Source organism: Mastigoproctus giganteus, chromosome 6 (genome assembly GCF_048544385.1).
Source record: "Mastigoproctus giganteus isolate SK-2022 chromosome 6, ASM4854438v1, whole genome shotgun sequence".
Classification (NCBI taxonomy): Eukaryota; Metazoa; Arthropoda; class Arachnida; order Uropygi; family Thelyphonidae; genus Mastigoproctus; species Mastigoproctus giganteus.
Window position 1 is genome coordinate 52,825,271 of NC_143580.1, and position 288,358 is coordinate 53,113,628.

The 288,358-nt window shown below is 37.0% G+C and overlaps 3 protein-coding genes and 1 non-coding gene across 4 annotated transcripts; 3 read left to right on the forward strand and 1 right to left on the reverse strand.

The window, feature by feature from the left end:
• Positions 1-17,737: 17,737 nt before the first annotated feature.
• PCID2 (PCI domain-containing protein 2) lies at positions 17,738-156,137 on the reverse strand. Its single transcript, XM_090375136.1, has 16 exons — positions 156,077-156,137; positions 151,338-151,379; positions 144,722-144,843; positions 141,107-141,157; positions 138,077-138,087; positions 112,187-112,287; positions 96,924-97,027; positions 89,635-89,710; positions 85,762-85,856; positions 74,089-74,135; positions 47,555-47,655; positions 47,163-47,236; positions 32,485-32,610; positions 31,986-32,052; positions 21,335-21,391; positions 17,738-17,830 (listed from the first exon to the last, which is right to left on the reverse strand). Exons 1-16 carry the CDS (start codon positions 156,116-156,118, stop codon positions 17,738-17,740), a joined length of 1,209 nt encoding a protein of 402 aa, XP_090231262.1. The 5' UTR covers positions 156,119-156,137.
• A 236-nt stretch (positions 156,138-156,373) lies between these two features.
• LOC150084263 (apolipoprotein D) lies at positions 156,374-186,170 on the forward strand. Its single transcript, XM_090376169.1, has 6 exons — positions 156,374-156,524; positions 161,913-162,045; positions 163,968-164,101; positions 171,444-171,520; positions 175,629-175,721; positions 186,043-186,170. Exons 2-6 carry the CDS (start codon positions 161,929-161,931, stop codon positions 186,168-186,170), a joined length of 549 nt encoding a protein of 182 aa, XP_090232295.1. The 5' UTR covers positions 156,374-156,524; positions 161,913-161,928.
• A 27,963-nt stretch (positions 186,171-214,133) lies between these two features.
• LOC150084264 (uncharacterized) lies at positions 214,134-233,054 on the forward strand. Its single transcript, XM_090375137.1, has 6 exons — positions 214,134-214,203; positions 215,202-215,351; positions 220,493-220,626; positions 228,801-228,871; positions 231,635-231,724; positions 232,895-233,054. Exons 2-6 carry the CDS (start codon positions 215,247-215,249, stop codon positions 233,035-233,037), a joined length of 543 nt encoding a protein of 180 aa, XP_090231263.1. The 5' UTR covers positions 214,134-214,203; positions 215,202-215,246; the 3' UTR covers positions 233,038-233,054.
• A 27,709-nt stretch (positions 233,055-260,763) lies between these two features.
• Positions 260,764-260,836, forward strand: TRNAM-CAU (transfer RNA methionine (anticodon CAU)). The gene has a single exon. It is a non-coding gene; the product is annotated as a tRNA-Met (tRNA).
• The last annotated feature ends 27,522 nt before the right edge of the window (positions 260,837-288,358 follow it).

Consider the following 288,358-nt stretch of genomic DNA (forward strand, 5'->3'; position numbering starts at 1 on the left):
GTCCGTCTCAGCCGAAGGTAGCTTGGTTTTAAATCCCGGATACTCAAGTTTTTCTTCCAGAAAATTGACCACACAACACACGCAATTTACAAACATATTGTTAGTGCGCAATATGGCCTAAGTTCCTGATGCTCCTAAATCCTATACAACCAACCACCATCGCGAATAGCACAGCAGTGGATACGACCGGTGTTCGTCCATATCATGCAGGAAAGGTCTGGGTAGCTCGAAATTCGAATGCTGTCCGAACAGGAAGAAATTTATGGTCTTTTTTCAGACCGCTGACCAGTTAGTCGAGACCGACTAATTTGTCCTTGGGCTGTCTTGAGCGAATATTGTTACCCACAACGGAAACTTCGGTGTTACATCCAGAAAAATAAGAAAACCGTACACATATCGCAACAATTTGTACACACAATCTGAGATGGGAATTGGTTTTCAGAATTAAGTGAAAAAAGAGAAGAAAAATGCCTGGGATACATATATTAACATGTGACACAGAAGGCTATGATAGATATAAGTTGATCTGTAACCAAGTTACAAAGGAGGTTAGGCAGGCGAAGGCAGATTACGAGAGATCTTTGGCAAGGGATGCAAAGAAAAACAGCAAGAAGTTCTTTACTTATGTAAACTCTAGAAGGAAGGGAATGAATCAGATTGGTCCACTTGATATCGATGGTTCAACTGTTCATGATCCTGCTCAGGTAGCTAAATCAATATTTTGCATCTACATTCACACATGAGGAGTTATTCACGAAGGGGAATGCCATAGATGAAGTAAACACTGGCAGTGAGCTAGATGATCTTGTAATAATTGAGAGTAAAGTGGAGGAGAAATTGTTGAAGTTAAACACAAGAAAGGCACCTGGGTTGGATAGGGTATATCCAGTTATATTAAAGGAGGCAGCAAAGGAAGTAAGCAATCCGTTAGCCATAATTATGAGAGCTTCCTTAGACTCATGGGAGGTACTCACAGACTGGAGATGTGCAAATGTAACTCCACTTCACAAAGGAGAATCAAAGGCTGACACAAGTAATTATAGACCTGTGAGTTTAACTTCTGTTCCAGGAAAATAAAGGATCATCTTGACAAGAATTCAGTTATACCTCAGACACAGCATGGTTTTGTTAAGGGAAGGTCTTGCCTGACCAATTTGATTAGATACTATGATATAGTCACAAAAGAATTGGATGCAGGAAATAACTTTGATATTATATATTTGGATCATAGAAAGGCTTTTGATACTGTTGCACATGGAAGACTGCTGCACAAATTGGAGCAGTGTGGCATTGGTGGCAAATTGTTGCTATGGATAAAGGGATGGTTGAGCGGCAGAAGACAGAGAGAGAGAGTGGTAATTAATGGACACTGCTCATCGTGGACTAATGTTATTAGTGGAGTCCCCCAGGGTTCAGTGTTGGGTCCATTGTTGTTTTCTGTATTTATAAATAATATTGATGATGGTATATCAAGCTTAATGTCCAAGTTTGCAGACGATACAAAAGTTGGCAGGTTTGTTGAGGACGCTACTGACGCTATGCTGCTGCAACAGGATCTGGAAAGGTTGAGCAGATGGGCTGAGAGGTGGCAAATGAAGTTTAACATTGACAAATGTAAAGTACTACATATGGGAAACAGCAACCCCAGAGCAACGTATCAACTCTGTGGTACTACACTGACAGTGGTAAAGAATGAAAAGGACCTGGGAGTAATTGTGCAGGCAGATATGAAGTTCTCTGAGCAGTGCAGACGGGCTGCAAGAGTAGCTCATGGTGTCTTATCAATGATATACAGGAATTTTTCTAGCAGGGATAGGGAGGTGTTTATTCCCTTGTATAAGGCAATGGTCAGGCCGCACCTTGAGTACTGTATACAGGTCTGGAGGCCTCATTTCAAGAAGGATATAGAGCTGCTGGAACGAGTATAGAGAAGGACAACAAGGTTAGTGAACGGAACGAAGGGTTGCTCTTACGAAGAAAGGCTTAAGTTTTGCAAATTACAGTGTCTGGAGACTAGGCACCGGCGAGGTGATCTGATAGAGGTGTATAAAGCCTTGAATGGTTTGAGCATGCTCCATGCCGATGGGATTCTTCCTCTTGCTCAGAATAATCACCTGAGAAGGCATAAATTCAAATTGAGGAAAGACAGATGTAGGATAGATGTGCGGAAATTTTCCTTTAGCCAGCGGGTAGTTGGTTGGTGGAACAGACTTCCATCCCTTGTTGTGGAAGTTGATAGCTTAAATAAATTTAAGGCTCAGCTGGACAGGTATTTCGAACGAACGGAGGGGTGAAGTGGAAGTGGGTTTTTTTTGGCTGATGCTGCATAGGCTTGCTTTCTTGCATCATATGCCTCTACTAATGCTAATGCTTAAAAATGCCCTTTTCACAATTAGGATGGGGGTTTCATCACGTATTTCTGTAAGGACAAATCCAGCTTCCAGAAGCATCAGTATAGGCGGTCATATGAGTACTGGAACTAGGGGAAAGCGTCCATCCGTGGCTCCTCCATTTCCAGTCCTGTATACAATGTAATGACACCTCGCAGACTTAGCTGTTTTGTACTTCGAACGCACACACCTGCTGCCTTCACTGTGTCATCTTTAAAACGGTTGTCTTTCGATTTCCGCTTCATGAATGGAAAGAAGTGGAAATCGCAAGGTGCGATATCAGAACTGTGGAACAGTGAGGAAGAACAACGAACTTGTTTTCCAACGCCTGGTGTGTTGGTTGAGAAGTTTGTAGCCGAACGTTCTCTTGATGGAGTTTGATTAGTTCAGAGTTTCCTCGCACTCGAATCACCCAGTCCTTCAGGTTCCTTAGTGTGTCGATGTACCGCTGTGAGTTATTTTTCCAATTTCAAGAAAATCTTTCAGGTAAACATGATGCGGTCAGAAACATGGTAACCATAACTTTTTTGAGCAGATGTTTCTGTCTTACAAACTTTTGGTCGTGGGCATTCGTTGTAACGATATTCCATGGATTACTTGTTCTCTTCTGGATCTAAATGGTGGACCGATGTCTCATCTCCTGTAAAGATTCCATACAGAAATCCATTCCTTTCATTGCAACATCTGGTTAATAATTGATGACGAATTCGAACTATTTTGGCCTTTATCTCCAGTCAAAATTCTAGAAATCCATGCAGCGCAAATTTTTTGATAACTGAGAAGTCCAATAATGTGGCCCACCCTTTCTTTCGAAATGCGCAACTCGGCAGCAATGAGACCTTGGGTTATGCGATGATCACTTTTAACCATTGCATTTACAAGTTGTGTATTTCAGCGGATACCGTTATTGGTATTCCAATGCGAGGTTTATCATTGAAATAAGCCGTTTCTGGTTCACTATCTCCACATTTCTTTGCCCACCTATGCACTGTTTTCATCGACACATTCGCCGCCATAAAGAGCCTTCATTCGCCAATAAATTTCAGCAGGAATGACCTTTCTGTGGTTAAAAATTCAACTACAGTACCGTTTTAAGCGCGTTGACTTACCTACTGCACTAGCACTTATTCTAATGGCTACTGACAGCTTTGGTAATGCTACCGAGTAGCAATGGTGCACACGCGTATAGAACATTTTGGAGATATATCAATTGTTTACTGAGTTATGATTAAACAGGCAAAACTTATCAGCCTACCCTTGTAAAAACGTTTGTGATTGGGACTGTATTTGCAACATACCCTCATGGTTGTCTGCTAGGTAGCACAATGGTTATAATCACTGTCCTCTCCACACCAGGTGGAAAAGACAGGGGTTATGATCCCGTCAATGGTGTTGAGCTGAGTTAAAAAAAAAAAACTATTACGGTCATCTAGAATGTTAATTCAACTACCCATGTGTATTGTGTATGTAAATTGAGTGTTCTCTGGTCGATTGTGCTGGACGAAAAACCTGTTTCTGGGGGTAAAACCTTGCTATCTACGTGGGCCATGCCAAGGCGAATGAGGCTCATGCCTCAGATTAAAAGCTGAAAGGGGCACCAAAAGAAAGATTAAATAATTGCCATTTCCATGATTAACAGCAGGCCGCAATTTTTCATTCTTGCCTCAGTTACTAAAATGGCTCAGCACAGCCCTGCTATCTATGCCCGAGTCCAACTAACTCAGCCATGAAGTGAAAAAAGCCCATTAAAGTTCCTAGCGTTATCGACGGGATTCGAACCCGGGATTCGAACCCGGATTTTTTCACCCGGTGTAGGGAGGACGGTGACAATACCACTGTGCTACCCACGCAGATGCTGAGCTGTTAGTCGGTCTCAGGCGTGGACAGCAAGGTTCTTCCAATAAGTTTGGTTTTTTGTCCAGCAAAACAGGCAAATCAACTAGAAAACGTGCACAATTCAGGGACATATTACACATGGGCAGATGAGTTTGTTCCCGGGCAGCCCTAATATGACAGGTTTCTTGCCAAGTAAAATCGTTCTACACTGAGTGGAAAAGTCTTGGTTTCGAATTCCATCGGGAGGGAATTTTTTTTTTGCAAAACCATCGCTTAGTCAGCCTTAAGTGAGGATCACATGGTTTTATATTTCTAAAATCAGTTTTCATACAGCAATCATACAAACTCACTGGAGAATACAGTTGCAGATAACACATATTATCACCTCGTGGCCATAACTGCCTTGACATTTCTGACACATTCCATTCAGGTTAGCTTAGGTGTGTTTTGAGCACCAAAGCAACTAAGGCTATGAGGCATTATCTATTATGCTTGTAATTACACTATCTTGCAGCCAGTTTGTTGAATGAAAAACCCAACTTTCCAGGAACAAAAAAAAAAAAAGTGCTGAGTTATTCAATCTGAGATTGAATAACTCGGCTATGCTAGGAAAAAAGCCAGTAAAATTTCATTGATGGAGATTCGAACTTACGCCTTTTTCACCCAGTGTGGAAATGGTGATTATAACCATGCTAGATGTGAGGGTTTTGTTTTGCAGTACCTAAGGTTAGACTTCTGCATGGGTCCATTGTATTAGACCTGCATCCACTTAACAGCACTTGAACCTGATACCTATTGTTTGTATCTGTAACTCACAAAACAAGAAAAGAAAAATTATATATTAAGAAAACTTGTCTTAAACATCAATAATAATGCAAAATCAATCATTAACAATATATTTTTATTGTATATAATATAAAAAAAATTTAAAAATTAAATCGAAAAAATATAAAAATATATAATTTTGCTATGCAGAAAGTGGACAATCATCAGTTCCTCTCTTCAGCTTGGATTAGATATTCAGATACAGAAGTCTTTCACTGAATAAACTTCTGGCGGGGATGGCAAGCACGAAACAAGGCACTGCTGCAAGATTTGGAGAAAAACAATTCCCCATCACTTCAATAATTGAAAATCTTCATTATCAGAAATTGATTGTGGAAATTTCACTGGGGTATAATTTTGGATTTTGTCAGGTGGGCTCAACATTTTCATCACTCAAATCATCTGCTTTTTTATTCCTGCAAAAACCTTTCAGTTCTTTTTTTTGGTGTCACATGGCAATGAATTATGTATAAAAACTGTAAATGCGCCAGACCTGCAAAATGCAAATTCACCTGACACAAAGAGGAATGAAATGACTTCTGAGACCTCACTGTATTCATTCAAGCACTTTAAACCAGAAAGCAAATAGCAGCATACAGTGCAAACATAATACATTGCCAAGGTCAGTAGTCCCAGTTAGGGCCTAGGGCTGTAGTCCCCTCCCCACCTCATAATCAAAATAATGTGGATTTTTTACATGAATTAAAGCTTAATGATTCCCTGGAACATTAACGTCAAATAAGAGCATGAGCCATTTTGTGTACAGGAGTGAAACAGTAAACTCATGATTTCACACAAATCCTTGTCATAGTACCATCAAAAAGAGACTCCGACATGTAATTTTCCGTATTACTTCATTACATGAAAATGCTTGATCACAGGACTCAACACACTACAGCAACCATCCCAAACTATTCTGGGATGTCATCAAGCATTTCTCACACAGCTATAATTTTTCACCTTGCAATCTTCATGTCTTGAAAGACCAAAAATTGATCTGGTAGGGTATTGAGTTCATATAGATCAAATGAAAGCTATCAATGATGCCAACTGCAATCATAAGACTTATGAGAAGAGTGTAAAAGATCTATGATACAGATGGGATGTGTCAAAATTATGGTTGCAAAGTTTTTAAAAATTAATACCAATTATTGGCAAAACTACAATATAAGGGTGCATTTGTGTAAGTGGCAAGGAGGCTAATGTCATAAGGATTTAATATATTGTCTGATATTGTGAGTATTCATTTTTGGTAGGTATGCATTTTGTGAATAAAAACATGGGTTTTCGGAGACAAAACTATGAAACTCACACACAGAACCAACTCAGACATTATTTAAAAAAAGCCATTAAAAAGTTCACCTTTCTAAATGGAATCTGAACCTAGACCTTTTGCATATGGTGTGGAAGGATGGCAATCATAACCATTGGGCTAAAAACAAGGCCGCTTTGGTATTGGAAGTTTTCTTCACAGCACACACTGCAGTTAGTATACCACAGAAAAGATTATGATACCGGGTGAGAATGGATACTAGCAATCTTGAGATCAGAGTGGAGTTCCAAGTAACCAATGGATTCATTACTCTTAAAAAAAAAAAAAAAAAAGTACAAAATCAGCCATTACCAGAACAAATTTACTTAACTAGTGCCAGGATGGGATACTACTGTCATATTGGTGGCTGTGGTTTTGGCATAAAGTACGCAGACACAAATTCATATAATGTGTGATTGAGCACATATGCTGCCCAAGCTTACAGCTAGTATATTTACTCCCTTACAGATATACTAACAGAAGTTATTAAAAGCTGTAAACACTTCTGATCATCTTGGAGCTGCACTGGTATAGAAAAAGAATTCTTAATTTTTTTAAGCAACTGATATGAGTTTCTTTGCATAGTAAAATTAATCATTTCAGAAAAAGGAAGTCAAAGAGTTTCAACACAAAAGCAGTCTGGTTTAAACAAAAAAAAAAAAAAAAAATTTACGCTTTTGATCCATTCAGTTACCATATTTGGTAAAGGGATGTTCTTGAGCTTTATTGTATAACAATCATACAGTGGTTGCCTACTCCAGGTTAAATTAGCATTACTAATCTGTGGTTGTATCTGTTTTAAACAATATATGATTTGGCTATCTAGCAGTAACTGTTGCACTTCCAGAATTAACTTGAATTCCTCCTTTAGAAAGTTTGCAAACAGGCTCTTTGGGGAAGTGCTCTTACAAGACAGTGGGAATATTTATTATGGGATTATCCATTTAATGCAGAACTTATTGATCAATAGTGTTTACTGAGGTAATTTTTGGAATAGAGCATGTCGTAGGATATTAGATGAAATATGCTGTCCTACAAAAGTGATAGGACATTGGTAGTTATGAACAAAAAGCACTAAGTTGGCTTTGCATTAGCAACACCTATCTAATAGCAGCCCATTTATATCTTGGCAAGGACTCCGCAACAAAGCTATACATGTCTTGCCATGGACTTCGCAACAGAGCCATACATGTCTTGCCACGGACTCCACAAGATGTTGTAGGATGTGGTAGTACTACCCACGGTCCAGTAATGTCCGAATATTATCATGTGGATGGCTGTAGCATCGAATGTCCTTTTCTAGTTGGTCCCAAACATGCTCAATTGGGGCAAGGTTGGATGAGCTGGGCGGCCATGGGAGGACAAATTCATTGTCATGTTCCTCAAATCAGTTAGCACTTGCCAAGCCTTTGGATGCAGTCATCATGAAGGGCTGTATTTGGCTGTTGACAATAGAAAGGTAGGTGTTCCCATCAAGCCATTGTTAAGTGATCAGAGGACTCAGGACATGCCACAAAAAGTCCCCAAAACCATTACAACACCACCTCTAGCCTTGCATTAGCAAGTTTCATTGCATCATGTTGCTTTCTCCAAATGCTGATGTGCCCATTAGCATAACAGTTGACGTCGGTGGTCTAGTGTTGGTGCTCTTGCCCATGTAAGGCACAATTTTTTGTCTCGCAGTGAACATGGGTACCCATGATGGCTATGGTAGTCAATGGCTGTCGATTGCCAAAGAGTTTGCTGTCCTATGTCTATCTCCACCACATTATCTAGTACCACTTCCTGACTCTTGGGACCCTCTTAACCATAAAATCAGTATTCAACCATCTTGTTGCACTGCTTGAGGCTGATTACTTAGAGGCCTAACTTTTCATATTGATCTGAACATAAATCAGAATAATGGTTTCTTTCTCTGTCTTAACATGACTGGCTACTTCTGTGAATGAGAAATAAGTGCTTTCCGGTTCACTCCTTTATTACATGTGGTGGTTGGTGTATATGTAACACCAGTGTGTACATCACTGTGGGGTCAAGACAGCCACATTAGTCTGCATTTGGTACTTTTTAAAAGAAAGTTTTGTATTCCAGTGCATATGCTAATAACTTATCTTTGTGATGTAAGTGGCAATACCAGGTGGCATATGATTCTCTTCATATAACATTATCTTGCTTACTTGAAGTCTTAAAGCAAAATTGTTTGAAGCCAAGAGCCTTTTCTTCTCCCATCTCTTCTGCCACACCGTATGGATCATCTTTTGAGGTTATGAGATATGTATGATTGTGAGATACTGTTTTCCCCCAAATTTTGATGGCATGGATTTAAAGTAATACAAGGTTGACTGCACTACAGCCTTGGCCATTACCAATGGGCTAAACTAACTGGTAATACCCAAGGCCTTGTTGCTACATCAGTTTGGCATACACACCTACACACAGAATATCCATATAAATTCCAAATTAATGTTCTCACAACCCTCCCATCAACTTTTTCTCAACCACCTCAAAATATCTCAAATACAGTCAAATAAATATGTATCTGCAGAAAGAACCATGCTTCCCAAAAACTCCTTAATTCACTTCACAAATATGATGGTTAATTCTAATCTTGAAGTCTATTTCTACCCATAATCTTCTAAACTAGCAGTGCATAATATGTGGCCCATCAATGTTTTTAGTGCAGTCCACTGCTTCTGCTGTATTTTAACTTCATATGCAAAATGAGAAAGCAACTAGGTATTCAAAATTAGAAAAGTGTGTATGTGGACACGTGTTGTGTCTTATGTACGGCAGATCCTACATAATTTACTCAATAACTAGCTCAACTCTTCCATTGATGGAGTTGAGCTAGCATTCATGAGCTGCCCTATCTAAGAGATAAACATGTCTAACATGTAAGTAGATCCAGAATATTAGTTCATGCTGTGGTATACTGTAAAATGGCCAGAAATGAGTAGTCCTTGTTTCTGGCTAATTTCCTTAAAAGAAATGTGGCATTGCTTTCCAGTATATGTCCTTGCCATGAGGAGGTGAAGCACAAGACAGGAATATGCAAGCACGTATGTAATTGCCTCAAATGTCTCAAACAAAATCCTAAAAGACAAGTCAGTCACATCAACAGTCCCTTCTAGGAAAGAAAAAAAAAATAAATAAAAATAAATAAAATAAAATAAAATGAAAAGAAAGCTGGTCTGGTGGCACTAGCACCAGAATCACACGCACACATTCATAAAGAAGTTAAAACACATAATAAATCATTTTGGCAAAGTCCAAAAGCCAAAAGATGATTGAGATCCAGGTCAAGTATTGGTGCAGGGTAATATCATCCTAACATCAAAGGAAGAATGAGGTAATATTAAGGTAGATACTGAAGACAGAAGAATCAAGGACATTAAAAAAATAGTGCTTGTCACACTCCTCCATTCAGTCAGGCAGATGCCTGTGAGGCAGACCTCAAAACCAAGAACGGTTCATCACATGGTCTGCCATTGACTTTGAGTTGTGTACCCTTGTTCTAAACCCTCCACTTATTCTAACAAAATCACGTGACATGATATTTTCCTCAACTACTCATCTCTCCTTTATTCACTATAATTCTTCCATTTCAAATGTACAAATGGCCACTATGATATTTTTCAGGGATTTCCTAATTTGGAATTTTGCCTTTTTGATCTCTTAATGAAAAATCTCTTTAACTCATTCGGTTTGTTTAATTCACTGGCTGTCTCTATCAATCTCTCAGAATATTTTGACTTTCTATCTCAAACTTTACATTCTGTAAAGTGGAGTCATTAACTTGGTGACTTAAATGTTCATAATTCCAGCTGCCTTCCATTTTCCAATTATACTGACTTTGTTATACTGAAACAGCATATATGTATGCTGAGGCTTTTGTTACCTTCAATGACCTTATACAAACTGTTCAAAAACCCACTAGAATACTAGATATCTCTAATTCCTCACATCACTTGACCTTTTTATTTTTAGTTCACCAAAACCCAATAATGTATACAGTTAATTGTCAGTTGTCTTCTAAGTACTACATCCCATAACTATGATGACCTCCTTTGTTATGGAGCCTGCTGTAATGGCCATTCTCGGACTTTTGTCATTCAGCATTATAAGAGTGCTGAATGAGATGAGCCACACAATATCTATTTCTCTTTTCCCTGGCTGGACTTCTCTTTTAAATGTACTGATAATACTGTCTGATCACATCACAAAATTAACTCTAACCACACCATGATATTAACCCTGACCATATCATAATATTAGCTCTGATGACATCAAGTCATTCTCAAAAGGATAAAATAATTTATTTCTCATTCCATTATAACTCTTTTCCTTTATCTAGAAGTCTGTCTCCCAACAAATGTAAAGGGGAACCATAAAACCTACTTCAGCTGCACTAAAGCTTTCAATACTTCAAAGAAGTTAAAGGGAAAACTGATTTTGAGAAGTCCAAGAGTCATCCTTACTTCCACCTCTTTTACATCTTAACAAATCTACTGCATCACCACCTAATGACAAAGATGACCTAGAACAGTGGTTTTCAACGTGGGTGCCGCAATAACATTCTAGGGGTGCTACATAATTTGGGTTTAAGTTACCGGTACTTAAACCTTTTTTTTTTTTAATTTATATATTTATTTCATTATAAAAAGATGTACTGTATCTTATTAATTTTGTGGAGATCTATAATTGATGTTTATTTAATACCTCTATATAAAGAATAAAATTATTATATAAGTATATATAATTTGTATTATGAATTGTAATTTTGTTTATAGTTATATTATTGTAATAACTATCATATAACATATTTTTTTAATATTATATATATAAATGTGTAGTTTGTAACATAAATATAGAGTCTGAAAAGATGAAAAAGAGAAGTGCCTAAACTAAAAGAGGTTTAAAGAAAAAGGAAGTAAAGTAGTTGTGAAAAAGTGAAAGAATTTTAAAAACCTACCGCAATAATGAAATGGGATTATGGAATAAAACAATTTAAGAAAAATTACAAATTACCAAATAAATAAGATAATCACTGTATTCAGATATGGAGGGCAATTTTTGGAAAGAAGGTCGAATATAGGGATGGCAAATATGCAGAATCTGAGTACAGTAAAAGAAAAAAAAAAAAAAAATGATAAATGGCCAGGCATTTTATCAGGGAACTACTCCTGACCATGTATCAGGCACTACGTTTCATAATTTGTCTACAGTACAAGAAAATGGAAAAAGCAAATATGTGGCCCCTATCTTAATACTGTTAGACAAAGTAGTCCCTACGCAGTGTAAAAAATTAAGTAAATAAAGTAAAAGAAAGTAGAATAATACAAATATACAAAGGTGTGTACCGTGTGGTGATACGCAGTGTAAAAAAAAGTTAATAAAGTTAAATATAATACAAATATACAAAGGTGTGTACCATGCAGTAAGGGGAAAAAACAGTAATTTGATTTAAAAAGTGTAGCCAAGCAAATGGTATAAGGGTAAAAATTCTTGAGGATGGGGAATGTAGTTAAAAGTAGTTAAAAGAAGATGAAAGTAGTGATAGTATGAAGGATAGTTTGAGCGTTCATACTATATATATGTTTTAAATAGTATGAACTAGAGCTGTAATGTTCAATACGTTCTACGTTGATATCAATATTTGTAAAATAATAAGAGAAGTTTACCTCAACCTCAATATAGTATGTAGAACACTTCCTTATGATACTCTCCAGAAATTAAAACGAAAAACTTACATTAGAGTAACAAATAAATTAAATTATTTGTTACTCTAATGTAAGTTTTTCGATTTTTTTCATTTTAATTTCTGGAGAGTATCATACGGAAGTGTTCTACGTACTATATTGAGATAAACTTCTCTTATTATTTTACAAATATGTTTTAAAGGAAGCAACAGTTTAAGATATTATTAATAATAAAAATAATAATAATGGATTATGGACCTGGGACACTGCCATATGCAGAAGGTACCCAACGACCATAATTGCTACATAAGTTAGTAGTCGTGAAGGGCAATGTGCTAACGTTATGGTACTAGTAATGCTAATTATGGAGAACAAAGGGCGAACGGAACAGAAATCGCTATCACGGTGAACAAAGAAGGGAACTAAGAATTAATAAGAATAACTTAGTGCTGTTCATCCTGTGACATCAGTGCCTTTTTCGAGTCAGCCATGAAATAAATGCGCGCCTCATGAATAAAGTTAAAATTAAAATTAAAAAATTATTTTAACTGACTTTACCTACCTTAAACAAACTTTACCTACTTTTCGCATATCCCACATGTGGCATGTATGTCATGTCGGAAACAGAGGCTATACCCACTTACTGCCGTTTCCTCCTTTGATTTTGGCGGCTGGCCCTCGAAAAAGGTGCTGAGGTCACAGGACGAACAGCACAATGTTATTTTTATTAATTCTTAGCTCCCTTCTTTGTTCACCGTGATGGCGATTTCTGTTCCGTTTGCCCTTTGTTCTCCATAATTAGCATTACTAGTACCTTAACGTTAGCACATTGGCCTTCACAACTACTAACTTATATATATATATATATATATATATATAGAGAGAGAGAGAGAGAGAGAGAGAGAGAGAGAGAGATCAGATCTAATAGGGAGAAAATTGAGTAGGGGTGCCACAAAATAAAATAAATTACTTAGGGGTGCTGTTACTAAAAAAAGGTCGAAAACCACTGGCCTAGAAGCTTCTTACTTTTCCTTTAAATCCTACATTGATAAACTTGTTACATCTCCATTATCATACTAAACAAATTGTATGCAATGTCTCTCTCTGTCTTCATTTTTTTTATTTTTTGACAGAAAGAAATTAGAAGAATCTGAAAAGGCTGAATACCAGCCTATAGCACTTTCAGTTGTTCTTAAAGCCTATGCACCAAAGTTAATTCCTGCTTGGTGTCACTTTTTTACTCTTTTATTCCACTGCTGCCATTTCCTTCTGCATGTAAATTTGCTTATATCCAACTAAAGGTGACAAAATCCTTGCATTCCAATTAAATACAGATTGTTTACACATTTTTCCATTTTCTTTCAAAAATTTATTATCAGCATACCCAGAGGTTGACCTGTTGTCCATATTACCAAGGACTAGCTCTGGTTTACTGAGCAGTAAGCTATTCCTCAGTAAAAGTAACTGTCATTTTTTTTTGTTCCAGAGGTCAATAGACTCCCCAGGAGAGGGGTATGGTGGTCACAGTCTAATTTTTCATGGTTTTCCTGTTTGGTTCCTTACTTCAATCTGCTTCTTTCCATCCTTAACTGGCCAGCAGGATGTACATATATATAGATTTTTCATGTGTGAATACTTCATGGTTCATATAATTATATGTATAGATTTAAAAGGTCATCTCAAATAATGTCTGTTAATACACAAATTATCTTGAAATCTTCCAGTATGTGCTGAAATCTTCCATCTCTTACCTGCCTTTCCAAACAATGATAAGCACAGTTTTAATAAATGGTGGTACAAACAGCTTTAAAAATCAGAGAAGAAAGAGATTGTACTTATTAGCCTCACTTGTCATATTTGTGCCCAAAGCTGAAGAAATTCTCGGGAATTCAGATCCAGAAGTAGATGAACTTGAAACAAGTCATAAATAAAGAATATCATCAGGATTTTTTTCACCCTCACATTTTTTTTTTAATTCTGAATTGGTTTTGACAATAAAATAAAAATAAGAATACAAAAGGTTTTCATTTTTACAAAACTTTAAAATTCCATGAAAAACTAACTTAGCAAAAGCTCATTGCCTCTACCCCACCATCCCATCCATTAGTAATCTCTCTGGTGTTTTACATTTCATAGCATTTTTCTTGTAAATCTAAAATTTTGATCTGCACCTTCTCAGCATACAACTTCCATTCATCTTCATTTCTCACCTCTCGTACTTCACTAGTTTATCAAGTGTCTAGCTGCTCTGTAACAAACTATTTCTCTGCCATATTTCTTGCTCTCACAAAAGGAAGGGGGAGAGTAAAGTCTATTTCATCAGTACCGATAATTAAAACTCCACTGTTTTTGTTATACTGATCAGATCATTTGCAAACATAATTTCCAAAGCAGGGACCCTCAAACTGTTGCTTGTGAGACCAGATGTGTTCACTTGACCTCAAAAACCAAGCTCTCCTAATTCAAAATATTACTTAAAAACTCCAGTTTTGACTTTGGGCTTCTGACAAAAGAATCAAGATTTACCCCAGTGATGAGCAACATGCAGCAGGTTCAGAAAATTCTTAAGATATCATACACCAAGTGGCTACTTTATTAGATACACTTATCTAATAGCGATTAAGTTCCCCTTTAGCTCTGAAACATACCAGATTCATTGTGGAACAGACTTCAGGGCTAAAGGGGAACCTACTCACTATTAGGCAGATGTATCTAACTATGTGGCCATTGCTCATCCCACCTAATCCCACAGGTGGCCAATTGGATTAAGATCTGGTGATTGGGAGAGGCCCTGCAGTAGGCTGAATTCACTCATGTTCTAGGAACCAGTTCTGTACAATTCTGACCCTGTGCCATATCCCATTATCCTGTTGAAAGAACTCATTTGCAAACAGATACACTGCAGCCATGAAAGAATGTCTTGTTGAAAACAATTTTCAGATAACCTGTGCCATTCAAATGTTGCACCGCTGATATCAACGGGTCCAATGTGCTCCACTCCCTAAACCATTACACTACCACCAGCAGCCTGCAATGTTGACACCAGGCTGGATGGGTCCATGGACTTTTGCTGTTTTTGCTACATTCTGGCCTTTCCATTAGTGTGAAACAGCAGGAACTGGAATTTGTCACACCAAGCAATATTTTTCAATCTTCTACTGTCCAGTGTTGGTGTTCCTGAGTCAGCTGTAATACCTTCTTGTTTTATGTTAACAGGAGTGGAATCCAGCTCAGTTGTCACTTACAATACCTCCTTGAAAAGGTATGATGAACTGATGTTCTGAATTGCCCCCTTGGTTACCACTGTTGTGATGGGTTGTAATTGGATTGACTGTAGCTTTTCTGTGACCCTGCACAAGCCTTGTTGGCCACTTGCACCAACAAGGTGCAAGTGGCCAACAAGCTGGTACTGACCACAGGACTGTTGTTGGCTGGATGTAATTTTGTTATCTGATCAATCTCAATACATTCAAGATACATTTATGTGAAACCCCAACAGGGTTGTAGTTTCTAAGATATCCATGTCACACCAATCCATGCCAGCACCAATCGCCATGCTACATTCAAAGTCATTTAAACATTTCATTTTGTCCATTCTTACATTGAACTGAATACATATAGCATCTCTACATATCTTTCCACTTGTTTTATACTGAACAGTATAAACATATGATGCTGTTACTGAAGAAGTGCTTCATTTCACAAAAAAGGGTACATGTATCTATAAAGTGGGTACTCAGTTTATACTGGCAAAACCAAACCCATCATTTGTGCAAAAAAAGTTCCTTTTTTTTTTTGAAACATTTCTATTTGTTATGGTTGTTTAAATGTTTTTCAGATTAGATAAGAGGAATTAAATTTTATTTATTTTTTTCTCAAACATAACAATCAAAAGATATTTATACCAAGGTAGGTATTTATTTTCCTATTAATATTTATTCCCATGCAAAAATAAAGAGTGCTTGCTTGATATTCTAAAAAAACAACCTGGTGTCCCTTTATATTCTAGAGGATAATTTGATGCAAACTGTACTGAAAAGGTTGGATAACCTTGTCCTAGATACTACTGGGCACTAATTCCTAATTGAATCACAAATTATGAGGAATATTTAGTGATGATTATTTCAGCTAAACTCACTATATATTCCCTTTTGTTATATTCACTCCTGATAGCTATCCCATTTTTTTCATGTTCTTTATGGCCTTTTCTAACATTCCTCTTTGGTCCCTTCATATCTTTTTCTTCGGTCTTTTCATCAACAGCTCTTTAAAGTACTCTATTCAGTTTATTTTTTTATTCATCTGTTTAATATAGTTTGACAGTGATTTTTTTCAACTCCCTTATTAAAGAGAAACATTTCTTTCTAGCTTTGTCCTCCTAACTAAATATTTTTTAAAAACTTTATTTGCAGTTCCTCCAGTTTCTATCTCTAGTTTCATCTAGAGACATTCTTCACCTATCTGAATATGGACCACCTTTCATATGAACAAATTTTATTTAGATCACCAATATCTTAATTTACAATTTTTTTTAAAAATTTTATTAAAATAACAGAATTACCTTATTTTATGTAAGAATTATTATGTTAAATTCAGAGAGATACTGGTCAAGGAAACATGTCTATTATAAAAATAAATAAAACTGACCTTTTTTTAAATGGAAACAGTTCACTAATTTTTGATAAATGCACAGATCACTGATGAATCATTTGTTTTTAAAATCAAAGCAACAAGGCTATGAAGCAGCACTTTATTCTGTTTGAAAGCTATGTATATTTTTATGGTCAGTTTACTTGCTTTGTTGGATGAAAAACCATATAATCCTTGCCTAAGACCAACTCAGCCACAGTATGAAAAAAGTCCATAAAAACTCCTCCAATCTTGAAGGAATTTGAAGCCAGGCGGTTTTCATACACTAGAAGGATAGCAGTCTTAATCAGTGCTACTGGCAAGAGTCACTGTGGTCTGTATATTAAGATTATAAAACACTAATCTAGAGCATTGGCCTTTTCTATAGTAGACCAATTCACCACTATCATCTATCTTTTCTTCATTTATCTTTCTTTGTATCTCTTTAACTGTCTTTCCAGCGGGCATCTTGAATATTAATCCTTTCCTTTTGTATCTCTTTAACTGTCTTTCCAGCGGGCATCTTGAATATTAATCCTTTCCTTTTGTATCTTCTTTAAAACTACCTTTACAACCATTTTCCAGCTTTTACATTTTGATCCTTCCTTCCTTCCTTCCATTCCCTTTGGTCTCATATTTCCATATAAGATATTTACTGTAATTATGACTTCCATTATCAGGTTTTGTAATGCGGAACCTTTCTTTTGTCGTTTTTTTTTTTTTTTTAACATGAAATGTATCTGGTTCTGATTCTTTCAAAAATTAATCATCCTCAAATATAATGTATATTTCTTGCATACTATAAAAGGTTACTTTATGTGACTATGAAATATAAATGATATATACAGAATTATCTTTATATAAATCAAAAATACTGGTCAGTACTCAATATTTCTTAGTTTACAATCCTTTTCCTTAAAAACAAGACTGCAATGATGAACCAGCAAAATTTTTTTTCAAAAAGAAAATGACGAGTTTATTATGAAGACTTATGAATCCAAGAAAATGAAAGTGTTATTTGTTTATTTACAAAGCAATTCTCACACTCAGCTAAAAGAAGCAGCAAGTGTTGGAAAGGGATTCTGCTTGCTCACCACAAGTTTCTGATGCTGATAAGAGATATACCCTTTAATTTTTCCCTGAAAAGTAAAATAAAATATAATAAATATCTGCTCTGAAAAATAATATGCATAAATGGTAATAACAGTAATAAACTGAGAATGTTATGAAATATAATGATATGGTAAAACTTCAATACAATACTGGTTAATATGAATTGTTAATTTGAAAGCATTACTAGTTCCCATTTCCCAAGAGACATATTCCAGTAAAATGTGCATGCTCAGTTCCAATTTATTCTCAAATATAATGTACTCTACTTGTACATATTAATTGTAGTAGGGATTTGGTATGATTTTTTTTTTTTTTTTTTTGGGTAGTTGTTGGCGCATCGGCTTCTGTGGCCATAATGCACCTCCCAAGGTTTTTGCAGTACTTTGATCCAAGCCCAAGGCAGGATTCGAACCCGCGACCTTTGGGTTGCCAGGTAGGCACTTTACCCATCCGGCTAGCCCGGTCGGCGGATTTGGTATGAAGTTTGCATTATGTAATTCAGGATATATTTCCTACTTGTGAAAAAGAATGATAATCTATATAATTGCTTAATCCAGTCATTTTCCCCTCTGGTAATATTATTTCATTAACCCTTTCTGGAGTGAGTTCACTGAACTCACTCCAGGAAGGGCTAATGAAATAATATTACCAGAGTGGAAATCAAGTAGTAAAACATTTGATTGTGGGCCATGGAAGGCAAGTTTTCTGATCGAGGATAGTTCTGTGGAGTGATTCTCTTCATGGAATTTTGAAAAGTTGTAAAAATGGAAACTTTGTACAGGTTTTAAATATTAATATTTTCTTATTTTGATTTGGATGACTAAAATTAGAGTGAAATTATTGTCAAAAATCAAATCAGAATTTTAAACAACATAATGAAATAAAAAGAAACTTGTTACTACTTTTTTTTTTTTTTTTTAATGAAATAATATCTTCTACCTTATTTATGTATCAATTCATTTCAATTTAGTCAACTTCTGAATTTGACCTCCACAAAGTTTTGGCTTCTGTAAGCCCAAACCAAACAACTATGTTTGACAGACAAAATCTCTTTTTCCTCTGATTTTGAAAGCTATTTTGGTGCTGATCTTTTATGATTTGTGTCTATAATTACTTAGTAAAAAAGATACGAGATTTAACTACACTTGGACAAAGGTTTCACAAAACAGAACCTGTGAGGTGTTCAGAACTTATGAAATCACCACAGAATTGTTCTAAATACCATGGGGAAAAAAAAAAAAAAGGAAAAAGGAAAAAAATCTGGTAAATGCGAACAACCTGTGCATCATGTCACATATACTTCATCAGAAATTTCTAAATGAGGTGCTGTGCAGTCATTCAGCACCTTGATCAAAATCATCACTGATTTACCTCTGGTTAATAGTATCCTAGCTTTATACTACACAAACTATGAATGAATCCCATGAAACTTACGTTACCCATTCGGCAGTAGCTAAAACTTTTCTCTCCCTTTTCTCCTCCTCCGTGCCAAGCTTCGTGTCTCTTTCCTCTATGATTTGTTGAAAATTTTGATTCTGGTAGTTCAACTGTTATATTCATGACTGCTGAAAATCTAAATCTAGATGTGGATGACCATATATTTGTTTCTTACTTTTTTTGTTTGTGTGCTCCTTTGCCTTTGGCTCCAAAGTGTTTTGTTTGGTTTGTATGTAACAATCGTTGTATACCCATGGCAATAAAGATCTTATACAATATACTACTTAATAGCATATGTTGTTATGAATAGAATAATTTCATTATTGAAAATTGGTGACCTTCAAATCAACTACTAGTGTCAGCATCTGAATATACATAAAATCTACTTAATGCTGTAACATTTTAGAGCAAATATAAGCTACAATTCCATTTATTTTATTTAAAGAATGATTTAAGATACAGTCTGTCCTCGTATAGCACGATAGTTGTGTTCCTAGAAACCCTTGTGCAATGCAAAATCTTGCAATATAAACAACAGGCCCTATGGGAAAAGTGGGGTTAGGTGCCGACCACCCAAGATTGAACACACATTTGGAACCAAAACATTACCAAACACAATAAATAATCGGGTAATTTTAATCGTTATAAAATACTAAGTATTTTATAACGATTAAAAACGTAATAAAAAATATAATATATTTTTATTATAATATAATAAATAATAATAAATAAATATTTTTTATTATTTATTATATTATAATAAAGTATTTTTAGTATTTTTTAATACTAAAAAGTATTTTTTATGAATAAAATACGTATTTTATTCGTAAAAAATTTATTATATTAAATAAAATAGTTGTAATAAAATACTTACGTATTTTATAATACGTAAGTATAAATTATAATACGTAAGTTGTAATAAAATGCTTACGTATTTTATTACGACTATTACGTAATAAAATATTGCTAATGCTTTTGCTTCTATCGTAAGCAAACTTGTTTTTTGTTTGATTTTCTAACCAAACAGATGACAGCCGTTCCATCTCTTCCAATTCTTTGTGTCTTAATCTAATGGATTTTAATTACACTTTGAGTTGTTCCCGCTATGAAAGTTGTTTTTATTTTCTCTGCATTCTTTGTAATTCTCGGCGTTGCCTCATTTAGGTCTGTAGCACGTTCAATATCACATGGTCTTTCATTTCGCTCAAAGCGTTTCACAATTTCATATTTTTTTCTCTATCGACAGAGGCGGACTGGCCATAAGCCTTACCCGGGAAATCCCGGTGGGCCGGAGGCCGGTGTGATTTTGGCCATAAACCGTAGTATGAGGCCACCATAAATTTTCCCGGGTAAGAATTTTTGACCCAGTCCGCCTCTGTTTATCGATATTGCTTTTTTTTTTTCTCCCTCTGAATCTCCAGTGTCTTCGCCAGGATGCTTCCTTTTCACACCTTTTAAGTATTTTACTAATTTTTAGGGAATAAAGCGCAATTACAAAACGAGGAGGCACGCTTGATACACATAAACAAAGCTGCGCGGGTATAGCAACTGAATAAACAACACCGTAAAGGCCGAGATACACTATTAACACCCCACATTTTACTAAAGCACATTTCTGGGGGTTACTACCATAAAACAATAAAAACAATTTCCAGTTTCGTTTCTGCTAGTGGAATCTGTTATAAACTGGTAGTAAACTTGATCTAATTGCATTTGCGATTATACCGATAGGATAGCTGGAATTGTGTTGGTTTTTACGTTATTATGGTGAAATGTGTTTCCTCTTCACTGATATAAAACACATAAATACATTTTCAGAATCTTCTTCATTCCTATCGTGTTGCGTTCGGTTGGGGTGATTCCACGTTCAACTGCCATTTCTTGTAAACACAAAGGCGAATCGTGCATATGTGAATTCGGTTCGTGTTATATAAGATATCGTTCCCCTATTTATAAATCGTGTATGATCGAATTTGTGTAATGTAAACACGTGTTATACGAGGACCGACTTTCCAGCTAAATTTGATGTGATTAATCAAAATATACATATATATAATATCATTAAAATATATACCCAAAAACATTTTACTCACTTCATATATGAGATTTGCAAGTATACAGTGAAGCTCATCTAGATCAATATCTTCAATCTATTAACAGAAGTTATAGTATTAGTATTATTATAGTATTATACAAATACTATAATATCTTAGAGCATAAAACACCAAAAGTGGAAAAAATTAATCAAAATAAATAAACAAATATATATATCAAAATATAAATAAGGAGGAATAAGTAAATAAGAAAAGGGAGAGAAAAATAAGGGAAAAGGTTCGGGGACTAGGACCACTGGTAATCTGAAAAACCCAATGACTATGATAAATATTAGTTTAGTGATAAAACTAATAGAGAGAAAAGGAAACAAAAGAGTGAATAATTAAAAGGAAATGGATAAGTCAAAGTAAAAAAAAAAAATTAAAATTGAAAAAAAATACACTAGAAAAGAATATTGTTACATAATTTACAATCTTGGTGTCTCCCTTTTCTTCTTCAAGGTCTCAACCATCAAAATTGTAGGAAAAGAGGACAATATTGTGCCTCTATTTCGGATGCAAAATACATGCATCCGAATCATCAAAATAAAAATAAATAATGAAAATTAAGAGTAATTTTAAATAAAATTTAAATAAATCTGCAATAATAAAGTTAAAGCCAAAACGGATGAATAAAGTGGAGGGAATATGTAGTAATCAGTTGTAATCAGTTTACAGTTGACACTACAGTGGAGCAAATATAACTACAGAAAAAGCATATACAACACATAAAGAACTCACCGCCAAATGCTAATGGTGCAAAAAAGAAAGCAAAACTAGATGGCTAAATATATACAATGCCAACTAGTGACACAACTCAGCACAAATAACAAAGTAACTAATGAACAAAGCAGCAAGGAAAAGTGGTGAAAACTTGGAAGGTGAAAAAGTTGATACAGAAAGAAAATAGTTTCTCAATGTGCATTCAATGGCTCATGAGAAATAAGAGGAAGAATACAGAATAGTAAAAAGTAGAAATGAAGCAAAATACATTTCAAATGGGATTCAAATGGGAAATGCGATTTGCAACCCTGGGCTCAGTAGTCCAGGGTTGCAAATCCCATTTCCTATAGACAGAATTCCCATTTCCTCTTGAACAGTAAGATGTAGTTGGACAAAATGTTATGGAAATTTAATAAGAAATCTGCTTTAAATCAATATGAATTCACAATTTTTTTTTAAAATTGATAATATTAAGAGCTTTATTAAAATGATATTGCAAAATAAGACAAAGGAAAAGAGTTGGCAATGGGTTTAAAGTAAAATTTTTTCATGTTAGAAATAGCAATATTAGCAATCCTAATACATTGAAAAAGGACATAATACATTTGTTTAGAGAGGATTATATTTGAGTAAACACTTTAAGAGATATTGGATAACAGTGAGAAAAATTAATCACCAAAAAATTAAGGGCATCATGTTTATTATGATAATAGCAGTATGCCCATTATTAATACTAACCTTCAGGTCTAAGTAATTGGTATTTTTGTTGCAAAAAGTAGTTTTTTCTAGGATAATGATATCATGTATCATTGCTAACTTGTGTCTCTACTGGTTGGAAATTTCTTTCTCAGAGACATGTAGATAATTTTTGTGTGCTAAAACTGTCCAAATTTTCTTGAAGCTTTTGGCCATCTATATCCCCAGGAACTTAATTTGAAAAAAACAAATTTTTGCAACCAAAAACCAAAATGCCAATTACTTAGACCTGAAGATTACAATTAATAATGGACATACTACTATTAATCTTTACAATAAACATGATGCCTTCAAATCTGAGGTGGTTAATTTTTCTCACTGGTTATCCAATGTCTCTAAAAGTGCTTAATATCATCCTCTTTCAATGTATCAGGATTGCTACCATTTTTAATGATTCCAGTATTGCTATTTCTAACATTAAAAAATTCTACCTTAAACTTGTTGCCAACTCTTTTATTTTGTCTTATTTGCATCACTTTCATAAAGCTCTTAATATTATCAATTTTAAAAAAAAATTGATAGATCATATTAGTTTAATTCAGATCCTTTACTACATTTCCATAACATTTTGTACAATTACATCTTAATTTTAGCAGTTTTTCAGTTAATTTTATTCACCATTTTTCATTTTCTAAGTTTTTAAAATTTGTAAATATCATGCATTGTATGATGTATAGCTATGTATGATGCTTGACTATAAAATGTAAATCCCCATTTTTTGATTTTCACTTATTGTCCCTACTTTCACATGTTCTCCCATCCCTCGCTTTATTTTAAATTCATGATTCATACTGTCAGAAATCTGTTCAGGGTCCTGTCTGTAGGAACAAGATTAGCGAACCTGGACTACCCGAGCCTTATCATCTTGCTACATTCCCTCTACTACTTACTATTCTGTATTCTTCCTCTTATTTCTCGTGAGCCATTGGTTTTACAAATGCATATTGAGAAACTTTTTTTTGCCTTCAGAAAGTTTTCAGCACTTTTCCTTGCTGCTTTGTTCATTAGGCAGCAAGGAAAAGTTATTTTCTCATCTATGCTGAGTTATGTTTATCAAAAATTTAATTTCTCTCTCTTTCCCCCCCCACTACAGGTCACTAGTCTGTGCTTATATGTTTAGCCATCTCCAGCTTTGCTTTCTTTTCGCACTGGCACCGCTAATATTTGGTGGTGAGTTCTTCACCTGTTGTATATGCTTTTCTGTAGTTGTATTTGCATTCTGTGTAGTGTCAACTGTAAGCTGCATGCCTACTACATGATATTTCCCTGCTTTAGTCATTTGTTTTGACTTTAATTTCATTATTGCTGATTTCATTAAGTTTAATCTAAAATTACTCCTAATATTCATCAATTATTTACTTTTATTTTTACCTAACTTTTTGGCATGTATTTTTCATCTGAAACAGAGGTATGATATTGTCATTTTTTCCTACAATCTTGATGGTTGGCGCCTTAAAGAAGACACTAAGGTTGTAAGTTATGTGACAATATCTGTTTCTAGTGTATTCATATCAATTTAAAAATTTTTTTTTTTTTTTTACTTTGACTTATTTCATTTCCTCCTCCCTCTATTGTTTTCTATTTATTCACACTTTTATTTTTCCTTTCTCTCCATTACTTTTATCACTAAACTAATATATATATATATATATATATACAGGTTGTTTCAAAATTATGTATACACACACTTTAAAAATTTATATTTAATGAAACAATATGCACCAATTTAATTTTCTTAAACTCATGTTGTAGCTTAAAAATTGACAATTTTTTTACAATAATTTAATTTTTGTTTTATTTTATTTTGATTATCTTGATTATGAATTTCGTGATCAATGGATAGGTCATTGAGGGAGTGCTTTTGAATACCCTCCAAGGTGGCTAGATCTCACCTCTTTAGATTTTTTTGCTTGGGGGATACTTGAAAAACTGGCTTTACAGTCACAAACAGCAAACACTGGAAGAGTTGTGGATGAAAATTCATCAAGAAGCAGAAAACATTTGACATGATTTGTGCATTTCAGTATGTAGATCTGCTGAAGATAGAGTCTGTTCATGCATTAATGCTGATGGAGGGCATTTTGAGCAATTAAAGTAAAGTTTTATTGTTATAAAAAATTAATGTTTTTTGTCTTTAAAGTATCAAAAAAAAAAATTTATATTTGTATACATTGTTCAGTAAATATAAATTTTTAAAGTGTGTATACATAATTTTGAAACACCCTGCATATATAAAGTTTACATTTTTAAGTTTAAAGTAACATAATATAATATGGAAATAGTGGCGATATAAGTATTTAGCTATAGTATAAAGGCTATATGGCAAATGCACCTAAGTGCATGAGGCAGCAACAAAGGATACAAATGTATATAATCAAAGTTATAATAATTGAGCAAAAGAAAGAACTGACAGATGGAAATGTAAGGAGCACAAAGTGCCAAACTAGTAGGGAAAGAAAGAAAGAGAAGTATTTAGGGGTGGATGACAGGGAAAGAAGACAAGAACCTTAAGTGAAACATTAAATTATAAGAAATTAAAGGTTGAATTACAAAGTCAATTTAATTAGATGGAATGAAGCTACAAAGGAAAAGTAAAAATAAATTATTAATATTGCATCATATGGGTGGGGATTTTGATGAAAGAGAAATCTAAAGACGTGAGAAAGTAATGAAAAGCAATATAATAAAATTTGATGTATGCTATAAATAATTGATATATAAAGCAGGCAATTCTTTGGGAGACTATGCCTGGTTATGTAATAAATTGCATTCCTATGCATGTTATGGAAGAAAAATTTTAAAAAAAGGATACTCTGACAGAATGAAAATAAAATGCAAATAGAATGTATTAATTTTTTTTAAAAACTTTTTTTTTAATAGGGAGTGTAAAAGCAGCAAATTCTTCCATAAAGATAGGGAGGGTAGTCCCAATGTAGTGTTCGTGACAAAATTATCGTAACATTAAACAAACAAGTAGTACAATAAAATAAAATTTAATACAATTAAAATAATAACAAGTCAATGTATGCAGTAATAAGTGGATTTGATGGGAAATTAAAAATGAATAAGGTGAATCTAATAGAAAGGCAGGTTGGTAAATTAGAACAGACTTTGGATGTGATATAGCTAAAAAAGATGAATTGAAGATGAAGTATAAGAAAGAATAACGATTAAAATGTAAAGAAAAATGGAATGTAAGGAGGAACAGAAGTAAGTAAAGGCAAATGGTATTGGAAAAGGGAAAAAGTGTGGTAAAGGAGAGTAAAGCAATGCATAAAAAAGGAGCTGAAGATAGCATAGAGAAAATGATAGTAATAGCTCCACATTGCCCTCATGTTACACTAATAGCTCAGTGGATGAAAAAACGAAGCATAGAAAGCAAAGAAAGCAAAAAAGAAAAGTATTAATAGAATTTTGGAATGCTCGGGCAAGGATCATAATTTCACGATCTCTTAGAAAGGGCCCTGCCAAAGAAAGCATTAATAGAAAAAGATGTTAATACCATATGCCTATAAGAAAGCACTGTAAAGGTTGTTATGAGGGAAATATAAAAATTTTTTAAAAACTGAGTACATATTACATCAGTAAAGGTAGAAATACTAACTGTTGGAACTATATAAGAAAAGTATAGTGATGAAAAGCAAGTTAAAGCCAAGTAAAATAAACCTAAGTAGAAAAAGATCAAAATAATGGAAGGAAGCTGTAAACAGATTGAAAGATGAGAGTAATTTTTTTTTTTTTTTTTTTTATGTGAACCCCAAACACGAGAGGTATTAGAACCTATAGTACTTAGTACCGTGCTTGGGTTGGAGGTTGAGAAGACGAAAGAAGATATTTGTTGACATTGGACTTGAACTTCTGTAGATTGTAATTTTCAGGAAATACGTATGAAGGAAGGTTGTTCCAGAAAACGGCAGTTGAATGAATAAATGAGGAAGTTGAAAAGTTGGTTCTGTGGGTTTGAAGTTGGACAGTAAATGGATGTTGGCTGGTGGCGGCACGTGTTCGGACTGTTCTGAAAGAGAGAGCGGGAATTATAGAAGCTAATTCAGAAGAACAGTGCCCATGGAAGTATTTGTAGAAGAGGCATGCAGCAGAAACAGTGCGTCTATGAGACAGTGAGTGGAGAGACTCTGTTAGAGATGAATCATTAATTAACCTAACTGCCCTCTTCTGAATGGAATCAAGAAGCCTGAGAGAGGATTTGGGGGGCACCACCCCAGATGTGGGAACAATATTCCATGGAAGGGCGGATTTGCGATTTATACAGAGTGAGCAGCTGTTTGGAAGAAAAGTAACGCAGAGAGCAAAAGAGAAAACCAAGTTTTTTAGATGCAGAGGAAGCAATATTTGTAATGTGCTTGTGCCAAGAGAGATTAGAAGTCAGGGTAATCCCCAAAAGAGATATATCCTTTTGCCTAGAAATTGGAGTGTCACTAAAGATAAGCATAGGAGCAGAAGAATCCTTTTTGCGAGATATAAGACAAGACTGAGTTTTAGAAGGGTTGAAATCAACTAAGTTGTCTTTGCCCCACTGGAGAATTACCTGAAGATCGGCATTTAAGGAATTGGTAGCAGATTTTCGAGAAGTTGAAGCTGATTGAGCAGGACAAGGTTTCTCAAAATGGAAAGTTGAATGCAATGTGCTATCATCGGCAAAACTATGGATAGGATTTCCAGTCAATGGAAGAAGGTCATTGATATACAAGAGGAAAAGAGTGGGGGAAAGAACTGAACCTTGGGGGACACCGGCATTAGTGGAGAAGTTAGAAGACAGAGAGCCATCAACCATCACCCTCAAGTGAGCGATCAGAGAGAAAACTGGATAACCAATTACTAAAAACAGTTGGTAAACCATAAGATGGAAGCTTGTTTAGAAGACCTTTATGCCAAACACGATCAAAAGCCTTTGAGATGTCAAGAGCAACTACTTGTGTTTCACCGAACATTTCCATTGAATTAGTCCATAAATGGGTAACATAAGCCAGAATATCACCAGTAGATCGACACTGATGGAATCCATACTGGTGATTGTTGATCAGACGGAAGGTTTCTAGGTAGTTTAAGAGTTGGCGGTTAATTAATTGATTTCTCCATTACTTTAGAAAGAGTAGAAGTAATTGCAATGGGACGATAATTGGATGGGAGGGATTTTCACCCTTTTTAGGAACTGGCTGGATATGAGCAAATTTCCAAGCAAAAGGAAAAACACCTTTCGAATAAGAAAGTGAAAAAAGGCGGCAAAGAATAGGAGTAAGTTCAGGAGCACAGGTTTTGAGAACAAGTGGAGAAATACCATCAGGACCTGGAGCTTTCTTAGCATCGAGATTCATCAAAATCCTTCTGATATCCTTTTGACAGAAGACCACAGGAGGCATTGAATGGAGTGTGTTGGGAATAGTGGGAGGTGTTTTACCAAGATCATTAATACATGAGCTGGAAGAAAAATGGGATGCTAGCAGGTCAGCTTTATCCTTGGCTGAAGTGACAACAGAACCATCTGGTTTGGACAGAGGTGGGAGCAGAGATGGGCAAAAGTTGCGGCCAATAGCTTTGGCAAGAGACCAGAATGCTCGGCTACCATTAGGGCAAGAAGCAAGTTTTCTACTCTTAGCCTGATCAAACTCTAGTTTGGACTGATTAATAACTGCTTTACAATTGTCGCGAGCTTTGGTGTAGGCAGAAAATGAAACTGAAGAATTATAAAACAAGCCAATTACGATATGCAACATTCTTCTCTTGGACAGCCTTAGCACATTTATTGGAAAACCAAGGTTTAGATAAAGGACGAGATTTTAAAGTGGAGTGTGGGATAAAGGATTCCATTCCTGCAAGAATAATTTCACTGACACGATCTGAGCAAACGTTGACATCAGAACTTTTGAAACAGTAATCCGACCAAGGAAAAGAAGAAAAGAAGTCTCGCAGGTCATCCCATTTTGCATTCTTGTAATGCCAAACAACACGAGGTTGGGAATAGCCATGAGATAAAGGTTCCATTGGAGAAGAGACAATCACCAAGTTGTGATCTGAAGTGCCTAAAGGAGCTCTCACTTTGACCGTGTACTTAGAAGTGTTGTTTGTGAGAAAAAGATCAAGCGTATTGGCTGTATGATTAGGATTGTCCGGTATTCTTGTAGGTAAATGAACAATCTGTGCTAGGTCATTAGTAATTGCAAAAGCCTCAGCATCTCGACCTGCTGGGTCGGTGTGACTAGAAAACGGAAGCCAGCTGGGGTTGTGAACATTAAAATCACCAAGGAAAATTACCTCACTGTTAGGAGAGTTGGACTGGAGAAAGTCAAGTTGCAACGATTGGAAGTCAAAGAGCTCCAAGTGATTAGTCGAGTTGGGAGAACGGTAGAGACAACAGATGAATTTGACACAACGAGGTAGAGAGATTTTAAGCCAGAGAAGATTCCAAATTGCCAAGTCTCTGACAGGGAATATCAGAACAGACATATGCACAAGTACCACCTTTGAGGCGAAAGGAATCATACAGTGAATAATTTGGGCATCTGAGATGAGCAGTAGTTGAATCAACCGATAACTGAGATTCTGTCAGAAAAAGTACATGAGATTTGGCAGACTGCAAGTGGAAATGGACATTGTTGAGATTAGAATTGAGACCACGTATATTTGTGAAATGAATTAGGATGTCCTTGGGAGGTTTAGATCTTTTCGCAGATAAGCTTGCTCTATTAGTTTGACAATTCATGGTGTATTCAATAGTAAGAAAAAGTGGGTGGGACATGCTGTATGAAGTAATGAAATTTTTGGATATGGCATACATGTGGTAAGAATATACCCAGATCCTTGACATAACATGGCCTCGACAATGCTCCCCGCATACACACTACTCGGACTCCCTCCAGTCACTATCTGGCAGAGTAGAGGTAGCAAGATTATACACTAGCTGATCCGGAAGCCTCCTAGAGAGTTACCAATAGGTCCGGTCCGGTGTACTAACTAGCGGCCGGCCTGCGAAAACCGTTTTCTCGAAATGTAAGGAATATTGGATCTCGCCACGACGTTCATCATAACCTCAAAAGTCATCAATCATACTGCATGATGGAAGAGATAGGGAAGGGTTGACCGGAACTTAGCTCTAGAGACTAACCATAGGTTCCACCACTTCAAGCCTCCAATAAGCAAAGTGGTGGTATTTCACCGGTTGATGAGAATCATCTTCCACCTAATACTGCCTGGTAACATAGAGGGGCGGCGTTCCTCCATGTGGTGTGGGCACCACACCTCGACCCCTGCTTACGTTGGTTCACACCTGGGTGGTCACCCACCATGTACTTGTGCATGGGGGTTATACCCAGGATTACTAACAGTCCCACCATTGTGAAGGTGCAAGCAGAAGATTTGGCTGTCACAGACCGTCCAGACTTCGCCGAAATTGGGTCCACTTGACTTGAGTGTCACCCGAATATCAGTTCCATCAGCGTTTTAGACTCCCAGGTAGCAAGTACAGCTTGTCTGGCATATCTGAGAGAATGTCTGTGACAACCTCAAGGACCAATGATAATACAAGGACCAATGGTAAAATAAATATGCAAAAGTTATAATAAAGTAAAGATGAGAGGGGCATAGAAGTATTTAAACTGGAAAAAACATTGGGACAGGGAAAACATTTAGTAACCACAGAAAAGTGGAGTGGTTCACAATATGCTTTCACCATCAAGGCAATTTACAAAAACGACAATTATGAGGCCACTCAAGACCCTGTACCATCTCCTCATGCCATTAAAACATAGGTGCATAATTTTGAAGAAAGTGATTCTGCTCTCAGAAAGGAGCCTCCAGGTGGAATAAGCACCTGTAGACTAGAAAACATCACGGCTCTCAGGACCACTCTCATACAGAGTCCAAACTGTCCTGCATGTCAGTATGCGCTTCACTGATCTTATCTGATAGGAGTGTACAATGAATATTGCACTAGGACTTAAAATTTCCATCCTTACAAGGTACGGGTACTGCAAGAATTAAAACCTTGCAATTTTCTTACCTGTAAAAATTTTTGTTAAGAATTCAAAGGATTGTGATGAAGGCATATTCACAACTATGGATATCTGATGAAACTCACTTTCATCTAAATGGTTTTGTACAAAAAAACTTTTGTTATTGGTTGGAAGGAATACTTGCCAACCCTACCAGCAACCCAACATGAACTGGGTAACATTGGTGTGCAATTTTATCTCATGGCATTATTGGCCCATATTTTTTTAAAGATGATAATGGAATGGTAAAAACTATGACATTGGGCCATTATGCTAATATGACTGCAACCTTTTTTACTTGAAATAGCTACTGTTTCCTCAAGTTAATGAGACCAGTTGGTTTCAACACAATGTCTCACACTGTCACAATTCCAATGGATGTCATGACTGTTTTTTTTATAATCATATAATCTCCAAGAATGATGACGTTTCTTGGCCTCAATGGTCTCCACACTGGTCGCCATTTCAACTTTTTTTTTTTTTTTTTTTTTTAATGGAGGAACTTAAAAAGCAAGGTCCACAAAATACTGAAGAGCTGAAAGAAAGAATATTTGAAGAAATTGTCTGAATTCTTTTGGAGGTGCTACACCATGTCATAGGAAACATGCATGGAAGATTAGAAGAATACCCGAAAATCCTTGAGGAAGATTAGAAGAATACCTGCATGATCTCTGGTCAAGCAGGTATTCTTCTTCTAATCTTCTTCAAGGATATCTTTAAAAAAAAAAAAAAAGCATAGCATGCTACACACTTTAAGATAGCATATTTGTAATCGGGCAAATACAAAAAACTGCCTGTTTCCCTGCCTCACCCTGTACTTAAATCAAATTGACCAGTTATAGAAGTTTTGAAAATAGATGTGGTTAATTTGGAACAAACTGACAGACTCTATATAAGACCATAAATTTTCTTTTTTTCTCCACTTTGTTAAAATCGTTTGCATACTACTATGGAATATAACTGCCACCCACCCCCAAGCTGATGAGCTGCAATGGAATGCTCAATAGAAAATGAAAGTACAAAATGAACACACAAATTATCACAAAAGACCACTGGAAAAAAAAAAAAAAAAAAACCCCTCATTCCTTATTATTCATATGTTCATACTGAGCTAATCAAATAATAACTATAGGTTACAAAAAAAAAAAATGTTTAAAAATACTAACCTTTAAAAACCTCAGGGCTGCATGATATGATTGAATTGGAATCTGATGGGTCTTCAACAGCAAATATCTACAATCAAAAATAATTCATTTAATATTAGTAGAACTTTTGTACAATTATTGAAACAATGATAGTAAATTTTATAGTTATGACTTAAGGTATTGTTGGTATAATCATATATTGAAATATAGCAAAAGCTTAATAGTTCAGTACCTACTGCTCTTGAACCGTTTATCACATAAGTCATATAAAGGTGAAATGGAATTAATGTAGTTTAACTTTAATTCTATTTCAACTTCTTTATACGAATTATGTGATAAATGGTTCAAGAGGTAGGTACTGAACTATTAAGCTTTTGCTCTAGTTCAATATATGAAACAATGATTTAATTAAAAGTAATCAATTTCTTACTATTACTGTTCAGATTAAAAATATTTTTTTTAGAGGTTTATAAAAAAAATGAGAAATGAAAAAGTATCAAAATGTACACTTTGTGCTTACACTTTTTTAAACAGATTACGATATGCAATAGTTTTCAGCTTCTCCAGTATTAAATAAATTCCACATCTGATAAAAAATGCCTCATTAGCTGCCATTGCCTCACTGAATCTTAGGAGATTACCTTGCCTATTTAAAAAGAATATGCAGGGTACAATTATGAATTAATTCAAAATCACATACACCATTAATAAATATGGGAAAAAATTAAGACTTTTTCTTCAAAAAAATTTCAGCCTTTATTTTTTTAAAAAAAGCAACTAGACATCATGTAGAAGTACACTTCCTATACATTTAATTTAGAAATTTACATTAGTTATTATGATTTAAAACTTGTGTTTTAGATTAACTTTAAACCATTCTACTGGAGTAAAATATACATTACACTTTGGAAGTAAACATGGATGTACCTGGGACAGATATGTTAAAATGTTTATTTTTACTTAGCCTTCTACCTAAGACACAATAAAACCAAACACCACAGTTACTTCCAAAGATCTGCAGTAACTGGCTGATTGTGTTAGAAGTCAGTTTAATGTGCGGCATGTAAGTTTATGTTTATACCTTTGTATAAACAGCTACACTAATCAAACACAGAATAAAGTATATATATATAAATTATAAGTTTAGTGGTAAGACAAATGAGAAAAACATAGAGAGAGAAATAGAAGAGTGAAGAAAAATAGAAAGATAATAAAGAGTGAGCATAATTATTTTAGATACAGCAAGGAGGAAAAAAAATTATATAATACAAAATGAAATAATACTAAGGAAAAAGATATTTCCACGATTACAAGATATTAATGTCAGAACTTTCATTCTGACGTTAATTTCCACTATGCTTTAATTTTCTTAATGCCTTAACTAATTCCAAATTATTTATATCTTACAGTTTTTTTTTTTTTTTTTAACATAAACCATGATGGCATGTATTTTATAATCAAAACAGAGACAAAGGTTTGACAGTCACCTTTACTTGTAATCTTGATGATTGGTTCTTGAAAAGTAACACCAAGGTTGCACATTATGTGGAATATCTTTTTGCATAATATTATTTCATTTTGTATTATATAATTTTTTTTTCTTCTTGCTATGTCTAAACAAATTGTGCTCACTCTTTATTACCATTTTATTTCTCTTCACTCTTCTATTTCTCCGTTCTTCCCATTGATCTTATCACTCAACTAATATTCACTGTGGTTGTGTGGCGCCTCCATAGCCAGATGGGAAGGAGTAGCAGTGTGTAGCACACGCTTCTTGATTAAACCGGGGTTCGAGCCCGTCACCACCAAATATGGAGGATTCGGAAAGGTCAGGGAATGACCACCGCATATCCCGGAGCAATATGGCCTTAGTTGCTAATGCTCCTAAAAACCAAATAACAAACAATAACAAACTGTGGTTGTTGGGTTTCTCTGATTATCAGTAACCCTAGTCCATGTAAATTTATTCTTTCTTTTCTCTCCCTCTTTTTTATATGTATATATATATATATTTATACTTTATTTTAATTATATATATATATATACACTCAGTGATCACTGAATTATGACCACCTCATCCATAATGGACTACGCTGCATAGCTTACAGTATAAAAAAACAAACAGCTTCCTATGCAAGAGCAGTGGTAATTTGAACCTAGTCGTGCAAGTCAAAATGATACAGTAGTAGTTACGGAATATAGTAAAGATATCACAGAGTTTCAAAAGAGCACAATTGCGGGAGCTCTTGTGTTGGGTGCTTCCATATCAGAAATGGCATGTCTTGTCAGTTGCTCATGGCCCACTGTGGTTAAGGTATACAAAGAATGGTGTAGAATGGGTCAAACCACATCCCACCAACAGAACTGTAAAGGATTAAGCAAAGTGGGTGTTCATAGTAATCGAAGAGTGCAGCACATTATGTGCAACAGCTGACATTGCAATACAATATGGGAAATGCAAGCACAATATCCCAAATGACAATGCGTAGCACACTTGGATGTATGGGGTTCCACAGCAGTCAACCCAAGAGATACCCTCTCCTCACCACTGATCACTGTCAACAGTGACTGCTGTAGTGTAAACAACATGCTGGTTGGACACTGGAGAACTGGAAATGAGTGTGCCAGTTGGGTAAGTCGAAATACCTGATGCAACATGCCGATGGATGCATTCGTGTGCAAGTCCATGGACCTATCTATCATGTCTACTATCCAGGCAAGTGGCAGTGGTTGCTTAATATGGATCATATTTTTCTGGCAAGCACTAGGACCCCTGTTGCATCTGGACTAATGTTCCACTGGTGAGGTCTACTGACAGCTCTTAGGAGACCATGTGCACCAGGATCTTCCAAGAAAATAATGTGCCATATCACTGAGCCTGCACTGTACATGAGTGGTTTAAGGAACATAGTGAAGGTATCACCAATCTTGATTGGCCTCCAAATTTGCCTGACCTCAATCCAAAGCTTAATACTTTGCTATGAGCAGAGAAGCAAGAATGCAATATCAATTCATGGCCCTCTTCTGCAGAGTACTATTACTAATGAAAAATATATTAGCCTGGAAATGAAAACTATTACTATCAGACAAAATTTATTTTAAATTAAAAGCAACTTACTATTTAGACTTACTACAAACAAATCTGTTATGCAGAATCAAAAATTGATTAAGTAAGAGCCTGTTAAATATTAAGGTACACTGGAATAAATTCGTGGAACTGTAATACTTTGATTAGCAGAAAAGGATTAGTCAGGAGATGCTGGAATACTACATCAGCATTTAATTTAAAGGTTAAAAAAGAGATACTTACCTAAACAGATATGGGATGCTGGCATTGGAACTGACCACAAAGGATGAGAAGAGTGCAACCCGTTTTTATATATGGACAAATCTTGGTCAGTTGTACAGACTGAACAAATAGGAAACCTTGACTATTGATAGCCAGAGTACAGGAAAGAAAAGGAATTTTTTGGAAACAAGGTTATGACTTATCTAGGACACACAGCTTGAAAGAAAAATGTGATGAAGATTAAAGGATTATACGATTAGTACCTAGGGTACGTTTACAATGGACTCTAGGGTATCTGACCAATCGCAGTGATCCAAGGAATACATTAATATCCCATGGGAATCCAATCTGTTTTGGCTAGGTGACCAAAACAGATAAAATGCTAAAGGTTGTGGGTCGCGTGGATTGTCAAGGCAAGCAGGTTGCTGGCTGCAAGACCAGTTCCTTACCATTAATTATGCAATTTTTGAAACAGGGTTTCATTTTTGTTATCTACATTTGTATTTATCTTTTTTTTCACATTCAATAATTAAATTCAAAAACCATCAATTATTTACAATAACATTCACATTCCTATTATATGGCTATAATACCATTTCTGAATTCTGAAGAAGATACACAAAACATGAGAAAGCAATATAGAAAAATTAAACAATATTATTTAAAACAGATATTTTCGAAAATAAATATGAAAACTATATTTTGCAACAAACTAGTTTTAAACTCGGGGAGTGTATAATACTTGAACACTGCCTGGATGGCTGCAGACTGCCCAATGTGAAGGGGTGGGCTGCAGGTTGGATAATACTGTAACAACCTAAAGAATATTAACTCTTCAGCTAAACAGGTGGTACAGAAATGGTATGAACTGAATGAAATTAAATTAAGATATAGTTAATTAAGATTAACTAAAATTAACCTGATTTCCAGATTATAGTGGAAATGAAACTTTGCTATTTTTTTGGAAAATGAGAAAAGTTAATCTTTAGAGAGGACAATACGGACCTGTGGTGTAACTTTACAGATTAAATAAAGGATATGAAGTACAAATGTAAGAAACTAACTTTAAGATAAGGTGTTGTGGTCTTCTTGCAACCCGAGTACCTTGTTGCTAGGATGCAGTGGATTCACTTTGAAATTGTAGTTTTTTCTTTACTTTCTCCATGACTTCCTCACTAAACATGTAAAATATTTGGACGAAGTGGGTTCTTTGATTTCTGTTGGTTGTTGCTGCTCTGAAACATTGAACAAAAAAATGTTTCTGAATAGGAAGGGACTATTGAGAGGATTAATGGGTTGTGAAATTAACACGAACCTCTGCAAGAAAGTGCTGTGGTGTCTGATCTTTTGATTCTGCTATACTTGGTATCTTTCTTATGTTCTTCAATTCTTTTGTATAATCTTCTGTAAGTCTCCTATGTAGGTGAAATTTTATGAGCACTAAAGGTAGTATATTGGGCTTCTGGAGTTACATAGGTTAGGTTCCTTTTTAACAGAAGTTGTTTTAAAGGTACTGATCCTATGAAGAAGATCTACCTACATACTACACTTTTTTTTTTTTTTTTTTGTCCTTGCCTTTTCCCATTATTATATGGGGTCAGCTTTTTTATTGTTTTGGCATGCAATTTTTACGGCTGGATGCCCTTCCTGACGCCAACCTTCACCCTTTATTCGGGCTGAGCATATGCGGTGGTCATTCCCTGACCTTCCGCATCCTCCGTATTTGGTGGTCACAGGCTCAAACCCCGGTCTAATCAAGAAGTGTGTGCTATGCACTACTGCTCCTGCCCACCTGGCTATGGAGGCGCCACCTACATACTAGACTACTGAGCCAAAAACACTATCGAGACAAAAGCCCAGGCTTTTGCTGCATGAACCAAAAAAATAAAATATATAAAATAAAATAATATAAAAATAAATAACATAAAACTGCCTATGTGATTCTCTACTCACATAGGTTGTTGTTGTTGTTATTTGGTTTTTAGGAGCATTAGCAGCTAAGGCCATATTGCTCCGGGATATGCGGTGGTCATTCCCTGATCTTTCCGCATCCTCCGTATTTGGTGGTGACGGGCTGGAACCCCGGTCTAATCAAGAAGCGTGTGCTACGCACTGCTGCTCCTTCCCACCTGGCTATGGAGGCGCCTCTCACATAGGTATCTATCACACTGATCTATGAATTTCCCTCAGATGTCAGCCTCAATCACCAATGGAAGCAACTTAATCCAGTAATTAACAACTTTCTGGCTAAAAGAAAACTTCATATACAAAAAGGGTCCCAAAATTTTTTCTTAGAATATTCAGCACAGATCTCAAAGAATGCATATATAATCACCTTTTCCTGTTCCTCATTATGATTAAAATGTAGCATTCTGAGCAAAAAATGTCTTGCCGATTATTTGTTCAGTATTCTTTTAGCAACAGTTTCTTATTACATCTATACATAAGTATAGTAATAAAATAAATTTTTGAAATTTCATTTCTTTCCACTGTCCTAACGAATGAAAAATTTCAGGAGAATTTTCAATTATGCTAATAGCATAAATGCTTGTCTCTTCAACTACTAATTTTGCAGCTTCTTCTGTAAACAGTTTCATCAGATGAAACATTTTCAGAACCTTCAACATCAGATTCACAATTTTCATATACTTCTGATGATGTCAAATGATAAAAGACTTTAGCAGGAATAAAACTGCAACTTGCCCAATATGCCTTCAATTATTTACACATTGCTCTGCAGTAATGCTTTAGAGGCACACATTATGTTCACAGTTTACTGACAAAAAACTCCCATTTCTGAAATCCAATATTTGCAATTGATGGTTTATTTGAAAGCCAACAAGTGACAGCATCTACCACCTATCTCTAAAGTTTTATTATCGCAACATTACATGATCACTGTATACCATAAGAAACTGTAACAAACATATCTTGGCAGATTGGACAATTTATGAGGAAAGCATAAAAACAGATATGAAAAGTAAAAAAATAAAATTAATAAACAACTAATAAAAATAATTAATAAAAATCAATAATTAATCATGCCTTTAACATTAGAAAAATCATAGAATGTCTTAAAATTAAAATTAAGCTTTTGCTATTGAAACTTAGTTCATGCCTTTAATAAAACCAGTAAGCTTGAATGTTATTTTTGGAACATTTTAGAGTACTTAGGTACTGGCAGAAGATACAAAATATGTTTCAACAGGTGTGAGGGTTTTTCATGCTAGTAAAGTCAATAAAGAATTTTCAATATGCGTATAAAAAAGTTGCAGATAAAGGAACCACTAGGTGGCAGTGTTCACAGTGTACTGATGTAGGATTTACTTAAAGATATAATTACCAACAGGGGTAAAGAGAAGGGTTTTTGCTTCTGTAAAGGTGACTGCAGTGGTCTCAGACAGTTTTTAAATTCTATAGAGTGGGACCAACTGATGGTGTCACCAATAGCAAATTCTAAGTGGGAGGCATTCAAGGAACTAATCTTGGAAGATACTAGGCTTTTCATACCGATTTAGAAATATTGTTTAAGGTTTAGGCCTAAATGGATGTCATATGAACTAATGACTCGTAGCAGAGAAGAAAAATGCACGGGATGCATATAAATGATCAGGTGGCACAGAAGCCTATGGCAGATATAAGCTAGTCTGTAATCAACTCACAAAGGAGGTTAGGCAAGAGAAGGCAGATTACAAGAAATCTTTGGCAAAGGATGGTAAGAAAATAAGCAAGGATTTCTTTCCTTATATAAACTCTAGAAGGAAATCAGATTGGTCCACTTGATATCGATGGCTCAACTGTTGATGATGATCCTGCTCAGATAGCTGATAATCTGAATGAATATTTTGCATCTACATTCACACATGAGAAGTTATTAAAGGAGGAAAATGCCAAAAGCTTATTAAACTGTAACAGGGTGCTTAATGATTTTGTAATAACTGAGAGCAAAGTGAATGAGAAATTGCTGAAGTTAAACATGAGAAAGGCACCCGGGCTGGATGGGATCAATCCAGTTATATTAAAGGACGTGGCAAAGGAAGTAAGCAAATCCTTAGCCATAATTATGAGAGCATCCTTGGACTCAGGGTAAGTCCCCATGGACTGGAAATGTGCAAATGTATCCCCAATTCACAAAGGAGGATCAAAGGGTGACAAGTAATTACAGGTCAGTTGGTTTAACTTCTGTTCCGAGAAAAATAATGGAGTCACTGGTTAAAGATGCATTGCAGAATCATTTGGACAAGACTACAGAAATAATTCAGACATAGCATGGGTTTGTTAAGGGAAAGTCTTGTCTGACAATTCTGATTGAATACTATGACGTGGTTACAAAGGAACTGGATGCAAAAAATAATTTGAGCGAAAAAATAAAAATAATTTGAGTATGGTATTAAGGGTAAGTGGCTACAATGGATAAAAGGGTGGTTGAGTGGGAGAAGACAAAGTGGTAATCAATGGACGCTGCTCTTCATGTACTAATGTTATTAGTGGAGTCCCCCAGGGTTTGGTGTTGGGCCAACTGTTGTTTTGTATATTTATCAATGATATTGATGAAGGTATATCAGGCTTAATGTCGAAGTTTGCAGATGATACAAAGGTTGGCAGGGTTGTTCATGACAGTAATGGTAGTGTGCTACTGCAACAGGATCTAGAAAATTTGGGCAGATGGGCTGAGAAGCGGCTTGTTTGTTTGTTTGGGAATTTTTTTAGGCATATGGGCATCTATGGCCATAGTGCACAGCCTGAGAAGTAGCAACTGAAGTTTTACATTGATAAATGCAAAGTACTGCATATGGGTAAAAGTAACCCCAGAGAAACGTACCAACTGTGTGGTACTACAATTAGGGTGGTAGAAAATGAAAAGGTTCTGGGAATAATTTGCAGTCAGATATGAAGTTTTCTGAGCAATGCAGACAGGCTGCCAGAGCAGGTCAAGGGGTATTGTCAATGATATACAGGAATTTTGCTAGTGGGGAAAAGGAAGTGATTATCCCTTTGTATAAAGCAATGGTCAGGCCACACCTTGAGTACTGCATACAGGTCTGGAAGCCTCATTTTAGGAAGGACATAGAGTTGCTTGAGTGTGTACAGAGATGGGCAACAAGATTGGTGTTGGGAAACAAAGGGATCCTCTTACCAAGAATGGCTTAAGTTCTGCAAATTTCAGTGGCTGGAGACTAAGCCCCTGCAAGGTGATCTGACTGAGGTGTATAAGGCCTTGAATGGGTTGAGCACACTGAATTCTGATGGGATTTCAGATTACAAACCTGAGGGGGGGGCATAAATTCAAATTGAGGAAAGACAGTTGTAGAACAAATGTGCAGAAATTTGCCTTTAGGCCAACAGGCGGTTAATTGCTGGAACAAACCTCCATCTCTCGTTGTGGAAGTTGATAGCTTAAATAAATTCAAGGAGGAACTGGACAAACTTTTAAAAGGAATGGTTGTGTGAATTTTTTTTTTTTTTTGGCTGATGCTACATAAACTCATACAGTTGGTGGTAGATGACTGTCATCAACCTAGGTGGTAGATGACAGTCTACCACCTAGGTCTCATCAACCGGTGAAATACCACCACTTTGCTTATTGGAGGCTTGAAGTGGTGGAACCCATGTTTAGTCTCTAGAGCTAAGTTCCGGTCAACCCTTCCCTATCTCTTCCATCATGCAGTATGATTGATGACTCTTGAGGTTATGATGAACGTTGTGGCGAGATCCAATATTCCTTACATTTCGAGGGTACAGCTCTAAAACGGTTTTCGCAGGCCGGCCGCTAGTTAGTACACCGGACCGAACCTATTGGTAACTCTCTAGGAGGCTTCCGGATCAGCTAGTGTATAATCTTGCTACCTCTACTCTGCCAGATAGTGACTGGAGGGAGTCCGAGTAGTGTGTATGCGGGGAGCATTGTCGAGGCCACGTTATGTCAAGGATCTGGGTATATTCTTCCCACATGTACGCCATATCCAAAAATTTCATTACTTCATACAGCATGTCCCACCCACTTTTTCTTACTATTGAATACACCATGAATTGTCAAACTAATAGAACAAGCTTATCTGCGAAAAGATCTAAACCTCCCAAGGATTTCCTAATTCATTTCACAAATATACGTGGTCTCAATTCTAATCTCAACGATGTTCATTTCCACTTGCAGTCTGCCAAACCCCATGTACTTTTTCTGACAGAATCTCAGTTATCGGTTGATTCAACTACTGTTCATCTCAGATGCCCAAATTATTCGCTGTATGATTCCTTTCGCCTCAAAGGTGGTACTTGTGCATATGTCCGTTCTGATATTCCCTGTCAGAGACTTGGCAATTTGGAATCTCCTCTCTTTGATCTTCTCTGGCTTAAAATCTCTCTACCTCATTGTGTCAAATTCATCTGTTGTCTCTACCGTTCTCCCAACTCCACTAATCACTTGGAGCTCTTTGACTTCCTCTCGTTGCAACTTGACTTTCTCCAGTCCAACTTTCCTAACAGTGAGGTAATTTTCCTTGGTGATTTTAATGTTCACAACTCCAGCTGGCTTCCGTTTTCTAGTCACACCGACCCAGCAGGTCGAGATGCTGAGGCTTTTGCAATTACTAATGACCTAGCACAGATTGTTCATTTACCTACAAGAATACCGGACAATCCGAATCATACAGCCAATACGCTTGATCTTTTTCTCACAAACAACCCTTCTAAGTACACGGTCGAAGTGAGAGGTCCTTTAGGCACTTCAGATCACAACTTGGTGATTGTCTCTTCTCCAATGGAACCTTTATCTCATGGCTATTCCCAACCTCGTGTTGTTTGGCATTACAAGAATGCAAAATGGGATGACCTGCGAGACTTCTTTTCTTCTTTTCCTTGGTCAGATTACTGTTTCAAAACTCCTGATGTCAATGTTTGCTCAGATCGTGTCAGTGAAATTATTCTTGCAGGAATGGAATCCTTTATCCCACACTCCACTTTAAAATCTCGTCCTTTATCTAAACCTTGGTTTTCCAATAAATGTGCTAAGGCTGTTCAAGAGAAGAATGTTGCATATCGTAATTGGCTTGTTTCTAATTCTTCAGTTTCATTTTCTGCCTACACCGAAGCTCGCAACAATTGTAAAGCAGTTATTAATCAGTCCAAACTAGAGTTTGAACAGGCTAAGAGTAGAAAACTTGCTTCTTGCCCTAATGGTAGCCGAGCATTCTGGTCTCTTGCCAAAGCTATTGGCCGCAACTTTTGCCCATCTCTGCTTCCACCTCTGTCCAAACCAGATGGCTCTGTTGTCACTTCAGCCAAGGATAAAGCTGACCTGCTAGCATCCCATTTTTCTTCCAGCTCATGTATTAATGAACTTGGTAAAACACCTCCCACCATTCCCAACACGGTCCATTCAATGCCTCCTGTGGTCTTCCGTCAAAAGGATATCAGAAGGATTTTGATGAATCTTGATGCTAAGAAAGCTCCAGGTCCTGATGGTATTTCTCCACTTGTTCTCAAAATCTGTGCTCCTGAACTTACTCCTATTCTTTGCCGCCTTTTTTCACTTTCTTATTCCAAAGGTGTTTTTCCTTCTGCTTGGAAATTTGCTCATATCCAGCCAGTTCCTAAAAAGGGTGACAAATCCCTCCCATCCAATTATCGTCCCATTGCAATTACTTCTACTCTTTCTAAAGTAATGGAGAAATCAATTAACTGCCAACTCTTAAACTACCTAGAAACCTTCCGTCTGATCAACGATCGCCAGTATGGATTCCGTCGGTGTCGATCCACTGGTGATATTCTGGCTTATGTTACCCATTTATGGACTACTTCAATGGAAAGGTTCGGTGAAACACAAGCAGTTGCTCTTGACATCTCAAAGGCTTTCGATCGTGTTTGGCATAAAGATCTTCTAAACAAGCTTCCATCTTATGGTTTGCCAACTGTTTTTAGTAATTGGTTATCCAGTTTTCTCTCTGATCGCTCACTTGAGGGTGATGGTTGATGGCTCTCTGTCTTCTAACTTCTCCACTAATGCCGGTGTCCCCCAAGGTTCAGTTCTTTCCCCCACTCTTTTCCTCTTGTATATCAATGACCTTCTTCCATTGACTGGAAATCCTATCCATAGTTTTGCCGATGATAGCACATTGCATTCAACTTTCCATTTTGAGAAACCTTGCCCTGCTCAATCAGCTTCAACTTCTCGAAAATCTGCTACCAATTCCTTAAATGCCGATCTTCAGGTAATTCTCCAGTGGGGCAAAGACAACTTAGTTGATTTCAACCCTTCTAAAACTCAGTCTTGTCTTATATCTCGCAAAAAGGATTCTTCTGCTCCTATGCTTATCTTTAGTGACACTCCAATTTCTAGGCAAAAGGATATATCTCTTTTGGGGATTACCCTGACTTCTAATCTCTCTTGGCACAAGCACATTACAAATATTGCTTCCTCTGCATCTAAAAAACTTGGTTTTCTCTTTCGCTCTCAGCGTTACTTTTCTTCCAAACAGCTGCTCACTCTGTATAAATCGCAAATCCGCCCTGCCATGGAATATTGTTCCCACATTTGGGGTGGTGCCCCCAAAACCTCTCTCAGGCTTCTTGATTCCATTCAGAAGAGGGCAGTTAGGTTAATTAATGATTCATCTCTAACGGAGTCTCTCCACTCGCTTTCTCATAGACGTACTGTTTCTGCTGCATGCCTCTTCTACAGATATTTCCATGGGCACTGTTCTTCTGAATTGGCTTCTATAATTCCCGCTCTCTCTTTCAAAACAGTCCGAACACGTGCCGCCACCAGCCAACATCCATTTACTGTCCAACTTCAAACCCACAGAACCAACTTTTCATCTTCCTCATTTATTCATTCAACTGCCGTTTTCTGGAACAACCTTCCTTCATACGTATTTCCTGAAAATTACAATCTACAGAAGTTCAAGTCCAATGTCAACAAATATCTTCTTTCGTCTTCTCAACCTCCAACCCAAGCACGGTACTAAGTACTATAGGTTCTAATACCTCTCGTGTTTGGGGTTCACATAAAAAAAAAAAAAAAAAAAAAAGTTGCTTTCCTGCCTCCATTTCTACTACTACTATCTGCACAAAACTTGTCCAGCAAATGTTACCACAAAGAGTATGAATGTAATGTGTACATTCATTTTTTTTTTGTTTTCTCAAACTTACTTTTAGATTATAACTCATAACAAAAGATATGTAGATTTTGTGAAATCCATTAGTTTATTTCCCATTATTCAGAGCCTGACGTGTAAATAAACATAATTCTGAAAGACCATTCATAAAAGAATAAATGATAACATTATAGAAAGAGTTGAAAACTCTGGACAGTTATATAGCAAACCAGCATAACAGTATGCATGAAGTCATAACTATAAGAAATTAGGCTCTCAACATGCATTAGTTTGGCAAACAAAACTGACAAGTTTCCAGGAACTTATAATCACTCACTGCCAAGAAATAAGGATTCATTCAGATTGACCTCAGTCAAATTCAAATACTTTTCACTTTTACCTGATCAAAGATCTTGCTAAATTGTCTTGCAGGAAGAACATTTCTGGAGAACAGAAAACATTGGAAAAATAATGTTTACATAGTTTTTCTCTTCATTTTCTATCTGAAAAATTTCTAAAAAATTATTGCTATTAATTCCTTTTGTGAATCAATGATATTATGGGTTGATTTTTAAATGATCTGCATGTATGTATATACATTTTTTTTTCTTATTTTGACTGTACTAGTACTACACCTCGGATATGGTTATGATTCTAGAACTAGGGGCCAAAATTATGGGGGGGGGTGATGTTTAGACTGGATTGCAGGAAGTTTTATTTTAGCCAGCGAGTTATAATTACTGGAATAAGTTACCTACATGGGTGGTAGAGGCTGACAGTTTGGGGAAATTCAAAGTGAGCTGGATAATTACCTACAGAAGGAAGGAAATGCATAAGTTGTCTATTTCCTTTTCTCTTATTTTTTTTAATTTTCTTCTTATTATTATTTTAATTTAATTTTATTATTTTTTTATTTTATTTTATTTATTATTATTATTTTTTTTTTTTTTGTTGGTGCAGAAGGCTTCCTTTCACCATGTGGCCATTGCTAATACTATTTCAGATATTAAATATGGTGAAATAAAATTTAAAGAAAGTGTGAGGATGGGATGGAAGGGTCAGAGCGCCATAAATGAGTGGAAATAATGAGTGTAAATTTACTAGTGAGGTAATTGCGAACTGACACAAGTTGATCCACACATAAATAGACGTGTGATATATGTTAAGAACTGCCTGTAGACAAACTACAAGTTTCTCCCACTTAATTAAGTGGGAGAAATTCCACTTAATTAAGTGGGAGAAATATAAATCTAGCTGTTTCTATATATAAATTTAGCTATATATATAAACCACTATATATAAATCTAGATGTTTCTCCCACTTAATTAAGTGGGAGAAACAGCTAGATTTATATATAGTTGAGTATAGTATTACAGTATTGTCTTATCATTTAGTGTTAACTACAACTATACACCATGTAAACATAATGATACTATACAATATTAATTTATGGACTACATTTAATTTGCATGTACCTATAAACAAATTATTGTTTATTTAGCAAAAAGTTGTTTTTTTTAGGTGCAGTAGCATACATACATAAGCTCCTATTGTCTTCAGCATGATTGACTGTCTGTCTGCATATAACTCAACTCAACTTCCAGTGGACAAAATTTCATGAAATTTGATATTCATGAAAATTTGTCTTCTATAGGTTCATATAGAAAGATTTGTCAAGCAATCCCAAATTTCATTAAAACTGTACAAATAGAAATCCAGTAATTATTATTTTTTTCTTCCATACAATTTATACGTAAAAAAGAAATTCACAGATTAAATGTAGTTTTAATGCAGTATTGTTACCTTTAGAGAGTCCATACATAGACAGAAGAAGAGACCAAAAAAAAAAAAAAAAAATGGAGAAGAGTGATAAATATTATACAGATGTAATTAAGCTGAACAGCTAAGTTTCAAGAACATAAAACTATAGAGTTTTATTAACTGTTCTATAAAGTGTAATCTTAGTAATTAATCGATAAGATAACTATATTTACTCTCACTTCAGTTAATCACAGAAAAAATAATTTAATTAAAAAATAGAATGCATCTGAAATGTAATGCACTGCATACATTACACTGCATAAATGTCTGAATGTTTAGACATTACTTAATAAGAAAAAGTTCAATTAATATTACATTTTTAGAACGCATTTTGTTGATTCCTGGAAAGCTTTTAAGATCAATCATAGCCCCCTCCTCTCCCCCAACCAGATAAATTTATTCATATAAATGAATACTGAGGCCAAATTATCAACCTATGTCCTGTTGATACTTGGGAAAATTCAGGACAAGTTATGATTTCACCCTACAAAATACTAAACGAAAGTATGTTTTCGCACTAATTGACAAGAAAATTTCATATTTGATTGCTATCAAATTTTCAACATGCGTTCTGTTGCCCCCGGGATGGTTCTAAGTTCTATTTCAATTTTATAACATTCTCTCTCCCCAGTTTCCCCCTCCAGAAATATTACTATAAATTTGGAAAAGGAGCTCTGATCTATTTCAAAATTTCAGTGCTTACTTTGAATATTTTTGGAATCTTTGTAACAAATTTTCATGTTGGTGGGTTTGACTTACTTTGTTATAAATCATGAATTATTACTATTTGCTACCAAGCCTAAAATGTAATGCACTGCATTACATTAATTAAATTTTTTTTTTTAAATTTTGGAAGTTTGGAAAATTTGGATATAGTATCCTTCTAGAAGGATACTATATTTCAGTCACAAGACAATTTTCTTATATCTATATCAAAAATATTCTGTGTAAGGAAGTTAACCCAAAAAGATAAAATAATGCAATATACCTACTTACACAACAGCTTTAACCACTTCTGAAAATTGCATTAGATCATACTTGTGAAGAAGATGAATGCCAGGCATATGTCCCTAAATTAAATGAACAAAATGGACTCAGAGAAGTAGTTTTTCTTCAATTTTTGCTAAGTACTCAATAGTCTAATTTATAATTTAACTGACAGTGATAAAGGATAATTACAAGTCAATAAATTTTTACCATAAATGTTACCTCGTTAAGCAGCTGTAAAATCATGGCCAGTAATAATGAGTAAATGGTAAGATAAGTTGTTTGAATAGGCCCAAATTAATAGATCATTCTATTACTCCAAACTCAGTTCGAAATTTTAACACATCGTTTATATAAATAAATTTTAATATTCATATAAAAATATTACTTATTATACTTACAAGAAGCATTTTAACAGGAATAAGGTAGATCAAAATAAGCCGTTTATTTCTCGTAGATTTTCTATGGCAGCGTTGGAAGGCAAATGTCAAATATTCTTCGGCTGTTGACCAGCAAGAAAAAAAGATAATAATAAATTTAATTTGCAGTGTAACTGTAAAGCATCAGCAGAGTACTATAGCACATAAGAGGTATAATATGTGATGGATCATTCTCAATCCCTTCCATCTAGAACAGCAACTAGGAAGGATGCCAGAAACTAACATCGATATTGTCTGTTCTTTTATTGTATAGTGAAAATGTGATTTTTATTGCATAGCAAAAACCTTAATTAGCATTAATTAAGTCTTGCTTAATTTAATCAAGCAAACAGCACTGAAACTAATGATTATACATTTTTAAGTTTAAATTTGTAACAGTTAGTCCAAAATTAAGCTTGTTTTTAACTCACTGGGGGGTCATTTTCACTCCAGTGAATAATGATTTCTGATTTTAAACTGTGGCAAAAAAGGGGGAGCTGTAGGGGGGAAACAAGCTTGCACTCATTGATGCTTTTTTTTTTTTTTTTTTAACCTCCTGTTTAGTTCAACTGATTAGATTGAACAAATTATCAAATTTATTTGTTCTCCTTATTTAATATGATAGTGAGATGAATGTCTTCGAACATGTGTAAACATCATTTATATCCAGTAACAATTAAACCAAAATACTCTAAATATTAATTACATTACTTGTCCCATTTCCTACAGGAATGGGACAACCACTAAGTACACATTTAAGCATCTACCAAACTATTATGTACTTTTCAGGGTTGAAAACAGAATGTAACCAAAATAATAAAACACCTTATTTTGAGAGACAAACAGATTGGAAAATAATTTTGAAACTGTGCATTTCTGTAGTTTTCATATTTACGAGAGTTGTTCTAAAAACTAACGCCTCCAAATTTTTTTTTCTTAGATACCACTGTAGATATCAAACTGTATATTACATATATTACATTTAAACTGTATATTATTCTCAAGTCTTTTAAGTACTTGCATTTGTTTTTCCACATATTCACCACCATTTTGTATATATTTTCTTTACTGCTAAATCAAACCTGGAATCCCCTCTCAAAAAAGTTGTAATCAGCCTCCAAAGCCCATTTCTTGATGGTTGTAATGGCAATACAGGGGATGTGGCAGTCCACCCAAATTCTGAAACTGTTTCCCTTGTCAAATGCTATTTGTGAAAGAGAAATTTTCCATTTTTCTCCAGCATAATTCTTGCATTCGCAGCAAGAGTATCACATAGTGAGTAGAATTGACTGTGTGTCTGGCCCAGGAAATCCATAAAAATAAATTCTCTCTCCTGTCCCAAAAAACTGAACAAATGATTCTTCCAGTGAATGGCTCAGTCAGCTGATGAGAAGCCAAGTAAGCTTTGAAACGGCTGTCCTGGCTGTCTCAGATTTTTAAACACATAATGGATTCATCTTTAAGTGATGCTATACAATTTAAAAAGATCAACAACTTAAGCAGAACTGTGGATAACAATATTTGTCATTAAGGAGACAATTTGGACAGGAGAGAGACCAAGCTCTAGCACCAAGTTCTTGGCTTTGATCTTTTGAGGGAGCAAAACGTTTCCCGTGATTGTGTACCTAATATAGTTATGAGCCTAAAATCTGTCGGTTTTTATATTTTGCATTACACTATCCCCTGCAATCCTATATCATCAAACTGCCATTTTTTTTTTTGGTTCATTTGTTTTTTTACAATTTTAGATTTATATTCATGAGCATCAGTCTATGGTTGAACTATAATTTGCGCTAGGCATTACTTTTGCTTTCCTAATTCCATTTATATATCTTCTGTTGATCATTATATAATCTATTTGATTTTTGTAGCTATCAATGTGAAAACCAGGTGTATCTATCATTTAATTTTTATTCAAGGACCATGCCACATGAATCCTTTCTTCTTTTGTACTAGTGTCCATTAGGTTCTCACACTGAAACTGACAGAACTAATGTTACAAAACAGCCTACTGCTCCATCTATTTCTTTATCCTTAATGACACCAAGAATTAATGGAAAGTGTCAACAAAAATTTCTAATATGAAAATGACACACTGCAAAACTGATAAAATTCGCACTACCTCAGCATTCCTCAAAACATCATTTTTCTATGGGTATATGTGCACCATTCAAAAAAGATTTGTGTTCATCCAAAAGTAGTTGTGATAGAAAGATGAAAATTTTTTGGTTTGATACCTTGTGAAATCTCTATAGCAACCACACAAGACTTTGGTTTCGACCTGACAATTAATTTTTTTTTATTTTTATTTGTAGTGCTAAATTAAGTGAAGCATCACAATGGATAAAGTGGAATACATATAAATGATTCAATTTCTCTTTATTCTGCAAGGGAAAACACCCAAAACAATCCATGAAGATGTTGTTATTTGGTTTTTAGGAGCATTAGCAACTAAGGCCATATTGCTCCAGGATATGCGGTGGTCATTCCCTGACCTTTCCGCATCCTCCGTATTTGGTGGTGACGGGCTTGAACCCCGGTCTAATCAAGAAGCATGTGCTATGCACTGCTGCTCCTTCCCACCTGGCTATGGAGGTGCCAATCAATCCACAAAAAAATGGTTGCTGTTTATGGAGAAGACTGCTCAGATTACAGTTTTGTTGCACATTGGCATAAACAATTCAAACGTGGAAGAACCTCTGCACATAATGAAGAAATTGCAGGATGCCCAGCAACTGGGCATCCTGCAGAGAAGAAAAGCATCAGCAAGAATTTTTGCTGATGCTGTCGAGGCAGTGTTAGGTGGGTCGGAAAACTGCTAGTTGGGGGGGGATACAAGGACTAATAGATTAACAGTAGCCACTGGCAGAGGTGGAAGTGATTCTTGCACTGCTTCTATTGAAATGAGCAGAAGCCTGAAAAACAAGATGCAGGATATTTCAGAGACTGCTGGGAGTCATTGCGGTACAAGTAAACACATGGGTTGTGTTAGGGTAGCTAAGAATAGAAACAGGTGCATGTATACCTGCGTGTACACCAATGCTAGGAGTTTGGTAAATAAATTTGATGAATTTGAGGTATTGCTCAAAACATCAAAGGCAGATATTGTTGGGATATCAGAGACGTGGTGTCACACAGATATAAGTAATGCGGAACTGGAATTTGGGGAATACAATGTGTATAGAAAGGATAGACAGGACAGGAGGGGTTATGCTATTAATTAAGAAACACAAAGTCCAAGGAAGTGAAGCCAGTTGACATCGATGGACAGGGCAGTGTCGAGTCAGTTTGGTGTGACATAAGCATAGGGAAATCAAAATTGAGAGTAGGAGTGTGCTATAGGCCTAATGACTCTGATGAGTATAATAAGATATTGTACAAGGAAATAGAGTGGGCCAGTAAATCAGAGAGTCTTATAATGGGAGATTTTAATTTCCCAGATATTGACTGGAATTTGTGGGTTGGTCACTCGCACACTAGCAAGGCTTTTGTGGATTTATTGGATGATTGTTTTCTACATCAGCATGTTCGTGAGGCAACAAGAGGGAGCAATACTCTTGATCTGATTATCTGTAGTGATTCTTCATGCATTAAGAATCTGCAGGTAAATGAACCACTAGGTGGCAGTGATCACAGTGTGTTGCAGTGGGATTTACTCAAGGAGGTAACTACCATCAGAGGTAAAGGGAAGGGTTTTTGTTTTCGTAAAGGCGACTATGATGGTCTGAGACAGTATTTAAATTCTATACAGTGGGACCAACTGATGATGTTACCAACAGCAAACTTAAAATGGGAGGCATTCAAGGAACTAATCTTGGAGGCTACCAGGCTTTACATACCAACTAAGAAATATTGTTCAAGGATTAGGCCTAAATGGTTGTCAGATGAACTAATGAGACATGTGGCAGAGAAGAAAAATGCATGGGATACATACAAATTAATGGGTGACATGGAAGCCTATGATAGATATAAGTTGGTCTGTAACCAAGTCACAAATGAGATTAGGCAGGCAAAGGCAGACTACGAAAAAACCTTGGCAAAGGATGCAAAGAAAAACAGAAAAGAGTTCTTTACATATTTAAACTCAAGAAGGAAAGGGATGAATCAGATTGGTCCACTGGATATTGATGGTTCAACAGTTGAGGATCCTGCTCAGGTGGCTAACAATTTAAACGAGTATTTTGCATCTACATTCACGCATGAGGAGTTATTCAGGAAGGAGAATGATGTAGGTAAAGTAAACATTGGCAGTGAGCTGGATGATTTTGTAATAACTGAGAGGAAAGTGGAGGAGAGATTGTTGAGGATAAACATAAAAAAGGCACCTGGGGTGGATGGGATCTATCCAGTTATATTAAAGGAGGCAGCAAAGGAAGTAAGCAAGCCCCTAGCCATAATTATGAGAGCTTCTTTGGACTCAGGGGAGGTACCCATAGACTGGAGATGTGCAAATGTAACCCCAATTCACAAAGGAGGATCAAAGGCTGACACAAGTAATTATAGACCTGTTAGTTTAACTTCTGTTCCAGGTAAATTAATGGAGGCACTGGTTAAAGAAGCACTGCAGGATCATCTAGACAAGAATTCAGTTATAGCTCAGACGCAGCATGGTTTTGTTAAGGGCAGGTCTTGCCTGACCAATTTGATTGGATACTATGATGTAGTCACAAAAGAACTGGATGCAGGGAATAACTTTGATATTATATATTTGGATCTTAGAAAGGCTTTTGATACTGTTGCACATGGAAGACTGCTGCACAAATTGGAGCAGTGTGGCATTGGAGGCAAATTGCTGCTATGGATAAGGGGATGGTTGAGTGGCAGAAGACAGAGAGTGGTAATCAATGGACACTGCTCAACGTGGACTAATGTTATTAGTGGAGTTCCTCAGGGTTCAGTGTTGGGTCCGTTGTTGTTTTCAGTGTTTATGAATGATATTGATGATGGGATATCAAGTTTAATGTCCAAGTTTGCAGATGATACAAAGGTTGGCAGGGTTGTTAAGGACACTACTGACGCTATGCTGCTGCAACAGGATCTGGAAAGGTTGAACAGATGGGCTGAGAGGTGGCAAATGAAGTTTAACATTGACAAATGTAAAGTACTACATATGGGAAACAGTAACCCCAGAGCAACGTATCAACTCTGCGGTACTACACTGACAGTGGTGGAGAATGAAAAGGACCTGGGGATAATTGTGCAGGCAGATATGAAGTTCTCTGAGCAGTGCAGACGAGCTGCAAGAGTAGCTCATGGTGTCTTGTCAATGATAAAGAGGAATTTTTCTAGCAGGGATAAGGAGGTGATTATTCCCTTGTATAAGGCAATGGTTAGGCCACATCTTGAGTACTGTATACAGGTCTGGAGGCCTCATTTCAGGAAGGATGTGGAGCTGCTGGAACGGGTACAGAGAAGGGCAACAAGATTAGTGAATGGAACAAAGGGTTGCTCTTACGAAGAAAGGCTTAAGTTTTGCAAATTACAGAGTCTGGAGACTAGGCACCGGAGAGGTGATCTGATAGAGGTGTATAAGGCTTTGAATGGTTTGAGCATGCTCAATGCCAATGGGATTCTTCATCTTGCTCAGAATAATCAGCTCAGAGGGCATAAATTCAAATTGAGGAAGGACGGATGTCGGATAGATGTGCGGAAATTTGCCTTTGGCCTGCGGGTGGTTGGTTGGTGGAACCGACTTCCATCACTTGTTGTTGAAGTTGATAGCCTAAACAAATTTAAAGCTCAACTGGACAGGTATTTCGAACGAACGGAGGGGTGAAATGGGAGTGGTGTGTGTGTTTTTTTTTTTTTGGCTGATGCTGAATAAGCTTGCTTTCTTGCATCATATGCCTCTACTAATGCTAATGCTAACTTTTTATACTAACTAAGAAATACTGTCCAAGGTTTAGACCTAAATGGATGTCAGAAGAACTAATGAGACTCGTGGCAGAGAAGAAAAATGCATGAGACACATATAAATTATCAGTAGACACAAATGCCTATGGTAGATATCGTCGATCCCATGCCAAAACCATGAATCTGCAAAAAGGATGGTTTTGAGAAAAATGCATTTAAATATTCTCTGACTTTGGAAAAATCAAGATTTTTTAGTTTTTTTTAGCTAAATGTTGTTTTACAAGTACCTTCTAAAGATGCTGTTTTTAATCCATATTGGCAATTTAAAATTGCCATTATGTAGGGGCTTAAAAAGCACTTTCGTGGTTTTGGCATTGTGAAGTTTGAAATTTTGCCAGATTCATAAAGTATTGAAGAGGTGAAAAAAAATTTTTCAACACATTTTTGTTGGTCAGAAATGAATAATTTATTAATAAAATTAATTTATTAATGAAACTTCAAAGTAACATATACATATAAATAAATGAAAAAATTTAAATGTGTTTAATTACAATAACATACAAGTTGGTATAAATTAATTTTCAATATCTTCTTCATATTCAGATTCTTTCACTTAAATCTGGTGCTAGTAAATTATCCCCTAATTCTACTTATGCTTTTAAATTTAAATAGAATTTGTGATACTCTTTCGGTATTGTCACATTTTCATTAAATCTTTAAGCTTTGCTTGAGATATACAAAGTTCCTTATTATAGGCTTTGGGAAGGTTAGGTTGCTCATTGCTGGGTCTTCCTTTAGGTCTTTTTAGGTTTGCTGTTATAAATTCATCTTTGTAGTTTGTTTTGTAAAACATTGTGACATGCTCATCCTGTCCTTTTTGAAATTCAAGGCAGCAGACTTTTCTCCAAGGAACAGTGCCTTTAAGTTGTTTGGTGAGAAAAGTAAAATCGTAAAAAAGTCAGCATAGTGCATGATATTTACACAGAATGGTGTAGGTTTTAATCTTACATCTCTAATTATTTGAGACCATCCCTCAGGTACATACTTGGCTTTTCTCTCAACTTTAGAGTGCATTGAGTCACACACCATTTCTGAATTGCCTGGCTAAAAAAATGTGTACTAGCAGTTTTTAAACTGGGGATAATTTTTAACAAGTACATGCACATCGAAGCCATAAGTGATGAGTCACTATCGTCATCACAAGGTACATAATATTTATCGTCGTCTGAAACTTCAAAGTCATTCAAGGGATTGCAATCTTCATCTTATCAATCAGATTCCACTTGAAGTGAGGAACACATTACAAAAATTTTTTGTGTTCTTGTTCTCATTATTCCAAATTATACTTTTGACCACAAAAATGAAATGTTACAAAGGACAACTAAACAGTAATACTGATTGGCAAACTGAAACAAACAAAACCATACATGTAATAGCATTCACGAGCTGGCTTCCCCATCACCGTACTATCCATGTCAAAAAACACAAAAGTGGTACTTTAGCGAATTGTTCTGTGAGTATTTACTATGCCAAACTAACGAAAGTATCACATTCGTAAATTTGCATGGGGAGAATTTTTTTTTTCTTTTTTCCCTCCACAGATAAGTGAAAATGTATGTAACAGTTTTGGTCTTGAAATATACGTATGCGTCTTTGGCAGGGTGTAGTTGACTGAAAAACAAACTCAAGAATGCATTTAGGTAAAAAATGTCATGCCAAAACCACAAATTTGCATATTTGTGGTTTTGGCATGGTGCTGATAATATGATACTCTGTAATCATGTCACAAAGGACATTAGGCTTGTGTGTTTGTTTGTTATTTGGTTTTTAGGAGAATTAGCAACTAAGGCTATATTGCACCGGGGATATGCGGTGGTCATTCCCTGACCTTTCTGCAACCTCCGTATTTGGTGGTCATGGGCTCGAACCCCGGTCTAATTAAGAAGTGTGTGCTATCCACTGCTGCTCCTGCCCACCTGGCTACGGAGATGCCAGGACATTAGGCAAGCAATGGCAGATTACGAGAAATCTTTGGCAAAGGATGCAAAGAAAAACAGTAAAGGCTTCTTTACTTATGTAAACTATATAAGGAAGTGAAGAATCAGATTGGGCTACTTGACATCGATTGTTCGATTGTTGTTGAACCTGCTGTGGTAGCTGACAAACTGAATGACTATTTTGCATCTACATTCACACATGAGGAACTCTGTAGGGAAGTAGAGGCCAGAAGCTTATTAAACTCTGGCAGGGATCTAAATGATTTTGTAATAACTGAGAGCAAAGTGGAGCAGAAATTATTGAAATTGAACATAAGAAAGGCATCCAGGGTGGATGGGATTTATCCAATTGTATTAAGGAAGCAGCAAAGGAAGTAAGCAAACCCTCAGCCATAATTATGAAAGCTTCCTTTGAATAAGGGGCGGTCGCCATGGACTGGAGATGTTATTTTTTTTTTTTTTGTTATTTTTGGTTTTTTTTTTTTAGGAGCATTAGCAAACTAAGGCCATATTGCTCCGGGATATGCGGTGGTCATTCCCTGACCTTTCCGCATCCTCCGTATTTGGTGGTGACGGGCTCGAACCCCGGTCTAATCAAGAAGCGTGTGCTACGCACTGCTGCTCCTTCCCACCTGGCTACGGAGGCGCCGACTGGAGATGTACAAATGTGACCACCAATTCACAAAGGGGAATCAAAGGGTGACACAAGTAATTAGACCTGTTAGTTTAACTTCTGTTCCAGGGAAAATAATTGAGTCACTGGTTAAAGAAGAAATGCAGGATCATCTAGACAAGACTGCAGCTACAGTTTAGACACAGCATGGGTTATTTAAGGGGACACTGCTCTTTGTGGACTAATGTTATTAGTGGGGTCCTCCAGGGTGCGGTATTTTGCCTATTGTTGTTTTCTGTATTTATCAATGATACTGATGACGGTATATCAGGTTTAATGTCTAAATTTGCAGACGTTACAAAGGTTGGCAGGGTTGTTAATGACAGTAATGACAGTACACTACTGCAACAGTATCTGGAAAAGTTGAGCAGATGGGCTGAGAGGTGGCAACTGAAGTTTAACATTGACAAATGTGAAGTACTGCATATGGGTAGCAGTAACCCCAGAGTAACGTACCAACTGGGTGGTACTACACTCAGGATAGTGGATAATGAAAAGGACCTGGGGGTAATTTTGCAGTCAGATATGAAGTTTTCTGAGCAGTGCAGACAGGCCGCAAGAGTAGCTCATGGTGTCTTGTCAATGATATACAGGAATTTTGCTAGCAGGGATAAGGAGGTGATTGTTCCCTTTATAAGGCAATGGTCAGGCCACACCTTGAATATGCATAAGGGTTTGGAGGCCTCATTTTAGGAAGGATGTAGAGCTGCTGTAACGAGTACAGAGAAGGTCAACAAGATTGGTGACTGGAATAAAGGGTACCTGTTACCAAAAAAGGCTCAAGTTCTGCAAATTGAGTTGCCTGGAGACTAGGCACTTGTGACGTGATCTAATTGAGATGTATAAGGCCTTGAATGGTTTGAGCAAGCTCAACTGATGGCATTCTTCCTCTTGCTCAGATTACTCACCTCAGGGGACAATTTCAAACTGAGGAAAGACAATTGTAGAATAGATGTGTGAAATTTTGCCTTTAGCCACCGGGTGGTTGACAGTTGAAACAAACTTCCATCTGTTGTAGTAGAGGTCAACAACTTAAATAAGTCAAGGCAGAACTAGACAAACATTTAAAGTGAATGGATGGGTGAAATGTGAATTTTTTTTTTTGGCTGATGCTATATAAGCTTGCTTTCTTGTATCATATCCCTCTATTAATTCTAACTGATGTAACAGAAGAGTGCGCTGCAAAAATTGAGGCATTAATCCTGGAAGGCATTTATCCTTTGATGCTGTACTAGCATCAAAGAACTAGTTGAAGAGCTCCAAATTAGTGAAGGGTCTGTGGACACCATCATCCATCAGCAGTTGCATGTGAGCAAAGTGTCTGTTAGATGGGTTCTCAGACAGACTTTTGCCTCCTTATCAGAAGGAGAAAAGGGCACAATGAGCACATGAAATGTTGTTGATGTGCCATGAAAAGCAAGAGGAGTTTTTTCATGGCAAGTAACCAAGGATGAAGCCTGGATCCATCACTATGATCCTGAAACTAAACAAATGTCAAAACAATGGAAGCATGCAGAATCATTCCCTCCCCCCCCCCAAAAGGAAAAAGTGCAACCAAGTATTGGGAAGGTGATGCTGCCAGTTTTTGGGGATCAGCATAGTTTAATACTAACAGATTACTTTCAAAAGGGCTGTACTGTGACAGTGAAGTATTATTCCAACTTCTTCATAAAGATACATGCTGCTACAAAAAAAAAAAAAAAAAAAAAACGAGGAAAGCTGTCAAAATATGTACACCTGCTCCACAATGCCTCTGCACATTCCTCGCGTGCTGTAGTGAGGTGTGCCTAATGTGGGTTTGAGATATTGTCACATCCTGTTTATTCCCCCTAACCTTGCACCCTTGGATTTTTTCCTCTTTCCTACCCTGAAGACCTTCATGGAAAATGATGACAAGGTGATTTCTGCTGCCAAATCATGGTCAGAGAGCTTCTACAAAAATGCTGAAGTGTATTGAGAGGTGGCAAAAATGTGTCATTTTGTCTGGCCACTATGTTGAAACGGTGCAATACATGGTGTTTATTTAAATCTTCTATCACAATTACTTCTTGGTGAATATAAATATTTTCTGATCCCACCCCCATAGATATAAAGTACCTCTTCATTGAAAAAAAGAACAGAACAGAATCTGCTTTTGTTTCAGACTCTTGATAACAACAGCAATATAAAATGGAAGTGGTTTTGTTTTGTTATTTGGTTTTTAGGAGCATTAGCAACTAAGGCTATATTGCTCCGGGGATATGCAGTGGTCATTCCCTGACCTTTCCACATCCTCCATATTTGGTGGTCAAGGGCTCGAACTAATCAGGAAGCGAGTGCTACGCACTGCTGCTCCTGCCCACCTGGCTATGGGGCGCCAAATGGAAGTGGAACATTCCAAAAGTGTTGATATAACAGATTTGTACATAATATTCTTTGACATATCCAGGAGTAATGACCATAGTACATAGACATGAGGTATACTGGATCAAAGAGCCATGTTTCAATTTCAAACCTTGGATTAACATTTAAAAGAAACAATCAAATTGCTTTATTCAAGAAATGGAGACTTTCTGCATGACTGAGGATAACATGCCTAGAGTTTTCAGCTTGTTTGACCTGTTTAGGATTGCTTTCACCAAAAGTTTGCAATTCAGAAGATTTTTCTCTTAGAGATGTCATTAATTTGTTTTCTTTCAAACTATATTTTAGATCATGAACTGGATTTGGATCAGTGCTACTCACTATTGATTTCTTGATGAACATTTCAATTTAATTCTAAAAACTTCTCATACAGCTTTTCTCATTAGTTTTAATTTCACCTTTAATTAGACTTAGCATAGGCATTAGTAGAGGCATATGATGCAGGAAAGCAAACAGTATCAGCCAAACAAAAAATTCCCATTTCACCCATCCATTTGCTCTAAAAGTTTGTCCAGTTCTTCCTTGAATTTATTTAAGCTATCAACTTCCATAGCGACAAACATCCACAGGCTAAAGGCACACATCTATTCTATAACTGTCTTTCTTCAATTTGAATTTATGCCCCCTCAGGTTCGTAATCTGAGCAAGAGGAAGAATCCCATCAGCACTGATGGTTGGTTATTAGGAGTTTTATGGCACATCAGCATCTAAGGCTACTGTGTGCCAAGTCTAAAGGTATAAAATATAAATATATAAGAAATATGTAAAAATATACAATAAAATAATATATGGCATAAACACAGTTATAGTGTATTAAATATTGAAGGAATCTAAATAAAACTATATAAATTAATTAATTGTAAAAACTTGAGTACATCTGACACATTGTCGTCGTCCGATAAAATCTGCCTGAGTGTATAAGGCTCAGAAAAATGGGTAAAACATAAATGGCATTCATTATTAAAAGATCTACATTCTACTAAAATATGATGAATAGTTAAAAATACACTACAATATCTACACACAGGATTATCATCAGACCTCAGCAACATCAGCACTGAACTTGCTCAAACCATTCAAGGCCTTATACAACTCAATCAGATCACATCGCAGGTGTCTAAGTCTCCAAATGTTGCAATTTTCAGAAATTAAGCTTTTCTTGGTAAGAGAAATCCTTTGTTCTCCTTACCAATCTCATTGCCTTCTGTGAGAGAGAGAGAGAGAGAGAGAGAGAGAGAGAGAGAGAGAGAGAGAGAGAGAGAGAGAGAGAGAGAGAGAGAGAATCTTTATTATTTTTCTCTCTGGGTGTGCAAGTGAGGCACCTGCCACAAGTGTCACCTAAAATAGGCACTGCTAGATGCCATATTGCATATATATGCGTGTTAAGATACAATATAAATTAGGCGTGTGACAAGGTTTTGCCTCGAGTGCCACAAACAGTAGCGCTGTTTCTGCGCAGCTCTACATCCTACCTAAAATGAGGCCTCCAGACCTGCATGCAATACTCAAGGTGTGACCCGACCACTGCCTTATACAAAGGGATAATCACTTCCATATCCGTGCTAGCAATATCCTTGAATATCATTGACAGGATCCCATGAGCTGCAATGGCAGCCTATCTGCACTGCTCCGAAAAATTCATATCTGACTGCGCAATTACCCCCAGGTCCTTTTCATTCTCCACTACCTTGAGTGTAGTACTGCACAGTTGGTAAGTTACTCTTGGGTAACTGCTACCGAAATTCAGTACTTTGCATTTGTCAATATCAAACTTCAGTTGCCACTTCTCAGCCCACCTGAACAACTTTTCTAAATCCTGTTGCAGTAGAGTACTGTCATTGCAGTCATTAACAACTTCAGAGACTGCTGGGAGCCATTGCGGTACAAGTAGACACATGGGTTGTGTTAGGGTAGCTAAGAATAGAAACAGGTGCAGGTATACTTGCATGTACACCAATGCTAGGAGTTTAGTAAATAAATTTGATGAATTTGAGGTATTGTTCAAAACATTAAAGGCAGATATTGTTGGGATATCAGAGACGTGGTGTCACACAGATATAAGGGATGCAGAACGGGAATTTGGGGAGTACAACGTCTACAGAAAGGATAGACAGGATAGGAAGGGGGGGAGGGGTTATGCTATTAGTTAAGAAACACATAAAAACCAAGGAAGTGAAGCCAGTCGACATCGCTGGACAGTGCAGTGTTGAGTCAGTTTGGTGTGACATAAGCATTGGGAGATCAAAATTGAGAGTAGGAGTGTGCTATAGGCCTAATGACTCTGAGGAGTATAATAAGAAACTGTACAGGGAAATAGAGTGGGCCAGTAAATCAGAGAGTCTTATAATGGGAGATTTTAATTTCCCAGATATTGACTGGAATTTGGGGGCTGGTCACTCACACACTAGCAGGGCTTTTGTGGATTTATTGGATGATTGTTTTCTACATCAGCATGTTTGGGAGGCAACTAGAGGGAGTAATACTCTTGATTTGATTATCAGCAGTGATTCTTCATGCATTAAGAATCTGCAGATAAATGAACCACTAGGTGGCAGTGATCACAGTGTGCTGAAGTGGGATTTACTCAAACAGGTAACTACCATTAGGGGTAAAGGGAACGGTTATTGCTTCCGTAAAGGCGACTACGATGGACTGAGACGGTATTTAAATTCTATACAGTGGGACCAACTGATGATGTTACCAAGAGCAAATTCAAAATGGGAAGCATTCAAAGAACTTATCTTGGAAGCTACTAGGCTTTACATACCAACTAAGAAATATTGTTCAAGGTTTAGGCCAAAATGGATGTCAGATGAACTAATGAGGCATATGGCAGAGAAGAAAAATGCATGGGATACTTACAAATTAACACATGACACAGAAGCCTATGATAGATACAAGTTGATATGCAACCAAGTTACAAAGGAGGTTAGGCAGGCGAAGGCAGATTACGAGAAATCCTTGGCAAGGGATGCAAAGAAAAACAGCAAAGAGTTCTTTACTTATGTAAACTCTAGAAGGAAGGGGATGAATCAGATTGGTCCACTTGATATTGATGGGTCAACTGTTGATGATCCTGCTCAGGTAGCTAACAAACTAAATGAATATTTTGCATCGACATTCACACATGAGGAGTTATTCAGCAAGGGGAATGCCAGAGGTACATTCAACTCTAGCAGTAAGCTACAGAATCTTGAAATAACTGGGAGTAAAGTGGAGGAGAAATTGTTGAAGATAAACACAAGAAAGGCACCCGGGGTGGATGGGATCTATCCAGTTATATTAAAGGAGGCAGCAAAGGAAGTAAGCAAACCCTTAGCCATAATTAGCTTCCTTGGACTCAGGGGAGGTACCCATAGACTGGAAATGTGCAAATGTGACCCCAATTCACAAAGGAGGATCAAAGGCTGACACAAGTAATTATAGACCAGTGAGCTTAACTTCTGTTCCAGGAAAATTAATGGAGGCACTGGTTAAAGAAGCACTGCAGGATCATTAAGACAAGACTTCAGTTATAGCTCGGACACAGCATGGTTTTGTTAAGGGGAAGTCTTGCCTGAACCAATTTGATTGGATACTATGATGCAGTCACAAAAGAACTGGATGCAGGGAATAGCTTTGATATTATATACTTGGATCTTAGAAAGGCTTTTGATACTGTTGCACATGGAAGACTGCTACACAAATTGGAGCAGTGTGACATTGGAGGCAAATTGCTGCTATGGATAAAGGGGTGGTTGAGGGGGAGAAGACAGAGAGTGGTAATCAATGGACACTGCTCATCGTGGACTAATGTTATTAGTGGAGTCCCTCAGGGCTCAGTGTTGGGTCCATTATTGTTTTCTGTATTTATAAATGACATTGATGATGGTATATCAAGCTTAATGTCCAAGTTTGCAGACGATACAAAGGTTGGCAGGGTTGTCAAGGACTCTACTGACACTATGCTGCTGCAACAGGATCTGGAAAGGTTGAGCAGATGGGCTGAGAGGTGGCAAATGAAGTTTAACATTGACAAATGTAAAGTACTACACATGGAAAACAGCAACCCCAGAGCAACGTATCAACTCTGTGGTACTACACTGACAGTGGTAGAGAATGAAAGGGACTTGGGGGTGGTTGTGCAGGCAGATATGAAGTTCTCTGAACAGTGCAGACGAGCTGCAAGAGTAGCTCATGGAGTATTGTCAATGATATACAGGAATTTTTCCAGCAGGGATAAGGAGGTGATTATTCCCTTGTATAAGGCAATGGTCAGGCCACACCTAGAGTACTGTATACAGGTCTGGAGGCCTCATTTCAAGAAGGATGTAGAGCTGCTGGAACGAGTACAGAGAAGGGCAACAAGATTAGTGAATGGAACAAAGGGGTGCTCTTACGAAGAATGCTTAAGTTTTGCAAATTACAGTGGAAAGACAGATGTAGGATAGACGTGCGGAAATTTGCCTTTAGTCAGCGGGTGGTTGGTTGGTGGAACAGACTTCCATCCCTTGTCGTGGTGGTTGATAGCCTAAATAAGTTTAAGGCTCAGCTGGACAGGTATTTTGAACGAACAGAGGGGTGAAGTGGAGGTGGGTTATTATTTATTTTTTTTTTTGGCTGATGCTGCATAAGCTTGCTTTCTTGCATCAAATGCCTCTGCTAATGCTAATGCAACCCTGCTGGCCTTCGTGTCATCTGTGACTTATATTATTAAGCCAGATATACCTTCACCAATATCATTGATAAATACAGAAAACAACAATGGGCCCAACACTGAACCCTAGGGGACTCCACTAATACACTGGTGTGCAAAACTTAAGGACCAACACTATTTCTAAGGTTACACCCACAAAACCTTTACTTAAGGTACTCTTTACTGATGAGAGTAGATTCAGTCTTAGCAGCAATTTTGGATGTTGTTTGGCTTTTAGGAGCATTAGCAACTAAGGCCATATTGCTCCGGGGATATGCGGTAGTCATTTCCTGACCTTTCTGCACCCTCCGTATTTGGTGGCCACGGACTCGAACTCTGGGTCTAATCAAGAAGCATGTGCTACGAACTGCTGCTCCTGCCCGCCTGGCTACGGAGGCACCGGTGATTCCGGATGTCAGCTAATCTGGCGAGAGGTTGGCACACGGTATCACTCCATAAACATCACTGAAAGGGATCGATATGGTGGTCGAGGTGTTTTTGTCTGGGGAGGCATTATTTTGGATGGACGTACACAGCTCCAGATACTGTTGGAAGGTGGTATTGTAACTGGTGCACGCTACTGTACTGAAGTAATCCGTCCCCATGTGCATCTGTTCCGCGGTGCCATTGGCCCTAAGTTCGTGTTTACAGATGATAACGCCACACTCCGTCGCACTGCAACAGTTGATATGCTTTTGGAAAGTGAGGACATTGTTCGTATGGACTGGTCTGCCCGTTCCACCGATCTAAATCCCATTAAACACATATGGGATGCTCTGAGATGCCTAGCGGCACGTCTACACCCACCAGAAAACGTTCACCAGCTGAAGATGGTGCTGACAGAGAAATGGACAATGTTACTGCAAGAAATTATCAAGCAACATTGTTCTAAGTATGGACAGGCGGTGCAAAGCCTGCATTGACATTAGCGGTGGCCATATCTCCTACCGAGGCCACCTCTTCCCTTTGTTCCATCTTTGGCAGTGCCAGTGCTATGTTGCCATTTTTAAATAAAGTCCCTCTGTACTGTTTTGTTTCCGTTGTTGTGTCAGTGTTGTTTCCTTCATCATTTCTGTACCTCACGAGGTTCCTTTGGTATGCTTTTCCCATATCTAGGCCACTCCTATGAGAAGCTACAGGTGAAAACCTGACTGGTCCTTAAATTTTGCACACCAGTGTAACATTAGTCCATGAAGAGCAGTGTCCACTGATTACCACTCTGTCTTCTCCCATTCAACCATCCCTTTATCCACAGCAGCAACTTGCCCTTAATGCCATACTGCTCCAATTTTTACAGCAGTCCAATCATATACTGAAATCCAAGTATATGATATCAAAATTATTTTTTGCATCCAGTTCCTTTGTGACCACATTTTAGTATCCAACCAAATTGGTCAGACAAGACTTCCCCTTAACAAACCTATGCTGTGTCTGAACTATAACTGCAGTCTTGTCTTGATGATCCTGCAATTCTTTTTAAATCAGTGATTCCATTATTTTCTGGAATAGAAGTTAAAATGACAGGTCTGTAATTACTCTTGTCACCCTTTGATTCTGCTTTGTGAATTGGGAATACATTTGCACATCTCCAGTTTGTAGGGACCTCCCCTGAGTACAAGGATACTCTCATAATTATGGCTAAGGGTTTGCTTCCTTCCTTTGCTGCTTCTAATATAACTGGATAGAGCCCATCTACCCCAGGTGCTTTTTCATATGTTTAACTTTAACAATTTCTTCTCCGCTTTGCTCTCCATTATTAAAAAATCATTTAGCTTCCTGTTAGAGTTTGATAAGCTTCTGGCCTCCACTTCCCTAAAAAAATCCTCATGTGTGAATGAGGAAGCAAAATACTAATTCAGTTTGTCAGCTACCTGATCATGATCATCAACAGCCAAACCATTGATATCAAGTGGACCAACCTGATTTATCCCCTTCCTTCTAGAGTTTACATAAGTAAAAGGTTTTTGCTGTTTTTCTTTGCATCCTTTACCAAAGATTTCTTATAATCTCCCTTTTCTTGCCTAACCTCCTTCGTGACTTGATTACAGAGAAGCTTATATCTACCATAGACTTCTATTTTGCCTGATAATTTTATGCATCCAATGCAAATTTCTTCTCTGCCACAAGTCTCATTAGTTTATCTGACATCCTTTTAGGCCTAAACCTTGAACAGTATTTCTTATTTAGTATGAAAAGCTTAGTAGGTTCCAAGATTAATTCCTTGAATGCTTCCCATTTAGAATTTGCTGTTGGTAACATCATTAGCTGGTCCCACTGTATAGAATTTAAAAACTGCCTGAGACCACTGTAGTAACCTTTACAAAAGCAAAAACTCTTCCGTTTATTTTAAGTAAATTCCACATTGGTACATTGTGCTATAGGTTTCCATTATTCTACTGATCTAGTTAAATGGTTATTCGAAAGAGCCAATGTGTACATACATGCTTCAAAATATTTTTTACTTCAGTGACATATATTAATTAAGCTGTTTAACTCTATCTTTCCTTTCAGCACTTCTTTCTAAATAGTAAATGCTCACTAAATATTCATCTCCTTTTCAGCGCACAAATTAACGATATGACAGTAACAGCCTATGACTACCAATGCACATCTCCTCTTTTAATATACTTGCTATTTATAAGCCTACTATAACAAGGACATTAGCAGAACTAAGTAGAAACCAGATTTTTAAAGGAATCCAAATGATATCAGGATGAAGAAAGATACCCAATGTGGTAGTCTGTGGAGCCCCCTTCCAGTGCTGGCACTGAGAGAAAGCTGCTTTCTATTTGACTCTTTTTTTTTTTAAATTATTATGATAGGTCACTAATGGGATATAGCTTGGAATCATTTTAATCACTGCCATCTGATGCAATCAAAAACTGCACAATTTTCAGAACCATCATTACTCTTGTTTTCCTATCTGTGCAACTGGGAAATATTTCTGAACCCTAAACAATTAGCACATCTCAAAAGAAGATTACATTCTATGGTAAACAATGAAAATTGCTTACACACAACATCCACTATGAAATACATGCTATCTTATACTTATTTGTTTGTAGATGTCTGATTACACATGCATGTAATCAGGCATATGTAATTCAAGCATGTTTCCCACTGCTTGAAATTTAAAAATCATAACTAAATTTCACACACAAAGCAAACATATTGCTTTTATATTTTACAATATATGGAAAACCTTGCATACATTTTCTGAATTTTATGTCATAAAATTTCAGGTACAATGAAAAGGTTCCACATTACACAGAACAATGCTGTTACCCTGTATTCCTATTTTGCAATATAGACCAGCACACCTGAAGGCTAATTCGTTATTGAAAATAAGCAGAAATTCATAGAATTTTTTTTAAAAAATCTGATTACAATGCAGTTTTATTATTTTATTTTATTTATTGAAAAGAAAATATAGAGAAAAATTACACTACTGCAAAATGATGGAGGAAAAACTATGTTATGATGGTGGGACGACAAATAGATCAAATCAAGTCAAAAAGAAAAATTCTCCATCGTGAACTCAGAGGGCTGGCAGCTATGCAGAAGGTTTCAGTGATGTCAAGTATTTAGCAGGTATGCCAAGGTAGGCCAACATAGCAAAGATTTTACCTCTCCATTTCTTTTAGAATGTTAGCTGTTTTACTTATTGCATTCATACTTTTTTACATCATGTTATCAGTTGTGGGTATTACATTCATTACCTTTCTTACTAACATTTTTTTTTTAATAAATACACTGGCAACGTCAACAGCTACTTTTCTTTTTTTGAAATAATATGAGTAAATACCCAATTTAATATGCTCCTAAATTATGAGCATACAATTTATTTAAAATAAAAGTCAAGCAAAATTAACTAGGTCAAATTCTTCACTAAAGTCAACAAACAGTAATCAAACTAAGTTATTACTGTTTAAATTTACTGAATTAGCATTAGTAGAGGCATATGATGCAAGAAAGCAAGCTCATGCAGCATCAGCAAAAAAACCAAAAAAAAAAACCCTCCCATTTCACTCCTCCATTCGTTCCAAATGCCTGTCCAGTTCAGCCTTAAATTTATTTAGGCTATCAACTTAATCAACTATCAACTAGTTCTTTCTAACCCATACAAAAATATGGCTACGAATAACAAGGGAAATGTGAAAAGATCAAAGAAGGTGATGACAATAGCGAATAAAATTGAGTTATTAGACAAAATTTCTAATGGTAAAAGTGTCTCCTCAGTGGCAAAACATTATAAAATCAATGAGTCAACTGTACAATCAATCAAAAAATCAGAAGAAAAAATCTGCCGTAGTGTCCGTGAAAACACGCTAATTGCTTCAAAAATTTGCTCTGTAACTCTTGATGTTAAATTAGAAAAAAAATGGAAAAAGCTTTAAATCTGTGGATAGAAGACCAAAATCAAAATAAAATTCCGTTAAGTTCACTCATCATTCGTGAAAAGGCAAAACTCTTTTATCAACACTTTAGCGAAACTGGTGATAGCACTAGCGGAATAAGTTTTTTAGTTAGCAAAGGCACTGGTTTGAAAGATTTGTTTGAAATTTCTAATAAATATTACATTTAATATTAAATTGTTTCTTATTTTCATTTCGATGCCATATGCTTGCATTTCACTATGTACTGTCTATGTACATAGTCATATTATGAAGGTACATATAATACATATAGACAAAATTTTAGACTAGTTTTTCTTATATGTTTCATACTTTGGAATGGAACCCCTTTATTACTATGGGAGCCATAACTCAGTATTCGCGTTTTCGGTATTCGTGGCATTTCTCAGGAACGTAACCCCCGCGAATAGCGGAGGTTTACTGTATACCTCAATCAGATCACCTCACAGGTACCTACTCTCCAGATGCTGCAATTTGCAGAACTTAAGCCTTTCTTGGTAAGAACTCCCCTCACCAATCTTGTTGCCCTTTTTTTGTACTCATTCTAGCAACTCTACATCCTTCCTAAAATGAGGCCTCCAGACATATGCACAGTACTCTAGGTTTGACCTGACAATTGCCTTGTACAATGGGGATAATCCCCTCCCTGTCCCTGCTAGCAAAATTCCTATATATCATTGATAAAACCCCATGACCTGCCTTGGCAGCCTGTCTGCATTGCTCAGAAAACTTCATATCTGACTGCATAATTACTCCCAGGTCTTTTTCATTTTCTACCACCTTAAGTGTAATACCACACAGTTGGTACATTTCCCTTGGGTTATTGCTACCCATATGCAGTACTTTGCATTTGTCAATGTTAAACGTCAGTTGCCACTTCTCAGCCCATTTGCCAAACTTATCTAGATCTAGTTGGTGTGGCATACTGTCTTTATTGTCGTTAACAATCCTGCCAACCTTTGTATCATCGGCAAATTTGGACATTAATCCTGATATACCTTCATCAATATCATTGATAAATACACAAAACAAAAATGGGCCCAGCACCAAACCTTGGGGAACTCCACTAATAACATTTGTCCACGAAGAGCAGTGTCCATTGATTACCACTCTCTGTCGTCTCCCATTCAACCATCACTTTATCCATTGTAGCAAATTACCCTTAATGCCATACCTCTCCAATTTGTACAGCAGTATTCCATGTGCAACAGTATCAAAAGCTTTCCTGAAATCCAAGTATATAATATCAAAATTATTTTTGACATTCAGTTCCTTTGTGACCACATCATAGTATCCAATCAAACTGGTCAGACAAGACTTCACTTTAACAAACCCATGCTGTCTTAACTATTACTGCAGTCTTGTCTAGATGATCCCGCAATGCTTCTTTAACCAGGGACTCCATTATTTTTCCCGGGTTAAGCAAACAAGTTAAGCTAACAGGTCTATAGTCACTTGTATCACCTTTTGAACCCCCTTTGTGAATTGGTGATTACATTTGCACACCTCTAGTCCATGGGGACCTCCCCAGAATCCAAGGAAGCTCTCATAATTATGGCTAAGGGTTTGCTTTCTTCCTTCTTTGCTGCCTCCTTTAATATAACTGGATAGATCCCATTCACCCGAGGTGCCTTCCTTATGTTTAACTTCAACAATTTCTCCTGCGCTTTGCTCTCAGTTATTGAAAAATCACTTAGCTCCCTGTTAGAGTGTGATAAACGTCTGGCATTCTCCTCATTGAATTAAGCCTCATGTGTGAATATAGATGCAAAATACTCATTCAGTTTATCAGCTACCTGAGCATGATCATCAATAGTCACTCCATCTATGTTAAGTGGTCCATTCTGATTCATTATTTTTCCTTCTAGAGTTTACATAAGTAAAGAACTCTTTGTTGTTTTTCTTTGCATCCTTTGCCAAAGATTTCTCGTAATCTGCCTCCGCCTGCCTAATCTCCTTTGTGACTTGATTACAGAGATTTATATCTGCCATAGGCTTCTGTGTCACTTGATAATTTATATGCATCCCACACATTTTTCTTCTCTGCCATGAGTCTCATTAATTCATCCGACATCCATTTAGGCCTGAACCTTGAACAGTATTTCTTAGTTGGAATGAAAAGCCTAGTAGCCTCCAAGATTAAGTCCCTCAAGGCTTCCCATTTAGAATTCAACATTGGTAACAGCATCAGTTGATCCCACTGTACAGAATTTAAAAACTGTCAGAGACCCCTGTAGTCACCTTTACAAAAGCAAAAGCCGTTCTCTTTAGCCTTGATGGTGGTTACATCTTCAAGTATCAAGTGGTGGTTACATCTTCAAAAAAAAAAAAAAAAAAAAAAGTAATTCCCATGTCAGTACATTGTGATCACTGTCACCCAGTGGTTCCTTTATCTGCAAATTCTTAATGCATGAATAATCACTGCTGATAATCAGATCAAGAGTATTACTCCCTCTGGTTTCCTCTCGAACATGTTGCTGTAGAAAACAGTCATCCAATAAATCCAGAAAAGTCTTGCTAATGTGCAAGTGACCAACCCACAAGTTCCAGGCAATATCTGAAAAGTTAAAATCTCCCATTATAAGACATTCTGATTTACTGGCCCACTCTATTTCTCTGCACAATTGCTCATTATAACACACACTTATTCTCATTTTTCCTTTCCCACTGCTTATGTCACACCAAACAGACTCAACACTGTATTGTCCACCACATCAATTGGATGCACTTCCTTAGATTTTATGTGTTTCTTAACTAACAGCATAACTCCTCCTCCCTCCCTGCCCTGTCTATATCCGTTCTGTGCAGATTGTACTTCCCAAATTCCAATTTTGCACTGCTTATATCTGTGTGACACCATGTCTCTGATATCCCAACAATATGTGCCTTTGACTAGCACTTCAAGCTCATAAAATTTATTAACTAATTGTTCTTTGTACTTCAGTTAATAAGGTTTGTGAATCCTTACTTTTTGAAATGAAAAGATATTACTCAGTAAAAAAATATAAAATAAATAAATATTTTATTTATTTATTTATTTAGTTATTGGTTTAGTAAATATTATTTACTAAAAAAATATAAAAAATTAAAAAGAAAACTTAGATCACTGCGAAAATGTAGCCAAATAAGAACCGATCTGACCCATTATGAACTGTTCAATAATTCTGTTTAGGACAGAGTGAATACTGATGGCTCTACAGTTACACAGATCATGTAGAGATCCTATTTTTTCAGGATCAAAACAATCTTAAATATCAAAAGTGCAGTGGGCTAAATATTTTCCCCATAATTACAGAAAATATATGCACATTATTTTTAACATCTTCAACTGACATACTGTCTACAAATGATTTCTTTTCCTTAAACTTGTTTATGATAATTCTTATAATTTTTTATCATATCTTATCTAGGCTCACCATACATCCTATTTCAACAGGACAGTGCTGTTTTTTTGCTATGTCCTGGCCGCCCTGTCGTTTTAGTAAAAATATCATTTTTGCCCCATTTTTTTAAAAAAAACATGCTTAAATATTGGCAAACATAACCTATAATCGTGATTATAACATACGATGGCTGCCATTGTAGGTAGTAGTCATTCGTGTAATGACAGGTATAGGTGTTAGTTGTTGCATAAACACACACTTGAAAGTTTTTATTTTATAATTTTAAAAGTTTTAAGCCTCAAAATTTAAAATATCAAAAAAGGAGAAATTGTACATTTAACGAACACCTTCACAAAAAGAATTCAAATTTATTAAACTGGACAATTTATATAGTGATAAAACAAAACTGGTTTGTCGACATTGCAATGTTCATTTTTCTGTTGCTTATGGAGGTAGGATTGACATTAACCAACATCTATGTAGCTAGGAACATAAGGATGCTGAGAATACTTTGAATATTCGGTTTAAAGCATCAGTTTGTTCATCGTAAGACGTGATGATGGAGAAAGTGATAAAATGGCAGCATGCGAAGCTCTTTTTGACTATCATACAGCACATCACAATCAGAGTTTTCATACAAATGACTGCTTGTCAAAATTGATAAAAAAGATTTATTAACCAACATTTTTTTCCGCATGTACAAAATCAGGAGCAATAATTACTAATGTTTTATCACCATATATACAGGATGAAGTAATAATGGATTTGAATGAAACTAAAAGAATTACAATAAGTTTAGATGCATCAAACAAAAAAGACATGAAACTGTTTCTGATTTTTGTGCGGTACTTTTTGCCAAACTGTGGTATTAGAGTTAAAATTATAGATTTTACTTCTTTACCTGATGAAACATCCGAACTACAAAGTAGTATGCTGAAGAAAATAATATATAAATTCTCCTTACAAAACAAAATCATTGCTCTCTGTGCCAATAATACCAACACCAATTTTAGGGTTGTAAAAGTAAAAATAGTTCATGGAGAAAAACTGAAAATGAGTTGGAGCGAGAGATGTTATTGGTTGTAGTGCACATATTATTCACAATTGTCTACATGTGCTCTTGATTATCTACCAATTGACACTGACTGTTTTGCAGTTAAAATATACAAATACTTTTTTATATATACAGTCAGAGTCAAAGAACTTAAAAACTTTTGTGAATTTGCAGGAGACAATTATGCAAAATTATTAAAAAATGGAAGTACAATAATTTTTGGCCTTAGGCCCATCAATCGACAGAGAATTTTAAGCATGTTTAACAGAATTCATTCATATTTTCTTTCTCAAGAGAAATGTCCTGTTATGTTTAAAAAATTATTTGAAGACCCGTTTGAAATTATGGTTGTCATTCACAAGAGATCAAGTTTCGACATTCACAAGAGATCAAGTTTCGACATTCACAAGATGTTGTTGTTGTTTTTGGTTTTTAGGAGCATTAGCAACTAAGGCCATATTGCTCCGGGATATGCGGTGGTCATTCCCTGAATGACCTTTCCGCATCCTCCCTATTTGGTGGTGACGGGCTCGAACCCCGGTCTAATCAAGAAGCGTGTGCTACGCACTGCTGCTCCTTCCCACCTGGCTACGGAGGCGCCTACATTCACAAGAGATCAAGTTTCGACATTCAGAACATATATCAGTTTTATTGAAAAAGAATATGTCAGCTGCAGAAGTCGTTATGAATAGTGAAAATCTTATAAACATATTAGAAGCCAGAAAAAACGAACTTTTTATAACAACAGATATTAAAAATAAACTAAAAATGTTAATAGGTGGAGTTGAAATTAGTGGGGTCAAGTTTTTTGAAGTAGTTAAGAACTTTTATGAAACTAGCTTAGAATATGTAAACAAGTGGAAATGTAGCTTGGGAAATACTGAAAAATTTAAATGGGTATTATTGAGAAAGGTACCTGAATGAAAAGAAATACAGGCCAATTTCAACGAGGAGTTTATTACAAGAACAGGAGCATATTTGATCAGTGGGCACTTATAAAAGCAATAGAAGTCAGGCAGTTGGGCACACGGAATAAAGAAAACATTTCTGTATCTGATAGATGGGTTCAAATATTTTCTGAAATGAGTGAAAATTGTTTAGCTTTTCCAGGATTTTAGTTATGTTGTGGAATTTGTTCTTTGCCTACCTGGAAGCACAACTTCTATGGAGAGAATATTTTCCATAATGAATAGAATGTGGTCGAAGGAGAAATCCAGATTAAGTGCTGAAACCTTGAAAGCCATGTTAATTATGAAGAAAAATTGTAATATGGAGTGTGATAAGTTTTACAAGATCTTAAAAGACCAAAATTTGTTACACAAAATACGTTCATCTGAAAAATATTCTTGGTATGAACTTGATGATGTGCAATCCCCCTCCACGTTGACCTAAAAACATTTTGTTGAATATTTTTTTCTGCTCTTTCCGAACAATATTTCTTCTCCCTGTCCTGTTTTGGCCTCAAGAAATTACAGTCAGCCTAATCTTATCATATTTCACTATCAGAGGGTTCAATGAGATAAACATGAGTTAAAATAATATTAGTATTTTATTATTTATTCATTTATTATTAAAAATTATTCTTCTACTAATAATTCTGAAGAGAATCAATTATTAGAGAAGACTTATCGGCACCTCCGTAGCCGGGTGGGCAGGAGCAGCACATGCTTCTTGATTAGACCGGGGTTCAAGCCCGTGACCACCAAATATGGAGGATGCGGAAAGGTCAGGGAATGACCATCGCATATCCCCGGAGCAATATGACCTTAGTTGCTAATGCTCCTAAAAACCAAATAACAACAACAACAAACAGACGACTTGTCTAGAATGGAATGGTAGACAAACCACATAACACTATGTCATAACTAATGGATCAGAATTAATATAACAAAATCTGGAAAGCAGAGGTATCTGATCCTCAAAACTGCAAATATATTTATAAAAGAAAAAATGGCATACACAAGATACAGTAACTGATAACAAAAATACTAAAAAGACAAGACAGTGGTATACAAGACAAGCAAATACTAGCACCAAAATAAGCATATATATAGAAAACTTACCTTCTTTATAGTCACTTTCAAACATGGCTTTTCTTCCAACATAATATCTAAAATAACAAAAAAAAAAAAAAAAAAAAAACAGTACCAACTTAATGTGGGACTGCAACAGAAAGAAAGAGATTATGGTCAAACTAGTGAATTATAAGTTACAAAAAAAATACAAACACTTATTTACCACTGTGATAGGTTCTCCAATACAGGACAGGATAAAAAAAAAAAAAAAAAAAAAAAATGAAAGTTGCATTTCCTACATATGTTCCATGTCCTCACATCCCATTACTTCCAAAGAGTCACAATGTTGTCTCACAACATTATACTCCTTAGAGATGTCTATAATAATGACCAACATTTAAAACACAAGGAAACAGTTCTGTGCCTTCATAATGATTTTTCCTAATTTTGGCAGTTAGAGCTGATTATTTAAATTTTAAATAAATGTCCTATGAGCACTCTGGGATAGCCACATGGAACCAGAGTTTACAAGATACTAAAGAATTTTATCATATTTTTCGATATTGTGTTGATTTGAACACACCAAGTCCATAACTCTGTACCTGCATCCTGAACACAAAGCTACGGTCATGCAGGCAGAATGATTTTGTTTACAATTTGTGGCAAGAATGCTGAAAGCATTGTCACATACTCTGTTAGTACAACAATTATTGTTGAAGGGATGTTTTCACTGCTACCACCAAGATCATCTTGCGCATGTTTAGTATTAATCATAAGGTGCAAGGAAGCCCTAGCAAAGTGTCATTTCACTGGAGCTTCCTTTCAAAACTGAAATGCAGTACAGCATAAAAACCAGTGTTAACTGTGATATTTTCAAACCAAGCAAATATTTTTTGTCAATTACAAAGACTGGGGGGATACCAATTAAGAAACTCCTTCACTGAAGAGATTAAAGAAAGTATAATTCACATAAATGATCCAAAAATATTTAATCAGCGGTAAACTGATTTTAAATTTACGAGAATATATACCACAAAGTATTCTATTACTAATGACTAAACCACTGCCCTCATTTATTTATTCATGGAAGAGATTAATTATTTTTAATTAATCTCTATAGAAAATGTATAGAAAATATAAAAGTTAAATATTATTAACCCTTATATTTTCTATACATTACTTCATTTCAAGTTTACACAGTTATGTGATAATGATTCAATTCGTTGTTTTCAGTATTAATGATACTGATGAAGGCATATCAGGCTTAATGTCAAAGTTTACAGAGTGGTTAATAACAGTAGTCAGGGTATGCTACTGCAATAAGGTCTAGAAAAATTAGAGAGACGGACTGAGAAGCAGCATATGAAGTTCAACATTTACAATTGCAAGGCACTCCATGTTGGTAGCAATAATCCCAAATTAATATACCAACTGTGTGTTACCATACTTAGGTAGCAGAGAATGAAAAAGAACTAGGGATAACTGTGCAGTCAGATATGAAGTTCTCTGAGCAAGATATAAAAAGTCAGATATGAAGTTTTCTACAGATGGCTCATAGAGTGTTGTCAATGATATTCAGGAATTTTGCCAGTAGGGATAACGTTGTTACTGGGTTTTAGGGACATTGGCTACTTAGGCCATGTTGCTCTGTGTATATTATCTATGAATTGAGTGTGTTCTGAGGTCGATTTTCTGTTTTGCTGGACAAAAAACCCTGAGTTTCAGGGAGAAAAACCATGCTACCCTCACCTGAGACCAACTAAATCAGCCACATTGCGAAAAAGACCCATAAAAATTTCTATATGAAGGAATTTTTATGGGTCTTTTACTGATGGGATTCACTCAGGTCTTTCCCACCTGGTGTGGGTAGGACGCCGATCGTACCAACTGTGCTACCCACGAGGGCAGTAAGAATAAGGAGTTGATTATCCTGTTGCACAAACAATGGGTCACATCTTGAGTACTGCATATAGATCTGGAAGCCTCCAGTCTGGAATCCAAATCCAAATCGTAGGATTTGGATCTGTTGGAATGGAGTACAGAGAAGAGCATCAAGGTTGGTGTTGGGAACAAAAGGGTGCTCTGACCACAAAAGGCTTCAGTTCTGCAAACTGTAGTGCCTGGAGAATAGGCACCTGTGAGGAGATCTGATTGAGGTGTTTAAAGCTTTGAATGGATTGGATGAACTCAATGCTGATGGTATCCTTTCTGTTGCTCATGCTACACAAAAGGCGATATAAATTTAAACTGAGGAAGGATGGTTGCAGGATAGATGTTTGGAAGTTTGTCTTCAGCCAGAAGGTAGCTGATTATTGGAACAAACTTCCATCTGGTGTTGCAGAGGTGGGTAGTTTGACCCAAGACAAACTAGGCAAACTGTTAGAGGGGATGGACGGGTGTTTTGGGAAACGGGTAGCGGAGAGTGAAATTTAGTTAAAAGAACTATGCTTTACTACATTTTATTTTTTATCATGGGGATCATTTTGATCAGGGAGTGATCCCCAAATGATAGTATAATGAAATACCAAGTGTGAGACCATTTAATAAACAAAGTAATGCCAACTAAACTGGGCTATGACCGGATTATTATCGACCAAGATATGAATGCAAATGCCACTCTTCCTATGGCCATTTCAGTGCTTTTTGTTACCTCATCAGTGAAGAGTATGACTAAAAGACCTAAAGAAAAGGTTGTATTAACAAACTCCTGTTCTGTACCTGGTGGGCACAACATTTAAATCTGCATAGAAGAGAAATCTTGACCAATATGAAAAGGAATTGGGGTTGGAAGACTCAGTCCTTGGTTTATGACTGAAAAGACTACCGAGTTAGTATTAGTAATGGCCGCATGGTGCAAGAAAGCCTATGGCTTATGCTGCACAAGCCAAAAAAAAAAAAAAAAAAAAAAAAAAAACGAATAAAACAATGATAAAAAAACCAAACTAATAATTAATAAAAGAAAAGGAAATTAAACCTATCATCCTATGTGTTTCCCTCACCCGACGGTACTATCTAGATGACCTTTGAATTTCCCCAAACTGTCAGCCTCTACCATCCATGCAGGCAACTTATTCCAGTAATTTATAACTTGCTGGCTAAAATAAAATTTCCTGCAGTCCAATCTAAATATCTCCCCCCGTAACTTGAATTTTATGTCCCCTAGTTCTAGCATCATTTATAATCTTGAAAATTTCGTCCTCATTCATTTTGCTGATGCCTCTCAGAGCCTTAAACACCTCAATCAAATCTCCTCTTAAGGTGTCTAGTTTCCAAACTCTGCAACCCACATATTCAAAGTCTTTCTTCATAAGGATGCCCTTTTGCCGATCTCACCAGGCGAGTTACCCGTCTTTGCACCTTTCAAGAAGCTCAATGTTTTTCTTTAGATGCAGCCTCCATACTTGAACACAGTATTCCAAGTGTGGTCTAACAAAAGCCTTATATAATGGGATTATCATGTACCTATCTCTACTTGCAAAAGTAGAGATAGATCATTGATAGGACACCATGGGCCTTCCTTGCAAACTGTTTACAATGCTCAGAGAATTTCATGTCTGACCATATCGTAACACCCAAGTCCCTTTCCTCCAGTACTGGGTTTAGTTGAACTCCACCAAGTGAATAAGTTATTTTGGAATTACTGTTTCCCAGGTGTAATACCTTACACTTTGTTGGATTAAAGCATAGCTGCCATTTTTCTGACCATTCCTGAAGTCTATCTAGGTCTCTCTCTTGACAGTGTTCATTAACTACTCTACCAATTTTAACATCATATGCAAATTTAGATATCACGCCCTCTATCCCTTCATCAATGCCATTTATGAAAATTAAAAACAACAGTGGTCCTAATACTGATCCTTGGGGAACCACAGTTCTTATATCAACCCGATCTGAGGAATAGCCATTTATCACAACCCTCTGCCTCCTGCCCTGAAGCCATCCTGCTATCCATCTAAGGATTTTCCCAGTGATTACAACCTGTTCCACAGCATATAAAGCAACCGCTCATGTGGGACAGAGTCAAAAGTTTTGCTGAAATCTAAATAAACAATGTCGAAATTATTCCCTAAATCCAGCTCAAGATATATGATATAGCGAACCAGATTTGTTAAACATGATTTTCCCTTTACAAAACCATGCTGAGTATCCTTGAGAATTTCAATTCTATCCAAATGATCCTGAATTCCACCCTTGATCATTGCCTCCATGATTTTCCCTACTACTGAAGTCAGACTGACAGGTCGATAATTTCCCACTTCACTCTTAGAATCACGCTTATGTATGGGAGATACAATGGCACTTTTCCAATCCAACGGAATCTCCTCGGAGTCTAGTGATGCTCGCATAATTAGCCTCAATGGTTCAATGCACTCACTTGCTGCCTCCCTTAAGATTATAGGGTATATTCCATCAATTCCAGGAGCCTTACCGGCCTGTAGGCTTGAAAGCTTTTTCATTAAATAATCTTGCGAAATTTCAATATCATTAATTACATATTTTTCAACTTTGCTCCCACAATTTCCCATTGCCACAGAAGGTTTTTCATCTGTAAATATTGATGCGAAATAACTGTTGAGTTCATCTGCAAAGGCAGATGGTGTATTTAATACTATCCCTTTCCCTTACGTAAAGGGCCGATCTGGTTTGTCCTGCTCTTCTTAGCATTTATATATGTGAAGAATTCCTTATCTCCCCTGTTTGCTAGCGATTTCTCATAAACTACCTTTGCCTGTCGAACCTTTTCTGTGTTCTATTACAGATCATCTTGTAGCTATTATAGGTTTCAGTACTTTTTATTGCTCTGTAACTTTTCCATGCCACCTTTTTCTGCTCAAGTAATGTGGCAACTTCACTATTCATCCAACTTGGAACCCTCTTTGTGGAGTATTTTTTTAAATGGTAAATACGTATTCAAGGCATCTGTGATTAACGTTTTAAAAGCATACCAAAGTTCAATTGTATTCATTCTCTGTGCAATATCTACCCAAATTAATAGAGGCCATGTAGCACCTTAAGGCATCGTAATTTTGTTTTCTGAAATTATAACCCATTCCTTTGCCTTTTACTACTGCTACCTCTCTCTTCATCATCCACCGTAGAACTCCGTGATCACTTCCTGCTACTGGTTTCTCTACTGTCAGCCCTGTTATGTCATCTGATTCATGGGTGATGATGAGGTCTAGGATATTCTTTTCTCTAGTACTTTCCCTGACATGTTGATAAAAATAACAATCATCTAGTTGATTTAAAAATTTTGTTCCCCATGTTGAGTTTCCTTCCCATTTACTCCAATCAATTAGAGGCAAATTGAAATCACCCATAATAAGACATTGACGCTTACTTGCCCATTCCATTTGCATGCAGAGGCTTTCGTCATAATCTTCACAATCACTTGGTCTGTAGATTACTCCTACTCACATTATACCTTTGTTTCCAACTATCTCACACCATACAGATTCTATACTAGCACGTGAAATGTCTGAATTTGGGAAAGCTATTGTCGCACTCAGGCTGCTTTTGATAAGAAGCTTTACCCCACCACCCCTTCTATCTACTCTATCCTTCCTAAATACATTATACAAGCCGTACTGAAATTCATCATCCCTAATTTCCGGGTGGCACCACGTTTCCGTAAGCCCTATTATGTCTGTGTTACTTGTTTTAACCAGCAGTTCGAATTCGCTCATTTTATTGACGACACTTCTAACATTACTATATAAACAATTAAGACTTACTGTTCTTGTATATTTAACAACTCTAACACAACCCTTGAAATTTTTTAGACTCTCTTCCCTGGCATTAGCTACCCGCTCACTTGAAATGTTTCTGCCCCCAGAACATCTAGATAATATGTCCAGTTGGGGTAACAGATAACACTCTTGAGATATGTACAAGAGTTACTTTGACCAAAATTATCTGATAAATGCGTGTCAGTATTACCCACATCCCCCCTAACTAGCAGTTTCCCTGAACCTTTAAGGTATCCTCAATAATACTGGCAAAAACTTTTGCACCACCTTTGTTTAAGTATATCCCATCTCTACAAAACAAATTCCTTCTACCTACAAGTGTGGGCCTAGCTGATCGAAATTTCCCCCCTAAAGCCTTGCAGAGTCCTTCAAGTCTTGAGTTAATCCACAAGGCTTTTAACATATAACTCCTCCTATCGTGTCAGGGCACAATTGTAGACGTTGGGCCTAGCTCGCGGCATTTCCTCAGCATGGTCCTGTATTTTTCCAACAAATTGTCAGATCGTGTACGTTTAATGTCATTAGGCCCCACATGAATAATAATATTCTTTTTACCCCCCTTAAAATCTGACAACCTGTTGGTGACATCATTAATAGTTCGGGGGTACTCCTTCTGTAGCACCATGAAGTTTCTTGAGCAGCAGCACTGAAACTTTCCTTGGTTGAGAAACAGGAAAACTTTCTGCTGTTGAGCATGTGAAGATAGTAATGATGAACAGTTCTGGTTATCGACAATGGTTCATTTCTGTAACAACACTAAAAACAAACATTGACTCACGGTAGTCCAAGAAAATTCCAAAATCTCTATATAGTACAGTACAAAAACATTATTAACATTAGCATTAGTAGAGGCATATGATGCAAGAAAGCAAGCTAATGCAGCATCAGCCAAAAAAAAAAAAAAACCAGCTCCCATTTCACCCCTCTGTTCGTTCCAAATACCTGTCCAGCTCAGCCTTAAATTTATTTAGGCTACCAACTTCCACAACCAAGGATGGAAGTCTGTTCCACCAGCCAACTACCTGCTGGCTAAAGGCAAACTTCTGTACATCTATCCTACGTCTCTCTTTACTCAATTTCAATTTATGCCCTCTCAGATGATTATTCTGAGCAAGAGGTTGTTGTTGTTTGTTGTTTTGGTTTAGGAGCATTAGCAACTAAGGCCATATTGCTCCGTGATATGTGATAGTCATTCCCTGACCTTTCTGCATCCTCCGTATTTGATGGTGACAGGCTCGAACCCCGGTCTAATCAAGAAGCGTGCGGTACGCACTGCTGCTCCTTCCCACCTGGCTACGGAGGTGCCCTGAGCAAGAGGAAGAATCCCATCAGCATTGAGCATGCTCAAACCATTCAAGGCTTTATACACCTCAATCAGATCACCTCGCAGGTGCCTAGTCTCCAGACACTGTAATTTGCAAAATTTAAGCCTTTCTTCGTAAGAGCAACACCTTATTTGTTCCATTCACTAATCTCGTTGCCCTTCTCTGAACTCGTTCCAATAGCTCTACATCCTTCTTAAAATGAGGCCTCCAGACCTGTATACAGTACTCAAGGTGTGGCATGACTATTGTCTTATACAAGGGGATAATTACCTCCTTATCCCTACTAGAAAAATTCCTGTATATCATTGACAAGACACCATGATCTACTCTTGCAGCCTGTCTGCACTGTTCAGAAAATTTCATATCTGCTTGCACAATTACCCCCAGGTCATTTTTATTCTCTACCACTGTCAGTGTAGTACCACAGAGTTGATACGTTGCTCTGGGGGTGCTGCTTCCCATATGTAGTACTTTACATTTCTCAATTTTAAACTTCATTTGCCACATCTCAGCCCATCTGCTCAACTTTTCTAGATCCTGTTGCAGCAGCATACTGTCATTAGTGTCCTTAACAACTCTGCCAACCTTCGTATCGTCTGCAAACTTGGACATTAAGCTTGATATACCATCATCGATATCATTTATAAATACAGAAAACAACAATGGATCCAACACTAAACCCTGAGTGACTCCACTAATAACATTAGTCCATGATGAGCAGTGTCCATTGATTACCACTCTCTGTCTTCTCCCACTCAACCATCCCTTTATCCATAGCAGCAGTTTGCCTGCAATGCCACACTGCTCCAATTTGTTCAGCAGTCTTCCATGTGCAACTGTATCAAAAGCCTTTCTAAGATCCAAACATATGATATCAAAGTTATTCCCTGCATCCAGTTCCTTTGTGACCACATCATAGTATCCAATCAAATTGGTCAGGCAATACTTTCCCTTAACAAAACCATGCTTTTTCCTAGCTATAACTGAAGTCTTGTCTAGATGATCTTGCAGTGTTTCTTTAACCAGTGCCTCCATTAATTTTCCTGGAACAGAAATTAAACTAACAGGTCTATAATTACTTGTGTTGCCCTTTGATCCTCCTTTGTGAATTGGGGTCACATTTGCACATCTCCAGTCCATGGGTAGCTCCCCTGAATCTCCAAAGAAGCTCTCATAAATATGGCTTACTTCCTTTGCTGCCTCCTTTAATATAGCTGGATAGATCCCGTCCACCCTGGGTGCCTTTTTTTATGTTTATCTTCAACAATTTCTCCTCCATTTTCCTCTCAGTTATTACAAAATCATCTAGCTCACTGCCACAGTTTAACTCACTTCTGGCATTCCCCTCCCTGAATAACTCCTCATGGGTGAATGTATATGCAAAATACTTATTTAGTTTGCTAGCCATCTGAGCAGGATCATCAACAGTTGAACCATCAATATCCAGTGGACTAATCTGATTCATCCCTTTCCTTCTAGAGTTTACATAGGTAAAGAACTCTTTGTTGTTTTTCTTTGTATCCTTTGCCAAGGATTTCTAATAATCTGCCTTTGCCTGCCTAATCTCCTTTGTGACTTGGTTACAGACTAGCTTATATCTATCACAGGCTTCCATGTCACACATTAATTTATATGTATCCCATGCATTTTTCTTCTCTGCTATATGTCTCATTAGTTCATCTGACATGGATTGCCTTTAGCCAGCGAGTGGTTAATTGCTGGAACAAACTTCCATCTGTCGTTGTGGAAGTTGATAGGTTAAATAAATTTAAGGAGGAACTGGACAGGCATTTTGAAGGAATGGTGTGATTTTTTTTTTTGGCTGATGCTGCATAAACTCATACACTTGTTTTCTTGCATCACATGCCACCACTACTACTACATCCATTTAGGCCTAAACCTTGAACAATATTTCTTAGTTGGTATGTAAAGCCTAGTAGCTTCCAAGAAAATTCTCTGAATGCTTCCTGTTTTGAATTTGCTGTTGGTAATATCAGCAGTTGCCCACTGTACAGAATTTAAATACTGTCTCAGACCACCGCAGTTGCCTTTACGAAAGCAAAAACCTTTCCCTTTACCCCTGATGGTAGTTACTCTTTCAGTAAATTCCACTTCAGCATACTGTGATCACTGCCACCTAGTGGTTCCTTTATCTGCAGATTCTTAACGCATGAAGAATCACTACTGTTAATCAGATCAAGAGTATTACTCCCTCCAGTTGCCTCCCGAACATGCTGATGTAGAAAACAATCATCCAATAAATTTACAAAAGCCTTTCTAGTGTGTGAGTGACCAACCCACAAATTCCAGTCAATATCTGGGAAATTAAAATCCCCCATTATAAGACTCTCTGATTTACTGGCCCATTCTATTTCCCTGTACAGTTTCTTATTATACTCATCAGAGTCATCAGGCCTATAACACACTCCTACTCTCAATTTTGATCTCCCAATGCTTATGTCACACCAAACTGACTCGCCACTGCACTGTCCAGCGATGTCGACTGGCTTCACTTCCTTGGATTTTATGTGTTTCTTAACTAATAGCATAACCCCTCCTCCCATCCTATCCTGTCTATCGTTTCTGTACACATTGTACTCCCCAAATTCCAGTTCTGCCTCCCTTATGTCTGTGTGACACCACGTCTCTGATATCCCAACAATATCTGCCATTGATGTTTTGAGCTATACCTCAAATTCATCAAATTTATTTACCAAACTCCTAGCATTGGCGTACATGCAAGTATACATGCACCTGTTCCTATTCTTAGCTACCCTAACACAACCCATGTGTTTACTTGTACTGCAATGACTCCCAGCAGTCTCTGAAATACCCTGCATCTTGTTTTCCAGGCTGCCGCTCATTCCAATAGAAGCAGTGTAAGAATCACTTTCACTTCTGCCAGTGGCTACTGTTAATCTATTAGTCCTTGTATCCCCCCAAAGGGGGGATACAAGGACTAATAATAAAAATTAAAAATAATTAAAAATTTTAAACCATAACATGGTTCAGATTATTGTGATCGTACTATATGAGGTGCTACCCAAAAGTTCCTGAAATGTATTTATAAAATAAATTAGACACCCTGGGTCTTATTCGCCACCATCACCTTCAAAGTAGTCCCCTTGAGAGCGTAAATACCGATCCCATCACTTCTCCCATGGTTTGAATGTGCCCTGAAAGTCCTTCTTCATCTTAGTGTTCAACACCGCCTGCGATTCGGTTTGGATATCCTCTACACTGCCAAATCTTCGACCCTTCAGCTTGATTTTCATTCTTGAGAAGAGGAAGAAGTTGCAGGGGCCTAATAACCAACTCTCATCACCAGTGAGAAAGGCGTCTCCATAGCCAGGTGGGAAGGAGCAGCAGTGTGTAGCACATGCTTCTTGATTAGACCGGGGTTCAGGCCTGTCACCACCAAATACAGAGGATGCGGAAAGGTCAGGGAATGACCACTGCATATTCCCGAAGCAATATGGCCTTAATTGCTAATGCTCCTAAAAAAAACCAAATAACAATAACAACCAGTGAGAACTGTAGAAAAGAAGTTTTGATCACTCCTGGCCTGTTCTTAAAGATCTCTGCTAACTTTCATGCAATGCTGCTTTTGGTCTTCATTCAGTAACTGTGGCATGAACTTGGCCGCAATCCTTCTCATGTTCAATTTGTCTGACAAAATCCACTGACACATGCTGTATGCTGTACGATAGTCTTACAATGCGACAAATGTCGTGGACAGTCCAGTCCATCTGCGGTCTTCATAGATATTTTTCAACATATTCAGGGGCGGTGCTCAATGATGGACGCCTAGAGCAATCGTTGTCATCAACTGACATTCGACCATTTTTAAAATGGTTAAACCAGTAGTAGGTCTGTGTTTGGCCTAAAGCATTGTCACCAAAAGCTTGTTTCAACTTATTATGGGTTTCTACTGCTGTATCGTTAAGAAGGAAACAAAATTTGATGCAAGCACATTGCTCTCTCACATCAGCATCACGACAATTGCAAACTATGCGAAACACACCGCCAAAGAACTGCACATAAATATTCAATGACTCTATCAAGCACGTTGCTCTCTCACATAAGTCATTGCAACAATCACAAACTATGCGAAACACACCATCAAAGAACTGCACATAAATATTCAATGACTCCATCCAGCCCGACACCACGTGACACACTAATTCACAAAGGATGCATGCAGTGTTACCTAGCGTCACAAGTCCATACTAGACGTAGTTCCCATGCAACATTCAAATTTCAGGAACATTTGGGTAGCATCATATTTTGATAAGTAGCATCTCATCAATAATTGAAAGTTAGCTAATTACAAGAGAACTAAAATTTAATAAAAACTGAAAGAAATGGAACAATTCCACTGGTCTACTTATTTTCAGCTCACTTTTATTTTATTTTATTATATTTTATAAAATTTGCTTCCAAATAGGATGAAAAAGATGAATAATCATTATATCATATGGTGACTTACTGTCACAATGTGAAGATTTTATAATGGTATGCATTATGAACAACTTATTACAAGAGGAGCAAACTATGATAATACTGAATAAAATTAAGAAATTAAATGCTTACTTTTTAAAAATGAATTAAAAATTAAATTTTTTCATATCATTCCAATTACTAACCTGTATGTCACTAATTGTGAAACTTTAAAATGGTCTTTAAGGTTGGAACTATCAATTGCTCGTATAAGTGGCTTACAGAGGTGAAGTTTGTTAATCTGCAACAAAAATAAAAAATTATGAAAGACAACATTTTAAAGAGTCACTGTAGGTACAAATGTGCCATACACAATAACAGAAAATACAATAGCAATATAAGTGCATTAATAATATACTGCATTGTTATTTTCCACTTTGCAATCAAAATAATATCAACAAAATATTTATAATCAAAGTACCATAAGAAAGCATACCATAATTGTATTTACTGGTTTTGCAGATGCATATTCATTTCTTATATATCATACCATCCTATTGCTAAGACTGCTCTTAAAGTCTTTATTTTAATCTTAATGTTACGTATTCAAATTTGTCAGCAAGTACAATTTCTATATTCAGTTAATATAAAGGTCAACTAAGTTTGTCTTCAACAATAAATCTTCTTTCTGTTAATTTAAGTCACATGATTAGTTTGCACATCAGAGCACCAAATCTACTGAATCTACCTACAGCAAACCTGAGCAACTGAAAATCAGCCATGCTGATATAAGAAGCCTGTTTAATAGAAAAACTTTTGAGCATGAAGCAAGTAAGAAACAGAATGCATAATTTAGTAATTTTAAAGAAAGCAGCAAGAGAACGCACAATACCATTAAAGCTGATTATGAGGCTTCATCCAACTCAAAGGTGCATACCTTGGATTATAAAAGCACCAATGAAGTGCCAATCCATAAGAATGGTCCAAAGAATTAAACTGGTAATGACAAACCAACTGGTTTAACTTCAGTGATATGGTAAACCACAGAAGCACTGATTAAGAATTCAATACAAGGCCATATAGATATTAATTAAAGAAATACTGAATATAAAATTATTTTGCATTTCGAAGAGCTGAATTAAATAAAAAACAGTACAGAAAGAAAGGGGTTTGGGGTTATAATCCAGACAAATGTGAAGTTCTGTGTGCAGTATACACCAGGGCCTCCTCCTTGCCACTTGTGTGTATAAGGAGGAGTTCCTAGTGTCCTGTAAGTGATTTATCAAATAATTCCTTGTAGCAATAGTATAAAAAGACAATTGTGATACTGCACTTATAATACTGTGTCCAAGTGTGGAGACCATAACTAAGAAAAGACACTGAAGTTTTTGAAAATATTTAAATCAGAATGAGTTTATTCTAATAATCTCACCATGTCTGGTGAAGCTGGTTATATAAGGAGAGAGGAGAAACTTTGAATATGAGGGATAGAGAGCTTGGTAATTACATACCTCTCTGGAGGTGAAAGGGGTCTAATGTTTAACTGATGTTCATAAGGCTTTGAGAAGGGGTAGTAAAATGAATTAAGGAGAAATTTTCAAGGTTTTAAATAATGCTAAAACCAGAAAGCATAAATTCACACTAAGGGCAAAGATTTAGAGACTGGATTGTAGGAAATTTGTTAATCATTAATCACAGAAACAAGTGGCCTTGGTGGATAGTTAAGGGCAATGATTTTGGGGAAATTAAAAGGCACGATCACACCCACGGGTTTATGAGAGAGAGTGGCAAACACTAACCAATCAATTGGGGGGGGGGGGTGCACAATTAGTAGAGAGAATTCCAGGTGTAATAAACTACAAATTTCAAAAGAAACCTGTAAAATCACAATATGGTAGTACAGTCCATATTCTACATATAGTCATGCTTGTGTTTTTGCGAGCTTACTAGTAAAGACTGGTAAGCAATACCCTTCACTGGCTGCATAGTGCACATTATGTGATACTAGCATCCTACCAGAAAGTAAACCACTGCTAACAAACACTCTGATATGCCTTGGCATGTGAATAGCATTGATGTACCTTGCAAGTTTATAATCTTATGTATGTTTTCTACTCATATTATGCCCTTCGTTATTCATCAAGACTTCTTTCTGTGGGCACCCAAGAAAGGCTTGGTGAGTACTATGGTGCCCACAGACACTGTGTTGGGGGGGAAAATGCCCTACAAGGAAAGAATACAGAAGAAGGCACATAGCAAATTTTGTACCTCGTGGAGAGATCTGATTTCTTTATGACTATATGTCTCCAATTAAAAAGTAATCAATAATGCAGATCAAAACTGAAGGACATGCTGAAGGCAAATTAAATTTCACATCAACATAATTCCAGCAGATATTTCAATATATAAATTTCATTTTTTTCATTGCACAGGTCAACTAGTACCCTCATTAGAGAATTAATAAGGGTGCTAGTTGATAAATTACTTCTAGTGTGCTAGGATTAATTCACCATCTCTTCATAATCTAGTTTAAACAGAAACAGGGTAGAGTGAATTCAACTGTTATATATAAATGGAATAAATTGTAGATATTCGCACAGGTGATTACATTAATTAAATCATTACTTTAATCAGATTTACCTAAAAAGTAATATTCAACCCAATATTCTACAGTGCATTCACACCTTTGTAAAACCAAGAGTAGAAGACATCTTAGTAGCCAAGACAGAAATATTACAACTATAGTACATTTCTGCTATGTGTAATATGCCCACTCCTTCATTACTTTTACAGCTCAGAATTCTGTTTTTGCTGTTCACATTTTAGTAGCAAAGAAGCTGTTGTTTACTGGGCATAACTGGTTGGATGTATTAAAGTAACAGTAATAGTAGGTGCAATTGATGCAAGGAAGCAAGCTTATATACAGCATCAGCAAGAGAAAACTACCCACTTCATCTGTCTATCCCATCTAATAAATTTTTTAATGCTTCCTTAAATTTATTTCAAACTATCCACTTCCATAACACCAGATGGAGGTCTATTCCAACAATGAATTACTCTCTTCTGAAAGAAGATTTCCACATATCTATCCCACAGCCATCCTTTTTAAAATTTATATCCCCTTATGTATGTTTCTGAGAAAGAGACGACATCATCTCATTTACTCAATCCATTTAAATCCTTAAATACTGCAGTTAGGTCTTTTTGCAAGTGCCTAGTTTCAAAGCACTGCTGAAATTTTCAGAACTAAAGTCTTTTATGGTAATTTAAGGTAAGAGTATCCTTTTCTGTATTTGTGACCAACAGAGAATGTAATATGTCTGATGAATCAGTACTGGCCATCTTCCATCAGCACTTGGGCATGTCAAAAGGCAGTTCTTGCTGGATAGAGGTGTGTGAAGAGTTGGTTCTTGCTGGATAGTGTTTATGAAGAGGTGTGAGTGTCCTTGGACACTCACACCTCTTCAATTCATCATTTGTATCCAGAAACAAAAAAGGAGTTCATGTGATGGAAACACCATGAGTTCTTACCACCCAAAAAATTCAGGACTGAATCCTCCTCCTGGAAGATCATGACCACTAATTTTTGGGATGTCGAAGATCTTTTTTTTGATAGAATATATGCCACATAAAAAATTAGGCCATGTTTTTTTTATTGTTGAGATAGATAAAACTTTGAGTGACCTTTGTAGTACTTTCTATGCAATACCTTACTCAATTCACCACATAAGCATTTAATTAAACAAATAACAGTGAAAAAATACAAATATATATAATAATATAATAAAATATATCTCTCAGTGTGACATATTTAAGGAAGGGATGGAGGGTAATATCCCCAAACACACACACAATGGAACTTTTGACTCACTGCTTTCATTCGGCTTTTTATTACTTATTAGCTATCCTTATGTAGAAAATCAGTCTCTTGATTTTTATAACTCTACTTTTTCCATAAGCTTTAAAAGCTTGCTTATCACAGATAGCTTTATGAACTGACCCCATCAACCAGATGATAATAAAGTTAGTAGATCCAGCATTAACTTATTATAACAATTTTAGCCATTAAATATGCATACCTTGAAATAAATTTTAAACAATTGGTTCACTAAATTAAGCGTTCCCCATCTCTTTGAATCATCTTGAGAAGAGCGACTATAAAGAAAACCACAAAATTTATATAATAAAAATTTTTATGCATAATAAAAAAGAACAAGAAAGAAAATCTAGGATTTCAAAGGAAAATATTAAGTTACTTCTTCCTTTGAAATTTAAATAAGAATAAAATTAATTAATTTATAAATAAATTAAAAATAGTAAATATAAAGACTGAAAATATCCATTTGAAAGTTGCTCATTAGTACTTGCATATTAAAGCACAATTGTACTGTAGAGGGAACCTATCCAAAAACCAGACATTTCTAAGAATATTCAATTAAATTCTGGATGATTAGTGCCAAACCAATTCATTTGAATTTAGTGCCTAACTAGTTCTCTGTGAGGTTGCTATTCGGTGCATGGCACAGCACACCAAATTTTGATCTTGTGCAATAGGAAATAGAGTGGTGTTTAGTCATGCTGTACTACAAAAATTTTTAGATACATATTTAACTTACTGAAAAGGCCAATATAGAAATAGAGAAAGATAATGATAACACAGGTTGCATGAAATGAGCACAAAAATTAATCTTTAAAAATTCTGAAATGAATATGGAGAGAGATCTAAATATATGATTATAAAATAATTTGCAAGCAACATGAAATACAAGTAAACCAAATATATGAATATAGCATATAATGGATAAGTTAAGTGAAAGTACTGTCGCAGTTAGAAGTCATACAGTAGGCTGTGTTGTGAAAGCAGTCATAGGTAATGGAAGGGATTTATAAAATAAAAGAGCAATATCTTGTAGGTATATACACACAAACACACACGGAAAAGACAGTGACACAAGACAACAGACTCTAATAGAAGCAAATGGACTGCACCATAAGAATAAAAGTTTGGGCGGTGAATGCAATCAACAGTCTATTCGTGGGTATGTGTACAGCTAATGTTCCATGTGATATGCATGGAGGAAGCTACAATATTACAGATTTTCAGTGAGTCGTGATTGTTGGTCTAAGGCAGTGAAAAGGTATACCTATAGTTGAAACAGTACATATAGTTGGTGAACCAGTAGTGGTAGAAAAGGAGCAAATCTATTAGATTGCATAAAGCTCGTGATATAAAATTGATGGTGGATGAACAGTAGTACAACTGACCACAGGATACAACATGGGAGAATCCAGTCCGGAGCATCTTGCAGCAGGACTACTCAATATACTCTCCATCTGATGGGATATAAAAGCAGACAGATGATTTAACATCCCCTTATGACTGCTTGTCATTAGACATCTGTGTTTCACTTGGTGCCACAAACACTGTAGCTGGACAACAAATAACTGAAACGTGTAGTAGTTAGATAGATCATGTTTCCTTTTGTATTATGGTCAGAGGGGGTATGTGCATGGCAATGCCACAAACAAAAAATAAATTAAAAAAAAAAAGAAAAACCTTTCAATCACTTATGATTTTACCTCATCAGAAAAGTAACCACCCAATTCCACCTTGAACTTTGCTGAACTCTCTGCCTTGGTCACCTCATGAAGTAATTTATTCAAATAACTTACAAACGGTAAGCCTCAAGAGACCTAGCCATCTGTTACTTTCTAAGATTTTATATTTGTGCCTTCTGGTTCTTGCTGGAATCATAATTCAAATATTTTTTTATTTTAATAATTAGACAGTATGAATCACAGCTGTAATACTCAATACGTTCTACGTTGATATTAATGTTTGTAAAATAATAAGAAGAGTTTACCTCAATATAGTACGTAGAACACTTCCGTATGATACACTCCAGAAATTAAAATGAAAAAATCAAAAACTTACATTAGAGTAAAAAACAAATAATTAAAAACCAATTTAACACAATTAAAAATCAAATTAATGCAATTAAAAATTAAAAAGAATCTAATGAAAATATTCAAAAACGATTTTCCTTCCTGAAGCTGACAATGCTTTTCGACCGTATGTCGTGACCACAGGAATGAAAATTACCAAATAGGGCTGAACCTTAAACTTAAATAGTTTTCACGCATGCGCGTAAAGGTCCACGCATCGGAGATCAAATATGACCACCGAACATTAATAGAATTCTCGTGTAATTTAATTTCTACTGTTTCTGCAATTAATAGTCGCGTATAATTACGTTGAACATTAAGTATTTTGGCCTCATTAAATAAAAAAGTATGCTTTTCGTTAATGGCATGAAAGGTTAATTCTGACGCTGCTGAACGAGAAGCACGAACTGAGGCTTCATGTTGATTTACACAAATATTCAGAGAAAACCGCATCGAACCTTGGTAAGACGATCTGGTATATAACATTTTTTGCGGTGATTGCGACTCGTCTTACCAAGGTTCGACTATTAATTGCAGAAACAGTAGAAATTTTAAATTACACGAGAATTCTGTTAATGTTCGGCAGCCATATTTGATCTTCGGTGCATGGATCTTTACGCACATGCGCGAAGACAAATAATCGCTATTTAAGTTTCAGGTTCAACCCTATTCGGTAATTTTCATTCCTGTGATCACGACATACGGTCGAAAAGTGTTGTCAGCTTCAGGAAGGAAAATCGTTTTTGAATATTTTCGTTATATTCATTTTAACTGCATTAAATTGATTTTTAATTGTGTTAAATTGATTTAAATTGGTTTTTAATTATTTGTTTTTTACTCTAATGTAAGTTTTCTATTTTTTCGTTTTAATTTCTGGAGTGTATCATATGGAAGTGTTCTACGTACTACATTGAGGTAAACTCCTCTTATTATTTTACAAACATTATTTTAATAATGTATAATGGGATGTGCAATAGCTACCCATATACAGTGAGTGACAAGGGGCATATATCTAGGTAAAAATCGTTTGAGCTTTGAGCTCACTGAAATTTGGAGCTACTGTCAAAATGTAGTATTAAGGAACTTATGTTCTTTTTTAAAGAATGGCATTAAGTTTTAATCAATGCAGTGCAATCCCCCCCCTTTGATGACAGCTGTGTGCTAGATTTTTCAAAATTGAGCCTACTTATTATACAGACCTTCCAGTCTGCAGCTTTACCATTCACTTATTTGCTTATTTACATTACAGTTAACAAGATATTATTGTGTGTGTGTGTGTGTGTGTGTGTGTGTGTGTGTGTGTGTGTGTGTGTGTGTGTGTGTGTGTGTGTGTGTGTGTGTGTGTGTGTGTGTGTGTGTGTGTGTGTGCTACTTGCATTACTCAGTTTTCACATTTAATCCATCATAGGTCAATTATCATTTACCAAACTTAACTGAATGTGACAACTGTTGATTATATGCACCCACACAGGACTCTGCCATAACCATGTGTTCACTGGCCTGGAAGTACCTATCCATCAATCAGTTCAAAACATCTTATTTGCCATTACCAGATCAAATTTTAGATTTGATGCTGAAGGCCTACATTAATAAAGAATTTTATTAATGTTGGTGGTGAATGTGGAAATTATTGAAACAAATTAGTAAATATTAGAGCATCTAAAATCAAAAATTTGAAGATGGCCATACAACCAATCCCACAAACAGAAAGTACATATTCAAGGCTGGAAAATTATGGCAATAGCTCATGGGAATATCCAGCATATATCACATGTAAAGGCTTTTAGTTTTCTTTAGACATTTAAATTTTATTCCTTGAGCCACTGGTCAAAATTCAGAACAAGCTGAGTGATTTTCCCCATTTTTTTACCAATGGAATTTTTGAGTGTGTTAAGTTAATTCAGGAAATCTTTTGAGACTGTTGCACATAAAAGAATGTTGTAGAAATTGGAGCAGTGTGGCATTAAGAGAAAGTTACTGCTATGGATAAAGGGATAGTTGAGTGGAAGAAGACAGAGAGTGGTTCTAATGGGCATTGCTCTTCATGTACTAATGTAGTAGTAGTGGTAGTAGTAGATCGAGACATGTGAAGCAAGAAAGCAAGCTTATGTAGCATCAGCTGGGGGGGGGGGGGAATCCACACATCCATTCCCTCTAAACGTTTGTCCAGTTCCTCCTTGAATTTACTTAAGCTATCAACTTCCGTGACAGATGGAAGTTTGTTCCAGCAATCAACCACCCGCTGGCTAAAGGCAAATTTCCGCACATCTATTCTATAACTGTCTTCCTCAACTTGAATTTATGCCCCCTCATGTTCATAATCTGAGCAAGAGGAAGAACCCCATCAGAATTGAGCCTGCTGAACCCATTCAAGGCCTTATACACATCAATCAGATCACCTTGCAGGTGCCTAGTCTCCAGGTACTGCAATTTGCAGAACTTAAGTTTTCCTTCATAACACAACCCTCTTGTTTCCCTCACCAATCTTGTTGCCCTTCTTTGTACTCACTCAAGCAACTCTACACCCTTCCTAAAAAGAGGCCTCCAGACCTAAATTTAGTACTCAGTACTCAAGGTGTGGCCTGACCATTGCCTTATACAAAGGAACAAATCACCTCCTTTTCCCTACTAGCAAAATTCCTGTATATCATTGACAAAACACCATGAGCTACTCTGGCAGCTTGTCTGCACTGCTCAGAAAATTTCATATCTGACTGCACAATTACTCCCAAATCTTTTTCATCTTCTACCACCCTAAATGTAGTACCACACAGTTGGTACGTTTCTCTGGGGTTACTTCTACCCATATGCAGTACTTTGCATTTGTCAATGTTAAACTTCTCAGCCCATCTGGCCAAATGTTCTAGATCCTGTTGCAGTAGTGCACTGTCATTAACAACCCCGCCAACCTTTGTATCATCTGCAAACTTCGACATTAAGCCTGACATACCTTCATCAATATCACTGATAAATATAGAAACAACACCGAACCCTGGGGGACTCCACTAATAACATGGACTAATGTTATTAGTCCACGCTGCTCTTCGTGGACTAATAACATTAGCCCACGAAGAGCAGCGTTCATTGATTACCACTCTCTGTCTTCTCCCACTCAACCATCCTTTTATCCATTGTAGCAACTTACCCTTAATACCATACTGCTCCAATTTGTACAGTAGTCTTCCAAGTGCAACAGTGTCAAAAGCTTTCCTGAAATCCAAGTATATATCAAAATTATTTTTTGCATCCAGTTCCTTTGTAACCACTAATGAGAGACTCCTTTGTGAGACTCCACTAATGTTATTAGTGGAGTCTCACAAGATTAAGTGCTGGGCACATTGTTGTTTTCTGTATTTATTAATGATACTAATGAGGGTATATCAGGCTTAATGTCCAAGTGTGCAGGTGGCAGAAAGGTTTGCAGGGTGGTTAATGACAGCAATCAAGGTATGCTGCTGCAAACAAGATCTAGAAAAATTAGGCAGATGGGCTCAGAAATAGCAACTAGAAATTTAACATTGAAAAATACAAGGTACTGCATATGGGTAGCAGTAATCCCAGAGGAACACATCAACTGTGTGATACTATGCTCACACTCAGGATAGTGGAAAATGAAAATGATCTGGGGATAATTGTGCAGGCTGATATGAAGTTCTCTGAGGAGTGAAGACAGGCTGCCAGGACAGTTCATGGGATTTTGTCAATGATATACAGGAATTCTGCTAGCAGGGATAAGGAGGTGATTATCCCATTGTATAAGGCAATGGTGAGGCCACATCTTGAGTATTGCATACAGGTCTGGAGGCCTCATTTTAGAAAGGATATAGAGCTGCTGAAACGGATACAGAAAAGGGTAATGAGATTGGTGAGGGGAACAAAGGACCCCTCTTATGAAGAAAGGTTCAGTTTTGCAAATTGCACGTGTGGAAACTAGTCACCCATGAGGTGGGTGATCTTATTGAAGTGTTTAGAGTTTTGAATGGCTTGAGAAAACTCAATGTTGATGGGATTTTTCCTTGCTCAGAAGAAGGATCCTATGATGGGGCATAAATTCAAATGGGGAAAGATGGTTGCAGAATAGAAGTGCAGAAGTTTTCCTTCAGCCAATGGATAGTTGATTGTTGGAATTAACTTCCATTTGTTGTTGTTGTGGAAATGGATGGTCTGAATAAATTCAAGGAAGATAGTTAGTTAGTTATTTGGTTTTTAGGAGCATTAGCAACTAAGGCCATATTGCTCCGGGATATGTGGTGGTCATTCCCTGACCTTTCCGCATCCTCCATATTTGGTGGTGACGGGCTCGAACCCTGGTCTAATCAAGAAGCGTGTGCTACACACTACTGCTCCTTCCCACCTGGCTACAGAGGTGCCTATTCAAAGAAGAACTAAATGACTATTAGAAAGGATGTACAGGTGACGTGTTTTTTTTTGGCTGATGCTGCATAAGTTTGCTTTCTTGCATCATTTGCCACTATTAATACTAACTTTAACCCTTCTTCGGTGTATGTAGATAAATTTACATTTTTTTTGTGAGCTCTGAATATATACATACATTTATGTTTTTCAAGGTTGTTTCAAATAATGCTTCCACCAACATAAAAATTGTCTTGAAATCTTCAGTGCATGATGCCATTGCTTATCTGTTCCCAACTAATAACAGACACAGTTTTAAAAGATGGAACCACAAAAATAATTTTAAAAATCAACAGAAGTGATAACACCAAATCACATAATAAATAAATAAGTATAAGATAATATTACTGCATCAAAAAATTACAACCACAAGTTTTTTACAATTTCTTTACTTTTTTTATGAATTTTTAAATTCTGATTTGATTTTTGGCAATAATTTCACTTTAATGTACTAAGACAATTAAGTCAAAATAAGAACAGATTAATATTTAAGTGTCTATACAAAAGTTTGGATTTTCACTATTTTTTAAAAATTCACTCCATAGTGACAGCCAGTGACAGAAAATTTATTGTCATGACAGCCTACACGTGCTCAATAAACTCCTGAAAAGTTAATTTGTCATCAATCCTCTATTCAAGGCCTCCGTAGCCCAGTGGTCAGGAATGGAAGTGCAGTAGCACATGCTCTTTGAGTAGACGGGTTCAAGTCCCTGACTGCTAAATACAGTCAATCTGCCAACCCACACTAGACCAGCATGGCAGATTATGGCCATTTCTCTCAGCATGAATTGTTGAGGAGGCTTCCATCCTGCAGTGGGTTGATAATTGCTGCAGTTTTTTTTTACCTCTATTTAAATCTAGCTACTCTGACAATATTTCCCTGACCTGTTACCTCTGGGAAAACTTTTTCTTCCAGAAATAAGAGAGTAACAATTTTTGAAAAACTGATATATACTTATAGGTAACATTCTTAGTTATAAACACAGCAACACCATACTAAAATACTTACTTATCACTAGCACAAACTCGAAAACAGCTCATGAGCAACTCAGCTGCCTTTTCTAAAGTTTCCCCAGGTTTCTCTTTGGCCTTTTTCAGAAGCTGTTTATCTGCCTACAAGATATTAAATATAAAACTGACTGCTGATCTTTCAAAGACTGTTAAAAACTAAAATGTATGAAAGTATCACACTAATTTTTATAAACGTGTTTTTAGCTGAGAAATTTTATTATCTAATAAGGCTTTATAACTACTTTCTAACATTATGAACGTAACTGTATAGCATGAACTATATAATGTAAACCTGCTAGTGTAATACATATTGTTGCTGCATAACTATGAATAGAGTAATTATTGCATTTAGGTACCTATTACTAGAGCACAGTATTCTCAAATTAAATTTTAAATGGAAATCATGCCAAAGACTAGACAGTAAAGCAAAGTTGCCAAAGTAGCAGGAGTGCTGTACATAAGGAGAGTACAGAAGGCACAGTTCTCAAAAGAATCGTGACCTTACTCTGCTACTTATTCCACATTTGTGGACCTGTCTGGAACAGGACATGATACAGACAAGGTGGGGGGATGTCTTTTTGTGTTTCATGTAAAGAAATTAAGTATAGACTTAGTGTTCTGAGAGATCTTTATGAGAGCTTGAAGAAAAGAGTGGATGCCCACAAATGAATTAAAATGGAGGCCTATCAAGCTCTCAGAAACCCACATCAATGCCAGAACATACACTTGTGCATCAAGCAACACAATGGCAATTCCTAAGACAGAATGCTCCAATCCCATAAGAGGTAGTGACTCTGTTATTGTTGGTGACTCTATTGTTAGGGAAGTATATTCTGCAAAAAGGATGGTGGAATAGACCAATATATATTTTCTAGGGACAAAGGTTGATGATGTTGTAGAGCAGATAGTATCTTTTAAGGGCACAAAAGGTGATATTATTGTACAAGTGGGCACTAATGATATCAAGGGTAAGAGATCAGAAGACTTACTTAACAAGTATAGAACAATGCTGTGAAAAAGTTGCAAGTTAAGATTACATTTGAAAGTGTCAGCAATTCTGCCCAGACATGATAGGAGTGAGTACATGATGAGTGCCTTGTCAATCAAATTGGCACTGGGGAGACAGCAAGGCTCATGGGGAGAATTTTTTTTTGGAGTGGTCTGTGCTTGTTAACAGGAGAGACTTTTTTTTTTTTTACAACGATTGGATATACTTAAATAGAAGGGGCATAAAAACAGTTAATGATGCTATTGAAGCAATGTTAGCAAGATCACAGAAATGTTAGCTTGAGGTGGGGGCACAGAGTAATAGCAGCCAGTCATAGCCAGAGGTGTAAAATGACCTTTGGACTGCTTCTACTGGAACATGCAGACGCCTGGAAAGCAAGTTGTCAGGGATGTATTAGCATTTTCCTCATAGAAAAAGCAAATACATGGGCTGTGTTAAGGTTACGAAGAGTAACCTTAACATAGTAAAAATGTACAGTAATGCTAGATGCATTTGTAAATAAATTTTATGAATTTGAAGTACTGATTATGTCATCAAATGCAGACATTTAAAGGTATCAGACAGGGTGTCACTCAGACATAAGGGATGCAGAATTTGAATATGGAGAGATTTGTGTATAGAAAGAGGCCAGACATCACAACGGGTGTGTGTGTGTGTGTGTGTGTGTTGGGGGGGGGGGTATGCTCTTAGCTAAGAAGCATATAAAATCTAGGCAGTGCATCCAGTTGACGTGGGTGGCCAGTGCAATGCTGAGTCAGCTTCGTGTGACATAAGCACTTCGAAAACAAAAATGAGAGTAGGTATGTGTCCTAGGCCTAATAACTATAATGAGTATAACAAACAACTATACAGAGAAATAGAGTAGGCCAGCAAATCACAATGTCTTATATTGGGAGATTTTAACTTTCCAGATACTAACTGCATTTTGTGGGTGGTCACTCACACAACAGCAAGACTTTTGCGGAGTTAATGGATGACTATTTTCTACAGCATCAAGTTAGACAGGCAAAAGAAAAGCAATACTCTTGGTCTGATTAGAAGCAGCAAGATAAAAGACCCTCTGGGTGGCAGTGATCACACAATGCTGAAGTGGGATTTACTTAAAAGACATAACTACCATCAAGGGTAAAGGGAAGGGCTCTTGCTGTCATAAAGGTGACTACAGTGGTCTCAGACAGTTTTAAATTCTATACAGTAGGCCAAGAGATGATGTTACCAACAGAAAATTCTAAATGGGAAGCATTCAGAGAAGTAACCGCAGAAGATACAAGGCTTTTTATACCTCTTAAGAAATACTATACTACCAAAGCCACTCCACCTCTTCAGTCTGAACTTTCCAGAATAAACAGATTTGATTCTTCGTTCATCAACATCTCCATCAAGCTAGCTGTGTGCTTTTATCTTGATCCTGATGTCTGGATTCAAAACAAGGTGTACAGAGAAAAAGTATTTTAGATTTGCTCATATAAAATGTTTAACTTTTGCCTACTTGACATCTCCTTTTTCACTGAGCTTATTACATTTTTATTTTATTTTAATGCTTTGTTAAAACTATATTTATCTATTTTATATGTCATTATTATCACTTAATTTATGCAAAACTCCTCTAGCTTGGCTGTGCCGGGGTATTTTCCTTTACTTTATTGGATGGTAATAAATGATTTTATATATATATAAGAACAGCTAGGTAAACCATTACACTTAAAATTTCAAAAAATCGAACATTTATGTGCCCCAAAATGAAAGTTTCCAAGCACAAGTACAAAACATTAAAAACTAGGGCATTCTGTCACCCTACAGAAACCTAATTAGAGAATTATATATGAATGGATTTGTTTCAGATAAATAAATAATTCCGATAAATTTTTGTCATCTCAATTAATATCTTTTAATTGTTAGAAATTCTGGTAGTCATAACAGGGAAGAGAAAATAATATCATATCCTTGATGATGTCCATTTGGAAGAGCTCTTTCATCTCTGGCCAAAAGTGATGGGTCCCATGTTTCATCGATGGTCACAAATCTTGCAAGGAAATTTGCTGGTTCTGCTTGAAAATGATGTAAATCTTCACTTGGCTCAAAAACACTCGCATATTTTTGATCTGTTCGAGAACTTTGAGAATCATCATGCTGACACCTTTTTCATTTGGAGAACCTCTGTTATGTGGTATACATGTTCAGACAAGGTGCCTAAGATGCTTTTTTTTTTATGAAAACCCCAAACACGAGGGGTATTAAAACCTATAGTACTTAGTACCGTGCTTGGTGGGTTGCAGATTGAGAAGACGAAAGATATTTGTTGACATCAGACTTGAACTTCTGTAGACTAATTTTTAGGAAATACATACGAAGGAAGGTTGTTCCAGAAAATGGCAGTTGAATGAATAAACGAGGAAGATGAAAAGTTTGTTCTGTGAGTTTGAAATTGAATAGCAAATGGATGTTGGTTGGTGGGGGCACATGTTCAGACTGTCTTGAAAGAGAGAGCAGGAATTATAGAAGCCAATTCAGAAGAACAGTGCCCATGGAAGTATCTGTAGAAAAGGCATGCAGCAGAAACGGTACATCTATGAGACAGCGAGTGGAGAGACTCTGTTAGAGAGGAGTCATTAATTAACCTAACTGCCCTCTTCTGAATGGAATCCAGAAGCCGGAGAGAGGTTTTGGGGGCACCGCCCCAAATGTGGGAACAGTATTCCATGGTAGAGCAGATTTGCGAATTGCGAAATGCGAAAGAGAAAACCAAGTTTTTTAGATGCAAAGGAAGCAATATTTTTAATGTGCTTGTGCCAAGAGAGATTAGAAGTCAGGGTAATCCCCAAAAGAGATATATCATTTTGCCTAGAAATCAGAGTGTCACCAAAGATAAGCATAGGAGCAGAAGAATCCTTTTTGCGAGATATAAGACAAGACTGAGTTTTAGAAGTATTGAAATCAACTAAGTTGTCTTTGCCCCCACTGGAGAATTACATGGAGATCGGCATTTAAGGAATTGGTAGCAGATATTCGACAAGTTGAAGTTGATTGAGCAGGGAAAGGTTCCTCAAAATGGAAAGTGGAATGCAATGTGCTATCATTGGCAAAACTAAGGATAGGATTTCCAGTCAATGGAAGAGGGTCATTAATATACAAGAGGAAAAAGAGTGGGGGAAAGAACTGAACCTTGGGTGACACCAGCATTAGTGGAAACGTTAGAAGACAGAGAGCCATCTACCATCACCCTCAGTGAGCGATCAGAGAGAAAACTGGATAACCAATTACAAAAAATAGTTGGCAAACCATAAGATGGAAGCTTGTTTGGGAGACCTTTATGCCAAACACGATCAAAAGCCTTTGAGATGTCAAGAGCAACTGCTTGTGTTTCCCCCAACTTTTCCTTTGAATTTGTCCATAAATGGGTAACATTAGCCAGAATATCACCAATGGATCGACACTGATCGAATCCATACTGGTGATTATTGATCAGACGGAAGGTTCCTTGATAGTTTAAGAGTTAGCAGTTAATTGATTTATCCATTACTTTAGAAAGAGTAGAAGTAATTGCAATGGGATGATAATTGGATGGGAGGGATTCGTCAACATTTTTAGGAACTGGCTGGATATGAGAAAATTTCTAAGCAGAAGGAAAAACACCTTTGTAATAAGAAAGTGAAAAAAGGCGGCAAAGAACAGGAGTAAGTTCAGGAGCATAGGCTTTGAGAATAAGTGGTGAAATACCATCATGATCTGGAGCTTTCTTAGCATCTAGATTCGTCAAAATCCTTCTGACATTCTTTTGACCGAAGACAACAGGAGGCACTGAATGGAGCATGGTAAGAGGCGTTTTACCAAGATCATTAATATATGAGTTGGAAGAAAAATGGAATGCTAGCAGATCGCTTCATCCTTGGCTGAAGTGACAACAGAACCATCTGGTTTTGACAGAGGTGGGAGCAGAGATGGTAAAAGTTGTGGCCAATAGTTTTGGCAAGAGATCAGAATGCTCGGCTACCAATAGGGCAAGAAGCAAGTTTTCTACTCCTAGCCTGTTCAAAATCTAGTTTGACTGATTAATAACTGTTATACAATTGTTGCGAGCTTTGGTGTAGGCAGAAAATGAAACTGAAGAATTGGAAACAAGCCAATTACGACATGCAAGGTTTTTCTCTTGAACAGCCTTGGCACATTTATTAGATAACCAAGGTTTAGATAAAGGATGAGATTTTAAAGTGGAGTGTGGAATAAAGGATTCCATTCCTACAAGAATAATTCCACTGACATGATCTGAGCAAACGTTGACATCAGAAGTTTTGAAACAGTAATCCAAGGAAAAGAAGAAAAGAAATCTCTCAGGTCATCCCATTTTGCATTCTAACAACACGAGGTTGGGAATAGCTACGAGATAAAAGCTCCACTGGAGAAGAGACAATCACCAAGTTGTGATCAGAGGTGCCTAAAGGACCTCTCACTTCAACCGTGTACTTACAAGGGTTGTTCGTGAGAAAAAGATCAAGCGTGTTGGCTGCATGGTTAGGATTGTCCGGTATTCTTGTAGGTAAATGGACAATCTGTGAAAGGTCATTAATAATGGTAAAATCCATCCCAGTGGAACTTGCCATCTCTTGTGCAAAACAACTCTTGGATAATGATGGAACCCTTAGCGACAGAACTAGACTGACGCCTGATGACATTTCCGCCGCCCTCAGACTGTGCTTAACAGGGGGTGCAATCATGTTTAATGACTCGATCTACTAGCAGATACATGGCACAGCCATGGGTTCCCCTGTCAGCTCGGTCACAGCAAACATCGTGATGGAGGAGTTAGAGGGACGTGCGTTTACACACGCACCAGATCACATCGCCTTTTTGGTGTCGCTATGTAGACAATGTGTTCGTAGTCATCCCTAGAGACTCAGGTCAGCGACTCCTAACCCACCTCAACTCACTATCGCCCTTCATAAAATTCATGATTGAGCTGGAGTCGAACAACTCTATACCATACCTAGATACACTTGTCCGGCACGAAGACACATGCTTGAAGACGACAGTTTATCGTAAGCCTATGTGTGCTGGCCAATTTACCAACTTCCAGTCAGCACACGCACGGGGCCACCTCCTCTCAACTGCCCGAACCTTGCTAACTCGCGCCTGGACACACTCCAGCTCCGCAGATGAAAGATGCAAAGAGATCACCAGAGTCAAAGTAGACCTTACGAGGTGTGGCTACCCCATCGACGTCCTTCACAGGTGTGATCTACAAGCACGCGACAATGTGACGACCAACAGCAACGCCAACAGTGACAAGTCATCCACGAGGGCATTCATCCCATACTACCCCAACCTGTCACAGCAGATCGGTAGAATCCTAAAATCGCATGGGATAAAGTGCATCCAACTCCCAGGCAAGAAACTGCGTTCTCTCCTTTCCAACATAAAAAACACCTGTCCCCACCCTTCTACAGAGTGGTTTGGTCTATTGCATCTCTTGCCGTGACTGCACGAGCTGCTACTTTGGAGAGACTGGACGTCGACTCGAGAAACGTCTCTCAGAACATAAAAGGGCGATCCGTTTGGCAGATGTAGAACACTCCGCTATCGCCGAGCATGTCTGGACAACCCACCACGACATCAACCCACACCGCGATGTCGTGGTTGTGGACAGGTCCCACCATTACCTGAGGCGTACCTGGTTGGAATCGCTAAATATAAAATGCTCGGACACCGCTTTGAACAGGAACAGTGGTTGTCAAGTTAACCCCATCACAGAGTCAGTAATTCTATCCATAGACAAACGCTGGCCACATCACCACCATACGTCACAGCCACAAACATCAACAAACAATTAACCACGTGCCTCACGCACCATCCTGGCAGTGCATCTCTATTCCAACTGCCATTCAAGTATTTTAATCCGATGAAGGCTGCCACCCAGCCGAAAGCTAATTTATTAATTGTAGTTTTATTAATGCTCTGTGTAACAAAATAAAAATAAATTTTCGCATTAGGTCATTAATAATTGCAAAAGCCTCAGGATCTCGACCAGCTGGGTTGATATGATTAGAAAACGGAAGCCAGCTGGAGTTGTGAACATTAAAATCACCAAGGAAAATTAACTCTTTTTTTTTTTTTACCTCTCGGTGATTTTAATTGTGAACATTAAAATCACCAAGGAAAGAACCAACTCTTCATCTTCCTCGATTAGTCATTCAACTGCCATTTCCTGGAACAACCTTCCTTCATACATATTTCCTGAAAATTACAGTCTACAGAAGTTCAAGTCCAATGTCAACAAATATCTTCTTTCGTCTTCTCAACCTCCAACCCAAGCACGGTACTAAGTACTATAGGTTCTAATACCTCTCATGTTGGGGGTTTACATAAAAAAAAAAAAAAAAACCTCACTGTTAGTAAAGTTGGACTGGAGAAAGTCATGTTGCAAAGAGAGAAAGTCAAATAGCTCCAACTGATTAGGACTGATTAGGGGAGTTGGGAGAATGGTAAAGACAACAGATGAATTTGACAATGTGGTAGAGAGATTTTAAGCCAGAGAAGGTTTTTTGGAAATATCGCAATGGACATATGAACAAGTACCACCTTTGAGGCAAAAGGAATCATACAGCGAATAATTTGGGCAACTGAGATGAGCGGTGGTTGAATCAACTGATAACTGAGATTCTGTCAACGTACTGAAATTTTACTCATTGATCACTCATCACCGGATTATGCCAAACAATTTCTGGAGTGAGTGATGGATGTTGAAGGTCTTCCACAGCATGGGTCATCTTCCAGGCTCTTTCACCCTTGTTTAAATTCTGCTGCCCACTTCTTAACTATGGAATAGGAAGGGATATCCCCCACCCTAATGTTACCATTAGCATTAGTAGATGCATATGATACAAGAAAGAAAGCTTATGCAGCATCAGCAAAAAAAAAAAAAAAAAAAACCCACTACCAATTCACCCCTCCGTTTGTTTGAAATACCTGTCCAGCTGAGCCTTAAATTTATTTAGGCTATCAACTTCCACAACAAGGGATGGAAGTCTGTTCCACCAACCAACTACCCGCTGGCTATAGGCAAATTTCCGGATATCTATCCTACATCTGCCTTTCCTCAATTTGAATTTATGCCCTCTCAGGTGATTATTCTGAGAAAGAGGAAGAATCCCATCAGCATTGAGCATACTCAAACCATTCAAGGCTTTATACACCTCTATCAGATCACCTCGCCGGTGCCTAGTCTCCAGACACTGTAATTTGCAAAACTTAAGCCTTTCTTCGTAAGAGCAACCCTTTGTTCCATTCACTAATCTTGTTGCCCTTCTCTGTACTCGTTCCAGCAGCTCTACATTCTTCTTGAAATGAGGCCTCCAGACTTGTATACAGTACTCAAGGTGTTGCCTGACCATTGCCTTATACAAGGGAATAATCACCTCCTTATCCCTGCTAGAAAAATTCCTGTATATCATTGAGAGGACACCATGAGCTACTCTTGCAGCCCATCTGCACTGCTCAGAAAACTTCATATCTGCATGTTGTAACCATATCCTCATGAATTGCATTAGTCTTTTTTTTTTTTTTTTTGATTTGGTAGTTGTTGGCGCATCGGCTTCTATGACCATATTGCACCTCCCAAGGTTTTTGCAGTACTTTGATCCAAGCCCGAGGGGGGAATCGAACCCGCGACCTTTGGGTTGCCAGGTTGCATTAGTCCCTTTTTCCCTAAATACTGAATGACTGCACAGTGACTGATTTAAACACTGTATCACTAGCCTTTCATACTCGGTGCATAAACTTTGCAAATCCCTCTCATATATATTCCAATTTTGTGATAAATTAAGTGTCTGAGAACAGAAGGTTTATTTCTGTCATAATATATCCACTTTGGATTAAAAAGATGCAGCAAAGTGGGATAAAATGGATGGCTGGATTTTAGCTGCACAGCTAAAGAACAGCACGTTTCTTTAAAAGTATAATGTGATTTGGGGTTTAATCTTCGGCACTGCTTGACAACATGACAGTACCTGTACAACCTTTCTGTCTACAATAAATAAACACAAATGAAACTGGATATATTCTGAAAGTACACACAACATTTTCTGAGTGCATTATGTTAAACAGGAGTAATCTACAGCACACCTTCCCAAAGCAGAATCATATACAGCAGCACCATAGTCAAGGCAAGACCAAAAGAGTGCTTGACACAGACCAATAGAGAGATACGATCTGCACCCTGTGATAGCAGAGATAAATCTAAGTATGGTCATTTTAGTTAACATTATACAGTATTCATTTTCTTTACACAGTAATCTCTTGCTCTACAAATGCCACACATTCCTGAAAAGAAGTTTGCAATTCTGAAAGTTTATAAAGGAACCACTAGGTTGTTGTTGTTTGGTTTTTAGGAGCATTAGCAACTAAGGCCATATTGCTCCGGAGATATGTGGTGGTCATTCCCTGACCTTTCTGCATCCTCTGTATTTGGTGGTCACGGACTTGAACCCCAGTCTAATTAAGAAGCGTGTGCTATGCACTGCTGCTCCTGCCCACCTGGCTACAGAGGTGCCCGAACCACTAGGTGGCAGTGATCACAGTATGCTGAAGTGGGATTTACTCAAAGAGTTAACTACCATCAGGGTTAAAGGGAAGGGTTTTTGCTTTAATAAAGGCGATTATGGTGGTCTGAGACAGTATTTAAATTCTATACGGTGGGACCAACTGATGATGTTACCAACAGCAAATTCAAAATGGGAGGCATTCAAAGAATTAATCTTGGAAGCTACTAGGCTTTACATACCAACTAAGAAATATTGTTCAAGGTTTAGGCTTAAATGGATGTCAGATGAACTAATGAGACACGTGGTAGAGAAGAAAAATTTGGGATATATATAAATTAACAGGTGACGCAGAAGCCTATGACAGATATAAGCTGGTCTGTAACCAAGTCACAAAGGAGGTTAGGCAGGCAAAGGCAGATTATGGGAAATCTTTGGCAAAGGATGCAAATAAAAACAGCAAAGAGTTCTTTACTTATGTAACCTCTAGAAGGAAGAGGATGAATCAGATTGGTCCACTTGATATCGATGGTTCAACTGTTGATGACCCTGCTCAGGTAGTTAACAAACAATGATTTTTTGCATCTACATTTACACATGAGGAGTTATTCAGGGAGGGGAATGCCAGAGGTGAATTAAACTCTGGTAGTGAGCTAGATGATTTTGTAATAGCTGAGAGCAAAGTGAAGGAGAAATTGTTGAAGATAAACATAAGGAAGGCACCCAGGGTGGATGGGATCTATCCAGTTATATTAAAGGAGGCAGCAAAGGAAGTAAGCAAACCCTTAGCCATAATTATGAGAGCTTCCTTGGACTCAGGGGAGGTACCCATGGACTGGAGATGTACAAATGTGCCCCAATTCACAAAGGAGGATCGACTTTCATCAACCGGTGAAATACCACCACTTTGCTTATTGGAGGCTTGAAGTGGTGAAACCCATGTTTAGTCTCTAGAGCAAAGTTTCCGGCATCCCCCTCCCCTCTCCCCATACTTCTCCTTCAACCCATGCACGGTACTAAGTACTATAGGTTTTGATACCTTTCGTGTTTGGGGTTCTCATAAAAAAAAAAAAAAAAAAAAAAAAAAAAGGGCAACACAAGTAATTACAGATCTGTTAGTTTAACTTTTGTTCCAGGGAAAGGGAAATTAATGGAGGCACTGGTTAAAGAAGCACTGCAGGAACATCTAGACAAGACTTCAGTTATAGCTCAGACACAGCATGGGTTTGTTAAGAGGAAGTCTTGTCTGACCAAATTGATTGGATACTATGATGTGGTCACAAAGGAACTGGATGCAAAGAATAATTTTGATATCATATATTTGGATCTTAGAAAGGCTTTTGATACTGTTGCACATGAAATACTGCTGCACAAATTGGAGCAGTGCGGCATTGGAGGCAAAATGCTGCTATGGATCAAGGGATCGTTGAGTAGGAGAAGACAGAGAGTGGTAATCAATGAACACTGTTCTTTGTGGACTAATATTATTAGTGGAGTCCCCCCAGGGTTCAGTGTTGAGTTCATTGTTGTTTTCTGTATTTATTAATGATATTGATGATGGTATATGAGGCTTAATGTCCAAGTTTGCAGACGATATGAAGGTCGGCAGGGTTGTTAATAACACTAATGACAGTATGCTGCTGCAACAGGATCTAGAAAAGTTGAGTAGATGGGCTGAGAGGTGGCAACTGAAGTTTAACATTGACAACTGTAAAGTACTGCATATGGAAAGCAGTAACCCCAAAGCAACGTATCAACTGTGCAGTACTACACTGAGAGGCCTAATTTAAAGAAGGATGTAGAGCTGCTGGAATGAGTACAGAGAAGGGCAACAAAGAAAGGGTTGTTCTTACAAAGAAAGGCTTAAGTTTTGCAAATTACAGCGTCTGGAGACTAGGCACCTGAGAGGTGATCTGATTGAGGTGTATAAAGCCTTGAATGGTCTGAGCATGCTCAATGCTGATGGGATTCTTCTTCTTGCTCAGAATAATTGTTTGAAAGGGCATAAATTCAAATTGAGGAAAGACAGTTGTAGGATAGATGTGCTGAAGTTTGCCTTTAGCCAGCAGGTGGTTGAATGGTGGAACAAACTTTCATCTGTCGCTGTAGAAGTTGATAGCTTAAATAGATTCAAGGCAGAACTAGACAAACATTTGGAGCTAGTGGATGGGTGAAATGAGAAGAGTGTTTTTTTTTTTTTTTTTTCGCTGATGCTATATAAGCTTGCTTTCCTGCATCATGTGCCTTTACTAATGCTAATGCTATGGAGTGACAACAATAAAGTTTATATAAGATTACTTGGCTTCCTTTTTATGAGTCATGCTTACTTAATAAGTAAACATAAACATTATTTTGAAGAAATAATCTCAATAATACTACGTGTGTGTGTGTGTGTGTGCGTGTGTGGTACGGGGGGTTTAATGTCGCACAAGCTGCTGTGGCTATAGTGCACCTATTCATAGGCAATAACACTACAGTTTGGGAGAATGACTTTCCTTCTTGTCTTCATATGGATAACTGTTGTTGTTGTTATTTGGTTTTTAGTAGCATTAGCAACTAAGGCCATATTGCTCCGGGTATATGCGGTGGTCATTCCCTGACCTTTCCGCATCCTCCGCATTTGGTGGTCACGGGTTCGAACCCCGGTCTAATAAAGAAGCGTGTGCTACCCACTGCTGCTCCTGCCCACCTGGCTACAGAGGCGCCATATAGATAACATGGTTCTAGAAAGACTAGGTAAAGATATTCAGTTCTGTGCACAAGAATGCACTGACTGTCCACTTTATCATGTACACTTATCTCTCCATAAAATAGAGCAGTAACAGCATCACAGGATCATACCACGCAGCATAAAGCTGGTGGACAGATATGTAGAAATGTTGTATGTGTACAATTCAGTGCAAGAATGGGCAAGATAAAAGATTTAAGTGACTCTGAACATGGCATAGCATGATAGTCGGTGCCAGATGCACCATTATGAGTATCATGGAAATTGCACACCTGGGGTTTCATGTATGACGTGTCTGGAGGAATCAAAATTGGTCCAACAACCATTAAATTAGTCTAAGAAATCCAGCTGATGCTGCAGATGAACCTAACAGGCACTTTGCATCAATATTTACAGTGAAAATCCCTTTGTGGTGAAGAGAAACCATGCCGCCATGCATGAATTAGAATTACTGAAATTAAAGATTACTAAAAAAGCTTTCAAGCCTAAAGGCAAGTAAAGCTCCTGGAGATGATAGCATATCTAATAATTCTGAAGAACAGGGAAAGAGAGATACACAGCATGAGTTTATAAATGGAAAATTATGTTTAACCAACCTTGTTGACTATTATGACAGTCACTTGTGCGCTGGATGTAGGAAATAATTTCAACATTGTTTATTTGGAGTTTAGCAAAAATTCACCCGTGCTGCAAGAGAGATAACTGTATAAGCAGAAATATGTTCGGCTCACAAGGAAGATTTTTAGATGGATCACAGGGTGATGCAAGAGGCAGAAGATTGCAATTAATGATTACTCAGCTTGGGTTAAAGTAAAATGTGCAGTCCCAAATGATCAGTACTGGAATCACTGTTGTTTCTGATTTTCTTAAATGACATTGGCGAAGGGATACAAGGCATGATGTCAGAATTTGCAGATGCCAAGACTGGGAGAGTAGTTAATGACTTGTGCCTTCAGAATGACTTAGATGGTCAGGAAAGTGGTAGCTATATTTTAATGCATATGTTATATTTGGGTAATAGTAACTGCAAAATAGCTTATATATTTGGTGGGATTGAGTTAAAAAAAAAAGAAGCAGACGAAGAAAGATTTGGTGGCTTAAATATAGGTGGATATGAAGTCCTCAATGCAGTGCAGACAGGCACTACACAGAGGGCTCATAGTGTCCTACCAATGATTTATCAAATGTTTCCTTGTAGAGACAGGGAGACCATAATACCACTGTACAAGACTACATCCAAGTATGGAGAGTGCACTTAAAAAATGGCATCAAGCTTTTTGAAAACATCTAAATATGAGCAACATGTATTGTAATGGAATACTGTGTCCAAGTATGGAGAGTGTGCCTAAAAAATTACATCAAGCTTCTTGAAAAGATCTAAAGACGAGCAACATGCCAAGTGAGATAAGCAAAAGGCTTCCATATAAGAAAAAACTTTTAATATATGGACTATAAAGCTTGGTAACTAAACCCCCCTCAGAGGGGACATAATTGAGGTCTATAAGACTTTGAGAGGAAAAAGTAAAATGAATGAGAGTGCAGGTTTCACTATTATAAACAATTCCAGACCTAAAGGGCACAAATTCAAATTACAGGGAAAGAGGTTTAGCCTCGACTATAGAAAGTTTTATTTTAGCCAGAAAGTTAATTACTGGAAGTTGAGAGTCTCCATGGGTGGCTGAGTCTGACAGCTTGAGGAAACTGAAATGTAAGCTGGACAGGTACTTACATTTGCACATCTCCAGTCCATGGGTACCTCCCTTGAGTCCAAGGATGCTCTCATAATTAGCCATAATTATGAGAGCATCCTTGGACTCAGGGGAGGTCTCCACAGACTGGAGATGTGCAAATGTATCCCCAATTCACAAAGGGGGATCGTAGAGTGACACGAGTAATTACAGACCAGTTAGTTTAACTTCTGTTATGGGTAAAATAATGGAGTCACTGGTTAAAGAAGCATTGCAGGATCATCTAGACAAGACTGCAGCAATAATTCAGACACAGCATGGGTTTGTTAAGGGGAAGTCTTGTCTGACAAATTTTATTGGATAATACAATGTGGTCACAAAGGAACTGGATGCTAAAAGTAATTTTGATATCATATATTTGGATTTCAGGAAAGCTTTTGACACTGTTGCATATGGAAGACTGCTGTACAAATTGGAGTGGTATGGCATTAAGGGTTAATTTCTACAATGGATAAAGGGATGGTTGAGTGGGAGATGGCAGAGTGTGGTAATAAATGGACATGCTCTATGTAGACTAATGTTATTAGCGGAGTCCCCAAGGGTTCGGTGTTGGGTCCACTGTTGTTTTGTATATTTATTAATGATATCGATGAAGGTACATCAGGCTTAATGTCGAAGTTTGCAGATGATACAAAGGTTGGCAGGGTTGTTAATGACACTAATGGCAGTGTGCTACTGCAACAGGATCTAGAAAATTTGGGCAGATGGACTGAGAATAAGGCCTTGAATGGGTTGAGAATGCTGAATTCTGATGGGATTCTTCCACTTGTTCAGATTACGGACCTAAGGGGGCATAAATTCAAATTAAGGAAAAACAGATGTAGAATATATGTGTGTGGAAATTTGCCTTTAGCCAGTGGGTGGTTAATTGCTGGAACAAACTTCCATCTGTCGTTGTGGAAGTTGATAGGTTAAATAAATTTAAGGAGGAACTGGACAAACATTTAGAGGGAATGGTTGTGTGAATTTTTTTTTTTTTTTTTGGCTGGTGCTGCATAAGCTCATACACTTGCTTTCTTGCATCACATGCTGCTACTACTACTACTACTACATGAGAAGGAAATCATGCAGACAGTTTATTTATTTATTATTATTTTTTTTTATCTGGTGCCTCAAAAACCTGAACCTTCCTTGCACCACTGTATGAGTCTAAATAGAGTTGTCATAACAGGAAAAAAGCATAATGGTGGAAACAGCATAATGTGGAGCCTACTTTTGTAAAAAAAAATATGAAAATATACTCACATTTGTTGCAAGCAGCCTGAGATCTAAACAAAGTGCATACATAACTGGTAAAGCCCAGTTTTCATCCTTCTGACTCTGTAGAATTTTAATAAATATCATAACTGTGTTAAGAAATTCTTGTTTTAAAGTAAAAATACATGATAGAATAGTTTTTTTTTATTTTTTCTGAAACTGTCAAAATGTAGTTTGAACAAACAAGCAGTTACTTTATAGTTCACAGACAAGATCTTACATACCAGAGAGCTTCATGCCTATGAGGCAGGTGGCACTCTGGTATGCCGCATGCCTACGAGGCACCTTTGTGCAAAAGAAGTCATATTGACACCCCTTCTCCCCTCAACAAACAGTAAATAAATTGTAGACAGTTATTTTAATATACAGTAGACTCTTAATTTTCCGGGATAGATGGTAAAAAAATTTAGCATTAGCAATAGCATTAGTAGAGGCATTTGATGCAAGAAAGCAAGCTTATGCAGCATCAGCCAAAAAAAAAAACAAAAAACCCACTTCCACTTCACCCCTCTGTTCGTTCAAAATACCTGTCCAGCTGAGCCTTAAACTTATTTAGGCTATCAACCTCCACCACAACGGATGGAAGTCTGTTGCACCAACCAACTACCCACTGGCTAAAGGCAAATTTCCGCACATCTATCCTACATCTGTCTTTCCTCAATTTGAATTTATGCCCTCTCAGGTGATTCTTCCGAGCTAGAGGAAGAATCCCATCAGCATTGAGCATGCTTAAACCATTCAAGGCTTTATACACCTCTATCAGATCACCTCGCTGGTGCCTAGTCTCCAGACACTGTAATTTGCAAAACTTAAGCCTTTCTTCGTAAGAGCACCCCTTTGTTCCATTCACTAATCTTGTTGCCCTTCTCTGTACTCGTTCCAGCAGCTCTACATCCTTCTTGAAATGAGGCCTCCAGACCTGTATGCAGTACTCTAGGTGTGGCCTGACCATTGCCTTATACAATGGAATAATCACCTCCTTATCCCTGCTGGAAAAATTCCTGTATATCATTGACAATACTCCATGAGCTACTCTTGCAGCCCGTCTGCACTGCTCAGAGAACTTCATATCTGCCTGCACAACCATCCCCAAGTCCCTTTCATTCTCTACCACTGTCAGTGTAGTACCACAGATTTGATACGTTGCTCTGAGGTTGCTGTTTCCCATATGTAGTACTTTACATTTGTCAATGTTAAACTTCATTTGCCACCTCTCAGCCCATCTGCTCAACCTTTCCAGATCCTGTTGCAGCAGCATAGTGTCAGTAGTGTCCTTGACAACCCTGCCAACCTTTGTATCGTCTGCAAACTTAGACATTAAGCTTGATATACCATCATCAATATCATTTATAAATACAGAAAACAATAATGGACCCAGCCCTGAGGGACTCCACTAATAACATTAGTCCACGATGAGCAGTGTCCATTGATTACCACTCTCTGTCTTCTCCCCCTCAACCACCCCTTTATCCATAGCAGCAATTTGCCTCCAATGTCACACTGCTCCAATTTGTGTAGCAGTCTTCCATGTGCAACAGTATCAAAAGCCTTTCTAAGATCCAAGTATATAATATCAAAGTTATTCCCTGCATCCAGTTCTTTTGTGACTGCATCATAATATCCAATCAAGTTGGTCAGGCAAGACTTCCCCTTAACAAAACCATGCTGTGTCTGAGCTATAACTGAAGTCTTGTCTAAATGATCCTGCAGTGCTTCTTTAACCAGTGCCTCCATTAATTTTCCTGGAACAGAAGTTAAGCTCACAGGTCTATAATTACTTGTGTCAGCCTTTGATCCTCCTTTGTGAATTGGGGTCACATTTGCACATTTCCAATCTATGGGTACCTCCCCTGAGTCCAAGGAAGCTCTCATAATTATGGCTAAGGGTTTGCTTACTTCCTTTGCTGCCTCCTTTAATATAACTGGATAGATCCCATCCACCCCGGGTGCCTTTCTTGTGTTTATCTTCAACAGTTTCTCCTCCACTTTACTACCAGTTATTTCAAGATTCTATAGCTTACTGCTAGAGTTGAATACACCTCTGGCATTCCCCTTGCTGAATAACTCCTCATGTGTGAATGTCGATGCAAAATATTCATTTAGTTTGTTAGCTACCTGAGCAGGATCATCAACAGTTGACCCATCAATATCAAGTGGACCAATCTGATTCATCCCCTTCCTTCTAGAGTTTACATAAGTAAAGAACTCTTTGCTGTTTTTCTTTGCATCCCTTACCAAGGATTTCTCGTAATCTGCCTTCGCCTGCCTAACCTCCTTTGTAACTTGGTTGCATATCAACTTGTATCTATCATAGGCTTCTGTGTCATGTGTTAATTTGTAAGTATCCCATGCATTTTTCTTCTCTGCCATATGCCTCATTAGTTCATCTGACATCCATTTTGGCCTAAACCTTGAACAATATTTCTTAGTTGGTATGTAAAGCCTAGTAGCTTCCAAGATAAGTTCTTTGAATGCTTCCCATTTTGAATTTGCTCTTGGTAACATCATCAGTTGGTCCCACTGTATAGAATTTAAATACTGTCTCAGTCCATCGTAGTCGCCTTTACGGAAGCAATAACCCTTCCCTTTACCCCTAATGGTAGTTACCTCTTTGAGTAAATCCCACTTCAGCACACTGTGATCACTGCCACCTAGTGGTTCATTTATCTGCAGATTCTTAATGCATGAAGAATCATGATAATCAAATCAAGAGTATTACCCCCTCTAGTTGCCTCCCAAACATGCTGATGTAGAAAACAATCATCCAATAAATCCACAAAAACCCTGCTAGTGTGTGAGTAACCAGCCCTCAAATTCCAGTCAATATCTGGGAAATTAAAATCTCCCATTATAAGACTCTCTGATTTACTGGCCCACTCTATTTCCCTGTACAGTTCCTTATTATACTCATCAGAGTCATTAGGCCTATAGCACACTCCTACTCTCAATTTTGATCTCCCAATGCTTATGTCACACCAAACTGACTCAACACTGCACTGTCCAGCGATGTCGACTGGCTTCACTTCCTTGGTTTTTATGTGTTTCTTAACTAATAGCATAACCCCCTTCCTATCCTGTCTATCCTTTCTGTAGATGTTGTACTCCCCAAATTCCAGTTCTGCATCCCTTATATCTGTGTGACACCACGTCTCTGATATCCCAACAATATCTGCCTTTGATGTTTTGAGCAATACCTCAAATTCATCAAATTTATTTACTAAACTCCTAGCATTGGTGTACACGCAAGTATACCTGCACCTGTTTCTATTCTTAGCTACCCTAACACAACCCATGTGTTTACTTGTACCGCAATGGCTCCCAGCAGTCTCTGAAATACCATGCATCTTGTTTTTCAGGCTTCTGCTCATTCTAATAGAAGCAGTGCAAGAATCTCTTTCACCTCTGCCAGTGGCTACTGTCAATCTATTGGTCTTTGTCTCCCCCGAAGCTAGCAGTTATTTCCCGGTTAATCCAAAAATACAGTAAGTCCCTGACATACATAAGAGATACATTCCAGGATTTCTTATGTAAGTTGAGTATTATGTTAACTAACTCGGAAATGACTAATAAAATATTGCTACTATATCACTGATATGGCAAAATTAGAAAAACCACATAATATCCTCAGAAGAATGAAGGAAAATAGTTATATATTTTTAATTAGTTCAATTAAAAACTTTATCTGGGGACCGTGAAGTACCCAGAGTGGCACATAAGAAAAGAAAACATAAAAGGAAGGGGAAAAAATGCATGTTATTGTACTGTAAAAACTAATTTGTATTTCATAGTCTTGGTTATTATAGTTAACTTCATTGGTGCTCATCGCTTCACCACTTCTCGTATTGTCTTTCGACTTTATTATTGTGTTCACCGTTGCGACTGACAAATCTGAATTCCGAGCAATACTTGTTATGTTTGGCCATTTTCATCATCATCATCAGCCATTTTCAATCCACTGCAGGATGAAGGCCTCTCCAGCAACTTTGCAGTTCCTTCTGTTTTGTGCAATGGCCATCCATTTACTACCCACAAACTCATGAATTTCATCTATCCATCTCCGCCGTTTTCTTCTAGCTCCTCTTGGGTACCATTCTGTTATTTTCTTAGTCCATCTGTCATCATGTCTTCGAGCTATGTGTCCTGCCCAAGACCATTTTAGTTCTTTAGTTTTGATAAGAATGTCCTTTACTTGAGTGTGCTGCCTAATCCATGTGAATTTTTTTTTTTTTTTTTTGAGCTGTGGATGTGAAGGCAGCGCGGGTTTCAAGATAATAATCTCCCAATGACGGATTATAATGCCGCTTCTTGTCGCATATTTACGACTTACAAAACACCTGTTTATACCTATTCTAGTTATTACTTGAATTTTATGATTTCGGGTTGATTTTTTATTTTTTATTTGGAGTCGAAGTGTCCTGGTTAATCCGATCCCAGTAAATTGAGAGTCTGCTATATTTCATAATTATCAATGATCACATAACAAAATACATTTTTGGATTAAAGACAAATTTTAAACAATAATGTAATGGGCTGGTAACTTTTTAGCAATATTTATAATAAAGTACAAACAAAAAAGGGAACAATATAATTCTTGTAATTAATTTTAAAAAATTTTTTACTTTAATTTAAAAAAAATTTAAACTCCAGATGGTACTCTCCTTGATTCCTAATCAAGGAGAGTACCATCTGGAGTTTAAAATTTTAAACACAAAGGCACATATGGTGCCTTTGTGTGGTGCACGCTATATCCACATATGGTGACTTTGTATACATATGATATTTGGATAACAATATCCTGCATTTTTAAAAAAATTCACTGATGTTTACACAGAAAAGGGTGTTTCTGAATGAATTTCTAATGCTGATTTCAAAAATTACTTCAGTTTATTTCCATCACGCCAGGTTTCGCACAAAAATCATGAAAGAAAAGTTGATTTTTCTTTCATGATTTTTATTCATTTTTATTCATTTTGGCAGAACCTGGACACTGAAATTATAATAAAATACTACTTTTACCAGACTTTTATATTTAAATACATGTTGAAAACACTATTAAAAGGCAGTGTGGTAAAAAGTCCACTAAACACTCATCTCTCATTTTAAAAACTGATTTATGATGGGTCAAATTTTTGTTTCTTTGATTTTCTTGCAGATCCTTCTACTTTACAGTTCCTCTTCAGTGTACAGCAGCAGTCAGTCAGCCAGCCATCACATTGACATTCCACCTCCCCTAATATCTCATTTCAATGTCTTTAATGTCCTGGTGAAACTTCTCACACCGTTCTTCACTAACACTCCCTAGATTTTCTGCGAAATAGTTGATATAAGAGTGTAAAAATGTACCTTGACACTCATGTTGCAGCACAGCTTCCTGAAGTTTGCCAACATACTTTTAAACTATATTCTTGTAGTCTGTATCCTTGTTGTTCCCTAAAAAGTTCTCAACAACAGACCTAAACATCCATGCCCATTTTTCTCTTTTATTAGTTTGCTCAAAATCTCAGTTCTTCATCAGTTTGCAAATTTGAGATCCAACAAAAATACCTTGTTTTAGCTACTCTTGGATGATCAATGAGAATTTAGTACAAAGGTAGTTGAAATGGCGACCTTTCTGAGGTAAAGTAACTATATTCTAGTAGTCTGGATCCTTGTTGTTCCCTAAAAAGTTCTCAACAACAGACCTAAACATCCATGCCTGTTTTTCTCTTTTATTCATAGTTCCCTCAAAATTTCAGTTCTTCATCAGTTTGCAAATTTGAGGTCCAACTAAAATACCTTGTTTTAGCTACTCTTGGATGATCAATGAGAATTTAGTACAAAGGTAGTTGAAGTGGGGACCTTCCTGAGGTAAAGTTTTCACAAACTATTTCATCAAACACAGTTTTATGTGCAAGAGTTGGAAGGAGGGCAGTTTTGGGTCTATTAGTGTTTTATGAACTATGTTCAATTAATATTTGGGGCGCCTCTGTAGCCAGGTGGGCAGGAGCAGCAGTGCGTAGCACATGCTTCTTGATTAGACCGGGGCTCGAGCCCGTGACCACCATATACGGAGGATGCGAAAAGGTCAGGGAATGACCACCGCATATCCTTTAGCATTAGCATTAGCAGAGGCATATGATGCAAGAAAGCAAGCTTATTCAGCATCAGCCAAAAAGAAAAAAAAAAAAAAAAAACACCACTCCCATTTCACCCCTCCGTTCGTTCGAAATACCTGTCCAGTTGAGCTTTAAATTTGTTTAGGCTATCAACTTCAACAACAAGTGATGGAAGTCGGTTCCACCAACCAACCACCCGCTGGCCAAAGGCAAATTTCCGCACATCTATCCGACATCCGTCCTTCCTCAATTTGAATTTATGCCCTCTGAGGTGATTATTCTGAGAAAGATGAAGAATCCCATTGGCATTGAGCATGCTCAAACCATTCAAAGCCTTATACACCTCTATCAGATCACCTCGCCGGTGCCTAGTCTCCAGACTCTGTAATTTGCAAAACTTAAGCCTTTCTTCGTAAGAGCAACCCTTTGTTCCATTCACTAATCTTGTTGCCCTTCTCTGTACCCGTTCCAGCAGCTCTACATCCTTCTTGAAATGAGGCCTCCAGACCTGTATACAGTACTCAAGATGTGGCCTTACCACTGCCTTATACAAGGGAATAATCACCTCCTTATCCCTGCTAGAAAAATTCCTGTATATCATTGACAAGACACCATGCGCTACTCTTGCAGCTCGTCTGCACTGCTCAGAGAACTTCATATCTGCCTGCACAATTACCCCCAGGTCCTTTTCATTCTCCACCACTGTCAGTGTAGTACCGCAGAGTTGATACGTTGCTCTGGGGTTACTGTTTCCCATATGCAGCACTTTACATTTGTCGATGTTAAACCTCATTTGCCACCTCTCAGCCCATCTGTTCAACCTTTCCAGATCCTGTTGCAGCAGCATAGCGTCAGTATTGTCCTTAACGACCCTGCCAACCTTTATATCATCTGCAAACTTGGACATTAAACTTGATATCCCATCATCAATATCATTCATAAACACCGAAAACAACAACGGACCCAACACTGAACCTTGAGGAACTCCACTAATAACATTAGTCCACGTTGAGCAGTGTCCATTGATTACCACTCTCTGTCTTCTGCCACTCAACCATCCCCTTATCCATAGCAGCAATTTGCCTCCAATGCCACACTGCTCCAATTTGTGCAGCAGTCTTCCATGTGCAACAGTATCAAAAGCCTTTCTAAGATCCAAATATATAATATCAAAGTTATTCCCTGCATCCAGTTCTTTTGTGACTACATCATAGTATCCAATCAAATTGGTCAGGCAAGACCTGCCCTTAACAAAACCATGCTGCGTCTGAGCTATAACTGAATTCTTGTCTAGATGATCCTGCAGTGCTTCTTTAACCAGTGCCTCCATTAATTTACCTGGAACAGAAGTTAAACTAACAGGTCTATAATTACTTGTGTCAGCCTTTGATCCTCCTTTGTGAATTGGGGTTACATTTGCACATCTCCAGTCTATGGGCACCTCCCCTGAGTCCAAAGAAGCTCTCATAATTATGGCTAGGGGTTTGCATACTTCCTTTGCTGCCTCCTTTAATATAACTGGATAGATCCCATCCACCCCAGGTGCCTTTTTTATGTTTATCCTCAACAATCTCTCCTCCACTTTCCTCTCAGTTATTACAAAATCATCCAGCTCACTGCCAATGTTTACTTTACCTACATCATTCTCCTTCCTGAATAACTCCTCATGCGTGAATGTAGATGCAAAATACTCGTTTAGATTGTTAGCCACCTGAGCAGGATCCTCAACTGTTGAACCATCAATATCCAGTGGACCAATCTGATTCATCCCTTTCCTTTTCGAGTTCAAGTATGTAAAAAACTCTTTTCTGTTTTTCTTTGCATCCTTTGCCAAGGATTTTTCATAGTCTGCCTTTGCCTGCCTAATCTCCTTTGTGACTTGGTTACAGACCAACATATCTATCATAGGCTTCCATGTCACCCATTAATTTGTATGTATCCCATGCATTTTTCTTCTCTGCCACATGTCTCATTAGTTCATCTGACAACCATTTAGGCCTAAACCTTGAACAATATTTCTTAGTAGGTATGTAAAGCCTGGTAGCCTCCAAGATTAGTTCCTTGAATGCTTCCCATTTTGAGTTTGCTGTTGGTAACATCATCAGTTGGTCCCACTGTATAGAATTTAAATACTGTCTCAGACCATCATAGTCGCCTTTACGAAAACAAAAACCCTTCCCTTTACCTCTGATGGTAGTTACCTCCTTGAGTAAATCCCACTTCAACACACTGTGATCACTGCCACCTAGTGGTTCATTTATCTGCAGGTTCTTAATGCATGAAGAATCACCACTGATAATCAGATCAAGAGTATTGCTCCCTCTTGTTGCCTCACGAACATGCTGATGTAGAAAACAATCATCCAATAAATCCACAAAAGCCTTGCTAGTGTGCGAGTGACCAACCCACAAATTCCAGTCAATATCTGGGAAATTAAAGTCCCCCATTATAAGACTCTCAGATTTACTGGCCCACTCTATTTCCCTGTACAATATCTTATTATACTCATCAGAGTCATTAGGCCTATAGCACACTCCTACTCTCAATTTTGATTTCCCTATGCTTATGTCGCACCAAACTGACTCGACACTGCCCTGTCCATCGATGTCGACTGGCTTCACTTCCTTGGACTTTATGTGTTTCTTAATTAATAGCATAACCCCTCCTCCCCTCCTGTCCTGTCTATCCTTTCTATACACATTGTATTCCCCAAATTCCAGTTCCGCATTACTTATATCTGTGTGACACCACGTCTCTGATATCCCAACAATATCTGCCTTTGATGTTTTGAGCAATACCTCAAATTCATCAAATTTATTTACCAAACTCCTAGCATTGGTGTACACGCAGGTATATATGCACCTGTTTCTATTCTTAGCTACCCTAACACAACCTATGTGTTTACTTGTACCGCAATGACTACCAGCAGTCTCTGAAATATCCTGCATCTTGTTTTTCAGACTTCTGCTCATTTCAATAGAAGCAGTGCAAGAATCACTTCCATCTCTGCCAGTGGCTACTGTTAATCTATTAGTCCTTGTATCCCCCCCAACTAGCAGTTTTCCGACCCACCTAAGACTGCCTCGACAGCATCAGCAAAAATTCTTGCACCCTTTCTATTTAAGTGTATCCCATCCCTGTAGAAGCAATCTCTCCTGTTAACAAGTACAGTCCAGGCTGAAAAAAATTCTACCCCTTGAGCCTTGCACAATCCCTCCAGGGCCGAATTGATCGACAAGGCTCTCATCATATACTCCCTCCTATCGTGTCTGGGCAGAATTGCAGACACTTTCAAGTTCAACCCTAATTCACGGCTTTTTTTCAACAGTGACCTGTACTTGCTAAGTAATTCCGCCGGTCTCCTACTCTTAATATCATTAGTGCCAACGTGTACAACTATATCACCTTTTGTGCCCTTAAAAGATGATATCCGCTCTACAACGTCATCAACCTTTGCCCCTGGCAGACATACCCTGGTCCTATTCCACCTATCCTTTTTACAAAGTATGTTCCCCGTTTCCCTGACAATAGAGTCACCAACAACTACTAGTTCCTGTGGGACCAGCGCATTCTGCCTAGGGGGCTGCTTCTGTGTTGCCTGATGACCAAGTGCAAGCTCTGGCGTTGATGTGGGCAGCTGAGAGCTTGATGGGCCCCTCAATTTATTTCCTTCGAGGGCATCCACCCTGTCCTTCAAGCTCTCATAAAGGCCCATAACAACGCTGAGTTGTCGCCTGATTTCCTTGCACTCCTTACATCGTGCACACACAAAGACATCCCCCTTGGCAGTATCATGTCCCGTACCCGACTGCTCCGCAAACATCAAGCAAACAGTGCATTTTAATAGACTGTGATTCAGAGGGCAACTGCCCCCCTCAGTTCTCCCCTGAACCACAGCACTCCCATTAGCTTGAGCCTTTTGCTTTGCTGCTCTGGTCAGAGTCATGATTCCGATTTAATTCAATAAAATTCAAAACAAAAATTAAATCCTTAAGTTATATCCCAAAACAGTTATGTTATATATATATTTTTTTCGGTATCTAGTGTTTTCTACGAGTTCCCTTTATACAACTTCCGTATCACGTGTACCACTATAGTTATGTATTAATTATTTGTTACGATTAAGTCGTTATATATATATATATATATATAGAGTTAAAAGTACAATTTAATTGACAATAAAGTTTATCAAGATTAATAGATTTACTGATTAATTGACAATATTATATTATGCACTATACGACACTAAGCTTATGCTATCGTGTAAAAATGGCGGGAATTCACGAACGGTATTTCTACGGACTCGTAAGTATTGATTAGCTTCCAAATCTCGCTATCTCAATTTAGAATAAACTAAGGATCCTGACTAGGTCTATAATCTACTTATAGATGATAATTTGATATAACAGTTGGTTAATAAATCGACTAAATTTGGTTTAAAAAAAAATTTGGTTTGTGACACGTGGATTTGATACCGTTACCGATACTAAGTAATATCTACGAAATCTCTAAGTTAAACTTTAAACTAAGTATCGTAACTAGGAATATAAAGCTACTCTAGAAAATAAGTTAATATGACAATTTAAACTAATAAAGCAGAAAATAAATCAGGAAAAACTTCTCTGTTTGAAGAGCTTTAAGGAGCAATGTCCGCACAGGCTAACCTCGCACCCAGTCCAAAGAAAATGCTCAAAATCGGAGCAATATGGCCTTAGTTGCTAATGCTCCTAAAAAAAAAACCCAAATAACAACAATTAATATTTGCCAACAACTTCTTCAAGTTCTCATATGTTTCTTTCAAATGCACAGAGTGAGCTACTGGACTTAACCACATTTATTTCCACTGTGGAGCAACACACCTTTGAGATTCCTCATTGATGAGTCAAAGTCTCCACTGTGTAGGATTGTAACTAATTCCTAAATAGGTCACTAAGTCATTTATATTACTGCAAAAAACCATAGAATCATCTTCAGAAATGTAGAGGACTAGTTCTCATTCTCTGTATCTGTACCATGAGAAAAATGTCCCATGTGATAGATTTTTTGACTTAAGCCTAAAACCAAGGGGTTCTGCAGATTCCTTCGGTAAATTTAAATCTCTTACCATTGAGTTCATGATCATTGAGATCAGTGAGCTCATGCTGTGAAAACAGTTGAGGGTTGGTCTCAATGTCTCCAGAAGTGTAGACTTCGGTTCCTTCTTCAGAATTCTGTAATATCTTGTCTCTGCTTGATGACTACATAACTTCCTCAAATATAACAAAATAAGTTCAGATTGCTCACACACTTGCGTGAAGACATTTTACTCACTTTTCAGCACAAGTTTGACATAATAATCTCAAAAATAAACTGAGCTCACGTTGATACACAGTTGCTGCACGGAGTTCACAAGATCAAGAAACAAATAACTGAAGGCAGTGTTGCCAACATGTGAAGATTTAGTTTGCAAATTTCAGCATTTACTTCTAAATTAATACATTCAATAATACAACTCATGAGATTAACTTAAATTATTTGTGAAAAATCAGTATGTGATACAAATAACATTTCTGAAATCAGCGTAAAAAAACTGAGTTTGAAAACAACTATTAATTTATAAACATAGAAAACCATGCAGAGTGGTGAATTACTCATACAATAATTCAGAACTTTTACAGTGTCTGATATAACCTTAAACATATAGAGTAGCATACATATGGTTGCTACATTATGCCGACTCTACCAATTTTACAACGTTATCACCTGCTGTAATCCATCCTAGGTGAGAACATCTTAGCAGCCTATTTCACTATCCTCAAGACAGAAACTGTGCCATTTGGATAATTTCTTTCATGTGTTCATGCAGCAGGAGTGCCTGCTGCATAAAATGTGAAGTGTGTGTGTCAACAGTTCGATTCCAGACGATGCTTCAATATCATGGAGCCAGAGAGCACTGCCAACTGGAGGAAAGTGAGTCAGTAAAGCCAGATTACTATCAATTACTATGCATAACAGATACTGCTCAACATGTACATATAATTAAGTTTAACTTAATTCGTGATTTTTTCCTAATTGTGCAATAATTAACAAGATTTCTAGAATTTTCAATGGAGAAACCAAAGAAAACATTTTAAAACAGCTATTAGGAGTTTCAGTTGTGTGGACAGAGTAGATGAAGCCTGAACTGCTGAATTAATGCCTGGGGGTCTCTTTTCCCCACATTCTTGACTCAGAGTTGAAGGCACATGCTTAGGGTTCAAAAGATATGCATTAATATCAATGCATTTACAATTTATTACAAGTAAATTTATAGAAAAATATATTTACTATACTTTTTACAAAAATATACACTCTTGCTGACCTATTACGTGAGGGTGCTGACTCTCTTAAAAAATTACAGTTGTGAATTACAGGCTCTGAAAAAGCGATAAGTGTTTGCCTTTTTATTTACCTAATTGTTATTTTATATTGTACTTTATACGTAGTCTTATATTGTACTTTATACGTAGTCTTATAGTTATTGTTACACATCACTGCATTTAAGATTCTATTAGATAGCATAGTATTGACAATTAATTAATTAAATTTAAAATATCATGCCCCAGACTAGAGCAGTAAAGCAACGGGCACTAAGCAGCAGGAGTGCTGTGACTCAGGGGTGATCTGAGGGGGGGGGGCAATTCTCCAACGCATCACAGCCTAAAAAAATGTGCAACTTGTGAAATGTTTGCCAAACTTCTGGAACAGAACATGATCTAGCTAAGGAGGATGTCTTTGTGTGTGTGCCAGGTGCAGAGAGTGTCTAGAAATTAGGCATCAACTCAGCGTTCTACTGGGCATCTATGACAGCTTGAGGTGATGCCCTCGAAAAAATTAATATGAGGGGCCCGTCAAGCTCTCAGCTGCCCAACTCAACGCCAGAGCTCACTCCTGGGCATCAGGCAACACAGCGGCAATCTCCAAGGCAGAATGCACTGGTCCCAAAGGAACTAGTTATTGTTGGTGACTTTATTGTCAGGGAGAGGGGGAATATATTGTGTAAAAAGGATAGATGGAACAGGACCAAGGTATGTCTGCCAGGGGCAAAAGTTAATGACGTTGTAAAGCATATATCATCTTTTAAGGGCACAAAGGGTGATATTGTTTTGAACGTTGGCACCAATGACACTAAAAGTAGATCTGCAGATTTACTTAACAAGTACAGGTCAATGTTGCAAAAAAGTCGCGAGTTAGGGTTAAATTTGAAAGTGTCTGCAATTCTGTCCAGACAGGAGGGAATACATGATGAGAGCCTTGTCAATCAATTCAGCCCTGGAGGGAATGTGCAAGGCTCAAAGGGTAGAATTTTTTTCAGCGTGGTCTGTGCTTGTTAACAGGAGAGACTGCTTCTACAGGGATAGGATACACTTAAATAGAAAGGGTGCAAGAATATTTGCTGATGCTATCGAGGCAGTGTTAGGTGGGTCGGAAAACTGCTAGCTTGGGGGGATTCACAGACTAAAAGGTTAAAAGTAGCCGAAGGCAGAGGTGAAGGTGATTCTTGCACTACTTCTATTAGAATAAGCAGCGGCGTGGAGCGAGGGGTGTTGGGGGTTTCAGGGACAGATGGCAGTCATCGTGAAACAGGTGGGTATATGGGATGTGTTAGGTAACTAATAAGAAGAATAGGTATATGTATACTTGCATGTATACCAATGCTAGAAGTATAGAAAATAAATTTGATGAATTTGAAGTGTTGGTCAAGACATCAAAGGCGGATATTGTTGGGATAGCAGAGACGTGGTGTCACAGATATAAGGAATGCAGAACTGGAATTTGGGGAATACAATGTGTACAGAAACAATAGACAGGATAGGAAGGGAGGAGGTGTTATGCTGTTAATTAAGAAAAACATAAAATCAAAAGAAGTGCATCCAGCTGATATAGACGAACAGTGCACTGTTGAGTCAGTTTGGTGTGACATAAGCACTGTGAAAGCAAAAATAAGAGTAGGAGTGTGTTTTAGGCCTAATGACTCGAATGAGTACAATGAACAATTGAACAGAGAAATAGAGCGGGTAGTAAATCAGAATGTCTTATAATGGGGGATTTTAACTTCCCAGATATTGACTGGAACTTGTGGGTTGGTCACTCACACACTAGTCAGACTTTTGTGGATTTATTGGATGATTGTTTTCTGCAGCAGCATGTTCAAAAGGCAACCAGAGAGGGTAATACTCTTGATCTGGTTATCAGCAGTGATCATTCGTGAATTAAGAATTTGCAGGTAAAGGAACCACTAGGTGGCAGTGATCACAGTGTACTGATGTGGGATTTACTTAAAGATATAATTACCATCAGGGGTAAAGGAAAGGGTTTTTGCTTCCGTAAAGGTGAGTACAGTGGTCTCAGACAGTTTTTAAATTCTGTACAGCGGGATCAACTGACGATGTTACCAACAGTAAATTCTAAGTGGGAAGCATTCAAGAAATTAATCGTGGATCTTGGACTCCCGGTTTTGACCACCCCCCCACTGTTCGTTCTGATGGACTACTGGACCAGCCTTCAGTCTGGATGCGACACAGACTCACCAAATGGAGCCCCAATGACGGCACCTGAACTAGACCTTACTGAACATGACCCATCCACCATAGCAGCACTCACACTGCTGGATTTCCAGCAAGTTGTCGGCTCCAACTGACTGGCCGTGCTAGCTGTACCTACCCTGAACTTGCGGAGTATATCTCTCTCTCCTTTTTTTTTTTTTTTTTTTTTTTTTTTTCGGCTTCTTTCTTCTGTTTCCTGCCATCCGTTCTTTTATCCCCCCCCTATTTTTCTCTTACAGAATGATTTTTTTTTTTTTTTTATATTTATTTATTTATTTATTTTATTTTTTATTTATTTTTTTTTTTTTGTGGGGTGGTGGTTTTCGTCCACCCGCCACCCCACTCCTCTCTCTGGTGAGGCACTGGGCATGCCACACTGTCATCAGGGGCCATCTTCCCTATTGGCCCCTTTCTTCTGTTTCCTACCCTCCAGTCTTCTGCCTTCCTCCCTTACTTTTCTCTTGCACAACGTTTTTTTTTTTTTTTTTTTATTTAGTTTATATATATATATATATATATATATATGTGTGCGTGTGTGTGTATATACATATATTTATATATACACATACACGCATTCCCCACAGGTCTAAATCTAAAAACATCAAAATTACTGCCCGACCTATTTGGCCCTAGAACAAGTTATCAGCGAACAACCCTACGCTCTGTTAAAATTACAACCGTTGCTCAAGAAACAGCGATCATCTCATTCTCAAATCTGGTCCTAGCCACTGAAATCCCAGGAAAGTAGGTGGCAGGAACCGCCAGAGTACTCTAGCTACAGTGGTAAACCCGGTCAGCCTCCCCGTGGCATGGTGTGGTAACGTCGGGTCCCACTAGGGGCTCGGCGGCTAATAGACCGGAGGAACAAAGGGCACAACACAATATACAGCACATGACCCCCACACACTTCAAATCTCTGGCCCCGATACAATGTACACCCGCGGAGATGGGAGAAATCCCAGGAGCCGTTAGACACTAACATACCTTATACCTTATACCTATTAAGAAATATTGTTCAAGGTTTAGGCCTAAATGGTTATCAAATGAACTAATGAGACTCGTGACAGAGAAGAAAAATGCATGGGATGCATATAATTTATCAAGCGACTCAGAAGCCTATGGCAGATATAAGCTAGTCTGTAATCAGGTCACAAAGGAGGTTAGGCAGGTGAAGGCAGATTACGAGAAATCTTTGGCAAAAGATGCTAAGAAAAACAGAAAAGGATTTCTTTACTTATATAAATGCTAAAAAGAAGGGGATGAATCTGATTGGTCCACTTGATATCGATGGTTCGACTGTTAATGATCCTGCACAGATAGCAAACAAACTGAATGAGTATTTTGCATCTACATTCATACATGAGGAGTTATCAAGTTTTAAAAATGGCAGAAGGTTATCAAAAAGTAGCAGGGTGCTTAATGATTTTGTAATAACTGAGAGCAAATGGGATGAGAAATTGTTGAAGTTAAACATAAGAAAGGCACCTGGGGTGGATGGGATCTATCCAGTTATATTAAAGAAGGCAGCAAAGCAACTAAGCAAACCCTTAGCCATAATAATGAGAGTATCCTTGGACTCTGGGGATGTTCCCAGGGACTGGAGATGTGCAAATGTATCCCCAATTCACAAAGGGGTTTCGTAGGATGACACGAGTAATTACAGACCAGTTAGTTTAACTTCTGTTCCAGGTAAAATAATGGAGTCACTGGTTAAAGATGCATTGCAGGATCATCTAGACAAGATTGCAGCAATAATTCAGACACAGCATGGGTTTGTTAAGGGGAAAGTCTTGTCTAACAAATTAGATAGGATATTATGATGTGGTTACAAAGGAACTGGATGCAAAAAATAATTTTGATATCCTATATTTGGATTTCTCATCGCTTTTCCAGCTCTAATATCCTGTCTTCACTATCAGTGAAGACAGGATATTAGAGCTGGAAAAGGAATTAGAAAATGTGAATTGGAATATCATCGGTTTGGCTGAAACAAGAAGAAATGAATCACTTATAAGTTTATCAAGTGGAAATCTGCTGTACACCAATGGAAACAGTGAAAGGAGTGAAGGTGGAGTTGGGTTTCTGGTCCATAAAGATTTTAAAAACAACATTTTGGAATTCAAAAGTACATCACCAAGGGTGTCAAGACTAATGCTCAAGTTTTCTAAGAGGTACAAGCTAAAGATTATAATGATTTATGCACCAACATCGAGCCATGATGATAAAGAGGTTGAAGAAATGTACACCGAAACTGAGAGTTTTCTAGATGAGCAGAAAACCCACTACACTATTATTATGGGTGACATCAATGCTAAGGTTGGAAAAGGACAAAACAGTGCAGAAAGGGGGACTATAGGAAATTTTGGAATTGGTGAAAGAAATGAAAGAGGTGAAAGACTTGTGGAATTTGCAGAATCTCAAGGACTGTCAGTAATGAACACTTTTTTCAAGAAAAGGGTGAACAGAAAGTGGACATGGAAGAGTCCAAATGGATTAACTGCTAATGAAATTGACTCCATCCTCACTAACAGAAGATATATTGTGAATGATGTTACCATCCTGAACAAGGTAAATGTTGGAAGTGATCACAGAATGGTTGTTGTTGTTGTTGTTATTTGGTTTTTAGGAGCATTAGCAACTAAGGCCATATTGCTCCGGGATATGCGGTGGTTATTCCATGACCTTTCCGCATCCTCTGTATTTGGTGGTGACGGGTTTGAACCCCGGTCTAATCAAGAAGCGTGTGCTATGCACTACTGCTCCTTCCCACCTGGCTACGGAGGCGCCTCACAGAATGGTAAGATGTACACTTGATATAGATGTAGGAAAGGAAAGGAAAAAACTGACTCGAATAAATAATACAAAGGTCTTTGAGATAACAGAAGAGGAGAAAAAGCAGTATGTACTGAAACTTAAGAACAAGTTTGAGCTTCTGCAGACTGCTCAGGACCAAGATATTGACGAGGAATATTACAACTTTCTGAAAGTGATAAAGCCCAAAAAACCTATAGGGAAAAAGAAATCCAAAGAAGAAAAAATTAGTTAAGAAACACTTGTCATGATGAACCGAAGACGACAAATGAAGAGCAAGAAAAACACTGACAGGGAGAAAATTGAGTATACTGAGTTATGCAAAGCCATTAGAAAGAGACTCAGAGAGGACATAAGAAGATTTAACACAAGAAAAGTAGAACAAGCATTAAGGGAAAACAAAGGATTTAAATCAGCAGCCATGAGCAGTAATACAGAAAGACAAATGATACTGAAACTGAAGAATAGTGATGGTGTACTTATAAACAGCAGAGAAGGCATAATTCAAATAGCAGAAGACTACTATAGAGAATTGTACAAGGAGCAGGGGAATGATGCCAGCAGTGGGGAAGATGGATTGCAAAGTAGCAACACATACGACATACCCGATATTCTTCCTGATGAGGTAGAACATGCACTGAAGAAAATGAAGAATCAGAAAGCCCTGGGGGAAGATGAAGTTACTGTAGAGTTGTTAAAATTGGGAGGAAGAGACATAACACAAAAACTGGCAATGCTCTTCACAAAGTGCATAAGAAAAGGTGTGACGCCTTTTCTAATGTGGAATAATACAATCATAGTTTTGCTGCATAAGAAAGGAGATAAATCAGAAATTGGAAATTATAGACCAATTAGCTTGTTATCCCACATCTACAAGTTGTTCACAAGGGTCATTACTAACAGATTAGAAAGAATACTTGATGAGAATCAACCGAAAGAGCAAGCTGGCTTTAGGACAGGATTCTCAACTATGGATCACCTTCACGTAATATCACAGCTAATGGAGAAAGCAAATGAATATAAAACACCGTTATGCCTGGCATTTGTGGATTATGAAAAGGCATTTGACTCCATACAGCATAAGACAATGTTTCGGGCACTGGAAAGACAAGGCACAGATACCCCATATATTATGATTTTGAAGAAAATATATGAGATATTGAAGAAAATATATATATGCTACCTCCTTTATTAGACTAGACAAAGACAGTAGGAAATTTAAAACTGAGAAAGGAGTTCGACAAGGAGACAATATCTCAGAAGCTGTTTACTGCTGCCCTTGAAGCTTTCAGAAGATTAGACTGGTCGCGGAAAGGAGTCAATGTGAATGGATTTGCAGATGACATTGTGGTCATAAGCCACGATCCCAAAGAATTAGAGGAAAATCTTAATCAGTTATGCACAGTTAGTAAGGATTTTGGACTAAAGATGAATACGGCTAAAACAAAAGTAATGATGAACAAGTATGCCACAGAAAGGGAAATAATGATTGAAGGAGCAGTAGTTGAAAAGGTGGAGTCATATACTTATCTGGGACAAGTTATTAGCTGCAATAATGATAAATGGCTGGAAGTCAAGAGAAGAATAAATTTTGGATGGATAGCATTCAGGAAATATAGTCACATACTGAAGAGCAATATCCCAGTTTGTCTGAAACGTAAAATAATGAACCAATGTATACCCCCACCATGACTTATGGAAGTGAAACTTGGGCACTCACCAAAAGAATGGAAGAGAAGCTGAGAACTATACAGCGTAGAATGGAACAAATTATATTGGGAATCAGACTGTTAGATAAGAAGAGAAACACATGGATTAGGCAGCAAACTCAAGTAAAGGACATTCTTATCAAAATTAAAGAACTAAAATGGTCTTAGGCAGGACACATAGCTCGAAGATATGATGACAGATAGACTAAGAAAATAACAGAATGGTATCCAAGAGGAGCTAGAAGAAACCCTGGAAGACAAAGGCGGAGATGGATAGATGAAATTCATGAGTTTGTGGGTAGTAAATGGATGGCCAGTGCTCAAAACAGAAGGAACTGGAAAGTTGCTGGAGAGGCCTTCATCCTGCAGTGGATTGAAAATGGCTGATGATGATGATGATTTGGATTTCAGGAAAGCTTTTGACACTGTTGTGCATGGAAGACTATTGTACAAATTGGAGCAGAATGGTATTAAGGGTAAGTTGCTACAATGGATAAAAAGATGGTTGAGTGGGAGAAGACAGAGGGTGGTAATTAATGGGTGCTGCTCTTCGTGGCCTAATGTTATCAGTGGAGTCCCACAGGGTTCGGTGTTGGGTCCTCTGTTGTTTGGTATATTTATCAATGATATTGATAAAGGTATATCAGGCTTAGCGTCGAAGTTTGCAGACAAAGGTTGGCAGGGTTGTTAATGACAGTAATGGCAGTGTGCTACTGCAACAGGATCTAGATAATTTGGGCAGATGGGCTAAGAAGTGGCAAGTGAAGTTTAACCTTGACAAATGCAAAGTACTGCATATGGGTAGAAGTAACTCCAGAGAAACGTACCAACTGTGTGGTACTACACTTAAGGTGGTAGAAAATGAAAAAGACCTAGGAGTAATTGTGCAGTCAGATATGAAGTTTTCTGAGCAATGCAGACAGGTTGCCAGGGCATGTCATGGGGTTTTGTCAATGATATATAGGAATTTTGCTAGCAGGGAAAAGGAGGTGATTGTCCCTCTGTATAAGGCAATAGTCAGGCCACGCCTTGAGTACTGTGTACAGGTCTGGAGACCTCATTTTAAGAAGGATGTAGAGATTTGATTGAGCACGTGCAGAGAAGGGCAACAAGATTGGTGAGGGGAATGAAGGGATCCTCTAACCAAGAGAGGCTTAAGTTCTGCAAATTGCAGTGCCTGGAGACTAGGCACCTGCGCGGTGATCTGATTGGGGTGTATAAGGCCTTGAATGGGTTGAGCATGCTGAATTCTGATGGGATCCTTCCATTTGTTCAGATTATGAACCTAAGGGGGCATAAATTCAAATTAAGAAAAGACAGATGTAGAATAGATGTGCGAAAATTTGCCTTTAGCCAGCGGGTGGTTAACTGATGGAACAAACTTCCATCTGTCGTGGAAGTTGATAAGTTAAATAAATTTAAGGAGGAACTGGACAGGCATTTGGAGGGAATGGTGTGATTTTTTTTTTTTTTTTTTGGCTGATGCTGCATAAGCTCATACACTTGCTTTCTTGTATCACTTGCCACTACTACTATTACAGCCCAAACATTTACTTATCTTATTAATCACATAAAATAGTTTGTGGAATTCTTAAGGAGTTATGTTTTCAGGTTTACTTTTAGTTCTAAAAAATTAAACTTTCGAAATTGTCAATTTCTTATAGCATACATGCTTCCATATCAAGACATTACCAGGCAAAATGTACACATATAGCACCAAAAAGAAACAATGTCATATCATCACCTATGCCTGTACTCTTGATTTTGTATCCTTGTACGTAAGGGAGTACTGTATATACTTATTGCTTACTTTGCAGTTAATTGTGCAGCATGATAAAATGTCACTATGTAAACTTTTAAAAGAACAAAAATAATTGAATTAAGAAGTAGACAGTCATTCTTAAGGAAGATTTTATTATAAAGTAAATTATAGTAAAATCTTCCTTACATGAGTTCAGGAGGCAGTCCCAGTATTTTCTAAAGGAGAGCTCAAAGGAACCGTTAAGCTTTAATCATCACGTGGCATTAAATAAATCCACATTATTTTGAACATGGGGAGGGGCTACAGCACCTTTAGCCTCTACCTGGAACCACCCCTGTATGGGTGATAAGAGATAACTAAATAAGGGACAGACTTACAGTGAATACATGATTGACTAATTTTACAGCTTAAAGCTTGAAGTACTGTTGATTATCCCTTAAATTCTTAGCAAAGCTTATTATCTTAGTACTCATCTTTGAGATTACCCCTAAGTTTTTAGTTAGGGCAAAACATTTACGGTTTTGGAGTGAAATATACGAACAGGTATATGGCCTCCCAATGGGTTTAGGCATTTTCTGTCCCACTTTCTCAAATTTATCTTGCTACCATCGAAAACCAAATACTAACACCTTTCCCCCCCCCCCAGATCAAATTATTTATGCAACATTGCAGATGATGTATTAATCATTCACCATTGATGAACTACAAAAATTCAATTCTATCCACAACAGATTGAAATATACTTTGGAACTAGAAGAAGACAACAGCATTAATTTTTTAAATCTCACTATATATAAATTTGATAACAAACTCAAAATGCGAACATACAAGAAAAAGACGCATACAGGAAAATTTCTACATTTTCACTCCTACCACCCCTATAGTACAAAAAAAGCAATATCATATAACAAAATCTACAATGCGATAAAATACAACCATTCACAGGAAGATTTGACAACAGAACTACTATACCTGACGAAAACCTTTATAGCTAGAAAATACCCCAAACAGCTAATTCAAGAAATCATATTAGCCATAAAAGAAAAAATTAATAATCCTCGCATCAATAACATTAGTACTGACCATACACAAAATACCACAGTTACCCACTGTACCATAACCAACTCGCACCTAAGCTCCTTAATACCTTCAGAGGTACAAATATCATATTAATTTTTTCATCATATCATAAACTAAGTACCTTTTTTGGCAAATACAAAGAACATATAAATACAACATCCATGATATAAACAATATAATATACCTTATAAAATGCCAACCAGGATATAATGCGTGCTACATAGGTAGTACAACCACAAAATTTGGAACATCCAAAACAGCCAACACAAGAGCATACTATCATTACAATAGTTTTAAATCAGACCAACTAGGAACTGAACTTAGCCAACATGTACACTCCTTTAATCATGATCCATTAACAGATAACACAAATACACCAATTAAACTTAAATCGAATTATAAAATACTCCAGTATGAAGCCTTTGCTATAGAATGGTTTCGCCAAAATTGATCATACGAAATTTTAAACACCAGATTACCTACGAATCTATAACTAATATAGCAGCTCAAACAAATCAAATTTCCATGTGCTTAACACAATGCATCCTGGGTACTGCAATACTATAAATTATCACCTCACAACTTATGTCATTCACCAACTGATGACGATGACACTGAAAGCTTCATATCCAGCTCTTGGCTTTTTAACACGCAAATTTCTTTCATACAATTTTATAAATGACAACCAGGAAAAAGGTGGTGCACTCCCTTTTCCTAGGGACATGGTTTTAAATTTAATCAATTAATATAATGGAACTTTCACCTTCCTTTCATGCAATTTTTAACTTTAATCAATAGGGATCTCAGAGGTGAGTACTAAGATAATAAACTTTGCTAAGAATTTGAGTGAATACATGATTAAGCGCAAATTTTCATAGAAAAAAAAAAAAAAGTTGACATATGCAAGAATATACAATAACTAAGGCATATTGACCTGGGAAATAACAACACTAAAATAACATGCAATTGGAGGGGTTGAATTATAAGTGAGGAAGGAAAAAAAAGGGATTTAGAGGTTATGATACAGGCAGGAAGACAAGAAGTTTACCATGCAGTGTGGACAGATGGCAAGGAGGGCTGTGGAGTCCTGTCAATGATTTATTAAACATTTGCTTGTAGAGGAGGGGGGGGTCATTTAATATGAGGCAATTGTGAAATTTCACTTAGATCAAGCTTCTCAAAAGGTCCAAAGGCAGGTAATATGTCTGGTGAAATCAGCAAAAAGATGCCCATATGAGGAAAGACTTTGAATATGTGCATTACAGAGCTTGGAATCTTGGGGTAAATGGGAGGGGAATCTGACATATATTAAGGCTTTGAGGGGATAGTAAAATAAATAAGGGTGAAATTTTCAGTTATAAATGATTCCAGAAATAAGGGGCATAAATTCAAATTACAGGGGAAAAGGTTTAGATTAGATTGTAGGGAGTCTTCTTTTAGCCAACAAGTTATTACTGGAATGTGCATGTTTAAGTCGAAGGAAAAAGCCTCAAGCTGTAAAAGCTATAAAAAGTCACAATGCATGTAGGGCATGGCCATGCACACAGTTTTGAACAAACTGGGCTTGCTTCTTAGTGCATTAATCTCATATTATGGAGGCACTTCATCTTGAGTTGCCTATCAAAGTGGCTCCACAAAATGAGTATCAACTCTGTGGTACTACACTGACAGTGGTAGAGAATGAAAAGGATCTGTGGGTAATTGTGCAGGCAGATATGAAGTTTTCTGAGCAGTGCAGACTGGCTGCAAGAGTAGCTCATGGTGTCTTGTCAATGATATACAGGAATTTTTCTAGCAAGGATAAGGAGGTGATTATTCCCTTGTATAAGGCAATGGTCAGGCCACACCTCGAGTACTGTATACAGGTCTGAAGACCTCATTTCAAGAAGGATGTAGAGCTGTTGGAACAAGTACAGAGAAGGACAACAAGATTAGTGAATGGAACAAAGGGTTGCTCTTATGAAGAAAGGCTTACGTTTTGCAAATTACAGTGTCTGGAGACTAGGCACCAGCGAGGTGATCTGATAGAGGTGTATAAAGCATTGAATGGTTTGAACATGCTCAATGCCGATGGGATTCTTCCTCTTGCCCAGAATAATCACCTGAGAGGTTATAAATTCAAATTGAGGAAAGACAGATGTAGGATAGATGTGGGGAAATTTGATTTTAGCCAGAGGGTACTTGGTTCGTGGAACAGACTTCCATCCCTTGTTGTGGAAGTTGATAGCCTAAATAAATTTAAGGCTCAGCTGGACAGGTATTTCGAACGAACGGAGTGGTGAAATGGGAGTGGGTTTTTTTTTTTTTTTTGGCTGATGCTCCATAAGCTTGCTTTCTTGCATCATATGGCTCTACTAATAGTAGTAGTAGTGTCATGTGATGCAAGAAAGCAAGTGTATGAGCTTATGCAGCATCAGCAAAAAAAAATTACACCATTCCCTCCAAATGCCTGTCCAGTTCCTCCTTAAATTTATTTAACCTATCAACTTCCACAACAACAGATGGAAGTTTGTTCCAGCAATTAACCACCCGCTGGCTAAAGACAAATTTCCGCACATCAATTCTACATCTGTCTTTTCTTAATTTGAATTTATGCCCCCTTAGGTTCATAATCTGAACAAATGGAAGGATCCCATCAGAATTCAGCATACTCAACCCATTCAAGACCTTATACACCTCAATCAGTTCACTTTGCAGGTGCCTAGTCTCCAGCCACTGCAATTAGCAGAACTTAAGCCTCTCTTGGTAAGAGGATCCCTTCATTCCCCTCGCCAATCTTGTTGCCTTTCTCTGTACACGTTCAAGCAAATCTACATCCTTCCTAAAATGAGGCCTCCAGACCTGTATGCAGTACTCAAGGCGTGGCCTAACCATTGCCTTATACAGAGAGACAATCACCTCCTTTTCCCTGCTAGCAAAATTCCTATATATCATTGACAAAACCCCATGAGCTGCCCTGGCAGCCTATCTGCATTGCTCAGAAAACTTCATATCTGACTGCACAATTACTCCCAGGTCTCTTTCATTTTCTACCACCTTAAGTGTAGTACCACACAGTTGGTACGTTTCTCTGTGGTTACTTCTACTATATGCAGTACTTTGCATTTGTCAAGGTTAAATTCCCCAAATTCAGTTGCCACTTCTTAGCCCATCTGCCCAAATTATCTAGATCCTGTTGCAGTAGCACACTGCCATTACTGTCGTTAACAACCATGCCAACCTTTGTATCATCTGCAAACTTCGACACTAAGCCTGAATGTACCTTCATCAATATCATTGATAAATATACAAAACAACAGAGGACCCAACACCGAACCCTGTGGGACTCCACTAATAACATTAGTCCACGAAGAGCACTCATTAATTACCACCCTCTGTCTTCTCCCGCTCAACCATCCTTTTATCCATTGTAGCAACTTACCCTTAATACCATTCTGCTCCAATTTGTACAATAGTCTTCCATGCGCAACAGTGTCAAAAGCTTTCCTGAAATCCAAATATATGTTATCAAAATTACTTTTTTGCATCCAGTTCCTTTGTAACCACATCATAATATCCTATCAAATTTGTCAGACAAGACTTTCCCTTAACAAACCCATGCTGTGTCTGAATTATTGCTGCAGTCTTGTCTAGATGATCCTGCAATGCATCCTTAACCCGTGACTCCATTATTTTACCCGGAACAGAAGTTAAACTAACTGGTTATTTGTTATTTGGCTTTTTTTTTTGTAGGAGCATTAGTAACTAAGACCATATTGCTCCGGGAATATGTGGTGGTCATTCCCTGATCTTTCTGCATCCTCCGTATTTGGTGGTGACGGGCTCGAACCCCGGTCTAATCAAGAAGCGTATGCTACGCACTACTGCTCTTTCCCACCTGGCTACGGAGGCACCTCACTAACTGGTCTGTAATTACTCGTGTCACCCTTCGATCCCCCTTTGTGAATTGGGGATACATTTGCACATCTCCAGTCCATGGGGACCTCTTGAGTTCAAGGATCTCTCATAAGTATGGCTAAGGGTTTGCTTAGTTGCTTTGCCACCTCCTTTAATATAACCTGAATCATAGCAAAAGTGGTTGCAAACACCTGACTGGTGCCCAACTTCCTTTTCTATTTCTGGAAAAAGGTTTCGGTTTTTATGAATTCTGCTTAAAGTACACCAATGCTTGATTTTTTACTAATGGATTGTAATAAAATAAATTACTAATGGATTGTAATAAAATGCAAAATAAATCAAATAAAAAACAATACAATCATAAAATATAAACATGGAACTATTAGTCACTCCCATTTTCTGAAACCATTAAGCATAAAAAATTCAAACTTATACATGTGTTTATCAACATGTATAAGTTTGAATAACAGAAAAGTTTATCTGTTTAAAATGTGTTTATCAACACATTTTAAACAGATAATAATAATAATAATAATAATAATAATAATAATAATAACTACTAGGGGACTTTGCCCCCAGCTCGCTGCGCTCATTTCTTTTGATAAAATAAAATACTTATAGATGCTTTTGACACTGTGTGTGTCTCTTCCTCAGCTATGAATACATAAATATATTACAATATCTATATAATATCGGTGTAGATACACCATAGACAACTCTTAAAGAAAAACTACTATCGTAGTGTGAAAGGCATCATTTCATATGTATCTCATATTGTGCTCATTCTTCACAATGATTTACCATGTATTGTACTACCTTGAATAAGTAATGTTTCACTAATAGAGAGGACTATTGTTATTTATTTTTGATGGATGTCACCACTCAGATGAACCGTTTCAAAGCTAGTTGGCTTTTCATCGGTGGGTGCCTTCCACACTATGATCATGGTTTTCCTTTAAGAGTTGTCTATAGTGTATCTACACCGATATTATATAGATATAATCTTAAAATATTGTTGCATTTAGTTTATTTAAATAAATACGTTACATATGGAAATCAAGAATGGTACTGCGTGGTCGTGTTAGATAAACATTGCGAGTAACCACGTTTAAAGGGAAGCTTGTTTTACCAAAGTAAAACAAGTTTCTATTATGTATTTTTTATTTGTTACGTATTACACGTAACCTGTACCCCTCTTCTCCCATTGGCTGAATAAATATCATTAGGAGGAAAATTATTTTAATGTTGTTGTTGTTATTTGGTTTTTTAGGAGCATTAGCAACTAAGGCCATATTGCTCCGGGGATATGCGATGGTCATTCCCTGACCTTTCTGCATCATCCATATTTGGTGGTCACAGGCTCGAACCCCGGCCTAATCAAGAAGCATGTGCTACGCACTGCTGCTCCTGCCCACCTGGCTACGGAGGCGCCTATTTTAATGTATAGAAAGATAATAATAATAATAATAATAAAATATTATTATTATTATTATTTTATTTAACAATAGGTTAAATAAAACAGGTTAAATAGTTTATTTAACCTATTGTTAAATAAAACCCAAAGGAGCCTGAAGTGTCTGATGACACATGTCGACGATGCCACCTGGCCTCAGAAACGATCCAACACATCACCACGGGGTGCAAGGTGATCACCCATGACCAGGTAGCCAGGATAATACATCAGAAGCTAGCAAGGAAATACCAGTTGATCGAAGAAAGTGTACCATACTACAAGTATGAACCACAGGCAGTACTAGAGACCCCCAACTCACAAGCTGTACTGGGACCACGCCATAATAATGGATAAGACAATCCCGCACAACAGACCAGACATAACCCTTGTAGACAAGAAGGAAAAAGCCACCTATCTGACTGACATAGCGGTACCCATCACTGGCAACTGCAGAAAACCGATGGGGAAAAAATCAGGAAGTATACAAACCTAAGACCAGAGATCAAAGAGATGTGGCATATGCAGAAATTTACAAACATCCCAATTATCGTGTCAACCACAGGTATGGTGCCAAAGACCTTACATAACAGCCTAGCAGCAATAGGTCTTCTAGAGAACACCTACAAGGAACTCCAGAAAGTCGCAATCCTGAACACCTGTAGGATAGTCAGAGAGTTCCTTGACCAACAGTAACACCAGACATAACAACAACCACCTGTGTACTTTGTAGCAATACATGTCATGAGGTCAAACCCCCAATCAGGAAGAAAATAATAATATAATAATAATAATAATAAATAGTGGGGATGAATTTCAATAATAATAGCCAAAAATAACAACCACGCTGTGCACCTGGTACCAGTACCCATCGTGAGGTAGAAATTCCCCCCACTATCACGGAGAAATATTAATAATATATTTTATAAACAGATATAATAATAATCAAGGCAAAAAAAAAAAATTTCTAGCTTCTGTAATAGACCCATTAATCATCAGATGAGAAACTTATTTGTTTATGTTACATTAAAATAAAGAGTATATAAAATTGAAGTGGAAGGCAAAAATAGTAACACAAATGGTCATGACAGACCTGACAAGTTCTTTACACATATAATTTCAAATAAAAAAAAATAAATAATTGTTCACCTCCAAAAAATGGCTAAGTAAAACTGACTATATTTAGGAAGGTACAGAAAGTCAGCAATTAAACTTATACCAACAATTAATGCACAATTATTATTTTGTAGAGACCTGTCTTTGTTGTTACCAATGACAGTTAATAAATAATGTACCACATTTTTATATGAAGAAATGTTTACTGAAAAAAAAAAAAAAAAAACTTTTTTAAACTTTGCATTTGTTTTAAATAAAAAATTTTGTTATTATTTTACAAACTGGGTTACATTTTAATTGGTTAACTCTGAATAATGTAATAAAACTGTTACTTTATTTAAATAAAGTAATTTAATTAAAATATTAAAAAATATTTAAAAAATAAAGGATAATTAAAAAAAAAGGATATTGTACAAGACAGGACTGACACTTGTAAGCTTCTATAAAGTCATGATTGTTGATATTGTATATACACCTGAAAGAGAAATTTTTATAGAAGAAGCAACCTTTAAATTCTCAGATTCACATTCTAAAATTTAAGAGCAGAATAATATATAATAACAACTAAAAAATTTTTAAGTATGTATCAAATTAAAAACCATCTATGCAGAATGAGCACCAGTATATCCTTTCTTCAATACATCATATTCAGTATCGCCTGAAGATGAGAGACATCATTTTAAGCGCAAGAATATTTTTCATTTTGAGGGTAAAGCTTTAAATAGTATTGCAGATCAGCTACTAGACAGTAAACTGGAATAAACCAAATACTACTGTTTTAAGATGATTCTGGTTCAGCTGGCAAAGAATTGTACTGACAATACTCTGACACATCAAAGCTAGAAAGAATTCAAATGCATAGGTCTTGATTAATGTTGTAGATTCATTCCTGAAAAATGCAATGCTAAATAAAACAACATTAGGGTGAAATTCATTTTCTCATAGACATAAAAGTTAATTATCCTTTTCAAGCCATGACCCATCTAAAATTTTTTTTTTGCAAACGGGTCAAGTTCAGTATCATCACCAGGATCAAACTGCTAGTTCAGCATTCTATAGCTTTATTTCAAATATATCACCTTTGAGGAGTTTCTTTATTTGAAGCCCAATAAAAAAATTCCTTCTTTCAGTTTGTCATCCATTAAATTAGCAACACTTCTCTTAGATAGCAGAATCTAAGAAGCCTAAAAGAGAATGTGTGTCACAATTCACAATCACCTTGATAGAAGAAAGGAACAATCTCAGGAACAGACTTAGAAAATGCAGACATCAAGATCTTCAGATCAGGTTATGCACATTAAATAATCAAATCTGTTCAGCATTTAAGACAGACAAAGTAGCCCAAATTCAGAATTACTGTCAGCATCAAAGCTAGAATATAGTTCATTAAGCTAGAATCCAGTTCATTAAGTAATAAAGAAAGAAAGTCTAGGAAACTAAGAATTGGAGGCTGGGATGGAAGAGCCCTCCAAAAGAAGAAGAAATGGAAGAATGGAAAAAACATTTCCAAAACCTATTAAATCTAGCAATCTCCACAAATACAAAAACCCTTACCCAATATAGTAGTCCAAAATCTTCTCTCAATCAATTGTAACAGTTTCATCATTCAGGAATTAGAAAAAGCAGTACAGCAACAAAAAAAAAAACGGGAAGGTAGCAGGACCTGATGGCATCACAGCAGAGGCCATTAGGTTTAGAAGATCCAAACTCAAAGAACAACTCTTAAATATATTCAACACAACTCTGGCCACTGGGACTATTCCTTCACAATGGAAGGAAGGACTCATTATACCAATACCAAAAAAGGGTAATCTCAATTGACCCAAAAATTAGAGGAATTACACTTCTATGAATTGCATTGAAAATTTATAACAGGATGTTATTAAATAGAATCGAATCTCATAATACTCCTCTACTCTGCACGAATCAAGCTGGATTTCTTAAAAACCGCAGTACCCTTAAACATATCCACTGTATTCGATGATTACTTGAAGACTCAATGGAAGATTATCTTCCATTGATTTTAAATTTTATAAATTTCTCCAAAGTATTCGACTCAGTTAATAGGTAAAGGAGGTTTGAAACATTAAAATTTTATGGAATTCCTGAATGAATTATTAAAGCAACAGCAGCACCCTATCAAGATTATTTTTCCAGAGTCCTCATTAATGATGAAAAAAATCAAAAAATTTCCCATCACCAGTGGAGTTCTACAGGGAGATTATCTTAGCTCCTTTTCTCTTTATTATAACCCTAGATTATATTTTCAGGCTATAACAGAGGATGAATTTGGGATCATCTTAGAGGATTCTACAGGTAAATTCCCTTACTGGAACTGAGTTTTGCACACAATATTCTGCTTATTGATGACAGCAGTGTATCGGCACAAAAACATTTTGATACGCTTTGCCAAATGGCAGAAATCTTTGGACTAAAAATCAATAGTAGCAAAACAAAAGTTTTTAAAAACTAATTAGAAGGATACATTCAAATAAACAAAAGTGATAGGCTAGAAGAAGTAAAAGAATTTCAATACCTAGGTTCATTCATAATTGACTCACTAAATGATATTGTCAAAAGCAAGCATAAGGCATTGCAATTTCATTCAACTTTAAACAATATATGGAAATTCCCTCTAATCACTACAGATAAAAAATTATATAAAAGCATTATTTTGTCACTATTCATATAAAGTGCACAAACCTGGAACATTTCTACTAAATAAAGATTCTAATAGCATCAATAGTTTTGGCACTTTCTGCCTTAGAACCTTATTAGGGTATTCCTGGAGAGACCATATTAACAATACAAACGGTTTTAGAAGAAAGCCTACAGGAACCTTTGGTGATGACTCCCCAAAAACGCCAATTGAGATGGCTAGGACACCAACTCAGACATTTTCCAGTAGCCCATTTCATTCCACTTGCCCTCTACAAACCAGCAAACGGCCATAGGAAATGAAGGAGACCCAAAATTCAATGCTGGCTGTACATCAGCAAAATCCTTAATGAATCTGCACAATTATCTTGTACTAACATTTCCAAATAGCACAAAACAGAGAGACTTGGCTCTCACTCATACAATAGACCTTTCTTATATCAGATTTTTTTTACTCCAGAATTACTTGTTTACTTGTATTTATTTATTTTTATGTTTATATGTATATTGTTTCCCTATTTACATTGTATTTTTGTAAATAAACTGATGATGATGATGTGGTTAGGTAACAATACATTATTGCAATTGTTTTAAACTTCGATTTCCTGCTAGTCACATTTAATATGGAGATCTGGCTCCATATTATTAATGTGTTGTTTTATAACACATTAATAAAGGGAGGTTGTTGTTTGCTGTTTGATTTTTAGGAGCATTAGCAACTAAGGCCATATTGCTCCGGGAATATGCGGTGGCCATTCCCTGACCTTTCAGCATCCTCCGTATTTGGTGGTGACAGGCTCGAACCAATAAAGGGAGGAGCAGAAAAGATGTCTGAAGTCTTAATCACAATAAGATAATTTATCACTTTGTTAATCCTTTCCTTCCTATATGTATGTATATATATATATATTTTTAATAATTAGGAATTTATTGAATGCCAAGCCATACAAATTAACCAAAAATGCACTTTTATCACGTATTACGTGATAATGTGCTAATGAGAGAGGGTGGGACCGTATCAGACACTAACTCTATTGGATAAAAAAAAATTAAATGGTGGTGCAATTTATTCTTATTTTGATGCTGTATTAGACAATAAGAACAAATAATAATTTTAATAACAGGACTGTAATTTAAAAAAAAATAATAATAATAAAAAAAGTGACTTCTCAAATTTACAATTTGAGAAGTCACTTTTCAGTGGCAGCGGTACAGAGCAAGAGAAAGCAAAACCAAAACTTCATGGGCAACTGAAGACAATTATAGAATACTAAAATTCACACTGATGCAATTCTAACAGCTATTTTAATTTTTAAGTTTTTTTATTTCTATCTGTCTACCATGTGTCTGACAGACAGTTAAATGCACCTCACATTCTTACCTAAGGTGTGCAGAAACCACATCATTCCATGGATGATCCAAAACACGCTGGACTGGGCCTTCTGGATTTTCTAATTGTAATCGAGGGCTAACCATGTGAGCATGTTGACAAGATAGTAACTCCTAACAAGATAAAATACATTAGCTATAACCCAAAGTTATATATAAACAAATTTCAAAATCAAACATTTTAAATATGAACCCATTGGATATACATAATTTTTTTTACATATACACAGTAAATTTAAATAAACAAATTATGAAAGTAAAAGCATCTTGTACATTATTTTATAGGACAAGGAGAGTTTATAAATCAACAATCACTGAAGTGAAAAAAATCAAATCAAATCAAAAGGCATACTCTTTTATTTGATTAATGAGTGTATAAAGTATTCTATCTATGAGTGCTGAATGCTTGTTAGTAATATTCAATTCTGTTGTCAAGCAATGACATTATTTGTTCTGGCCTGAAAGCTAAGTCACAGAAAATATTTTTATGGATATACAATATTTATATTTTGAAAAAATGACAGCCAGTTGAATGATACAGCAGAGGTGGATTCTGACAACACTGAAAGCTACTGCTTTGTGACTACCATGATAAAATACCAGATACCTGGCATAAAACACAACACAAAATAATGGAGTAAGGAATGCTCACTTTTTTGGTATTAGTATTAGAATGGTCAAATGATGAAAGGCAGCTAGGCTTCTGCTGCATCTAACAAAAATAAATAAATAAATAAATAAAATAAAATAAAAACATTCCTATTATGCTCTATTCAATATCCAATAAGTACCCATTCAATTCCTCAATGAACTTTCCCAAGCACTCAAATTCAATAACTCCTGACAGGTAATTTATTTAAATAATGATCCAGTGTGGCTAACAGTATGGGTTCAACAAAACAATGGTGTTGTTTACAGTTCATCCTTTTCACATTACTGCTTCTCTCTACTCTGGAAATGTGTATCACTTTTCTGTTACATCAAAACAGCAATACTGCCAGCACCTATTATACTAATGATATGCCAAGAGGGTTGCATCATAGGGCTTGTCCTAGATATATTCAAACACTTCAGATTGGGAACCCATTATCTATAACAAGTCTTCTCTCTTTTGTTTTTTGATATTTTTTTAAATAATTAACTTTTCCTATGGAAGCAGACTTATGGGTTGTACACTTTTTGTGGCAGTATCTGGAAGCAATTTGCATCTGTGCACCAGTATCCCAGGATCACAACCAATTAACATGTTTGCTTCTGCCTATATTTGAGAGAGTGGATCCAATATGCTATCATTTTTGGAATGTTAAGAAACAACAATATTCCAAAATCCTCAATATTCCAAAAATTCATAATGGTTGAAAAGTAAGAGTCTGGAATTCACAGCTAAAAAAAAGTTAACATGTCTTCTGAGCTGTGCTGCAAATCAGAATGAACCTTAAAATTTTGTTTACTGCATACATAAATGTCAAACATAAGCAAAGAACATATAAAACTGTATACCAAGTCTATAAATAAAAACCAAGCATTGCTGCAAATAGTGTAGAGTTCAATCAGTGTGCCAACATCACACAGTTGTTAATTCCATGCCTTTACTTTTATAGCACTCATTTATTGACATCTTAAGAATGACTGCTCATATGTGTCACAGCATGCCACTTGGGTGCCTTTTTAATGCTTATATACATCAGAGGCAGTGAACATGTTAAGTTTCACTTAGAGTGGACTCATTAGCTCAAGTCTAATAATTTACAGAATAGAAAATAGTTAAAGAATTAGAATAGAAATAGATACTCTGTACCGCCAACTCCTCTAACAGTCTGATATACTGAAATTATTAGCAACAGTTAAAAATATGAGAGAAGTTTAAAAGAAACTGTAGACTGTGTAGGTGGGGAAAATAGTGGTGGTGGTGGTGGTGGTGGTGGAGGAGGAGAGGAGTGAAACAGATATATAATTATAAATTTATGTAGTGGAACTGGAATGCTTACTGCTAGAGGCAAAAAATAAAAAAATTTTTATTTAAAACAATTTAGGATATAAATAGACATTCTTTGTATCAACTCTTCTAAGAGTTTGGAATGATAGAAGTATTAGGAAATAAGTTAAAAACTTATGAAAGGATTACAAACTGAAAATTTGACAAATGGCATTGGTAGGTTTATCAGGGAAAGGGGAGGATACACACTGTCCAGTCAAAACATTATGATCAACTACCTAATAGTAGGTATATCCTCCTCCTCTTGCTGCCACACAGTGAGGCACAGACTCTATCAGGCATCTAAACACTGCAGAAAGTATACTTTTGTACCATATTGCCAGGATTCCATCCTGGAGATCTATGATAGTCCATGGTAGAGGATCCAAATGCTGAATCTCTTAATCTACATAATCCCAGAGATGTTCTATGGGATTCATAACTGGCAAATTCCATGGCCAGGGTAGACCTGGAAGTCACCTTAGTGTTCAGTGAACCACTTTCAAACAATACCAACAATGTAGCCATGTCCATTATCCTGCTGGAACATACCTCTACCATCCAGGAAGACAGTCATCATGAAGGGGTATCCTGATCAACCACAATAGATAGGTAGTTTTTGGCATTCATAGTGCAGTCTAGGGGTACAGAGCTGCAAGAGGTTCCCAGGAAAACATCCCCACATACCACAACACTGTGCCATGTGACTGTTTCTGTTCGGCCAGAGCATCGGACTGATATCTCTCTGCAGTTTGCCACCACCATCACCATCTAGCATAGCAGGAAACAATTAATTGGAAAAGGCAACTTTTTTCCAGTCATCAATGATCTAATGACACCATTAAGATGGAACTTTAGGTTGGTTGAAGCATGAGCACCTTGACTTGACTGGGCATCTACTCTGCAGGCCTATAAAGAGGATGGTTTGCTAGACTGTGGTCTTTGGAAACACCACTGGTCATCTTCTGGTTAAAGTCTATGGTCAGCCATTCCATCATTTTCTGTCTATTGGCTTGCACAAGGTGGGACAGCCTATATTCACAACCATCAATGAGGCATTGGTGCCTCACTGCAGCACATGTGACACCAAATGGGGAGGAACGGCAGATTGCTAAAACAAGGGTGGCTATAATGTTTTGACAGGATAGTATATATTTATATATAAATATTTATTGCAACCATACTTAAGCTATTTCAATTATTTTACTTTAATAATTGGCTAATATATGGGAAATGTTATCCTGATCAAGCAAGAACAACTTACAGCCCAAACAACTTGAGGGATGCAATTTAACCATGAATCTAGGAAAGAAGTTCACCCCCAAGGGCTTATCAAACCATCCCAGGTTTTTCAGATATTGACTGAGAGTAAGACCTTTTCAATATCTAAAGTGAATAGGAAGATTAGTGGTCATTTTGTTACTAGTCCTGTAACAAAATGACCACTATAGCACATCAGACAGTAAGTGATTTTTGATTCTGTAGCTTAGCCAATATACACATAAAGAGACTCCAATATCACTGTAATACCTAAATTTAATGAACTTTGAAAATAACAGTCAGCATCCTCTGAACCAGACTTGCTATCTATACAGGTGTTGGCACAACTGCCTCTGTCAGATGGTATTTATACTATCAGTTAAAATATTTTCATAATAAAACAGAGGACAAAGGAGCCAGGATTTTCTCACCATCCATCAGACTATTGAGAGTGTCAGGCATCAGTAAGGAATCATCTGAACCTCCAGTGAGGATACTCAAGAGATTCTGAATACGCTTCAGTAAAAATTTTCACTGCCACTATATGACATAACAACAATTCAAGCTGTTCTGCTCCATACAAGTAAAGTGGAGCGCAATAAACATTTAATGTTTTTTATTTCATAGGACAGTGCTTTTTCATATTATCCCAACTTAGGAGACTACATGTATTTCATTTGAGCTCAATGGACATGATATTTCCTGCACAGTTCATTAAATCAAGGTTTTCACTGTATTATTGGTTACTTTTAAATGCTTTTAAAACAATTTAGGGGGAGTAGAAGAGTTCAGAGTTTAATCATGTACTGTCTACTACAGGGCATACAAATATTTTTAATGGGAACAATTTTGAAACAGAATATTATAACATAGAGAATACAACACAAACAGCACATGTTATTTGTGATTCTTTGCCAACATAGATAGGTAGATAACCATATTACACAAAATCATAAATTGTACTGACAAATGAATAAACAATCATAATGGTTAGGCCATCTCTTGAGTACTGTACACAGGTCTGGAAGCCTCATTTTAGGCAGGATGTGGATCTGTTAGAACAGGTGCAGAGAAGAGCAACAAGATTAGTGAGGATGCAAAATGGTTCTCTTATTGGGAAAGGCAAATTGCAGCACCTGGAAATCTTCAAGGAGATCTGATTGAGGTGTTTAAGATCTTCAGTGATTTGAGTAAGCTTAATTCTGATCCAATGATGGAATACTTTCTATTGCTCAGATTACACGTATGAGGGGGACATAAATTCAAATTGAGAAGGATGGTTGCAGGTCAGATGCGCGGAATTTTGACTTCAGCCAGAGGGTGACTGATCGTTAGAACAAATTCCCACCTGGTGTTGTACAGGTGGGTAGTTTGAATAAATCCAAGGAAGAACTAGATAAACTGTTAGAGGGGATGGGCAGGTGAAATGGAAAGTGCTGTTTTTTTTTTGTTTTTTTTGGGCTGATGCTGTATAAGCTTACTTTATAATGCAATAATTATTTTATAGAATTAATAAATATATTTTACTTTTAAACTTGAAACAAAAATAATTGAATTTTGGCAGTAGTTGCAACTTATTGATGTTTTCAGATGATGTTCAGATTTGCCTTAAAACAATCAGGTAACATGTTGCTTGTGACAATGTTAGAGTGAACATCAGATTGTTCAGTAAGTGTATTCACTTACTTATGATAAAATAATGATAAATAAATTAAAAAATATGTTTCCAGAATTGACTGGAAACAAAAACTAAACTGAAAACAGCAGTGCCAAACAGTGCTAGTGTGTGGCTAAAGGCAACTAACTCCCTTTGAGGAAATGACAATTCCCAAAGAAAAGTTTATAAACACTTGAAATAATAAACTTCAGTTAATTAGAACCACTGAGAGGGCACACCCTTTCCCATAACATTAACAGGCAGGAGGACGTATAAAGTGTATGCTTTTGTAATATGCCAGAAATGGTACACATGGCCACAGTCTTTTACAGCCTCAGACAGAGGAAACTTACACCACTACAAACAAATACACAAAATTAACACAGAGATGTAAGTTACTCACAGGCATTAAAAATAACTTTTGGAACAATACAAAGATACACAGTACCATACTTTCCAAAGTTTCTTCTTGTCATAAATCATATATGATTTGCAACATTTCTAGTTTGACCAGCAATTCAACTGTTTTATCATTAATTAGAGTACCAGTTAAAAGTCAGTCTTTAACAGTGAACTCAAAGAACATGTCTTTCAAGACATGCATTGTGAATTTAAGCTGACTGGAAAACCAGACTGAAGTTTTTTTTCAATGAGACTTCTAAAACATCCAAACACCTGCTAATGGATAACTCCCCCCCCCCACAAAGGCATTAGGAATGGATAGCCCTATTCCGGGGTACTGTACGTCCATTTTGTTTGTTGTTAGGAGCATTAGCAACTAAGGCCATATTGCTCCGGGATATGCGGTGGTCATTCCCTGACCTTTCCGCATTCTCCGTATTTGGTGGTGACGGGCTTGAACCCCGGTCTAATCAAGAAGCGTGTGCTACGCACTGCTGCTCCTTCCCACCTGGCTACGGAGGCGCCTCCGGGGTACTGCAGCACATATGAAAACTTGAAGAGGCACATCTTGGCCTTAGTAGTACTTGTGTTGAAAAATGCATATACCAACCACCTATTCCAGGGGAGGAGAACAAAATACTGGGCAGTATCAAAATAATACAGGGCGCTAAAATGATTAAGAGCTGAGCAAATGTGCAACAGCAGCAGGGGACAACTGTGTATTTATACTGTATACAGTGGATCCATTTTGCTCTAGTAATGAATTTTAAATAATATCAGATATACATGACAGGCATAATATTTCAAAATACATCTGTGATATTTAAAATATAAATTTTAAATTTATATTTTTATTATAACCAATATTTGCCAAATATGTTCATATTTTTAATGTAAAGGTTAAAACAGCCATCATGCAATTTTATTATTATTCATATTGTAAATATTATAATTATTTCAGTGCATGTGATTTAATTTATTCTTTATTGCTACATATTGTTATTTGGTTATACAATCTGTTTATGTGTAAATAAATAATCAATAAACTACAGAATGATTAATAAAGTTTTCAAACTGTACACAATTCTTCTCATAAATATAGATATACTGTAGATATATATATATTTTTTTTTTTTTATGTGAAAATAACTGAAATTCATATCAAATCTAAATTATATCACACATGAGGGGAACATTACTAATTGCACATATGAAAAGTGGAGCAAAGCATGAAAAGTTTGTGCCTTGGCTGTTGCATAAAAACTGTAGTCAATTTGAATGAAAAGTTTATAGTTAACTTAAAAGTTTACCTACAGCAGCTGTATGACCCCTTCCTGACTGAATTGCTTCATCAAACTGAAAATAAAAAAATAAAATAAATAAATATAATAACAACACTGCCATAAATGCTCTCAGTTAAAAGTATTTAAAAGTCACTAAAAACACAAAAACTAGCAAAAATACTATATACAGGGTAATGCTAAAGTTACTTCAGCACTCAGAAAGCTTTTAGTAGACATCGCTTGAGCAGCACAGTGCACATGAGATCCAAGTATGTTTATTTCCACTTGGATATTACATAGTATAAAGTTATAGAATTCTTATAATACCGTGATAATGGACTAAGTATAAAAATAGCGAAATGCTTAAAGTACGGTACTCACCTTGAATATAATCTGCAATAGTTTTATGAAAAGGCTGATGGCTAAATTTAAGGTGGAATGATTAAGTTAATAAATTAAGGTGGGATGAAATTTAATTTAATGTAATTTTAAAATAAGCGCAAGGAAGCAGAAGTGCACTACTCCGTCCCTGGATGTCATAAAGTAGAAAATAGTTAATCTGGAACATAAAAGAATTGATAATGCCAATAGTCGTGACGACAGACTTTCGTTAAGTTATAATGTCTTCAGTTGGTGATGTTAAGTGAGAAGTAACGCGTGCTGTATTTTTAAAGAATTTTCTATACTCTCGTGATGCTCTTTGGAACACATGGGAATCTCAGATGTGAGAGATTCCAAGCCGAAGAAAGGTGAAAGGGAAGTTTTGCGTTTAGGATGTTGAGATTAGTATTGTGTCAAAACCATTTGATAATGAGGGCTTCATATTGAAGAATTTTGTGGCTGGTTTTTAGTCTTATAATAGTGATAGTGGAGTCAATTAAAGGCGTGTGATTGTGGGTTTGAGCATGTAGCTTGTCCCGGTCTAAGACTATTATAGTGGTAGTATGTGCGAGTGTTGGAGGTTTTGGTAGAACCAAACTTGGTAGTCGTACTACCAATATAACAGACATCACAGTTTGGTTGACATTTAATCGAGTAAATTATATTGTTCAAATCGTTGGTTGGGTATTTGTGTGTGTCTTTGTAAGTGTTGAATAAGGATCCGATTTTACTTTTGGCGGCAGAAATAGTGTGTTGAATGAGTTGGGTAGTTTACAGCTAGGAACTACCCAACCCAACTCATTCAACACACTATTTCCGCCGCCAAAAGTAAAATTAACAATCCAGCAAAACCCACCAACGCAAATATACGCATCATCCTCCCGTACCATAATGAACTTGCTGGACAGTTCCGCTGAGTGTTTACAGGTACAGATATCTCCCTCATTTTTTCAGCTTATAATAAACTCAGATCCTTATTCAACACTTACAAAGACACACATCAGCCAAAAAAAAAAAAAAAAACTCCCACATCACATTTGCTAAGTTCTTCCTTGAATTTATTCAAACTACCCACTTCCACAAAAACAAAGAAGTTTGTTCAAATGAACAAACAACCAAGTGCTGGCTGAAGGCAAACCTCCACACAACTATTCTGCAAACATTCTTTCTCAATTTGAATTTATGTTCCTTCATGTGTGTAGTCTGAGCAAGAGTAGAAATGCCATCAGCACTGAGCTTGCTCAATCCATTCAAAGCCTTTAGCACCTCAATCAGATCATCTTGCAGGTGCCTAGTCTCCAGATGTTGCAATATACTGAAGTAAAGAATTTCTTGGTAAGATAGCCCTTCACCAATATCACTGTCTTTCTCTGCACCTGTTCCAGCAAACCTACAAACTTCCTAAAACGGGGACTCCAGTACTCAAGATGTGACCTAACCTAAGATGCTCCACACAATGGGATAATCACCTCCTTATCCCTGCTAGCAAAGTTTCTGTATATTAATGACAAAACCCCATGATCGGTCCTTGCAACCTGTCTGAACTTCTCAGAGAACTTCATATCAAACTGCACAATTATCCCTAAGACTTTGTTATTTTCCACTAACTTTGTAGTACATAGTTGGAAAATTAATGTGCATTACTGCTATCCATACACAGTTAACTTGCATTTGTTAATGTTAAACTTTAACTGCCATTTCTCAGCTAATGTGCCTAATTTTTCTAGATCTTATTGCACTAGCTTAACTTGGTTAAGCTACCAACAAGAAAACTGTCGGAGATCACTGGTCACCTTTACAAAAGCAAAAATCCTTCCCTTTATCTTTGATAGTAGTTATGTCTTTAAGTAACTTCGACAACAGTACATTACGATCATTGCCACCCAGTTGATCTTTTACCGGTAAATTCTTAATGCATGAAGAACCTGCTACTGATAATCAGATCAAGAATATTTCTTTCTCTTGCTGACTCTCTAATATGCTACCGCAGAAAAGTCATACAATAAATCACAAAAGTTCTACTAGTGAGTGAGTGACGAACGCACAAGCTCCAGCCACTATGTGGAAAGTTAAAATCCCCCATTATGAGACATTCTGATTTACTATTCCACTCTATTTCTCTGTATAATTATCTGTTATACGAATCAGAGTCATTAGCTGCTGCATGTTCCAATAAAAGCAGTCCAAGAATTACTTACAGCTCTGCCTGCTGTTAATCTATTAGTCTGTGTATCCTCCATCCCAAGCAGTTCTCCAATCCTTCTAACACTGCTTCAATAGCAACTATTCTTACACTTCTATTTATCCCATCTCTGTAAAAACAGCCTATCCTGCTAACAAGCACAGACCATGCTGCAAAAAACTCTACCCAATAAGCCTTGCAGTCTCTCTTTTTTTTTTTTTTTTTTTTTTGATTTGGTAGTTGTTGGCGCATCGGCTTCTGTGGCCATATTACACCTCCCAAGGTTTTTGCAGTACTTTGATCCAAGCCCGAGGCGGGAATCGAACCTGCGACCTTTGGGTTGCCGGGCAGGGACTTTACCCACTCGGCTAGCCCGGTCAGCTTTGCAGTCTCTCCAAGACTGAATTGATTGATAAGGGTTTCATCATTTACTCCTTCACATCATATCCATGTATAATTCAGCCACTCCCAAACTTAATCCTGATTCGTGACTTTTTCTCAACATTGCTCTGTACTTATTATTAATTATTATTATTAATATCCATATAATGCAAGGAAGCCTGAGGCTTATGCTGCACCAGGAAAAAAAAAAAAAGAAGTTCCCGAGTAACCCTGAGAGAGAGAGAGAGTGTGTGTGTCAAAATTAGAAGGGAATCACCAAGAAAGAGAAGAATGATGATATCCAGCTCAGGACCCTGGGTGTGCCAAGCCCATACTCACCAGATGTGAGCCCCCGTACTTTTTATGTCAGTTCTGAGATCTTCTACTCTTAATATCATTACTGCCAACGTGTACAACAATATCACCTTTAGTGTGCTTTTTAAAGAGAATAAAAGGTGATATCTGCTCCACAACGATGACATCTGTGAAGGATGATATCTGCTCTACATCATCTACTTTTACCAGTGGCAGACATAACCTGGTCTTATTCCACCTATCCTTTTTGTACAATATATTTCTGTTAAATAATATCCAAAAGAAATAAATGAGATCAATAATAATAATAAAATAAGTTTTTTAGAACTTTCATGGCCACTGACCCCAGATTGAAACTCAGAAACTTGCATGGTGTCTGGCAGATGCAACGTGAAAGACTGTATCTTTGTCAGTTGTTCATGTTTGGCCAGGAAAACCAAAGCATTAAGGCAATTCTCCCCAGGGGCTCACATCTGGTGAGTATGGGCTTGGCACACCCAGGGTCCTGAGCTGGATATCATTATTCTTCTCTTTCTTGGTGATTCCCTTATATCTATCTATCTATCTATCTATCTCTCTCTCTCTCTCTCTCTCTCAGGATAATTCAGAATTTTTAATTTTTTTTGGCTGGTGCAGCCAAAAAAATTCCTTGCACCATATGGCTTAGAATAATAATAATAATAAGATTAGATACCTATCCTTGGTGTCTCACACACACACCAGTTGAGAATAGGAGTTACCTTCAAGAAAAATTGCCTTTGCTCAGCTGGCACACAAAAATTTGTCTTGCAATTCATAGCATATCAAAATGAAAGAAAACAGAAAATACAGTACAACCAGTTGGAGAATATTGGTGGGGAAAGGTACACCATAGAATTTGATTTTATTTCTGGATTAAAAAAAACAAAAAAAAAAAAAAACAGAAAAATTTAAAACAATGACATCTATTACTTACCCAGAATATGAAGGTTAAATACAATTCATTGTAATATAATGAAGAAGGCATAAACAAAAAAAAAAAAAAAAATTGTTTGAATGATGTACAAAACACGAAAGCATATGAAAAAGGAAAAAAAAAAAAAAAAAAAACAGAGTGCCCACTATCAGCAATGAAAAGCATTGCTGATAGTAAGTTTATACAAATTATTCTAGGATGTCACAAGGGCCAAGAACATGCAATGGTATCCTGGCCGAGTGCACGGTTGATTTTGAAGTGAATTAATTAATGGGGAAAATCAGCGTAGCGGACCTGGAAATATTTTCGTTATACTGAAATTTTCATTAAAATGGTATTTATTCGTTGTAAAGGAATTTTACTGTACTTCGTGATTTCAAACAGGTTAATTTTTCCCTTCCGATGCAAATGATCTTTCCTAAGCACATGGCTTGTTTAGGATCTTTAGTAATTATTATTAAGCTAGCAAGAATTAACTCTTTGCACGAGGTAAACTAATATATCAAATATTATAATACATATACGAGCCTTCATACGACTCCTGAAATATTATTACCTGCTGAAGATACTGATTAATAGTGAAATACGCCATGGTCATATAATTCAGAACTGTTGCATTTCGCAACACCTGAAATGATATATAACCACACAACAAAACTATGAAATAGCAATTAAACTGATCTGTGACCAATCGATTTATTTAAAAATAATTTAAAATTCAAAACTTATAAATTAATCATTTTAATATTTATTTAATTACTCCAAAAGTTATAGTTTGTTGTAATGAGTACCACACACGGCATTAAAGTTAAAATCGGGTTTTCTTTTACCACAGAAAACAGCGAAACTCAAATTCATCGCGGAGTGTTCAATATTTATGTTACTTGTAAGTGTGTATCTGTGATAATTTGAACCTTTCAGATGCCTGTGATGAGTGATAAAGATTTAGAATTATCACAAGAGTGATTTGTCGGAGTCGCTTAGTAATACGAACTTAAGGTTCAGTTAGTATAAATTTTAGAAAAATACAAGAGATTAAAATGAGTTGTTTTAAGCTGCTATTAAATTCAAGAAAAATTAAATTCAAGAAAAATTAAATTCAAGAAATGTTGAATATAATGAGCACGTGTTCGTTTTTGCTATGATAAGCTTATAAACCCATGCATTTATTTTTAAAAAAAATGTTTTTGTAATGGCAGTAGTTGGTCAGAACATTTCTGAGAGATCTGCTGTTACCTCATATTTTCTAAACATAACTCCAGGGGCTCACATCTGGTGAGTATGGGCTTAGCACATCCAGGGTCCTGAGCTGGATATCATCATTCTTCTTTTTCTTGGCGGTTCCCTTTTGACTCTCTCTCTCTCTCTCTCTCTTAGGGTAACTCTTGAATTTTTTTTTTTTTTTTTGGCTGGTGCAGCATAAGCTTCAGGCTTCCTTCCACTATATAGCCAATAATAATTATAATTAATTATATACTTTAGTTTGTAAAAATAATTTTTGATACTCCAAGCCACTTTCCAAGTGGCTGTGTCAAAGGAGCCACTTAAGAGCAGCTTAGAAGCTTGTTTAGACAGCTAAAACCAACGAGGCAGATTATCACAAAAGTAAACAAAGATTTCTTCACTTATGTTAGCAGCAAAAGGAAAGGAATCAACCATATATTGGCTCACCTGATATTTTTAGTAACAGTATCAATGATCCTGATCGCACGTGAGGAAGTTTTTAAAGTTGAGGATATCAGGGCTTTAGCTAATACTAATTGGAAGTTGAATGATTTTATCATAACTGAGAAGTGACTAGAAGCAAAGTCATTACACTTAAAAATGAACAGTGGCCGAAAAATCAAACCTATCGTACTGCAGGAAGTAGCAAAAGATGTAAGCAAACCTTCAGCTGTTACAATGAAAACATCTTGGTTCCAGGTGATGTTCCTATAGGCTGGCAATGTGTAAACATCTCTTCTATTCACAAAGGGTGAAATGAACAATTATAGATATACCCATTTTGGCTTCTATGCTGGGCAAAAAGACTATGGAATCATTAGATTGATTGGTTTAATATGGGATCATTAGGATGATGCAATATGGGATCATCTGGATAGGTATAGAATTATAAGGGAATCAGCATGGCTTTGTTAGGGGCACATCATAACTAAATAATCTAATTAGGTTCTTCAATCCAAATCTTTACTGATGTTGTCAGTAAAGAATTGGATTGAAGGAAAGTAAAGTTTTTGATACAGTCCCACATGAACAGTTGTATAAATTGGAGTAACTGGAATTAAAAGAAAGTTACTACTATGGATAAAGGGATGATTAAGTAGCAAGAGACAAGAGTGGTTATATATAGTCATTAATGTTACCGATGTAGTATCAGTATCATTAATGATATACTAATAACACTGCATAATATCTGTGTAGATATACCATAGTTTACCCATAAGTTTGAACTACGTATGTAGTGTAAATGGCACTACATACATAGTTCAAATTTATGGGTAAACTGTGGTGTATCTACATCAATATTATACGGTTAATTACCTAAACCCATAAGAAATTATGCCTTGTGCATTTCATCTTCTAATACATTAATGATACCGATATATTTCAAAGTTTAATGTATGTTGATAACACAAAGGTGGGCAGGCTGGTTAATGATGGTAATGAAGGTATACTACTTCAACAAGACTTAGGTAAACTATTTGGATGGCAATTGACATTTAATACTGGACAATGCATGGTCTTGCATTGAGGTATCAGTAACCCCAGATTAACATACCATTTGAGTTCCACCTCAAATTGTACATAATGAAAAGGCCTTGAGTAAATAATCAATCTGATATGAAGTTTTCTGAATAATGTAGATAGGCTACAAAGGACAGGTATGGAAATTTTGCCAGTACAGATAAAGAGGCAGTTATTCCATTATATAAAGCAATAGTTAGGCCAAATATTGCATATAGGCTTGGAGATCCCATTTTAGGAAAGATGCAGGAAAGGGACAGAGAAGAGTGACAAGATTGGTTAAGGGCACAAAGGGGTACTGTTATCAAAAGAGACATGAGTTTTGTTTTAGCTACAGTGTCTGGAAAGCAGGTTTCTGCGAGGTAAAAGAGTTGACTAAACTAAATGCCGAGAGAATTTTCATTTTTAGTAACAGAGGTGGACTAGCCATTAAACTTACTGGGGGAAACCCTGGTGGGCTGGAGGCCTGTGATTTTGGCCATGAACAATATGGCCATAAACACTAGTATGAGGCCACTACAAGTTTTCCTTGGTAAGAAGTTTTGATCCAGTCCACCTCTGTTTAGTAATGTAATACATGCAAGGGGTCATAAATTTCATTTGAGAGGGGATAATTTTAGACTGAACATCTGAAAATTTTCATACCTACTCTTGTAGTAGTTATTGTAGTATTGTTTTTTTAGGAGCATCAGTGACTAAGGCCATCTTGCTCTGTGTATACTGTATGTCAATTGCATGTGTTCTGCAGTCAATTTTCTGTTTGCTGGACAAAAAAGCCAAGTTTCTGGAAGAGAAAACCATGCTACCCTTTCCTGACTAATTCAGCCACATTGTGAAAAAGACCTATAAAAATTCCTTATGTCATTGACGGAACTTGAATATAGGGCTTTTTTTTTTTTCCACCAGGTGTGGGACCTGTACTCTTTGGGAGTTTATCTAAATTTAAATAGGAACTGGATAACTATGGAATGTTATTTTTTTTGACTGGTTGTACATATGCTTGCTTCCTTTCATCATTTTACCGATACAATGTATGCCACTTATTGTGATTACAGATAATATATTATTCATGTAATGTTATCACTTTTATGAAGTCCAATCAGATGTGTACTAATACATAGAAAAAAATACCACTTAATGTAATTAGCATTTCAGTTTATGTTATCACTTCTTTGCCTTATCTCATTTTATGCATGTAGTTGGAAGTGAATGCATAACATCCCGATTTTTTTCTTGAGCTCCTATATGTTGCGTGTCCACTTACCACTGTTGCTTCATACAATTTATATGGTTTGTTGGTATCGTTACTCCATGAAAGAAAGAATTGTATATTGCATTCCTACCTATCTGACTGTTTTAAAATAGAGCATTAATCTTTTTTCTATTCTGGATTTTAAAATTTTATTTATTTTTTTAATGGTTTGTATGGATTTCCAGAAACAGTTTCATTTTTTTTTTTTTCGATGAATTTCTCAAAGAAATAGTGGGAAGTCAATTAAAACATTATATTGCTTGATTTTTAATGTTTCTTTCCATCCACTTCCACCTTTTTATATATACAGTTCCATTCTGAATAGCTGCATTCTTGTTTCATCAGTTATTGTTATCAATTAAGCTGTGTCCCAAATTGACTACAATAAATGGAATTCACTGTAATACTAATACCTGCATTCCAATTTTAACCTTCCATTGCTAGTATGGCATCTGGTAGATTCCACTTTTTAATTTTTGCTATTTTTTATTTTTTATTTGTAAATGAAATCATATCTTCACCTTCCCCTTTGCCTACCAATATTCTCTAACTGGTTATACAATATTTTCTGTTTTCAATTCAATATACTGTGAATTATGAGACATTAATTTTTTGTTTGGAGGTTTAACAGATGCCAGGTGAGAAAAAGTATGTCTTTCTTCTAGGCAATTCCCATGTGAGACACTGGCAACAGGTGTCCAATCTTACCGCAGAGCTTCAGTTTTACTTGGTAAATGCAAACAGCTGAAAAAATACAGACATTCACACTGCATCTGCCAGAAGCCATGCAAACATCTCTGTTTAAACCTTGAACATTCTAAAAAATACAAAAAAAAACTTTATTATTATTATTTGTTTCTCTTGTTTATTTTCATTCAATATTTTTTAAATGAGTTTAGCAAATCATAATTAATAGATAAATATTTTCGATTCAGTATAAAAGCTGAAATTTAATATTTTTTTAATTAAGACAAAAAGAAGTGTCTTGCAGAAGCCACACAAGCATATTTGTTAAATTGACAGCACGAATTTTTTTTTTTGCAAAATTTCATTATGCATAATTATCTTAAAAAATTTCAGACTTTTTTTTATTAAAAAATGTTTAAAAGTGTCAGAAATACCTTTTCATTGAGTAATTACAGGTGTTCCCTTAAAAAGAAAACAGGTGTCTGAACCTACAATAAATATAGAGAACTTGATTAAATATATCAAACCTTCTGCCCCAAAATGCCAATACTAAAAATTCAATTGAGAAAATAAATTTTTATCTCCAAAGAAGACTTGCAGGTAGATATATTTCATATGTATTTGGATTAAAAATCAATGAGATGTGCTTAAAGTATAAGCCTAAAGGTATATCATACAAGTAGCTATAATGTCACTTTATAAAAAAAGAAAAAGTATCTGAATAAATTCACATTTATTAACTACTATATTTAAAGAAGTAAACTTAAGTTTTTTTATGCATAATGAATTTGAATTCAATGAGACTGAAAGAATTCAAATGGTCTCTTCAACTGGGGTATAGTTAGCTGATCTCAAGCAGAATGCAAGGTTCACCCTTCCCCATGAATTATTCTTGAGTTTTACAGCCCATACAACATACATATCTAAACACAAATGCACTTCTGTATACATATATAATACATAACAAACTATATGAATGTACTATAAGAATTGGCACACTATGGTCTGAGTAGTTGATGCAGCAGCAGAAATTTCTAGGAACAAGTTGGGCATGATTAAAGAATTCAAGCCTATCTTATAGAGAGAGAGCACTTACTAAACTCTAGTTATTTAGATTTTGGTTTGTACAGGAGAATGCAATTAACTTGTGAGGTTTTTTTAATTATTATTATTTTTTTGATAGTAACTTTTCTGTAGGGTTCTAGTAAAAAGAGATGCTATTTTGATGACCTCGTATTAATGTGATGTTATGTATTGTGTGTCTTACTTTAGTCTTGAAACTTAAAATAATTAAAGAATAAAAGCAGCAGCATTTATTAATTAACAGTTTAATGACTCTAAAATCAAATTTGATGTGAGGTTTTGTTTTCAAAAGTAACATTTTTTAATATAATTGTATTTGTAAACAGAATGATAAAATGACAGTTACTTTTCCAAATGATCTAGCTGATTAACTGATATGTATAAGAATGAAAAGAGATGAACTTGGACATTTCATTATGTGCTTTATCTGAAATACCTTGAGAAAAATTACAGATGTCAGCTTGAATCTACTGAAACTGTTACCATCAAACTGCAGCTGGTATTACTTAATAAAAAATAAACATACTTAAAATTATCTATAAGAAATTATATACTTTGATGTCCTTGAATCATAAGTATAAGTACAGCACTAAAATAATGCTTCTACCTCTTCTCTTCATTGTAGTTTTAGCTGGCTCATCATGCTGAAGTTTATGTTTGGATTCCTTTACCTTGGAATAGCTGGTGTTCATTGTCAGCTTTTTCTTGGGCCATGCCCACCACCTCCACCCTTTAAAAAAGAAGTTGATATATCCAAGGTAAATTACCTTTTTTTGTATTACATTTTGTATAAATATCCAGTTTTGTTTCTTTTGTAAAATGTACTTTAATTTACAGACTCATGCATATATACCAATATTAGAGAAAAAAAACTAGCCTTCAAACATTCTTACCAGAATCAATTGAGTATTCTTGTCTGATAACCTTGAAATATTATCACAGCATAGAAAATTAGATGATAAAAATTCCAAGATGAAAATGATGAATATAAGTTTATTCTAAATTTAAGGAAATGCACTTTTGTATTTGAACAAGCATGATAATGGTAGATATCAATTAAAAGCAACTATCAGATATCATGTAATTGATTAAATTATTAATAAATTGAAACTGCCATTAAAAGAAGAAAAAAAAAAAAAGAGAGTATTTTGCGGTATCTATACTTGTAAAATGTTGCTAGCTAAGAAAGATCAGTTTAGATGAAAAAGAGCTTATCCACTCTATGCAAATTACATTTAACTTGCACTTGTTTTTTCTAGTCTCTCTCTCTTAATATACATTATATTTCCAAACTAACTGGATACTTGCATGTTTCAAAGGATGGTTGCAGGATAGATGTGTGGGGAAGTTTGCTTTCAGCCAGCAGGTGGTTGATAGTTGGAACAAACTTCCATCTGTTGTTGGGAAGTAGGTAGGTTGAATAAATTCAACAAAGAACTAGACAAATTCTTGGAGAAGATGGCTGGGTGATGTGTTTTTTTTTTTTTTTACTGAATCCTATAAGACTGGTGCACCCATTTTAATTTACTGCCTCTAAAACATCAAGAGATGTTTTAAAGGTAGGAAACTGATATCCAGATGTATCAGACTTTGGCCTTTTGAATAAAATTATCTCCGGCGCTATGGATTGTCTCCATTTCTTATGAAATAAACTTCCCTTGCCTCCAAGATCTCTTAGACACTCTCCAATTTTTTTGTAATAGACAATTCCTACACAAATCATTTAGCTTCTCAGAGTTGCAAAATCATTCAATGACTTGAGTTTGGAAATCAAACAGAAAACTTAAAAAGAAGGTGCTTATTCCCATTTCTATAAATTCCTATCTAGTTAATCTTATATTTTCATTACTTTGATTATTATGTAACTTTTTTCTCATTATATATCATTTTACTTTCACTTTTATTTTTTATTAATGCAATCAATATTGTGATAAAATTATTTGGAAACTGTTATTTACAGTTGCTCCCTAATGTTCTGCTATTAGAATGTATTGTTGTTTATATACTATACATACATACTGTTTTGTAATGTCGGTGTAGATACACCATAGTTTACCCATAAATTTGAACTTCATATGTAGTGTAAAAGGCATCGTTTTAATTGTATCTCATGTACACTACATATGTAGTTTAAATTTATGGGTAAACTATGGTGTATCTACACTGATATTATATAGTTAATTACCTAAAGCCATAAGAAATTATGCTTTGCGCATTTCATTTTTTAATACTGTTTTGTAAATACACTTCCCTTTGTAATATGTATATTTTTGTATTATATTGCCCTTTTAAGAATTGTATTGTATTGTTTTTGGCAATAAATAAATAAATAAATATGTAACGTAGACCATTACCAATGCAGCCATTTTGAAAATTCTCTTCATTATTTGGTAACTTGGCACCATCGACGTAGGCCTTTTGTTTTTTTTTTTTTGCTAGCTATGTACACACAAACCGAGGAATTTACCAACTGACATATAGTAATATTTTCTGTAAACCTGCAGAATAGTTCAGAATATTTCTGTATCAGTATCAAAGCTAGCCTATTGGTCATATTGTTTTTTTAATATTACACTAAAAATATGTAATGTTTATTAATCTTTAAACTCTTCAGTTAACATATCTCTTTTAATTAAAAATATGAGTCACACCACTAATATTATTCAGTTTTTCTTTTCAGCTTACAGGAATATGGTATCACCAGGTTAGATCAAAATATTTGCCTATTAGTGACATGATGTGCCAGACTAGCAACTATACTTATAATTCTGATGGTGACAGGTTACATCTCCTTTTCAAGGGAGTAGATTTTTTGTATGTAGATAGAAGTCTTTTATATACTTGAAAAACTATAACCTTATTTATATACAGGGTGTTTCAAAAGTGATGGTCAGTAATTTAAAGGTGAACAGTACAGACTACAATATGCAAAAAAAGCCGTAAACATGGGTCCTTAAGTGACCCATGTTTACTAGGGTAAACATGGTCACTTAAGGACCCTGTTTACCCTAGTTTTTGAGATATTGCACATTTCTAGTTGGGCTCCACCACTGACAAGGTGAACTGTACAGAGTTGGGATCACCACTGACAAGGTGAACTGTACAGAGTTGGGATTCACCACTGACAAGGTGAACTGTACAGAGCTGGGATCCACCACTGACTTGTTTGTTTAGGTTAGGTTATGCTCATTCTTTCCCTTTCTCAGAGACGTAGCAGGCTTACTAGTACTTGTCAAAGGATAGTCGACATGGAAAGAGGTTACAGCAATGAAGAGTATGCGGACGTGCACACCATGTATGGTAAAGCCAACAGCAGTGCACTCGAGGCTGCACGTTTGTACCAAGAAGCATTTCCCTGCCAAAAGCAGCCCAACAGGTGCACATTCATCAAGGCACATCAACGCCTTAGAGAACATGGGCACTTCGCACATAGACTGTGAGCAGGTAGGCCCAGACGCATAACACCTGATGTTGAGGAAAGAATGTTAGAAAGAATAGAACAAAATCCAGGAATTCATACGAGGAGGATTGCTCTTCAAGAGCGTGTACTGAGTCATAGCAGTGTGTGGCGAATTTTACATCACCAAGCAGCGTATACAAGGTCTCAGCAGTACAGTCCCGCCCCCCAGAGTGCTCCCATAGTCAGTGGCGGATCTTAACAGAAAATGTGCATTATCTCAAACTGTTCATTTGCGGGCCAATGTTCACTGGGACATTTTTGCTTATTTTAGTTTGTACTTTTCACCTTTAAATTATTGACCATCATTTTTGAAACGCCCTGTAGTTTAATGAAAAGAGAAAACTAAAAAGTTTCCTTTTTCATTTCAATAAAAAATATTAAAGCTAATATCTATTACATTAAATATTTATATGTACACTGGTGTTCACTGAATCGCCAATGTAGTATGCCATGTTGGGCCATCTTTCACACAGATAACATCTGCTGTTTGCCTAGGCATTGACTCCACTAGATGTGTCTGCCAGAGGCAAAGGTTGATGACATTGTAGAACAGATATCATCTTTTAGGGGCACAAAAGGTGATATAGTTGTACACGTTGGCACTAATGATATTAAGAGTAGGAGACCGACAGAATTGCTTAACAAGTACAGGTCACTGTTGAAAAAAAGCCGTGAAATAGGGTTGAAATTGAAAGTGTCTGCAATTCTGCCCAGACACGATAGGAGGGAGTATATGATGAGAGCCCTGTCGATCAATTCGGCCCTGGAAGGATTGTGCAAGACTCAAGGGGTAGAATTTTTTTCAGCCTGGTCTGTACTTGTTAACAGGAGAGACTGCTTCTACAGGGAAGGGATACACTTAAATAGAAAGGGTGCAAGAATGTTTGCTGATGCTATCGAGGGAGTGTTAGGTGGGTCGGAAAACTGCTAGATTGGGGGGATACAAGGACTAATAGATTAACAGTAGCCACTGGCAGAGGTGAAAGTGATTCTTGCACTGCTTCTATTGGAACGAGCCGCAGCCTGGAAAATAAGATGCCGGATATTTCAGAGACTGCTGGGAATCATTGGGGTACAAATAAACACATAGGTTGTGTTAGGGTAGCTAAGAAAAAGAACAAGTGCATGTATACTTGCGTGTACACCAATGCTAGGAGTTTAGTAAATAAATTTGATGAATTTGAGGTATTGCTCAAAACATCAAAGGCAGATATTGTGGGGATTTCAGAGACGTGGCGTCACAGATATAAGGAATGCAGAACTAGAATTTGGGGAGTACAATGTCTACAGAAAGGATAGGAAGGGCGGAGGGGTTATGCTATTAGTTAAGAAATACATAAAATCCAAGGAAGTGAAGCCAGTAGACATTGCTGGACAGTGCAGTGTCGAGTCAGTTTGGGTACATAAGCATTGAGAGATCAAAATTGAGAGTAGGAGTGTGCTATAGGCCTAATGACTCTGATGAGTATAATAAGAAACTGTATGGGGAAATAGAGTGGGCCAGTATATCAGAGAGTCTTATAATGGGGGATTTCAATTTCCCAGATATTGACTGGAATTTGGGGGTTGGTCACTCACACACTAGCAAGACTTTTGTGGATTTATTGGATGATTGTTTTCTACATCAGCATGTTCAGGAGGCAACTCGAGTAGTAGTAGTAGAAGTAGTAGTAGTGGCATGTGATGCAAGAAAGCAAACGTATGAGCTTATGCAGCATCAGCTAAAAAAAAAAAAAATCACACCATTCCCTCCAAATGCCTGTCCAGTTCCTCCTTAAATTTATTCAACTTATCAACTTCCACAACAACAGATGGAAGTTTGTTCCAGCAATTAACCACCCGCTGGCTAAAGGCAAATTTCCGCACATCTATTCTACATCAGTCTTTTCTTAATTTGAATTTATGCCCCCTTAGGTTCGTAATCTGAACAAGTGGAAGGATCCCATTAGAATTCAGTGTGCTCAACCCATTCAAGGCCTTGTATACCTCAATCAGATCACCGTGCAGGTGCCTAGTCTCCAGCCACTGCAATTTGCAGAACTTAAGCCTCTCTTGGTAAGAGGATCCCTCCATTCCCCTCACCAATCTTGTTGCCCTTCTCTGTACACGCTCAAGTAAATCTACATCCTTCCTAAAATGAGGCCTCCAGACCTGTACGCAGTACTCAAGGCATGGCCTGACCATTGCCTTATACAGAGGGATAATCACCCTCTGTGTAAGGTGATTTCCAGTCTATGGGAGGTACCCATAGACTGGAAATGTGCAAATGTGACCCCAATTCACAAAGGAGGATCAAAGGCTGACACAAGTAATTATAGACCTGTGAGCTTAACTTCTGTTCCAGGAAAATTAATGGAGGCACTGGTTAAAGAAGCACTGCAGGATCATTTAGACAAGACTTCAGTTATAGCTCAGACACAGCATGGTTTTGTTAAGGGGAAGTCTTGCCTGACCAACTTGATTGGATACTATGATGCAGTCACAAAAGAACTGGATGCAGGGAATAACTTTGATATTATATACTTGGATCTTAGAAAGGCTTTTGATACTGTTGCACATGGAAGACTGCTACACAAATTGGAGCAGTGTGACATTGGAGGCAAATTGCTGCTATGGATAAAGGGGTGGTTGAGGGAAAGAAGACAGAGAGTGGTAATCAAAGGACACTGCTCATCGTGGACTGATGTTATTAGTGGAGTCCCTCAGGGCTCAGTGTTGGGTCCATTATTGTTTTCTGTATTTATAAATGATATTGATGATGGTATATCGGGCTTAATGTCCAAGTTTGCAGACGATACAAAGGTTGGCAGGGTTGTCAAGGACACTACTGACACTATGCTGCTGCAACAGGATCTGGAAAGGTTGAGCAGATGGGCTGAGAGGTGGCAAATGAAGTTTAACATTGACAAATGTAAAGTACTACACATGGGAAACAGCAACCCCAGAGCAACGTATCAACTCTGTGGTACAACACTGACAGTGGTGGAGAATGAAAGGGACTTGGGGGTGGTTGTGCAGGCAGATATGAAGTTCTCTGAGCAGTGCAGACGGGTGCAAGAGTAGCTCATGGAGTATTGTCAATGATATACAGGAATTTTTCCAGCAGGGATAAGGAGGTGATTATTCCATTGTATAAGGCGATGGTCAGGCCACACCTAGAGTACTGTATACAGGTCTGGAGGCCTCATTTCAAGAAGGATGTAGAGCTGCTGGAACGAGTACAGAGAAGGGCAACAAGATTAGTGAATGGAACAAAGGGGTGCTCTTACGAAGAAAGGCTTAAGTTTTGCAAATTACAGTGTCTGGAGACTAGGCAGCAGCGAGGTGATCTGATAGAGGTGTATAAAGCCTTGAATGGTTTAAGCATGCTCAATGCTGATGGGATTCTTCCTCTAGCTCAGAATAATCACCCGAGAGGGCATAAATTCAAATTGAGGAAAGACAGATGTAGGATAGATGTGAGGAAATTTGCCTTTAGCCAGCGGGTGGTTGGTTGGTGGAACAGACTTCCATCCCTTGTGGTGGAGGTTGATAGCCTAAATAAGTTTAAGGCTCAGCTGGACAGGTATTTTGAACGAACAGAGGGGTGAAGTGGAAGTGGGTTTTTTTTTTTTTTTTTTTTTTGGCTGATGCTGCATAAGCTTGCTTTCTTGCATCAAATGCCTCTACTAATGCTAATGCTAATGCTAAACTGATGATGTTACCAACAGCAAATTCAAAATGGGAAGCATTCAAAGAACTTATCTTGGAAGCTACTAGGCTTTACATACCAACTAAGAAATATTGTTCAAGGTTTAGGCCTAAGTAGATGTCAGATGAACTAATCAGACATATGGCAGAGAAGAAAAATGCATGGGATACATACAAATTAACACGTGACACAAAAGCCTATGATAGATACAAGTTGATCTGTAACCAAGTTACAAAGGAGGTTAGGCAGGCGAAGGCAGATTACGAGAAATCTTTGGCAAGGGATGCAAAGAAAAACAGCAAAGAGTTCTTTACTTATGTAAACTCTAGAAGGAAGGGGATTAATCAGATTGGTCCACTTGATATTGATGGGTCAACTGTTGATGATCCTGCTCAGGTAGCTAACAAACTGAATGAATATTTTGCATCAACATTCACACATGAGGAGTTATTCAGCGAGGGGAATGCCAGAGGTGTATTCAACTCTGGCAGTAAGCTAGAGAATCTTGTAATAACTGAGAGTAAAGTGGAGGAGAAATTGTTGAAGGTAAATACAAGAAAGGCACCTCGGGTGGATGGGATCTATCCAGTTATATTAAAGGAAGCAGCAAAGGAAGTAAGCAAACCCTTAGCCATAATTATGAGAGCTTCCTTGGACTCAGGGGAAGTACTCGTGGACTGGAGATGTGCAAATGTGACCCCAATTCACAAAGGAGGATCAAAGGGCGACACAAGTAATTATAGACCTGTTAGTTTAACTTCTGTTCCTGGAAAATTAATGGAGGCACTGGTTAAAGAAGCACTGCAGGATCATCTAGACAAGACTTCAGTTATAGCTCAGACTCAGCATGGTTTTGTTAAGGGGAAGTCTTGCCTGACCAATTTGATTGGATACTATGATGCAGTCACAAAAGAACTGCATGCAAGGAATAACTTTGATATTATATACTTGGATCTTAGAAAGGCTTTTGATACTGTTGCACATGGAAGACTGCTGCACAAATTGGGGCAGTGGGGCAATGGAGGCAAATTGCTGCTATGGATAAAGGGGTAGTTGAGGGGGAGAAGACAGAGAGTAGTAATCAATGGACACTGCTCATCGTGGACTAATGTTATTAGTGGAGTCCCCCAGGGTTCAGTATTGAGTCCATTATTGTTTTCTGTATTTATAAATGATATTGATGATGGTATATCAAGCTTATTGTCCAAGTTTGCAGACGATACGAAGGTTGGCAGGGTTGTCAAGGACACTACTGACACTATGCTACTGCAACAGGATATGGAAAGGTTGAGCAGATGGGCTGAGAGGTGGCAAATGAAGTTTAACATTGACAAATGTAAAGTACTACATATGGTAAACAGCAACCCCAGAGCAACGTATCAACTCTGTGGTACTACACTGACAGTAGTAGAGAATGAAAGGGACCTGGGGGTGGTTGTGCAGGCAGATATGAAGTTTTCTGAGCAGTGCAGACGGGCTGCAAGAGTAGCTCATGGTTTATTGTCGATGATATATAGGAATTTTTCTAGCAGGGATAAGGAGGTGATTATTCCCTTGTATAAGGCCATGGTCAGACCGCACCTAGAATACTGTATACAGGTCCGGAGGCCTCGTTTCAAGAAGGATGTAGAGATGCTGGAACGAGTACAGAGAAGGGCAACAAGATTAGTGAATGGAACAAAGGGGAGCTCTTACGAAGAAAGGCTTACATTTTGCAAATTACAGTGTCTGGAGACTAGGCACCGGTGAAGTGATCTGATAGAGGAGTATAAAGCCTTGAATGGTTTGAGCATGGTCAGGGCTGATGGGATTCTTCCTCTTGCTCAGAATAATCACCCGAGAGGGCATAAATTCAAATTGAGGAAAGACAGATGTAGGATAGATGTGAGGAAATTTGCCTTTAGCCAGCGGGTGGTTGGTTGCTGGAATAGACTTCCATCCCTTGTCGTGGAAGTTGATAGCCTAAATAAGTTTAAGGCTCAGCTGGACAGGTATTTCGAACGAACAGAGGGGTGAAGTGGAAGTGGTTATTTTTTATTTATTTATTTATTTTTATTTTATTTTTTATTTTTTTTTTTGGCTGATGCTGCATAAGCTTGCTTTCTTGCATCAAATGCCTCTACTAATGCTAATGCTAATGATATACAGGAATTTTTCTGGCAGGGATACGGAGGTAATTATTCCCTTGTATAAGGCAATGGTCATGTCACACCTTGAGTACTACTGTATACAGGTCTGGAGGCCTCATTTTAAGAAGGATGTAGAGCTATTGGAACGAGTACAGAGAAGGGCAACATTAGTGAATGAAACAAAGGGTTGCTCTTACGAAGAAAGGCTTAAATTTTACAAATCACAGTGTCTGGAGAGACTAGGCACCTGCGAGGTGATCTGATTGATGTGTATAAAGCCTTGAATGGTTTGGGCATGCTCAATGCTGATGGGATACTTCCTCTTGCTCAAAATAATCACCTGAGAGGGCATAAATTCAAATTAAGGAAAAACAGATATAAGACAGATGTGCGGAAGGTAGTTGTTTGGTGGAACAGACTTCTATCCTTTGTTGTGGAAGTTGATAGCCTAAATAAATTTAAGGCTGAGCTGGACAGGTATTTGGAACGAACAGAAGGATGAAATGGGAGCGGGGTTTTTTTTTTTTTTTTTTTTTCCCGGCTGATGCTGCATAAGCTTGCTTTCTTGCATCATATGCCTCTACTAATGCTAATGCTAAATAACAAAATTTTATATGATATAATATAAAACAGGATCTTTCCATTTCTTTCTTTCTCACACACACGCACACACACACACACACACGCACACACACACACACGCACAAGCACGCACGCACGCACGCACACACACCAAAGAATATTAGCCATAAATTTCTGTTACCATTATATAAGATCTTCATTTGTACTTCTATAGTTAATTGAGTAAAAATATTCAAATTGAAATATAAAATTTAATTGTCTGTACTGTATATAATATTTCTTATTTATTTTCAGGGGACGAGAATTAACTGTTGAGGGTGAATTAAAGAAGGTAGACAAATTAGGAAAATTTCAGATGGTTTACAGCAACTGTAGGTTTTATTTATAAAATTCCATTTCACTGATTTAAAAGTTATAAAGTGTAAATATTTTAAACGAACCTTTTAAGTTTAATATTCTGTTAAATATAAATTTATTTAGTACCTATAAATCATTAACTGAAATGCTTTTTAAGTCCAGGATAAATTTACATATAGTTGTATATATCACTATTTTCATACATGAGAGCTGCAGTCCAGAAAGAACTTCCATTTATTTGTCATAGGATTGTTAAAATGGTATAAGGATTTGCTAATACATTCTACTTTTCTGCAAATTTCCCTCTGTTTCAATTGCCACCTCCATACCTAGTTCTCATAACACTGTGCACAGCCATCTTAAGTGTGTACATATTGTTGTTCTTGCTACATTTCAGGATTGATACTAAGTTCAGCACAGGTCATCTTTCAATTTGTTAAACATCCAGAAGACTGGAGGAGTCGTGTGGAGATTTGGGGGAGTGTTGAAATGAATCAGCCCCTGTCATGTAGAAATTCCACAACAATGTTGGATGTGCAGGGTAGTGAATTTCTTGATGCAAAATGAAATTTCTTGCTGCCACAATGAGGATGAGTCTGCTCAACTGCAGGGAAAAATTTGTTCTGCAAAAGGTCTCTGTAATACCTTGTTATTGTGACATCCTATATTAGGAGGCATTTGTGCAAAATTAGGGTTAAAAGATTTTGAGGAAGTACTTTAAAGTAGTAAGAAACATCATTAATCATACAGCAGTGCAATTCAAAGGATAATTTCAAGTACTGTTGAATGAAGCAACTGCAGGCCAGGTACATGCAAGGAGACCTGACTGAGGTATTTAAGGCTTTGAATGGACTGAGTAAACTAAATGCTAATAGCATCCTTACTCCTTCTCAGAGAACATGCATAAGTGGACATGACCACCGCATATCCCCAGAGCAATATGGCCTTAGTTGCTAATGCTCCTAAAAACCAAATAACAAATAACAATAACGAGCATAAGTGGATAAATTGGAAAAAAAGGATGGCTGCAAGATAGATGTGCAAAAATTTGCTTTCAGGCATAGAGAAATTAATTGTTGGAACAAACTTCTATTGGAACAGCAGTCTGGAAACCAAGGTGTCAGGGATTTTAAGACCTACTGTGGCCCTCATGGAACATGCAGATACATGGGCTGTGTTAGGGTTACTAAGAGTAAAAAAAGTTGCATGTATACTTGTATATACACTAATGCTAGGAGCGTAGTAAATAAATTTAATGAATATGAAATGTTGGTCAAGTCATTGAATGTAGACATTGTGGGGATAGAGATGTGCTGTTACTCAGATAAAAGGGATTCAGAATTTGAATCTGGAGAGTATGTGTACAAAAAGGATAGACAGGGCAGCAGAGAAAAGGAATTATGCTGTTAGCTAAGAAGCACATAAAATCTAAGGCAATGCCTCCAGCAGATATGAGTGACTAGTGCAATGTTCAGACAGTTTGGTATAAAAAAAAAAAAAAAATGAGAGTAGGAGTATGTTATAGACCTAATGATTGTGATGAGTACAACAAACACCTGTACAGACATGTAGTGTGAGTTAGTAAATCAGAATGTCTTATAATGGGGACTTTAACTTTCTATATATCGACTGGAACTCTGTGGATTGGTGACTCACACAATGGCAAGACTTTTGTGGATTTATTGGATGATTGTTTTCTTCACCAGCAATGATAGAGAGGCAACAAGAGAAAGCAGTACTCTTGATCTGATTATCAACATCAGCGCTTTACGCATTAAGAATCTGCTGATAAAAGGTCCACTAATTGGCAGTGATTGCACTCTACTAATGTGGGATTTACTTAAAAGATGTAACTACTGTCAAGGGCAAAGGGAAGGGCTTCTGCTTTCATAAAAGTGACTACAATGATCTCAGACAGTGTTAAATTCTATATAGTGGGACCAACTGATAAGTTACCAAAAGAAAATTCTAAAGGGGAAGCATTCAGGGATGGGTTGCAATCATAGAAACTACTATACATTTTGTGCCAACTAAGAAAGACTGTTCAAGGCTTAGACCTAAATGAATGTCAGATGAACTGATAAGACTTATAGCAGAGAATAAAAATGCATGGGATGCATGTAAATTATCGGGTGATGCAGATGCCTACAGTAGATATAAATCTCCAATCAAGTCACAAAAGAGGTTAGGCAAGCTAAGGCAGATAACAAGAAGTCTTTGTCAAAGGACACACAGAAAACAAGCAGCAAAGACTTCTTTACTTATGTAAATTCTATAATGAAGGTGATGGATCACATTGGTCTACTAGATATGACTGGTTTAACTGTTGATGATCCTGCTTAAGTTGCTGACAAAGTGAAAGGGTATTTTGCATCTACATTAACACATGAGGAATTTTTTAGATATAGAGATGCTGAAAGTGTGAAATCAGGAAACTGAATGATTTTGTGATAAAGGGAAATGGAAGAGAAATTGTTGAAGTCAAACATTAAAAAGACACCTGAGGTGGATGGGACCTATCCAATTATGTTAAGCAAGGCAGCAAAGAAGGTAAGCAAACTTTTAGCTATGCTTATGAGAGCATCCTTAGATTCTGGTGGTGGGGGGGGTCCCTGTGGACTGGAGTTGTGCAAATGTGTCTCCAATTCACAAGTGTGACATACCTATTAGCTTGAATTCTTTTCCAGGGAAAATAATGGAGTTACTGGTTCAGGATGTAATACAGGACTATACAGATAGGAATGCGGTTATATTGCAAGTCATAGCATGTAATTGTTAAGAGGTAATCTTGTCTGACTGACCTGATTGGATACTATGACTCAGTAACAAAGGAACTGAATGCAAAATATAATTTTGACATCATATACTTAGACTTTGGAAAAGCTTTTGATACTGTTGCACATAAAAGACTGCTATATAAATTGGAGCAGTGGGTATTAAGGTCAAATTACTGCTAGGGATAAAGAGATAGTTGTGTAGGAGAAGACAGAGAGTGGTTATCGATAGACTCTTCTCTTCTTGAACTAATGTTATTAGCAGAGTGCTTTAGGGCTCAGTGCTGGGCTCATTGTTGTTTTCTATGTTTATTTAATTATATTGATGAAGGCACATCACGCCTAATGTCTAAATTTTCAGATGATACAAATGTTGGCAGGGTGGATAATCAAAGTATGCTACTGAAACAAAATCTAGACAAATTAGGTAGATGGCTGAGAAATGGAAATTAAAGATCAATATTGACAAATGCAAGGTATTTCATACAGGTAGCAGTAATCCCAGATTAATGTAATAACTATGTGCTATCACACTCAGGGTAGTGGCAAATTAAAAACACCTGAGGGTAACTGTACAATTAAATATGATGTTTCTGAGCAGTGCAGATAGGCTCTACCAGGACAGCTCATGGAGTTTTGTCAATGATACACCAGAATTTTGCCAGCACAAAGAAGGAGGTGATTATCCCATTGTATAAGGGCAATGGTCAGGCCACATGTTGAGTACTGTATACAGGTCTGGAGGCCTTATTTTAGGAAAGATATGAAACTTTCTGCTGCTTCTTAACCCCTGGCTTAGTGACGTGAAGAGTTTTGTAAAGTCAGAGTACCCGTGTGTACCTTTGCACCTTCCAATAAACATCATATTTATCTGTTGGAAGAGGTGTTGAGAAGAGAAACAAGATTAGTGAGAAGAACAAAAGGGTTCTTTTACCAAGAAAGGCTTCTTAGTAAAAAAGAAACTGGAAACTCGAGCACCTAGAGATTATGGATCTGTGAAGAGATCTGAATGAAGTGGTTAAGGCTTTGAATGGATTGAATAAGATCAACTGTGATGGAATCATTCCTCTGGCTCACTCTGTATGTCTGTACAGTCCATTGCTTGTATTTTTTGCATCATTTGCCTCTGCTAATACTAATTCTAAATTATATTTAAAAGATATCTGAAAGTATTAATAAAAAATTATACAAATGACTTGTAAAAAGTTGATGTATGGCCATTAGTTTGCTGTAATTTTTCCTCTTTAACTCCCACTCCCAGAAAATTTCCTGGTTATTAAACTAATGCAAATGTTCTGTTTGTTCTTCATATGATTTAATTTTTAACTTATTTTTTTCTTTCTTTTAGATCCGAGAACATTCAATTTTTGGTTTCTAGACACTGATTATTACAATTATATGGTAGAATACATGTGTTTACCTGGTGCTTTACGCTACATAAGTACGTATCTTGTTTTCATTTTCCTATCAATGTATGAATTTTATAAATTATTTTTAAGATGCTTCCAATCTATGGATTAAGTAGAAATTTAAGCTTATAAAATGTTATACAAATCTTTCATCAGTCACACATGGATAAATAAAGCCAGCCTGTCTATATTTCACAAGTGCTAAAATTATCTGATAATACACAAAATGCAATTAATTATAAAAATAAGTGTACATTTATTTTTTATAATTAAAATAAAAAGTTATTTTGTAAATAAAATAAAATATACACTGATCCCTAGACAGATGAATATGCATTAATACCAATACAACCCACACAGATTTCTAATACAGGCAGAACATATAAAATCTAGTTCTCCAAAAAAAAAAAAAAGACCACTAAGTTTTGTCCCTCCCCCAACCTGCAGGGGGAGTACATTCTCTCTGAGTAGCACTATTGGTTGGCAAACTGCTTCATCCTAATATGATTATATCAAAGTTAAAATCAAATAATATTTAACTTAATGCTTCTGAAAATTCATTTGGTTGCTGGTGGACTTTAAATTGCTGTAAATAATTGTTACGATCTTCTGAACTCGCATATAGAGACTACTGACCATCAAACATAAAAGTGACAATTACCAAATTTATTTCTAAGACCAGTACACAACATATAGGGATAAGACAGACCTTTATGCCAAACACAATCAAAAGCCTTTGAGATGTCAAGAGCAACTACTTGTGTTTCACCGAACCTTTCCATTGAATTAGTCCATAAATGGGTTAACATAAGCCAGAATATCACCAGTGGATCGACACTGACGGAATCCATACTGGCAATCGTTGATCAGACGGAAGGTTTCTAGGTAGTTTAAGAGTTGGAGGTTAATTGATTTCTCCATTACTTTGGAAAGAGTAGAAGTAATTGCAATGGGACGATAATTGGATGGGAGGGATTTGTCACCCTTTTTAGGAACTGGCTGGATATGAGCAAATTTGCAAACAGAAGGAAAAACACCTTTGGAATAAGAAAGTGAAAAAAGGCGGCAAAGAATAGGAGTAAGTTCAGGAGCACAGGTTTTGAGAACAAGTGGAGAAATACCATCAGGACCTGCAGCTTTCTTAGCATCAAGATTCATCAAAATCCTTCTGATATCCTTTTGACAGAAGTCTAAAGGAGGCATTGAATGGAGCATGTTGGGAATGGTAGGAGGTGTTTTACCAAGATCATTAATACAAGAGCTGGAAGAAAAATGGGATGCCAGCAGGTCAGCTTTATCCTTGGCTGAAGTGACAACAGAACCATCTGGTTTGGACAGAGGTGGGAGCAGAGATGGGCAAAAGTTGCGGCCAATAGCTTTGGCAAGAGACCAGAATGCTCGGCTACCATTAGGGCAAGAAGCAAGTTTTCTACTCTTAGCCTGTTCAAACTCTAGTTTGGACTGATTAATAACTGCTTTACAATTGTTGCGAGCTTTGGTGTAGGCAGAAAATGAAACTGAAGAATTAGAAACAAGCCAATTACGATATGCAACATTCTTCTCTTGGACAGCCTTAGCACATTTATTGGAAAACCAAGGTTTAGATAAAGGACGAGATTTTAAAGTGGAGTGTGGGATAAAGGATTCCATTCCTGCAAGAATAATTTCACTGACACGACCTGAGCAAACGTTGGAATCAGAAGTTTTGAAACAGTAATCCGACCAAGGAAAAGAAGAAAAGAAGTCTCGCAGGTCATCCCATTTTGCATTCTTGTAATGCCAAACAACGCGAGGTTGGGAATAGCCATGAGATAAAGGTTCCATTGGAGAAGAGACAATCACCAAGTTGTGATCTGAAGTGCCTAAAGGACCTCTCACTTTGACCGTGTACTTAGAAGGGTTGTTTGTGAGAAAAAGATCAAGCGTATTGGCTGTATGATTAGGATTGTCTGGTATTCTTGTAGGTAAATGAACAATCTGTGCTAGGTCATTAGTATTGCAAAAGCTTCAGCATCTCGACCTACTGGGTCGGTGTGAAAACGGAAGCCAGCTGGAGTTGTGAACATTAAAATCACCAAGGAAAATTACCTCACTGTTAGGAAAGTTGGACTGGAGAAAGTCAAGTTGCAAAGAGAGGAAGTCAAAGAGTTCCAAGTGATTAGTGGAGTTGGGAGAACGGTAGAGACCACAGATGAATTTGACACAATGAGGTAGAGAGATTTTAAGCCAGAGAAGATCAAAGAGAGGAAATTCCAAATTGCCAAGTCTCTGACAAGGAATATCAAAACAGACATATGCACAAGTACCACCTTTGAGGCGAAAGGAATCATACAGCGAATAATTTGGGCATCTGAGATGAGCAGTAGTTGAATCAACCGATAACTGAGATTCTGTCAGAAAAAGTATATGGGGTTTGGCAGACTGCAAGTGGAAATGGACATCGTTGAGATTAGAATTGAGACCACGTATATTTGTGAAATGAATTAGGAAGTGCTTGGGAGGTTTAGATCTTTTCTCAGATAAGCTTGCTCTACTAGTTTGACAATTCATGGTGTATTCAATAGTAAGAAAAAGTGGGTGGGACATGCTGTATGAAGTAATGAAATTTTTGTATATGGCGTAAACGTGGTAAGAATATACCCAGATCCTTGACATAACGTGGCCTCGACAATGCTCACCATATACACACTACTTGGACTCCGTCCAGTCACTATCTGGAAGAGTAGAGGTAGCTGATCCGAAGCCTCCTAGAGAGTTACCAATAGGTTCGGTCCGGTGTACTAACTAGCGGCCGGCCTGCGAACACCGTTTTAGAGCTGTACCCTCAAAATGTAAGGAATAATGGATCTTGCCACGACGTTCATCATAACCTCAAAAGTCATCAATCATACTGCATGATGGAAGAGATAGGGAAGGGTTGACCGGAACTTAGCTCTAGAGACTAAACATTGGTTCCCCCACTTCAAGCCTCCAATAAGCAAAGTGGTGGTATTTCACCGGTTGATGAGAGTCATCTACCACCTAGTACTGCCTGGTAACATAGAGGGGCGGCATTCCTTCATGTGGTGTGGGCGCCACACCTCGACCCCTGCTTACGTTGGTTCACACCTGGGTGGTCACCCACCATGTGCTTGTGCATGGAGGTTATACCCAGGATTACTAACAATCCCACCATCATGAAGGTGCAAGCAGAGGATTTGGCTGTCACAGACCGTCCGGACTTCACCGAAATTGGGTCCACTTGACTTGAGTGTCACCCGAATATCAGTTCCATTAGCGTTTTAGACTCCCAGGTAGCAAGTACAGCTTGTCTGGCATATCTGAGAGAATGTCTGTGACAACCTCAAGGACCATATTGTATATATTGATGGTTACAATAGCACAAATCAGCTGGGCATGATCATGTATCACGAGTCTGGTGTCGGTGAAGCAGAATCATGTATACATGAAATTACATTATTATTGATATGTAACAAATTTAAGACAAATTTTCTTAATATATCAGTTTTTAGCTTTAGATGGTCTGTGCATGCTTTGCACAGGCTGTCTAAAGGAAGTCTTGTATTGATATATAAAACTCATGAACATAGTAACTTGTGAAGAGAGATATATACAGAGAGAGAGAGAGAGAGAGAGACAAAAAAAAAGAAAAAAAAAAAAAAAAAAAGAGTATACAGGAGAAGAGTAATAAATAAGTGTTATATATTTGTAATTGAACTTAATGCCTAAGTTTATAAAACTATAAAACACATAAGTGTTCTATAAAGTTATAATCTTAGTAATTAATCAATAAAGATGATAGCTACATTTACTTTTCACTTCTGTTAATCACAGGAAATGGAAAAAAAAAACAAATATGTAATTTGAGAAAAAAATATAATGCACCTGAAGTATAATGCACTGAGTACACATTAACTAACTTTTTTGTGGGGGGGGGGAGTACAAAAAAGTGCAACTGTGAGTTTAATACTGTGCATCCACATTTGGCTCTAGTGTGAACTTTCTACTTTGCTGCTCTAGTCAGAAGCATGATTTATGTTAAACTTGAATTACAAATCATAGCAATATACCTCAATACTATCATCATAATTTTAAGAAATATAATAATGCAGGCATCACACAATCAATATTACTATCAATATTTTACTGTCAGTATGAATTTTTTTTTTACTGTGAGTTCATCAGTATGAATTTCACATGATTAAAATTATTGTCAGTATTGAAAATACTGACAGTATTATTATTGATTGTGTGAAGCCTGCATAATAATGCTATATTATTCCCAGTTACTACAACAATGTCTACATCATCATTATCCATTTTCAATCCACTGTAGGATGAAGGCCTCTCCAGCAACTTTCCAGTTCCTTCTGTTTTGCGTAATGGCCATCTCCATTCTTATCCATCTCTGTTTTTGTCTTCCAGGTTTTCATTTAGCTCCTCTTGGGTACTATTCTGTTATTTTCTTAGTCCATCTGTCATCACATCTTCGAGCTGCATATCCTGCCCAAGCCTATGTCAGTAATTTTACTTTTGATAAGAATGTCCTTTACTTGAGTTTGCTGCCTAATCCACATGTTTCTCTTCTTATCCAACAGTCTTCTTATCTACAGTGTGAACAACTTGTAGATGTGGAACAACAAGCTAATTGGTAAAACAGATGAGCGATCTTACATTGTAATAGGCCAAGTTCAGTTTCTGTGCATGACAGCTGGTCATACACAGAGATTCTTTGCACCCTCTGCTTCCACTCTGACCCCTCTCACTGCCATAAGAGAGAGAGTGAAAGCCACTGGGGACTGAGGGGAATTTGTTTCATTGTGTTGTCATATTTAATAAAGTGCTGGAGGGTTTGATCTTTTTCTCTTCACACTGACCATGCATCTTGAAGAGAACCACTGTACACTTTCATTGCCACCAAAATGATGTTACAAGGCTTACCAATGAGGTGTGCATGAGTGGAGTTTAGGGAGGCAGGCCAACCGGACTTTTCCTAAATCTTCTAAAATAGAAAGATATTGAATCCATCAATTTTTAGACTGAGTGTCTGATACCACACAGAATGCCTGTTCCCCTCTAAGCCCCAATATTTAGTTTCTACATATTATGCTGAAAAATGATGTTATGTTATAAAAATTTGTTATGATAGTTACAATTTATGGATTTTATAAAAGCAGTTATAGTATATGCCTATTGAATTGGACAAAAGAATATTGAAGAGTTTTTATGTTATGCTTATACCAGTACAATGAACAGAGTGGTGTCAAGATTCTCTCCTACTTCAAGTATAATTTTTGAGTGAATTCATAGGCAAGTAGGAGACAATTTCACCTTTTTGATCAGATAAACACAAATAATAATTGCACTGTGGTGAAGTGCTATTAATTTGAAACAAAGATATTGAAATCCAATAAATTCTAAGTCATAAAAGAGTCTACTTAACAGTTCAAAAATTGCAAAATTGCTTCCATAGAGTACTAGCACATGTGCTGCTTTGTTGGCATATCCAACACCTTGGACATTTCTGGTGCTTTTTTGACATACTTTTCCTCCCTATTCTGTCCGTAATGTTAACTTGTGAAGTTTGAATTTATCACATGGACAGGTTATTGCCATTTATATCAGAACTTTTGTTCTGTATTGATGTTCCTATCCATGTTGGACTTCTCTAATGTTGTTTTTCTCTATTCAAATATCAGTTACTTATTCACAGTGGTGAATAAGTAACTGATATTTTATACTGGTTTACCCAAAACAGAAATGTTAAGTGAATGCACCTTAGCCATAAAATGCAACAATGTTTTCTATGAAATAATCTTGACACCTAATATTAGTGGTAGATGACTTTCATCAACCGGTAAAATACCACCACTTTGCTTATTGGAGGCTCGAAGTGGTGAAACCCATGTTTAGTCTCTAGAGCAAAGTTTCCGGCATCCCCTCCCCCCCATACTTCTCCTTCAACCCATGTACGGTACTAAGTACTATAGGTTTTGATACCTTTCGTGTTTGAGGTTTTCATAAAAAAAAAAAAAAAAAGACAACTTTTATTTCTAAATAAATAAATAAACACTGCACTCTCTCAGCATCTCAACATACCAGTCTCAAGCAGCTTTTCAACTTTTAAAAACTTACAGCAAGAGTTAATAAACCTACATTAAGTCTTTTTTTTTTATTGATACAGTAAACCCTCATTAAACTGGACTAATAGGGGCTGAGAGGTGTCTGTTTTAATGAAAGTCCAGATTATATGAAATACGCTTTGTAATGTGGGTATAGCTTATTTAAACAACATAATGTACGTGGATAACAGTAAAAACATGTTTATTTTACATTAAAAATATGTATGTACATAGTCAAAAATATGTATTTTTAATGTAAATACAGTATGTACATACATATATATATGTATGTACATACTGTATTTACATTAAAAATACATAATGTTCATAATCACTTAGACAAGATTGCACTGGTTCATCTTCATTTACCTCACTTGCCACATTCACTGGTTTGAAAAAATTACTTATCTTTTTTTGTGATTGTTTGCAGTTTATTTCCTTTACTACCAATTCAGGTAGGTATAAGTGTTCATAATAGGCAGATACATTTTCATTTGTTGATTGTTCAAGTGGTCTTTCACTTCACTTACCTTAATTTTTGGCTGAGAGTTGTTGCTCACTTCATCTTCTTCCTCGTCTGGACTTTCTGCTGCTCTCATTACACTATCTGCGATCTCCTCTTCGGTCATGATGTGGTAGCCAGGATTATCTTCATCCTTCATCTTTCCTCCATGACTCTATTTCCTCTAAGGACACAGCTTTTTCCTAAATCTAAAAAGCCAACCTGAGCTCACTTTAAATTGTTCAATTCCTAACTGTTTAGCCAGTCTCTCCACTGCTGCTTGAATTTCTATTCCTCGCACAGCCAAACCAGACGAATGAAGTTGAGAAAACCATTTGTACGCAGCATCATCTAGTGCTTTATCAGTAGGCATCCGCATTCGTTTAACTTGACTTTTTTCTTTCTCCACGTTAAACTTGAGAACAAAATTACGAATTTCACTTTTTTTCTTTTTAATGTCTGACACGGTTTGTTTTGCGATGCCGTACTCAAGACAGATGCTGGACACTGAAGCTCCTTTTTCAAGTTTTTCTATCACTGATAGTTTATCATGAAGAGAAAGCATTTTACACTTACACTTCTGTCCTACACTAGGCTTACTTAAAGACATTGTTTAACTGCACAGCACAAACAACAAAAGATAGAAACGCATAACTGCAGAGCAAACGACAAACAACTGTCTGAATCGCAGCCGGGAACTAGGTTGTTTGTACAGCATGAGTCATCACGGCCCAATGACCTCAGACACAATACATATGACCTTAACCCGATTGTCGTTTGATTTTTACACTTTTAAATTTTTTTAGAGCTGTCCGGATTAAGTGACGTACGGATTACCGGGGTCCGATTTAACGAGGGTTTACTGTACTTAGATAGGAAAATAAAAATACATTTCGTAAGCAATTAAAATTTAATTCATCTATATTTTCACTACTGACTTTATTCTTATATGGATATGTTGTCAGTAAAAATATAGGAAAGTCTTGCAATCAAGAAACATGAGAGAAATGTAGTTTTCATACAACAAATTATAATCAACAACACTTTTTTTTTTTTTTTAGACAACATTATCAAAGTGGTTTTGTCCGTAACTGCGGTTTCATTTTTCCTGGGTTTTTCAATAGCAGGCATCTCATTTCCAAATTTTAACCAACAACCAAAGGGGATAAAAGAATAAATAGTGCATATAAATATATTTATAAATGTATAAAAGAATAAAATAGTATAGTTGGTAAGCATAAGTTAATAATATAGATAAATTGGCAAAATTAAGCACCCAGTGCTACCCACTGAGTAAGCTGTTGATGTGTTTGGCTGCGATTTTTACATTTAATTTGATAATTCATGCTTGTTTATATTAATCAGTAACTTAATCCATTGCTTACTTCACAGATGCTCAGGTATCTGTTGCATTTTTATTCTACAGAAATTTCACGGACATTGTTCTTTTGAAATTAGTATTAGTATTAGTAACGGCCGCATGGTGCAAGAAAGCCTATGGTTTATGCTGCACCAGCCAAAAAAAAAAAAAAAAATCCGAACAAAACAATGATAAAAACAAAAAAAAATAAAAATAAATAAATAAATAAAATAAAATAAAATAGATAACTAAATAATAATAATTAATAAAAAAAACAAAAGGAAATTAAACCTATCATCCTATGCGCTTCCCTTACCCGAAAGTACTATCCAGATGACCTTTGAATTTCCCCAAACTGTCGGCCTCTACCACCCACGAAGGCAACTTATTCCAGTAATTTATAACTCGCTGGCTAAAATAAAACTTCCTGCAGTCCAGTCTAAACATTTCCCCCCGTAACTTGAATTTATGTCCCCTAGTTCTAGCATCATTTATAATCTTGAAAATTTTGTCCTCATTCATTTTACTGATGCCTCTCAGAGCCTTAATCAAATCTCCTCTAAGGGTCTAGTTTCCAAACTCTGCAACCCATGGTATCTACCCTTCAAAATGTATCAGACATTCCTGTTTTCACAGTCTATTGGACCTTTCCAGATAAACAAGTGACTCGTACCAGTATAAGGAAGGTATTAGGGATCACATAAATTAGATGTTCTCACCATGGCATGTAGAATCGAGCCGACTGATTTCAAGATGGCTATTATCATTGGATATCGTGTTGCTGGCTTGTTGATTTGTACAATTGCTAACAACTTACACTTTCCAAAGTTGACTGTTGGTGATATTATTATAAAATGGAAGCATGGTAGTACCACCACCATCACAGAAGATTACCACATGACAGAGGGTAGTACACCAGTCTCATCAGACATCCCTGAAAAATATCAACAAAGGAGTTTAAGGCATCAGCAAGGATTGAGGTGCTGTATGAACACTATGTAAAGAGCTCTACAGCCGCAGCTTTCATGGAGAAGTGGTGCATAAGGCCAAATATCACCAGCCACAATCAATAGTTGCATGTCATGTGGTGCAGCAATAAACACTGTAATTATTCCACAAAGCAGTGTAAACTGTTTCTGTGAAATGATAAATCTTGCTAACCCTGATCCTATCAGATGGGCAAGTGCAAGTGGAGAAGATGCTTGGAGAACATCTGCTACTGCTACTGGAGTGTACCAGCAGTGAAATTAGGAGAGGTGGGTTGTGGCGCAGAGCTGTTCCTCATAGTTTGGCCTAGGACAGGAATGGTGAACCAGTGATTAGTTTATATTATTTTTTTAAAAAAAGTATTTATTTTTATTTTATTTGAAGACAAATTTGTTTTTCAGTCTTGGCAAAAAAGATTTCATTAGAAACTTTCAGGGAATTGTTACTTTACTTTTTTTACAATAACAATAAAGACTACTTACTAATTTTAGTCAGTTTCTTTTTCCCTGTGGCACACAAAAATAGTTACACTTTTATTTCAGCTTATTTTTTGGAATGTAGGGTGGAAAAAGGTTCACCACTACTAGGCTAGCTAGGACCTTTTGTATAGTTGTGCAGGGAATCATGTATGCTGACACCTACCTTAAACGTTTTGAACAATTCCTTGCTCCCTACAGTGTGCAGTTCTTTTGTACAGACCCACATTTGTTTCAACAGTATAATGCCTTGTGCCATACTGCCAGTGCTATTCAAGAATGGTTCATAGATATGAATTTACAAAAGTTGGAATGGTCGGCATAGACTCCTAATTTGAATCCAAAGGTATACCTGTGAGATAAATTGGAATGATATGTTGGGTGAGGGGCAGACCAACATATCCCACATGTTCTATGGGAGGAATAGAGGACTATGCCCACTGTGGTCTTACATTGATGGAAAGCCTACCCAAGAGGACAGTGTGTGTCATAGCAACCACACACTGTTAAAGCAAGTGACAGCAATGTTAATGTGAAACCAACATGTGTGTGTCCATGTACTTTTCGGTGGAGAATGTATAATTCCTCCACTTTGTTGAAAATCTATCAGAACATATGCTGTTACCATCCCATCTATTTATTCCTTAAAAATTAGTCTTCTATAATTTAAATCTAATAAGCTTTAAGCTTTTTCTTCTCAACTCTTCTCCATGGGCAATACTAAGAATACTGTTTTGGCTCTGTGAATATTAATAAAGAATAATAAAGATTTTTAATTGGTCAAGACAAGATATTCTCTCACATTCCCCCAAATACTTATTTTTTACTATTCTTATTTTTATGGTGAACTGATGAGATTTGATTTTAAAATACCATGGTATGTTAATAATTATTTCTATTTTACAGCATTTGTAAACATCTTATCCCGCAAGCCCATACTGAATGATGACATCTTGAAGTCACTTCAGGCATCATTGGATGAACATGGTGTTGATCACAAGTTTGTGGAATTTCCAGATAATAGCAACTGCTAAATAAAAAAGAAAACAAAAACTGAGATTTAAGTTTTAAAAAAAATTAGTTATTTATTCATTCATTCATTTTTGTCTAAAAAATCAGACAGAGAAATATTTCTGTGATTTATCTCTTACACCTTGCCATTAGTAATATAAGGTTACTATCCAAAACTATTGTTCTACTGTATATTCAGGCAAGTGGAAAAGTTTTAAATTATAAAATTGTTTTAAATTAATAAAAGTTTATTTATGTATGCGTTCTTAAATTTCATTCAGATGAACAAAACTGTGTAGAGGAATTATTCACTTTTATGTGAATTAATATTTTTTTCAGAATAATGGATGAAATGAGAAATATAACATAAAACATTTTCTATCTATTCAGAGTTCATATAACTAGTGCTGAGTTAGAAATATCAGTTGTTGCCTTGGAAAGCATGTTATGCATTACACAATCATAAAATATTGTAGCCTAATAAATATTTTCAATTGATGATTCAATTTCATTTGAGAATTATTTCCAGATTAACTAAATAAATAAAAAATAATTTTATACACAAGCAGAGAAACCATGTATTCATTAAAAAATTTATTAAAAATATGTGGGATTGGATTCAAAGCTATAAACTGCACTGGAAGAATTTTGATTTCTTGGAAATGGATAAGTATTTTGAAAGATTTTGCCATTATTTTTTTCTTAATTAACATATTAAACCTTGTTCAATGAATAGTTTTAATACTCCTATTCATGTTTGTTAGCATATTTTTAAATTTAGATAGAGATTTTGTAAGTTATGGCTTAATATTCAAAGAGCCTTTGTATCAGTGATTTCAGCACAACGAATATCACATCTCATAACTAGTAACTTGTAGTGTAGTGTGTGGTAATGGTAATAACTGTAGTGTTTTAATTGTAAATAAGTAGCTCAAAGGTTCTAATCTCATCAGTTGGCTTTTTTTTTTTTTTTTTATATCTAAAGAATTTTATTGTCTAGTAAGGCTATAACTAAGAAAAATATATACATACAATGATAACCCAGTTTAATATAATAAAATATATAATAAGTAGCAGTAGCTTTCGAGACTAACGAGTCTCTTTTTCAACTGATTTAAATACAACGGATAAGCGCAATGAGCTGAGAGTGAGGCACGTTATTCATTTTCTATTGTTGTTGCACGGACGTGCGCTGTTTTACTCCAGTGTTTATCCAGCATTAAAATGGTTGTCTCTAGGATGGGGTGTAGACGTATGCCTTTGTGGCAGTTTATCGCCTTTGGATTGTTTAATATGTTAAGTGACTCTAGCCATAGGCGGTGGCGAAAGTGTCGTGAGTGGTCTACTATTTCAAAGTCACGTTTGGGATCGAGATCGTGGTTGGTGGCCCAAAAATGTTCCGCGACTGCGGACTGGTCAGTTTCAGCAAGCCGGATTGCTCTGTCATGTTCTGTAAGGCGATCTTGGAGACGTCTTGATGTTTCTCCTATGTAGCAGCTGTCACAGTTTCTACAGGTGATGCGATATACTACATTGCTGCGTAAGAGAGGTGTGACAGGGGTCTTCACACTGGAGACAAGTGAACGTAGGTTTCTGCGGGGTAACTGCACGCATTTGATGTTGTAATTTCTGAGGGTTTTGGAGATCCGTCCTGACATGCCTGGATAATAGGGAATGTAGGCAGACGGTATTACCATCTTGGTTCGGTGAGATGTGAGTTCTTGTGCCTGTAATAGGCACCTGTTTAGCACATGGGATGGATAACCACATTTGGTTAGGTTCGCCTTCACACAGGAAATCTCGTTACACCTAATTGCATCAGTGCTGGAATGGCTCCAAGCCCTGGAGAATAGGGTGCGGTCAGTGCTGTTGAGATGACTGGGTGCGTGGCTGAATCTGTAGTTAGTAAATTGTCTGCACCACATAGGTTTGCGGTATACCGAAGTCTCTAGACATGGGCATATGCAATGTACTAAGACATCCAGGAACGGGAGCGCATCGTTGACCTCTAACTCTATGGTAAACTGGATGAAATTAGACAGGGAGTTGAGGTATTCCAGTAGTGCTGTTCCAGAGTCACGTGGTATTACAGTAAAAATATTGTCAACATATCTGCACCATGTTGTAATAGGTACAGGTGTATCTGCTCCTCCAGATCTTCCATGGCGATGTTGGCTACTACGGAACTAACAGAGGCACCCATAGTAGTGCTATGTACCTGCTGGTAGACTGAATCCTCAAAGGTGAAGATACTGCTTGATAAGCATAGGTTGTGAGGTGCAGATGTCATCAGTGGATAGTGATGTTCTGGATTGGAGGCATAAGTCGTTCTCAAGGAGCCTTCTGGCACAGTGCACGGCATGTTGGACGGGAATTGAAGTGAATAAAGAAACCACATCAAATGATGCCATGACGGTGCTGTCAGAGATTGAAAGGTCCTTAATGAGGTGGATGAATTTGCTGCTATTTTTGACGGTGTGTGTGTGTGGTATTTCCTACAAGAGGTGAGAAGAGGTGCGCGATATGCTTGGATAGTTCATATGTTGGGGCACTGCGGCACGACACTATTGGTCTGAGGGGAATACCCGGTTTGTGAATCTTTGGCAATCCATAGAATTGCGGTAGTTGGCAGCCAGTAGCATGTAGAAGGTGCTGAATTGTAGTCGAGATTTTCTTATATTTAAACCATGTGTGGATGTGTTTATTGACATGTGTCCCTAGACGTTTCAAGACCTTAATGGGTGGATCAGACAGAGGTTCATATACGTTTGGGTCTAGTAGTAGGGCCAGGGCTTTCTCTCAGTAGGCTGATCGGTCTAATACAACGGTCCGGCGCCCTTTATCAGCAGGAAGTACGACGATGGAGTTGTCTTTTCTTATAGATGATAGGATAGGGTGGCATGTTGACAATGGTTAAGGTTTGCTGAGTGCTGCGGAGGATTGCGGCAGTCCTGAAACGGATCTCGTTGGCAGTTTCTTTGGGAAGGTTGGTAATACTGGCTTCTATACCCATAGCAAGCTGTGTGACTGGAGGTTTAGATGGTGTGACGGCGAACTTCATGCTGTTGGATAAGACATTGAGCTGTTTGGTGGACAGTTGTTTGCTGCTTAAGTTCAAGATGAAGGAAGTTGCGTCGTTTGAACGTGTGCTTGCCTTTAAGGAGTTAGTTTCTATGCTTAAGTTTATGAATTTGCGCTTTGGCGTAAACGGTAGGTATCAGAGATCTGATTAGCCCGATGACAGATGGCATGTATAAGGTTCGTAAATATGATAGGCGAGACCTTACCTTGCAGGTGTTGTAACAGTCGGGACTTGTTGTAGTCAGCGCTATTGATTTCATGGTCCAGATGGGTTATCCACAATTTTAATGTGCGTAGACTGAAGTTAAAACAGGCATGATCCATGCGAGAGTTGTGGAATGGGGCTTTGTAGCGGAACCCTTTAGGTATGATTCAATTGCTTTTGCATCTATGTGCAAAGCTTAGATGTCTGTTGCGGGCTATTGAAAAGAAGGACTTTGTAACTGCACACCAGGCTATAACTGATATATAGGAACTCCCCGACTTTATGTAAGTTTTTGCCAGCTGGTGCAAACAGAAAAAAAATATGGAAACGTATTTTGCATCTGTAGGGATAAATGGAGGTATTGTGAAAATATCGTAATGTGAACCCAATAACATAGGGTTTTTTTTTTTTTTGTAATTCGTTCCAAGTCCTTGAAAGTTGAAAATTTTGCTATATTACTAAGTTATTTATCTCTCTAAAAGGTCACATTTATAATGGAAATTGCACTACACTTTCATCATTATCATATGTTCCCGTTATAAGAATCAATTTTGAACGCCTTTGTGATATTTTTCTAAAGCACGTTTCTGGAGGTCACAACCAAAAAACAAAAACAATTTGCACTTTCTGGTTTATTGGGCTTTTCTGTTAGTGCAATCTGTTATAAATGGGTAGTAAACTCGATCTTATTGCATTTGTGATAATACTGATAATTGGAATTCTGTGGGTTTTTATATTACGGTATTATGGTGAAATGTGTTTCCCCTTCACTGAAATCTTCAATCATATAAAAAGCAAATTTTCAGAAACTTCTCTTCATTCCTATTTACGTATTAGAATGATGAAGGGAAAGGGACCAACGGAAAGTGCACGTGCCAGGAAACGAAACAAAATTGATTTAGAAATGAAGATGAAAACGATTAAGAAGTATGAAGCAGGACAAAGTTTGTAATCTATTGCAAGAGAATTAGGTCTCGCTGCTTCAACAGTGAATACTATTTTAAAGGACAGTGTGCACATAAAAGAACATGTCACAGGATCAACGCACTTAAGATCAACAGTGATCACAAAACAGTGTTAAAGTACTATATCGAAGATGGAACAGCTATTAAAGATAAGGATAGAAAATCAGATTCAGAAGCAAGTGCTCCTGAGTCCAATGGCCATTCAAGCAAAAGCAAGAAGTATTTATGAAGATATTAAGGATAAGTACTGCAAACCTCAAGCCAAGTTCGTTGCAAGCAATGGGTGGTTTAATAGGTTCAAGCATTGCGCTGGTTTCCAAAACATTAAAGTATGCGATGAAGTCGCCAGTGCCGATTCTGCAGCTGCAGAGAAATTTTGTGATCTGTTGGAAAAAATTATTGATGAAAATGACTATTCAACGCAGCAAATTTTTAACTTTGACGAGACTGCCCTGTATTGGAAAAAAAAGTCGGATCGAACATACATTGCCAAAGAGGAAAAGACAATGCCAGGTTTCAAGGCTTCAAAAAATGGGCACGCTCTTGCTTGAGGCTAATGCAGCGGGAGATTACAGATTAGTAGCATCAGTAGAGGCATTTGATGCAAGAAAGTAAGCTTATGCAGCATCAGCCAAAAAAAAAAAAAATAATAAATAAATAAAAAATAACCACTTCCACTTCACCCCTCTGTTCGTTCGAAATACCTGTCCAGCTGAGCCTTAAACTTATTTAGGCTATCAACTTCCACGACAAGGGATGGAAGTCTATTCCAGCAACCAACCACCCGCTGGCTAAAGGCAAATTTCCTCACGTCTATCCTACATCTGTCTTTCCTCAATTTGAATTTATGCCCTCTCAGGTGATTATTCTGAGCAAGAGGAAGAATCCCATCAGCATCGAGCATGCTCAAACCATTCAAGGCTTTATACACCTCTATCAGATCACCTCGCCGGTGCCTAGTCTCCAGACACTGTAATTTGCAAAACGTAAGCCTTTCTTCGTAAGAGCACCCCTTTGTTCCATTCACTAATTTTGTTGCCCTTCTCCACTGCTCGTGTAGCATTCTGCAAATCCTCATGCAATTAAGGGCATCAATAAAGCCACCCTTCCATTTCTGATCGAACCAGACAGCATGGATGACAATATCTCTCTTTGAGGATTGGTTTAAATGCTGCTTCATTCCTGAGGTTGAAAAATATTGTTGAAAAATTTGAATTTATGCCCTCTCAGGTGATTATTCTGAGCAAGAGGAAGAATCCCATCAGCATTGAGCATGCTCAAACCAATCAAGGCTTTATACACCTCTATCAGATCACCTCGCCGGTGCCTAGTCTCCAGACACTGTAATTTGCAAAACGTAAGCCTTTCTTCGTAAGAGCACCCCTTTGTTCCATTCACTAATTTTGTTGCCCTTCTCCACTGCTCGTGTAGCATTCTGCAAATCCTCATGCAATTAAGGGCATCAATAAAGCCACCCTTCCATTTCTGATCGAACCAGACAGCATGGATGACAATATCTCTCTTTGAGGATTGGTTTAAATGCTGCTTCATTCCTGAGGTTGAAAAATATTGTGAAGACAACAATGTTCCTTTCAAGATTTTGCTACCATTAGATAATGCTCCTGGGCATCCTATGCATCCAGACAATTTAAATTTGAACGTGAGAGTCATATTTCTACCTTCAAACACAACTTCACTCATCCAACCTATGTATCAACGTGTTATTTCTAATTTAAAAGCATATTATTTACGCACAACATTTTTCACGCCATCTACTGCAGGCATTGTCTGCAGTAGATGGCGTGAAAAATTTTACGTTAAGAGACTTTTATTATTATTAGCCATATGGTGCAAGGAAGCCTGAGGCTTATGCTGCACCAGCCAAAAAAAAAAAAAAAAAATTTTGAGTTACCCTGAGAGAGAGAGAGAGAGAGAGAGAGAGAGAGAAATAGAGGGAAATCACCAAGAAAGAGAAGAATGATGATATCCAGCTCAGGACCCTGGGTGTGCCAAGCCCATACTCACCAGATGTGAGCCCCTGGGGTTATTTTGGAAATCTTACAATATTTAACACACCATCTTAAACATTAATAAGGCCTGGGCAGAAATTACTAAAAGTTGTTTAAATGGTGCATGGAATAAAATATGCCCATGGCATGTAAAAGGCTTTGAAGGATTTGAAAAAGACGAATCATATGAAGAGGTTACAGAGAAGATTGTAAAGATTGCAGAGCTACTTCAGTTCGAGATTGTTGCCAAAGACGTGGAGGAGTTAATAGAGGAAGAAGAGAAGGAATTATCTAATGAAGAACTTATTGACTTGCAGGCAGCGATAGTGAACGAAGAAAATGCTGATGAAGCTCAAGATGAACCAAATGAGGAGCCGAGATGCTTCATCACCATAGAGATGGCAATGGCATTTCATGAAATTGCATCAGCAATGGCGAGGTTTGAGAAGATGAATCCTGACAGCGAACGATTCTTAAAAGTTAACAGGGGTGAATGATATGCTTGCTTGCTACAAAGAAATCTACGATGAAAAGAAAAAAGCCACCATCCAGTCACCCATTAATATGTTCTTTCGTAAGGTTGAGCGGCAGACCCCTTCTAAATCTCCACACTCCTTAACCTCTGCAGTGGCGTACCTATCAGCTGAAGATGTTGATTCTGGCAGCGATGCTTGAGAGGTAAAACTTACTGATGTTATGCCTGTCTCCTCTCTTTTTTTGTAATTTTATAATTTTGAAATTTTTTAAATTGCACGCTTTTGTATGTTTTCCTGTGCATGAGATAAAAAAATTGAATAAATAATATTCACATGTTCTTTAATCTGTCAATCTCAACTACCTGTTGGAGGAAACTTCATAGTCACATGTGAACATGTGACTTTCTATTCACATGTTCGTTGAACATTTCTTTTTTGATTCAATCAATTTAGCGAGCACAGTTGTAAGTGCGGCACAAGCATGGGAGAAATTCCCCAACTTACGTAGAGTTCTGCGGAATGCAACCCTTATGTTAATCGGGGAGTGGCTGTATAACTTACAAACATAACTGTATAGCATAAGATACATAACATAAATTTGATAGTATAATACAATATTTCTGCGTAACCTATAAATAGAGTAGAATTAATTCATTTAAGTGTCTATTAGTTTAGTGTAGTGTTCTCAAATTAAATTGAATTTAAACAGAAATGATGCCTCAGCTAGAGCTCTAGCTGAGGGCTCTAGCTAGAGCTCTAAGGGCAAAGGGCTCAAAGTAATGGGAGTGCTGTGGCTTGGAGAGAACTGAAGGGGACAGTTCTATGAACCACAGCCTTACAAAATGAACTACTTGTTTGATGCTGGCCTGTCTAGAACAGGACATGATGCAGCCAGGGGTGAAGGGGAATAGCAACTCCAAAATAAGTTATACACTTGGTAGGGTTGAATTAAAAACAGTGGAGAGAGAAAGGGATCTGGGAGTTACGATAGGGACAGATATGAAGTTCTCTAAGCAATGTAAACAGACTGCGAGGAAAGTCCATATTGTCCTATCAATGATTTATCAAATATTATCCTGCAGAGTTAGGGAAGACATAGTCCCACTGTATAAGGCAGTTGTAAGACCACATTTGGAATACTGTGTCCAGGGAGGGCAACCATACGAGGAAAGCCTCTGATTATTTTGGCTACAGAGCTTGGTAACTAGGCAGCTCAGAGAAGGACTGACTGAGATTTATAAGGGTCTGAGAGGGGTTAGTAAAATGAATGAAGGTGGAAATTTCACTATTATAAAGAATTTCAGAACCAGAGGCCATAAATTCGAATTACAGGGCAAGAGTTTTGGACTAGATTGTAGGAAGTTTTCTTTTAGCCAGCAAGTCAATTATAGGAACAAGTTTCCTCCAACAGGTAGTTGAGATTGACAGATTAAAGATATTCAGAGGTCAACTGGATAGCTACGTTTGTGAGGAGGGATGTGCATAATTTGTTTATTACCTTTTATTTTTATTTATTTATTTATTTTATTTTATTTATTTTTTTTTTTTGCCAGTGTATCAAAAGCATGTGGCTTCTTTGTGCAATTTGGCTAATACTAATGATAAAAGGATGCCATTCGTAAATCATGCAACACAAGGAGAAAGAACAAGCCTTTACAGTTTAAAGGTGTGTTTGGGGAGGGAGATTGATTTTGCATGAATGGCATCTTATGCAAGGCAAAGGACTAAATGTCTAAGTCACACATGCCAGTTTAGAGTTTTGTTCATCCTAATTTGAAATCTAACCTCAGCCTATCAAATGGGCTACCCTTTTCAGTAATAGTAAAAAAACTCGAAACGTGTCGGCTAACTTAAAAGTGAATTGCATATTTTGTCGCATAGTGTGAGTCAAACCAGCAATATTCATGCTGGGATTTTTAGCTGGCTAAAGTGCACCCCCTCCTCTATGAAAATAAAAACAAAGAAAAGAATGGAAATTCATATGTACAAGCCGATGTCCACTTTTCAAACATTTTCTTTTAGTGCTTAGTGAAAAATAAATCCTACTTCACTAACCCTGGGAGAACTTTTGCTTGTTCTAATGTTCTAAATCAAAAAGCTTTCAGAACTTTCGTGATATATACTGGTTTCGCCACTTGTCACTAGTCTGAAGAGGTCTGGGTTCGATTTGTCTATAAGAATTTTCAAAATCCTCTTCAATTGAGGCTGTAGTTAGCTGCTCTCAGGCAGAAGAAACAGGTGTTTTCAGCCTGCACAATTTGCAAATCGGTACGCGCTTGTACAGACGTAATGCACAATGGTGCAATACAGTCTAAGTCGCTGCTGACGCACCTAAAGCCAAACAACATTCACATCTTTGAAGCTATGTAATAACAATAACCATTTAATGGAACTATAATGTCTAGAGGGGAAAAATGTGTGTGGGTGTGAATTTCTTATTTGTTACATTGTGTTTTTCTGATGAATTATATTCGGCATAAAAAATCACATTTTTCTACTCCCATGGGCCCCACAGATTAGTAAAGTAGAGATAGTCATTATCCACAAAGAATTTGCAGTGCCTTGCTTGGCAAAAAACCATGAGGAGTTTAATACAGATTACGAACCTGAGGGGGCATAAATTAAAATTGAGGAAAAACAGTTGTAGAATAGATGTGCGGAAATTTGCCTTTAGTCAGCGGTTGGTTGATTCCTGGAACAAACTTCCATCTGTCGTTGTCGAAGTTGATAGTTTAAATAAATTCAAGGAAGAACTGGACAAACTTTTAAGGCAAATCGATGGATGAAATGGCAAGTTTTTTTTTTTTTGGCTGATGCTGTATAAGTTTCCTTTCTTGCATCATATGCCTCTAATAATGCTAATGCATCGGCAGTGAGCGGCCAAACAGTTAGTTTTGTTCTTAGCCAAACAGCCTATATACCCAGGTGAGTAGTGGCCGTGTGGAGATCGTTTTTGTACTACCATGCTTGTCTATAGGAGCTATCTGTATTAATCTGTGAGGTAAACTCAGCTTAAGCACGCTTGTACAAATTGTAATATTAAACGTGTACAGAAGAAAGGGATGCTCTCAAAAAGAAAGACTTCAGTTCTGCAAATTTCAGCATCTAGAGACTGGGAAACTGCGAGGTGAGCTGATCGAGGTGTTTAAGATTTTGAATGGGTTGAGGAAGCTCCATGCGGATAGCACTCTTCCTCTTGCTCAGACCACTCACGAGTGATCACAAATTCAAATTGAGAAAGGATAGTTACAGAATAAATGTGCGAAATTTTGCCAATCAGTAACTTGTGGCATTATTTAGAACATATAATAGATCGAACGGATGTATCTTCCACGCTTGTTTTCTTACAGAACTTAAATTACAGTATAAGATTAACCCGTTTTCTCTATTTACAGGTATACAAGATGTGAATGAAGAAGCACTACGAAAGATTGAGCATAGCAAGGATGATTAGTTAGTGTAAAGAGTAATAACATTCGCAAGTCTAAAGACATGTTAAAGAAAGAGCTGAATTTTCTGGTGTTTCAGAAAGAACAGTAATAAAAGGTTTCAAGGAAGATTTAAATCGAAATCAATCGAAAAGAAGCAGCAGAATTGTGATCAAAAGTCTGTGCTAAATAATCGTGATCGGAGACAAATATCGCGTGTAGTTAACGAAAAACAATTTGGAACAAAGCAAAAACTGCTGCAAACAGTTGAACATGGACCTCTTCAGCCGATTTCTGAGAGAACAGTGATGAGAAGTGTTTATGCACATAACATAGCTGGAGTAGAGCTCTCCGAAAAAAAGACAATTTTTAACAGCTGCACAAAAAAAAAAAAAAATGCTTATATGGGCTAAAAGACATAAACACTGGACTGTTGACTGGAAAGTTGTGATGCCTGACGAACCCAAATATTACTAATACTTTAATGATGCCAGACACCGAATTTACAGCAGAAGCAATGAGGTATTTCATCCAGACTGCATGCAAGGTGTACAAGCTGGTGAAGATCTTTTAGCTATTACGAACTGAGTCCTCTACTTGAAATGCCAATCATTTATAGCTGGCCTCAGAATGATTCAGGAGCTGGCTATAAATATATTCTGGATGATCGCGTTGTGCCTTTTACTTAATTTGAGAGTCACTTATGATTTATATACTTCTGTATTCCATGATATCGTCGTCGTCGTTGTTGTTGTTGTTGTTGTTTGGTTTTAGGAGCATCGGCAAATAATGCCACATTGCTCCGTGTACACTGAATATAAATTGCGTGTTCTGAGGTCGAATTTCTGTTTGCTGGAAGAAAAACCTGAGTTTCCTGGGGGAAAAATCATGCTTCCCTCTCCTGAGCCCGACTAAGTCATGTTTTGAAAAAGGCCCATAAAAATTCCTTCTGTCATTGACAGGACTGGAACTCGAGTCTTTTCCACCCGGTGTGGGGAGGACGGAAATCCTACCAACTCCAAGATGTCAACTATCCGGTTCAGAGGATTAGTGTTTTAAACTGGCACAAGGAACACGTGGTAAATAGTAGGGTATTTAAATTGACCAGTTATGTCACCAAATTTAAATTCTACAGAGAACATATAGGACTATCTTGAAGGGAAAGTGAAAACAACAGCATCCAAGAAACCTGCATTATTTTGGATCTACGTGCACACACGAGGAATTCTTTAGGGAAGGGAATGCCAAAAATTTATCAAACTCTAACGAGCAGCTAAATGACTTTGTGATAACTGAAAGGAAAGTGGAGCAAAAATTGTTGAGAATGAATATAAAAAAGGCACTTTGGGGGGAAGGAATCTATACAATTATATTAAGGGAGGCAACAAAGGAGGTAAGCAAACCCTCAGCCATAATTATGAGAGCATCCTTGAATTCAGGAGAGGTTTTATGGACTGGAGAAATGCGAATATATCCCGGATCCATAAAGGAGGATCAAAAGACGACATGACTGATAACAGACCTGCTAGCTTAACGTCAGTTCCAGGGAAAATAATTGAATCACTGGTTAAAGAAGTAATGCAGGACCATTTGGACAGGCATGCAATTATGCTGCAATCACAGCATGGATTTGTCAAGGGGCGGTCTTGTATAACCAATCTGATAGGTTACTATGATGCAGTGACCAAGGAACTGGACGCAAAACATAATTTTGACATTATATACATGGATTTCAGGAAGGCTTTTGATACCGTTGCACATAAAAGACTGCTGTACAGACTGAAGCAATGTTGCAATAACGGCAGGTTACTGCTATGGATAAAGGGATGGTTAAGTGAAGAAGATAGAGAGTGGTTATCAATGAGCACTGCTCTTCGTGGACTAATATTATTAGTGGAGTTTCCTAGGGTTCGGTGCTGGGTTCATTGTGTTTTTTCAATATTTATCAATGATGTTGATGAAGGTATATCAAGCTAAATGTCTAAGTTTCAGATGATACAAAAGTTGGCAAGGTGATTAATGATAGTTGAAATTTAACATTAACAAATGCAAGGTGGTGGCAGCAATCCCAGAGTAACTTATCAACTGTGTGATACTATACTCGGGGTAGAGGAAAATGAAAAAGCTCTGAGAATAATTGTGCAGTCAGACATGCTGCCAGGACAGCTCATGGGGTTTTGGCAATGATATACAGAAACTTTGCTAGCAGGGATAAGAAGGTGATTATCCCTTTGTATAAGTCCATGATTAGCTCTCATTTTGAGTACTGTATACAGGTCTTGAGGCCTCACTTTAGGAAGGATGTAGATCTGCTGGAACGGGTGCAGAGAAGGGCAACCATTTTGGTGACAGGAACAAAAGGGTGCTCTTACCTAGAAAGGCTTCAGTTTTGCAAATTGCAGCGTCTCAAGACCAGGCACCTGCGCGGATATCTGATTGAAGTGTCTGAAGCCCTGAATGGATTGAATAAGCTGAATGTTAATGATATTCTTCCACTTGTTGAGACTACACAGATGAGGGGGCATAAATTCAAGTTGATGACGGATGGTTGATTGTTGGAACAGGCTCCCATCTGTTGTGGAAGTAGATGGGTCGAATAAATTCAAGGGAGAACTAGACATACTCTTGGAGGGTATAGATGGGTGAACTGGTGTTTTTATTTTATGTTTTATTTATTTATTTTTCTTTGCTGATGCTATTTAATCCAGGTTATCCAACTCTCCAGGTTGGATAGAAGCCTTCCCTATAAAAGAAATCAAGGTAATCCCTGTATAATTATTTAATAATTTAATAAATATGCATTTTTTATATTATTTTATATTATATTATTAAAGCTTCTAACGTACAGTTCGTTCATGACGAAAAATAAATATGAGTGAAAGGTTTTAATGAAATGAATACAATACTGAAAATACAGTTTTAGTCCAGGAATTGTAAAATATGGTCTAAATGGTCATTGCATTTTTAAATTTATTTATTCAACAACAAAAAACTTTATTAATCATTTATATACCTTTGTCATATACATAATAATGGAATGGAGGAATATAATACTTGTAATTACATACAGGCCGATAGAAGTTCAATATTTATTTGGGTTTAGGTAACGCTTATTTTACACTTTTAGAATTTGGCAATATCCAATAACCTCAATGACGTCCAATATAAATAAATTGATAAACGAAAAACACACAATAAACGTTAAATTACGAGGGCGGAAACAGTCGGTCGCATTCCGATGCCGGATGTAACCACTGTAACCGCCGCCTCAATTTCTTTCCTGCTTGGGTTGGGTTTTCAGTTTGCTTTTAACTGCACATTCACAATGAAACTCCTTCATTTGATCATAAGTAGGCCTGCTATTATCATTAACACGGGAGGTGTTTGGCTTTAGTTTTGTAATTATTGCATAACATCCGCAGAAATTCATCAGGTAAAATTATGACCCAGTTCCAGGTCAGGTTAAAGGTTACTTGGCTTCCCTCTGAGTCTTATGTAATCAGTCGGTGTACCAAGAAACAAAATGATACGCGTATTTTCAAAAAGCACCAGTAACTTTATGTTTCAATTCCATACACCCGTATTAGATGGGAAGCATGTCGAACGACATTCTGTACTAATTAACCAAAAAGATATAGAGAGAGAGATTTAATTCGTTCAGCATTTTAAGTACAATTTATTTTTTGCTTTTTCTTTCTTTTTTTTTTTTTTTTCTACACGGTAGCGTACGTGATTTTCTGTTAAAATACAGTAACATGTTTATATAGTTTGAGTAATTATTATTTGAAACGGTTGGTGCATTATCTTTATTTGCAAAGGATATAAAACTGGTTTTAGCTATTCGTTCATTTAACGACTGTTGGTTTTAATTTTTCCGCTCAATTGATGTTTGGTCATCAGCCAACAGATTAGAGTTAAATGTTACAAAATGTAAAACTGTTAAGTTTGCTCATCCTAATAAGAAAAATAATTATTACAAATATACTATAACTAACTTTAATTAGAGTATAAAATAGGAATAAGCCAAGCAAGTGACGAATAAAAAGTAAACTAGTATGTAATCACAGCAATAAAGGAAGAAAAGGCTAAGGGAGAATAAATAAAAGGTGTTGCAGAAGGAGTGTACTCCTAACATAATTTATAGAGAATGTCAATTAAATAAAGTACCAAATAATATAAATTTACAAAAGTGCTAATTAATTCAGATTTAGCGGCGCCCTCTTGATCGCATCAGATCCAAACTGCGTGAAATATCACTATAAACGGAGACGAAAACCAACTACAACAACGTGACCATTGGTTTCGTTTGGTTTCGGTGCTTTTTTTTTTTTTTTTTTTTGGCGCATCAGTAACATAGGCTATAATGGACCAAACAACGTTACCAATAGTGTGAAACAAAAATAAATATTATTTTGTGGCAAAAAATCTCATTTTTTCACTAGCTCAGACCTTAGCTCACCAAGTGACCGAGGAGTTGGCTGTCGGCCCAAGGGCGTTCAGCATGATAGATCATGATATAACATGTTCGATCGGATTTAAGACTAGTGTCACACTGGCCACGGCAGTCACTGGATATCTTAAGCTTCAAGATATTTCTTCACCACTTGAGCTCTATGTGCAAGTGGTGCATTTCTTCACCACTTGAGCTCTATATTTTCCTACATGAAAAACCGTGCATGGCCAATCGCACCCCTAAAAATTCGCACATAGGGTTCCAGATCTATTCTCGGTACCTCTGCGCAGTTACGGCACCCCCATCAAAAACATTAAGAGGGATGCAACCGTTGATCATTATTTCGCCCCACACGAGAACACCGCCTCCACCGTACGTGTCCCTTTCTCTGATGTTGGAGGGATGGTACCGCATTCCTCGTTCTCGTGGGTAGCACAGTTGGTAGGATTGACGTCCTCCCGACACCGGGTGGAAAAGATCTCAGTTCGAGTCCCGTCGATGGGTCTTTTTCACAAAGTGGCTGAGTTAGTCGGTCTCAAGAGAGGGTAGCACGGTTTTTCCCAGAAAGTCGAGTTTTTCGTCCAGCAAACAGAAAATCGACCTCAGAACACGCAATTTACAGACAGTATACACCGAGCAATATGGCCTTAGTTGCTAATGCTCCTAAAACACTACTACTACTACCACCACCAGATGAAATAACGTCTAGAATCTGTTTGTAGGCTAAATCGGGACTCATCAGAGAACAGAACTGTACCCCATTTGTCAGGCTCCAAGTCACATGGCACCAGTTTCGACGAATTCTGAGGTGCTTTGGGTTTAAGGGGATATAAACCACTGGCTTCCTTCCTTTGTAGAGTCCATTTGAATTCAGCCTTCTTAACAGTCCGACTGTAAACGTTTTCACCTGTGGCTGTAGCAGTCTGAACAGACAGTTAATGACAGGACATCGTAGGGTTCCATCTTGCTGTTAAAACCAGATAGCGATCTATTCTGATTGACGTACCCATCGGGCGACCTTAGCGAGCCCTTGTAATGGTTCCTGTCTCCTGAAACTACTTCTATAAGGTGTAAGGTGTATTTAGTGTCAGACGGCACCAGGGGTTTCCCCATCTCTGCGTAGTTTTCATTGTGGGTGTATCAGTTCGCTGGAAAAACCAGATATGTAAAAGTTAATGGATATTGTATATGTGTGGTGTCGTGTACCGTTGTTCATCTGATCGTTTAGCCGTTGGATCCCTGCTGAGGCCCAACGTTGCACCACCTTCGCCCCGTGGAGGAAGACCAGGAACCCAGTAGTTTTAGTTTCACTCTGGCAGGTCCTGCCACCTAATTTCCTGAGATTTCAGAAAAGGACCTAAAAAAAATAATAATAATAAAAAAATAAATAAATATATTCTATGTATATATGTGTGTATTACAAATACATATTCTGTTTATACTCCGGCACGACAACCAAGTCAGTAGAGTTTACAATAAATCGTCGATACAAATATTTATCGTATTTAGTAGTCACGGGCTTGAACCACGGTCCACTCAAGGAACGCGTGCTATGCACTCTCGCTCCTGACCTGGGCTACGTCAGGCCCGATACCTACACACACGTACATATATACACACAACGTGCATACACATACCAGCGTCAATCGTGTGGGTTGATGTCGCTTGAGTTGATAGGCCGGGACGTGGGCGAAGATATTTTGGATGTGTTTAAATTTAGGTGTGTGGGGGCTTCGCTAGCGTGAGGATAGAGAGGGGGAGCTGAAGACTGGGGGCAGAAAGACAGAAGTATGGGACAAATAGGGAAGACAGCCCTAAGTTTCAGTGGGCATACCCCTGCCCCAGCAGAGTAGAAATGAGAGTCAGGGGACGAGAGAATCGTCCCCCGGGAAGTAGGGTTTAAAGGTGAAGGGAGCTAGGGTGCCCTCTTCAGGCTGCCCTAAGGCTTTGGGAGCTAGGCTGCGGTTTGTTGGCTCTGTTCTTGTCCACTTGATTCAGGTTGGGACACTCATGGGACAAGCTCCGTTCTTTTTTTTTCTTCTTCTTCTTTTTCCCTTCTTCTTTTCTTTATCTCTTTTTCCCTTTCTTTTCCGTTCATTTTCTTTTCCAGTAGTTGTCTCTGTCTTATGCGATTTGTTTATGATACTGTACTATCAGTCTCGATGTATGGCAATTAACACCTTTCTCCTTGTGAAGAAGTCCTGTGCGTACTGGGAAAGCGCTCGGTAGTCCTCTTCCGTGTCAGTGAAGTGATGTTCAAGTCCTTTGGGGAGGTAATGAATTTTCGTGATGAGGTGATCTTCATGTTGTAGGCAGTCGTAAAGCAGGTGGCTCCAGTTTTCGATCTCCCCGCGCGTGCAATTTGGGTCATAGGCGAGAAGCCGAACAGTTTCTGGTTGAAGGATCCATGTCCTGTGAGTAACGAGGTCAGGTGCAAGCCCGGGAAGAACCAGCCCGGTTACCTTGGGTATCTGTGTGGGTAGCACAGTGGTATCGTCACCGTCCTCCCCACATCGGATGGAAAAGGCCGGGTTCGAATCTCGTCGATGACGCGAGAAACTTTAATGAGCTTTTTTTACTCCGTGGCTGAGCTAGTCGGTCTCAGGCGTAGATAGCAAGGTTTTTCGTCCAGAAAAACAGACAAATCGACCAGAGAACACACGCAATTAACAGACATATGACACACAGCACGGCAGATGAATTTAATTATTCGGGTGGCCTAAAAATAATAGTTTGGTTTTTGGTTGCCTTGGGTATGAATCAGCTAAACGACGATGTCTTACCATCCTGAGTACTGGAGATGTGGCTATCCCACTGAACAGCCAAAAAACGGTAATGAAGTGATGTGGTCGCAAACTGTGTTTTTATAAGCATGAATAATTTGCATAATGTGCGGCTATGTAAGGTTGTAAATCGATTTCTATTGGATACTCGGTATTTGCATGCCAGGATACCTATTAGTGCTCACAATAAAATATTCACGAAAACCATTTTGTTCTGTTAATTTTGTCAAGCAGTGTATAAATACCCTACTTCAACTTTCTAAGCAAAAGATCAGAGGGATTCTATTCGCCTCTAACGCTTCTTTTCGTACTTACATCGCACAAATTTCCAGATCAAAAATGCTAGGCTTTATTCGAAGATTTTCAGTTTTGCTTAAGAAAATAACCATACAGTCCGTTATTTGCATGTAGTGTGATTCTTCCAATACTGATATACGGAATATATTTGGTCCCCAAGAGCACTACCAACATACAATTCCTAGAAAGGATACAACAAAAATTTATTCTGAGTCCTATTGAGGACTGACGGAGCCCCAACTTTCATAGGTTTTATGTAATGCATTTAAAAAGATTTTTTTTTCTATCCCCGTTATGCAGCATAAGTGTTTTAATAAAATTAAGATTTTTATATAAGTTGTTACATCACACCACGACAGACGTCGGTCGTACATCATCAGATTTAATTTTTAACGTTCCCACAAAAAAAAAATATATATATATCATTATTTTAATCTATTCTTAGGAGAATATGAGACAGAATTCGGTAAAAATAGCCCATTTACAAGTTTCATTAAATATTGTAAATAAATTAAATGGAGACATATTTCTTGATCTAGTAGGTTTCGCCAAAGAAGTAAACCTATAGCTTAAAAATTTTAATGTAATCAAAATGCAAAAATGATGTACAGATCTTTGATCTATGAAACTATGCAGTTTTAATGACCCACTAATTCACCCTAGCAGCTCTACATTAGTTACGATCTCTGTTCTTCCACAGTGAAATGTAGGGTGGCTTGGAAGGACCTGGGTTTGAACCTGTCAAAGCGGGGTGGGGTAGTATTTTACAGCTTTTTTCATACCGTGGCGATGATTATAAAGGCCACGATAGCCAAGTGATCGAATGCGAGGGTATAGTAGAACGTGCGTGTACGTTGACCGTCGTTCTAGGCCGCACGGCTGCTAAATACGGTGCTGCTCATGTATTCTCTCTCTGTACGTTATAAACTCTAATCCTATGTGGCAATTTTGAAGTATAAGCAAAAAATGTATTTATTTTAATAAAATAAATAAAGTTAAAAGTTGCAAAAAGGTTGCATTCCTCATTCCTCCCTCCAGAAACTCGATTGTCTCTCCAACAAAATAGAAGGCTTGACAATTAAATTCCGGGATTGAGTCCACTGCATGCGCGTGAAGGAAAGGAATGTTACACCGTGGTCGTGTTTACTAAGACCGCCGTAGCCGAGTGATCGAGACCGAACGCGATATACAGCAAAACGCGAGTTTGAGTTGACCGTCGAACGACGGTCAACTGAAACTAGGCCGTGTGACTGCTATATATGATGCTGTTCTTGCATTATCTGTAAACTCTTATAAACTCTGATCCTATGTGGCCGTTACAAAGTATAAACAAAAAAAAAATTATTATTTTAATAAAATAAAGTTAGAAGTTTCAAGAAAAAATCAAATCAAGTCCCACCACCTCCGGTTTTCCTTCATCAAAGTAGAAGGTTTGATAATGGAATTTCGGGATCAAGTTCACTGCACGCCCGTCAAAGCGTGCAGAACCACATGACAGTTGACCTACGTGACTACTTCACTCTGCAAGGTCGTTTGAGTTTCGGTAAGTCGCCTGCTCGAGGCCTTTAACAGCTATCAATCTAATATCTCTTTTTCATTTTTTCTCTCTCTCTCTCTCTCTCTCTCTCTCTCTTGAAATCGACTCAGTCCTGAAACTTTTGTCAAACTTATTATTATTATTATTATTATTAGCTATATTGTGCAAGGAAGCCTGAAGCTTATGCTGCACCAGCCAAAGGAAAAAAAAAAAAAAACCATTCTGAATTACTCTGAGAAAGAGAGAGAGAGTCAGAAGTAGAAGGGAATCACCAAGAAGAGAAGAATGATGATATCCAGCTCAGGACCCTGGGTGTGCCAAGCCCATACTCACCAGATTTCAGCCCCTCGGTAAATAAACTGACCATAGAATACACGAAAGTTACAGACACACCAGACCAATACCTCGAAGACTTTGGCGAAAATCAAAATAACTGCTGACTAACTCGGCCAAGGCATGTACTGTGCTAACAGTGCTAACCGTTAGGTTCAGGGCCATGCAAATGGGGGGCGTATCCAATTTCGGGGGACACTGGTACATAAAGGCGCACGCGCATACATATATATGCACATATACATATGCGCGCACATATGCAATTTTATCAGAACACAAACCTGATAAAAATGTCAACAATTTCAAATTACTGTATTATATTAGGTCCCTCGTAATTCATTACATAAACCCGAATTTTGTGTCTGTAAATTTCGTGTGTTCTCTGGTCGAGTTGCCTGTGTTTTGCTGGACAAAAAAACCCAGTTTCCTGGGGGAGGGGAACTTCTATCTATGCCTGAGACCAACTAACTCAGCTACGGGCTGATAAAAGCCCATTAAAGTTCCTCGCGTCATCGACAATTCGAACTCCGGCCTTTTCCACTGGGTGCGAGGAGAACGGTGGCGATACCACTGTGCTACCACGCAGATTGATAAAAATGTATATCAGGATGATAATTTTCGGAGTTTGAGGCTCGGCTGCAAACACCACAATTAAACGCTGCAGAATACTGGCTCCTGAAGTGAGCGACTGAAAGTGCCATCTTCCCACCAAGGCGCTGGATTTAACCAGGTTTTCAGCATTAATGCATGAAAGAAGTATTACATATGTATTGCGCATCTTCACCATAAAAATTATCACTGGAAGAGTCTCAGCGCCCAACATTTGGGATACCATGTGCTGGCGGATTCCCCAACCACCTCTCTGCTCCACTCCCAAGCTTCTCGCTCTTCGAGGCTACAATTCAAAGATCGCTTCCTTCCGTATAAAAAGCTCCATCTAGTTCAATCCCTGAACTTGCGTAAAATCATAAATGATAAAAGGTCCTAGGTCCACAACTATAAACTGATTTCCGATCGTTACTATCTTTTGTTATCGCCATTTGTATTATTTTAGTTATTTATTTTTTTTGTATTATTTCTCCTTCCAAGTTAATATTACCTGCTATATGATTTTTTTATACATAATTTCCCTATAATTTAATCTTTATACTTCCGGCGATGCCGCTTGTTTCCTGGCCTGGTTTCGGGGAAGGGTTTTTTTCACTCCTTGTAGTCTGCGCGGTAGCACAGTGGTATCGTCACGGTCCTCCCCACACTAAGTGGAAAAGGCCGGGGTCGAATCTCGTCGATAACGCGAGAAAGTTTAATGGGCTTTTTTCCGTGGCTGAGTTTGTCGGTCTCAGGCGTAGATAGCAAGGTTTCCCCTCCCCCTCAGAAACTGAGGTTTTTTCCGTCCAGCAAAACAGGCAAATCAACCTTCTTGTGTGGTATGCAATTTATTATTATTTTTTTTTTATTACACGACACACACATTGGCTTTGACAGAGTCTGTAAAAACTGAACAGAGCAACCAGGCGCAGATGAACTTCTGTTCTAGGAGCCGCCCATACAAAAATACAAATACATGGACGTATACGAAGCATACGTACACGCACACACGCATACGCAAATGGACATGCACATATGTGCATGTGTATTTTTATGCGCATTTAGTGTCAGACGGCACCAGGGGGTTCCCCCATCTCCGCATGTGCATGTGGACATGCGTACCCGCATACATAAATGCACATGCGCACAAGTAATTAAATGAGCCTGCGCATATGTAAATAAATAAATCTTTATTTGTCCTACCAATTTAAATATAAGTGTACCAATTTAAATATTGGTAAGTAACAAATTCCCTTCACGGCAGAAAATTGCCAGGGGATTACCATAAATATCACTTCCTTTTTTTTTTTTCATCGATATATCAATAACCCTGTGGTTTGTATAACATTTTTCACAATAAATCGCTAGACATTAGACACGATTTATTTATTTATGCCCCCGGTTACAATGTGTTGCATTGTATGATGGCGTTATAGATGTAAGATTAATGGGACATAAATTTAGCATTATATTAAAATTAACAAGTAAAAAGATTAATATATTTATCAAGGTCAAATTTAAAATTAAATCAAAATTTACACCATTATTTACTGTAAAATATAAAAGCAGAAAAATAACTGGTATTCGATCTTTGCAATTAAAAAAAATAGTATTATTAAAAAAAATGTACGTATAACTTGCTATAACAACTGTTTTGTTTACCAGGCACGCCATCAAACTTGCCAGTGCGGTATTAATATTGTACTTAGCATGACAGTAAGCACATTCCTTATGCATTAGCATTAAATACAGTATATGAAATACATTATAATATAAAGGGGAAACGAAAATAAAGGGGGTTAAATTAAAGAACACGCTAAGCACACTATAAAAATATATAAATAGTAAAAATTAAAAACTGAACTGCAGATCCTCAGATGAATTCGTGATTTAAAAGTTGGTTAGTGATTACACGTACGTTAGACGATGTGGTTAAATTGTGTTCGGTGGAGCAATGACTTGATGACCCAGCTTAAGCTGTTTAAGTTGTGATAAAAAAAATTCGGAAATCCAGTAAAGTGATCCGGATTAAGTTGATCGATTAAATCCAAAGGGAATTTAGTGGGGATAGTCTCCCATAATCTGTTCTGAATTTTAAATAAAATAAAGTATCGGTTCGAGTACTTTAATTTTTACATAAGGTAAGAGTGAGCTGCTAAAACAATTTGCTTTTAATTATTTTAAATATCAGTTTTAAGGCCTATTAGTTTTAAATGATACTTATTTAGGTAAATGTAATAACGATTACTGTTATATATATATTGTCCTGTCTCAACATGTATTTTATTATTCTTGTTGTATCAAGAATAATAACATGAGAACTCTCTCTGTTTTATCAATTAGTCGTGTCGATTTTATATTCCAAACGGGACAAGCGAATTCTAGTGTAGGAACGATAATGTGAGAAAATAAGATATTAGTTAAGGAAAAGATCAGAATATGAGATTTAGCAGAATTTATTTTAAAATTGTTTTTGACCGTCCAATTACTAAAAAGAGTTTTGTAAGGTTTACTGTAAATAATTTACAGTAAACCTGAGAAAATGAAGAATGGAGTTTTGAAGCAAGTGACATTGATCCTGGTTATGACAGGAAGTAAACAGCCTTATATCGTTGGCATACAATAAGGTTCTAATACAGAAGTAATGTTGTCGAGGTCGCTGACGTATATATTAAATAACAAGGGTCTCGGCGAAGATCCTTCAGGAATAACTCTAAGGGATGTAAATTCTTTTGAGTGGTGGTCTGCAATCTTTAATCGGTATTTTCTTCCAGAGATATAGTCAGTTAACTAGTCTAATAAAGGGATATGTAGTTCCATATTGTTGTAATTTGTGCCTTGGTAGCGCATGATCAATAGAATCGAAAGCCCGTGAAAGATCGATGTAGGTGACACAACCCAGTTTACCCCGTCAAGCTCTGTAGTAACGAATTGCTAGAAAGAAACCATGTTGGGCACCACCGATCTCCCCCCCCCCCAGGCGAAAACCGTGCAGATTTGATGACAGAATGGAGTTAATATACAGCGATAATTTGTTTTGAAAGATAGAGTCAAATATCTTAGCTATACTGCTTAAGAATGTGATAGGTCTGTAGTTTCAATCTTCGAACTTGAACCCCTTTTATAGACGCAGGTAACAAATGCACGCTTAAGATGATTGGGATATTTAGCTTCCTTTAATGATTTATTGAAAATATAAACCAAAGATGAGCTAAGGGAGGAGGAATACCTCTTTCAGAAGATCAGAGGAATTTTGTCTGGATCCCTAGAATGATTCATTTTTTAAATTCGATAATACGTTTGAGATGCCGAATTTAGCTCACCCTGTGTAACACAGGGTGAGCTAAATTCGGGAGATTAAACTCTTCCAGTACTATGATGGTATTCATAGAGGTTAATTGGTCTAGGTTTTTCCCAACTCCTTCAATAAATGTTTACCGGGGAAGGAATGTAAAAAAAAATGAACAGAATGACATTTTTAAATTTAACTTCGACATATAAATCGTTCAAATTATTGAGTAGGCCATAAATTAGTAGTCGTACACGAATGATATTATGCCAGATAACGGCGATATCACCTCCCCTGCCTGCACGATCTTAAGTGCACAAAACTTGGGGGGGGGGGGAAATCAGCGTCCAACAGTGATGGGTAAAACCACGTTTTTGTGAGAAATACGTCATAATCGTTTAACATTAAGTTGTCTATCAGTACGATTATTTTTTTTATGAAACTTTGAAGGTAGCATTTAAAAGATCAGACTACAGCTTTCGATGAATTGTTATTCTGTAATTGCTATGCCTGGAAGGGGTGAGAAGTGTTTGCATCTCGATTAAATCTTTACAGGAGCGGCCGAGACTAGCTGCAAGGAACTAGCGCCCTATGCAAACATTGAAACTCGCACCCCTTCTCTCGAATCCCAAGGGTGGTTATATGTTGAAGTTTTTTTGACGCCCTAAACGACCAAAAAATTTCAGCATATGAGGTGTGACAGTAAAGTTCTCGGACTGGTGCTGTTACGGTCATGTTCGATGAGTTCGAAAATAAACAGAAGTGGTATGTTGTAGTTCAAACTTCCTCCAACAGATGGTGGTACAAAGACTGTCCAATAGGCTAACATGTGGTAGTAGTAGTAGTAGTGGCATGTGATGCAAGAAAGCAAGTGTATGAGCTTATGCAGCATCAGCCAAAAAAAGCATCAGGTTGCAAGTAACAACCAGTTTCGTTGGTAACGTTAATGTTCCCTGTCAGCTTTTTCAATAGAGCAACGAATGAATATCAAATTTTGCTTTAAAAGGGAAAATCTGCAAGAGAAATACATGAAATGTTAAAAACTGTTTACGGTGATGAAATGTTAAGTCGTACCAGTGTGTTTGAATGGTTCAAAGACGGACGTGAGGATGTTCGTGACAACCCAAGAAGTGGGCGTCCGTCAACATCTCGAAATGAGGACAGAGTTGCAAAAGTTCGAGAAATTGTGGTAAGAGATCATCGTTTGACCCTCAGCATGATGGCTAATGAGTTGAATATGAATGAGCAGACGATTGAGAGCATGGATCGACAGCCGATCATAGACTAAAGATATATCAAAGAAAATCATATCCAGTTGAGATCTGGAGATTTATGAAGATTTAGGAGAAAGGAAGGTCTGTGCAAAATTTGTACCGCACAGCCTCACAGATGAGTAGAAGTAACGAAGTGTATCATCATGCGAAAACTTCATGCAGACTTGTTAAGGCAATCCTAATTTTCTCGACTATATTATCTGTGTTGTCACTGAAGATGAATGTTGAGTGTTTCAGTAAGACCCAGAGACAGAGCTCAGAGCATGCAGTGGCCTTCAAAATTATCACTAAGGCCCAAAACATTTCTTTTACAGAAGTCCAGGATCAAGATGATGTTGATCACAATGAATTTGTATCTGACGGGGAGAGAGTCAGTGCTGCGTTCTACTTACAGGTGCTTCAAAGACTATTGAAGCGCATTTTCCGGATGAAGGCTCAGTTTGCATGACAATGCCCCGCCCATTTCGCATTTGTTGTGCAGACATTTCTGACGAAACATGGCATTGTACAGATAAATCATACAATGTGTAACAAAACTGTACATTCAATCAAGTGGTGATTTCCTTGAATAAAAATAAAACCATTTTTCAGCTACTTCACTTTGTGTTCTTTTTACTGCACCAGTCCGGGAACTTTATAGCCACATCTCGTATATCTATCATTTATATATACCTTTTAATTTTACAGCTTTAATTTATTAGATATTGGCTTTTCTGCCAAGATCTAATAAATTTATAATAAATTATAGCTGTAAAATTTTCTTTAGTTGATTTAATTTATCGTTAAAACTCCAATGGATTTTGATGCTTTTTATTTCTGTTGTTTTTATAAAATTTACATTTAAGATGAAATTTTTACTCTGTTATTCATAACACTGTTTAAAATAAACTAATAAACCAACAAAATAATCTTTAGCCTAAACCCGTGGTGGCGAACCTATGACACGTGGGTCAGATACTGACCCACGAAGGCTTTGTAAGTAACCCACGGGCACGCGTTTATTGTAATATTGGCCTACTTTTTTTTAATTATAACAGAGAGAAAAGATAATCTAAAATATTAAACAATTATAAAATATAAATATGTAATGTTAGATTTATAAAATAAAATATATAAATAAAAAATAACAAAAATCCAAGTGGAATGTGGACGTCGCGCGTCGGTAAACAGTGTTCTATTGTATTAAACTACGTGTGTTATTTGTAACGAAATTCTGGGTTTTGACATACAACAACGTTCGATGGCTCAGTTGTGGCCAAGTGCTTAATCGGTTTGTCATTTTATTAGACGAAATAAAGCTCTTTTTGAATGAAAAAAAAACAATAGTTATGACGAATTTTCAAATATAGATTGGCTAAAGGATTTAATGTTCTTATGTGATATCATTCAGCATTTCAATGAACTGAATAAAAAACTTCAGGGACATGGACAAATTGCATTAATGATGTTTGAAAATATCAAAATATTTATGAAAAAACTTGACATCTTTACTAAAGATTTGGAAATGAGCAGCATGAAATATTTTCCTCAATTACAAAAACATTTTAAAAACACTAAAGATTTTGAAAATATTCTTGACATTCAAGAAAATGCAATTAAAACATATTTAACCATTTTGCAAGAAATAAAACAAACTTTCCATGAGAGATATAATCAATTTAAAAAAAAAAAAGTTTGGAAAATACATTTTGCTTTATTTTATGCCCACATAAAGCGGAGTACGATACAATGCAGCTAAATGATTTTATGTGGCTAGGTATCACTAACTTAGAAATGGAATTAATTGAATTCCAAAGCAGCATAGTGTGGAAAAATAAATTTGAAAACTTGATTTTCGAAGTAGAAGGAAAAATTTCAGAAAGTAATGCAGATAGGTCTAATGAAAATCCCACACTAAAAGTTGAAAATATTATATTAAACGCATGGTATTCTTTACCAAACAATTTTACATATATGAGGAAACTGGCTAACGCTCTTTTCACAATGTTCGGGTCCACATATTCATGTGAAAAATTGTTTTCCTCAATGAATTTTGTTAAATCTTACAACAGGAATAAACTTGGAAATGAATTGACCGCAAAATGTATTAAAGTAATGAACACGAAGTATGTACCTAATATTAAGAAACCCTGCTCATTCAAATACTTTGTGCAGAGGCTATACTGGTCATGATGTCACATAGTGCGGTACAAGGTATCAAATCAAGCTTCGATATTTACTTTTTTTTTAGCTCTTCACTTGCAAAAGTTATAAATCAAAAAGGAAACTAAAACCTTTTTAGGATTATTTCAAAAGTGAGAACCAAAAAGATTCAACTGTCAACTTTATCTCTTAACAAAATGTTTGATGTTTCCAAATAATTGGCACCCTTTTTACCCCCCCCCCCCCTTTCTAATTGAGGCCACTAACTTATGACTCACGGGCTAGTATTTAAAAAAGAAATAAAAACAATTGACCCACTCTTCAAAAAGGTTCGCCATCACTGGCCTAAACTGTCGATGCCAAAAATTTAAGACAACAAGACAACTTCACACATACGATAACCAAAACGTTTTAGCTCACTGGAAAAAATATTACGGCGCCTCCCTGCTTCAAACACTCATTCGGACTGGTTTTCTATGTTTACAGTTGTCAGAAGAAGAAAAAAAAAAAAAAAAGCAAAGGGGCAGGTTTACAGTTTCCAGAAAGAAAGAAAGGACAACTAGAATGGCTAAATAATTATTAGAAATCCTTTAACGTTCATCCTTCATAGCTCGGCAACACTTTTACCCTCCAGTTACATTTATGTCGCGCACATGTCCACTCGTTCCTTATATCATGATACTGATGCAAAACTTGTGTTTCTTTAATATAACAATCATCATATAATGAAAACGGAGGGATACCTCTTATTAATGAAAGCAAGTATAGTGGCAATTTTTTTAAATAAATTACAACAGCTGGTAAAAATAATTTACAGAAGGCCTACGGCCATAATCTACTAATTATTAATTTAAAATTTAAAGTGTATGATTACTAAAAAATATTCTTTATTTTATCGAATAGAAGTGTTCATTTAAAATTTGGGGATAGCAATCGATACCTGACATTCGCCTCAGTGACTTAAGTTACAGCTTCATAAAGAAACAATAGACGTATTTTTCTTCTTTCTTTCTCTCTCTCAGTGCAACGTTATGCAAGCGACCAATGTTATGATTCCATAGAAGGTTAGGTCAGTCAACTTTACCTACAGAAACTCTTCTTCCGGCACTGAGGACACAGTCAAGCAGTGTATTTAAGACGCCAGACAAGAGAAGTATAAAGACCGAGAGAAAGAGATTGAGGAAGTCTGTCATCTGGTACGTATAACTTGCTATAACAACTGTTTTGTTTACCAGGCACGCCATCAAACTTGCCAATGCGGTATTAATATTGTACTTAGCTTATTTAAATTAATCGCATCGTTTAAAGAAATAAATGTTACACAGAAATTCTCAACCGAAAAACGAACATAAATAAAATGTTGTACATCTCAAATTAACTAGAGCAGCGGTTCCCAAAGTGTGGAAGATGCTGTTTTTTTTTTTTTTTGTTTTTTGTAGAGGGGGCGTGTTGTTTTAATTTAATTTAATTCTTCATCATTTTATTCCATTCATTTCATAAATTTTATTTCAATCTCTAAGATTAAATGTATTGAATTTAGTATCAATTTATAAAAGCATGTATACTCATCGCTAAATTATGTCAAATCTTTTAATTTGCACTTTTTCTGGAAAGGGGGGGGCATGAAATTTATGAAATATTTTAAGAGGGCCACAAGATATAAAAGTTTCAAAACTTTATAGAGGTACAACTTTTAACGACGTTTTAAAAAGTTACAAATACATTACAGTATTAATATTATTATCTAAAAGATTTTTATTATTTGCAAATTATAATAAGGACTAATGTATTTATTTATCGTGTTTCTCCTAAATTCAAATTGCAATTATCTGTAATTTCGGATTTTTTTTTTTTTTTTTTTGTTTATATTATTAGTACATCTATTGTATCTATCACGTTAAACATTACGGCATTCATCCAACCCGATACATCTAAAAGGACCAATAAATTAACAACCTACAAATAATGATAGCAATTGAATAAACGAAATATTTCCCTATTTTACTATTGCGACCTGACCTGTTCTGAAATGAAAACAGGTTGTCCATTTTCATCCAGCACGAACGCGTGACATCACGCCCTTATTCCGAGTTGCGCGTCCGCTACTAGTGATGTAATTTCCTGATCGCATCATTTTCTTCCCTAATATAAACGTCCAACGATCTCACAGATTTTACATCAATTTGATTTTCAGGCTTCTCCTTTGATAAAATTTCTACTGTCAACCAACATCTGGAAAATGAAGGCCATCTTTGTTGTCCTGATCATTCCGTTCATTGGCACCAACGCCCAGATACAAGCGTGCAGAAAACCAGAAGTGAATGGAAATCAAGATTTTAGATCCGTAAGTTAATTTATTTTATATATCTGAAAATCAAGGTATGCTTTAAAATATGCTTTAAAAACCATGTTTCTAAAGCATATTTTATTTATACGAAATGCCACACAATCAGAAACACGGTTATAGTAAATACAATTTATTGTTGCTTTTTACATATTAATAAATACGTCAATTTGTTTTTAATGTTTAACTTTTCCCCCTTCATTAATATGAAAAATAAATTGGCGCAATCAAAACTACGCAGATACGGCAAGGGTATAAAGAAAATAAAAAAAGCATAATCATTCAAAAAAAAAAAAGGATGGTAAACGTAGCGAGTGGTAATAAATTCTTTTGTCATATCTTCTAAATCCCCACTCCCACTTTTTTTTTTTTTTTTGAATCAAGCGAATACTCCCATAATCGTAATGAGAGTATTCGTAAAAATTTACAATATGGGCTACACCGGGTCATTTCATAATTTTTCAACAAAGTTTAATTTTTCTGTAAATCACTTTTAGGCTCAGATGGATTCTAAAGATAATTCGTTGTACTGAATTTTTATTTAAAACTATTTCATTCAAACGAGATTAAAAAGGACTCAAATAGGGACGTCGAGTTGGACCCGGAAATATTTTTGTTACAGTGAAAATTTGTCTTGATGTTGATGATACTTTTCATATATTAGGTAAAACGATGACAAAAGATAGTGGATAGGTGGGATAAGTAGTTTTAAGCACTAATTCATTTACCCTCACAAGTTGTCGCTGCTTCGTTTATATTAGTTTTTATAATAATTTATCGATTTACTGCCAGGTAATAGTTAATGTTTGGAGAATCATTATAATATTCGTAATTCTAATAGATTTTTAGAAAATTAACAGAGTACTGCAGCGGATTTTTACAGAATGAGAATTTATTGATTTTGTCATAAATCAGCCTTTCAGATCGTGAATAGTTTACCAATCACCATGCTTTCCCAATTATATTTCAAAACGCATTTAAAATTCGTACTCGTATTATTATTAGTAGTAGTAGTACAACATTAAAAATACACAGCATTAATTAACAGATACCCAGAATATCACAGTTAAAAATTAAAAAAAGGAAAATACTCGTATTCCCTTTAATGAGAAAAAAATATATAATAACACACAAAATCATTATTACTATAGTTAACAAAATATGGATAACAAAACGAAAAAAATTTCTATAAAAGAAAAACTCTTGCGGTCTGTCCAATAAAGGAAACTCTCCAAGAGATTATGAATAACGACGGATTGACAGTCGTAAATATTTCGCTTTCCACAAGAGACGTCGTTATCCGAACTAATAAGGAAGCCAGATACTCAATTTATGTGGATAATCGAATTCGAAGCAATTTCTTCTTTAAAATTGGATTTCATTTTTTAATGTCTGATTATTGATTTCCCTACCTATACTACTCTATATTCAGTCGTCAAACTGGTTGCAGTATTAACACCATTCTTCAGTTTTATAATTGTGATATATAAGTTTTGTTAGTGATGAACTTAACTACATGTTTACATTTCGTAGCCATTTTTTCAACGCAGAGGATGATATATAATGCAATACAATTTTCTGAGACGAGCATAGATAGCAGAATATAGTATAAGGTAGCTTTGCCGTCGTCACATAAAATATATTTTAGTTAATTTAAAAAAATAGCTGAACGAATATATACAGTTATAGATATTCTTGTTTACGATACTGATTAAATTATAGAAAGAAAAATTCCCAGATAGCAAAATTTATCGTCTTTATTCATTTCTCATAACGGAATTCTGAACATCAACAAACACTTCCCCATACCACAAATAAATTATTCCTAAAGAAATGCAAGTACAGCCTTCTCATTAACCTTAAGTTAAATCTGTGATATTGTTAAAATATTTTAACTGATGGCAAATAAACTTATTTATGCAAAACGCATGTAGTTATAATGCTATCTGCTAATTACTTGATATTCGGATAATATAATGCTATCTGCTAATTACTTGATATTCGGATAATCAATATTCCGATGTTAAATAAAGTGTGTTATGCTTTGACTGTATTTATGAATTATTCTATAAAGTATGATATAGTCGATATGAGAAGAATATACAAAAATATATTTTAACATTATTTTTAAGTGCAATGTTGTATATTTAACTCGGCTTTATTATTAATATAAAAATGCTTACGCCTGTTGATCATAATACGGATATACAATAACCGAAGTGACAGATTTTATTTATTTTATTTTTTTCTCTATATAACGGCCCCCAGGGGAATGATAAAACGGTCGTTATATCGATTGTTGGTAAATGGCATTAGGTTAATGAGAAATTGACCGGGACCAACGTCATAGGACGTTATAACGAGTGGACGTTAAAAGGAGGGTCGCTATAAAGAGTTTCGACTGTAATAAAGCAATACAGGTTTATTCATTTGTCAAGCAACTTATTGATCAACGGAGTGTACCGAGGAAACTGCAGAAACAGAGCACGTGATTTCATTGGATATGGCGTGAGATATTTTTACGAAGGTGCAGGAGGAAGTTGAGTTCTGATGCAACGATATTTGAGTAGTAGAGCATTTATTAGTTGTGCACAATATGAGTTTGCTCCGCAAAGAATATATGTTTATTTTGGAACATTACAGTCCATCTAAATAATGTTTGCAATACCAAGAGGTATTCAGTAATAAATATCCATACAATCCTGTATCAAATACGACAACCATTCATTATATTCTTTGTGCAACGTACATTAAAGAGTGAAAACGTATCTACATGAACAGAGTGGGTGGGCACTTCCAGCACATTCTGTTAAAGTCTCTTTCTCTTAGCAAAAACCTGAGAGAAGCAAGATGTCTTAGAGTACATAGCCAGTTCTCAAGAGGTGACTATTTTTGCTTTTGTTTCCTACATTTTTGTGTAATTTCAATAGAATACAGAGCGTTGTTCCGTATTCTATTGAAAGACTGATTAGGACACGGCACTGTTGCAAATAATGGCTGATTCATGAACGCGTAAAAAAAAAGACGGCAAACAGAGAAATTGTCTTTTTAAAAGCGACACAAACCGTTAACCAATGTTAAAGTGGTAATGCAAATGCCCAAACGCAGTAGGAGTACAAAGTAAAGAACATTGCAGAGGCACTGGCAAGAACTGAATTACTACAAAGTCCATGAGTAACGGAGGAGAAAGTGTCGATCATTATCCTGACGAGCGCTTCTTGAAAACCACACATTCTTCAACAGGCGTTAAACGAATGATCCAGCCGAGCAAGTCGCATTTTGTAAGTGCATTTTGACACAGAGCTTCCCAGATGATAGGCTTTTTTAAGGCACTCTGGTGGTGCATATGAACATTAGAAAGAAGTTTCTTCATATGAACAAAATAAAAGAAAAAGAAAGAAAGTTTCTTCAGCACGTTGATGTCCTACATTGCGTTCATGATGTGGTCACATTTTGGGATCAATTCTTTTCTGACAAAAAAGCTGATTGGACGACTCAGGCCAGAATAATTTCCAGAATTTCTTCAATTCGATGCACTTTAGATGCTTATGATAGATTAAAAAGCAACAAAGACTTAATAATTTTCAGAATAAAGTCTGAATATCGGTAACCGCATAGAATCTGTTCGATTATACACGATGCCATTAAACGCAAGTTCCAACTTTAACGGCAATCTCTGCATTTGTAAACTCCTCCATCTCACCCTACATGGCCATTTGGAGAATACAAAAAATAAAAAATAAAAATAAATAAATAAAATAATAATAATTAAATCATTCGTTTATTTATGGAGTTTACGAGTATCTACAACTCATTTTATACATCTCTCAAGTCCAGTGATAATAATCGAGTAAGTCAAACTCACATTTGCTTACTTAGGGGCGACTGAATACATGGATCTTCTCTATTTATGCCGACTAAATCGAAACAAAATGAAGTAGAAACAAAATATAAATTGCTTTTCAGCTAAAATCATTCTGCAGAAATATATATACAGTACTTAAAAAATATACCGAATAAAACTGTTAATAATTCAGATTAACAATAAAACAACGGAGCTTTCGAAAAAAAAAAACATATGCTTTATTTGTCAATAGTAAACTAGCTTTAATTCTACGGACTATTTAATACTGCACTTATGAAACCCACAATCCTACTATAGGCTATTCGTCAGTCATGAACATGATCAGGATGCATCCCATATTGGAAACTATGGTAGTGCAAGACGCATGTTTGCAAGGCGCCGAGTGGACCATTTCCTTAACGCTGCATATAGAGAACACATCATCAAACACTGCACTAACTTAGCTGCAATGCTTGCATGTGAATAATGTGTGATCTTCGGTGTTAAACATGATTGAATAGTCTATGGTATGATTCTTGGGTTTTCAGAAGTACACTGTTAGAGTCGCTGAATAATCAAGGTCAATTTGTTACTTACAAAGAGCCGCTGCACTTCGCATTGCATTTCATTTCAATTTCGAAGTATTTTTATTATTTTGTATATTTTAACGTTTTAATTCAGTATACCGTATTTTGTTTTGTGCAATGATTTAAATCACTGTAGAATTAGACAGTAATTTTATTCGCATAATAAACGCGTTATATTTTGTTTCTACTTCATTTTATTTCAATTTAGTCCACATAAAGAAAGAAGCATACACTCATGGATGAATGAGCAAAAAAATGCCAGAGTTGTGTATTTTTATAGGAGGTATCCAGTGCTACGCCTCCAGCTGAATGCAGACAGAAAAACACACCTAAGCTTTTTGGTCTCTGAATTTTGATCCATTTGTATCAGTACACAAGTGGAATCAAAACTGAAATTTAAAGTAAATAGGTCCAGTGACAAGGAAAGAGCAATTTACAAACAGCTGAGTGAAGCAAAGAAACGTGGAAATTCATCAGGTACGCTTAGGTATTATATTCCCTTTCCAGCCAGGGGTGCTACTCGATTGCTCTCCCCAGGGGTTCGGAACAATTTCATCTCGTCTAGAAATAAAATTTTTTTTATTGCCAGACGAGAGAACTTTTTTTATGGAAAACTACGTGGCTGTGGGAAGCTATATATAATATTATTACATCATTATTTTTATCATGAGTACATGCTTCTGAAAGTCTTCTTTTTTTCTATTTTTCAGCTTGCTAATACCACATGGTACGAGACGGAAAGATCCCAGGCCCTTCCCAATTTAAACCGTTGCCACACTGTGAATTATAGGTTCACAAGTGGCACAGGCGTCGATATACAAAGAATCGAAATTCTTGCTCTCATGTAAGTAAATATATATTTTTATAAAAATCTTTACTAGTAATACTGTATATTATTTTTTATACTTTATAGTAAAAAAAAATGCCTTACTCTAAATTATAATAATCATTAATAATAAATAATGTGAATATCAATACTTATTAATACAGTAGATTATATATATATAATTTTACCAAATGCTTCTCCCATTCATTGTGGTCAATGGAGATTTATCCAACATCAAAAAAAAAAAAAAAAAAAAAAACTAAAATCTAATGTATTTACATTAAGTTCTTAAAATTTATATATTTATGATACTGTATTTAAGAGATATTTTCTGAAGAATTTTAAAAATACTGCGCTTAAACATGTTGGGAGGACTATTTTGAACTTTAATGTGCTTTGGTGGCAAGGAAGATTTTAAACTGCGTCGTTAATGCAATCACGACAGAGCAAGGAGAGATCATGCCTGAATTCAATCTGATTAGCTACTATGAGGTTGTCACGAAGAAGCAGGAACTAGCTGCAAAGAATTTTTTCCATCATATATATAGATTTCAGTAAAGCTTTTGATACTGCTCCACAGAAGTAACCGTTTCATGAAATAGGATAATTAGCAACTTTCTTCTTTCTTATACGACAGATAAACAAGGAGACCTAAATTTAAATTAAGGTTACACTATTTCTTCTCTCAAATCCGAGGACAAAATGGCTTCAATGTGAAAAATAAAAATAAGGTAAACAGAATTAAATAAATGAAATTATAAATTTAATTAATAATAAAAATGAAATAAATTTTATTGATATGAAAGTGAAATTCCAGTTATATTATAATATTACTTCAATTATAAATAAAACAAAATCAGCATCAAATTATATGGAGTTTGAAGGATAGGCCTTCAAACTCCATATGATTTTATTTTTATTCAAAACAATCACCACCTAATTGAAGGTATTTATTCAATCACATCATATCAAATATACCGTTCTAAAAGTTCTTGAAAAGAGTCAGCAAAGGCGTCTAAAGAGACGATGTTCAGTTCGGTGGTTACGTTTGTTCTTTATGTCCTCAACATCCTGAAATCTTTCCTTTGAGGGCAGTTTTCATCTTGGTGAAAGAGGAAGAAGTCCGCTGGTGCTAGATCGGGAGAGTAGGATGGATGGTTGATCAGTATAATGTCAAGTTTCGTCAAAAATGTCTTCACAAGTGCGAAATGGGCGGAGACATTATCGTGCAACAAGATCCAGCTACCGTTCACTCGAAATTGCGACTTCACCCGGGAAATAAGCTTCGAATAGTGTTTGAAGCACCTGTACGTAGAACATATTAACTTTCTATCATAATCTTGATAATCTTGATCCTGGACTTCTGTAAACAAAACATTTTAGGCCTTGGTGATGATTTTGAAGTCCACTGCATGAGCTGACGTTTCGTCTCTAGGTCGTTCTGAAACACCCAACACTCGTCTCCAGTGACAATACAATCAATGAAATCAGGACTGTCTTGACAAATCTGGATGAAGTCTTCACATGATGTTACTCTTCGTTGCTTCTGCTCATTCGTGAGGCTGTGCGGCACAAAATTTTTACAGACCTTTCTTTTCCCTAAATATTCGTGCAGAATTTGACGAATCGTCTCCTTATCCATAACCAACTCATCAGCCATCATTCTGAGGTTCAAATGACAATCTATTGCCACAATTTCCCCAACTTTTGCAACTGTGTCCTCATTTAGAGAAGTTGGCGGACGCCCACTACTTGGGGTCATCGCGAAAATTCTCACGTCCTTCTTTGACTCATTCATACACATTAGTACGACTTAACGTTTCATCACCATAAACAATTTTTAACATATCACACGTTTCTGTTGCAGATTTTCCCAGTTTAAAGCAAATTTTGATATTCGTTCGTTGCTATATTGAAAAATCGTGAAGGGAACATTAACGTTACCAACGAACCTGGTTGTTACTTGTAACCTATCAACCTACTGGGCAGTCTCTGTACCATCTATTGGAGGAAGTAATAGAGTAGATCGCAATCCACGCTGTCTTCCCTCATGGAAATGAAACGTAAAGATTATATGAAAACAGTACCATAGAATCCCCCTTTTGTTTATTTTATTATTATTTTATTTATTACTATTATTATTTATTTATTTATTATTATTATTTTTTTTTTTTTTTTTTTTTTTTGCTGGTTCATTTAAGGCAAAAGGTTGGAAGCCACATTTGAAGAATACCAATTCTTACAATGAATAAAATGGCAGACTTATCACCATATGAAATAAGTTGTTTATTTTGCCAAAAATAAAGATTGGTCTGTTGCAAAAATTGAATTTGTTTTTATATACAGGGTGTTTCAAAAATGATAGTCAATAATTTAAAGGTGAAAAGTAAAAACTAAAATAAGCAAAAAAGTCCAACAGCAGGCCGCAAATGAACCGTTTTCGAGAGAGATAATGCACATTTTCTGTTAAGATCCGCCACTGACTATGAGAGCACTCTGGGAGGGCAGTTTGTATTGCTGAGACTTTGTACACGCTGGATAACCTACGGTAATTGGCATGTAAAATTCGCCACACACTGCTATGACTCAGTACACGCTCTTGCAGAACAACCCTCCTTGTCGAAATTCCTGGATTTTTTTTTTTTTTTTTTTAATATTCTTTCTAACACTCTTTCCTCAACGTCTGGTGTTATGCTTCTGGACCTACCTGCTCGTACTCCATTTGCGAAGTGCCCATGTTCGCATTGATGTACCCTGATGAATGTGCGCCTGTTGGGCTGCCTTCGGCGGGAAAATGCTTTTTGGTACAAACGTGCAGCCTAGAGTGCACTGCCGTTGGCTTTACCATACATGAAGTGCATGTCTGCATACGCTTCATTGCTGTAACCTCTTTCCATGTTCACTATCCTTTGACATGTATGCTTGCTACGTCTCAGAGCATTGAGAGAGGGGAAACAGAGAGAATGAGCATAACCTAACCTAAACAAACAAGTCAGTGGTGGATCCGAACTCTGTACAGTTCACCTTGTCAGTGGTGGATTCCAACTAGAAATGTGCAATATCTCGAAAACGATTCATTTAAGGACTCATGTTTACTAGGCTTTTTTTGCATATTGAAGTCTGTACAGTTCACCTTTAAATTATTGACCATCACTTTTGAAACACCCTGTATTTAAGAAATCCAAGAACACAGCTTTGATCGTCATTTCTATTTGAATGAAACTTATAAAATCTGAAATTCACAGTTGGTTTCGGCCACAAAGTTCCGAATCAAAGATGCATAACTGGCCTTAACAACTAATGTTAATAAAAATACTTGTTAAATTTCTATGTAATTTGATATTCAGCTACCTCCAAGAACTTTATTTACTTTCATTCCCACTTATCCCTATTCACAGTGGTAATAAACTGGGATGAAATCACATATTTCTCCCCTTATTAGATATAATGGCACGAAATTACATATTTCTCCCCACAGCACACATTAAGCTTTGGTTTATTACATTTATTACACGTGGATAATTTATGCATAAACCCTTACGGTTATACAGACTCCCTAGATCAGTGACCCGCAAACTGCGCTCCGCTGATGGGTCCATGAGAAGGCTGATTTTCTTCTTATTATGTACTCCCCAAATAAGTTTCATGGCAAAACAGAAACAAGCTCACTTTTCACACGAAATTTGGGAGGTAGGTTGTTGAACTACCCTCTCCCTCCTCTCTCTCAAGAATTTCTGGAAGCCATACTATATGTGTCAAAAGGACTGCTTACAAATTTACAATTGCTATTTTTGAAACGTAGAAGAGCACGTTGAAAATATTTTTGTATGTCGATCAAAATGTTTTATTATTGAGAAAAATAAAATTATATTTTAATTTGGAAGTCCGCAGGTAAAGCTAGGAATCAAAAGGGGTACATTGCTGAAAGTCAGCGTGACACTGCCCTAGGACCTAGGTGATTCACGATGACCCTACTTGATTGCTCCCAAAGAGTGATTGCCACTGATCTGAATGATGAGATTTTCCCTAACAGAGAAATACTATTTTATGAAGCTTATGGTACTGCAGTTCCGCGGCAACCGGAGTGAGTACTGTCCTCTTCACAAACACTCCCTATCGAAGGGATAGATCAGGTTCTATAAAGTTTCGTCACAATTTGTTGAACGGTTGAAGTAACACCCCTAGAATTTCCTTAATTTAAAAGTTACTGTGCTTATTTTATTTATTTTTTTTTTTTTTATCCATAAGCTAAATGAAAATTAACCTTTAGTGACAAATGGGCCTGGAGTACTGGGGTCCATAGTTTAACAGATATTTATTTAAAGTATACCCAGTAAAATAAAATAAAATAAAATATTTCCAGAAGCTTTCGGAACTCGTGTCCCTTTCTCAACTGACAGAATTTTTAAATACATTACAAGCAAACTGTGGCACGTTACTCATTCGTCATTGTTGTAGCACGGACGTGTGCTGCCTTGCGCCAGTGATCATCCATCAATAAAACGGTTGTCTCCAGGATTGGATGTATACGCATGCCTTTCTGGCGATTTAATGCCTTAGGGTTGTTCATTATGTTTAGTGACTCTAGCCATAGGCGGTGGCGAAAGTGTCGCGCGTGGTCCACTATCTCAAAGTCGCGCTTGGGGTCAAGATCGTGGTTGGTAGCCCAAAAATGTTCTGCAAGCGCGGACTGGTCAGTTTCGGCAAGCCGGATTGCTCTGTCGTGTTCCGTGAGGCGATCCTGGAGACGTCTCGATGTCTCACCTACGTAGCAACTGTTACAGGCCCTACAGGTGATACGGTACACTACATTGCTGCGTAAGACAGGTGTGACAGGGGTCTTCACACTGGAGACAAGTGAACGTAGGTTCCTACCTGGTAATTGTACACATTTTATGTTGTAACTTCTCAGGATCTTCGAGATACGTCCTGACACTCCTGGATAGTACGGAATGTAGGCGGATGATATGCCGACTTGCTTCGGAGGTCTTGGGTTGGAAGTAAGCTCTTGTGCCTGTAACAAGCATCTGTTTAGTACATGGGATGGATAACCGCATCTGGTTAAGTCCGCCTTCACACGGGAGATCTCGTTACGTCTAATTGTGTCGGTGCTGGAATGGCTCCAGGCCCTGGAGAACAGGGTGCGGGCAGTGCTATTGAGATGGCTTGGAGCGTGGCCGGACCCGTAGTTGGTGAATTGACCGCACCACATGGGTTTGCGGTATACTGAGGTCTCTAGATGTGGGCCTACGCGATGCACTAGCACGTCCAGAAACGGGAGCGAACCGTCCACCTCTGATTCTACGGTAAACTTGATGAAATTGGATAGAGAGTTGAGGTATTCTAGTAGTACCGTTTCAGAACCACGTGGTATTATGGTAAAAATATCGTCGACATATCTACACCACGTTGTAATAGGTGTAGGTGGGTTCTGGTGTATCTGCTTCTCCAGATCTTCCATGGCGATGTTAGCTACTACGGAACTGACAGGGGCACCCATAGCAGTGCCATGTACTTGTTTGTAGAGTGAGTCTTCAAAGGTGAAGATGCTGCTAGAGAGGCATAGGTTGAGGGCGGTACAGATGTCATCAGTGGATAGTGACGTCCTGGATTGGAGGCTTAAGTCGCTCTCAAGGAGCCTTCTGGCGCAGTGCACGGCCTGTTGGACGGGAATCGAGGTGAATAAAGAAACCACGTCAAATGATGCCATGACAGAGTTATCAGGGATTGAAATGTCCTTAATGGTGTTAATGAATTCACTGCTGTTTTTAACGGTGTGAGATGTATTACCTATAAGAGGCGAGAGGAGGCTCGCGATGTGTTTGGACAGTTCATACGTTGGGGCACTGCAGCAAGACACTATAGGTCTGAGAGGAATACCCGGTTTATGGATCTTTGGTAATCCGTAGAATTGTGGTAGTTGACAGCCAGTACCACGCAGAAGATGGTGAGTCGCGGTCGGGATCTTCTTATCTTTAAGCCATGCGTGGACAAGTTTATTAACATTTGCTTCCAGACGTTTCAAGACTTTAACGGGAGGATCAGGTAGAGGTTCATATACGTTAGGATCGAGTAATAGGGCCAAGGCTTTCTCTCGGTAGGCTGATCGGTCCAGCACAACAGTCCGGCGCCCTTTATCCGCAGGAAGTACAACGATGGAGTTGTCTTTTCTTATAGATGACAATGACACCGCCAACGTGCCGCCCTGTCATCTATAAGAAAAGACAACTCCATCGTTGTACTTCCTGCGGATAAAGGGCGCCGGACTGTTGTGCTGGACCGATCAGCCTACCGAGAGAAAGCCTTGGCCCTATTACTCGATCCTAACGTATATGAACCTCTACCTGATCCTCCCGTTAAAGTCTTGAAACGTCTGGAAGCAAATGTTAATAAACTTGTCCACGCATGGCTTAAAGATAAGAAGATCCCGACCGCGACTCACCATCTTCTGCGTGGTACTGGCTGTCAACTACCACAATTCTACGGATTACCAAAGATCCATAAACCGGGTATTCCTCTCAGACCTATAGTGTCTTGCTGCAGTGCCCCAACGTATGAACTGTCCAAACACATCGCGAGCCTCCTCTCGCCTCTTATAGGTAATACATCTCACACCGTTAAAAACAGCAGTGAATTCATTAACACCATTAAGGACATTTCAATCCCTGATAACTCTGTCATGGCATCATTTGACGTGGTTTCTTTATTCACCTCGATTCCCGTCCAACAGGCCGTGCACTGCGCCAGAAGGCTCCTTGAGAGCGACTTAAGCCTCCAATCCAGGACGTCACTATCCACTGATGACATCTGTACCGCCCTCAACCTATGCCTCTCTAGCAGCATCTTCACCTTTGAAGACTCACTCTACAAACAAGTACATGGCACTGCTATGGGTGCCCCTGTCAGTTCCGTAGTAGCTAACATCGCCATGGAAGATCTGGAGAAGCAGATACACCAGAACCCACCTACACCTATTACAACGTGGTGTAGATATGTCGACGATATTTTTACCATAATACCACGTGGTTCTGAAACGGTACTACTAGAATACCTCAACTCTCTATCCAATTTCATCAAGTTTACCGTAGAATCAGAGGTGGACGGTTCGCTCCCGTTTCTGGACGTGCTAGTGCATCGCGTAGGCCCACATCTAGAGACCTCAGTATACCGCAAACCCATGTGGTGCGGTCAATTCACCAACTACGGGTCCGGCCACGCTCCAAGCCATCTCAATAGCACTGCCCGCACCCTGTTCTCCAGGGCCTGGAGCCATTCCAGCACCGACACAATTAGACGTAACGAGATCTCCCGTGTGAAGGCGGACTTAACCAGATGCGGTTATCCATCCCATGTACTAAACAGATGCTTGTTACAGGCACAAGAGCTTACTTCCAACCCAAGACCTCCGAAGCAAGTCGGCATATCATCCGCCTACATTCCGTACTATCCAGGAGTGTCAGGACGTATCTCGAAGATCCTGAGAAGTTACAACATAAAATGTGTACAATTACCAGGTAGGAACCTACGTTCACTTGTCTCCAGTGTGAAGACCCCTGTCACACCTGTCTTACGCAGCAATGTAGTGTACCGTATCACCTGTAGGGCCTGTAACAGTTGCTACGTAGGTGAGACATCGAGACGTCTCCAGGATCGCCTCACGGAACACGACAGAGCAATCCGGCTTGCCGAAACTGACCAGTCCGCGCTTGCAGAACATTTTTGGGCTACCAACCACGATCTTGACCCCAAGCGCGACTTTGAGATAGTGGACCACGCGCGACACTTTCGCCACCGCCTATGGCTAGAGTCACTAAACATAATGAACAACCCTAAGGCATTAAATCGCCAGAAAGGCATGCGTATACATCCAATCCTGGAGACAACCGTTTTATTGATGGATGATCACTGGCGCAAGGCAGCACACGTCCGTGCTACAACAATGACGAATGAGTAACGTGCCACAGTTTGCTTGTAATGTATTTAAAAATTCTGTCAGTTGAGAAAGGGACACGAGTTCCGAAAGCTTCTGGAAATATTTTATTTTATTTTATTTTACTGGGTATACTTTAAATAAATATCTGTTAAAATTAACCTTTCTTGAAATAGTTTCGATTACTTTTCCTTAAAACTTCAAGCATGTTCAGCATGATTAGACATTTCATATAATTTGTACAATTTTTGTATAATTTCAGCAATCGCCCCCAGGAGTCCACGAGAACAGGAACTCTCGATGCTGTAGATCCAGGAAAAATGACTCTTCAAGGTAACATTATCTGAAAATATTTTATTTATTATTATTTTTTAAATATTCGATTTTGCTACCTCCAAGAGAAAGAGGGTTTTTTATTTTTTTTTATTTTGTAAGACACCTGTTAACAAATTTACGCAGTAGGTTTGTTGTCAGTCCAGTACACCCACACAAAGGGGGGAAAAAAATCAGGCGCAAAGAATATTTAGAAACAGTGACGCTCTGGCCCCAGAACCCCCAATAAGAGACTGAAGTTTTATAAAATTCAGATAAGCAAAGAAAAAGAAAACTTACATAGTATATTTAACCAAATGGACAGTTTAGTTGAATTAATCTCTTAAACTATGTGGACGTAATGGTGCTAAATTTCCAGCACATTATATATACAAAAGTACTTAGGTATATATAATGAATGCTGTTACACTGTAAAAAAAAAAAACTGATTAACAAACTAATTTTCTTATTTTGCTTTTGTCTTCAGTGGATTTCTTTAGTCTTCGCAAGGAGGCCGAGGGGCTCTTCCTGTAGTGAGTGTAGGTTTTAGTTAATAATTAATTTAGTTGGTTCGTTAATTAGGTTTTTTTTTAATGAGTAATAGTTACCTAAATAGTAACGTGCTACAGTTTTGAGTAATATTTAAGCTGTATTTCTGCAGAGTTTAAGTGATTAATTCGATTAATTTGTTTGTTTATAAGTTTTTTAGGTTTTAATATCTATGCTCGCCAAGGTCCTAGACTACGCAAATCTGGTACCGCTGCTGTACGCATAGTACACATCCTTTTAGGATGTGAATCGAAGAGACTAAGTGATTAAATCTTAGGGAGGGAAAACGTTCAAGGCTAGCAAGCTCTGAAAGGATTGAGTACGTTCGATACTGATAGAACCCTTCCTCTTGCTCAGACTACGCACATGAAGGGGGCATAAATTCAAACTGAGGAAAGATGGCTGCAGGACAGATGTGCGGAAATTTGTCTTCGCCAAGCGGGTAGTTGATTGTTGGAACAAACTTCCATCTGATGTTGTAGAAATAGTAATCTGAATAAATTCAAAGCAGAACCAGACAAACTGTCATAGGGGATGAACAGATGATATGGGAAGTGGGTGTTTTTTTTTTTTTTTTTTTTTTGCTGATGCTGTATCAGCTTGCTTTCATTCATCTTTTGCGGCTACTAATACTAATAATACTGCTAAAATTATATCCGAAAATAATTCCGCAGGGCCATCTATCGACGAGGGTCGAAATTAAAATTATATCATGAGGAAAACACTTGGACACATCTAAACTCAAATTATTACACAGTTCACCTTTATGGTTACTACCTGTTCTTATCAGCAACGGCATTTCGTTTATTCTCAAACTCCTACATATCTACCACCCTACATACCAGTGTATAAATCGACCTCTGAAACGCTAAAATATTGATTAAAAATTTAAAGTCAACTTATACACAGAATATAAAATGTGTTTAGAGTCAAGAAAGGCGTGAATTAATACGAATATATATTTTTATACAATATACATTGTTGCTTAACTTTTAAAACTCAAAAATTCATCCGATAAAAAATTATTATCCTTATGGAACTCGTACCGGAGTTGGTTTCAAGTTTACTTTCGAGTTCCTGAAAAGTATACCCGAAAACTGGTGAAGTAAACCTTAAAAGCTGGAGTAAAAGCCGAAAAGTAAACCTTACAAGCTGAAATCAATGCCTTCCGCTGATCAAGATCAGTAGGAGAAACCGATTCAGCTTTTTAAGATTTATATTGCATTATATTTGTACTTTTTTGGAAATGATAAAGAATGTGATAGGGTATACTTTTCTTTATTCGTGTATAATTTTAAAAGTTTTTTGTAGAATATGCAATATAGAGCATTATCTGATATGAACTCATAGGAAAGGTTCCAACACGAACTTGAAATTAGACTGAAAATCTAATTGTTGAATGGAAATTGCATTATATAATTTCTTTACTTTTCAGCCTTTAAGCGCCTATTATCTTCACCATGTCCGTCCGCATGTAACAAGTCACTCCCAGTGGACGGATTTTGTGAAATTTTATATTTAGTTCCATTAAAATGATTTGTCGAGCCATCCCAAATTTCATTAAAATTTGAGAAATAAAAATCAGGAAATTATTATTTTTTCCCATATATTTTGCATGTAAAAAAGTAATTCATTGATTAAATTGTAGCATTGTTATTAGTATTTTCGCTTCAGCTTTAGCTTTAGAGCTAACAATACTAATACTGTATAACAATACCTGAAGCGTGCATGGACTGCACGCTTCAGGTATTGTTATGCAAGACACGTGAACGTGCTGTCTTTTGTGAAGAGATACAGTACATATATAGACAGGGAAAAGAGACTTGAAAAAGTACAAGGGAGGAGAGTAATAAATATTATACACATGCAAATGGATATGTTTCGAGAAAGTAAAACTATAGACTTTGATTAAGTGTCTATAAAGTTATAATCTTTCAGTAATTAAATGATAAGAAGATAACTATACTTACTTTTCACTTCCGGTAATTACAGAAAAAGAAAAAATCAATTAATTTTAAGAAAAAAAAATAAAAATAGAAAGTGCCTGAAATGCAACGCGCTGCGTACATTAACTAACTTGTGATATTTAATATTAATGTATTATACGGCACGCGTTGTAATTTTTTGATTTTATTTTGCTTAAATTTTGCTTAAAACATATAAAAAATACTTTTTATATGTTTTAAAATTTTGAGCCTTTAAATTTCCTATGTGCAATTCTCTATTAATTTATAGGTCTAATTCCCACAACAAACTGGCTAGTAGCTTCTGATCCAACATACGCTGTAATTTATTCATGTGAAGACTATGGCCTTTTCGGCATAAGTAAGTTTTATTATTATTATTATTATTATTACCAAAAATCTATTATTTTGCCATTGCATATCTATAGATGTTAAAACTTTTTTTTTTTCGTTTTTTTGTTATGGTGACCCCCAAACAGGAAAGGTATTAGAACCTATAGTATGGGTTGTATATGCCATATATGGGTTGAAGAAGTACATGTTACATGACATTTAATAATTGGGCTGATTATATTCTTTGTATGTATATTTACCACCCCCAAAAGTTGGATATGCCCTTGTTTCCCATGTTTTGGAGGAAGGGATTGTTTAAATCTCCTCCTCCTCCTCCTCCTCCTCCTCCCTTCCTCTAATTGTTTAAATGAAATTGACCACCTTTTTCATGTCAATTAGTGAGTTGAAATTTTTAGACAACAGAAAGAAAAAAAATTCGTTTTCGTTTTAGCATGACAGACGCAAATTAAAAAACACTTGGAGAAGAATATGAAAATTACTTGTACAGTAGTGAAGGAACATTACAAAATGTAAGCAACTAACGCCTATAATTGATTGCACATTTCTTTTTGTTACTCGACTTAGATTGACTTAGATTTCCATAGGCCCAGGTTAATCAGTAAACCAAGTAATCCGACCCCGAATAATCGAGTATATATTTTATGGTTTTATTATTTATTATTAACAGTTTTAATTTCTCCTGATGTCATTAGAAGCTTAGCTGTTTCATGCGTTCTGGCAATTATATTTTCTAAGTCTACTAGAATGATAATTATGTTCAGCATGTGATCATTTCCCACATATAGTATATGCATGATATGAGAAATTAGCCCCGACTTAATATTTAGTGAGGTGTCCTATACATATTCCTATTTGGCAGAACTGGACGAAGGTATTTCTGCGCCCGGGCAGAAAATTTTTTCGGCGCCCTTTACTAAGGATATAGATGTTTTTTGCCTCATTGTTCTTCTGTTTTTGGCGCCCCTTAAACAATGGCGCCCCAGGCAAGGACCCTGCTAGCCGATGCCTTAATCCAGCACTGCTATTTGATGAGCATATAGTAAATCGAGGATATTAGTGATGATAGGATGAAATATAGTATAGGGTCAAATTATTTGCTGTGATAAACAAAAAGAGAGCTTAGAGTACGTAAATGTTAAAATTATTACTAATTTTCTCAAATTTTTCAATTTTGCAGATAATGTCCTAATATTGTCCAACACTCGAGAGCTTTCCGACAACCAGCGAAGTAGAATATACGAAGCTCTAGATACTCTTCAGATCAGACGTGCGGGGCTAACTCGAGTAAACCAAGCTGACTGCGTGATTTCAGCATCTTAATGCTCAAATGAGAGTAAATTCATACCATTTTTATTTTAGTCAAATCACTTTAATAAGTCAGGAGAAAAAATAATGTGCTGGCACATTTTCAGTTATATGTACTGTCTGTGACTTTAAAATAAAATATCTTAATATTTCTTGTCTTGTTTTTTATTTGAAAATATCCACAAGAGATGAAATATTTTTGAAAATCAAGACACGCATATTCATAATTAAATGAAAACTATTCTTACAGTTTAAACATGACCAATTATACCGTTATTTCTAGAAATTAGTCTACTCATTACAACACGGGCTTAATGCCATGTAGAAAAATGTGGTAATCTCTTTATAATAAAATTATTTCCAACTCAAAACTGATCTATCTCTTTAAATTTTTTCACTTTGTAATCAAGTTTCGATAAAAGAATAACGTATCTAGGGAAGGCAATGTCAGGATTCTAGGCATTCTAGGTGGCAGATGACTCTCATCAACCGGTGCAATACCACCACTTTGCTTATTGGAGGCTTGAGGTTGGTGGAACCCATGTTTAGTTGTTGTTTGTTTGTTATTTAAGAGCATTAGTAACTACGGCCATATTGCTCCGCGGATATAAGGTGGTCATTACCTGACCTTTCCGCATCCTCCACATTTGGTGGTCACGGGCTCGAACCCCGGTCTAATCAAGAAGCGTGTGCTACGCACCGCTGCTCCTGCCCACCTGGCTACGGAAGCGCCTTCATGTTTAGGCTCCAGAGCTAAGTTCCGGTCAACCCTTCCCCATCTCTTCCATCATGCAATATGACTGATGACTTTTGAGGTTATGATGGACATCATGGCGAGCGAGATTCAATCTTCCTTACATTTCGAGTGTACAGCTCTAAAACGGTGTTCGCAGGCTGGCCGCTAGTTAGTACACCGGACCGAACCATTGGTAACTCTTTAGGAGGCTACCGGATTAGCAAGTGTATAACCTTGCTGCCTCTACTCTGCCAGATAGTGACTGGAGGGAGTCCGAGTAGTGTGTATGCGGGAGGAGCATTGCCGAGGCCACGTTATGTCAAGGATCTGGGTATATTCTTACCATGTGTATGCCATATCCAAAAATTTCATTACTTCATATAGCATGCTCCCCCCCCCCACTTTTTCTTACTATTGAATACACCGTGAATTTTCAAACTAATAGAGTAAGCTTATCTGCGAAAAGATCTAAACCTCCCAAACACTTCCTAGTTCATTTCACAAATATACGTGGTCTCAATTCTAATCTCAACGATGTCCATTTCCACTTGCAGTCTACCAAACCCCATGCACTTTTTCTGACATAATCTCAGTTATCGGTTGATTCAACTACTGCTCATCTCAGTTGCCAACATTATTTGCTGTATGATTCCTTTCGCGTCAAAGGTGGTACTTGTGCATATGTCCATTCCGATATTCCCTGTCAGAGACTTGGTAATTTGGAATCTCCTCTTTTCGATCTTCTCTGGCTTAAACTCTCTCTACTTCATTCTGTGAAATTCATCTGTTGTCTCATTCGTTCTCCCAACTCCACTAATCACTTGGAGCTCTTTGACTTTCTCTCTTTGAAATTTGACTCTCTCCAGTCTAACTTTCCTAACAGTGAGGTAATTTTCCTTGGTGATTTTAATGTTCACAACTCCAGGTGGCTTCCGTTTTCTAGTCACACCGACCCAGCTGGTCGAGATGCTGAGGCTTTTGCAATTACTAATCACCTTGCACAGATTGTTCATTTACCTACAAGAATACCGGACAATCCTAACCATACAGCCAACACGCTTGATCTTTTTCTCACAAACAATGCTTCTAAGTACACGATCAAAGTGAGTGGTTCTTTAGGCACCTCAGATCACAACTTGGTGATTGTCTCTTCTCCAATGGAGGCTTTATCTCATGGCTATTCCCAACCTGGCGTTGTTTGGCATTACAACAATGCAAAATGGGGTGACCCGCGAGAGTTCTTTTCCTTGGTCGATTACTATTTCAAAACTTCTGATATCAACGTTTGCTCAGATAATGTTAGTGAAATTATTCTTGTAGGAATGGAATCCTTTATCCCACACTCCACTTTAAAATCTCGTCCTTTACCTAAATCTTGGTTTTCCAATAAATGTGCTAAGGCTGTCCAAGAGAAGAATGTTGCATATCGTAATTGGCTTGTTTCTAATTCTTCAGTTTCATTTTCTGCCTACACCAAAGCTCGCAACAATTGTAAAGCAGTTATTAATCAGTCCAAACTAGAGTTTGAACAGGCTAAGAGTAGAAAACTTGCTTCTTGCCCTAATGGTAGCCGAGCATTCTGGTCTCTTGCCAAAGCTATTGGCCGCAACTTTTGCCCATCTCTGCTCCCACCTCTGTCCAAACCAGATGGTTCTGTTGTCACTTCAGCCAAGGATAAAGCTGACCTGCTGGCATCCCATTTTTCTTCCAGCTCTTGTATTAATGATCTTGGTAAAACACCTCCCACCATTTCCAACATGCTCCATTCAATGCCTCCTTTAGACTTCTGTCAAAAGGATATCAGAAGGATTTTGATGAATCTTGATGCTAAGAAAGCTGCAGGTCCTGATGGTATTTCTCCACTTGTTCTCAAAACCTGTGCTCCTGAACTTACTCCTATTCTTTGCCGCCTTTTTTCACTTTCTTATTCCAAAGGTGTTTTTCCTTCTGTTTGCAAATTTGCTCATATCCAGCCAGTTCCTAAAAAGGGTGACAAATCCCTCCCATCCAATTATCGTCCCATTGCAATTACTTCTACTCTTTCCAAAGTAATGGAGAAATCAATTAACCTCCAACTCTTAAACTACCTAGAAACCTTCCGTCTGATCAACGATCGCCAGTATGGATTCCGTCAGTGTCGATCCACTGGTGATATTCTGGCTTATGTTAACCCATTTATGGACTAATTCAATGGAAAGGTTCGGTGAAACACAAGTAGTTGCTCTTGACATCTCAAAGGCTTTTGATCGTGTTTGGCATAAAGGTCTCCCAAACAAGCTTCCATCTTATGGTTTGCCAACTGTTTTTAGTAATTGGTTATCCAGTTTTCTCTCTGATCGCTCACTGAAGGTGATGGTAGATGGCTCTCTGTCTTCTAACTTTTCCACTAATAGTGGTGTCCCCCAAGGTTCAGTTCTTTCCCCCTCTTTTTTCCTCTTGTATATTAATGATTTCTTCCATTGACTGGAAACCTATCCATAGTTTTGCCGATGATAGCACATTGCATTCCACTTTACATTTTGAGAAACCGTGCCTTGCTCAATCAGCTTCAACTTCTCGAATATCCGCTACCATTTCCTTAAATGCCGATCTTCAGGTAATTCTTCAGTGGAGAAAAGACAACTTAGTCGATTTCAATCCTAAAATTCAGTCTTGTCGTATATCTCGCAAAAAGGATTCTTCTGCTCCTATGCTTATCTTTGGTGACACTCCGATTTCTAGGAAAGTTGATCGATCTCTTTTGGGATTACCCTGCCTTCTAATCTCTCTTGGCACAAGCACATTACAAATATTGCTTCCTCTGCATCTAAAAAAACTTGGTTTTCTCTTTCGCTCTTGGCGTTACTTTTCTTCGAAACAGCTGTTCACTCTGTACGAATCGCAAATCCGCCCTACCACGGAATATTGTTCCCACATCTGGGGCGGTGCCTCCAAAACCTCTCTCAGGCTTCTAGATTCCATTGAGAAGAGGGCAGTTAGGTTAATTAATGACTCCTCTCTAACAGTCTCTCCACTCGCTGTCTCATAGACGTACCGTTTCTGCTGCATGCCTTTCTACAGATACTTCCATGGGCACTGTAGAAGTATCTGTAGAAAAGAAAATGAACAAACCTTCCTCGTTTGTTCATTCAACTGCCGCTTCTGGAACAACCTTACTTTATATGTATTTCTTAATAATTACAGTCTACAGAAGTTCAAGTCTAATATCAACAAATATCTTCTCTCGCCTTCTCAACCTCCAACCCAAGAACGGTACAAGTACTATAGGTTCTAATGCCTCTCGTGTTTGGGGGTTTCATAAAAAAAAATAAAAAGGAAAAGGCTAGCGATGCTAATCAGGGCCTCCATTCCATGAAAAGATTAGAGGTACCCTTTTCATGAAATGGGGTGCTCTGTACTGAAGGAGCACTCGTATCATGCAATATAATGCAGGTGGGCAGATACGATGGATGCTGTATGTGTGCAATTTAGTGCGAGAATGGGAAAGACGAAATATTCAACTGGCCTTGAACATGGGTACCCATTTCATGGAGGTCGGCACCAATATCTGGAAAATTTTCAATCAATTTATTAAGTAGTTTGTAAATTTTCATTCTTAATGTGTTACTAAGAAAGCTATTCATTATAAGGTGAAACGGCTGCCCGGACTCATTCAACAAGGCAGATATGAAGTTCTCTGAGCAGTGCAGACGGGCTGCAAGAGTAGCTCATGGTGTATTGTCAATGATATATAGGAATTTTTCTAGCAGGGATAAGGAGGTGATTATTCCCTTGTATAAGGCAATGGTCAGGCCACACCTAGAGTACTGTATACAGGCCTGGAGACCTCATTTCAAGAAGGATGTAGAGCTGCTGGAACGAGTACAGAGAAGGGCAACAAGATTAGTGAATGGAACAAAGGGGTGCTCTTACGAAGAAAGGCTTAAGTTTTGCGAATTACAGTGTCTGGAGACTAGGCAGCAGCGAGGTGATCTGATAGAGGTGTACAAAGCCTTGAATGGTTTGAGCATGCTCAATGCTGATGGGATTCTTCCTCTTGCTCAGAATAATCACCTGAGAGGGCATAAATTCAAATTGAGGAAAGACAGATGTAGGATAGATGTGCGGAAATTTGCCTTTAGCCAGCGGGTGGTTGGTAGGTGGAACAGACTTCCATCCCTTGTCGTGGAAGTTGATAGCCTAAATAAGTTTAAGGCTCGGCTGGACAGGTATTTCGAACGAACAGAGGGGTGAAGTGGAAGTGGTTATTTTTTATTTATTTATTTTACTTTAATTTTTTTGGCTGATGCTGCATAAGCTTGCTTTCTTGCATCAAATGCCTCTACTAATGCTAATGCTAATGCTAAACAACAATCATTTTAACTTCCAATTCTTATGAAGCCAACATCTGCTTTACTTGTGGACTAATAAATATACCACCTTTCAATTTTGCATCAGACAATTTTATAAAAACAGACTGTATAGCTCGAAAGTGTCACCTTGAGGATTGAATGCTTTAACAAATTGTTAATGGCATTCCAAAACAAGCTTTATGTGTACGTCAAAACTTGGAGCCACTAACGACGTTGTGTTTCACAAGCTTCGAGGCTATATATTATGCCCAAAAATGCCAAAACGAGTCTGGATATAACTTATACCTTCGTTTGGTTGCCACAACAAAATGGGGAGAGGACCGTATTACGCGAATACTACAGGCTCTGGTACGTACGTAATACATATGTCCCAAAAACACACTATCAATTGCCTCCAAAATACTGATGCTAGAGAAAACCAATAGCACTGTTGAATTCAGCACACAAGATAGATATAATAAACAGTTAAAAACATAAACACTGTTTGCTACATTCAATTGCAATGAAGTGTTCACCCTATTGAACACTCCATTGCAATGTTCAATGCAATTTAAAATCTGCTACCCGCCAAAACACCCTAGAAGACAAACTAGTCCAAGTTATCAATTGCTAAACCAGGAGTTGTTTGGCGGACAAGCGAGTTTAACGCTGGTGACAGTTCCCAGGATCGAGTGGATCAGCTGTTCCAAACGTCCTGTAGAAGACTTCAAACCACTGCCGGAAGTTATATAAAAGCAGAATTGGAGGGAAAAAGGCGGCCTGGTGAGGCTGTTCACTCACTGGACTCGTCTGTGGAAGGGCAAGATCGTCACCAGTGGCTACCCGCCAGGATATTCTGCCCGTAATAAGTTAGGACAATGTTTTATCAAAGTCTGAACTTGATTACGCCTTGAATTCTCTTTTTCACAAAAGCTTTAACTTGCCGTTGACGTTCTGCTATAGGATTCTTTGTCAACATTTTATTTGTCCTTCCCTGGAATTCTTCATCTGTCAAATCAAATCAATACCCAATGTCAACCACAACAGAGTTCAATCATATTCGGTTCGTCGCTATTGCCTCTCTCCGTTAAAACTATAGTAGCTGAGAAAAAAAAACCCTGCCAATACTAATGACTGCTTACTCCAGCAACAACCGTCCAGTTTCCGTTTTTATCGAGTTAAAATACGAGTTTAACATTTCAGATCTCGTATGTTCAACATTTGAAAAGCATTCTGCCATAAAACAGGGAAAGCGTTCCTTCGCCCGACGGGTCAAATAAAAAACAAGGGGGGGGGCTGAGTTCTCCCAATTCTCCTTCATCTACACCACTGTTAGCGTCGCTTTCAGCAGCATGTTAACTAATTGTCAAAATGATGACTTTTAACGTTGTTCGATTGAACAACGAACTCGTTGTTCAATCGAACTCAAAATTTCTCCCTGGATCAAGTTACAAGGAGTTAACTGTCAGGAAATTAGCACCATGGGATAGCACCTTGATGAGGCGTTTCAACACCACCATCACTACTCCCCCATCCAATACTAATTATATGAACTTACACCACAAATGCACTGTGTCCTATTGGCAGGGATGGAATGAGATTGTTGTGACCGAAGCGCCTGAGTCAGACACAGGGCTGGAAGAAGCTGAACTTACACCATCAATTCCCGTAATGCAGGCGGCTCAGCCATAGCAGCCTCATTATGGCTCTGCCAATGGGATACAATATATCTGTCCCTCTGAGGAAATTACAGAACTATTGACAATAATCACGATAAAGTTATTGCACCCACTTTAAGACTTTTAGTATGGAGAACATTTCGCATATGCAATTTCATAGTTAAATATGCAAATTTTGTGCTATAAGCACTAAGTAAAAAGGACAAAATCTACATATTTAACTATGAAATTATATATAGAGTAGTTTTAAAGTCGTAACACCCATATAATTACCGGATATCGTATATATCAGGTTGGCTGTTGTAGAGTTTTAGGCACATTAGCAACTTAAGCCATATTGCGCCGTATATAAAATGTTTCTGTGTCAATTTGTTGTTTGCTGGATGAAAAATAACCATGCTACACTCGACTGAGACCGAATAACTTAGCCACGTTGTGAAAAGAGCCAATAAAAATTCCTCGCGGCATTGACGGGATTCGAACTCGTCTTTTCCACCCGCTGTGAGTAGGACGGTGATAATACCAACTGTGAACAGACATGAGGATCGTATATACACTGAGTGATCACTGAATTATGACCACCTACCTAATATTTCGTAGATCCTCCTTTTGCCCTCAGTACAGCAGCTATCCGACGTAGGATTGAATCAACAAGATGTCGAAAGCGTTCGGGAAGCATGGCCAACCAAGCTGTGAGTAATGCGGTCAGCAATGCAGGTATGGAGGTGACTGGTGTATCCAGACGCCTGATATGCTTTTCCATATTGTCCCACAAGTGCTCTATGTGATTGATATCGGGGTAGTTCCGAGGCCAAATCGATATGCTAGAAGTCAGAACTGTGTTCCTCAAATCATTCCTGCACTTCAAGTGCCCGATGGCGCGGCGCATTGTCATCTTTGAAGACATCATCACCATTCGGGAGAAAGTGTAACGTAGCGGGGTGTACACAGTCAGCAAGCAGTTGATGATAGTGGAGGCCACTGATACGTTGTTCCACATGCACCAGGGATCCAAGTTCCTGCCAGTGAAAAATGCCCCACACCATACAACCGCCTCCACTGGCCTGCACTTTGATACCATGCATGATGGATCGAGAGCCTCATGTTGTTGACGCCAAATCCGTACACGACCATCCACGGTGTGGAGCAAATAACGTGACTCATCCGACCAGCACACCATCTTCCAGTTTTCTAACGTCCAACTTGCATGCCCTTTGCACCAGGCGAGTCTTTTACGCCGATGAACCTTGGATAGGAGAGGATGCCGTTGAGGTCGGCTGCTGATATAGCCCATACGTGCGAGCGTGCGACGCATGGTCATGCCAGATATTGTTCCGGGTTGACCCATGTTGTATTGGGTAGTCAACTCTTCAACAGTGATGCGCTTGTTCGCCTGTACGAGTCATCGGACCCGGCGCTCACCTCTAACATTTGTACTTTCGCTAACATTTGCAGTTTTGCCGTCTGGTGGTTGTTTGACCATTTTGACCCAGTTCCGGTACACTTTAACAACGGCGGCTCTCGAACACCCCACCAGTTCAGTCGTTTGGGAAATCGAGGCACCAGCTCATCGAGCTCCCACAATCTGTCCTCTATCAAAGTCCGATAAATCCTTCCTTTTATCCATCACGCTCGGAATTTTACTACCTACTGAACCACTAACACCTTATCTATGCTACGTAGGTCGACTAACTCCGCACTCTCGTACCTCACGGGGTCAACGGGTCGCATTCACTTTTCATAAGGGTAATCATAATTCAGTGATCACTCATTGTATATCCATAGTAACACTTTCGGGAATAACATCTAAATAATTTGACTGTTGTTTAATGTCAGAATGGGATGGGTAACAGATGTTGAAGTGCCCGCTATTCTGGGTTAAAAAGAGCATTACCCTGACAACATATGTATTCGTAAATGAGGTAAAAAAAAAATGTCCTAGGAAGGTTGGCAATTAACTTGGTGAAAGTATCCTTCAGTTTCTTAGTTCTCTTGTTCTGCAATTAAGTGTGAACTGTTCAAGGATGCTGGCTCTTTATGATATCCACACAGAAGAAAATGTAAGGTCTAGTGAACTTGTTGGCTAGTCTCTCAGGGTCACATGATCTTCAAAAGATTTCGCTGTCTGTGTCACCGCAGATGTCTGTGTGCGTGTGTGTGTGTGCAATTGCAAGCTCTAAGTAAAATACCTTTCCCATCAGGCACGTCGCTTATTTGGTTTATGAATCGCAAAAAACAATAGGCCCCTTGATGTCTATGAGTTAACTGTTGATGACCCTTCTCAGGATGCGAAAAAATTGAATACGTATTTTGCACTACTTCCACACATGAGGAATTCTTTAGGGAAGGGGATGCCAGAAATTTATCCAACTCTGACGAGGAGCTAAATGACTTTGTGATAACTGAAAGGAAAATGGAGGAGAAATTGTTGAGGATGGACATAAAAAGGCACCTAGAGCAGATGGAATCGATCCAGTTATATTAAGAGAGGCAGCAAAGGAGATAAGCAAACTCTTAGCCATAATAATGAAAGTATTATTGGATTCAGGGAAGGTCCCTACGGACTGGAGAATATATCTCCAATTCATAAAGGGGGATCAAAAGGTGACATGAGGGGGCTTAAATTCAAGTTGAGGAAGGATGTTTGCATGATAGATGTGTGAAAGTTTGCCTTCAGCCAGCGGCTGGTTGATTGTTGGAACATGCTTCCATCTGTTGTTGTAGAAGTGGATGAGTTGAATAAATTCAAGGGAGAGCTAAACAAATTTTTGGAGGATACGGATGGGTGAACTATTTTTTTTTTTTTTTTTTTTTTTTTTTTGCTAATGCTCTATAAGCTTGCTTTCTTGCATCATTTACCATTACTTCTACTACTAGAACATTTAGGCCTACTGCTGAACAGTTTGTTAGTTACACAGCCGGTCTTACGAAACATTTGAATCAGTTTAGATATAGTGGATTTAGTCAGTAATTCGTGTATCTTGAAATACTGTATTATCTTATATATTCAAGGCTCTAACATCCGCAAAAGGGAATGAGTTTGAAATATCACTCCACACTAATCTTCTCTACTGTACAGTTAATACCATGGCTCAGGAAGTGATTAACATTTTTTTAAACACCATGGCTTCCTCAGGAAGTGAATAGCATGAATGGTTTCACACGTGCACGATGCCTACTATCTGTAGAATTTTAGTAGTAGTAGTAATGGGGCAAATGATGCAAGAAGCCAACTTATATAGCATCAACCAAAAAAAAAAAAAAAAACAGTTCACCTATCCGTACCCTCCAAGAATTTGTTCTCCCTTGAATTTTTTCAACCCATCTACTTCCACAGCAGATGGAAGCCTGTTCCAACAAACAACCACCCGCTGGCTGAAGGCAAACTTCCGCATATCTATCCTGCAATCATCCTTCCTCAACTTGAATTTATGCCCCTCACGTGCGTAGTCTCAGAAAATGGAAGAACCCCATCAGCATTGAGTTTGCTCAATCCATTCAAGGCTTTAAACACCTCAATTAGATCTCTCCGCAAGTGCCTGGTCTCGAAACGCTGCAATTTGCAGAATTTAATCCTTTCTTGGTAAGAGCACCCTTTTGTTCCATTCGCCAATCTGGTTGCCCTTCTCTGCACAATTTCCAGCAGATCTACATCCTTCCTAAAGTGAGGCCTCCAGATCTGTATACAGTACTCAAGATGCAACCTAACCATGGCTTTATACAAAGAGATAATCACCTCCTTATCCCTGCTATCAAGTTTCTGTATATCATTGACAAAACTCCATTAACTATGCTGTCTGCACTGCTCACTGAATTTCATGTCCAATTGCACAATTAGCCCCAGGTCATTATATCAAAGTAACATACTGTGATAGAAAAATGGCAATTGAGACTCACGTGCTGCCTGCATTCTGGACCAAATCTGTGTTTTATAACACAGAGTCGATAACAGCTGGCAGAAAATTCGAAAATTAAACAGAATATGCACATGGTCGAAAGGTTAAACGAAATAAAAAGATAAAACTGAAAATAAAGTGTAAGAATAATAACAATTTCAATTACGTGAGTAATGAAAAAGGAAAAAAAAAAAAACGGTAAATAGTAGTAGTGGCATGTGATGCAAGAAAGCAAGTGTATGAGCTCTTATGCAGCATCAGCCACAAAAAAAAAAAAAAACTCACACCATTCCCTCCAAATGCCTGTCCAGTTCCTCCTTAAATTTATTTAACCTATCAACTTCCACAACGACAGATGGAAGTTTGTTCCAGCAATTAACAACCCGCGGGCTAAAGGCAAATTTCCGCACATCTATTCTACATCTAAATTTTCTTAATTTGAATTTATGCCCCCTTAGGTGCGTAATCTGAACAAGTGGAAGGATCCTATCAGAATTCAGCGTGCTCAACCCATTCAAGGCCTTATACACCTCAATCAGTTCACCGCGCAGGTGCAGATGTCCAGCCACCGCAATTTGCAGAACTTAAGCCTCTCTTGGTAAGAGGATCCCTTCATTCCCCTCACCAATCTTGTTGCCCTTCTCTGTACACGCTCAAGTAAATCTACATCCTTCCTAAAATGAGGCCTCCAGACCTGTACGCAGTACTCAAGGCGTGGCCTGACCATTTCCTTATACAGAGGGACAATCACCTCCTTTTCCCTGCTAGCAAAATTCCTATATATCATTGACAAAACCACATGACCTGCCCTGGCAGACTGTCTGCATTGCTCAGAAAACTTCATGTCTGACTGCACAATTACACCCAGGTCTTTTTCATTTTCTACCACCTTAAGTGTAGTACCACACAGTTGGTACTTTCTTTCGGGTTACTTCTACCCATATGCAGTACTTTGCATTTGTCAAGGTTAAACTTCAGTTGCCACTTCTTAGCCCATCTTCCCAAATTTTCTAGATCCTGTTTCAGTAGCACACTGCCATTACTGTCATTAACAACCCTGCCAATCTTTGTATCATCTGCAAACTTCGACACTAAGCCTGATATACCTTCATCAATATCATTGATAAATATACAAAACAACAGTGGACCTAACACCGAACCCTGTGGGACTCCACTAATAACATTAGTCCAAGAAGAGCAGCACCCATTGATTACCACCCTCTGGCACTTAACCATCTCTTCTCGCACTTAACCATCCTTTTATCCATTGTAGCAACTTACCCTTAATAGCATTCTGCTCCAATTTGTACAGTAGACTCCATGCGCAACAGTGTCAAAAGCTTTCCTGAAATACAAATATATGATTTCAAAATTATTTCAAAATTATTTTTTGCATCCAGTTCCTTTGTAACCATGTCATAACATCCTATCAAATTTGTTAGACAAGACTTTCCCTTAACAAACCCATGCTGTGTCTGAATTATAGCTGCAGTCTTGTCTAGATGATCCTGCAATGCATCTTTAACCAGCGACTCCATTATTTTACTCGGAACAGAAGTTAAACTAACTGGTCTGTAATTACTCGTGTCACCCTTCGATCCCCCTTTGTGAATTAGGGTTTGCTAAGGGTTTGCTTAGTTGCTTTGCCGCCTCCTTTAATATAACTGGATAGATCTCATCCACCCCAGGTGCCTTTCTTATGTTTAACTTCAACAATTTCTCCTCCACTTTGCTCTCAGTTATTACAAAATCATTAAGCACCCTGCTACAATTTGATAACCTTCTGCCATTTACAAACCTTAATAATTCCTCATGTGTGAATGTAGATGCAAAATACTCATTCAGTTTGTTTGCTATCTGAGCAGGATGATCAACAGTCGAACCATCGATATCAAGTGGACCAATCAGATTCACCCCCTTCCTTTTAGAGTTTATATAAGTTAAGAAATCCTTGCTTTTTTTCTTAGCATCCTTTGCCAAAGATTTCTCGTAATCTGCCTTCACCTGCCTAACCTCCTTTGTGACCTGATTACAGACTAGCTTATATCTGCCATAGGCTTCTGAGTCGCTTGATAAATTATATGCATCCCATGCATTTTTCTTCTCTGTCACGAGTCTCATTAGTTCATTTGATAACCATTTAGGCCTAAACCTTGAACAATATTTCTTAATAGGTATGAAACTTTTAGTAGCATCCACGATTAATTCCTTGAATGCTTCCCACTTAGAATTTACTATTGGCAACATCGCCAGCTGATCCCACTGTACAGAATTTAAAAACTGTCTGAGACCACTGTACTCACCTTTACGGAAGCAAAACTCCTTTCCTTTACCCATGATAGTAATTAAATCTTTAAGTAAATCACACATCAGTACACTGTCAAATCACTACCACCTAGTGGTTCCTTTATCTGCAAATTCTTAATACACGAATGATCACTGCTGATAACCAGATCAAGAGTATTACCCTCTGTGGTTTCCTCTGGAACATGCTGCAGCAGAAAACAGTCATCTGATAAATCCACAAAAGTCTTACTAGTGTGCGTGTGACCAACCGATAAGTTCCAGTCAATATCTGGGAAGTTAAAATCCCCCATTATAAGACACTCTAATTTACTGGCCCACTCTATTTCTCTGTATAATTGTTCATTGTACTCATTCGAGTCATTAGGCCTATAACACACTCCTACTCTGATTTTTTCTTACGCAGTGCTTATGTCACACCAAACTGACTCAACAGTACACTGTCCATCTATATCAACTGGATGCATTTCTTTTGATTTTACGTTTTCCTAATTAACAGCATGACACCTCCTCCCTTCCTATCCTGTCTATCTTTTCTGTACACATTGTATTCCCCAAATTCCAGTTCAGCATTCCTTATATCTGTGTGACACCACGTCTCTGCTATCCCAACAATATCCGCCTTTGATGTCTTGACCAACACTTCAAATTCATCAATTTTTTTTTACTGTACTTCTAGCATTGGTATACATGCTTGCATGTATACCAATGCTAGAAGTACAGTAAAAAAAATTGGTATACATGCTTGCATGTATACCAATAAACATTATTGGTATACATGTAACAATACCAGTAAATAAACATACACTGATTGAATTTGTGATTATTATTTTGGTTTACAGAATTTTTTTTACTGATAATCAATTTACCGTGTACTTTATTTTAGTTGGAATTCTTTTATTAAGAAACATTCGTTAGCTTTCTACTATACACCAAACCAACTTGATAATACGGAAACTTCGTAGGCCAACCACCAGATGGCGATACCATATAACCACAATTTAAAAAGTATATGCAACGATGCACATACAGTATTTTATTGTCTTATATGGGGGTGGAACGATCTCTTCAGAGTAGATCTCTGCAACCATCTTTCTTAACTTATTATTATTAGCCATATGGTGCAAGAAAGCCTGAGGCCCATACTGCACCAGCCAAAAAAAAAAAAAAAAATTCCCGAGGTACCCTGAGAGAGAGAGAGAGAGAGAGAGAGAGAAAGGAATCACCAAGAAAGAGAAGAATGATGATATCCAGCTCAGGACCCTGGGTGGTAAACTTAATTTGTTTTACCAGTGAACAATTTTTTTACGTAAATTTTGGCAATAAAAGTAACTTACCAATGTGTGATTTTAAAACATTGTCCTGTCTTTCCCAATTGTATTATTTTGCAAATTGCAACACATAAAAAAAAAAAAGCGTTACATTATGCATACCTTTCTTCTGCGATGTAAGGATCGGAAAATAACAGCAAATCTTGTGGCAAGTCCAGTTACAAGTGATATCAAAAATATGGCAAATAATGAGCGAACGTGACGTTCGTTATTATATTGCAAGGATTTTAGAACTTTTATTTTGAACATGCAATATAAACGAAAAATTATATTTAACACAAGTATGAAAAGCGGGCCGTCTTTTGTAGTTTGTATTAGCATTAGCATTAAGAGGCATATGATGCAAGAAAGCAAGCTTATACAGCATCAGCGAAAAAATATATATATTTCACACAGCCATTCACTCAAAACGTTTGTCCACTTCTACCTTGAATTTATTTAGGATATCAACTTCCGCAACGACAGATGGAAGTTTGTTCCAGCTATCAAATACCCGCTAGCTAAAAGCAAATTTCCGAACATTTATTCTACAACGTCCGTCCTCAATTTGAATTTACGCCCGCTCAGGTTCCTAATCTAAGCATGTGGAAAATCCCATCATAATTGAGCATGCTCAAACCATTCAAGGCCTTATACACCTCAATCAGATCACCTCGCAGATATCTACAACTTACAGAATTTAAGCGTTTCTTGGTAAAGGAAATCCTTTGTTCCATTCACCAATCTCGTTACCCTTCTCTGTACTCTTTCCAGCAGCTCTACAATCTTCCTAAAATGAGGCCTCCAGATCTGTACACAGTACTCAAAGTGTGGTCTAACTATTGCCTCATACAAGGGGCTAATCACCTCCTTATCCCTGATTGAAAAATTCCTCTATATCATTGACAAGACACCATGAGCTCTTGCAAACGCTCTTGCAGACTGTTTGCACTGCTCCGAAAACTTCATATCTGACTGCACAGGCCTTTTTCATTCTCCACTACCCAGAGTGTAGTACCACACAGTTGATATGTCACTCTGGGGTTACTGCTACCCTGAAGCATACTGTCATTAACAACCCTGCCAACCATCGTATCACCTGCAAACTTGGACATTAAACCTGATATATCTTCATCAATATCATTAATAAATACAGAAAATAACAATGGGCCCAACATCGAACCCTGGGGGACACCACTAATAACACTGTTCCACGAAGAGCAGCGTACATTGATTACCACTCTCTGTCTTCTCCCATTCCACCATCCCTTTACCCATAGCAGCAATTTGCCCTTAATGCCATACTGTTCCAATTTGTACAGTAGTCTTCCATGTGCAACAGTATTAAAAGCTTTCCTGAAATCCAAATATATGATATCAAAATTATTTTTTGCATCCAGTTCCCTTGTGACCACATCATAGTATCCAATCAAATTGGTCAGACAAGACTTTCCCTTAACAAACCCATGCTGTGTCTGAACCGTAACTGCCGTCTTGTCTAGATGATCCTGCAGTGCTTCTGTAACCAGTGCTTCCATTAATTTCCCTGAGGCAAAATTTAAACAGGTCTGTAGTCACTTGTGTCACCTTTTGAACCCCCTTTGTGAATTGGGGATACATTTGCACACCTCCATTTCCATGGGGAACTCCCCTGAGTCCAAGGAGCTCTCATAATTATGGCTAAGGGTTTGCTTACTTCCTTTGCCGCCTCCTTTAATATAACTGGACAGATCCCATCCACCCCAGGTCCTTTCTTTTGTTTAACTTCAACAATTTCTCCTCCACTTTCCTCCCAGTTATTACAAAATCATTTAGATTCCTGTTAGAGTTTAATAAGCTTGTATTCTCCACTTCCTCATGTGTGAATGTAAATGCAAAATACTCATTCAGTTTGTCAATTCTCGGGGGCTCACATCTGGTGAGTATGGGCTTGGCACACCCAGGGTCCTGAGCTGGATCTCTCTCTCTCTCTCTCTCTCTCTCTCTCTCTCTCTCTCTCTCTCTCTCTCTCTCTCTCTCTCTATCCCTTCGTGACTTGATTACACACTAGCTTATATCTACCATAGGGTTTGGTGTCGCCTGATAATTTATATGCATCCATGCATTTTTCTTCTCTGCCACGAGTCTCTTTAGTTCATCTGACATCTCTTATTTCATCTCTTCATTCCGAGGGCACACCACATTATATCAAACATATTAAAATGCCCCTGCGTTAAATATAATGTTTGCCGCTGTGTGTGTGTGTGTGTTTTTTTAATTCTAAAGCGTTTATATAAATTTGATTTTGAAGTTGTTTCCACAACATTACCGTAATTAATTTCCGCACTAACGTACTCGCATTACGGACTTTGATGACATCGTTAATGAATTTGCTAGCAGAAAAAAAAAAAATTGAAGATAGAATTTATCTTAGAAATCTGTGTTTAAAAATAGTTTGTAGAAATTTATTGTTGAATAAACCGTTGAATTCTATTTGAATTATATATTTTCGTAGGCTTCTAGCATTGGACGTAAAGTGCTTAACGGAATGATTGTTTTGGGGAAAATAAATGCATATAACACACATCCTAAAATTATACCTCCTGTACCCCTTAGGATTCGGATAGTATTCACAACGTTTTACAAGAACAACAACAAAAAAACAACTGAGGTAGGCGCGACTGTTTTTTTTTTTTTTTTTTTTTTGACCAAGTTCTGTGATTACATCATCGATACTTTTATCGACGAAGAATGAGCTGACGCTTCCGCTAATCTTGCTAAAAACGTCGAACGCGAATAATTTCCGGTAAGACATTGTATGAGTGTGGTATAGTCTCTCCTCCCTCAATTCCTTCCAAAACGAAAGTTAGAATCTCAGAAGAAAATCACCTTACATATTATTTACTGTACGAATGCCTACTTAATCAAGTGAGCGAATAAAAGAAATACGAGATAAGAATCCTGAAAATCAGAGCTTGAAAACCTTATAAGGTACTCAGGCAAGTACGCAAGTGAATAATTCTGATAACACCAATGTAATCTGTGCTTAGGCGTACAAACTAAAATTTTGTTTGTATGTTATAAGTAATAGTATTGTCCCATACAGCCTACTTCCGCATGTTGTCTCGATATTACATCATTTCAAATAAACGAATCACAGCTTGTAATAGAAAAGAAAAAATAGCAAACATAGAACCAAGTTGCCGTACTGCACTACTTCACTTCCATTTGAGTTAAAAAGTCTACAAACCGTGTTGGTTATTTGGTATAGTGCAATACTACGGAAACTCGATACAAGGGAGAAGAGCGCCGGTATGACTAATCTATGCCATTATAGAGGGGGAAAATATGGCTATTAATGTAAACATTAGTTTCGGGAGGATATACTAAGTGAATGCAAATTAAACTTACTTACCTGTTTGGCAAAAATCATTCTGCATCTAATCCACACCTCTTCTTAGACGAGCCAATAATGACTGTATAATTCGTGCAAATTTTGGATATGATTACTAAACAAAATTTATATAGTTAACACTTCAGAATTTGTTATTATTAATGAAGTTAATGAATGAACACTTTCTACAAACTTATGTTTTTCTAAGCATAAATATCGTTTTCTATAAATTCGGATTTCACTGTGAAATATATATATATTATATAGTATAAATAAATCAGGTATAATATTCTAATCCATCATGTACTGTCTTTTGGATATTCTGCAAAAGTACTGTAAATAACGTCCTCTGCCGGATAAAATTGCAGCTTCTTCTTTTTAGAAAATGGTGTTAATAAAACTGAGGACAAGAAACATGAAAAATTAGCTTAGCTAATTTTTTCCGTCTTCTTTTTAACTGGGCTTATAAGAAAATAAATAAGCAAAAAATCCTAGTTTGTACTGTTTAAGACAAAATAATACAGCATTTAATATTAAGACTTTATTTAAAAACTTCAGGTTTTTCTTAAATGTAAAATAAAATTTATACAGTGTAAGAGAATATACAATATGGAAAATTTAAGATATACTGTATATACAATATACAGTATATCTTTAATTTTTCATGTGTATATTCTCTTATATCTCAGTCTGATGTAATGTTTAATCATTTATTCAATGACATTAATCCGTTCCGCTAAGTTTAGTTTAAATTTACTTTGCATGTTTTCATTTATATGCCTTTTCTTCATTTCTTGAACTGTAGATTCAACATTAGTTTCAGTAAAATGTATATATTAATAACGATATATTAGAGTTTGTTATTAATGCCGAATGACAATTTACAAAAAAAAAAAAAAAAAAGAAAAGAAATAAGTAAATAGTGCATATTTATTTGTATTGGATTACCCTCTCCCTTGAGTCATGCTGAATCCATGAAATTTGTTATCAGTCAGCAGTTCATGACCTATATTAGAGTTTTCAGATATATCCGTCACATTGCTATTTATAGGACCTCGTGAGTTGATATGATCACCGTCCTCGCCACACCTCGTGGAAAAGAGCTGAGTTTGAATTCCGATAATGATGCGAGGAATTTTCATGGGTCTTTTTCCCAAAGTAGCTGAGTTAGTTGGCCTCAGGTGAGGTAGCAAGGTTTTTTCTCCCGGAAACTCTGATTTTTCGTCATGCAAAAAGCAAATCGACCACAGAACACATGAAATTTAGAGATATATGCAGTGCAATATCGCCTAAGTTACTGATGCGCCTAAAACCCTACAACAGGGGTCTGCAACCTTTTTGAATGAAGATCCATTTTTAATCTTATTAAAAAAAAAGAGAGAGAGAATCCGAAGAGCCGCACTTCATCTCAAGCTGGGGGGATGGGGAGTTTTTTAAGAAATGGAAAAGAGTGGGAAGGTGTTTTATTGAAAATATATATATTTTGAAATATTATTTTTTAATAATATTTCTAATTAATGTGATCTTTTGCTGCTGAACTTCTTGAGCGAGTCTCTCAACATCAGGGAAGTATGTCGTAATTTTCATCTTTAAGCATGCTGAGAGACTCGCATTGTTCAGACGGTTTCTTGATTTATTTTTAATAAAGTTCATGTTCGAAAATATTTGCCCGCAGAAATTCGTCGAACCAAGAACTAAGAGAAGTCCAAACGCAAATATTTTCAAATTTATATACATGTCCGGTAAGCTACACCACGCATCGAACACAATTTGGTCTTGCTTTTCAACTCATCTATCGGTATCCATTTATGTAGAATTGAAAAGGGCAGCCTTTTGCCTCTCCAAATCCTCAATTTCAGTTTTAAGGCATTTTAGTCTTGCACTCCACATGTCCTTGATTTTTAAGCTCTCTAACTCCATTTCAAACTTTGCTTCATGTAGGCTAAAAGTTAAAGAGCCACAGTTACATGCTTAAAGAGCCTCAGGTTGCCGACCCCTGCCTTACAACAACAATAGTTACTTATACTTCACAATTGGGAAAAACTCAAATTTACCTTACTGACAATAAAGGACTGCCTTATTTTATTAATACAAAATGCTCCCCCCACCTTTTTTCAAATATAGGAGATTAAAACTATGACTTAATGGACATATTACGTGTGAACTATTAAAGTAGCATACAAATAACAATTTATTGTCATAAATTAAGAAATAAAATTTAAAAATATTAAAGGCCAAGACATGCTTGGCCTTTAATATTTTTGCTTTTCCTATAAAAGTATTTAGAACCGATTTGTAAGAATGATATAATTCAATAAGTTGAATATATAATGAAGATAAAATACTAGGGGCGTTTGAAAAGTTCATGGCCTGAGCATGAAAGGGCAATGGTACATTGCTAAAAATTTCTATATTTAATGTATAACACTCCAAATAGTAACCCTTCAAGTTTCGTGCAGTTTCAGTAACGTGTGTTTTAATTACAAGTTAAGAAAAGTTATATGAATGAGGAAAGATGGACAAAATAAGTCACCGCAAAGTCATCAATATTTGGGGGGGGGGGGGAAAAAGAGACTATCCAAGGTAATTCGTAAGGATATGGTAATAACGTTCGGGAGGGTGCCCCTTCCTATTCCATGGTTCAAAAGTGGGCAACAGAATTCGTAAGGTGATAACGAGAGGGAAGATCCTGACAGCTGACCCACACTGTGAGGGACTGGCAACGTTCATCACTTCGGAAGTTGTTGACAGTGTCACAGTATGCATGATATGGTGATGAATGATCAATGAGTAACAGTTTGGTACCCTGCTAACGTCTTGAGCATCTCATCTGAACTTGTGTACCACATAATAACAGAAGTTCTCGTTATGAAAAAGGTGTCAGCACGATGGGTTCCAAAGTTGTTGACAGCAGATTAAAAAAAACAAAAGAGTTGTCAAGTCAAAACATTTGCATCATTTTCAAGCAGCTCCAACAAGTTTTTTCCAAAGTTGGTGACCGTGGATGAGAAGCGGGTCCATCGTTTTCAGCTAGTCCAAACAGTGGAAAAGCAGCTCTTCTCCCTCTTCAATAAGATTTTTCAAGGTTTGTGACCGTGGATGAGAAGCAAGTCCATCGTTTTCAGCTAGTCAAAACAGTGGAAACACAGCTCGTCTCCCACTTCACGAAGGCCAAGTCGATTCCTTCTACTAGCAAGGTAATGACATCGGGAGTCTTTTTACATCAGAACAATGAGCCTGCTCACAAGTTTGATGGTCCCCTGGCTGCACCGCATGAGCGAGGCTTTGAAATCTTGGACCATCCCACATATTCATCATATCTAACACCATCGGATTTTCATCTATTTTCTAATTTGAAAAAATACATGAGTGGCATCCATTTTCTCAACGACAGTAACGTCATTGCTGTCGTGGATGTATTCCTGGAGGCCCAAGAGAAAGCTTTCTTCACAGTTGCTGGAATCAACGCATTGTAGCATTGGTGGAAAAAGCGTATCGATTCTAAAAGTAACATGTTACCAGGCTCCTCAAATAAACCTTCTTACTCAGGCTAAGAACTGTTTAAACGCCCCTCGTGCGGTTGAATATTAATGGGAATTCCAGCAACATACGCTCGCAATTTTTCTGAAATTAAAGCCATTTAAAATAGCAAAGGCTGGTATTTTTAATTGCAAGTAAGTATCTTTCATCAGTGTTTAGTTAAGTCATATGTAATTCCTTTCATAAAGATGATTATGATTATAATAGTTATAAATGAGCACTGTTAACTGTCTTAAAAATGATTGGTACCACAACACAGTATAGCGGCTTCGCTACTTGTCAGTTGTTTGGAGACATCTGAATTCGAAACCCGTTGAGGACTCGAAAAATTCTAAAAGGGTTTTCTCGTGAGCTGTTCCGGTTTATTCAACCTACAAAACATGAAAATCATCTCGGACGGAATATCTAGGGCAACATGGCCTAAGCTGCTCATTAAAATCAAAAACAAAATTAAACTGTATATGACTGCGTCAATTAATTGGTTACCATTTAGTTAACGGTGCCATGTGCCTTTGAATACGGTAAGCTGGCCGGGTTGACCGCTATTTGGCGATGAACTATATTATCCACATGGGCGTGATCTCCCGACCTTTTATAGAATAGTGGTTTTCAACAGACGTGTCGAATATTCATAGGTAAACACGTAAAACATGCTGCCTTTTTGAAGTTCAGAATATTGTAGAATGTGTTGTGATGCTCACACCAAACTAGTCCGTTGTGACGCGATGGAAAAAAAGGCGCTGCTGTGCTTGAGAGGGGCTTTTGGAAGGCGCTGCTGTGCTTGAGAGGGGCTTTTGGAAGGCGTATTGCTGCCCTCTAATCACCTCCACAATCTCTCCAGGAGATTAGGAGGGCTCTGGTGGATTAGTAGGCACCATTGCCACTTCAGCTTCTTTATAATAACAGCATACAGCATCATTGGAAGTTTTACTGAAGTCGGTGGTGAATGCTAAACTATGCTCTTATTGATTTGTAAAGCAAAAAGTAGGAATCAAAAACCAGGCGACTCAAAGTCACTTACTTGGCTTCCCACCCCGTACTAATGTATGCAAGAGCAGGACAAGCGAAGTGCAGGAGAAGGAATAATGTGCGCAAGAGAAGCCAGTGACCTTGAGCCGCCCTTTTTTTTATTCCTGCTATAATCGAGTGACACTAGCAACTTTGAAGCCATCTCTAACCTGCTCGACTAAGGATGTGAAATTTTATTGACTGAGGAATTGGTTGGTTGTTGCATGATTTTAGGCGTATCAGCGACTTAGACCATATTGAGCCGTATATTTTATGTCGGTAAATTGTGTGTGTTCCTGTGGATTATTACTAAATCGTTGATGCACCTAAACATTACAACTGACTTTTTTTGCATTATCATAGTTACGAACCCAGGAGTTACAGCTGCTAATTTCCAAAATGCCCCACCAGGAGCGCTGTAATTAAGCTTATCGAACAGCTCATGGCTTTTTCTCTAAAAATACACTTGTCATTCCTAAATGTCTAGCATCACCAAGTATTCCTATGAACAAGAGATTATTATAGTACATATAAATGTAAATGCTATTGTAGCCTAGTGGTCAGGCGCGCCGGTGCATAAGTACACGTGCCTTGAGTGACTGGGGTTCAAGCCCGTGACTGCTGAATACGGTGCTGTTTCTTGCATTCTGTCTATCTTGTGAACTCCTTTGGTCATCCCCGAGTATAAATAGAAAATTTTATTATTTGAAAAGTAGACACTGAAAAAGCTTTGTTATTTAATAATTAGGCAGTATTTTTACTCAGAATAAAAATAAAAATATATTTTTATTTTTACTTATAATTTCCCCTTTTCTTACAATTTAATATTTGCCAGTTTTTATGCATTATAGGTATTGAAAATAACCTAGCAGAGAGTGTATACGGTATGAATAATGTTGTTTTCAGTTAATCTAGTAGAAATTATAGGTTATATTATTGTATACTCATACATTTGTCATAATCATCCCCTGAGTCACTCAACCTTGTGAAAAAAATAATAAAATAAAAACAAAACTAAGGATAAGTACAAAAAAGGATCTTCTTGTTTTGTTTCCCCATTCTTTAGGTGGAAATCATCTGATATAGGTAACATTGCTTTTCTATTTAAATTCCCTCTAACCCACACATAAAACCAAATGAAGAAAAAAATTTCCTCTTGGTTACAAGCGACAGACGTGACCGCAAAGCAACTGAAACTTGGAATTCTCACCTGAGGTACATAAACCTTTTCACATCAATACTCGAACCAGTCCTGACGATCTGCTCTTCCGAGATACATTTCACGATGTCAGCGGTCGTTACCCCTTTGATTCTCGTATTTGTCTGCCTGGTGGCCCGAGGAAATACGCAGACGCTACAGCTTGGTCCATGTCCCCAACCTTTATTGCAAGAAGGGTTCGACATAAGCAGGGTAAGGACTGTTTTCATGCAGTTTTCTGGAAAAATTGTTTAATATAACTTATTTTTCAAATTGATTTTCGGACAAGAAAAAAAAAAGCGTGGAAGGGTTTCATTTATTCGTCCATCTAAGATTTACTGAGTATATATTACAATAGTCTATTCGGCAGGGTTTAAACTTAAGTAATTTTTCCCAATATTAATATAACTGCCTATACCAGGGGTGCCCAATACAGTGCCGATCGCCCTTTAGCAAGGTAAAAGTCGCCCACACTGATTTCTTACATTTCTGATTTGCTAAATCTACGAATAGGAAAGTTTATTATTATTATTTCCTATTTAAAGAAAAGGAAAATTTAGTAGCCCGCAGAAGGAATCCTAAATAAAAAGTAGTCCACAATGCGAAAAAGTATGGGCACCCCTGATCTATGATTTTTAGAATCTCGTTTGATTTAAATAACTCCAGCTGGGCTTATGTGTCAGTAGTGACTCAGCAACACATAAGTAAAAATTCACGAAATTATTAATATCGCCATATCAAATATATAGAAAACATATATATCGGCTTATAAATATATAGAAAACACATTGGAAAAACCAGAGACTAGTTAATAAAAGATTCTTAAAATACCCATCACCAATATCCAGACACCTGGACAAGACACTTCAATTCTGCAAAAGCCTGCAGCGTAGCCATGTCAATTTGCGCAATATCCAGCGCAAAATGCCCATCCGACCAATATCAACTCAGCTCTGACACCTTTCTCTCATGAGTTGTGATAAAAATTCTCCAGTTATCCCTAATGCATTTTGTAACATTATAACCTCAACCGATTTACATCAGAAGTGAATGAAGATTTTTATATTCTTTGCTTTTTATTATCTTACTAGCATATCACCAGTCAAAAAATAACGAGGCAAAATATTACTATAATTAAAAAAAAGGTAAATTTTTTGAGAAACTGAAAATTTATTTTAGCTTCATTAAATACATATTACAATTGATGAAAAATTGTACACTTAGTCTTCGTTGCAAAAAAATATGATTTTTTAATTAAAGTGGAAAATAATCTTAATTATATTTATAATTAAATCTCAGTGCCTCATCTGATCTTTTCCATTTTATCTAGAGCAGTAGCAACTAGTATACTTCTCGTCGTGCTGGCTGCAAAACATTTAAATTGGCAAGTTAGTCCTCCTAACTTCATATAATTGACTATGGTATTTGATTCTAATTTGCGCCCCCCCCCCACGACGGTCCCCAGAAAAACAAAAATACTAAGTTTTACTCTATATATAAAACAAAATAAATATATATTAAATCACTGGAGTATATCTCGCTTACTTTTACGTTTTCTTTTAAAATTTACATGGTAATAATTAATACAATTTTAACATTAAATTCAAACATTTTAGCCCAACTTATCACAAAAAAGGTCCAGACAACAAATAGCCTAAACCTAAAATAAGCGAAACAGACCTTGATGTCTTTTAATTGAAACATGCTGCATATTGTACGCAAAAATTTCCACCACAATTCTCGCAATGCTTGAATCTCTCGCTATGGTGAAACTACCATACCCCTGGCGGGGCGTGAAGGATAAATGGGGGGGGGGAGTAAGCTGGTTTACATTGATTATTAAAGAGCACAGGGGCCCCAGAATTTAAAGTTTCACAATTGTGCGGAAGGTTCGAAATAATTTCCCCTTAAATGTTTTGCGAATTTGTCTCTCAAAAATGGATTCTTCGGCTCCAATGCTTATTTTTGCTGACATTCAGATTTCTAGACAAGATCACATATTTCTATGACGTCTCTGACATCTAATCTCTCTTGGCGCAAGTATGTATCTAAAAAACTGAATTTTCTCTTTCGCTCTCGTCGTTATGTTTTTTCTAAACAGCTAATCACTCTGTGCAAATCTTAAATCCGCCCTACCATGGAATATTGTTCTCACATTTGGGGCGGTGCCCCATAACTGCTCTCAAGCTTCTAAACTCCATTCAAAAGAGAACAGTTAGGTTAATTAGTGATCTATCTCTTACAAAGTCCCTTCACTCATTATCTCATAGGCGTTCTGTTTCTGCTGCACACCTTTTCTATAGATACTTTCATTGGCATTGTTCTTCTGAATTGGCTTCTATAATTTCCCCTCTCTCTTCCAAAGCAGCCTGAACACGTGCCGCAACCAGGCAGCATCCTTTTATTGTCCAACTTCGAACAGAACCAACTATTTTTCTATCTCATTCCTTCAACTTCCGTTTTCTGGAACAACCTCTCTTCACACGTATTTCCTGAAAATTAATCTACAGATATTCAAGTCTAATGTCAACAAATATCACCTTTCATCTTCTCAACCTTCAACCCAAGTACTATACTAAGTACTAAAAGTTCTAATACCATTTTTATTTGGGATTTTCGTTAAAAAATAAAAATCCTGTTAATTTTGGTATATATTATAGTATGTGTTATGATCTCCATTACAATAGTTATTATAACTTGTAGGTTAGTGCAAAAGCATCATTTTAAAGTAGCCATCTACCAAAGTAGTTAAATTAATTAATTAAATTGGCAACGTTTTGGTTATATCTCATATTGTGAATGCCTTCACAACGAGTTGCCATGGTATTGTACTACCTCGAAGAAATAACACTTCACCAGTGGAAAAGACTACTGTTATTTATTCTCAGCGGATACCACCACCGTTTCAAAGCTTGTTGTATATGTGTGGGATAATAACTCTATTATCTACTTGTCCCTATTAGACTTAGAAAAGCAAAAATAGAGGGAAAGTTATATAAGAGCGGAAGAAGAAAAGAAACGGTGTAGAAGAATGAAAGGGACAGTAACTCCTTCAACTCACACCACTCAAAAACTCATAAATTCCTTGAACAGACAACGCTTAGAATACCAGGGAAAGCATGATATTCTCGGAAGCACCGTGAATATCAGGCTTCCCCTGGTGACCGTTTCAAGCCTTGTTGACCTTTCATCGGTGGGTGAACAGGTACCCTGGGTTGCAATAGTGCAACCCAGGGTACCTGTTCACCCTAGTGATAACTATTGCAACACTAGGGTACCTGCGCACCCACCAAAGAGAAGCAACAAGCTTTGAAACGGTGCCGTCTGGGTGGTGGTATCCGCTGAGAATAAATAACAGTAGTCTTCTCCACTGGTGAAGTGTTATTTATTCGAGGTAGTACAATACCATGGCAACTCGTTGTGAAGGCATTCACAATATGAGATATAACCAAAACGATGCCAATTTAATTAATTAATTTAACTACTTTGGTAGATGGCTACGTTAAAATGATTCTTTTGCACTAACCAACATGTTAGTCATTCTACCTCGTAGCATAAGGCCTTTGCCCTTAAATATTTTAATAGTTATTATAGTATATATTCGTGCGTAGTAGTTATTATATGCAACAATCTTGCTCAAACAAGATTTACAAAACATCATTAACCATATTCCTAACCGTATTCCTAAAGGAAGTCGATCAGAGTCTGGAAATATTTTCGTTATATGAAATTTTCATTAAGTATTCGTTGTAAAGGGATTTTACTGTATTAATTAAAATATTTAAACAACCCTTCAAGAGGATTGTTTACATTGTATTAACCTAACACAGTTTATAAGTTAATGTCGAAATTAAATGTAATTCTATTTTCTTTATTTTAGGCCCTTCTTCCACAACAACCATTATTTATAATGGTTGTTAAGAAAGAAGCCTGAAATCAATTCCTGAAATTATATTAAGTTAGTAGAATTTTAAGTACAATTATTATATGTTTATTAATAATAGTACTTAAAATTGTTAATTTATAATTATTTAAGTACGTTTATCTGTTTCCTTCGAAAACAAGTATTACACACACGCGCACGCACAGACACGCACACTTCTTACAACTGTTCTGTACTATCCAATAATGAGCAGCTATTAAAATAGCTTCGGTTACTAAACTCTATCACTAAAAAAAAATCTTTGTATGTATTAAAATACTAATATATTTTGCCGTGAAAGAAATGAGCCCCTGTATTTAAAAAAAATAATAATAAATAAACCTAAAGAATATAAATACAATAATTATAATCACAACTATATTATTTATAGTACTGTATACGTATGTTCTAACTAACAAGGAGTTTAAAGAAGGTTGAGCATGTGCCTCAGTAGCGCAGTAGGCAGCGCGTCAGTCTCATAATCTGAAGGTCGTGAGTTCGATCCTCACCTGGGGCACTTCTTTTTGGCTTACTTTTTTAAAAATCGATGTGTATCTTCTCATGTTATTTATTTTCCCTTACAAAACAAAACAAAAACAAAAAAACTTCACCAACAAAAACTTAGCATTTCCCTTTAAATGATTTATTACACAAAAAAGTTTAGTACAACAATATTATGTATCACAAATGTTACGCGAATAGTTCAACTATAATACCAAACTATTATCAGCTTTAGATTAATAATGTAATAACCATATTTACTTGTTTGCTTAGTAAGAGCGGAACATAACAAGATTAATAGTAATTATCATTGAACAAATGCACTGATATAAAATTAGCAAAAGTTAAAATTGCCTCTGTGCATAAGAGAGAGAGAGAGAGAGAGAGAGAGAGAGAGAGAGATAATATATTAACCATACAATGCAAAGGAGCCGCAGCTTTTTACTAGCCAAAAAATAAAATAAAAATAAATAAAATAAAATGTAATAATAATATATAAAATAAAATTATAAAATGAAGAAATAAATTAATTAAATATTAACTGCAATAAATAATTAACTAAATAATATATATATATATTACTTAATATTAATTATAAATATTAAAAATAAAAATAATAGTAAAACCTATGTGTTTTCCTCCTCAAGTAGATGACTATAAAGAGTACCACTGAATTTCCCCAAGGTCATTAACTACCACGGTGATAACTTATTTCAGTAATTAATAACTCGCTGTCTAAAATAAATATCCTTCAACGCTGACATTAAGATACCAGTTAACACTGCTTTCTTTCATTATTTTAGTTCATTTTTATGAATCAAAGTTTATGAAAATAAACGAAAGGCATCATCCTAAATCTTCTTCTTCTTCTTCTTCAAGTTCTCTGCCCTCAAGCAGGTTCAGGGCTCTATTGATGCCATGCTCCTCTATCTTGTGCTTTCCATTTAATTCCTAGATAATTTCCTCTTCCCATCCAATCCATCATTCCAATTCTCCTTCTCAACAGCTCTCTTCCTACACATCTTCCCCTTCAATCACTTTGCTCAACATGCTATCTCTTCTCAATACATGTCCTAAATAAGATTTAGAATTTTCTTAAAAAGAATATTTTGTCCGTCAGTCGGTTTATTTGGAGGAAATTCGTTCAAGTGTCTTGCTGGTTATTGGTTAAGTTTGCTAATCGCTGAAAATTATTTTTATAGACAATATGGAAACAAATTATGGACACAGCCAATGGATAACTGCCAAAAATTTTGGATAATTCTTATCAGTTGCAATTGGACAAAAATTGTTGACTTTCTTTTAGCCGAGTTTCAGCGTAATCGGATCATGAGGTCACTACAGAGCATTTCCTTAAATTTTCAAAAAGACTGAAATATTCTTGAAATCCTGAAAAATTTCGTTGTGATGTATTCTGAACTTGGCAGTGATTGGTAGTGAGGTCCATTCGTCTTTAAATTATTACATTATGTCACTGTTAGACAAGCTCGACTGATAAGAAACATTGGGTTATATACGGGGTGGATCACAATGTGGGACTCACTTCAGGAATGGATTTAGGACCAAAAAACAATAAAAAAACATAGGTCTGATTTCGCCTTGTTTCCAAATTGCAGCCATTTTTGTGTTCCAACAACTCTGTTTATGTTTACAGTAAATCCTCAAAATGATCACCGTGCGCCTGAATACAAGCTTGAAAATGCCTCATCATAGACCTCCTAACCGCTCAAAAGTTCCAGGTCCGCGGAGCGTACCTGCATCCATTCGATTGCAGGCCAGGCAATGGGTTCTGCACGACCTATCCATTTATTAGGGAGTCGCTCATCAAAAAACTTCCAGTTTTGGCAGTTTTGGCAGGTGGAGCACCGTCGTGCATAAACCACATGCAACGAATGACATCAAATGTAACTTCTTCCGATATGTGGACATGTGTACTGTATATGTTTAGGGCGGCACCTGGAACGTTTGTTCAACTCCGCCTCGTGTCTCTGTGAAGAACAGAGTCAACTGTAAAAGGGCCAGAAATATGTTGGTGTAAGTTTGCATGTATTCTGTGTGTTCTATTGTTCTGTTCTGGCCTCTTGGCTACCCAGAAGCATCATTCACCTGGACAAATGACTCTGGGTACTTGTCCACCGACAACTCATTTAAATGGTCCCTTAAAAATTTCAGCAGGAGGCTCCCGTTAATTTCTCAAGTAGAACAATAGGCCCCATTGTGCCGCCAATTATTCCTGCCCATACATTTATGCTGAATTGTTGCTGGTACCTTGATTGAACAATGGCATGGGCATTTTCTTCGGTCCACTGATGAGCATTGTGAAAATTGACCACACCATCCCCTGTAAGTCCAGCTTCATCAGTAAACAATGTAGCGGATAGGAAATGCTGATCACGAGCAGGCATCTGCAGAAATCAAGTAAAAAAAAAGGCTTCTCGTGGTGGACAGTCATCTTCAGTAAGTCTTTGTACTCTCTAAAGATGATATGGATAAAGGTTGTTGATTCTGTAAATTTCCCCACACAATCATATGCCCTATTTTCTCTGCTGTTGTTATCCTTCGAGTGCTGTCACCATCATTTTCTTTAACGTGATTGAGAATCCGTTTTTCTAAATCAATAGTTCTGGTGCTGATGTGTCTACCACCGTCTAAAACTCGTTTAACTAAATTAACCAGTTTCCGCAAGGCGTTCATGTATTCTCTGAAAGGTCTTTTATTTCGCACATGACGATTAGGGCAGTTTTTTATATACAGACATCTTGCTTCGGCTGCATTTCATCTAGCAAGTCCATACATGAGATGCGTCTCTTGATTTGAATAAGCCTTCATTATCACAGAAAATGCAGAATATCAAAATGGTAATGACAGGCTCCATACGTAGTGCCTTGTCAGGAGAATTAATTGAAATCACTCAAAGAATACTATCGTGGGATCTTGTTTACATAGCTACAGCAAGGCCCTCTATAAGATAAACAGATAAACATTTTAAACAGTTTTAATGGGGCCAGCTCTGCTAACTCAATTTGTGGAAAGAATTGCTGGAACACAAAAATGGCTGTAACTCGGAAACAAAGAGAAATCAGACCAATGTTTACATTTACTTTAGTTCCTAAATTCATCCCTGAAGTGGATCTCACCTGTTATGATACACCATGTATATATAAGAACTAAGAATATCAAATGATTAAGTTCGAGACTGTGTAAACTGACTCGAACTTATTAATCATAACATTATTTTAATATTATTATTATCATCGTTATTATTATTAAAACTAGATAGAAATCCTTAATTAAATTAATACCAGCTAGTTTCGCTTACCCCACGAAGCATGCAAAGACTTCCCTTTTGTGTGACACATTTGCTCTTAGCTGAAATAAAGTTAAGGTTACTCTTTTGCTCATCTTCGCTGTTGATAGTGTTAATTTTCCCTCTAGTTCCTTGGTGTGTGGTACGAGATCGAAAGAAGTCCAGTGATGGCTGAAGTCGGCTGGCAGTGTATTAAGACTCATTACAAAATTGAGGACGCCTCAGTAAAAGTGGAAACCAGCGGGAGATCACTGTAAGTAGTTCAAAATACAATATACAGTACTCATACATCATTGAAATAAAAACAATTATGCTGTTTCTAAACAATGCATTATACCAGTTGGTTAGTTGTAGGGTTTTAGGGGCATCAACAGCTTAGGCCATATTGCTCCGTATAATATATCCATAAATTACTTTTTTTTTTTTTTTTATGTGAACCCCAAACACGAGAGGTATTAGAACCTATAGTACTTAGTACCGTGCTTGGGTTGGAGGTTGAGATGAAAGAAGATATTTGTTGACATTGGACTTGAACTTCTGTAGATTGTAATTTTCAGGAAATATGTATGAAGGAAGGTTGTTCCAGAAAACGGCAGTTGAATGAATAAATGAGGAAGATGAAAAGTTGGTTCTGTGGGTTTGAAGTTGGACAGTAAATGGATGTTGGCTGGTGGCGGCACGTGTTCGGACTGTTTTGAAAGAGAGAGCGGGAATAATAGAATCCAATTCAGAAGAACAGTGCCCATGGAAGTATCTGCAGAAGAGGCATGCAGCAGAAACAGTACGTCTATGAGACAGCGAGTGGAGAGACTCTGTTAGAGATGAATCATTAATTAACCTAAGTGCCCTCTTCTGAATGGAATCAAGAAGCCTGAGAGAGGTTTTGGGGGCACCACCCCCAGATGTGGGAACAATATTCCATGGCAGGGCGGATTTGCGATTTATACAAAGTGAGCAGCTGTATGGAAGAAAAGTAACGCAGAGAGCGAAAGAGAAAACCAAGTTTTTTAGATGCAGAAGAAGCAATATTTGTAATGTGCTTGTGCCAAGAGAGATTAGAAGTAAGGGTAATCCCCAAAAGAGATATATCATTTTGCCTAAAAATCGGAGTGTCACTAAAGATAAGCATAGGAGCAGAAGAATCCTTTTTGCGAGATATAAAACAAGACTGAGTTTTAGAAGGGTTGAAATCAACTAAGTTGTCTTTGCCCCACTGAAGAATTACATTTAAGGAATTGGTAGCAGATTTTCGAGAAGTTGAAGCTGATTGAGCAGGACAAGGTTTCTCAAAATGGAAAGTGGAATGCAATGTGCTATCATTGGCAAAACTATGGATAGGATTTCCAGTCAATGGAAGAAGGTCATTGATATACAAGAGGAAAAGAGTGGGGGAAAGAACTGAACCTTGGGGGACACCGACATTAGTGGAGAAGTTAGAAGACAGAGAGCCATCTACCATCACCCTCAGTTAACGATCACAGAGAAAACTGGATAACCAATTACTAAAAACAGTTGTAAACAGTTTTCCGTTGGCAAACCATAAGATGGAAGCTTGTTTGGGAGACCTTTATGCCAAACACGATCAAAAGCCTTTGAGATGTCAAGAGCAACTACTTGTGTTTCACCGAACCTTTCCATTGAATTAGTCCATAAATGGGTAACATAAGCCAGAATATCACCAGTGGATCGACACTGACGGAATCCATACTGGCGATGGTTGATCAGACGGAAGGTTTCTAGGTAGTTTAAGAGGTGGCGGTTAATTGATTTCTCCATTACTTTAGAAAGAGTAGAAGTAATTGCAATGGGACGATAATTGGATGGGAGGAATTTGTCACCCTTTTTCGAAACTGGCTGGATATGAGCAAAAACAGAAGGAAAAACACCTTTGGAATAAGAAAGTGAAAAAAGGCGGTAAAGAATGGGAGTAAGTTCAGGAGCACAGGTTTCGTCCAGCAAATCGATCACAGAACCTTGTGTTCTGTGATCGATTTGCTGGACGAAAAACCATGGAACCCTCTCCTGAGACCGACTAACTCACGTACGTTTTGAAAAAGATCCATAAAAATTCCGGCGTCATTGATGGGATTCGAACTCAGGTCTTTTACACCCAGTGTGTAGAAGATTTGTTTGATCCTGTAACAATTTTGAAAGGCTTTACAAACAATACGCAGTCTGCTTACTGCATTACAATAAACTGCACCACGCTATGTTTATATGACAACTAAAATAAATTTAAATTCATTTTGATTCGTTGAGATTTCATAATTTGAAGAGGCAGGTTGGAAGTAGTGATGAATGAAATCTTTTTCTAACTAGTAAGAAATATTTATGATTAGCTTTTATATTGTCAAATTAATGTCCGCTGAATCACTCTTTATAATCATATTGCACTCTTTATACGTTTGCTGGTTTTTTTTGTTTTTTTTTCGGAAATAATTGCTCTAACAAAATTGTTTACTTTTGCAGATTACCCCGTGTACTGAAAGCTTCAGTAACCACAAATCCAGAGTTTCCTGGTAGGCTAATTCTTCGAGGGGAATCAAGTAAGTTTTAACCAAGAAATCTGTAAGTAAATATGTGTAATGAAAATATTTTGGGAAAGTATTAACTTTTAGGAGTATAATTAATATACAATGAATTTATGATATTTTAGTTGACGTGTTTTTTTCTTCTTCTTCTTTGTCTTAGCAACGATACCAACAACATCGACAAACATAATCCTGGGCACAGATTATGACAATTTTGCTGTTGTATGGGCCTGCAATAGCCGAACTAGTCCTCCTCTCATTCCTGGTGTGCAGATATTCAGAAATATAACGCATACAGGTAATAACTTGCATAACGGTGAGGAACTATGTTGTACTGTTTCTTGTTATATAGTAACGACATTTCTACAAAAAGAAACTTAACTTACAAAAAAAAAAATGATGTTATCATAATTGTATTAAGATTTTTACTGTGATTTCTAGAGAACCTATGGATTCTTTCCCGTCAAAGGACACTGGATCCAGAAGTCAAAAGCTTAGCATACGTTATCATTGACAAAAACACCATTAACAGAAGATGGCTGAGGCCTGTGAACCAGGAAAACTGCGGTTAGAATCATCCCATTGACTGATCAATAGATTGGCGCCCATGGAATTATACATTTTGTAAATTTATTCTGATGTTTCAGTGTGAAAACTGAGATGTTGTACAAGGTGATAGTCATCATGTGGTTTAAGAAATGCATTTGTCGCAGCGAATCTTGGATACAGTATTGCAGGAATTGTAACATTCCAACTGTGTGTATAATCCAGTTATCTCCATACATTCCCTTGTGCATTGTAACAGTGTTTATTTATTGCTACGTTTAAATGTATTATTTATTTGACAAAAACAGAAATAAAAAGTGGCCATTATGTTATTGTATGCAGGTTATTCCTAGTCACTTTAATGTTTTTCTTGTCCACAACCGTAATTATGTTTAATGGAACCTGTACATTTTATGTTTCGATTTCACATATCTTAATTGCAAAGGAAATATGTGCACAAAAAATTGCAAACAAAGGTAGGTACTTCACCTGTTTCATGGAATTAGACTAATACCAAAAGTATCATCACGTTCTGATAACACTTAAGTTCAATCCAGGGCTCGGAATGGGCTAGAACGCCACTGAGATTCATCAAGGCAATGTCATTTACATACTTGATTATTAAATAAATTATTATATTAATAGTAGTTCCGTTTCGTAAAATTTTTCGTTTTGAACTACTGGTTCAATCTATTAAACATTATCAAAACCGTTCTCAAATATATATTTGTTCACAATATCGCCCGAGTTCTGCATCTACAAAGATAAATCATATATCGTTCGAAAAGTCTCAACTAGAAATAAAGTTTATGATAATAATGGCAAATTAATGAATTAATTTTTAAATGCAAAATGCAATTAATGCATTTACGCAAATTATTAACTGACATCGCAGATCAGGATTGCTTATAATATATTGTTTTTATCTATTATACTAGTAATATAATGGACAAGGTTGGTTGGTTGGTTGGTTGGCTTTTGTAGTTTTGGACGCGTATCAGCAACTTAGGCCATATTCCACCGTATATATTATGTCTGTAAATTGTGGGTGTTGTGTGGTCGATTTGCTCTTTGCTGGACAAAAACTCGAGTTTCCGGGAATAAAACCATGCTACCCTCGCTTGAAACCAACTAACATAGCCACGTTGTGAAAAAGACCCATTGAATTCCTCGTTTCATTTTAATCACACCTTGTGTGACAACTCTTGGTCCAGTTGAGGGGAATAGGTGTCATGTCGGGAGGGGTTTTCGTGGTAAGTTCAGTTGTTGCAGTGCATGTTCTGGAAATTCCACATGTCCTAAATTGTGGAAATTTAATGGAATTGGCCCTTACATGACAACACTACATGTCATAAAGCAAAGATTATGAACGCGTGGTTTGGAGAGCATAACGTCGGAAAATTGTAATAAAATTCCAGAACACCGCATCGACCTCAACCCAACTTTGGAATAAACTGTAATGCCAAATTAGTGCAAAGCTTGTTCATTAATATAACTCGCAAATGTTTAATGTAGGCGTAGAGCACAATACCATCAACTTTCCAGAAAGTAGGAGAAAATAATACACGACATATTTCAGTAGTCATTACAGCCAAAAATGGTAAAAAAATGGTAAAAAACCTGGATACTTTACTTTCACGCACTCTTACCCCTATGTTCATCTCCATGGGTAGTAATTCTTCGTACCGGAACCTCTGATCGGGCTTGCTGGGTAGGATTTCTGTTTGCCAGCAGCCTGTGACCATTCATGCCACTGGCGATCTACGCAGCAAGTTTGCTGTGTAGTTTGTTGTTTTCTATTCGGGAAAAACCCACATTACGCACCACATTAATAAAAGCTATACTGCTCCTAAAATACTACTGCTATTATAATCAAACTGCCTTTTGTTACCTGTCTAAAAATATCTCATTCCAGATCTGATGACATCCTGTTCTCTGTTGCCATAGTTACCTCAGACACATCATTGGCCAACGGATTGAGCAAATTAAATGAATTAATTTCTTTGAACAAGCGCACGTTTTGTTCCAACTACAAGTGTCCAGTTACTTTTTCCAGGATACACAGGGTATTTCAATCGAAATGTCTTTTCATGTTATGGTTACGCATCTTTGTATGTATACTCTTCTGTCTTTGGCATGTTATAATTATTGGCATATTATGCTACATCTTTGGCATGCTATGCTGTCTTTGGCACATTATACTATTTCTATGGCATACTGTATTACCCTATGTCTTTGGCAGTTACTGGCATGTTATGCTGTTTTTGGCAGTTATTGACATGCTATACTCATAAGCCAAAACATTATGATCACCTACCTAATAGCGTGTTGGGGCACCTTTCGACGTGCTAACTGCTTGCATCCGAACGTGGCATTAACTCCACGAGACCGCAGAAAGTGTCCTCAGGTATCCTAGACCAGCTGGACAGAAGAATGTCCTGAAGTTCGGCAACGGAGCGAGGCACTGGCATGGACTGGGAAATGTTGCTTTCAACCGCATCGCCCAAATGTTCGATGGGATTGATGTCGGGGTCATTTGGTGGTCAGGGGCAACACATGAAATGCTTGGATATAATCCTCAACCCATCCCTATAGAATGAAAAGAACGTTGTCTCCTTGAAAGAATCCAGTGTCGTCTGGATACAGTCACCATGTAAGGCAAAAGTTGGTCCGAAAAAATGACGAGATAGAATCTGGCGTTGAGGGTGTGTTAAATGGGAATGAGGGGACACAGTAATGTCCATTAAAACATTCCCCAAACCATGACACTGCCATCGCCGGCCTGTTTTCGTCCAACTATGCGGTCTGGTGCAGCTGTTCACCTGATCGCCGTCGAATACGCAGTCGTCCATCGGCATGATGGAGCTGGAACCTTGATTCATCAGACCAGGCAACTCGAGTTGTCCAATGTCCAGGAACTGTATCCTGTGCCCACTGCACACGAGGGTGTCGATGACTGTCGGTCAATATGGGCACACAAACAGGTCACCTACTCCGTAGGCCTATCCGCAAGAGTGTTAGTTGGATGGTGTGCTTCCAAACGTTTCTCTGTGCGACCTGTTTGTAGTCTACCGTTAACTAAGGGATTGCGAGTTGTCTGTTGTCCCGGACAGCACATGCCACCGCCGTTTACCTCTGTTGTTAGCCGGTAGTGGTCTTCCCGTCCTGGCATATTGAGTGGTTGTGTGTCCCTCTTCAGCCACTCGATTCTTGCACACACCTTCACTGCAGCCCTCGACCAGCCGACGGTGCTTGGGGTTGCTGAGATGCTTTCCCCCACTTTCCTAGCGCTGAAAATCATTCACCGTTCAAACTCCGTCAGGTTGGAGAGAGACAATCAAAGGCCCCATCACCAAAAAATTCTTACCAAATGTTGCCCAGCTCTATCCCAAGAAGCCTCCTCCATGGTTTAGTCCGGGTCTGTACGCTACTTTCCTTATTACGAACCATGGTTCGATCCAGGGCCGGATTTTCCATTAGGCAAAAAAAAAAAAAAAAAAACCAGCTCTCGTTTTTCGTTAGTGACTAACGAAAAACGAGCTGAGAAAACGTGCGCAATCGGCTCTAGGAGATTCAATTCAATACGTAAACGCTATCTAGTGACTGTTCTCGAAACTAGAAGAATTGAAGTGATGGTCGCTCCGTCAATTGAGGTGGTTTATCATTTATTATAAATTATTCGCAGTCAAAGTGTTAAAATAGAAGAAACATTTACCCCCCCCCCTTTTAGCACATTTCGGAATGAAAGTGCCTAGGGCCTACGAACACCAAAATCCAGCCCTGGTTCAATCAACGACAAACTCACCTCAAAAGGTATAATACAGGATCCTTGCTGCCTCTGCAGGCTCAATGAAACTTGGGTGCAACTCTTCTATTACTGTCCGCTCTTTGCAGACATAAGGTCAATCTTCTTCACCAGAATCCGCAAATACCTCGAGGTTATGAACACCTCCTAGTTAATGATGGGCAGCAACATCGTACCTTCTCTCAGTTTGCCCAGGACCTATTCGCTAAAAGGGGACGTTTGCAGACCCAAGATCACAACAATGCCAAACCTCCTCCATAAAAGAACAAAGGAAACCACCGACTTGAAAAAATTATATGCAGTACTTCTTCAAGCAATTTGCACCCTCATACCTTTTTCAGGATGAGACTGTAATCGGACGACACTCTTATCTCGTAAACAAAACAAAACCTGGACTAAACACCTGACTCAATTTGACAAACCTGGATACTTTACTTTCACGCACTCTTACCCCTATGTTCATCTCCATGGGTAGTAATTCTTCGTACCGGAACCTCTGATCGGGCTTGCTGGGTAGGATTTCTGTTTGCCAGCAGCCTCTGACAATTCATGCCACTGGCGATCTACGCAGCAAGTTTGCTGTGTAGTTTGTTGTTTTCTATTCGGGAAAAACCCACATTACGCACCACATTAATAAAAGCTATACTGCTCCTAAAATACTACTGCTATTATAATCAAACTGCCTTTTGTTACCTGTCTAAAAATATCTCATTCCAGATCTGATGACATCCTGTTCTCTGTTGCCATAGTTACCTCAGACACATCATTGGCCAACGGATTGAGCAAATTAAATGAATATTTTTTTTTATATAGCTAAAGCACCGAACTACAGCAATTTATAAAATTTTCGCTTTCTCTGCAGAACAAAAACGTTGTCCGCCTTCTGGATTTTAAACGTCAAATGCAACCTGTGGATTTATAAATAAATAACAACCATGTCTGGTTTTCAATTCTTCGATGGTTGAGTTGTTGCCAGAAGGTTGCTAATTGTTGTGCAGTTCTTTAAGGTACAGCAGGTTTGAGGATATTTTTCAAACTAGTTTGATCTCAGGGCGCCAGTACCTGATAAGAAAAGGAAAAATTATATACCAATAGAACATCGTTATGAAAAACGATTATTACGAAACCTGAAATACGAAACGAAAGGGAAGAATATTTATAGCCATTAAAGTGCTTTTTTTTTTTTATTTCATTTCAATAATTAAAAGTCTGGCAAGAATGTTTTGTGACTGATTTTAAAACATGGTACATAAAACCAATTTATTTGTAAATATGATGTTCTCTTGCAAGGTTTTGATACTGATCACCGGCTCTGTAATTCGTTTTTAAATTCTGTAGGAATAATAAAACTTTCAGAATATTTTACATATGTTAAATATTATATAATTTTAAATATTAAGTATACACATAATTTTACAAATTTTTGGTACTAATTTTTAAAAGTAGGCGTATAAGTGTAAGAAGATATGTAAAGTGTTGATAGGCCTAGCACCCCAATTCAATAACGGTATCGCTAACCTTAGGTTAGAACAGAGGTATTCAAAGTGTGGTCTCAGACTGGGTCCGGTCCTCGGCAAGATTTAACCCGGCTCGCAAAAGGAATTTTAAAATTATTACTAATCTAATTAGACTTCCTAGAAGCAAAATATGGAATTACAGCTTCGTACGACATCAGTCATCTTTGAGGCTGACTGCCTGTCGTGGCAAAGATAGTTATCGGATTTTTATTGTTCCGATTTTAATGAAATTTGACAGGACTCGACAAATCTTTTTAAAAGACCAAATATAAACTATCACGAAAAGCCGTCCACTGGAAGTCGATTGCTACGTGCGGACGAACGGACAGACAGACGGACATGATGGAGGCAATGAACGCATTACAGATACAGTATATGCTAACGCGCCTGAAAATACTCGGCGCACGTAATAGCCAATAACACAGAATATCAGCACTGGAAATGTAAATTCATCATTCACGACAAGCGTGACCAAGAAAGTTGTTCTCAATGGGTTCCCAAGTTTTTTACTAACTACCACAAAAACTAATTTGAACGCTTTCAAGAGCTGAAGTTACCATTAGACTCAGAAAAAAAGAAACAGTCGAATGGAATAGATACATACACAATCACGCGGCCTAGAGATAAGCTATATGTTTTCTGTAAAACTTCTAAAGCCATTGCAAAACTTGAATTTGAAATTTTAGAGTGAGTCTGATCCCTTCGGATTTTTACCATTTGAAGAGTACCGATTTCGTAATGATTTGGTTAAAAATGCAAAGTAAGAATTTCTTCTGCTTACAGCATACGCTTCAACATTGAAACTTTTGTACTGAAAATAGGGATTGGTAAGGATTACGTTTAAAAATTAATAAACAGTACAATTTTCCTATCAAATGTTTTGTTTTTATATTAAATTTTTCAGTACTTCATTATCATCCTTGTATAAAAGGGCTGTTTATCAACGGTCCTTCAATAAACGGAACAGATGTTATTTCTGTTGCCAAATGTCAAGGACTAGAAAATAATCAGGATTCATGTTTCACTGCTGAGAATTCTGCAGTTAGGGCCGTGTGGAGAATTTCAGGTACCCGATATAATAAGAAAATGGCGCTCCTCCACACAACGTGCGTGAAAAATTCCTGAAATTGTATTAATTTTGCTGCCTCCTCACTATATGCAGAGGTCCTATTGATGCTATTAATTTTTCTGCCCCTAAGAGATAGTCCCTGCATGCAGTCGCTTCCAAGCTTCCATCCTAACATGGCCCTGCCTGTGTTCATTTAAAATGATGAAAATGAACTGAAATGATTTAGCTTGCTTGGCACAGCATGATATTAAGAAAATCGCTGGACTAAGAAAACTGCTTTGTGGAGCTAGATCATACCCACAAGGCACCAGTACAGGCTTTTCAAAATACCGCCCAGGTCCAGATGCAAGTATGAGTCGCCATTTAATCAGAACTATAAATTTATATTAAAATGCCATTAAAATGATGGAAAAGTTAAACCGAATGGTAAAAATTAATTTATTTAAGTTACCAAAAGTAAAATGTATATTTAATTACTACGAGTTCTCCAGCATTGCCACCCGGCGAACAACCACTAAAACAGTAACGGATGTGATGCGAAAGGAAAGAAGTTTATAAATGTAATCATGTGATCAAGGTTAGCGACGTTCGAAATATGTCAGGTCAAGAAAGTTATCGTTTACAGTAAAGCACCAAAGAAACCGTTCTTCCTACCTTCTAACTGCGTCTACTTTCGTCCTTTCGGAAAACCGGTTCTTTGTTCGGCATGTCAAGATAAAAGAGAGGGAGAGAAATGAATGAGAAACACCATTGTGGGAGTGGACTGATCGAGAAGATAAAAATGAGGAGAATGTAATGTCACGGTTAAGGTTACGTCTGAGAGAGGTTACGAATGAGATACTTAAAAAGTGCCATGGAACTGATACGGAGGTCAGCTGTACGAAACGCAGTCATCTGGGAGAGGCAGGGAACAGTCGGGGCAGTTATAAAATAGATTGTTCTCCTTTCATTAAATCTACAGCTTAATCGAACTTTGCTAGATTTCTTGTTTAAACACAGCTGCACTGTTTGATTTATTTCATATTCAAATACCACTCACAGTAATATTGTTGCACGTTGTATGCAACGTTGCATATTGTAATTGGCTTGTTTTTAATTCTTCAGTTTCATTTTCTGTCTACACCAAAGCTAGCAACAATTGTAAAGCAGTTATTAATCAGTCCAAACTACAGTTTGAACAGGCTGAGTAGAAAACTTGCTTCTTGCTCTAATGGTAGCCGAGCATTCTGGTCTCTTACCAAAGCTATTGGCCGCAACTTTTGCCCATCTCTGCTCCCACCTCTGTCAAAACCAGATGGTTCTGTTGTCACTTCAGCCAAGGATAAAGCTGACCTGCTAGCATTCCATTTTTCATCCAACTCATGTATTAATGATCTTGGTAAAACACCTCCCACCATTCCCAATACACTCCATTCCATGCCTCCTGTGGTCTTCCGTCAGAAGGATATCAGAAGGATTTTGATGAATCTTGATGCTAAGAAAGCTCCAGGTCCTGATGGTATTTCTCCACTTGTTCTCAAAATCTGTGCTCCTGAACTTACTCCTATTCTTTGCCGCCTTTTTTCACTTTCTTATTCCAAAGATGTTTTGAAAATTTGCTCATATCCAGCCAGTTCCTAAAAAGGGTGACAAATCCCTCCCATCCAATTATCGTCCCATTGCAATTACTCCTACTCTTTCTAACGTAATGGAGAAATCAATTAACCGCCAACTCTTAAACTACGTAGAAACCTTCTGTCTGATCAACGATCGCCAGTATGGATTCCGTCAGTGTCGATCCACTGTGATATTCTGGCTTATGTTACCCATTTATGGACTAATTCAATGGAAAGGTTCGGTGAAACACAAGTAGTTGCTCTTGATATCTCAAAGGCTTTAGATCGTGTTTGGCATAAAGATCTTCTAAACAAGCTTCCATCTTATGCTTTGCCAACTGTTTTTAGTTGGCAAAGCATTCAATTTAAAAGGAATCGAACTCTCCAACTCCCGTTTTCAGTCTTCTACTACGCTTATCATCTCAAGAAAGAAAAAAAAAAGCAGGAAATGGTTTCTTTCCTTCCCTGATACGTGCTAAGGAATTCAAAGAAAAATATCTGATAGCATCGTCTTTTCTTTATCCTGTCACTTAGAGCAGGAATGTTGACCGCGACTGTAATCGACATTGGAATGTGCCCCTCCCCCTACTCTACTATTAGTTGGAGGTCGGGGAAGGTCAGTGGATTGTGTTTTCTGAAGTGCTGAATTTCAGTTGTTTCATAAACTTAATTTAATTTCGTATTACACACCATAATATATAAAAAAATATGAATAAATTCAAACGCGACAGGCTGCTTCTCCCCCTCTACAACGTAAAGATTTGATCTGCAATATGAGTGCCTATGTTCATTGCCCAAGGACCATAGTCAGTCCAATGTATGCAACATGCTTCTCTGCAATACTTTTTGTCAAATAATATCTCATATAAAGCATTGTTTCGTTCTAAATAATTTTTATAAACTTTTATTCTCATCCACCACTGAAAATCAAAAGTTAATGCTCATGATCTCAGTAACAGTTGTACAACTATTGGCATATAGAGATTGATAGATGTTTATACATTAATGCTTTTATTTCAATGCTGCCTACTGTTTTATCAGCAACTATGAACAGTCTTGCCAGTAATCTGTGCCAATTATGTAAAAATTATACCTTTTTATTTTAGAACAATATAATAACTTTTTAGTTATTATATTGTTCGTTAGTTTAACTTCTTGAAAATAATGGAGTCACTGTTAAAGAAGCATTGCAGGATCAGCTAGACAAGACTCAGTAATAATTCAGACACAGCATGGGTTTGTTAAGAGGAAGTCTTGTCTGACCAATTTGATTGGATACTATGAAGCCAAAAAAAAAAAGCCTTCCCATTTCACCCATCCATTTGCTCCAAAAATGGAACTGAAATTAGTATTAGTATTAGTATTAGTAACGGCCGTATGGTGCAAGAAAGCCTATGGCTTATGCTGCACCAGTAAAAAAAAAAAAAAAAAATCCGAACAAAACAATGATAAAAACAAAAATTAAATAAATAAATAAAAATAATAAAATGAAATTAAAAATTAAATAAAAAGGAAATTAATCCTATCATCCTATGCGCTTCCCTTACCCGAAAGTACTATCCAGATGACCTTTGAATTTCCCCAAACTGTCGGCCTCTACCACCCATGAAGGCAACTTATTCCAGTAATTTATAACTCGCTGGCTAAAATAAAACTTCCTGCAGTCCAATCTAAACATTTCCCCGCGTAACTTGAATTTATGTCCCCTAGTTCTAGCATCATTTATAATCTTGAAAATTTTGTCCTCATTCATTTTACTGATGCCTCTCAGAGCCTTAAACACCTCAATCAAATCTCCTCTAAGGTGTCTAGTTTCCAAACTCTGCAACCCACATATTCGAAGTCTTTCTTCATAAGGACGCCCTTTTGCCGATCTCACCAGGCGAGTTACCCTTCTTTGCACCCTTTCAAGAAGCTCGATATCTTTCTTTAGGTGCGGTCTCCATACTTGAACACAATATTCCAAGTGTGGTCTAACATAGGCCTTATATAATGGGATTATCACGTCCCTATCTCTACTTGCAAAAGTTCGATAGATCATCGATAGGACACCATGGGCCTTCCTTGCAACCTGTTTACAATGCTCAGAGAATTTCATGTCTGACCGTATCGTAACACCCAAGTCCCTTTCCTCCAGTACTGGGTTTAGTTGAACTCCACCAAGTGAATAAGTTATTTTGGGATTACTGTTTCCCAGGTGTAATACCTTACACTTTGTTGGATTAAAGCACAGCTGCCATTTTTCTGACCATTCTTGAAGTCTATCTAGGTCTCTCTGAAGAAGCTCAGCTTGACAGTGATCATTAACTACTCTACCAATTTTAACATCATCTGCAAATTTAGACATCACGCCCTCTATCCCTTCATCAATGTCGTTTATGAAAATTAAAAACAACAGTGGTCCTAATACTGATCCTTGGGGAACCCCACTTCTTACATCAACCCAATCTGAGGAATAGCCATTTATTACAACCCTCTGCCTCCTGCCCTGAAGCCATCCTTCTATCCATCTAAGGATTTTCCCAGTGATTCCAACCTGTTCCAGCTTATAAAGCAACCGCTCATGTGGGACTGAGTCAAAAGCTTTGCTGAAATCTAAATAAACAATGTCGAAATTATTCCCTAAATCCAGCTCGTGAGTGACCCTTTCGAAATAGCGAACCAGATTTGTTAAACATGATTTTCCCTTTACAAAACCATGCTGAGTATCCTTGAGAATTTCAATTCGATCCAAATGATCCTGAATTCCACCCTTGATTAATTAGCCAGAGTTGTTTCTAATTTTACCCTCCATGGTTTCAAATCCTTTCCTTCCCCCCTAAATACTGCATCGAATGTTATGTTGAGTAGGGTCACAATTGTCTGAGGATTAGGAAGATGTGGACCTGGACAAGAAATAATTGCAAGCCTGTAAACTTTTAGAAATCGGAAACCTGATAACTTCGCTGTTGTCCAAGGTAGCGAAGCTGAAAGTGTATACTGAAATACGATGTTCTCCACTAAATATGAGCAACAGCTGCCTAACGGTGACTGAAATTCATAATTATAGATGAAAAATGCGATCTGTCGTTGGGTTTGTTACCAGTTGGGTTTGTTGGATTTGTTACAGTACACGCTTACGATGTTATTGCGATTGGAGCATTACAACACAAGAGTACATGAGAAATAGCCAAATGTTTTAATTGAAAGAGAACTTATTTCAGAAATTCGAAACTTAATTTTATTCAGTTTTATTGGATACATCTTAAGATGTTTCGAAACATCATTAGCTCAATCAGATATCCCGTTGTTACTGTTAATTCGATGGTTTACTATGATTGGCTGGCTGGTTCGGTTATTTGGTGTTTAATGGCGCATTGGAAACTAACTCCATAACGCGCCAAGTAGAGGAAATAATATGAACTGTTAAAAGCAAAGGCATTTCCATAAACAAATAAAGTAGTCAAAAAAGTCAGGGGAGGGGGCTAAAGTTATGAGTGATGTTCATTCGGATGTTCCTGAACGAATCTACAAAATATGGAAAATAATCATTTGACATATTTTGTGGCTTGAATTGCAGTCAACTGAAACGCTTTTACAACTGTGCTACATAGAACACGACTTATTTTTATTATATTAAAGTTAGTAGTAGCAATTGATGCAAGAAAGCAGACTTATACAGCATCAGCCAAAAAAATAAAAAATAAATAAAAAAAATCCCAGGCTCACTTGATCATCCAGAAATAGACAAATTATCTAGTTCTTCCTTGAATTTATTCGAACTATTTACTTCCACAACGACGGATGGAAGCTTGTTCCAACAATCAACTATCAGCTAGCCCCGCAAATCTATTCTGCAACCATCCCTCCTCATTTGAATTTATGCTCCTTTATGTATGTAGTCTGAACAAGAGGAAGAATGCCGTGAGCATTGAGCTTACGGAATCCATTCACAGCCATAACCACAATCAGATTATTTTTCAGATTGACGACTCTTCAGATGTTGCAATTTGCAGAACTGAAGCCTTTCTTGATAAGAGCACCTTTTTTACCCTCAATAATCTCGTTGCCCTCCTTTGCACCCGTTCCAACAGATCTACATCCTTCCTAAAATGAGGCCTTGAGACCTGTATGTAGTACTCAAGATGCAGCCTAACCATTTCCTTGAACAATGGGATAATCACCTTCTTATCATTGCTAGTAGAGTTTCTATATAATATATATTGGAATATAATATAATACTGTATAATATATATCGCGAATATAATATATATTCGAGAACCGAAACGGTGGTTCGCAAACCCCTGGGGGTTCGCACTAAAAATCGTCTGCTTAGATTTACATAGGTATATTTTTGTAAACCACAAAATAGTTTAATGCTAATTTATGTGGTTAGGTTCAAAATTTATAGTTAGTTGTGGTTTGGGTCACGCGCCCTTATACAGCAAGCATGCGCGATAGGATGTTAACGGAAGGGATTGGATTATGTATAGGCATTTACTATGTATAGGTAGTTAATAATTTTATATTATTACGTAATATCACTTACAAAAACGTAGAACTGGAAATATTTTGTAATAAAAATTCAGAGCTATTATACGACTTCAGGGGCTTAGTGGTTTGCGTTAAAAATATTATGTTGAAAGGGATTCGCGAGTCAAAAAAAGTTTGGGAAGAACTGCTATATATCATTCACGAAACCCCATGAGCTGTCCTTGCAACGTGTCTTCACTAATCACAGAATTTCATATCTGACTGCTCAATTACGTAACCACAGGTATTTTTCATTTTTCCACTACCCTGAATACATGATAAAACTCTCATAAACGCCCATTGGAATACTAAGTTCACGTTTTCTCACACTCTTTGCGCAGGACACACTTTGTGCAATGATAATTTAAATTTAATGTTCAATTATGCTACTAAAATAGCTGAATATGTTTATTTCCTGATCACATTCAAAGATTATATGCTTTCTTTAGTATTTAAAAATGAGAACTTTTACAAAAAATGAGGAGAGAGTGAACAGAGAAGGCCAACTTTAAAAAATCTGTCTTTAAATTTAAAAAGGCTGTCAATGCCTTTGACAGCCTTTTTAAATTTAATGACAGCTTTGAATTAAAATAATGACAGCTTTGAATTACTATAGTCTTCGATTTACGTCGGGGATGTCTGCTTATGAACGGCAACGTATATCGAAACGACGTAAAGCGAACAAGTTTTTTATATGCATTTAGAAGTTATAAGAGGGGATTGCGTTTCCGTGTGAAATTTTTTGATTTGGCAACTTAATGTAAGCTTCACTTACCTACTCATTAAAAATAAATCAATATTAAAACAGGAAAACATTGGAAAGCAGTAAAAATACACACATATGTATCGTTCTCTATACGCAAACATTTATTATTTATGTACTGTATAGTTAGGCATATCAAAATATTCACGTTTTAAGAGAGAGAGAGAGAGAGAGAGAGAGAGAGAGAGAGAGAGAGAGAGAGAGAGAGAGAAAGTCTAAACGGAATTTTGCTTCTTCTTCTTCTTCTTCTTCTTTTGATATAGTTCTTTATGGCAGCAGAACCTGTCTCTATGTTTCATGTTTCGGACATCTTCAACGAAAATGGCCATCTCTCTTTCAAAAAAACTGAAGGCTTCAGATATACTTTTTTGTCTTGATCTATTTTACTTGAGCTGCTAGTTGCATTTCCTTTTTCTTACTCCTCCTCCTCCTACATTCTTACTCTTTCGTGCCCAACTACTCAATCTGATACTCGTTGGTCAACTGATCATGGTGCAATGCTAGCCTCACCACCTTGCTTATGCTCACTTCGTCGAAGCCAATCTCATTTGCCAATTCCAATCTCATTTGCCAATGGGTAACTGAATTTCAGACACAGACAAGCTGCTGGAAACTGTGAAAGAATTTGGGCCATATATTTTGCCCACATCATTCATCATAGCCCAGGTAATGTCCTCCCATGATGATGCAATGATGTCTATGGATTTCTTAATATCGAATCCCCTCCAGAACTGATAACTGGGCCCCGCCGCCTGACTCGTTGATCACTTGTCGCCTGGTCAGCCAGAGATAATACATTTTTGAGTGTCGCCCCTTGGTACATTGGTTACAACAAAGAGGTCGTATTTGTTGGCATGAATGTTGTCTTCCAGGTCCTCAACGTTAACAGAATGGCCAGGCGCGTTGCCAAAAATAAGCAAGGCCCTGTTCAGATTTTATTCTTCGCATTACTTCTTGATGAAGTGGGAGAAGGGAGTTTTTAAATTTAGAATTTAACATTCAAAAATTAAAAACAACGTTATACTGAAACTATGTAATTCAGAGACTGCATGTATTTAATAATACTAAGGGTTATCGCTTGTCTAAAATTTTGATCAGAAGAGCAAATGAAGCTAGTTTATAACACAATACATTGAAACTAAGAAATAAAAAAAAGGCGAAGGTACAGAAGTTCACGCGTTTGAGTGACCATGGTTCAAGACTACCGTCGCTCAAACCTTCTGACCTTGTTGGGTTCCGGAATATAAACAGAAAGTTTATTTTTATCGTTTTTTTTTATTTATTTAATATTGCAAAAAACAAAAAGGTACTGCATTCGTTCCAAAAAGGCATCTTCATTTCTTAGTAACAAAGAAAGGAGAAATTTTCGAAAAGAAAACTTAACTATAATTGAATAAAAAAAAAGATTGTGTCAGAAAAAAGTGAAAATCCCCTTAAAAACATATTTAAGTCAGGTGCTGTTTCATTATTCGTTTAAATAAAAAAAATATGTATTATATATATGGTACATTTGTTTTATGTACATTTTAAAAAAAATTATGAGAAAGAAATTTAAAGATGTATATTTTTGGTCAATTGAAGTTTATAATACAGAAGCCAATCTAGACATGGACACAACAGTTTGCAACGTCAAAAAGAATAAATAAACTGTAAATGACCAAAAATCTATTTTTCCCTTGTAATAAATGTATTTTTATATACATTTATTAAAAAACACTTCACTTATGTTTTGTATAAATCCTATTAGGTGATGAGTATAGGTACTACTTTGAGTTTTCTTCAGGTTTTTTTGGACTTTTTCGATTATTAACGAGACTGTTTAAAAAAAGTTAAACTAAGTATTACACCGTGTAAGAGTAGTTTTTTTTTTTTTTTAGTTTCGCTAGAATTCATTCATCTGAACTGTTCTGTTATTAAAATAAAGCCAAATATTGCCATCTCCGGGCGGTGACCCTCAGAGCACAAAAGAAATGCGAAGATTGCGATAAGATGCTGAATGTCCGTGACAAAGTACCAACAAATTATTCTCACTCTTCAATGCGGAAGTTCACGAATAAACAATAAAAGGAGGAGGAGGAGGAGGAGGGGATAAAACGCACACAATCGGGTTTGTTCCTTCACAAAACATCTCAGCAACCATCAGTTATCTTTCATGCCAGGGGCTCGTTGTATATCGCGACCCCTCAGCGTTGTGATGTCACACAAGTAATACCGGTACCCCACCACAAGGGTTATCGTTTGTCTAAACTGCGTAGTTCCGCATCCGTAACGTATAAAATAACCCAAGCCCTTGATACTACTGTCCAAAGTGTTTCTTTACTAGTACTGGACGACTCCAAGTCCGAGAGATGCGCGCGCTTGTATTTGTTGTTTTTCTATACTCCGCAGCTGAAGTACACGGGCAGGCATTTTTTAGCAATACCTGCCCAACTCCTCCCACTTTAGAAGACTTCAATGCCACCAGGGTATGTAATAAACTTATCATAAATATTTTGAAAATATAGTGATGAAAAAATAGATAAATAAAAAACTAACAAACCTGGTCATAGCGATAGATATATGAGTCTAAATATTTAACAAGATTAAAATGTGCTGTCATTTGTGTATTTGCAGACTACGCTTTTAAATGTGACTTCTCTCACTGATTTTATGTTAACTTCTGTCGTCTGCTTTCTCTCTCCTTTTACGATGTGCCCATCACGCCGCCTTGTGACAATTATATCATATTGAAGTGTGTAATAAAGGAATAAATAAATCTATAGGTGCATGGATTTTGTAGATATTTGTAGAATATTTGCGCATTTTTATTTTTATTTCTATTAATTTAGTTAGTTAACCTCGTAGAGGAAATTAAATATGGTGTTAAATATAGCTGTAAAAACAGCCTTGTTATTTATTTAGATATGTTTACTTATTTATTTTTTTTTATAATATTTAAGATATTTATTTTTGACTTGTTATTTATGTGAGATTCGAGGGGAAAAAATTAACACTTTTTTTGTTTTTGCTTAAGCAGCAGTTAGGTAATGGAAGCCTAAGATGAATTAAAAATACGCAACTTTTAAATTGAATTATAAAAAAAATAATAATATGTTTTTATCACCATTCTATACCAAGAAATTACTGTCAGGTAGTATGTAGCCGATAGTAATCTATATAACTTAAAAAAAAAAAAAAATGAACTGCTTGACACCTTTCCCAGTGGTTTGTGAATTCTCTCGTCTTTTTATTTAAATATTTACAAAATCCCCTTCGGTGTAATGTTCAATTCTTCTCTATATTATTCTGAAGTATGAAAATAAAATGTCATTAATTATAAAGAACTTTTCTTGATATATGTTTAAACCGAAATATTTCAATACTTCCCCCAGATTCATTCCTAAGATTTCTGTGTAGAAAAAAATATTCACTCATTTCTCCATTCATTTTGTAATCCCGATTTAGAAAGAAATTATGTGAGCATATAATAATAATAATTATAATAAATTCTGTTTATATTCAGGGACGGCACATAGGATAAAGAAGAGTTTACCAGACAGAGAATACCAGAACATTACCATATTTAGCAATTACGGGAGCTCGAACCGTTATCAATTCAAACGCGTGTACCACTATATTGACCACTCAGCAACATCAAGCGTTGGTGTGGAATGTTAAAGTATCAGGAAAAATTAGGAATAAAGCCTTACAAACTCTAATTTAGGAATCGCTATCACCGGTACATATAAAATCTACGGTCGTAACCCCCCCCCCCACATTTTCCTCTGTAATTTCATACTGGTTGTCCTCCGAGAATACTAAAATGCTTTGCTGACAGTTCGAGTACACGACACACCAAGAGGCTTTCAGTATTTCGTACGAATACGAATCATTAAAATGGAATTGATTTGTTGATTGATTAAATCGGAACTATGGGGAATTGTTGGACAAAAATAATAGAGTTTTGTAGTCTGTATTGCATATACAGACTACAAAACGTGAGGTTCAAACTCACGTGCCTGCTAATATGGTGATATTCTGGTATTCTCTCTATCATGTGAACTCCTCTGACCTTGTGAAATTGTGCCCGAGACAAAAAAATTACATTTTAAAGCATAATTCTAGCAAATTCGAGACAGTGATTTTGGTCCCTCCTGATCGGGGACCTAGGTCCCCGATCAGAGGGGGGGGCCCCCAAAATCACTGTTTCAAACACTCATTGCTGTTTTTTACAAATATTTTTAAGTAATTTCCTATCGGAAATTGAACTTTCTACCTTCCAAGGTCAATGAACTTTACTTGAAGGTTAATTTGAAAATTACGTATTTTTCAAAAATGGTTTTACCGATTTTGATGAAAATCTATATTTAGTTCTTATTTAGACTAAGGCGCATTTAGGGCTAGAGCCTCAAGCTGCGAACAAATTTGGACTATGTATATATAAAGTGCTTTAGCATCATAATACACAGCCATTTCTGAATAAACAGAAAATTTTTAAGGCGGCATCGTTTTAGGTTATATCTCATATTGTGAATACCTTCACAACGAGTTGCCATGATATTGCACTACTTCGAATAAGTAACGCTTCACCTAAGGAGCTTCACTTGGGTACCAACCCACTCACCGAAGAAGGGCCAAATAGCCCTGAAACGGTGCCGTCTGGGTGGTGGTACCTATCTGAGAATAAGTAACATTAGTCTTATCCTTAGGTGAAGCGTTACTTATTCGAAGTAGTGCAATATCATGGCAACTCGTTGTGAAGGTTTCATATTCACAATATGAGATATAACCTAAAACGATGCCGCCTTAAAAATTTTCTGTTTATTCAGAAATGGCTGTGTATTATGATGCTAAAGCACTTTATATATATTTAGTTCTTATATCATATAATTTTTTTTTGTTTTGTTGTCACAATAAAATGGAAGTTCTTTATTAATTTTTTCTTTAGATGGGGGCCCCAAATTCCATTTTGCTTTGGGCCCCATGAAGGTATAACGCCCCACTGTGGTCAAGGAATAAAACTAGCTAAATCTCCCAATTGTCAAATATCTATCCAATACGAGATCAATAGGAATAGCGGTTGATGATGCTGTCTCAGCTACTTAACTTCTCTGGAAGATACCCCAAGTGTCTCCCCTCCCTGTTCATTTTTTAATTTGTTACTAATGATCCAAAAATACTTAATTTTAATTTTAAAATTATAAACAATTTTTAATGAGCTCCGAGGAATAATAATAATAATAATAATAGTAATAATCTTTATTAAAAATACTATTATACAGACTAATTATATAAATCAATATACATATGGTAAATATACAGTATGACACACCATAGGTATTCCCTGGTATATTCGCTAAATTAACACTGATGGTGAAATGAAACAAATACATTAATTTATAAAAACTGATTTCATTTGATAATTCAATCCTATGATCATAAATCAATTACTAGTTTTCCATTTCCTTTTCACAGCAAAATTGGTTTTGTTTATTTTGTACAAAATGTTACATTGAAAACAGAGACACCATGATTTTTTTTTCCCAAATAACTTAATTTTGTAATAATCAGTATTGTTCAGAGGCGACTTTTATTTTTGGCAAACTCCTCTCCCCCCTTTCCAATATACTGGGGGAAAAAGAAAATAAATAGTCTTTTACCCGGTCTTAGTTCTCTAAACCAGCGGTTCTCAAAATGTTGTTCGCGTACTCCTGGGGATCCCCCGAGACCCTTTCAGGGATCCGCGAGGTCAAAACTATTTTCACAATAGTATTAAGACGTTATATTAAGACTTTGGGGTCCTCAATAATTTTTAAGAGTGTAAAGGGGTCCTGAGTCCAAAACGTTTGAGAACCGCTGCAGTCTAAACCATTCGTAAAAGTTTTTCCTTTACAAACTATTAGAAAGATGGACGATGTTCCTTCGAACTCGTTGTCAAGAGTATTTGACCGTTGACAAAACTCTTTTTTCAAAAGTTCGCTGAGAGATTTCATTAAAAACTATCTGTTACCCCTATTCTCATAACAGATTAGTATATGATTCCTGACTGTTCCTATCTAATCTGTGATTCTCGTGAGGTTATTCTCTCTTGCCGCAAGGTGTCTCTGGCAACCGGTCACTGACGATCGTTAACCTTTGTTTCACTGCACGTGTCAATGTTCAGCCGGAAACACCACTTGATATCAGAATAAGGCGTCTAGTCACGACAGACAGGTGTTCAATGGAACCGAATCAAACTTGTCCTTGAGTTCTATGTAACGATGTTTGTGAACTGATGACCTTGCTATGATACGATCAAACATCACACACTGTAGGTTGAGGGAACGATTTTAGGTGAGTCATGAATATACTGTATACAGTAAGTATTTAAATTTTAACAAGTTTACAGCAAAATCCTTTCATCGCACTTAAAAAAAAAGGCATCCGGAAGATGAATCAACACTTTTAATTAAATAAATGCTCAATCTCCAACTAGGAATTCGTGTGGTTTGTTATGCAATGACAGAATGGGCAGAAGAATGCATTCAAGAATTCTTTGCGAAATAACCTTTTAAAAATAACAAAGTAAGCTCTAAATCCTACACATAGAAATATTTCTCCATTTCATCAAAACAGCAATGCAATTAAGTCCAGTCTCTATTTAACAGCATCATTTCCTGAACGATGTATAAATCACTTTTTCAAGTATCTCTGAAAGTTTCTAACTTTGCTTTCCTTTCTTACTTTGCATCCCTGTAAAAATAAATAAAAACAAACGAATAAAACACTCAAACCTACATTGGTATAATTATGTTTATTTCTGAATTGGAAATATGTACATAATGGAGTTAAACGTTTCGTGGTATTTTCTTACCACTTCAGTGACAGCTGTTTTTGCAATATCACAAAAGATCACAAGAACAAGAACAAGATCGTGTGACCGAAGTGATCTTTTGTTAGGGTGATATTGCAGAGACAGAATTTTCTTACCACTGAAGAAGTGGTAAGAAAATACCACGAAACGTTTGACTCCATTATGAACATATTTTAAATTCGTAAATAAACATAATTATACCAACGTAGGTTTGAGTGCTTTTTTTTTTTTATCTTCAAACAACACAGTTTACCTGCGCACCATGCCACTCAGGGGATGCCACCATGCCACTCTAGCGTGTATTTATAAATTAATCATTACAGATAAGCGTAAATTAACTTTAAAATGTATTCTTACACTTAATTCATTTTTAATTTGTATTGCATTAATTATCCTCTATTATCCTATAATGAATAATCCTCTATTATACTAATAGAGGATTAGTATTACCGTTTCTATTAAATTCGATTTTTGTTTAAATTCGACTATTATTTTTTCGCGATCAGTTTCCACTGCATTTAATATGTACATAACACATATTAAATGATTTTGAATGTAATTATAATCGTATTCTAATTTAAAATATTTAAAATGTTACCATGAAGTATACAAGTGAAAGAAAAGTCTAAAAAGGAAATTATTTATTTATTTATTATTTGTTTAAACTTTACGTGAAATTTAAAATTCAAATCATACCAGATCGCGTAATGCAAAAAGGAGAAGGGGAACCCCAGTCACTCAAAGCACATGTACTTATGTACCCTCGCGCATGTGCATTATTTGATTATTCAAAATAAAATGTTTTATTAACTTACGAACTGGATACTTTATTAAAAATAAGGTATTTTTAATAAAGAATTTGATTTCCAGTTCGTAAAATTTTACATTTCGATCCCGAATAAACGAAAGTGCCATCTTCGTGTGGCACCTTCCTTTTTTAGGTTGTGTTTTGCTTTAAAAATAGCGGAAGCAAGCCACAACCAAAAGTAACGTTAATTGGATACCGTGAATTATAAACAATATTATATTTAGGAATTTATTGCGAAGTTTTTATTTAAAAA

Bases quoted from the DNA above. Each gene is read 5' to 3' on its own strand.
- PCID2 (XM_090375136.1), bottom strand. From the start codon at position 156,118: ATGACCATGGCGTATTTCACTATTAATCAGTATCTTCAGCAG. The intron at 47,656-74,088 runs GTAAGTTTTCTA...GCTGGTCAACAG, and splicing joins TGAAAGTGACTATAAAGAAG to CCGAAGAATATTTGACATTT. The intron at 32,053-32,484 runs GTAAGCACAAAG...TTTTGATTGTAG, and splicing joins CGTAATCTGTTTAAAAAAGT to ATATTTGCTGTTGAAGACCC.
- LOC150084263 (XM_090376169.1), top strand. From the start codon at position 161,929: ATGCTGAAGTTTATGTTTGGATTCCTTTACCTTGGAATAGCTGGTGTT. The intron at 162,046-163,967 runs GTAAATTACCTT...TTTTCTTTTCAG, and splicing joins AAGAAGTTGATATATCCAAG to CTTACAGGAATATGGTATCA. The intron at 164,102-171,443 runs GTATGTAGATAG...ATTTATTTTCAG, and splicing joins TTCAAGGGAGTAGATTTTTT to GGGACGAGAATTAACTGTTG.
- LOC150084264 (XM_090375137.1), top strand. From the start codon at position 215,247: ATGAAGGCCATCTTTGTTGTCCTGATCATTCCGTTCATTGGCACCAAC. The intron at 215,352-220,492 runs GTAAGTTAATTT...TCTATTTTTCAG, and splicing joins GAAATCAAGATTTTAGATCC to CTTGCTAATACCACATGGTA. The intron at 228,872-231,634 runs GTAACATTATCT...ATTAATTTATAG, and splicing joins AGGAAAAATGACTCTTCAAG to GTCTAATTCCCACAACAAAC.